This window comes from Colletes latitarsis, chromosome 6 (genome assembly GCF_051014445.1).
Source record: "Colletes latitarsis isolate SP2378_abdomen chromosome 6, iyColLati1, whole genome shotgun sequence".
NCBI lineage: Eukaryota > Metazoa > Arthropoda > Insecta > Hymenoptera > Colletidae > Colletes > Colletes latitarsis.
Window position 1 is genome coordinate 23,340,242 of NC_135139.1, and position 283,480 is coordinate 23,623,721.

The 283,480-nt window shown below is 41.0% G+C and overlaps 24 protein-coding genes and 2 long non-coding RNA genes across 66 annotated transcripts in view; 13 read left to right on the forward strand and 13 right to left on the reverse strand.

Annotated features, from left to right (window-relative positions):
* Positions 1-1,023: 1,023 nt before the first annotated feature.
* Positions 1,024-15,256, reverse strand: Sxc (O-linked N-acetylglucosamine (GlcNAc) transferase sxc). Of its 2 annotated transcripts, none has more exons than XM_076767038.1 (9): positions 14,690-15,256; positions 11,614-11,764; positions 11,291-11,534; positions 11,092-11,160; positions 7,627-7,823; positions 4,448-4,537; positions 4,194-4,374; positions 2,152-4,100; positions 1,024-2,061 (listed from the first exon to the last, which is right to left on the reverse strand). In XM_076767038.1, the coding sequence occupies exons 1-9, from the start codon at positions 14,811-14,813 to the stop codon at positions 1,866-1,868; spliced, it is 3,201 nt and encodes a 1,066-aa protein (XP_076623153.1). In that variant the 5' UTR covers positions 14,814-15,256; the 3' UTR covers positions 1,024-1,865. The 2 variants fall into 2 exon arrangements, with proteins under 2 accessions (XP_076623153.1, XP_076623152.1); XM_076767037.1 differs by lacking the exon at positions 14,690-15,256 and adding an exon at positions 12,428-13,242.
* A 581-nt stretch (positions 15,257-15,837) lies between these two features.
* Positions 15,838-17,133, forward strand: Awd (nucleoside diphosphate kinase). The gene is made up of 3 exons (XM_076767056.1): positions 15,838-16,084; positions 16,559-16,660; positions 16,735-17,133. Exons 1-3 carry the CDS (start codon positions 15,905-15,907, stop codon positions 16,969-16,971), a joined length of 519 nt encoding a protein of 172 aa, XP_076623171.1. The 5' UTR covers positions 15,838-15,904; the 3' UTR covers positions 16,972-17,133.
* LOC143342803 (lipopolysaccharide-induced tumor necrosis factor-alpha factor homolog) lies at positions 17,105-22,521 on the reverse strand. Its single transcript, XM_076767058.1, has 4 exons — positions 22,412-22,521; positions 18,835-18,952; positions 18,118-18,262; positions 17,105-17,912 (listed from the first exon to the last, which is right to left on the reverse strand). Exons 2-4 carry the CDS (start codon positions 18,935-18,937, stop codon positions 17,810-17,812), a joined length of 351 nt encoding a protein of 116 aa, XP_076623173.1. The 5' UTR covers positions 18,938-18,952; positions 22,412-22,521; the 3' UTR covers positions 17,105-17,809.
* On the forward strand, positions 20,883-22,119 carry LOC143342805 (uncharacterized). Its single transcript, XR_013079863.1, has 2 exons — positions 20,883-21,354; positions 21,737-22,119. It is a non-coding gene; the product is annotated as an uncharacterized LOC143342805 (long non-coding RNA).
* A 755-nt stretch (positions 22,522-23,276) lies between the features above and the next one.
* Positions 23,277-44,561, reverse strand: LOC143342796 (uncharacterized). The gene is made up of 6 exons (XM_076767050.1): positions 43,209-44,561; positions 35,013-35,121; positions 27,659-27,991; positions 27,181-27,413; positions 26,772-27,089; positions 23,277-24,901 (listed from the first exon to the last, which is right to left on the reverse strand). The coding sequence occupies exons 1-6, from the start codon at positions 43,499-43,501 to the stop codon at positions 24,676-24,678; spliced, it is 1,512 nt and encodes a 503-aa protein (XP_076623165.1). The 5' UTR covers positions 43,502-44,561; the 3' UTR covers positions 23,277-24,675.
* A 96-nt stretch (positions 44,562-44,657) lies between these two features.
* LOC143342804 (U6 snRNA-associated Sm-like protein LSm5) lies at positions 44,658-46,648 on the forward strand. 2 transcript variants are annotated; one of them, XM_076767060.1, is made up of 4 exons: positions 44,658-44,778; positions 45,837-46,024; positions 46,095-46,291; positions 46,505-46,648. In XM_076767060.1, exons 2-4 carry the CDS (start codon positions 45,979-45,981, stop codon positions 46,535-46,537), a joined length of 276 nt encoding a protein of 91 aa, XP_076623175.1. In that variant the 5' UTR covers positions 44,658-44,778; positions 45,837-45,978; the 3' UTR covers positions 46,538-46,648. The 2 variants fall into 2 exon arrangements, with proteins under 2 accessions (XP_076623175.1, XP_076623174.1); XM_076767059.1 differs by having other exon boundaries at positions 44,697-44,830.
* Positions 46,649-47,931, reverse strand: Mos (proto-oncogene serine/threonine-protein kinase mos). The gene is made up of 4 exons (XM_076767053.1): positions 47,733-47,931; positions 47,470-47,660; positions 47,009-47,391; positions 46,649-46,954 (listed from the first exon to the last, which is right to left on the reverse strand). Exons 1-4 carry the CDS (start codon positions 47,804-47,806, stop codon positions 46,649-46,651), a joined length of 954 nt encoding a protein of 317 aa, XP_076623168.1. The 5' UTR covers positions 47,807-47,931.
* A 143-nt stretch (positions 47,932-48,074) lies between these two features.
* On the reverse strand, positions 48,075-104,965 carry Ae2 (anion exchange protein Ae2). 11 transcript variants are annotated; one of them, XM_076767030.1, is made up of 10 exons: positions 104,647-104,965; positions 79,498-79,691; positions 63,282-63,468; positions 63,056-63,137; positions 62,598-62,963; positions 56,186-56,873; positions 55,783-55,845; positions 52,805-53,399; positions 51,611-52,718; positions 48,075-51,121 (listed from the first exon to the last, which is right to left on the reverse strand). In XM_076767030.1, exons 2-10 carry the CDS (start codon positions 79,549-79,551, stop codon positions 50,449-50,451), a joined length of 3,816 nt encoding a protein of 1,271 aa, XP_076623145.1. In that variant the 5' UTR covers positions 79,552-79,691; positions 104,647-104,965; the 3' UTR covers positions 48,075-50,448. The 11 variants fall into 11 exon arrangements, with proteins under 11 accessions (XP_076623145.1, XP_076623144.1, XP_076623143.1 ...); XM_076767029.1 differs by lacking the exon at positions 104,647-104,965 and adding an exon at positions 83,353-83,572; XM_076767028.1 differs by lacking the exon at positions 104,647-104,965 and adding an exon at positions 81,066-81,225.
* Positions 104,966-105,455: 490 nt separating this feature from the next.
* Dip2 (disco-interacting protein 2) lies at positions 105,456-153,621 on the reverse strand. 14 transcript variants are annotated; one of them, XM_076767014.1, is made up of 19 exons: positions 142,364-142,498; positions 139,602-141,396; positions 138,466-139,313; positions 135,281-135,352; positions 131,044-131,241; positions 128,211-128,348; positions 126,863-126,901; positions 121,328-121,522; positions 117,573-118,065; positions 117,162-117,498; positions 116,285-117,098; positions 115,782-116,212; positions 115,464-115,695; positions 114,290-114,420; positions 113,706-114,092; positions 113,111-113,446; positions 112,742-113,038; positions 112,116-112,669; positions 105,456-111,993 (listed from the first exon to the last, which is right to left on the reverse strand). In XM_076767014.1, the coding sequence occupies exons 2-19, from the start codon at positions 140,384-140,386 to the stop codon at positions 111,741-111,743; spliced, it is 6,540 nt and encodes a 2,179-aa protein (XP_076623129.1). In that variant the 5' UTR covers positions 140,387-141,396; positions 142,364-142,498; the 3' UTR covers positions 105,456-111,740. The 14 variants fall into 14 exon arrangements, with proteins under 14 accessions (XP_076623129.1, XP_076623127.1, XP_076623125.1 ...); XM_076767012.1 differs by having other exon boundaries at positions 114,290-114,402; positions 121,262-121,522; XM_076767010.1 differs by having other exon boundaries at positions 121,262-121,522.
* Positions 153,001-160,520, forward strand: Recq4 (RecQ4 helicase). 2 transcript variants are annotated; one of them, XM_076767025.1, is made up of 7 exons: positions 153,001-153,155; positions 155,163-158,270; positions 158,350-158,637; positions 158,730-159,065; positions 159,139-159,298; positions 159,386-159,705; positions 159,790-160,520. In XM_076767025.1, the coding sequence occupies exons 2-7, from the start codon at positions 155,208-155,210 to the stop codon at positions 160,018-160,020; spliced, it is 4,398 nt and encodes a 1,465-aa protein (XP_076623140.1). In that variant the 5' UTR covers positions 153,001-153,155; positions 155,163-155,207; the 3' UTR covers positions 160,021-160,520. The 2 variants fall into 2 exon arrangements, with proteins under 2 accessions (XP_076623140.1, XP_076623139.1); XM_076767024.1 differs by lacking the exon at positions 153,001-153,155 and adding an exon at positions 154,402-154,827.
* A 178-nt stretch (positions 160,521-160,698) lies between these two features.
* Positions 160,699-165,832, reverse strand: LOC143342800 (uncharacterized). The gene is made up of 3 exons (XM_076767055.1): positions 165,447-165,832; positions 161,995-162,371; positions 160,699-161,200 (listed from the first exon to the last, which is right to left on the reverse strand). Exons 2-3 carry the CDS (start codon positions 162,160-162,162, stop codon positions 160,811-160,813), a joined length of 558 nt encoding a protein of 185 aa, XP_076623170.1. The 5' UTR covers positions 162,163-162,371; positions 165,447-165,832; the 3' UTR covers positions 160,699-160,810.
* Positions 165,833-166,854: 1,022 nt separating this feature from the next.
* Positions 166,855-184,701, forward strand: Dhc16f (Dynein heavy chain at 16F). The gene is made up of 61 exons (XM_076767138.1): positions 166,855-167,015; positions 167,116-167,200; positions 167,273-167,396; positions 167,613-167,772; positions 167,843-167,984; positions 168,055-168,294; positions 168,359-168,515; positions 168,606-168,708; positions 168,789-168,972; positions 169,046-169,215; positions 169,305-169,706; positions 170,094-170,325; positions 170,393-170,542; positions 170,605-171,414; positions 171,485-171,631; positions 171,709-171,885; positions 171,974-172,291; positions 172,404-172,514; positions 172,598-172,734; positions 172,791-172,981; positions 173,040-173,155; positions 173,294-173,439; positions 173,508-173,653; positions 173,752-173,884; positions 173,957-174,173; positions 174,233-174,367; positions 174,433-174,618; positions 174,686-174,887; positions 174,984-175,165; positions 175,232-175,455; positions 175,527-175,735; positions 175,810-176,065; positions 176,143-176,334; positions 176,397-176,621; positions 176,684-176,939; positions 177,004-177,194; positions 177,264-177,436; positions 177,514-177,697; positions 177,784-177,955; positions 178,032-178,193; positions 178,268-178,444; positions 178,525-178,721; positions 178,786-179,031; positions 179,094-179,331; positions 179,410-179,712; positions 179,785-179,970; positions 180,046-180,218; positions 180,333-180,693; positions 180,763-180,996; positions 181,082-181,222; positions 181,282-181,472; positions 181,552-181,997; positions 182,074-182,274; positions 182,366-182,464; positions 182,895-183,037; positions 183,124-183,294; positions 183,363-183,542; positions 183,623-183,718; positions 183,920-184,120; positions 184,218-184,335; positions 184,421-184,701. Exons 1-61 carry the CDS (start codon positions 166,855-166,857, stop codon positions 184,648-184,650), a joined length of 12,240 nt encoding a protein of 4,079 aa, XP_076623253.1. The 3' UTR covers positions 184,651-184,701.
* Positions 184,702-184,829: 128 nt separating this feature from the next.
* LOC143342799 (nurim homolog) lies at positions 184,830-186,274 on the reverse strand. Its single transcript, XM_076767054.1, has 3 exons — positions 185,898-186,274; positions 185,127-185,604; positions 184,830-185,048 (listed from the first exon to the last, which is right to left on the reverse strand). The coding sequence occupies exons 1-3, from the start codon at positions 186,028-186,030 to the stop codon at positions 184,925-184,927; spliced, it is 735 nt and encodes a 244-aa protein (XP_076623169.1). The 5' UTR covers positions 186,031-186,274; the 3' UTR covers positions 184,830-184,924.
* A 149-nt stretch (positions 186,275-186,423) lies between these two features.
* On the forward strand, positions 186,424-190,728 carry LOC143342797 (BTB/POZ domain-containing protein 10-like). Of its 2 annotated transcripts, XM_076767051.1 has the most exons (7): positions 186,430-186,692; positions 187,117-187,239; positions 187,929-188,045; positions 188,359-188,496; positions 188,568-188,839; positions 189,197-189,394; positions 189,733-190,728. In XM_076767051.1, the coding sequence occupies exons 1-7, from the start codon at positions 186,574-186,576 to the stop codon at positions 190,182-190,184; spliced, it is 1,419 nt and encodes a 472-aa protein (XP_076623166.1). In that variant the 5' UTR covers positions 186,430-186,573; the 3' UTR covers positions 190,185-190,728. The 2 variants fall into 2 exon arrangements, with proteins under 2 accessions (XP_076623167.1, XP_076623166.1); XM_076767052.1 differs by lacking the exon at positions 187,929-188,045 and having other exon boundaries at positions 186,424-186,692.
* A 4,391-nt stretch (positions 190,729-195,119) lies between these two features.
* On the forward strand, positions 195,120-207,006 carry LOC143342453 (protein nervous wreck-like). 6 transcript variants are annotated; one of them, XR_013079808.1, is made up of 23 exons: positions 195,120-195,313; positions 199,004-199,101; positions 199,656-199,701; positions 199,765-199,850; positions 199,937-200,081; positions 200,170-200,306; positions 200,371-200,434; positions 200,517-200,645; positions 200,736-200,858; positions 200,958-201,061; positions 201,143-201,287; positions 201,364-201,441; positions 201,506-201,557; positions 201,678-201,781; positions 201,919-202,096; positions 202,189-202,364; positions 202,567-202,873; positions 202,963-203,177; positions 203,360-203,459; positions 203,543-203,701; positions 203,817-203,848; positions 203,932-204,808; positions 206,920-207,006. XR_013079808.1 is itself a non-coding variant. In XM_076766359.1 (23 exons), the coding sequence occupies exons 1-23, from the start codon at positions 195,293-195,295 to the stop codon at positions 204,520-204,522; spliced, it is 3,018 nt and encodes a 1,005-aa protein (XP_076622474.1). In that variant the 5' UTR covers positions 195,120-195,292; the 3' UTR covers positions 204,523-204,837. The 6 variants fall into 6 exon arrangements, 5 of the variants coding, with proteins under 5 accessions (XP_076622474.1, XP_076622472.1, XP_076622473.1 ...); XM_076766359.1 differs by lacking the exon at positions 206,920-207,006 and having other exon boundaries at positions 203,932-204,444; positions 204,517-204,837; XM_076766357.1 differs by lacking the exon at positions 206,920-207,006 and having other exon boundaries at positions 203,932-204,837.
* On the reverse strand, positions 204,926-207,357 carry Scu (hydroxysteroid 17-beta dehydrogenase 10). The gene is made up of 3 exons (XM_076766378.1): positions 207,196-207,357; positions 206,047-206,211; positions 204,926-205,659 (listed from the first exon to the last, which is right to left on the reverse strand). The coding sequence occupies exons 1-3, from the start codon at positions 207,202-207,204 to the stop codon at positions 205,066-205,068; spliced, it is 768 nt and encodes a 255-aa protein (XP_076622493.1). The 5' UTR covers positions 207,205-207,357; the 3' UTR covers positions 204,926-205,065.
* Positions 207,358-208,022: 665 nt separating this feature from the next.
* Valrs-m (Valyl-tRNA synthetase, mitochondrial) lies at positions 208,023-213,795 on the forward strand. 4 transcript variants are annotated; one of them, XM_076766364.1, is made up of 17 exons: positions 208,023-208,671; positions 208,758-208,950; positions 209,018-209,264; positions 209,345-209,573; positions 209,650-209,829; positions 209,910-210,034; positions 210,108-210,370; positions 210,448-210,676; positions 210,748-210,870; positions 210,951-211,058; positions 211,126-211,285; positions 211,372-211,640; positions 211,712-211,924; positions 211,994-212,105; positions 212,177-212,355; positions 212,436-212,562; positions 213,603-213,795. In XM_076766364.1, the coding sequence occupies exons 1-16, from the start codon at positions 208,584-208,586 to the stop codon at positions 212,523-212,525; spliced, it is 2,808 nt and encodes a 935-aa protein (XP_076622479.1). In that variant the 5' UTR covers positions 208,023-208,583; the 3' UTR covers positions 212,526-212,562; positions 213,603-213,795. The 4 variants fall into 4 exon arrangements, with proteins under 4 accessions (XP_076622479.1, XP_076622480.1, XP_076622478.1 ...); XM_076766365.1 differs by having other exon boundaries at positions 213,702-213,795; XM_076766363.1 differs by having other exon boundaries at positions 212,436-213,795.
* On the reverse strand, positions 212,643-214,940 carry LOC143342459 (kelch domain-containing protein 4). Its single transcript, XM_076766374.1, has 8 exons — positions 214,606-214,940; positions 214,344-214,514; positions 214,040-214,275; positions 213,802-213,968; positions 213,597-213,746; positions 213,317-213,535; positions 212,884-213,237; positions 212,643-212,806 (listed from the first exon to the last, which is right to left on the reverse strand). Exons 1-8 carry the CDS (start codon positions 214,717-214,719, stop codon positions 212,643-212,645), a joined length of 1,575 nt encoding a protein of 524 aa, XP_076622489.1. The 5' UTR covers positions 214,720-214,940.
* Positions 214,941-215,150: 210 nt separating this feature from the next.
* On the forward strand, positions 215,151-221,894 carry Fmt (phosphatase 6 regulatory subunit 1-like protein fmt). 3 transcript variants are annotated; one of them, XM_076766369.1, is made up of 19 exons: positions 215,151-215,533; positions 216,005-216,084; positions 216,148-216,299; positions 216,406-216,527; positions 216,675-216,845; positions 216,966-217,144; positions 217,260-217,373; positions 217,460-217,595; positions 217,913-218,065; positions 218,146-218,259; positions 218,331-218,395; positions 218,485-218,683; positions 218,778-218,879; positions 219,016-219,116; positions 219,290-219,371; positions 219,445-219,604; positions 219,790-219,882; positions 219,973-220,195; positions 220,269-221,894. In XM_076766369.1, the coding sequence occupies exons 1-19, from the start codon at positions 215,474-215,476 to the stop codon at positions 220,414-220,416; spliced, it is 2,454 nt and encodes an 817-aa protein (XP_076622484.1). In that variant the 5' UTR covers positions 215,151-215,473; the 3' UTR covers positions 220,417-221,894. The 3 variants fall into 3 exon arrangements, with proteins under 3 accessions (XP_076622484.1, XP_076622483.1, XP_076622482.1); XM_076766368.1 differs by having other exon boundaries at positions 219,332-219,371; positions 219,790-220,195; XM_076766367.1 differs by having other exon boundaries at positions 215,152-215,533; positions 219,790-220,195.
* A 422-nt stretch (positions 221,895-222,316) lies between these two features.
* On the forward strand, positions 222,317-223,102 carry LOC143342464 (uncharacterized). Its single transcript, XM_076766381.1, has 2 exons — positions 222,317-222,566; positions 222,668-223,102. Exons 1-2 carry the CDS (start codon positions 222,505-222,507, stop codon positions 222,807-222,809), a joined length of 204 nt encoding a protein of 67 aa, XP_076622496.1. The 5' UTR covers positions 222,317-222,504; the 3' UTR covers positions 222,810-223,102.
* LOC143342465 (NADH dehydrogenase [ubiquinone] 1 beta subcomplex subunit 1) lies at positions 222,823-223,122 on the forward strand. The gene has a single exon (XM_076766382.1). It carries the CDS (start codon positions 222,823-222,825, stop codon positions 223,000-223,002), a length of 180 nt encoding a protein of 59 aa, XP_076622497.1. The 3' UTR covers positions 223,003-223,122.
* Positions 223,123-223,240: 118 nt separating this feature from the next.
* LOC143342456 (uncharacterized) lies at positions 223,241-227,059 on the reverse strand. The gene has a single exon (XM_076766370.1). The coding sequence runs from the start codon at positions 225,146-225,148 to the stop codon at positions 223,433-223,435; it is 1,716 nt and encodes a 571-aa protein (XP_076622485.1). The 5' UTR covers positions 225,149-227,059; the 3' UTR covers positions 223,241-223,432.
* A 153-nt stretch (positions 227,060-227,212) lies between these two features.
* Positions 227,213-230,761, forward strand: LOC143342458 (uncharacterized). Of its 3 annotated transcripts, none has more exons than XM_076766371.1 (7): positions 227,213-227,381; positions 228,445-228,662; positions 228,803-229,057; positions 229,145-229,402; positions 229,527-229,913; positions 230,162-230,313; positions 230,415-230,761. In XM_076766371.1, the coding sequence occupies exons 1-7, from the start codon at positions 227,213-227,215 to the stop codon at positions 230,650-230,652; spliced, it is 1,677 nt and encodes a 558-aa protein (XP_076622486.1). In that variant the 3' UTR covers positions 230,653-230,761. The 3 variants fall into 3 exon arrangements, with proteins under 3 accessions (XP_076622486.1, XP_076622487.1, XP_076622488.1); XM_076766372.1 differs by having other exon boundaries at positions 228,445-228,647; XM_076766373.1 differs by lacking the exon at positions 227,213-227,381 and adding an exon at positions 227,964-228,131.
* Positions 230,762-230,858: 97 nt separating this feature from the next.
* On the reverse strand, positions 230,859-236,776 carry LOC143342462 (uncharacterized). The gene is made up of 3 exons (XM_076766379.1): positions 233,854-236,776; positions 231,779-232,071; positions 230,859-231,700 (listed from the first exon to the last, which is right to left on the reverse strand). Exons 1-3 carry the CDS (start codon positions 233,884-233,886, stop codon positions 231,496-231,498), a joined length of 531 nt encoding a protein of 176 aa, XP_076622494.1. The 5' UTR covers positions 233,887-236,776; the 3' UTR covers positions 230,859-231,495.
* Positions 232,089-237,187, forward strand: LOC143342467 (uncharacterized). Its single transcript, XR_013079809.1, has 2 exons — positions 232,089-233,025; positions 233,406-237,187. It is a non-coding gene; the product is annotated as an uncharacterized LOC143342467 (long non-coding RNA).
* Positions 236,915-283,480, reverse strand: part of LOC143342460 (uncharacterized) — a 48,361-nt gene continuing 1,795 nt past the window's right edge. Inside the window, exons 2-7 of one of the 2 annotated variants that reach the window (XM_076766376.1) lie at positions 267,444-267,513; positions 265,179-265,612; positions 261,792-261,932; positions 253,679-253,864; positions 240,734-241,064; positions 236,915-240,155 (exon numbers count right to left, since the gene is read on the reverse strand). In XM_076766376.1, coding sequence (XP_076622491.1) covers positions 240,027-240,155; positions 240,734-241,064; positions 253,679-253,864; positions 261,792-261,932; positions 265,179-265,594 — 1,203 coding nt within the window. In that variant the 5' untranslated portion in view covers positions 265,595-265,612; positions 267,444-267,513 and the 3' untranslated portion in view covers positions 236,915-240,026. The remainder of the gene's footprint in view (positions 240,156-240,733; positions 241,065-253,678; positions 253,865-261,791; positions 261,933-265,178; positions 265,613-267,443; positions 267,514-283,480) is intronic. The other variant, XM_076766377.1, reaches the window with a different exon arrangement.

Consider the following 283,480-nt stretch of genomic DNA (forward strand, 5'->3'; position numbering starts at 1 on the left):
TTATTCGAAATCACTTCAGAATTTAAACTAATATAAATCTACGAAAAAAACATTTGAACTTTACATTTCGTTCTATTAGTTAACAACAGATCCTTGTTCCAATTCACTAGCTTCCAGCATCGTATCCGTAATGGGAATCGAGAATTTTTAAGGCTACTCTTACATCTGTAACTGCGATGTAAATTGTGCGTAATGAGACAGTTACTCATTATCGAGACCGTGCAATGTTGATAATACACATAGTGGGCGGATGAGATCACGCATACTGCAAACAGGACGTCACACTATTCTTTCCTATTCGTTTAAAGTTTCTCGAATTACGAAATAGGATTCACGACGAATTAAAAATGCATTTTTTTTTGTCCCTCCGTAGCGCAAGTGGTGTAGCATAAAAGGGAAAAGGAAGTCGCGTGAAAAATGTAGGAAGTTGAAGCAAAAGGGGATCTTGTTCGATTATTTAACCTATTATATCGCTACGCGAACTCGTTATTATATCAAAAGTTCGAGCAACGGTTTCATAAATAGAAATTCAACGTGTACCGCATATTTATCGAAGCATTCTTGCAACGTTCACATACTTTCAAATTATATTCGTAACTGTTTGTTTTTTTTTTTTTTTTATTCTATAGACGTACATTAGAAGTTTTGCTACAGTCGACATCTTTCGCTAGAGCTCACACATTTTTCGATTTTAATTTATGCAATTCACTATCAAACTAAAGTAATAACTAACGATTACCTCTTTTAAATATTTACACTTGTATCATTAGTCGTTCATATATAATACAAACTTGCATTCTGCTGTTAACGGTTGCTAGTAATAACATCCTGATGCGTATAATCTACTCTCTGACTTCCTTATTCTCCTTTTAACCGTCCTTCGCGATTCAATCGTAGCCGAAGTAAACGACAAATTATCGTAGCGTGCAACGACCTCCAAATGAGAATCAAAAAACGCATCTTCGTAGCTATTCGAGGTCGTCGACGAGTCGCGTCCCCAAGATCCCTCGAAACTGGAGAGACTTTCAACGGAAATAACGTTAGCTGCGTGTACAGATAATAAGTGATGCGAACTTGTCACTATATGTATGCTTGTGCACCATTTTCAAAAAGAATTACTTACATCTCTAACCCTTCATCCTTGTGACAGTTTCAACGGTCTAAAAATAGACCACAATTGTCTTGTACGAGATAAATGGAGAAAGTCATGCGAAAATTCTAGTTCATAAATAACAGGGTAATACGTATGATGTCAAAACAGAAGAGGCGAGTGTGTAATCATTACTTATGACTCGTACAACATGATAGCCACGTTGTTTCTCTTTAAACGTCACGCGTTTAATAGAACTTTCACGTATCGATGCTCAATAACCTATACCAAGTATGTTTGCGATTGGAACTTTCCAGGCGACTCCGTTCCCTTTCCATGCGCCGTTGCAAAAATAACAAAAAGAAAAAAGAACATCAACGAGATCGCGTATTTCCGCTTCTGCTGGTCACTTCGCTTATAAAGTAAAAAAAAAAAAACAAACGTTAAACTAATCTTCGCGGAAAATGTTCGCAGTCGATACGCCCTCGTATAGCGTTTCGTCAGACGGCGGATAGATACCCCATGGTCACGGGACAGAGTGGGAGGAAATACTAAGCACCGGAGCTTAGTTTTGGACATTCCTGTCCTACGTGTTTTTTTTTTCTAAGCTCGATGATTTATCGTACAAAACAGCGTACGAAAATTTATGAGACAATCGTATCTTCCTGAAATATTATCGATTATCATCTGCTTTTAAATGCTAAAATTTCCAGAAAACAGACGTTATGGAATTAAAGCTGTATATAAATAAAAAGACGAGTTGCGGAGATCGTTCTTAAGATGCGGTCGTCAACGCCAACTGCTCTCTTTCGTTTTTTTCTACGGCCGCCACGTGATCGGGTTTTTCCCCTCGAGCGTAACGGTCCCACATTTTTCTGTAGAGCATTTCCATACCCAACGCGTACAGTTTACAACTGAACAAAGGACTCTCGGATCGTGCTTTCCATACCTTGGCTCTTGTTGCTTTCAAGCTAAAAAGAGGAAGATAAAACGCATTAGCAAATAACAGCCGACTATCAAATTAGAAAAACACACTAAGGCATCGAGAACAATTTACTTACTATTCCCTGTCGGTTCCTAAACGAACAGCAATGTCTTGGTACTCCTGTCGTGTTCGTGCCACCAACTCGGGACATCCTAAGGTATTCAACTGACTAGCAGCAACGCGAGACGCTAACGTTTCACCTGGCAGCGTGACCACTGGAGTTCCAGTCCACAAAACATCCATACTGGTGGTATGGCCGTTGCAAAGCGGCGTGTCTAGGCATACGTCGGCCAGTTGTCCTCGCCTGACGTGTTCCTCTTTGGCGGCAACGTTGCTGAACAAAATCCTACCAGGCGACAAACCTAACTGCTGAGCCGTCGCCTGTAAGTTTGGCTCGCCGACAGCTGGGAAGCGCAGAAGCCACAGCACGGAGTTTGGCACATGCTTTAAAATGTGCGCCCACATGTGAAGCGTGAGCGGATCGATCTTGTACAACTGATTGAAGTTGCAATAAACGACGGCATCTTCTGGTAAACCGTACTGTTGTCTCGTCGTGATCACAATGTTCTGAGGTACTTCTTCGCCAGTAGCTGTCTTGTTGTTCACTTGCGTGGTGGCCATACCGTTTTGCACCACCACGCCATTCACGGACATTTGACACTGTCCAGAAGCGATCATAGTCTCGATAGGAGTAGTGGTTGGCAATTCCGCGACCTTCAACGAGATCTCTACTGGCTTGTTTTTAGCATCGGGCACCACTACCTCGCGAATCTCTTTTACCAATGTATTCTCGATCATCGGAGAAAGATCGGTAGCGTTTATGACGGCTACATTGTCCGCCACTTTGCCCTTCATATTTAATTTGTCGGTTAAAATGAGGCGTTCCTTAAGATGCGGGAACATTTGTTTATGATCTCCTATGAAGTACGTGTGCGGCATGTACGCAAGCTTTTCGCTGTACTGACTAGCAAGTTCCAACGGCGACGTCACTTCGTCCGTAATTAAATAATCCATGAAGCTCGCCCCCGACGTTCCCGGGTATCCAAGCCACATTACTTGGATCGGTGCTGGTCGCAGAGCAAATATTTCGTTTCTAGCGCCTTTCGTGTAGCCGTTCATGTTAACTAGAATATGGATTCCGTCGGAGTTAATGCGATCGGCGGCCTTCTCGTTGCACGGAATTTGGGACAAATCGATAAAGTGCTCGGATTCTCTCGCGATTTTCGCTCGAAAGGTCGTTCCATCGTCGGAGCTAAGTGCATAGCAGTAGATCTCGACGCTTTGTCGATCGTGGAGTCCCGGAATCGACTGCATGAGATGACTGGTGGGATGGTTTCCGAAGTCCGACGAAACGTAACCGATTCTCAAGCGGGCGCCGATCTCACGCGGATACTTGTACGGTTGTTTGTGTAACACGTGAATCTTTTCGATGCAGAGATTCGCGTGTCTAGCTGCAATAGCTTTCCTGAACTCGTGGGACAACGGATACAGCATGGAATGATGCGGGTGTACGCTAGGTAATCTGTTCTTGTCTAGCTGTTCGGCAACGATCGAGACCAACTTCTTCATTCTTGCTTCGTAATCGGTCCAGTCGCAAACGATCTGAAGGCAGTGGGCCAAATTGCAATACGCGTCTGGAAAGTCGGGCTTCAATTTTAGCGCAGTTCTGTACGATTGGATCGCCTCGGGAATGTTCCCTGAATCTTTGTGTATCGAGGCTAAATTGGAATGAGCATCGGCGAAAGCGGGATTAATTTGAATAGCTCTCGTGTAACATTGTAGAGCCCCTTGTATATCTTGCATCTCCTTCAGGGTGTTGCCCATATTCGAGTAAGCATCCGCGAAAGTCGGCTGAATACGAATAGCCTCTTTGTAATGCATTAGTGCCTCGTTCAATTTTCCTTGCTGTTGCAACACGGAAGCAAGATTGCTATGAGCTGCCGCGAACTCGGGAAATACTTCAAGCGCTTTCAAATACAGTCGTGTTGCCTCTTCTATGTATCCTTGTTCCCTCTTTATGTTGGCCTGCAACGGATACGTGTACGTTCGTAACGAAAAAAGATCCCTAACGCATTGTCGACACTTGGAATTGAATAGCAACGGATATTTAATAAGTACCAGATTATTAAGGGAATCGGCGTGCGACGGGCAGAGGCGAAGAGCGGTATTGTAGCAATCCTCGGCCTCCACCACTTGTCCCTTCTCCTTGAGCGCATTTGCCAGGTTGCAGTAAGCATCTGGGAAATTCGGTTGCAGTTCAATGGCACGACGATACGTGTCGATCGCCAAGTCGATGAGCCTGCAATACCATTAATTAATACTCTGTTTCGCTATCGTTCCACGGATTCTCGCGAATTCTTGTAGTCACTCACCCTTGCTCGTAGTAGACACACGCTAAATTTCCGTGCACCACTGCATTGTTGGGACTGAGATTTAAAGCACGCAGATAGGCAGCTACAGCTCTATTGCAACAAACACGATTTACGCGACGTTAATTGATATTACAGTAATGGTGAAAAAGAACGTTTATATTAAAATAACCCCCCCCCCCCCCTATATCACGGTATTACAAGATCTACGAAAGTTCTATGTATATTTACACACGTTAAGAAAAAAGAAAATAATTATCATCGTAATTCGTTAAAAACGCTGACTAAAACAACGATGAAACGAGACAATTTTCGATCATTTTGAGAGGCTGTACTCGTGCACTTGCGGCGACACCGGAAACCGAACACGTGCGACACGTAGCTATATCTCGCAACGTGTCACGAGGACAACCACCACCGGCGAGTCACGATGAAAACCAGTGTCGGTATTAACCTTTTCACGCTATATTTAAACCAAGAGACGCATCCAGGGGTCGAGGTCCGCGCTAGGGCCCGCTGTAATTGCACGCGTAACGAGGGTGCGATCGTAGTCGAGGGCGAAATCACCGTGTACACGATAACGCACTGGCAGTCCATTCCTTCCCCATTTCGGTATCTCGATTGATAGGACAATCGGTGCTTTTAAATACGCGAAAAAATAGTAAATAGGCGACCGCTATTATTGGATCTCGGTCGCGAAATTTCCAGCCACGGGTTACGTTTTCGGCGATATTCAATCCCGGTTAAGGACGGTGCACCCTCCCGCGAGAAGCAAAGGGTTCTTTTCCCGTGGGGGCGGAGCGAGTCTTGGAATCGATAGTTGTCGAGAGTTTCTCCCGCTGTTGTGCGTAGCCACTAGGAGTCAGCTGTGGACCACGAGTACGCGTAAATAACGAATCTAGACTACGTTACATGCATGCCGCTTCAGCGTTTGCCAAGTCCTTTTCGATTCTTCTACGTCGCAAGGCACCGTATACTCGAGGCCTCGGGTCTTGGACGACAACGCGCGCGAATCTCAAAATTTTATTACAAAACGTGTCGTAAAATAACAAATACAATGATTGTAAAGAATTTTTTTCTCGAAAGTGCGTAGGAGTTTGAGGTTATGTGTAATTACTAAAAATTATTGAAATTGACCCTCGCAACAGAAAATAATTTTTCGTTTTTGTTTTTTAGTAATTTTGTTTGACGACATACAGAAAAATTGTCTAATACTTTTTTGTAGGTATCCATAAGCTCTACTTTAGAAAAAAGTTTCATTGAAATATATTCACTATTGTAGGAGTTATGGCTGTTTGAAAATTGGACCATTTTTCTTATTTTGCGGGTTGAAGGATCAACTTTTCGAATATTTTTGCGATTTGTACATATTCTCCATCAAAATACGCGTAGTTTGCTTTTTTAAACATTAAAATCGTCCAATCCGTTCAGAAGTTATGACGTTTTAAAGATACGCATGAAATTTCGGGGAACCATTTTGGGCCTCACATTAGATTTTCGGTAAGGAATTTTTTTCTCGAAACTGAGTAGGATTTCGGGGGTATGTCTATTCACCAAAAATGCTTGCAATTGACCCCTGCAACTAAAAATAATTTTTCCAGAACGATTTGAAATTTTTTAATTTCGCCAAAAAATTTCTTCACTGTCCCCTTGTTGGAATGTTGTTTGATACTTTTTGGTATTAACGTTTATACGTTATACGTAATATATTTCCTACGTATTACTGTCGCAGCGAAGAATTTAGTTCAATCCGAAAGTTTAACTGTGCGAAATCCATAGCTTTCGAAAACGTACGGGGAATTACAAAAATATACGTGCCTCGCGAAAGAAGGTTGTTCGCGGACGTCGCTCTGTAGCGAGACCAAGGACGATGAACTTGAAAGAACGTTGTATGAATATCGATTCGGTGTTTACATGACCACTCATGCGCTTTTGCTCGCGATTTCTTAACGCGCGTATTCAGAAGTTGTCCGCGTGAAATTTTTACGACCTCGTCGATTTCTTCCACCGCGCCCATGCACAAAGCACTTTTTATTCCGATTCGTTGAACGTTACCATTCTCAGAACGAAACTGCGACAGAATCTTTAATCTTTCACGCAAAACTCGTCGCATATTCGTTATTATATATCTGTCTGACATTTTACCACCATTAACGTCTCGACGGGACGTTAAAGGAATAACTATAAAGCCATTCTTTCTCTAGCACAGACTTTAAAACCGACGCCAATACTAATCAAAGACGACGATCGATCAAACTGTGCAACGACTATCTCGTAAGTTTCAATTGCTTTGGTAACGTAACGTGTCCTAATATTCTTGTAAACGGTACAACTGTTGCAAACTTTTTTGTACCGATGTAAATATTTCAGGGACTTCTAGCGAAACGTACAGTAGTGTCCAGCGTTAACTGTCGAGCGTAACTTGACGCCATTCGTTATCGATACATATTGTACAGTCCTCCGCTGACTTGGAGTCTCGAGGTACACGTATTCCCACGCACACATTGATCTCTAGTTCGCTATTCGTCGCGACAGTCACACACACATGTGGACTGCCTGAGAGCAAAGGAGCGAGATAGATAAATGGGCGGTCCGACAGTCAGCGAACCACTGCATATATGTAGGTATATGGTTTCGGGTGTCAGCTATTGTATCTCACTCGCACTTATTCTCTTTCCTTATCTCTGTTGAATTTTAACCCCTTAACGCTCATATCTTTCGGGTTAACCAAGAATGATCAGTTTTCTTTATTGTATTTGTTTCTAAAAATGCGGTTTTTGTTACTTACAATGTTGCATCCAACGTATAAATTGAAAGAAAACAAATATCGTTTTTCAAAACTGTTGGACTCAGGCATGAACGTTAAGGGATTAACGTGGGCACTACCGTATACAGGGTGTTCGGTCACCCCTCGAAAAAATTTTGATGGGAGATTTCAGAGGCCAAAATAAGATGAAAATCAAGAATACCAATTTGTTGATCGAGGCCTCGTGAAAGAGTTATTAGCGTTTAAAGTTCCGCCTGTAGAACAGCTGCGTGCGCATGGTTCTCACGCGGCATGAGAAACTCTGTTTTAAACGTCAATAACTTTTTAACGAAGCTTCGATCGACAAATTGGTATTCTTGTTTTTTATTTTATTTTGGTCTTTAGAATCTGAAGGGCTAGGTGAACTTTGTCTCACCTATCGAAGATTCTGGCCTCTTTAAGCACGTTGCCAAGGTTGATGTAGGCGTCCAAGAAGTTCGGGTCCAACGCCACCGCCTTCTCAAAGTGGTGAATCGCCAGCCATATTTCTCCCTGGGCGTTGAACACGCAGCCAAGATTGCTCCAGGCGACGGCGAAGTCTGGACGCGTTTCGATCGCCTTTAGATAGCAAGCCTAGAGACAAACGGAGGATTAGAGGTAATGTTCGCGTACTGTCAGAGACGCGCCGCGCTTGTTGCCCGACCTCTCCTCGCCGCGCCGCAGCTTTCACACATTCACCACCATCGAAAACCTTCGATACCAACACTTACTTCATCACCATCGTCCTCTCTGTCACCATTTTCCTCTGTCCTTTCCTCCCTTGCACCGCGACGCGTTCTCTCGTTTCTCAAATCGATCGACACATCACGTTACATCGCGTCAACCATCGATACACTTGAACGATACAATTCTCCCCATCGACGACTGGTTTCTACCGTGAGCTTTTATCGGATTATCGGGTTCCCGGCGATTCTAAGTAAGTTCGTACGTTACACTCGTTGAAAAACCAACTCGCGTCTCTGGCGAGATGATGAAAGCTCGCGATAGAAACACCAACCGAATTGCAAGTTCGTTGTGCAGCGCCTTGTTGCTTCACAAATTCTATTATCCAAGCAAACAAGAGTATCGAACGTAAGTTAATTCGAGCCGACGTATCGATCGACAGGCAGAGTTTGAATGTTTTGGGCTGAAAGCTTTACACGCCCCGAAGCTTCCGTCGGTCTCTGATGGTTCCGAGGAAAACGGAGAACGGAAACTGGGGCAGAGAGAACGAAGCACATTCTGCGAATCGTGTAAACGTGTAACGGGGATTTAGGGATGCGGTGCGAGGCCGGGAAGAGGGGTTACAGGGTGCGCGTTAAAAACGTCGTCGTGTGAACGCGAGCGATACGGATGCCTGGTATCTCGTGTCCGTCGATTCTCCGAAATGCGTCCGGTGGACTCGACAGGCACGCAGTACACCAGTCTCGCCGTCAGCGTGATCATGGTCGTTCGGTGTGTCGACGTCGTCGTTCGACCTCTTATTTTTCTGTTGACAGTGTTAAAGAAATTTTCCAATTCCCCATTTTCGCGGCGACGACGCTTCCAAGGATCACAGCGGGGACGTGCATCGCGCGTGCCGAGAGGCGGGCTGCATCATGTAAAACAGAGTAATCCGTACCTAAACAATAAGTAAACGGGCATTTACAGTCGGCCGGTCTCTATGCGGGACACGGTAAGAGAAGGGGGGTGGACGGGTGGTGGGTGTTTGGCCAGGGCAAAGGAGAACCGGAACAAGACGGAAACGAATTTGAAAACGAGCTTTAAACGCAACGCCGGGATACCGTTTCAGCGAAGTGAAACGGAAAAATGGTTCACAGTTCGTAACGGTTTAAGTTGTAAAATTGAGAGATTGCAATGCCACAGGTACGCGTCTTCTCGTAAGGCCAGTTAATTAGATCCAACGTTCGAGTCTCGTGGAACATGGGGAGACCAATATTGTTATCGGTAGACCGATGGGATTGTTCAGAGACCGGCCTTGGGAATTACTTTACCTGCAGTGTACCCTTCGGTAGGTTGACGGTAGGTACGGCTCGCAAGCTCTCATAATAAACTTAGACCGAGAGACAGTGTGTTACTGAATAACCAGATTCAGATTCACCCCTTTGACGAAGGAACCCATGGTAACCGAGACCAATCACATTGCTCCGACTTCCCCTCCTAGAGTTGATCATCCCATCCACAACAATAAGACAGCTGCGTTAATGTCTCTTCACTGATACTCTTCGCCTCAACTTTTGTCTTTTTTTTTTACTTTCATTTCTTTTTAAAATACGTATATAGAGGTAGTACACCTAGTCGTGCGTGCCGACACAGGCACGCTTCGCTGAGCTCGTCAGCCACCATTTTGGAATCGCGGAGGCTTGGCCTTAAAGCGCCTCGAAACATAGGTTTTGTTCATCGATTCTACGTTAACACCTTAACCGGTCTCTAGTTTTCTATTAATTTAAACGATAGACGTATTTGGAACTGGTGAATGTCCTTTATGGTGCAGATTTGTATTTTTCTGAAATCGTCTGGTGGCGAAACGTACTGAGCGAAAAACGATCGAGCGTACTAGAAAGCGCTCAAGAGTGGCAGGAAATTCAGCGGAAGGCCTTCCTCGTTGCTGCGTTGTGATTCACCAACAAGCTTGTTCCTACAGAGAGCATTGTTTTCGATCGACAGGTAAACTTTTCGAGCACTCGTATTGTCTGCATTCGGCTTGCTTGTCAGTCATCACCGCGCCGCGCTGCTGTGAAAGAAGCAGACCACTTGACTTGTTTTGTTCAATTATAGACAAGATCGACGAAACTCTTAGGAGTCGAAAAAATCCCGTGAGTTTCCAACCGAAGAAACACATTACCGTTTTCGTACAGACCTCGTGTACACGTGCATGATCGACAAAGCAGTTACGAATTTATTTTTCTTCTACATCAAACACCGCGATACGAAGATCCGTCAAGTGATCTCGCGCTATTATTCATCACCGTACACACAAATTTGATTACTCTCAAAAGTTGGAAAGAAAAGGTGTCACATTTGTCCACGTATACGTAACGAATCTGTATACCTAAAGTTAAATACACATTCAGAATGAGCTAAATCAAATGAGGATGAACTTAACTGCTACAGTCGCGCGCTGCGGATCCTATCGTAGCTAGTTACGTGTTTAAAAAAAAAAAGAGGAACTAAAACAGAAAACTCCGTGTATCGAGAGTTTCAAAGAGATGAAAAAAAAAATGGATGACCGTTCTTGCTGTAATAGGATCAGCAATTGCGGCAAAAAATTTGCAATAACACCAAGAAACGAAGAGAATATTCCGTTGCTGTTCGTGACGACGGTGTTATTACAAAACGCGCAGTGCCAAGAGGGATTTGAAACTCTTTTCAGCTAGTTCTAGACCAAAAACCCTCGTGGTGCCGCGTTTGATGTCGATTATCCTCGTTGATCCTTCGTCAAAAGGATGAACGAGGAAACATCAAGCTCGGCTGTTCAATTGGTTAGATGGAGGAGAACGCGTGCGGTGTACGGTCCGCTATCGAAATTTAAATCCCGTTTCGTGGCGAAAAACACGCACACGCTTGTGACTTCGATGGCGGGCCACCGCACGCCGCGCATACATTTTGCACAAAGAGAAAAGGCTTTCCGTTCGAACGATGCAGATAATCCGCAAATTCCTAGCCATTCCACAGAACTGCTAACTAGTGCCCGTGCACATTGTACGAGATGTATTCGTACCTCGCCAAAGAGCTAATCGACTAGGTTTCTCGGCAAGCGGCCAACATCCTAAACTTTGACTGTGGTACGAATGCATACGAATACGTGCATCACACGTCGATTTAATTTACAACAACGGTGACAACCGCCGGCGAAACCTACCTTGGCTTCGTCAAGTCTTGCTAATGCTTTCAAAAGATTACCGAGATCGCTTCTCACGCAGTAGAGATCCTGCAACACGTAAAAGCGTAACAATTGTACACGTGTACAGACATTTGAAAAATTATCAGAAAATCGGTACAACCGGTTTCTAACGCTGATCGTTTAAAAATTTAATTTAGCAATGACAATGTTCTCTCACAGGGTTGTATTGCAAAGCAGTCACGTATGCTTGAACCGCTTGTTCCATATCCCCTGCAGCCACCAATGCAGCTGCAAGATTGATGTAACCATCGATGAAATCCGGTTTCAACCTGACCGCGTGTCTGTAGTTTTCTAAAGCTTCTTGCAACTGGCCACGCTCCTTGAAAACATTCCCAAGATTGCTGTAAGCTTCTGCCAACAAAGGATTCTGTTTTATCGCTAAGCTACTGTAATGAGCAGACCTGAAACATATAAAAAGAAATTTATTAATATTATGGGTAACGTTGAAATCGATTGAAAAACCAAAATTTTAACCCTTACTTTTCTAGCCTCCTGCATTGAAAATGGATCGAAGATAACAACAAAAGAACTCCCGTGTTGTTTGTCTCCTGCCGCCAAAGCTGCATACAATGTCGCTCCGCATTTTCATAGTCACCAGCTTGATACTCCCTGTGAGCAAGTTCCAGCAGCCCTAGAAAAAGACGAATTCGAACATTTTAAACAGAATAAAAATTTATTAATACTTTACGAAACATTTCCTTATTAAATCATCAAACGTAGGTCGACCGGGAGAAGATTTACAAAGTACCTATCAGGTTCCAAGCGGAAGCACGTGTGCTTATTAAATAATTTCCGTATGGCTAACCTCATTTACGTCGACATAAATACTTTTACTGTTATCGCGTATTTTTTTTTTTTTTTTTAGAAAATCCGTACATAACATTTACATACTCCAGTAAACGTATAAAACGATAAAAAGCAGAATTGCGCAAAATGTTAAAGGATGATGCAAACGAAGCACAAGCACAAAGATGGCGACTTCCGTCGTGTATTCAAACAAACGATGTAAACGCCGAACTTCGAAGCCTCGCGTATAATCGTCATGAAAGTACTTTTAAGAACACGAAATATTCGTCTGCATAAAATAATATATGCTTATTACAACTTGCAGTAGAAAACAAAGAACCGATTTGCTTCAACGAAGGCACGTTGCGTTCTATACTTGATCGAATTTCCTAATACAGATTACGGCATTTGAACCCCGAACCTCCGTAAAAAACAATATCGATTTTCGTTTGTAACTCGCCGCGAAAACGAACGCTACAAGAAAAAGCGGTAGACAAACAATACGAACAGTAGGAGTCGACTGCGACGTTAATGGTCTGATTGTCGGCGATTGCGATAAGCTCTTTGCCCTGAGTATCCTGTGTAACAACCAGCAGATTTTGTCCGTTTGGCCATTCGACGGTTCCACTGTAAACGTCCTCGGTACCGTTGACCACGCTTCCGATTATTCCGTTTGAACTTTTCAGAACAGACTCCTTCTTCTTCTCCACCAGCCTCAGACTCATTTTGCCAACGAATTTCCCTCGGTTCGTTGCTCTGATCTTCCCGGCACACCGCACGTATACAACCACACACGCCGTTTCCAAGTGACTTTCTCGACGAACGAAAAATTGATGCCTCGATCTTTCTCTACGAAGACGCCTTCAGACCAATCTCAAGACGCTTTATTTATTTCCCCGCGTCCACTTTCGCCACGTTTCTTCGTATTACGGCCTCTAGTCACACCATTTCAACACAATAGTTATTAACTCTTTGACTCTGTACACACTGCACCCGCCGTACTCCTGTACGAGAAATCGTTCTGGCCAGGTTATCCCCGCCAGATCGAGCAGCGAGCTGATTGGTTCGTTCGACCACTATGGCGGACTCCTGCGTCGCTGGGGCGAAGACGAAGGGGGCTGAGGGGAGGCAAGGAAGACACCCGGCTCAAGAGCGTCAACACTGAACTTGGTGCCTCGCGACTTTTATTTGGGATTCCACGATATCGTTGCACAAAATTTGTCAATTTCTCGATTGGATACTCGAACACGCCTAATCAGCCTTTCAATTTTGATAACAACTTGTTTATTCGGCGATTTCAAATACAAAGTACTTCCGATTGTTTACGGGACTCGTCAATGTCGAGTTATTTTTAGCAAACAAAAACGCAAAAACAACTACCCACACTGGAACGCGTTAACGTATTAGCAATACTGTCGATAATATTCTATTTTTATACAACGCGATTGGACAATCGAAATTATATCAATTTCGGATTATTGGTCCTTCAAGAAAATCGTGCTTTTTTATCTCAAATAAGAAGCATCAATTACAAAGAATTTTCTAGAGTGTACACGCTTGATATTTTAGTGTAAATGGAGAAACATCGACGATACTCGGGGCACATGTAACGCTCTACGTGACTGGGCGCGCAAAGAAAGCTTACCAGTAGTTCTCATCCGGTATCAAAGAAAACAGATTACTTTTAAAAAGTAACGTACGATTCGTTGCTTTCATCAATAAATTCCGCATATCGATAGGACAGCAAATACCTTTGCTCAATTGTAATTTTAATCTCAAAAATTGCAAGACTCATTAGAAGGTTAAAGGAACGTAACATATGTTTGTTAGATTGGTAATGTTATAGCGGTGAAAAATCGCCACATTGAAATTTCGAACAACGAAGAAGCAGTGACAAACATGATACAAACTAAACATAAGCGAATATTTCTATTCGTGAGAATGCATACATCACAGAAAGAGAAATCGACAAACGTTGCGGAGAACCACTGACATATATATATATGTATATATATCGAAGGGACTGTTGCCCCCACTCTACCGCGCGGAAAGCAGATGGACTAGGTACCCAGTGGAATATTCCATCGTCACTTTGAGGAAGCGGGGATGGCGGACTAGGGAACGAGGGGAAAGAAGAGCTTAAGGGAGAATAGGCTCGAACAGGGGAGAAAACTATAAGCCAACAACGGTAAAACAATAGTGCTGCAATTCGTGCACACTGCCAAATAAAATCATCGGACGACTCTACAACCGTCCGAAGCTAATTCTACGTTGAACAATTTAAGCACATCGTTTCTTTAAAAGCCGTTTACACATCCATATACTTCTAACGCAATATAACGAACATATTTTATTGTGAACGAGTACAGCACATTATAGTAACTTAAATACCGGGATACTTGTCATGCAAATGATACCATACAGCTATAATACTGCAGTAACGTAGGACTAATACGATATAAATCAATGACATTGATACAATTGCTATTCGGTAGTAAAATATTACGAATTCGGTGTTAAAAGAATGGAATGAATGTTACGATTTAATCGAAATTCAAGTACGGGTTCACGACGAAAATGACAAAAATTACACAACTCGGTGGTTTTATTACAACTCGCTCATAGAAACTTGTACATGTATTTTTAACAATACGAATCACAGAGTGTCGAAGGAAATAATTGCAGACTCGTTGACCAGTTCGATCGAACTTGGCGAGAGATTGAACGTTGCAACGAAATGATACGTAGTTACGAGTGTTCTACTACGTACCAACTGTCGAAAGCTGTTGTATCTCGTTCATCTTGAGGATGACACTGGTGCCCGCGATTTGCTGATGATTTTGCTGCTGCTGTTGCTGCGGCTGCTGCTGCGCTTGCATGATCACGGCCACCATAAAAATTCGTTACGCGAACAAGGAACGGTCGTGAAGAGAATTTCGTTAATTGCCCGTGCGAACGATTTGGCCGTGTCGCAGCCGAGAATCTGTACGTAATTCTGCCCTTTCCTCCGAGGAACAGAAACAAAAACACAGGTACGCACGGGGCTTACGTCGGTATGCACTACCGCGATCTCTCAGCGTGCGCCATCATGGATTTTCGAGCACTCTGGTCAGACTGGCCAGAATCAGTATATAATATGCAAATTGCGTAAAGATAAAATTGCTGGCCGTCGGATGTCCCGTTATTCGAAATTCTGTGATAAAAGACCCCCCCGTCGCCGATGGCTCGGTCTCGCGCGAACGATAGTCTGTCAACGATACGAAAACCTCAACATAACGTGGACCATGAACACGTAACGCGGACCGACGCGAAAAACCAATCGATGGATGTATTCCAAGTTGGAGACTCGTGTAGCTCCACGCGCGGGAAATACGTCACGTCGATGTAGCCGATAATCGTACTGCACACGCTCGGCCATTGTAATTCCTGAACCCTGGAATTTCGTAACAAACATTTATATGGGAATCGATGTAGATTAACAATATAATCATAATGTACTTTGAATATTACGCTGGACAATGAATTTAAATACAATGTTACACATTATTTGATACTTTAACGAGAGTTATTACTGACTACGGTAAAAAAACTCGCTGAAAGAAATATCGAATGTACTTTTACATTCTGTAGGTTCACAAATTTTCGTTATTGTTAGAAAATACATGTATGGTTGAAATAATACGTTTAACAGAAGGGAATAAAGAATAAAAACACCGGGACATTTTTTGAGAAAGTTATTAGTATTGGACGAGCAAGTTGAATTTGGGACGCTGGTCATATTGAACGTAAATACGAAAGAATTAAATATGAAAATAAAGAAACGGTTTTCGAGTTGAAATATGGCCACTCCTGGAGATCGTATGCGAGCGCCAAGACGGTGGGATATCAAGAGTGACTTTCCCCACCACGCGTTTAAAGAGTTCGAATAAACGAAGGCTCGGTTCGTTTCTTTGTCTCATTCTTTCGCTGCTATTGCCGGCGTTGCATGGTCGTTTGCACAGTATTAACTTTATTTCATTTAGTTTGCAAATTTATAATGGCAGAGAACAAGGAGCGTACGTTCATTATGATTAAGCCGGACGGTGTCCAGCGTGGACTCGTCGGAAAAATAATCCAACGTTTTGAGGATAAAGGTTTCAAGCTTGTGGCGATGAAGATGGTGTGGGTAAGTTTCTCTATGCACTGGCACATGTACGTCTTTCATGATAAAAATGCGCATACTCTATCTTTCATAGCCACGTGGACGGTTTCATGTCAATTTTTCACAGCTTTTCGTAAAAATTATTGTCACGTTTTCTTAATCAAGAAACAAGCAGTCATTGTAATTTTCATTCTCGAATCATATGACATTACGATTCCACGCTTCGAGATAAAATGATCGAAATTCTTTTCTCGCTAACTTTTGCATCACCTTTGATGCAATTGCACTTAAGATGAGTAAACAAACGATAGCAGAACAATGCCAGCGAGTAATTAGCGAAGTTATTTTCATATATTACTCATTAAGACATATTTGTCTGCACTAACAGATGTATTGCAAATCGATATTACCGTATTGTCTAAAGATAAAATTAATCTCGTTTCGTAACAGCGATTTCAATGTAACGCTCTTTTGTAATATTTAAATTTGTTTCTTCAGCCAACAGAGGATTTGTTGAAGCAGCATTATTCAGATTTGGCAGCTAGACCGTTCTTCCCAGGCTTGGTTAAATACATGAGTTCAGGACCAGTTGTACCTATGGTAAATAATTATTTTATATTTAGTAACAAAATACATAATAAAAGGAAAAAGGAATTAAAATGAACACCTTTCAGGTATGGGAAGGTTTGAATTCGGTGAAAACTGGGCGTGTAATGTTGGGTGAAACAAATCCAAAGGATTCTGCACCAGGAACTATTCGTGGAGATTTCTGTCTGCAAGTTGGACGCAACATTATCCATGGGTCTGACTCTGTTGACTCTGCCAAGAAGGAGATCAAATTATGGTTTGGGGAGGACAAGAAGGAGGTTGTTGACTGGGCATCTTGGGCAGAGAAATGGATATACGAATAGATTATTTGTAACAAACTATCAAGAAATATTACAGGCCATTTGTCTTCGTGTATATATGCAAAATTATTCTTTCACATATTGCCATTCGAGTAATACATAGTACATGGTTTTGCTTGTAAAGTAATAAAACATGTTCTTGTATAAATTGTATTTAATATAACAGCATTGATGTTGATCTTATCATCTTTCATACAATAAAGACCAATTAACAAAAATAGCGAAGCATTAGAACTATCTTACACATTATTCTATGAATTTCTATTTAAAGTAATCAAAAACATTCGTAAATCTTATCATGTTAAACGCGATGTCGGACTTCCGAGATCGACGGTTTTATATTTAAAAAATAATTCTTTATATATAATACTAAGAAATATTTTTACACTTTTTTAGTGAACTTTATTGAAACATTTCATATAAAAATGTTTTCTATTTCTATACAGGCACACTTTTTGTACACGTTACTTTTGTGGAGAATGAAACAAAATTAACTCTGCATTTAATATGTTAAGTAGCATACCAAAAGTTTATTAAAATGTGTACTTGAGCTGTTCCCAACCCATTGTTGAAAACATGGAAATACACAAATAGTAACTTGTTTATCGCAAGAAATGGTTTACGATATAATTACGATGTACCTCTTACGCATTTGTTTGGCATGAAAAACTGCGTAAAATAGACACAAACAAACCTTCGACTCGTTCTTTGATTTGTCAATTATACGCGATATAATGCATAGAATATTGTGCGTATATTGTACAAAATGTAATATTTTAAAGCAGTTAATATTCTTAACGTAAACTTTATCATCAATGTTCCGGCGCGTATCGGCATAGAATTAATTCTCCGATTGTCCCAAGTATGATTTACAGGAAGGACAATAGTGTTTCTTCACCATACAGCTGTCTATACAGTAAGGGCAGGGTGCGCAACACCACAATCTAGAAATAAATATGAACAGTTAAATCTTCCTCGTTTTAAAGCCAAACATTTAATGGAAACACGAAGTGTATTCAAGTATATGCAAATATATTTTCATTATTATGTATGTAGTATGTTTCAAATACATACTAAAACTCTCAGTTTATGAAGAGTATGCGAGAATGAATGAATAGTGTGTCGTGTAAATATGTTTCGTATAATTACCCTAAAACGCATAAAAGTATTGCAAAAAGATGTGTTTTTGTGTTTGCTTCGGTTTCTATCGTCGTACTAATGTGGGCATGACAAACGGGACATGTTACATTTTGCGAGTCTGGACCCCACTGTTGGGCTCCCACGATGATAACATCTGTAATAGCATTGTTCACAATAATTATTTCAAATAGTATATAAAAAATAAGGTGTCAGTTACAGATTAATTACTGATAGATAACTGTTAACGATGATCAACGCAGGTGGCATACAATTTGCATTCTTCTACCTTATATTTTAAAATTAATATATTATCCTATTAAAGAACACGTATCAATAATTAGCAAATAATGAAAATTATTCGTAGCTGGGCTATCGTCTATAGCTAAAAAATGGAACTAAGAATGATTGTCAGCGTGAAAAATGGTCAGATAAGAAATCGATAGAACGCTCGATATTCAAATCGTAGCTTTTCAGGCTTCGTTAATTCGTTTTACTCGGCTTTGCACTTTGTAAACTTCCCGATTATCGATACAGGTGCTAACTATATTGAGGACAAAGTTAACTGGCAGTTCAAGGCAACTGAGGGCCTTTTCCCACTGTTCTTTTTTCTTCATCTTGCAGTTGTGCCTGAGAAACAGGAAACATACACCTGCAATGCTTTTTTCCATATCACAGAGTACATTAGTGCTTGTGGTTGAACTCTTTATTTCTATACTTTGTACATACTTGGCTCTCTGTTCCCAGAGGGTGGCATTGAAGGTGGTGGTCCCATATAAGCAGGTGGTGGTCCCATAAAACCAGGTGGTGGTGGTGGCTGACTTTTGTCCATTATGATATTACAATTCTTTGAAAGAAATGCAACGTTTAATGATAAATAACAACAATAACACGATTATTAGTATTTTCTTGTAAAGCCAAGGTATTCTTTTTGCTTTATACGTAAATATTGAATACAATATTAGTTAAAATGCTCCTCACTGTTTACAGTGGAATTTTTTACACATATCTCTGAAACTAAAGCAACTTATAAGATATTTCAACATATTTCAAAGAAATTAAGAAAAGTATGTCAATTGCTTAACCTTTTAAAGTTAATGGGACTGTCAAGAATGTTAAGTCGTAATTATACTGACTATTTCAAAATGATGGGACAGGCAGAAATAAACAAGCATTCATTTTTATCAGTTTATAATCCAAGGCTTCGTTTTCGAAATATTCGTAATCAAAGTTTTTAATTAAGCATTTTAAGTTTTAAAAACGCCGTGTGCTCTCGTAATAAAAAATTTAACTATTTACATCGCGAAAACGAAGCCTTAGATTGCAAAATGGCGGAAGTCTTTTCGATTTCTTTTGGTATGGAAGAATTTGTTTATTCCAGCTTGGCTCATTTTTTTTCTCGTAAATCAAATGTACAGCATTTCCAGAATAAGTTATCGAAGGTATCGGTCCATTCTTTTGAAAGCTATCTTGTATATTATATTGTTTCTTTCTAATGTATGCTGTACCATCGATCATACAGGGTGTTCGCCCACCCCTGGGAAAAACTTTAATTTTTAGAGACCAAAATAAGACGAAAATCAAGAATACCAATTTGTTGATGGAGGCTTCGTTAAAAAGTTATTAACAATTAAATTCAAAAATTTCAAATCGTTCTGGAAAAATTATTTTCGGTTGCGGGGGTCAATTACAATCATTTTTGGTCATTAGACATACCCTCGAAATCCTATCCACTTTCTAGAAAAAAATTCGAGGTGTGAAATTTTTCGACGGAAAAAAAAAATTTCAAATCGTTCTAAAAAAATTATTTTCGGTTGCGGGGGTCAATTACAATCATTTTTGGTCATTAGACATACCCTCGAAATCCTACCCACTTTCTAGAAAAAAATTCGAGAAGGTGTGAAATTTTTCGACGGAAAAAAAAAAATTTCAAATCGTTCTAAAAAAATTATTTTCGGTTGCGGGGGTCTATTACAATCATTTTTGGTGAATAGACATACCCCCGAAATCTTACCCACTTTCGAGAAAAAAATTCAGAACGGGCGGAACTTTAAACGTTAATATCTTTTTAATGAAGTCTCCATCAACAAATTTGTATTCTTGATTTTCGTCTTATTTTGGCCTCTAGAATCCCCTGTTAAAATCTTTCCCAGGGGTGGCCGAACACCCTGTATATCAGATTCTGACACATAATGAATCATTATAATTAATCTTGTTGCAAAACTTCTTTGGCCACTCTGGGAGACGGTAAAAAGAATTCGTATGTAGACGATTATGACGAATACAAATTTTATCAATAGATGAGTCACCGAGTGTTCTCATTTTCTTATTAAGATTACTCGATATCACAAATTCCTACGACTCTTACCTTAACAGCCAATAGTGGATTTTATTAAAACTCAAACACGAAAGCAAAAAAATGTTCGAAAGTTACTTAAAAATTGACCATATAAAAATTAATTGAAGAAAATAAGTCACCAGAGTAACGCGGAATATAGCGACAATGAATATTTCGGTGCGATAAATTTGCAACAGTAAACTATAGCGAGTGGTATGGTATTTCATTTGTTCGTGCCAATGTGAAGAATAATTGCTGAGATTATGAAATTATAGCGTTCGTATACGCGGCGGATATTATTTCTCTGCTTAAAGGCCTCAACAAGCAAAATGGACAATTTTCAAAATGTTGAAAAATCTTTCGATGCGTTTGAATATCGCTAAAAATTATGTACAACGTATTAAAGTATCAGCAAAATTCGGAATATTATTTCCGAACGAGTCTGATGTTGTGTAGAAGAAACACGGAATAATCAATTAATATTTACGTAAGCCGTGTGTATTTGTTCGCAGTGGGATTTCCTGACAAATACAGAAGATTTAACCAGCAGTGTAATGATATGTCACCAAGTAATAAACAGGTATTCTCAGTAATCACGATTTAAACAAAATTGTTTTGCCGTGTGAGTTTGTAAAAGTACATCGATTACAAATAGTTAATAATATCGACAGTATCTAGAGCCAGTAAAAAATGTAGACGACAAACTTATCGATTACTTGAACGATCATCTATGTAATTTTTATTAACCATTTATCTTTATCGTCGCACTACCAATATTGAGGGAACATCGGTTGATAAGATTGCAAACTTGGAAAAGCGAAGCCTTTATAAAATGTACACAATTGACAGTAATGTAACGAGATTGTGCAAAACTATGTGACACACGATAGTTTCAAACCACTAAACATCAGGTGGATAAGCGTTCGATATTATTACGATACAGTCCATTTGGAATGCATTATCGTGAAACGTATATCGGAAACATCACGTACAATCCTTCGAACGGAAAACTTCGCGATAAGAGATAATGAGAGTATTGAATTTTTTGCGATGAAACAATTCAAACGAATAGCGCGAGGTTGCACTGAATTTATCACCTTCTACATTATACTAATATAATTTTTATTTCGTAGATAATTTCATTCTCCTGCGATCCAATTTTCTCTGCACAGATTTACTTGTCTCGTTAGATCGTCACTTGAACTTTTCGATGTCTATGGACGAAAAAATCAATCCCGTCGATCGATTGAAAAGTATAAAAATATGCAAAATTATGATGCAATTTTACGTTAGGTTATAAATCGAACAAAATATGAAGCGTGCAACGTGTTAATTGCAAGTTATATAGACGAAACAACATTTTCAAGGATAACCTTCGGTGTCTTCTCGCACTGGCTGTGCCACCTTGGTCTTCGATATTTTTATGACAAGTTTTGTGTATGTTTTATGTTTACGACATGTGGAAGCCGATTGATTCTATAAAAGTATTTCTGTTTCGTTTTCTGCTACTTTCATAGGGATTGGTACATGCTATTTTGATAATGGAAATGGAATTAACTACACTTGTTAATTAGAGGTGTAACGCGACACTGAGTGATAAAATTTGACACGCCACAAATGCCTTTGCAGTTCGTGATGCAAGCCTCTTCTCGATCAAACATGTGCGTGGAATATTTTGCACGCACTCTAGTCACTGATAAACCGACTCTTTACAAACATAAACGAACGCATTTCCAAAACATAATGGTCGCTTAAAAAGACAACAGAATCCCTCGTCTCGATGGATACAAATTAAAATAGACCGCAGAATGCCCTCTTAGGAATGTAAACACTTTACGAACGTGACGTAATAAGATTGTTAGGACCAAATGCCAGAAGTTCATTTCGTATTTACAAGTTCAAGGAGTTATTAGTCGAATTTAAAATTATACAAAATGACAATTTATTGCCGTTTTCGTGGACACATACCTGTTACAATAACGATGGCTACGACACTTGTCGCCGACGTGACGATAGAACGTTGAATTCCAACTACCAACTTGGGTTCACGCCGCTATCACCCGCCTCAAATTTTCTATATACACATCCACATGTACATGCAACACACACACATATTGGCAGACGTAAAGTGGGAGTCACATTACCGAGTGGGAGACTTCTGAGAAGTGACGTAGAGGAACAGGTAAGCGTTGTTTTCTTCGTGTGAAAGGATATCTTATATGTTAAAATGTAATCTCGGGAATCCTAAAACAGAATTGTTAAAAAATATCCCATTAAACGACATAAGATTTTCGTACATATGGAATACAATATTGAAACGTACAGTGTCCCAGAATGCATTGTATAAGAGAACAATAGATATGTATTCTATGAAAAATAAATTGATAACAGGACATTGAGAATGTATATTATCGAATGTTATCGATTCTAAGATTAATCACGTATAATGTAACCCAGATCTATAGAATACTAATGTTTCGAATTATGGAGTTGGTATAAATTACGTAAAAAATATCTTTTTTGCTTCACTTTTAACCTAAGAAATAACTTTTTCATGCTTAAGCGTGATTGAAAATTGTACCTCTAATCGGTTCTCCAGTTCCGTGCCTCAAAAATCTCGATCGGGCCTTGCACACAGGGAATATGTAAAACAATTGCACAATTGGGAAGAAGTAAATTCATACACAGTAATGACAGTAATGACAATTTGTTTTTTCCATGCAGTCGTTCAAAAATATCTTGGTTGGTTCATGCAAAAATGTTGGGAATCTCTAGAGCAAATTGTAAGTTTGGAATGAAAGCGTAAAATTAATAAATATCTTTTACAACTCTGTACATTGACAACGAGTATCATCGATTGTCTGGATATTATATTTTTTTTTTTTTTTTACATTCGGTGTTTTATTTGTTAAAAATTTTTACGGTTTATGCATAAGTTCAACGCATATCCACATAATTGTTTCTTTTTACAAATTGTTCTATAGATTTGTAAAAACCCGTTATATGGAAATCATAAATAAAATATAAAAATATATATAAAACGTGATAACTTTTTATGAGCATAATTTATAAAGGAAATCAGTATAAATGTTAATCGTAATATTCGTCTACTAACTAAAGCGATTGTAAAATAAAATTTTCGGTAGTGATAGTAAAAATTTATTATTACCCTGAATGCGAAATTGTCACGTGTTCAACAATCGGTTATTGACCATACATAATCGGTCGGATAAATGCAGATTAATATACGTTTAAATTTCTTTTTATACACTTCAAACTGTGTAACTTTTCAATTTTCAGACTAATTGAATGAAATTTCTCAATTATGTGTACGTTACATTAGACAACAACTTTTAGGAGAAACTCGTTATTCGAGTTAACATTATCTATATTTGGTTTTAACGTATATGTATACCATCGTATACAAAAAAAAAAAAACATATTCAAGTTTTCGGATAATACTTTACTACGAAAAACTGTTGAAAATTTCACTCGACCCTAGAAAAGATTGTAACGTTTCAACACTCGTAATTCTACGATTTATCCAAAGAATCGAATCGCGATCGATCGATTAAACGTTCGTTCGCATATAAATGTACTATGTTCTTTGGCTAATAAGACAACAGTTACCCTAACAATAACAGTACAGCGACAACAACCTAAAACACGTTACGAACAATAACGTCATTTCGTCGTCCAATTGAAAACAAGTCGTTTAAAAATTTCGCATCGAACCCCGATATTCTTTTAACATACTCCTTTTCCCCTAACTAACATCGTACGCACCTATTCCAATTCGATCGATCGTTCGCGTTAATAATCGTTTAAAATTCAATTCCTACGTGATGTCACGAGTCTTAACGGTCGACAAGTCAGCCAAAGGGTGTTATTATGTATACGGGAAAGTAAACTACTAGTAAAACGATCGCGAGCGATCGCCTGCGAGGATAAGTTTCTATCAAGCATAGCTTGAAAACGTGTAGTTAAATCAATACGACGTTACTATTAGGATATCTCCGCGATCGCATTAATATCAATACATTGGCAGTACCGAATCGGCTTCTATCTTTCGACGATATTTGCGTTGGAATGTTTCACGGATCAAAGCGAATAGAAATTTCGATGGATCAACGACGAGGCCGAAAAAGAGCGGGAGCACTAAATTTCACGGTGATTTCGCACTACGTGTATTCGTGCACGATGCATCGACGCGCTTCTCAGTCTTCGTTTCTTTACGATGGACGATCGGGCGTGGATTTGGTCTTCGGTTTCCGTCCGAGTAACTTGCGAAACGACGAGGTCCATCTCGATCGATTGAATCCTGCTGTGCTTTGCTCGTCTGGTTCGCTGCAGCTGAGCGACTCGCTGATCTTTCTGCTTTTGCCGCTGCTGCTGCTGGTGCTGCTACCTCCGTTTTCGTAACATCGCGATCTTCGGTCTCCGATTTCCGAAGAGAACCTGAAAAACGTCAACCTTCAAAAAACGCACAATTGCTTTCTCAAAACGTGCTTTAATCGCTTACACGTTCTCGCTCTGTTCGATTTGAGGTTAGGAAAGCAACTGTAGCTCGACAGACGAAATAATAAAATCGACTGTTTCGATACTAATCGAGAATCGTGGTACGTTTCGTTCCACTATTAGTTACAGCTCCGAGAGTGCTGAGGAATTTTATTCGAAGGAGCGTGGATCTTCTAAATCGATTCTTGCTTCTGCGATTATGTTAAAAGGTTTGGTAATTGGGATTGGGTTCCTCCTCACCGATTTTGATGAAATTTATATATGTTGTAGAACTTAACACTTTGAACAACTTTCGGAAAACTGCTGCTACTACAATGAATTCTACGTAACCCAACCTAACCTAACCTTACCCAATTATTCTATTGATGGAGGATGCATAACTGTGTAAATTTTACGATTTTTTATTTTGAAATATAGCCTAACCTAATCTAATATAATATTCCTAATCAATGAATTAGGTTAGATTAGGGTCTAAGATAATCGGCGACCAGACGTAAACTTAGATTCAAAATTACTAAAATTAGTTAAATTTGATTTTTAAGCCTGGGAAAAATTTTAATGGGGGATTCTAGAGGCCAAAATAAGACGAAAATCAAGAATACCAATTTGTTGATCGAGGCTTTGTTAAAAAATTATTAACGTTTAAAGTTCCGCCCATAATGAATTTTTTTCTAGAAAATGCGCAAGATTTCGAGGGTATGCGTAACGACCAAAAATTATTGTAATTGACCCCTGCAACTAAAAATATTTTTTCCAAAACGATTTGGAATTTTTTTTTTCCGTCGAAAAATTTCACACATTCTCGAATTTTTTTCTCGAAAGTGGGTAGAATTCCGGGAGTATGTCTAATGACCAAAAATTATTGTAATTTACCCCTGCAACTAAAAATATTTTTTCCAGAACGTTTTGAAATTTTTATTTTTCGTCGAAAAATTTAGGCGCCAAATTAGATTTTCGGTAAGGAATTTTTTTCTCGATAGTGCGTAGGATTTCGAGGGTACGTGTAATGACCAAAAATGATTGTAATTGAGCCCCGCAACCGAAAATAATTTTTCCAAAACGATTTGACAAATTTCTTTTTCGTCGAAAAACTTCAACACCTTCTCGAATTTTTTTCTCGAAAGTGGATAGGATTTCGAAGGTATGTGTAATGACCAAAAATGATTGTAATTGACCCCCGCAGCTGAAAATAATTTTTTCAGAACGATTTGAAATTGTTGAATTTAATTGTTAATAACTTTTTAACGAAGCCTCCATCAACAAATTTTTATTCTTGATTTTCGTCTTATTTTGGCCTCTAGAATCCCTCATTAAAATTTTTCCCAGGGGTGGCCGAACACCCTGTACATGTGTATATGCATCGGTGCAAAACAGTAGAAAAACGGCGATTGCATACCAATGCATAAGAGGTAACACGTATGGGCACGAACAGACAGAATTCAATGTATTAGTTCCGACAGTTTTTCGAAAATATCTCGAAAACTAAGGCCGAGCGGCGGTTATATGTATAGGAAAAAGTTGTTCAAAATGCTGAGTTCTACAACACATTTAAATTTCATCAAAATCGGTGAGGAGGAACCTAATCTCAATAATTACCAAAGGTTTCAGGGTTTTTATATTAATCTTAAACGAAGCGTGTTAAACGATAAAAAAAACAAGTTTTATTTGTAAGGAACACCACGTGTTGCACACCACGCGACCGAGAGGCAACTGTAACGGAGAAGGGGGGAACGTGCCTCGACGAGCATTCGGCTCGCGCATATCTTTTGTTTTACAGACTAGGCGGATTAGAAATTATCGGAACACGTACCCTGAATCGGAAGAGAAGGCTCTGGCTGTAGGCGGTGCACTGGAGTTGGCCGACGAAAGCGAGATTTCAGCGACCGGGGTGCTCGGATACGCTTCGTCGTCCGAAGCACTGTTGCTGCTAGTTGTACTGGTGCTGCTGCCGTTGCTGCCGCCGGCGCTACTGTCCACGCTGGACTCGTCGATGTAGCTTATCTCTCGGTCGGCCAACGGCGAACTGGTCCTCTGTGCGCGCGACGACGACGTCGCCGGTGTTGCTGCGGGCCGCAGCCAAGTACGCAGATCTTGCAACGGTGCTTGAAGGCACTTGAATAGATTGCCGCTGAAATTTTCACGAATACAACAGATGTACCCGAGCGCCTCAAAATTTTCTTCGCTGTTATTTTAATTTCGATTATCTACAACGGACTTACTCGTCGCGGTAGTCGTCGATTTCCGCGAAAGTGCGTCTCGCGTACAAACAAACGGAACATCGCCTACGACGACGGCAGGATGTGGCGTGAAGCGTCGCTGCACGAAGATGTCGCGCCGCGTGCCTCAACGTGATTGTTTCTCGGGTCAGGGCTGCGACGCCCTCTTCTCGCCTGCGTCTCTCCTCGCCTAATTCGCCCTGCTCTACGCGCAGCTTCTCCTTTAATATTTCGTTCTAAAAATAAACGAAGTTGCAAGGTTACAAGAATTCGACGCAACTTGGATAGGTCCTTGGATAGGGATGACACTCTCGGAGCAGGCATGTCGGTAATATATTGACTAATTATCAGGGAGTATAAAATGTTACTTACATCGTAAAAAATAATTATTCTAGGATGATCTGGCTTACATGCTTGATCTTAAGGTCTCAGAGTCGAAGGAACAGAAGGAACGTGATATTTGTATTTGCTAGATGTTCACCTCTCTCTCGAGCGCATCTCGCTCGGCACGGATAACAGTAGCCTGCCTGACGACATCCTGTCGAGCTCGTTCCAGAGTCTGCCTTGTAATCTCGTTTTGCGCCAGTTGCATCTGCAGACGACGCAAAGCCACCTCGCGTTGCCTGTCTAGACGATCCCGCGCCGCCACGCAGCTGTCTCGATCAGTTTTAGCTCTTTCCATCTCCTCCTCTAGCCGGAGACTTCGCTCCAGCTGTAGAAAGAGCTCGTCCTCCTTGCTGCGGAGTTCGGATTCGCAACCCTCCAGTCGCTTCTCCAACAGTCGTCGATTCTCCTCCAATTTGTCCCTCTCGGCCTTGAAGAAGACGAACAGGATAGATAAATGACGGAAGAATACTTTCGTTTCGAAGCTCGGATTAAAACTAAGCCGTTGTCAATCGGTAACGAGAATACTATAACCGCGGAGGAACGTTAACCGTGATAATAAACCTAATTAAAAAAGAGGATGGAACAGATCGTACTTCTAGCACTGCATCTAATTTCATGGTCGTTGCGTCGAGATGAATCGATTACGTTTGTTTCCAGCAAAGGATGCGCGAACATTTGCATGTGAAGAAAGGTTAGGTTCCGAAGAAATTTTATAATTCAAGATACGCGTACAAAGATCGACTAATAATCGTCCTACTGTTCACGTGGAAATAGGGAGATAATGGGAGATTCTAGAGGCCAAAATAAGACGAAAATCAAGAATATCAATTTCTTGACTGAGGCTTTGTTAAAAAGTTATTAACAATTAAATTCAAAAATTTCAAATCGTTCTGGAAAAATTATTTTCGGTTCCGGGGGTCAATAACAATCATTTTTGGTGAATACACATACCACCGAAATCCTATCCACTTTCGAGAAAAAAAATCGGGTAGGTGGTGAAATTTTTCGGTGAAAAATAAATTTTTCAAATCATTCTAAAAAAATTATTTTCGGTTGCGGGGGTCAATTACAATCATTTTTGGTCATTACACATACCCTCGAAATCCTACCCAATTTCGAGAAAAAAAATCGGATAGGTGCTGAAATTTTTCGACGAAAAAAAAATTTTGCAAATCGTTTTGAAAAAATTATTTTCGATTGCAAGGGTCAATTATAATCATTTTTGGTCATTACACATACCCCCAAAATCCTGCGCATTTTCGAGAAAAAAATTCAGTACGGACGGAACTTTAATTGTTAATAACTTTTTAACGAAGCCTCCATCAACAAATTTGTATTCTTTATTTTCGTCTTATTTTGGCCTCTAGAATCCCCTATTAAAATTTTTCCCAGGGGTGGTTGCACACTCTGTATACAATTAAATCGATAATGCGTCATCGAACGTGTACAAGGCGATACACCGGAAACGTTATTTAACATTATTTATTCTCCATCGAAAATACGAAGCATTCGTGAACGAATGGGTTTATAAATATCAAGGATTCATTTTGCCAAGAATAATTTCCCTGTGAATATAATTGGAATGCAAACCGAAAATTATAAATCTTCGATGATACTTATGTGTTCCGAGCAAAACGAATCGTACTTGGTGAACGTCTGCATGAATATTTATCGTCGTTTATAATAGGAGAAAAAGTTTACGGTTCTATTTCTAAACACTACTGTTTTACAACCAAACAACGCCGTTTCATCCGGCTCTATGTGGGTATTTTTAACTTATTTGAAGAACGAATAAATAAAACGAAAAAGTGTACGAGTAATATCAATCTTCGTCGGATCATTCGGCTCGATCTACACGTCGTGTGACGTTATACAAATATACGAGGCTTGTTTTCGATAAAAATGAATAATAATATCTCCGATACTTCGCAGAAGAAATCACCTTCGTGCCTCTATTGACCCACAAAGCCACTAGAGTTTCGAGGATATTTTCGTATCTCTGGCTGGAAAGAGGAGACCGAGGTATCCTGTTTCCAACAGACCATTCAATACGAAATACAATTACACTTGTAAAGGAAAACGCGACCGGAGAGTACATCCTCCCCGCGTATCCAGTCGCAATCATGCAAAACTTGTCCATCGAATTGCGTAAGCGATTAATAATAAATCATCGATCGACCGTGTCTGGTCGCATGCAAACGACCAGCTTGTCATCGAGCATTGCAATTCCCCGCGTATACAAACCGGTGACCGTCACTGGCGACCTACGTCTAGCTCGAACGCAACACCAAACAAGATGACGACGAATACCGAAGCTCGTCACACCTCCCTCTTATGGCGAGTCCACTCATTTATAACGGAACGCTAATTTCGAGCCGCGAAGACGGAAGTTTGTAATAGCCAATCCAACAAAAACTGAACGAACGAGGGTCTTCGACCTGGTTCGGATCGAACGTTGGGCTGGAAAACATCGCGAAAGGGATCCTGGATAATTAACGCGCCACAGACCGATTAAGGAGATTTCTATCGTCGTACCGCATCGGTTCGTTTTTAATTGCTTGTTCGGCAGTCAAGGGCGACTTGCAACGAAAGAGTCCTGCGTTTTACGAGCCTTTGTTTGCTGTGGCGAGAGCGTGCGTCTGCGAGCAAACAAGACGACGACGTATCATGTTTCGGCAAAGAAGACAGCCAATGTTTTTCCTCGCTCGAACGCACTCGCCGGGACAGCTAGAAAAACAGCGGAATAGCCAGACTACACGCAACGAAACGGGAACCATCGACCGATTGCAACTTAATTTTCTACCCAGAAACGAATCGTTGTCGGCGTATTTAATTACAATCTCGAATAATCGTACGTTACTCGGTTCGTTATTTTTAATTTTCACCTCGTCGCTGGTTAGGCGGACCCGCCTTTAGGCTCGGTCGCGTCAAGTATCGCGCATTGTAGGTCAGCCTAGGTGGGTAAGTCAGCCTCGAGAGGTTGATGAACGCCATTACGGGCTAGATTGGAGCACACGCCGAAAGGGGGGTGGAAGGAAACCGAAGAAAGTCGGGGAAAAAAGAGAGAAACGAGGCGAGTCGAAAGACAAGACGCGAAACCGCAGAAGGAAAAGCGGACTAACGAAACCGTCGTTGCCGTTTCGTCTTTCTTTTCGTCTTTTCCTTTCGCGATTCTACGACTCGGTTCTGTTTCTGCGGTCTGGTTCTGGCCGGCGATCGCGAGCAAATCCTGCGGTCGCGAAGGGAATAGGCAGACGTACAAGTGGTCGAGCGACGAGCGGAAGGCCAAGGGGAAACCGGTGTGTACGGCGACCGAACAACACGCCATTTTCTCCAGGCCTCTTTTCTCAAAAGGCTTCGCTCCGCTGGATAAACCGATTCGCCCGGTCTCTTTCACTTTCTTCGATCCTCTTACCGATTTTTTTTATCTCACAAGAGGTTAGGCCACTGTGGAAGGTTCGATTCTTCGTCGAACTTTGAGGATGCACACCATCGACTAATTTCGTTAAGCGGACAACCGACGAAACGGTCTATACCGTGTCTCTATTGTCACAGTTACAGTTAAGATTCACGACAGGGTCTGGTTTATGACACGAACATCACTTATCCGCTACCATCGAGGCTTAGAATTTACTAGAATTTAATGGATAAGGGAACCCTAAAATTCAACAACTTGGGAGAACTTTCTTTGCGTTCTTATGGCGATTGTAGTACCGTAAACCCGAGAAACCCAATGCGCAGGTCGAGGGTGAGCTTGTACCTGCTTACGGGACGAATGAAAAATTCAGGAATCCGTACGAAACAAGTAGAAAAATACAACAGACTTATTACATAACCTAAAAAAATACATTTTCGACTTCAACGATCCAACGTTCCAAATATTAAGCTGATCAAATGTTGACGCAGATATGGTATCTATTGAACGTAGACTACAAGGAACGATCTCTATTTGATCTAGATTATCCACGTTAGAGCACAGTGACGTATCTGTTTTCTTGAAGCAGGGAGCTGCTATGAAATATTTTAGAACGCAGGTGAAAGGCTTAGAAAAAAAAAAAACGCTGAAGACCTTTGACACGATATGGGAAATTTTCACGGTGTCTGAATGGTGTAACCGTTCTAGAATAATCAGGATACGACCGTGACCTGCGAATCGAGCTGTTTTAAGATCACGGTGACAGAAAGTTGGACGATTATTTGCTAGACACGCACGAACGCGCAAAATGAGATCTAGTTCGAACTCCGACAACTATAATATCTGTATCGATCTTTTTCATTCTCGATCCGTCAATGACGACGCACACTTTCGAGGAAATATCGTCGGAGAGATAACGAAACATCTCGCGACGAGAATCGGAAATGTCTCTTTTATATCTCGAAAAGTTTCTCCTCGTGGCTCGACAATGGGAGTGGCATCTTATCGATAAATTTTTCAGGCAATCTCTCTCCCGCGGAAAGAGCCCCGTTTTCTCTTCCACATTTTTGCGGCTAATATTGCGAACAGGCGAGACTTGATTTCACTTCGGGCGCAAGCTTTTTCACTCTGATAACATCGATCCGACTAACAAGATCACGGAAGAGAGTCTCGTCTCTCGCATCTCCCTTACGATCGTCTCGAGGATTAATCGCGATGTTACGTAGACGCTTGCACGAGAATTTGCACGCGTTACTTACGTCGCTGTATCTCAAATTGTGTTTCGCGGTAAAACGTAACTCTAATTTAATACGGACTTATCTTGATTTGCGAATTGATCATTAATGCCGCGAACGGATAGCAACGTTCGCGACATGTTATCAAACCTAACGAGGGAAAGTGGGATATTTGCACTCGGAAAGCGGGAAAAAAATTATGTCGTAAAAATATTCCCACTATGAAAAATATACAGGGTGTTCGACACCTGGGAAAAATTTTAATAGGAGATTCTAGAGGGCAAAATAAGACGAAAATCAAGAATATCAATTTCTTGACTGAGGCTTCGTTAAAAAGTTATTAACAATTATATTCAAACATTTCAAATCGTTCTGGAAAAATTATTTTTAGTTGGAGGGATCAATTACAAGCATTTTTGGTCAAAAGACATACCCCCGAAATCCTACTCAGTTTCGAGAAAAAAATTCGAGGTGTGAAATTTTTCGACGGAAAAAAAAAATTTCAAATCGTTCTGGAAAAATTATTTTTAGTTGGAGGGGTCAATTACAATTATTTTTGGTGAATAGACATACCCCCGAAATCCTACCCACTTTTTAGAAAAAAATTCGAGAAGGTGTGAAATTTTTCGACAGAAAAAAAAAATTTCAAATCGTTTTGGAAAAATTATTTTAGGTTGCAGGGGTCAATTACAAGCATTTTTGGTCAAAAGACATACCCCCGAAATCCTACTCAGTTTCGAAAAAAAAATTCGAGAAAGTGTGAAATTTTTCGACGGAAAAAAAAAATTTCAAATCGTTCTGGAAAAATTATTTTTAGTTGGAGGGGTCAATTACAATTATTTTTGGTGAATAGACATACCCCCGAAATCCTACCCACTTTCTAGAAAAAAATTCGAGAAGGTGTGAAATTTTTCGACGGAAAAAAAAAATTTCAAATCGTTTTGGAAAAATTATTTTCGGTTGCAAGGGTCAATTACAATCATTTTTGGTCATTACACATACCCCCGAAATCTTACGCATTTTCGAGAAAAAAATTCCTTACCGAAAATCTAATTAGCTGTCTAAAGACGAAAAAAAAAAAATTTCAAATCGTTCTGGAAAAATTATTTTCAGTTGCGGGGGTCAATTATAATCATTTTTGGTCATTACACATACCCTCAAAATCCTACCCACTTTCTAGAAAAAAATTCGAGAAGGTGTGAAATTTTTCGACGGAAAAAAAAAATTTCAAATCGTTTTGGAAAAATTATTTTCGGTTGCAGGGGTCAATTACAATCATTTTTGGTGAATAGACATACCCCCGAAATCCTGCGCATTTTTGAGAAAAAAATTCAGTACAGATGGAACTTTAAACGTTAATAACTTTTTAACGAAGCCTCAATCAACAAATTGGTATTCTTGATTTTCGTTTTATTTTGGCCTCCAGAATACCCCATTAAAATTTTTCCCAGGGTTAGCCGAACACCCTGTATGTATATCGACGACAGTTTTCCGGCTTCGTCGCGTTTCAGCATTTACGGGTTCCAGTTTCAATATACCCAGTGTCTATTTTTGCAACGTATTCTAACTCGCGTAGCCTAGGCCAGGATGACGATCTGGGACGAAACGACAAACGGGTCGCGGAGGGAAACGATTTTCTATGTTTGTACGTGGAAGATTCTTCGAAAGACCCACAGAGAATACCTGGATGGGATTTTGTTAGGGTCGTTTCGAGTAACGACTTAAATACAGAGGGGTAACTCTGGAAGAATATTGTCGAGGAAAAGTCGGTTGTAAATTGAAGTTGAATGTGATTGGCGGAGTGGTTCGAAGGGGGGGAAAATTTCCAAATTCTATTGTTCGTTTGCCACCTGGTTTTGGAAGGGGACGATCATGTTGTCGATGAAATTTACACAGGGAAAAATGGCGGTGGGAATTTCTCAGTCTCGAAACGAATTTTCCTTGACTCATCGTCCAGGCGAGGTTTACGATCTTGCCTATTGACCTCAATAATCGAGCGCAGATCTGGCAGCCAGCTGTTTCATGGATAGCTACTTTTAGATTTCAAATACCGTTTACTGGCTACCTGCGTTTACGAGAGTCCGCGAATCGACTAATTTTGTTTCTTAAACGATTTAAACTATCACGAATTCTCGAAGCTCTCATTTCACTCGAATATATAATCCGGATATCCGGATGTTTCAAGTTTTAGGAACCATGTTTGAACGATACAGACCGAGTGCAGTAAGAACACCGATAGTCGCGCGCGACCTCGTTTGTTGCATTGTGTTTACAAGTGGAAGGAATTCAATGTCATCGGAACTGACAAAAGTCGTTTATCAAACGAGTGACAAAGGGAAAGGAAGTTTCTGTTCGGCACAAAGGCACGTTGCCGGTAAAAGACCAACGATTACGCGGGAAGTAAAGCGTGAACCACAGTGTGGGGACACAGTGTGCAAATAGGACATAGGATCGATTATTTGGATAATTTTGCGACTCTTGAAATCTTCAGCCCCATCTTAAAACCATCGACATATTTCTGCAACAGACGTTTGAATAAAAAACGCTGCAGAAATAGATAAACATTATTAAAAAAAATAGTACAAGAACCTTGACTTATACGATAACAATTATCGAGCCCTGATCTCACTGGCTATTTCGATCGTTCCGTTCAAGAGATAGATCTCCGTTTAATTGGTAGTATCGATAACAAAAGCCGCTTATCGTTCGTACGCCGGACGATTCAATGTTATCGAGAATGTTCGACCTTCGTTTGCCGCGACGATTCGATCAAGCGTCGTTAATCTTATTTCGCGTACCTTGACTTCGTGATAACGTTCCTCCAGGTAATACGCGATACCCTTGGCTTCCTCATACTTGGCGGACAGGGCGATGTATTTGTCGTAGTGGCGCTTGAACAACACGAACCTGTGAACAGAAAGTACGGTGTCAGTTACCTCTCCGACACAACTTTACGTAATTTCATTGTACGGTCGGTGGGAAATATACGGGGTGTGTTTCGAGCCAAACACATTCCTCGAATCGCTCGTATACTCTGTAACGAGGCGAAATTGAAAATTCTCGATCAAAACAAAAGCTTATGTAAAAATTCGAACAGTTAAAACGCGAAAATACGTTAGAATCCGTTTATAATTCTTTGATCCGTTCGCTATCGCTGTCCTTTTCTTTGGTCGTCGTCCGCGGCAAAAAAATGAAGACTCCGAGACTCAACCGTTGCGTATATATATATATATATCTGTTGGTGTCAAATTTCGCTGCAGCTGCGCGAAAGATGAACATACCAACCCCAAAGAGACATAGTTTTAGACTCGAAGGATTCACGCTGTAATATCTCCTCCATCGACTAGGTGGCAAACTGATCTCTGATCGTGTGGAAATTCGTCAAACGGATTACGCGAAAGGGGGGCCCGAAAACATCGCGAACAATTCCTCCTTTCGACTCCCGTTTCGTTCTCACTAAACGTAACATTCCCATTAGCCTCGATCAACGTCGCGACTCGGGTTCCGCAATCTGCCGTCGGAGATCTGCCGTTTGGAAACCGGAAACACGAACGGGTCCCACGCAATCCTAGCAACGTAACGAGCAATATCGGAGTCAGCCGGGAAGACGACCTTTCGGCCATAGTGGCGATGCTGGCTGGCGATGGTCGTTGGCCGATTCCCCCGCGGTGGTCCTCCAAGGCTCCCCGCGATCGATTTCTCTCCGTGTCTGGATCCTCCGAGCGCTGATCGAGCCACCAAAACTTCCTCTCTCCGGCTCTTTTTCTCTTCGACTGACTCTCCGTTGACGATCCTCGCACACCAGTCGGCAGACGTTCGTCCATTCTCTTCTGCCCGACCGAGAGACTTTCGCTTTCTTGATTCCTTCGACGTGGGCAGACACCGTTCCCGTCTTCCGAGGATCCGACGATGATCTTTCGCCTCTCTTCCGGCTGGCTCTGACTGCTTCTCGAGAGCACGTCGCAGCTTTCTGGACCGCGAGAATCTCCTACGTCTCGATAACCTGTCCCCGCCGACCAATGTAATTTTACTCCAGCCTCGAAGGTGACGATCGAGCTCGCCTGCAATCGATAGCTACGCGCGACGCCGATCGACCGTATCCGGCCTCGGTTCTGCTCGCGGAACACCGATTCGAATTCACGACTGCTCCAGATCGACGTGATTGGAAACCGGATGCGTCGATTCGCCGATCTAATTAGGCACCACTTTTCATTAGACGCTCCCGGATCGATATTCGCGACGATACCTTCTTCGAAAGTATCAGGCGTTTGAGAAAAATAGAATTTCAGTACAAGTTTCGCGAATTCGCGATGCATAACGCGCGCCCGACGCGGGAAAAGTAAAATCGACGAGCGACGATAAATACCGTTGTCAACGATCGTTCGTAACTCATCGTCGAACGGAATTCATCAACGGGGAGAAATTGAACGCGAGTAGGTTTCGCGACTTTTACGATTCGTCCCCGATCGATATTCAGCTGGCGTACGGACAAAGAAAATTTTCATGCAACTTTCTAAGCAGCGTGGTCCCGGTGGAAGGGTTAACAATACGGAACGACCGTAACGAAGGTGGAACGCGGGACTACGCGCAAAAGGGTGGCGCTGTTTGTTTGCTTTTCTACCGTCGCGCGACAACGCACGAGGTTTATGCGTTGTTCGAGAGATCGTACGCGCTAGACGCACATAAAAGAAAGCGAAGACACGCTTCTGGTTTTCGGCGTAACCACGAGTGAAACTTTTTACACCGACTCCGCAGCATCGACCGGTGGACAAACGTAAAAAATTCCAAGCACACGATCCACAAATTCTTAAAATGAGAATTCACTGTTCAAGCCTTTTCGCCGATGGACACGCGTGTGGCAAGTGTGGCTATTTTAATAAATTTATCGTCCTAGTTGCACAGTTCGCGTAATGGAATCCGCCGTTAACGACAGTGATTAATTATTAATCGAATAGACGTTCTAGATGTCTCTGCACTGATCCACTTATCGATAAATCAGTACTGTTATGGCTGGAAACATATACAGGGTGTTCGGCCATCTCTGGGAAAAATTTTAATGGAAGATTCTAGAGGCCACAATAAGACGAAAATCAAGAATACCAATATGTTGATGGAGGCTTCGTTAAAAAGTTATTAACATTTAAAATTTCGCTCTGAATTTTTCGTACTGAATTTTTTTCTCGAAAATGCGCAAGATTTCAGGGGTATGTCTATTCACCAAAAATGATTGTAATTGACCCCCACAGTTAACAATATTTATTCAGAACGATTTGAAATTTTTTTTTTTCGCCGAAAAATTTCACACCTCGAATTTTTTTCTAGAAAGTGGGTAGGATTTCGAGGGTATGTGTAATGACCAAAAATGATTGTAATTGACCCCCACAGCTAACAATATTTTTTTCAGAACGATTTGAAATTTTTTCTTTTCGCCGAAAAATTTCACACATTCTCGAATTTTTTTCTAGAAAGTGGGTAGGATTTCGAGGGTATGTGTAATGACCAAAAATAATTGTAATTGACCCCCACAGCTAACAATATTTTTTTCAGAACGATTTGAAATTTTTTTTTTCGCCGAAAAATTTCACACCTTCTCGAATTTTTTTCTAGAAAGTGGGTAGGATTTCGAGGGTATGTCTATTCACCAAAAATGATTGTAATTGAACCCCACAGCTAACAATATTTTTTTCAGAACGATTTGAAATATTTTAATTTCGTCGAAAAATTTCACACCTTCTCGAATTTTTTTCTCGAAAGTGGATAGGATTTCGAGGGGTATGTCTATTCACCAAAAATGATTGTAATTGACCCCCACAGCTAACAATATTTTTTTCAGAACGATTTGAAATATTTTAATTTCGTCGAAAAATTTCACACCTTCTCGAATTTTTTTCTCGAAAATGCGCAAGATTTCGGGGGTATGTCTGTTCACCAAAAATGATTGTAATTGACCCCCACAGCTAACAATATTTTTTTCAGAACGATTTGAAATTTTTTTTTTTCGCCGAAAAATTTCACACCTTCTCGAATTTTTTTCTCGAAAATGCGCAAGATTTCGGGGGTATGTCTATTCACCAAAAATGATTGTAATTGACCCCTGCAACTAAAAATAATTTTTCCAAAACGATTTGAAAGTCTTTTTTTTTCACCCAAAACTTTCAGCACCTACTCGAATTTTTTTCTCAAAAGTGGGTAAGATTTCGATGGTATGACTCATGACCAAAAATGATTGTAATTAACCCCTACAACCGAAAATAATTTTTCCAAAACGATTTGAAATTTTTGAATTTAATTGTTAATAACTTTTTAACGAAGCCTCCACCAACAAATTGGTAGTTCTGATTTTCGTCTTATTTTGGCCTCTAGAATCTCGCATTAAAATTTTTTCCCAGCCTGACCGAACACCCTGTATATTATCCACTGGAAGTAGAACTCCTGTTTCTCCTCTTGCAATAAAAGGTTTCATTAAATTTAAATAAAACTTTCCACTTTAGATATCATCAATATTACCGTTGTATATTAAAATAATTACAGTTGTAAAGTTTTCCTGTTAATGTAAATTGCATCGTGATTTGAAAATATGCATTCAGCGAACCCGTGGACGCTCCAAGTACCGCTCGAACCGTATGCAGAAAATTGTGGTGTTCGTTCAACGGTAAAAATACAGTCCGCGAGTGACCTGAAAATAGCCTTTGTTTTTGGCAAGACGTATTTTGAGTGTTCGATCGGAGTTGGATTCGAATCGTTCGTAGAATCGACACGCATGGAAACAGATGTTTCGATCCTTCTCCCCCCCTCCCCCCTCTGAAAATGCTGTTGCAACGAACAAAATTCGAATAAGATGTTACTTGGCGCAATCAGTGTGTCGTTCTCCACGGATATCTGACGAATTCGCAGAGTAATTTTTTTCTCACGAAGAGGAATCTCGGAGGAAAGTCCGCGTCCCAGTTCCCTCGGCATCGTTTCGCGGCCACCGCGACGGCGACGACATTTTCGAAGAGCATAATAGGCACAATGCTGCCCTGGCCGCCGATTCGGAATCGCCGATCAACGTGTTCCTCGACGCGTGACCATTGACTCGTGCTAGCGAGTCAGCATCAAACCCCGACGAGCCATCTACGTCGCCTCGGCCATTGTAAAGAAAAGAACAGAGCTAAAGATAGCGGACATTCGAACAGCCTCGGCTGCCTCACCCTGCTGGCCAACCCCTCTTGCTCCCTCCCCCTTTACCCATCCATTGTGCGGATGACCTCAACCGAAATACGCGATGGACAATCGTCCTCAATCTCCAGCTGCGTTTCCCTTAACCTTTCGACTCGAAATAAGGAAGCCTCGCGAGCAAACCTCCGCCGCCGCGACCGTCGCTTTAATTAGACGCGGCGTGTTTTCGAAATATCCGACTGCCCGTCTCATACGCGAATACCTTCCACACATTCGCCACGTCGAATTGCCTACGACTACGCGGATTCTTTCAAGGTTCTCGTCCTCTACTTACACTTGGGTCACTTATCTAGTATCTGCTACGTTGTTAGTCAAGTTTCACGAAATTAGTACAAACGCATTTATTACGCGCGTTCGTAACCAAACAATGCAGCCAGATATTTTCAATTTGTCTCATAATCGTTATCTCTAATTACGAGGAAACCGACCAAGTTACTGTAACTAACGCGAGACGATTAATTGCATCGATTAAATCTCGTTATAATTGGACGGTTGCTCGGCACCCGGGGTCCGCTGGTATTTTCCTTCAGAACCGTTTTTCATTGAGAACGCAGAGAACGCGCGCGTCGGCGCTAGATCCAACGGAAGCCACGCCTTCCTTCTTCGTTAAAAATGAAACGCTCTTTGCTTTCCGTTTTTAAGCGCGCGTGATCGCGCTCGCGCGCGCGTTTTGGTTCAAATAGTTTGTCAATGATTCAACGTCACCGACTAAATCAAACTGCGCGCAAGAAAGCTGAACCGAGCCGGCAAACGTGTTTTCCTACAACTTACGAGCAGAGAGAAACACGACTTTAACGGTGCGGCTAAAAATTAACAAAAACAAATACCTCCCAGCACTTTACGACGATTAACGAAACTTTATGACAAGCTGTTTGTTTATTATTAATACGTGAAATTTTACGGTATACAATTATTTAATTTTATTGCTTTGTGTATAGCAAGTCGAAGTTATTTAGAACAGGGTCACGAGTAAGATTACACGTATGTGGAAGTATTCGAGATGAGACTGCTAGAAAATGCTGTTCCAAATGTGGAAAATAGGTTGGCGTCGATTTAGACGCGTGCATAAATACGTGTTCAAAATGTGGAACAATAAAAAATACATGACAACTATTAACCGTACGACTAGATACGTTACTAAATACAAAGTTTACAGCGATGATCGTTGCCCATAAGTTACACGACCTAGGGCAGAACAACAGTAGAACATGAATAATTGCAGGAAAATGAGACTACATTCTTGCATGCGTATCGAGACTCGCGCAACAAAAAAAAAGGAGAAAGAGGAACGTTTTCAACCGTTACCTATGTCTTCCGTTTCCTCAAAGACCATTTTTGGTTGAGCACTGCACGTAAGTACATCGTGCTCTTATTCAGATATACAGGGTGTCCCGCCACTCATGGGAAAAATTTTAATGGGATATACTAGAGATCAAAACAAGACGAAAATCAAGAATATCAATTTTTCGATTGAGGCTTCGTTAAAAAGTTATTAACAATTAAATTCAAAAATTTCAAATCGTTCTGGAAAAATTATTTTCGGGTGTGGGGGTTAATTACAATCATTTTTGGTGAATACACATACCTTCGAAATCCTATCCAGTTTCGAGAAAAAAAATCGGATAGGTGCTGAAATTTTTCGACGGAAAAAAAAGATTTCAAATCGTTTTGGAAAAATTATTTTCGGTTGCAGGGGTCAATTACAATCATTTTTGGTCATTACACATACCCCCGAAATCCTACGCACTTTCGAGAAAAAAATTCCTTACCGAAAATCTAATTAGATGCCTGAACTTTTCGACGAAAAAAAAAAAGTTTCAAATCGTTCTGGAAAAATTATTTTCAGTTGCGGGGGTCAATTAGAATCATTTTTGGTGATTACACATACCCTCGAAATCCTACCCACTTTCTAGAAAAAAATTCGAGAAGGTGTGAAATTTTTCGACGATATTAAAATATTTCAAATCGTTCTGAAAAAAATATTGTTAGCTGTGGGGGTCAATTACAATCATTTTTGGTGAATAGACATACCCCTGAAATCCTGCGCATTTTCGAGAAAAAAATTCATTACGAAAAATTCAGAGCGAAATTTTAAATGTTAATAACTTTTTAACGAAGCCTCCATCAACAAATTGGTATTCTTGATTTTCGTCTTATTTTGGCCTCTAGAATCTCCCATTAAAATTTTTCCCAGGGTTAGCTGAACACCCTGTATACTCTTAGCAATCATCTACAATTATTCTTGTACTTGCAAATTGTTCGCCTTCTTCCGCGTTACATTTCATTTACTTATTTATTTTAAAGCCAGCCTATTTTTCTTTTTGATATCACCCAATGTAAAATTAATTCAATATTGTTTAATACTTCTAATAATCTAAATACCATTCTGTATTTTGCATATTGTCCCAAAACGTTGCGTTAAAAAAGTTTCGATGCGTGTGGCGGTTGTTAAAATAGTTTGTCGTTGTTTCAAAGACATCGTACGAACAGAACAGTGTACAATAGAAGAATAGAATCGGAAACGTTGAGTTCTTCCACGCTTCTATTGTGCGTTGCGAGATACGGTTCCAAAGCTTCGGAACAAATTTCACGCAGTATTTCCGCCTCAAATTACTATCGGTGCATGTACATGTATATTTTATATCCTACCGGAAATGTATAAAAAATGTTGTTCGATCCGTGGAAGCAAACCTTACGATGGAATTTTGCACGTGTAATTTCAATAAAATAAAGTGATTTTGAAAATTCCGCGAATAAATATAGGGGACGGGGAAAGATCCCATTCCAAATAAATTTATGTTTATGTTAAATCTATTAACTTTCTGGTACGTTCGATAATCTGGGAAATGGCCGAATCAATTTGCATGGGATCGAATTGGAACGTTCCGCACCAAGTGCATCCGATGCGTTTACATTCTGTCGTAAAATTCGAGAAATCATCGTAAAGCCACGGTAACCGGTCATTTGACTGCATTTACGGTCACATACATATTTCAAATCCCGGATCTTCGGCGGCACGACTTGCAAATCTGTAACATCGACTTCGAAAAGGACTCTCCGCATCGTAAATTATCGAGGAACAGTACATCTGCATTTGCTTTTTCACGATCGACTTTAAATGCTCTTATCGTCCTTCGCGCGTGGCTACAGTTTAATGTAAAACGAAGAAAAACGCGCAACGTCGGGCGAACGAACAGATTTAAGAGAGAAAAGGATAAGAATCGTACGATCGACGTCAGCACAGCGGCACGAAACAACCTAAAGGCGACTAAAAAACTACCGTCACAGTATTTTCTCAAATTGGAGTTTTGATATTGTATTTACAGATCGGCAAGGTTACGTCGTCGCGATGAGAACCGATAAAAATCGATGATCTCATTCGCGACGCGAATAAAAAGGCACGCTATGTAGATAAAGTCGAGAGATCGATGATCAAGAAACGGGAACTTCTGGCATTCTGAAATCGGTAGAAATTCAACAAACTATATAATTTGGAAAGATAATTTACGCTGCGGATCAATTAATACCGCATTTTAATCTTCACGCTTTGGGCATCAAAACAACGATACTGGGCGAAACGTTTCTTTCTGCAATACGATTCCGATCCCCGAGTCGTTATCTGCAACTGTTTGCGTAGCTTGTTTTGGTCGTCGATACGTGCACGTTCGTTTTATTTTCAAGGTCGAAAAAACACCGCGAAAATTGCATAAGCAAAAACGACAAAAGTACAATGGACAAGGGGTGGAGAGAGTAAAAAAAAAAATGGTGTCACGAACCTGTAGAGATCATTCTCGGTGACGATGTCTCGTATGGAATCCTCAGGATCGATGCGATCCGCCGGGACGCCCGGTGCTCCCACGACCCTCGAGGATAACAAGGGACACGGAGGTGGTTTCGAGTCGGTGGCCTCGTGGAGGGCGCTGGCCGCGATCAGGTCATCCTCGGAGGCGGTGCTCGGCAAAGGCACGCTAGGGCTCGGGGAACGCGAGCCAGATATCACGCCGAGCAAATCCTCGCTCCTCGAGTGCCTCATCTCCATACCACCGTACCTCCCGGTGGTCGTTCCCATCGCTCCAACGGCCGTTGCACGCTCGATCTCCCTGTGGTCAGTCTCGAACAACACGAGCGTCTTTCTCCTCGGTCTCGTTGTCCCGATCTCGAAGGAATCGACGATCTAGTAACCGCTGCTACTCCCATCCGGACAAGCCTTATTCCCTTGCTACCTCTCATTCGACTACGTCCGGCACGACGCACGATCCACCGATTTTCATATTCCGCGACGTGTCTCTCTTTCTCTGTTCCTCGTCCTTTCTGCCGCCTTTCGCTCCTCGTGGCTCTTCCACTTCCACGGTACGTTCTCAGGTATTCCTTCGTTCGCAACGAACCAGAATTCCTACTACGTGCAGCGATTCTCCACCGCGGGCACTGCAACGACCGCTGCTATTTCGCGACAACTTTTCAAACGGTCACCCCCCATTCGAGCGCGATCGTGTCCAAGCACGCTGTACGACTTCGACTGCCCGGTCGCTTCGTTCTAGTTCATCGCTCGATTTCTCGTTAACGAATCCCGCGTAACACCGTGATCCACGAGATTTAGTAATCGCCGTCTACGTTTGAGTAACACTCGATTATCGGGGGATCGTTGTTCGAATCGTCGCTCGGCACTTTCTCAATTTTCAGCGGGACAACGAATACCGTGACGCCGCGCGAGATACCGATGGTAACGGACTTTTTACGTTCGTTCGGGCGCATTACCGCCGACTGTGTCGCGGATCTTGTCAACTCCACCGCGTTTACCGAATGCTGTGTCGAGGTATCGGTCGCCAGCACGTTCGTCATGGACGAATCCACGTTTCGACGATCGCGGAAAGGACTTGTTCGATCCCCGCCAATGATCGACGAGTCTAATCGCCGATAGAGATTCACGCCGCCATTTTCGTCGTGCGATTCTGCGAATGTGCACCTTGCAACGATGTGCCTCTCAGGGAACACCGGACACACGGGGTACGCGCGGCGAATAGGCTCGGCCTTCTCGCGATTAAAGTAATTAGAAGGTGCAGGGTGGTTCTTTTCGACCATGCGCGGTGAACAACGCGACACACGCACACCGCGGTTGACACCCGGAATCGTCCACTTTACGCGACGGGAGTACGCGTTACACTGGTGATCGTGCAAATTTAAACTCTCTTCGCGTGGATTTTTCTCCGCGGTGCCACCTTTCTTTCGCGAGCCACAACCGAAGTCTGCCGTAACGGGAACCAGCGGGGCCACTTCGTCCTTTCGCAAGGAAGGGGCGTTCAGGAAAGGATGCACGTATACTGGCGCGCTACTGCGCGTTCGCCGCAGGTATACGCCGACATTAACCAATGAACGTCCCTTGATCGGAAACGGGTCACAGGTAGATCCTTCGGCCTTCTTCCCTCGACCTTCCTCCAACGAATGCATACCATTCTTAGAACTTTCGGGAACGTTAATCCTATCGCGATAAGCACCGCGTACCGTCGGCCTTCGAGTCGACGTGAACATCGAAATCATTCGATCGCACGAGTACAGTATGTTTCCCGCGGAAGTGAGGTTAGCTCGTGTTTAAGCGGTGGGAATACTTTGTAGTTGTTTTGTTATCATTTGATGGAACGTCAGGTGATACACTGCGATCGATGGTCGGACAGCTTACGAGAATATCGAATTGATCGGTCGTAACATCTCTACAGCCTCTTACGAACGACATCATGAATTTGCAAATGTTTTCGCATCGAGTCCGTTAAACATACTTAACGATTACCGGAGGAAAGTAATCTGATAGACGATACCCGAAACTTTGATCTTAATTTACCGACTTTCATGTTGTTCAATGTTTTATTCACAATTCCCCTATATTCCCTAGGGTATTATTGATAGATGGCGCGACGGGCGTATAGAAATAACTAGAACTGCTATTCGTCAATCACGAATGATTCGATCACGAGAATATTTCATAATGATTCGTGATTTTTCATGATTCCTTCTGATTAGCGAGGGAGCACAATTGTTCTCTGCACGTGTCGTAAGAATAGTCAGTTTAAATGCAAATACACCCTAAATCTGTATATTCTGTAGAGTTTCTATTCTCCATGATTCGTTTATCAGACTGACTGTTAATAATACTAAAAAATGTTTCAAACAAAAGTTAATCGACTTGAACTTGAAACTTGAACTTGACAAACATTTTTTTTTATCATTTCTGGACAAATAACTTTTACAACTTTTACCAAGACTTTGAGCGAATTAGAGAATGTCGTGTACACTGTAAATGAAACGTGTGATCGTAAACAAAGTATAAAATAGTATTTATTTTAAAGATTGTAAAACATTAACTTTAAGCTCGGTAAAGAAATCTACAGGTGTGTTTTCTGTACGTGCCATAGGCGTCGCTACATTTTCAAATATTGTTTACATTCCATCTTCGAGCGACTGTTATTCCCGCTGTTTCTCGACATAATAGAAACCAATTTTTGGCGCGTTGTTGCTTTTATTTATAATTAACGTGTCCTTGGTAATGCTTGCGGTATGGCAGCATCTGTCAGCACAAATCCATCAACTCTGTTGCCTTTAGGTAAGATTCTATTTACGATACATTCATAACCTCGTTTCTTTCAATTGCTATGCACGACATGAATTTCCAGAATTAGTCGACAAATGCATCGGTTCTCGGATACACATCATTATGAAAAACGACAAAGAAATTGTCGGCACTTTGTTAGGTTTCGATGACTTTGTAAATATGTTGCTCGAAGATGTGACGGAAAGCGAAGCAACGCCAGAAGGACGAAGAGTCACTAAACTCGATCAAATTTTGCTCAATGGAAGCAATATCACGATGGTTAGTAATTAACGTTTGCAAGTATTCAACTTCCATTCACGCGTAAAGTATTTCACGATTGTTCGATACGATCGTATCGATGTAATTCGATCTACACTCGAACCTAACCAACATTCTTTCTCTCGCAAATTAGAATCAACTTCTCGAATGAATTATTCTGATAATTCTTTATTATACGATACAATTATAACGTTCGCGATATTTTTGTTGCAGCTTGTACCTGGTGGAGAAATGCCCGATACATAAAATAGTCCCATTTTGTTCTATTTTGTACGATTAAAATATAAACATTAATCTAAGCATATGTATTACAAAACATTAGTGTTACACTCTGATTAAAAATATTAATCAAAACAATTATTGTACGATCAACCTATCGATATTACCGATCACTTCGTTCGTAGTGGGCCTATCTGTAACATATTGCGACCACATTTTCCTGTACAATGTTTTATAAATGCCATTAAAGTCATCGTTAATATCGTCGTCTTTCGGACGATTCCCTTTCGCGGAAAGATAGATAATCGTATGACTATGTAATCCAGCAAATGGTAATTTTCTAGACATCATTTGCCAAGCTACGATACCTAAAGAGTAAATGTCTGCTGCAGGAGTTGGTTTGTTCCCTTTTAATACTTCCGGAGCTACATACCCTGGTGTACCCTATGAAAATAGCGGTTTTAATAAAAAGTAAAGCAGCGAATGAAATTAACCTACATGAAACTCAGAAGGGACGTTTGGTTCTGCTATTAGCACGGAACTACCGAAATCGGTAAGCTTTGCTTGGCCATCTGCGGACATTAGAATGTTTTTAGGTTTAACGTCTGCATGCACTATGCCTGCATTGTGACAAAATTGCAATGCACAGGTTATATCCCGTAATATGCGAACTATTTTGTGTTTAATTAATGCTGCTTTGTCCAGATGATCTTGCAAAGTAGTACCGCATAATTCCATTGTTATTAAAGATAACGAAGCACCTTCCTCTATCATTAAGATTTTTACTATGTTAGAATGCCTTAAGAAAGAGGCATGCTTCTCAGAATTTAATGCGTTAATGCATTTTTTTGTTTGCATTACTTTGGCTGCCACTTGATCTCCTATTGTAGGTTTAATTAATGCTCAAAAATGTTCTACATTTAACGAGTTCGAAACTTTAAAACAATTACATATTTCACCTTTGTAAGAAGCTTTATATACGATACCAAATCCGCCACTTCCAAGCACCGTACCGTGTTTCTTTGGAAGACCATCTTTTAATATTTTCCTCCTGTTCGGAGTATCGATATTGAAAGGGGATAGTTGTTCCTTATTTTTAATATTTTGTTTGCAAGTATTCTTGACTGGCGTTATTGGGCACAAAAATTGTCTATAAGGATGCACGTTGAATGCTATTAAACGATCGAAATTAAATGTCTAGCTTTTTCGTAACTGCATTTACCTTCTTTCCACGGTTTGCAACACACGAGGCGATACGTTGCACAATTTAACTGCCAATCTTTGCGGGGAAGCCATTTGAGATTATACATTTAACTGAGAACGTACTTCGCGAAAATTACAACGAAAACAAACATTTCTTGTTTAGCAAATGCTATATATACTCAAAGTAGACGTCAAGGGCGTATACAAGAACAAGTAAAAATAAATAACTTATAACCGTGATCCATCCGAGATCGTTAATCAATAATTTTACGAATAATAATTACAACGTGAAGGTGTAGCAACTTGTAACGTACGACAATGATTCGTTTATAATGTAAGGATTCCAAGAAACTAAAACGGATGGCAATTAGAATGTTTTATTTTTCTATTTTCTATAATAAGGCGCGGAACCATCTACTAGGAGTCTATTACTAATTATTACTTTTTAATACTGTACGATAACTAGATTATTTACAATTTTTTGATGAACTCATAACAGTTGATACTTGTTCTGATAATCTCTCAATATAGGTAATATCAGTGGTGTATATATATAGTAACATATTAATGCACTAGACGTAACATATCTAATGAAATTTTGCGTTGAAAACTTCATGCTAATAGTACATGCTCGTAAGTACTGCCAGTATTTTTTTTACAGTAACTGTGGGCCATTATCACAATTATGCAGCATAATGTTTTTGATTCGAAACTGGTGTTTTATACAAATTAGTAGTAATAAGTAATGCGACGATGCATTGCTCTCTTTACAGAAATAGTAAGATTAAAATTCGTTATTATTCAATAAGGTACTTTAGTGGATTAGCAAAATATTTTAACGAATTAAAATAGAATGTCTTTTCTCTTTGTAACAGCGTTCAAAATATGTAGTCAGTTTCATCTATTTTTCCCTCTGTTGCACGTATTCGATATACGGTAACGTATTATTATTATAGCTTGGTCTTTTTCAAAATGTACAAACTTTACATTTGAAAAACTAACGACTATGATAAAATTAATAGTTACCGAGGCGGAATACCTACCAATACTGATCAGTTCTTATATCGAAAATAACGTACACAGTGAATATTCAAAGGAGGAGCTTATTACTTGTACAATGTTGTTTTACTATTTTTAAGTTTGCTTATATTCTATTTTTAAGTACGTACACGATTGGTTTAAGCGAAAACGTTTTTTTTTTTTTAAGTATGGATTGAAGTTGACCCAAGTTTTCTCGGAAGTAGTCCCGTAAGTTCTTGAATCGCGAAGCTTATTGTTTTTCCGAGTTTAAAGATATTATCAGGTACTTATCTAGATATACTTTTAGGAGTACCAGTTGTTTGATTATTTAAAATAAAAGTATTATTCGTGCAATGTAATGTCAATTAAAAGGTCTTGAAAGTTTGGTGTCTTATTAAAGACTAAATTGACTCGAAATGTTAATAGCTTTATACATACGAGTATGACTTCTTCGCAATCAGAACTTTATGGAAAGTTGTATTAAAATAATAAAATCTATTTCGACGAACAGACCCCGATTCTTAATCGGTAAAATATTAAGTTCAATTAAGTACTCGCAACAGTCGAAATATAACGAAGACTCTCTCTTTCACGTTCTCAACATTTAAGTTTCTTTTTAAGTTATTTATAAAATACCGTTTTCGTCCAGAGAAAGCGTTGATAACTTTTTCTAGACCATATATATTCAACAGATATTGCTAAATGATTGTAATTCTTTGCATGTAGCGCTAATGAGTCACTGTCCCAAAGGAACGAGTTATAATATTCATCGATGAGAACAGCTAACAAGAACTACTCGGATATCCCTTTATAAGAGATTCAGTTTCATTCGTCCACGTTGTTTTCACGCGGACGGACCAGCACCATAAATAATCTGTGATCTTTAGATTTGGCACTCTCGTACTCTGTGCCATTACGCTTAAATTTTTCCTGAGCAACGGTAACGTTCATCACTGTTCTTTAGAGGCACTCAGAGGCACCTTTTTCCCCCATCGACTCCATGAGAGATGAAACGCATCACCACAAATTTCGATTACAAATATATTGGATAGCGTTTTGATACTCGACACGTTTTGCGTTACATTTATTAGGTATTTGAAAGCAATATCAAGCTGCTTCATAGTATGTAATTATTTTTCTTCGTAAATTTCAACAAACAAACGAACAGATCGACTTGACGTATCTTCTACGAAAATTGTGGTATATTATCTATAATCATAGATAACGTTACTGTATAATTCGACAAAATATAGCTCGTTCGAGTACCAATACACATCGAAGATATTGGTAAAAATAGATTTCGTCGTTTCACCTTCTCTGATACACACAAACGTTGTCGATTATTTACAAATTTTGTAGTACAAAATAAACTTTACGAATTTAACGAGTTAACCGCCTCTTTATGGGTATAGAAACCCCCTTTGTCTACCCTTTATCTACGTTCATTCTTAATTCATCGGTATACATATTTGCTCTCTCATGAAAATAGACTCTTCCTTCATCGCGAACTCCCACTAACGTTGAAAGACGCTCTGATACGTGATACGATTTACGGGGGGAAAAAATGAACAAATTCCCTCCAAACAAAACACCTCAGGGGGGAAGTAGGGGAAACGAGAAGCAGGAATAATATTTTTGTTGCGGGAGAGGGACAGACGAGGAGGAGGAAGAAGTAGGAGAAGGTATATTCGAAGTAAGTCAAATAAAGGCACTATCTAACCAGGTAACGGAGCTTCCTCGTAGAAGTCTGGCTCGTCCTCGGTGCTCTCGTGTTCCGATCCCTTGCTGTCGAGTGCTCGTAGCTCGGCAGCTGTGAAAAAATGGGTCATTTGTGCCCTGAGAGGTATCATTAGAATCAGGAAGAACGGAAGCGCGAGGGCCGCTCTCGTGCTCTTCACGGTCCAGAGTATGGCCAGGCACAGAATCTGTATGAGCGTGAAAAGGTGCATTTTATACGTTTGCACGCGACGGACGTAATTGGCGGTGCCGTGGTGTTTCACCGGCATGAAAAACAGTTTAACGCGATCGAACATTTGCACGCCGTTCGTCGACGAGATGCCCATGTAGAGGAACACTCCGAGGAGGACGGACATCGGCACGCGTCGCAACAGCGGCGCCATCAGCACGCTCACGCCGATCAATACGGCGACCAACAGAGCGCTCACCCGTTGCTCCTTCACCTCGACGATGTGCGGTTTGTCTCCGGGTGCATGAGTGCGGGACATTACCGTCACCGCCGACACGTGCGTCAGTGACCTGACGGAGGCGGCGCAGCACCACGGAGCGCCCATCAAACCACAACCGACGTTCATCAAACAAACTACTACGATATCCATGTGGTAACCGTTACCTTTACGCAGCTTCCGCTCTTTCTTGTCGATGATCAACCTGGAAAGAAAGAGCAAGAGTTTTTAATGTTTCTTACACACTCGTCAGACTGACAATTTTCACGACCGCAACACCGACATTTAGTTTGGTGAACTCATCATTCCGGAATAAAAATAAACAAAAATTAACATAAAATGAGATAGAATATTTATCAAGCTGGACTCTAGCGGCCGTTCGCAGAAAGAACAAACGCGAAAGTACCCGTACGTTTTATTTACAGACCGTATTCGATACGATCGCCGTTTCGCAATCGAGTTGTCAACGACAGTTATGCGTCATAACCGAATGTGCTAAAATAACACCGGGCACGCGTTAAATAATGTAAGACATCGATGCTTCGGGTTACGAAAATATCGCGATGCAAACGCACGTCGCATGGAACACGAGTCGTTTCTCGAAATAACTGCAACCGTGTTCGATTCCGTTCGACGGTTATTGCAACTTCTTCGATGCTTCGTTCATTCCTCTCCCTGTTAGCAAAAATCTTACTCGGAGATTTGAGTTTCCATGAAGACAAGAATGTAAACCAGCAACGCTGGCACGATGCAGGCCATAGCCATCCAGAGGGGAATAGGTTTGTGTACCCCGACGGGCGACACGATCCAGCTTCTGCCGGGTTGCGTGGGCGACAGACCTTCCGGTACCAACAGTTTCTCCGTCTTCACCATCGCCGCGAAGTCGATCAGCGCGAACAGGATGATGCTGATCGGTACGCCGAAGTCGCCGAACGCTCTCCTGGCGCTTCGACCGAGGTAGTGGCTGTTACGAAATATTCGCAAGTAATAAGCGCCGAGAAACGTGCCCAGACACAGAATGGTGCACATCAGCGCAGTGTTCGGTTGATTGATCAACAATCCGGCAGCATTGCGACTCGGTATCAGGCTCTGCGGCTCCTCCAACGGAATAACGACCGCGTCGCCGGTTTTCGGCGACACGACCGTCATTTCCGTCACGTTCACGCGCGAGTTCCAGTACATCGTTTCGTTGGTTTCGGGAACGAAACTGTACTCGTCGATAAGCGGATTCTTCACGAAGTAGTTGTACAGTTTGATGAACGTTTCGACGATGTAGAGGAGAGAGATCAGACCCGTGAAGATTTCTTCGGTGAAGCGAGTGAAGAGTCTGACGAGCACGGATCCCTCGACGGAGGCGATGGCCAGCGCTATGATCCCCATCCACGCCCCCACGTACACTCGAACGGTTAGAAACTCGAGCTCGTTCGCCAGACAGAAGTTGTACAGACTCTCGTCGAACAGCAGGAGGGGACCGGTGGTGCCGATGATGACCAACGGTTGGGTGGAGAACAAGGCCATCACCACTCCGGTCCACGAACCAGAGACCAGGGTCTCCGATATACCGATCACGTCGTGCGTCTTGTCGCTCATCAGACCGCCGAACGTGATGGCCGTGCACAGAGCGGCAAAGTACATGAAGATGGCAGCTGCCAGGCAGGAGGAGTTCAAACCGTCCGTGAAGTCGGATAGGTAGAAAGGATAGCGTCTTTTGATGTCGTTGATGAGACCACCGAATGGACGTTTCGTTCTACGGAGCGGGTCGTCGTCGCCAGGTGGTTTCCTCTCTTCGCCAACGAGAATAGCTGCGTAAAAGGAAACGTGTCGTTTACATTTTTGCCTGATACGATACTTATTATGTATTTTTATTCGTCCAAGATTCACCATTTACCTTTCTTGATGGCGGCTTCGCTTTGAATCGGTTTGCTCTTCTCCTCGAGCGCCTTGGCCTTCCGATTCCTGATAGCCTCGCTCTTCGCCTTGAGCTCGTTGAATGGCAGTAACGCCTGCCGTTCCCAGTCACCGGGAGGCAGGACGATCGAGTCGTCGAGGAACTCGTTGATCGCGGACAGAAGCTCGCGCCTCTCGTTGGCCTTGTACGCGACTTTGTGAAAGGACGTGTTCGCCATCAAGGTGGCGATCGATCTACCGATCTCGTGGTAGTCCAAATCGGCGTTCCTTGGTCCCAGCAGGGTGAACATGAATCTTACCGGTATCGTGACCTCCGTGACCGACGGAATGAACACACCCTCAGCGAGTCGAACGAAGGCGATCGTCGGTTGGTCCAGGAAGTCGACCGCGCCGACCAGGACGACCGTGGCTTCGGCACCGGCCGGGATCCTCTTCAAGATGTAGTCGTTGTGGCCCTTCTTCAGGTCCTCGTTGCTGCCTGTGTACGTCAGTTCCTCCTTCATGTCAACGACCGTGTGGTTGCCGTCCAGGGCCAAGCTCGACGACAGGATTTTCGGCTTCGCGTCGTTCAAGTTCTACAGGAGGTCGAACAGGATCATTTCGTTACAACAGAGCTCGTAAATGTCCAACCGATTGATTTAATGATATGCATACTATGCGTTGGACCAGGCAAAGAGGTTTCCGAAGGATTTTCGCTCCCAATGTTTTTGGATAAGCTGAAGAGAAAGTTCTGTGTTCCGCCAGAGGCGGATTATACGGTTTCCGAAGCGAAACACTGTTTTTTCTTAACGCGTCAACTATCACGATGGTCATTAGTCAACGGATTTTATGCAATTTTATTCGCTTCGTACGAAGCAGAATATCCGCCTCTGTGTGAAATTTTCTAGAAAACTCACGAATTTCCATCGGAATTATACAGCGTGTCCAATTATCCGGACGTTGAAGTTTGATCGAAATATGTAATGCATTGGTGCTTCGTTGAAATAAACAAATGTTCACTACTTATGTCGTTGGAACAATGGAGATATTTAAGACGATATACAGGGTGTTCGGCCACCCCTGGGAAAAATTGTAATGGGAGATTCTAGAGGCCAAAATAGGACGAAAATCAAGAATACCAATTTGTTGATGGAGGCTTCGTTAAAAAGTTATTAACGTTTAAAGTTCCCGTCAGTACTGAATTTCTTTCTCGAAAACGCGCAGGATTTCGGGGATATGTGTAATGACCAAAAATTATTGTAATCAACCCCTGCAATCGAAAATAATTTTTTCAGAACGATTCGAAATTTTTTAATTTCGCCGAAAAATTTCAGAACCTATTCGAATTTTTTTCTCGAAACTGAGTAGGATTTCGAGGGTATGTCTAATCACCAGAAATGATTGTAATCGACCCCTGCAATCGAAAATAATTTTTTCAGAACGATTTGAAATTTTTTAATTTCGCCGAAAAATTTCAACACCTACTCGAATTTTTTTCTCGAAACTGAGTAGGATTTCGAGGGTATGTCTAATCACCAGAAATAATTGTAATCGACCCCTGCAACCGAAAATAATTTTTCCAGAACGATTCGAAATTTTTTTTTTTTGCCAAAACTCAACGCCTAGTCGATTTTTTTTCTCGTAACTGAGTAGGATTTCGAAGGTATGTCTAATCACCAGAAATGATTGTAATCGACCCCTGCAATCGAAAATAATTTTTCCAGAACGATTTGAAATAGTTTAATTTAATTGTTAATTTTTTAACGAAGCCTCAGTCGAGAAATTGATATTCTTGAATTTTGTCTTATTTTGGCCCCTAGAATCTCCCATTAAACTTTTTCCTGGGAGTGGACTTTAAATTTAACGTTGAATGGGTACTTAGGAGCGAACCCAGAATATTTTAAGTATCAATTTTAGACTTCGACATTGTGATATAAATTTCTTGTATAATAATTTTGTTCAGCTTTGATAACTCTGAGGAGGCGATCGACTCTCTGGATCCGCCCCTGTGTCCAAGCAGTAGTCGAGGCAGAAACGACACAACGGCGTATCAGAGTCGTTCGAGATCTCGGAACATGCGAGAATCGCCAAACGCTACACGAAAGAATCTCTGTCTCCTCCGGGATATTTTCGTCTCGCTGTTTCCGGGATCGCGAACGGGTCCATAAAACGTGCATACGCGTATCTAGGCTAAATACTGAAAGGAGAATAAAACTAAACACATAATCGTTCGAAAAGTAAAAGTCTCGATGAATATGAAAGTGCGATCGGAAACTAGAACGGGTCAAGGCCACTGTAAGGGTGCAACGATATTCTCTGTGTCCTTGATTCGAACAGTAAAAAAACGAACATCAAAGAAGCGCTCTGGAAGTGCAGAATACAGAAAAATATAATCGCAAACTACAAAAGCAGGGACCCCGTTTGTAAACCAAAATAAAGAAAAGTCACGGGACAAGGATTATTCTTCCGATCGAACGATTAAACGGAATAACAATTTTCTTTTGAACTGGCGGTAACCACATTGATTCGATTAAATGATAAAAATCGCAAAAAGTTTTTGGAAAACTTAGTTTTGGTCCCTGCGGAGAAGAACGAACGTACCACGTATCGTGCGTTGTTGCGTGAAATGCGTAAACAAAAAGAAAAAGGTAAAGTAGAACGAGCTAATTAGCCAGACAATTATTTATCTACTAGGCGATTCTTACAGGACTAGCGCTAACTCGTCTCGAAACTCTGTAAAGGTTCGACCGTGGATTAGCGCGTTCGAAAAAACATGGACGATTCGTTTTTATATTCCCGGCGAGGTAGAAGATAGGAAGAAGCGACGAGAAAAATGTGGGAAAACACACTCATTCCCCTGTAAGTTCATGCCGAATAGATGTTAATGCGAATATCGGTGTGATCGGCGATGGGCGAGGCATAAACTAGCGAGTAAAGTTGAAAATACTGCGTTCGAGATTCGGGAAACGAGAGATTTACATGTTGGGTTACATGGTTCTCAGAGGCTTCCCGCGCAGCGTCTTCTTCCTCCAGACAGATAGACTGTGGAAACAACATTAGGACACACCGTCAGTCAGGCCTACCGTCTCTACGGATTTCTATCGACTATATCCGACGGTTAACATTCGTGGAACAACGTCGATCGATCTTTCATCGCGATACGAAATCGGGTTCTTTCGTTCGTTAACGTTAACAGCATTGCAACTCGCGCGAATCGTTTATATCTGGATCGGGGAATCCCGTACGATAATCGGAATACCGAACGATACAACACATTCAATGCGTATCTGTTAAAACAGCGACTGTGAATACATATCGAGCAGCTCACAAAAATCGTAATAGTGGAGAAGGCACGCGCGACACCGCGAAGCGAACAGTTTACCTGAAGGCTGGTGTAGCTGGAATAGTTCCTCTTTCCACCGAATCGGAAACCGCGATCGTGATCGTGCACGTGCCTGTGTCTGAGGAGCAGAGCCCTCATGATCACGGGTCTGTCCTCGGGCAGGATCAGTTCCTCGACGACCATCTGCTCGACGACTCTGTACGCCAACCCGGGTAGATCCTTCTCCTCGAGATCGAGAAGAACCACCCCGGTCTCGAGGCATCGTCTTAGGTTCAGCAAAGAGTGGAAGCTCAACGAGGCCACATGGGGCCTGCCCCATCTATCCGCCCCCTCTTCCACGTCCTCCTCGTACTTGATCCATCTCGCGGTTTCCCGCCACTCGCGCTCCTCCCCGAGCCCGTGGAGCTCGTCCAGCTGGACGAACACCTCGTGCGGCGAGTGATCGTACATCTTCTTGAAGGTGTCGTGGGGTATGCCGCCCTCTTTCCTGCGCCCGATCTGCACGGTCGAGTGGGCCGCCTTGTGTCGCCTCATACCCCGTGGATCGTCGCTCCTGTGCGATTCCAGGTCGTCGATGTCCAGCTCTTGCAGCGTGCTCGCCTCTTCCGGCTGCACGCTCACCCTCCTCGCGAGGACGCCCGCGCCGTCCGGGAGCCCAGCTCCCGACCGTTTCCGCCATTGCGGATCCTCTTGAAGCGAGTACTTCCGCGATTTGTAATGGTGTCTTCTACGATAAAGAAACGCAATTCAACGATCGAACGACACATTAAACTATACAGGGTGTTCGGCCACCACTGGGAAAAATTTTAATGGGGGATTCTAGAGGCCAAAATAAGATAAAAATCAAGAATACCAATTTGTTGATTGAGGATTTGTTAAAAAGTTATTAACGTTTAAAATTCTGATCGTACTGAATTTTTTTCTCGAAAGTGCGCAAAATTTCGGGGGTATGTCTATTCACCAAAAATGATTGTAATTGACTTCCACAGCTAACAATATTTTTTTCAGAACGATTTGAAATATTTTAATTTCGTCGAAAAATTTCACATCTCGAATTTTTTTCTAGAAAGTGGGTAGGATTTCGAGGGTATGTCTATTCACCAAAAATGATTGTAATTGACACCCACAGCTAACAATATTTTTTTCAGAACGATTTGAAATATTTCAATTTCGTCGAAAAATTTCACACCTTCTCGAATTTTTTTCTCGAAAGTGGATAGGATTTCGAGGGTATGTCTATTCACCAAAAATGATTGTATTTGCCCCCCGCAGCTAACAATATTTTTTTCAGAACGATTTGAAATATTTTAATTTCGTCGAAAAATTTCACACCTTCTCGAATTTTTTTCTCGAAAGTGGATAGGATTTCGAGGGTATGTCTATTCACCAAAAATGATTGTAATTGACCCCCGCATCCAATTGTAATTTTTTCATAACGATTTGAAATTTTTTAATTTTGTCGAAAAATTTGTCCACCTACTCGAATTTTTTTCTCGAAAGTGCGTAGGAATTCGAGGGTATGTCTATCCACCAAAAATGATTGTAAGTGACCCCCGCATCCAATTGTAATTTTTTCAGAACGATTTGAAATTTTTTAATTTTGTCGAAAAATTTCACACCTTCTCGAATTTTTTTCTCGAAAGTGGATAGGATTTCGAGGGTATGTCTATTCACCAAAAATGATTGTAATTGACCCCCGCATCCAATTGTAATTTTTTCATAACGATTTGAAATTTTTTAATTTTGTCGAAAAATTTGTCCACCTACTCGAATTTTTTTCTCGAAAGTGCGTAGGAATTCGAGGGTATGTCTATCCACCAAAAATGATTGTAAGTGACCCCCGCATCCAATTGTAATTTTTTCAGAACGATTTGAAATTTTTTAATTTTGTCGAAAAATTTGTCCACCTTCTCGAATTTTTTTCTCGAAAGTGAGTAGGATTTCAAGGGTATGTCTAATGACCAAAAATGATTGTAATTGACCCCCACAGCTAACAATATTTTTTTCAGAACGATTTGAAATATTTTAATTTCGTCGAAAAATTTCACACCTTCTCGAATTTTTTTCTCGAAAGTGGATAGGATTTCGAGGGTATGTCTATTCACCAAAAATGATTGTAATTGACCCCCGCATCCAATTGTAATTTTTTCATAACGATTTGAAATTTTTTAATTTTGTCGTAAAATTTGTCCACCTACTCGAATTTTTTTCTCGAAAGTGCGTAGGAATTCGAGGGTATGTCTATCCACCAAAAATGATTGTAAGTGACCCCCGCATCCAATTGTAATTTTTTTAGAACGATTTGAAATTTTTTAATTTTGTCGAAAAATTTGTCCACCTTCTCGAATTTTTTTCTCGAAAGTGAGTAGGATTTCAAGGGTATGTCTAATGACCAAAAATGATTGTAATTGACCCCCACAGCTAACAATATTTTTTTCAGAACGATTTGAAATATTTTAATTTCATCGAAAAATTTCACACCTTCTCGAATTTTTTTCTAGAAAGTGGGTACGATTTCGAGGGTATGTCTATTCACCAAAAATGATTGTAATTGACCCCCACAGCTAACAATATTTTTTTCAGAACGATTTGAAATATTTTAATTTCGTCGAAAAATTTCACACTTTCTCGAATTTTTTTCTAGAAAGTGGGTACGATTTCGAGGGTATAACTCATGACCAAAAATGATTGTAATTGACCCCTCCAACTAAAAATAATTTTTCCAGAACGATTTGAAATATTTTAATTTCGTCGAAAAATTTCACATCTTCTCGAATTTTTTTCTAGAAAGTGGGTACGATTTCGAGGGTATAACTCATGACCAAAAATGATTGTAAGTGACCCCTCCAACTAAAAATATTTTTTTCAGAACGATTTGAAATTTTCGAATTTAATTGTTAATAACTTTATAATGAAGCCTCAGTCAAGAAATTGGTATTCTTCATTTTCGTCTTATTTTGGCCTCTAGAATCCCCCATTAAAATTTTTCCCAAGGGTGGCCGAACACCCTGTATAAACGTGAAAAGTGACTATAGCAATGACATTTAACCCCTTAACGCTCATATTTTTCGGGTTAACCAAGAATGATCAGTTTTCGTTATTGAATTCCTTTCTAAAAATGCGGTTTTTATTACTTACAATGTTGCATCCAGCGTATAATTTGATAGAAAACAAATATTATCGTCCCTTAAACCGTTAGATTAAACAAATATCGTTTTTCAAAGCAGTCAGACTCGGGCGTGAACGTTAAGGGGTTAAGGGGTGGGGTAGTGGTCGTCTCCGGCCGGAGGCACACGTGCGTTTTTATGTTTTTACTTGTCTCTTGTCTGCCTTCGTTGCTTTCATTTGCAAGACAAGGAAGAACATAGAAACGCCGTCGTTTCGATGGCCGTGTACCCCTAACCTTAACGTCCCAACGGAGACGAAATTGGATACTAGCGGGATATATATACGCAGCGATATCGTTGAGGCTCGAAGTCGCCTTTATCTTTTGTCGATCGCCACAGTCGACAACCGAAGAAAAGAACGAGGGTGAGTGAGAAAGAATGAGAAAAAAAACATCGTCTTTCACGCCTCGCTGGCACCATGGGAATCCTCCCCGGTTGGGAGAGAAACGTTCAACTTACAAATTCGCGGAATTGTGTCTGGAGTTTATTTTAAGAATCGTTACCGTAAACGTTACGAGATCAAAGTTTTCAATCTGACGAATATTTCTTTCGACTCATTTGTTAAAAGTGCGTGAAAGAGTAAGAATATCCCCCTGGTCGTGCTTCTTCCGTTACTTTGCATCCAATTTGTTATTAAAAATGCACGTACGTTCCTATTTCCCGGTCCTCGCATTTTCTGTACCCGACCATCGTCCCACCTTGAGCATAATAAAGTGGTTGGCTAACGTCGGCCGAATAAAACTTTCCGGTGTGCAAAGATCAACGATACACGGTGTGTGTTTTGCCAGCGGCCCAGCAAAATGCAGCGAACAATGCCGTCGTCGTTGACACGAGGCACGCGACCGAGTGCCAGAACTGTTTTTGCGCTTGACCCTGGCAGTCAGTCCGCCCAGTTTGCCATTGATGAAGATCAGATGGATCGGCCAGATCTTCGTCGCGGTAAGTGAAACCGGCGGCGGAGATTTTCAGCCACACGTTCGCCGATTTGTTCGTTTTAAAGTGACGAAAAATACCGTTCGATGGACAGTGGAGTATACGAATATAAACGACCCGATGAATTTTTCTACGAGTTGCGCGCGCACGGTTAATTAGTGCACGAGGAACGCGCGCGTATGTGTACGTGTGTATGCGTGTGGTATTAAAGTTTTTTAATGACGTCACATTGTCGATACAGTCTGCAAAACGAATACGCAGAATCTTTTCTCGCGCGTACGTTCGATATCACAGAGAACGTTCGATTTCGCGCTGAAACAAGACTCGTGCATTACCAGAAACGGGAAAGATACTTTTTGAGCAGTCTGATGCGACCAATGTCCACGTTGTAGCGGTCCGGGCGGCCATAATATTGCTGAGCCATGCCGATGAGCAAGGACCAACCGTCACATCCGTCGCACCGTGATCACCGAAAGGCCGGAGGACGCGATCGAACTAATTAGAAGAACGCGAAGGCAGTGGCCTCGAGCATCAGACTGCCTGGTACAGCTCGCAGAGACAACGCGAATCTCTGGCCGAAGGCCATAACATTAGACAGCAATTGCGAACTGGTTCGCATCCCTCCCGCTAAACATCGTTGCAATTATCTAATGCCGAAACCGCCGACGGAAGTCGAATTGACCGAATCGCGACACCTACGCTCTCGGCCAGAAAGACACCACCGTCCGTGCTATCTTTAAAATTTCTCTAGCCTTTGTCCCTAAAATTCACGTGCTCCGGACCAGTGGTTCCCAACCTATGTTTCGTTAATCGTGGTATATCCGAATCTACGATTTTGTAAGTTTGCGTAAATAACGAATTACATCCGCAACAAGGTCTTGGCAACAGTTGATGTAATATTTCCACTCGTAAGTGCATTAATTTAAGTCCTATGGCGACAGACTACGGCAGAAGATTCGAAGCGCGAATTATGGTCAGATAAATCGTTCGTAATTTGTCTCACGTGCAAACTATTACATTGTGAAACATTGCGTACGTCGGTATTGGAATATTTTCGTTAGCTCGATGCACAGCGACTGTGTGACAATCGCTTGGCATATCACGTTTAGGGAGGTGTTTGCCTACAACTTGGATAGCGCTTAATTGGTCGGAGCCTTCTAATCCGGGTTCGTACCCTCGGTTAAGCAAACCGACTGGCTCGTTCCTTTTCCTCCGCGTCGTTAACGCTTCATCGATTCGCAGAACTTGCGCCTGTTGGCCACTTTCACGAACTACGACGTCACGGTGCGCTAAAACGACCGTACAATTTTTCCAAATAATGCTTACGTCGATTACGATATCATCGAACAATTTAAAGTATAAGGAATTCTGTCCTTGACAACGTACGTAAAGGTCAAGACCATCGGGCCATTCTCCCCCGATCTAAATAATTGTTCAAAATAAAAACTTTAAAAACGAGATCGAATGTCCGAGCTTGTGATCCAAAAGGAACATGAGAACGACAGACGGTCCGAGATTGTTGCGCCGCAGACCAAATTAAACAGTCGAGCGCAACAAAGCCCTCAGCACCTAGGAAACCGTTTTATAGCCTGCCACCTCATAAACCGGGATTTTTGGGCGGATGTGTGCCACACGTGCCTGGCACGGTCATAGATCACTTTTAACCGTCAGCCGTTGCAAGCTGATTCCAAGAATCTCAAGAAAATTGAACGCAACTTTGTAAGTTGAAATAAAAGACGATATTTCTTAAATTAATATAGGTTTTGACGACCAACCAATTTTTTTAAAAATATAATTATAGTTTACTGCCGCTGGAATTGGTCGTAGATCACTTTTAACCGTCAGCCGTTGCAAGCTGATTCCAAGAATCTCAAGAAAATTGAACGCAACTTTGTAAGTTGAAATAAAAGACGATATTTTTTAAATTAATACAGGTTTTGACGACCAACCAATTTTTTTAAAAATATAATTATAGTTTACTGCCGCTGGAATTGGTCGTAGATCACTTTTAACCGTCAGCCGTTGCAAGCTGATTCCAAGAATCTCAAGAAAATTGAACGCAACTTTGTAAGTTGAAATAAAAGACGATATTTCTTAAATTAATATAGGTTTTGACGACCAACCAATTTTTTTAAAAGTATAATTATAGTTTACTGCCGCTAGAATTGGTCGTAGATCACTTTTAACCGTCAGCTGTTGCAAGCTGATTCCAAGAATCTCCAAGACGATATTTTTTAAATTAATATAGATTTTAACGACCAACCAATTTTTTTAAAAGTATAATTATAGTTTACTGCCGCTAGAATTGGTACGTTCGCCACCTAGATGGCAAGAGATCAAAGTGGACTCACTTGTGCTCGTGTTTCTGGTGCCTCCGACACTTCCGGTCCTCCTCGTGGGGCCCGGGTGCGACGACTGTCTGTGCATCGTCCTGCGGGGGCGTAGGAACATCTTCCTCCTTGATATTTTCGAACTGAACTCGCGGACTACCAACGGTTGCATTGTCGGTGAAACCGGAAGCGGCCCTCTCCGAGATCGGCGCCTCGCTCTCACTGCTGACAACGTTCTCCGTTTCCTCGGCGGTTTCCTCGTCGACGTCGTGTCCGCTGCCCAACGACAACCCGTTGTCCATCCCGTCTGCCTCTTGACCGCCACCATTGCCTGCACCGGCCTGACCGTTCTCCTCTTCTTGGCCAACTTCCGCTGTGGATCCTTCGCTGCAAACACGACGGAACACGCGCTTTTTCTTTCACGTTTGCCTTCTTACACTCATCGAATATTAATTAACGTAAAAGTGTCAACGACTTACGGAGAGAGATGTCGTCGCATAGATCTGGAATGGATGCTTTTCAGGGGCATGTACGGATGAGGATAACTTCTCTTTCGGTGCTCTGAGAGAACAATATACGGAACGCGATATAAATTATTCTGCTTCAGAATTTAATCGATCGTCGCTTCGATCTTGTATAAATATGATTTACGACGTTTATGCCTGATCGTAGACACGTAACGCAACTAGATTTCTCCATACGTACGATTGAAATCGCGATCGCCATATCGCGGTGGTGGTCCTCGATCCCGATCTCGATCTCGATTGGATCCAGCCGATTCGGTAGGTGATCCGAGCCGGGCTACGTCGAACCTCTCCCCAGCGTCCATCGCGAAAACCTTCTCCATCTCCTCGTCCAGTTCCGGTCCCGTTTCCATGCCATGACCGTCGACCTAATATCCAGAAAAAGAAACGTTGGAATCCCTCGGCATTTGCAATGTTATTCTACTACAAAGCGTGCTTTTGCAACAATGAAATTATTGTTTGAGAATTTCTTCCTCCTATTTATTTAAGAATTTTTTACTCAAGACTATACAACAAACGAATACGATACAAAATGGACGCAGATTTTCCAATCGATGTCGTTCAGTGTAGGTTTTTAGCCAAATTTTAATTAACTCTCGTCTCGTCTATATCGCGTTCAACAAGCTCGCCGTTGACATTATTATAGGCAGTTGCATAATATCGATCCGTTCCGAAGGAAAGAGACAACACCTCCGAGCAACGACATTTGTTCTTGACAAGCTAATACTTTAAGCGGTAAGCTTTTCGCGGTTGAACGATATAGCAACGTATTTCTCGAAGAGGAACACGACGAAAATTAACTAACCTCTGAAATTACCTGTTTCTAACTGCCGTGTGAAAGTGCTGGTCGTAACTGGTACGAACAACTTTTATTTCGCACAACTGTTTACGACTGTTACACATGCATGTACACTAAATTATTATGACTATTTAGAAAAGTGCTGTTTTCCAGTCGGAGAAAAGTGTAAGTTCAATTATAGAAGACAATATAGTTAATACAAAATTCTAGTACAAAGTTTTAAAGTCCAGTTCGATCGAGTTTACGAAAGCATCGATTCGAATTTTTCAAACGAACGCCTCGATAAAGCATGCACTCGAGTTCGTCCTTTGCGTTACGAAATTGTTTTGGCAGACTCTCTCGTGTAGAAAAATCTTGATCGAACTCTTCGATATGTGGAGATAACAGGATGGAGAATCAATTAATCGTTGCCAGTGTCATTAATCTCGAGAAACGATACTTTTATTCACGATACATAATCGAGGATAATCCATGAAAATTTAATGAGACATGCTTAGGAAGGTCGAAGCCATATTTCCTTGCACGTTGGTCGATATTCGCTTTCGAACTTCGGTCATTATACCCACGCGCGATTAATAAAGTATCCTAAGCTCGTTTCTATCACGCATTTGCATTATAAGAGACCTAAAATGCAATTGTAAATGCAAATGTACCTAGTTTGGCAATGCCCTCGGTTCAATAATCACAGAACTGACCTACTGAAAAGAATTAAAGGTTGTGAATTCTGCCTACCAATAGCTTGCTTTTAAATAAATTATTATTTTCCAGAGAAGCATTTTTATCTGGGAAAAATTTTAATGGGGGATTCTAGAGGCCAAAATAAGACGAAAATCAAGAATACCAATTTGTTGATGGAGACTTCATTAAAAAGATATTAACGTTTAAAGTTCCGCCCGTTCTGAATTTTTTTCTCGAAAATGGGTAAGATTTCGGGGGTATGTCTATTCACCAAAAATGATTGTAATTAACCCTTGCAACCGAAAATAATTTTTCCAAAACGATTTGAAATTTTTTTTCTCCGTCGAAAAATTTCACATCTTCTCGAATTTTTTTCTAGAAAGTGGGTAGGATTTCGGGGGTATGTCTATTCACCAAAAATAATTGTAATTGACCCCTGCAACCGAAAATAATTTTTTTAGAACGATTTGAAATTTTTTTTTTTCGTCGAAAAATTCAGGCATCTAATTAGATTTTCGGTAAGGAATTTTTTTCTCGAAAGTGTGTACGATTTCGGGGGTATGTGTAATGACCAAAAATGATTGTAATTGACCCCCTCAACCGAAAATAATTTTTCCAGAATGATTTGAAATATTTTAATTTCGCCGAAAAATTTCACACCTTCTCGAATTTTTTTCTCGAAAGTGGGTAGGATTTCGGGGGTATGTCTAATGACCAAAAATGATTGTAATTGACCCCTGCAACCGAAAATAATTTTTTTAGAACGATTTGAAATTTTTTTTTTTCGTCGAAAAATTCAGGCAACTAATTAGATTTTCGCTAAAGAATTTTTTTTCTCGAAAGTGCGCAGGATTTCGAGTGTGTGTCTAATGACCAAAAATGATTGTAATTGACCCCCGCAATCGAAAATAATTTTTCCAGAAGGATTTGAAATTTTTGAATTTAATTGTTAATAACTTTTTAACGAAGCCTCCATCAATAAATTAGTATTCTTGATTTTCCTCTTATTTTGACCTCTAGAATCCCCCATTAAAATTTTTCCCAGGGGTGGCCGAACACCCCGTATAGCGTCAAGCGAGGAATTAAACGAAAATAACTTACGTCATTGGGAGGCCCATCGAAAAATAATGTTGTTCACTTTTGACGTCGAAGGGACCCCTTTCCAATGGATCGAGAATGTCGAAGAATCGAGCACGTTAAAAAAATCAAAAATTAAAATCGCACAAGATGGAATCGAATCTCCTGGGACGAAATAAGTATGCTTCAACGACGTCGCCAAATCCTCTTTTGCCGATGTATTAAAGGGTATAGCCGAACAAGGGGGTCAAATATGTCCTTGGACCAAATTTGACATACGATAGATCCATCGATAAAGCATCGGAATCAAACGTTCTATGCCAAGTTTGAACCCTCTATCTTGCTTGGAAGGGCAGCTGTAGGGAAAACTCGAACGATCGAATTTGTGTCCATTTTCCGTATTTAATTCAGTACGAAAATTACGTAAAAAGTCCGGTTATCGCATTGCAGTTATCGAGATACGTGTTCAAGAATTTTTTTAAAAACATATTGTCATTGGTTATGCCTCTGAATTTTTTCAGATTTTTCGATAGGGTTATATTCAAAGCTACCAACAGTATTTCCAAGAGCTGCGATGGTGCAGCGAGTAAAATGTTTGACTGTGGATACGCTGCACATCTTCTTTTATTACATTAATTACATATTTTTTAAATTTCCAACCAAATCACAATGAAAAGTTTTAAACTCTCATGCATTTAATAAATCTGAGTAGAGGAAGATTATTCTCGAACGATGAATTAAAATGCATTCGTAAATTAGCTTTTTACGAATAAAACGTACGTAAAAGTTAGCAACGAGAAATCATCTATTGGTATGATAAATTGAAGAAAAACGCGATTCGACTCGAGAGAAACCGATTTAGAATTACCTCACTTGATATAACACAACAATTTACCTTTTAATTGTTCTTAGAAATTGATTACATTGCGCCAATTGTTTGAACCTATTATTCGCTACTGCGAATTCTAGTATCGAAGGGGTTTTCCCGTGAACGACAAATAAATATTGTTAATTCAAAGAAAGAACTCGAAACACTCTGCCGGGCCGATTGAACGGGTTAGACGAGTCCAAAATTTAAAGAGCGACCCATCAACGTTAGCGAACATTTGAGGAGAACGGGGGAATCACTACTGCAAACGGAATTGAACAAGACACTGAACAGAGTATACAAAGGATTATCTCCGATGGAGTGGCGTCCCGATACCAGAAGATTTCCGCCGAGTTCTCGCTGTCAACGTCGACGATCTTCTATCCTCGAAATAGAAAAGGAAGTCGAGAATCAGCGGAGCGGTTCCGAGAGTCCATGGCCAAACGGTTCCAGTCGCATCGCGGCCGCGTACGGGGGGGCAAGGTTCGAGGGGAGCTCTCAAGGTCCCGGAATCGGTATCGGTTGGTCCGGGTCCACGACGAGGTTAGCAATATTGGCGAATCGTTGAAACACACTGTTAACAGTCGAACAGCTCGTAAGCGTCGAACGCTGAGAGAAGGGGTGCGTGTTCCTTGTCGCGTCCAGGGTACGAGAGTCACTGTCACACAAGGTAAGATATCACTCGATGGTTCGTCCGCAGAGATCGACGTAACCAGCGGAGAAACTTGCCCGATGTCCGTGGGAGGAACGACTTCCCGGAGGAGTTAGCGGCGACCTCGGCCATGGCATCCCGGGCCAAAGTGCCACCCGGCCGGTCGGCTCGTGCTCGCAGCTCGAAAACTCAAACTGACGGAGAGGGTAGCGCCGCCACAGACCGACAGACAGAGAACCGCGGAAAGCTCGTGGCGGGGATGGGCTGTACGCCCGGGGGGGGCAGGGGGCCGGCCCGGTCGATATCAACCCCATGCGTCGCGCCAGACGGATCTCTCCACTGAAAAGTTACCCTTTCTCTCTCTGACCGATCGTGCTTCTACCGGGACATCGCCGGACCGACCGACTTCCCTGCGCGAGAAATGCGATCTCCCGACCTCGTACCCGTACCTGTCCGGATTAACGGGATTCTTGGATTACTCTGTGCCAACCACCGGATCGTGACGCTGCAACCGGGGGCTGCTCGATTCTCAGCTTTGAAACGATTCCAAGTTTTTGAGACTATAAAGAAGACGATTCTAAGGCTTTCGAAGGAGGCCTTCGATACGAAGTCTCGATAGTGTCAAGTGTTTCTACAACAGTTACTAGGATATTATACTTTATGTACGAAATTAAATTTATATGTAACAAACGTGATAGTTGGGCACAGTTTTTCTGACGTGATCGAGCCCCGGTTCTAGTACGTCACGGATAACAGAATATAGTACGCGCGGATAGGTCCGGAAATGAGTGTACCGAAAGATAGGTAGCCATTGGTCGATGCTGTGGATGCAACAAGTGTCAGTCGGCCGTGAAATCTGCCCCCTGGAGGGGCTTGACGGAGCGTTGGAAGCGGATGGAAAGAAGGAGAAAACCGCGGGTGGGAGAAAGAAGGGGCACGAGAAGAGGGGTGGCAAAGTACCGTAGAGTGGTTTCACCGACCAAGGGGAGAGAAAGCTCTCAGCTGGCGGGTGCAGCTGGTGGAGACGAGAACCGGACCAGCGCAACCTGAGCGAGGCCTAGGTCACACCAGGGGCTTATCGACCGCTAGCAATAGCTAGAGAGGGGACAAACACCTCTTTCGATACTACTAACACCTTTGTTATTACTCTAGGCCCTCGTAAAATTGTCACTCGTAACACGGCAACTGGACATGACCGCAAAACGCGTTCCTAAGATTACTTATCCTCATCCTACGGGAGTTCAGGATGCAATTTCAGATTCAATTTTTAACGCCGTGTCTTGATTCGTAGATAAACGCACGACACGAAACCGAAAAGGCACGGTTCGTCGAGCTGCACACCAGGCTGCGAAAAGAATATGGTCTCGCGAGACGAAGACAGGGAATTCGCTGTAATCGCTAGTCTCAGCGACAGCTAATCAAAATCATCGGTTGCGTTATTAATTGATCGCAGCGAGTGCACAGCTGCGGAGTAATGAATTATAAAGTCGATCGACATCGTGATATAAATTATGGTCGATCGGAGGGTCCGGTTCTCATAACCCGCCGCAAAGGTTAACTTTATTTTCGTAACGAGTCGACGGCGTTCTACGTTTCGGAAACCGATGCACATCAAATGACAATGACTTTGAGTGACACAAACAAATGGCTGAATTATAAATAGCGATCAATTTTGTCGACCAATTTGTGATTCCAATTACGTAATGCGTTTCGTCCCTGAAACTTGGAAAGTTGACCTTCGACGGCGCCTTTTTAACAAATAGATTCAAGACTGTCTTTGCCCGTCTATTGTACGAAAGTTTCGACGAACTCTGCGATTGACGTTCGGAGGGGCTCTTTTTCCGCGGAAGTCGGCCTTTGAAGGTGCAACGTTGTTCGAATTAAGGCCGATTTTACTCTCGCCCCAGAAAGAATACACTTTCCGTCGAGCAACGGCACAACAAACGGTGCATCGATTTTCATCGAGCTTTCCAGCGGTGGTAGGGTCAGAGGAGAAGGGGGACGAAGCAGAGAGGCTGTGTGCACAGTTCAGATTCAAGGTCATAGGAGCAGGAAGCGAGAGATACGTACGCGTGCAAACGTATACGCTATCAGCGACGAGGAAGCCCCGGTCGATGGTAGAAAAAGCTCTCCGTCTCTCCTTTTCCGTTTTCCGTGGCCAGTGCAGCGCCACCTAACAACCACCCCTTTCTTTCTAGCGGTTCGTGCCGTCGTAACCGGCAACTCACGACGACCACCGACCACGGATCGTAATTCGTTCGTTAAGGGGAGATTTTTCGTGTAACAAACGAGGAATCCAACCCTTAACTTTTGCACGACGATTATTATTATCTATTAACCAGTTAACTGTGTTTGACGAATATACTCGTCATGGAGAAGTGCCAGGATTCTTTGACTTGACGAGTTTTATAAAATAAACCTATCTTTTTGATGCGATATTTTAACAGCAACACTTACTCTGTGCTTGACGACTATACTCGTCATCGATCGATTTTCGTGACACAGAAATTCGTTAATTAACGTAAAATCTTATTAACCCTAAGCCGTATATTTCATTTTTGTATCTAAAATAGGTTCTAGCAGTGTAACGAATAAATAAATATGGCAGAATTTCATCCGCTCCTCGCCTATCGTTTGAATCCGTGGCGAAAGGGTTATGGCGACCGAGGGTAGTTTAAATGACTTCGATAATCGTGACTCGATCAAAGCGAATTCAATTTCTCGCTGGCCGGTGAGATGGAATCGATATAGGGTGCCATTATCGTGTTCCAATAGGTCAGACCTGGTAAGTGACGTGTCTCTCGGCGATCGATCGATCATCGACGACATTAATGGAAGGTTAGAAGCTGTCAATTAATATGCGTTGGAATTTCTCAGTAAAATGTCCTCGGTTCAAAATAATGTTCCCCTATTTTCTCTATCAAACATTCGCGAATATAATGAAAGAATTCTTTTGTAATATTAATTCTTAGGGGTGCGTCTAACGATCCCAACCGATCGGTAAACTGTGCGCGTTAAACGCCTATAGGCGTTTGATAAATTGCCCTCTAGAGCAGTGTTTCTCAACTTTATAGTACAGGGTGTTCGGCCACCCCTGGGAAAAATTTTAACGGAGGATTCTAGAGGCCAAAATAAGACGAAAATCAAGAATACTAATTTGTTGATGGACGTTTCGTTAAAAATTTATTAATAATTAAATTCAAAAATTTCAAATCGTTTTCGAAAAATTATTTACGGTTGCGGGGGTCCATTACAATCATTTTTGGTGATTACACATACCCCTGAAATCCTATCCATTTTTGAGAAAAAAACTCGGATAGGTACTGAAATTTTACGATGAAAAAAAAATTTTTCAAATCATTCTAAAAAAATTATTTTCGGTTGCAGGGGTCAATTACAATCATTTTTGGTGAAATGACATACTACCGAAATCCTACCCACTTTCTAGAAAAAAATTCGAGAAGATGTGAAATTTTTCGAGAAAATTAAAAAATTTCAAATCGTTCTGGAAAAATTATTTTCGGTTGCAAGGGTCAATTATAATCATTTTTGGTTATTAGACATACCCCCGAAATCCTACTCAGTTTCGAAAAAAAAATTCAGTACGGGAGGAACTTTAAACGTTAATAACTTTTTAACGAAGCCTCCATCGACAAATTGGTATTCTTGATTTTCGTCTTCTTTTGACCCCTCGAATCTCCCATTAAAATTTTTCCCAGGGTTGGCCGAACACCCTGCACAATAAAAAATATTTTTTTATCGAATAGTGTTCGATAAATCTTGGACAAATTCTCTAAATGTAGGTCACGAAGTTTAGCGCGCACATGAAGTAAGTCTTTAACTTCGAGACTTGAACCAAGTATAACTTTCTTTGTAGTCACAGCCTTGGGTTAACATATTCATTCGATTATATTTATTTATGAAAAAAACCGTGTAGGGACAGGGTCATTTCCTTACCAGTTGCTACGATTCTTTCACCGAATACGTACATACATCCTCGACCGTTTGTCGATATTTAAAGCCGACGTCGGGGAATCTAGATTGAAAAGCTCGTTGACCCACCACTTTCGTCCCTCGCATAAATATATTTCCTTTCTTCCGCTGAAACCTTTTCTATTTATGGTTCCCCTATAAAAGCGTGCAGACAACGAGGACCGATATTTCTATTCGTTCGTTTTTCAGCGCGCTTCGTTGCAACGATTTTCACCGACATTTAATATCGTTGTGCACGGGTGTCCTTATTTCCTTTATTAATCCTTTCAATCTCTATATTTTTTTTTTTACCTTTGTCGACGGCAACGAGGAGCGAGGAGTCGGAAAGACCTTGCTCAGGGCGTGTGTTAAAAATAACGTCTCTCCGATGATCCGTGCTCTCATTATCGACCTGACCTTCTCGAGAAACTTTTGTGCTCTTCCGACTTGGAATTGCCGAAGCAGGTACGATCTCGAACGCGATTTCCTTCGCGTACAATTACAGGGTGTCCGGCCACCCCTTGGAAAAATTTTAATGAGGGATTCTAGAGGCCAAAATAAGACGAAAATCAAGAATACCAATTTGCTGATGGAGGCTTCGTTAAAAAGTTATTAACGATTAAATTGAAAAATTTCAAATCGTTCTGGAAAAATTATTTTCGGTTGCGGGGGTCAATTACAATCATTTTTGGTCATTACACATACCCCCGAAATTCTACGCACTTTCGAGAAAAAAATTCGAGGTGTGAAATTTTTTGACGGAAAAAAAAAATTTCAAATCGTTCTGGAAAAATTATTTTCGGTTGCGGGGGTCAATTACAATCATTTTTGGTCATTACACATACCCCCGAAATTCTACGCACTTTCGAGAAAAAAATTCCTTACCGAAAATCTAATTTGGTGCCTAAATTTTTTGACGGAAAAAAAAAATTTCAAATCGTTCTGGAAAAATTATTTTCGGTTGCGGGGGTCAATTACAATCATTTTTGGTCATTACACATACCCCCGAAATTCTACGCACTTTCGAGAAAAAAATTCCTTACCGAAAATCTAATTTGGTGCCTAAATTTTTTGACGGAAAAAAAAAACATTTCAAATCGTTCTGGAAAAATTATTTTCAGTTGCTGGGGTCAATTACGATCATTTTTGGTGGATAGACATACCCTCGAAATCTTGCGCATTTTCGAGAAAAAAATTCAGTACTGGCGGAATTTTTAACGTTAATAACTTTTTAACCAAGCCTCTATCAACAAATTGATATTCTTGATTTTCGTCTTATTTTGGCCTCTGGAATCATTGGTTTTACTAAGCAGGGTCGCCAAATATTCGCAATGCCAAATCCTATGGCGTCGACGCAGAGTCGAGCAAATTTTATTTACGAATATTTGTAAAGACGCTCGTAAATTGGAATCCACAAACGAACGTTTTACACCCACGTCCAAGCGAGCAAGGTCGCGAGTCGAGGCTAATTTTAAAACGAATCCAAAATTTTTATTCGTTGATCGAGAATAAAATTTGCCTGACTGTACCCAGCAGGCGACTTGACAGCTAGAAGTCCATTGTTATGTACGAAAAAGTCACTTGACAGACTATTCTTGATGGAGTGGGGATGACTCGAGTGAGTCATTACACATGTACGTTCTATGTACAGTACCTTGATGGGCGCAGGGGTTACCATGGAATGGATCTTCCTGCGGCAGATCGTTGCGCAGCAGCATACTCCCATAAACCTTGACCGGCACCTTTTTCGTAGAACGTTACCGCGCAATCAACCTTTATGATACTGCGGCCACGATTGACACCGGTCGTCTTGTAATCGAATTTACGGCTTCCGGCCTTGCGTAAGTGTTCCCTGGCCAGTAGCGATGCGTTCCGTCGAGCAGGCGCAAGTCTCGACGTTGACACGGGACAGGGACAACTGTCGTTTCATCCTTTTTTCCCATTTGCCGTGTTAGAACAATTAGAAGCTCCGCTCGCCGTGTCGTTGCACCGAGATTCGTGCTAATCGGCGCCAGTGAAACAGGAAACGTTCGATAAACGGACTTCTTCGAAAGACAATGCGTCGCGAGGAACTCCTTTCTCTTTAACACTTTCGCAGTTTAATCAAATACACGTTGCATTTCATCGAACGATACTTCTCGATACATTATGGAAATTGCTAGACTTATGGAACAAATCCAAATATAAAATTTATCTACAATGCGACATCGTATTCCCTGAACTTTTATTTCTAATATATAAATTTAATCAAATTCAATCGAATAAGTGAATATCTTTAAAGTAGCGGGGATAAAGATTGAGAATCACTGCTCTAGATACTAAATACAGTGAGAGCCTTGGAAATTGGCCGGTTGCTGTCTCCAGCAATTCTTGGAATTGGCTTCCCGCTTGTCCCGGCGCGGCGGTCAAGTATGTTTATGTTTGCGTCTCTCTCTGTCCTGTTACGTTTCACACTCCGTGAAAAAACCGACACAGATTTCCCAGAAGATTAACGTCCCTTCAGCTTTGGCTAGTTTCGGTTCCGAGGCAGCCGAACTCTATTTCCCATTTCTGGATTCGACTGCTTTTTTCCGACGAGATGTCGCGAGATCGATAATTCGATTTTCGAAACTGCCCCAAAGCTAATTTGGATTTTCATCGGAAGCGACGTACGAAGTTATTACGGCGATTCGGAGGATTTGTCGAAAACGGATGGGACGATCGAACGTTCGCTCGTTGGTGCAGTAATCGCTTTCAGCGACCTATTTGTTTTCAATCAACGGCAATACGGTGAACGAAGCTGTTGGATTTCCTAACCGTTTATGTTACAAAAATCATCTCCACGATTGTATATGTTTGGAGTTTACTTTTAGTTTTGGCCAAGGGTTCTACGAACTCATGGTGTTTATTATACGAAGATAAGAGTTCGTCGCTAGGGCGAACTGCGCTTCAAACTCGCCATTTTTCTGCGGATGAAGTCACAGTTCAGTAACAGATCGCTTAGAGAACGGTACAGAACTCTAAGATATACAGGGTGTTCGGCCACCCCTGGGAAAAATTTTAATGGAGGATTCTAGAGGCCAAAATAAGACGAAAATCAAGAATACCAATTTGTTGATGGAGGCTCCGTTACAAAGTTATTAACGTTTAAAGTTCCGCCCGAACTGAATTTTTTTCTCGAAAATGCGCAGGATTTCGGGGGTATGTCTATTCACCAAAAATGATTGTAATTGACCCCCACAGCTAACAATATTTTTTTCAGAACGATTTGAAATATTTTAATTTCGTCGAAAAATTTCACACCTTCTCGAATTTTTTTCTAGAAAGTGGGTACGATTTCGAGGGTATGTCTATTCACCAAAAATGATTGTAATTGACCCCCACAGCTAACAATATTTTTTTCAGAACGATTTGAAATATTTTAATTTCGTCGAAAAATTTCACATCTTCTCGAATTTTTTTCTCGAAAGTGGATAGGATTTCGATGGTATAACTCATGACCAAAAATGATTGTAATTGACCCCTCTAACTAAAAATAATTTTTCCAGAACGATTTGAAATTTTCGAATTTAATTGTTAATAACTTTATAATGATTACCGCATTTTCCGTTCGCTATAGAGGGTGTTCGGCTTCCCCTGGGAAAAATTGTAATGGAGGATTCTAGAGGCCAAAATAAGATGAAAATCAAGAATACCAATTTGTTGATGGAGGCTCCGTTAAAAAGTTATTAACGTTTAAAGTTCCGCCCGAACTGAATTTTTTTCTCGAAAATGCGCAGGATTTCGGGGGTATGTGTAATGACCAAAAATGATTGTAATCGACCCCTGCAATCGAAAATAATTTTTCCAAAACGATTTGAAATTTTTTTTTTTCGTCGAAAAATTTAGGCAATTAGATTTTCGCTAAAGAATTTTTTTCTCGAAAGTGTGTAGGATTTCGAGTGTATGTGTAATGACCAAAAATGATTGTAATTGACCCTCTTAACTGAAAATAATTTTTCCAGAATGATTTGAAATATTTTAATTTCGCCGAAAAATTTGTCTATTCGAATTTTTTTCTCGAAAGTGCGTAGGATTTCAGGGGTATGTGTAATCACCAAAAATAATTGTAATTGACCCCCACAACCGAAAATAATTTTTCCAAAACGATTTGAAATTTTTGAATTTAATTGTTAATAACTTTTTAACGAAGCGTCCATCAACAAATTAGTATTCTTGATTTTCGTCTTATTTTGGCCTCTAGAATCCCCCATTAAAATTTTTCCCAGGGGTGGCCGAACACCCTATATATACCTTAACGTATTAAATAAAAAGTACAATAATTCTACCATTAATTATTGTTGTTTCAATTAAATCATTCGACCCATAACCCTACCTATTCCAATAGAAGCGGAAGATCTCGTGGAACGCGACGAACTGTTAAGGAATCCTATTAAACAGGAAAAAAGATTGAGACGAGGATGACGGTAATCGCGTTTGAATACGCCATTGTCGATTCGCTCGCCGATAGTTTACAGAACATCGAACAAATCGAATCGCTTCTGACTAGTGTTAACGCGCGCCGACACGAGCAGCTTATGAATATCGATTCTTGTGGATGCGTTTGTGCTAGAAATTCCAAAGCGAAACGATATCCGCATCGCGATAAGACGTATCTTTCATTTTTATTTTAACACTTTGTCGACCGTATACTTTTCCTAACCTCAAACTTCTATAGCTCCTACGATACGTGGATTAAAAAAATTCAAATTTGTAAAGGTTCAAACGATCATTTCAACGATGACTAATTCAATGGATGCCGAAGAAACTAATCTAAATACCCAGTGTAAATTTCGTTCTTCTCAACGAAGATATTTGGCATGCGATTGCCTCACTGTGCGATGGGTATTTCTGCGACTGCGTCGTTGTCAATTTTAACGTCCTTCTGCGCCAATATTTGTCTCTTATTTTTATATTTCTAAACGCATTTATTACGCAACCGAATAAAACGTTCGAAGATTGTTTCAATATCGGTGATATCTTTCTCGAGGGACAATATCGCTCAGAATCTACGGTCGCGCGAGATTAGAATCGTCGGGAATGTACAATCGATGCACATCTGGATTCAATCCTGCGAACTTATGCAACGCGCCGAGTAAATATCGCCGGCTTTGTCGTCTCGAATTCCAACGGCGTTATCCAACTCCTCGAAAATATGTCGCAGAAATTTTCTCGGTTCTTCTAAACCGAATGCAGTTGTCTAATTAGATTTCTTTCGATTTTCCACAATTTCATAAAGCAGTCGGCCACGAACACCGCGGTTATCTTTTTTTAAATCCGAAAATACGATAGACTCGTGCACGCGAAGGTAGCACGGATTATCATCTTACAGCGTGACGCTAAACTCCGACGTTGATTCAAAAAGCGGGACAAGCTCGTGTCGACTGATTGGCCTGATTGTTGACGGTCGTAGTTCAATAACCATTTAACATGAGACGCGGAACAACAGTCCATCGAGTCGCATGGCACCTAAGAAACAACGCCTCGCTCAGCACGTGACTTCGATTACAAACAAAAGTTTCTTGGAATTGTCTTCGACTTCTATCTAAAAATGCTTTATTGAAAAGATACGAGCGTTTATAATAAGCGTTCGAAAATTGTTTAGATCGATATTCCTACGTTGCTTCCGTTAAAAGAAACGACTGGAAAAGTTTCATTTTGGACGTTTCGTGACTACCGAAAGATTCGGTGAGTCAGAGATTAAGTACTAACGTGGTTTGTTGCACCATCGTCGCGAAGTGATAACGACCACGTTTAACGACCACGCGGTTGCGGGCTAGAACATATTTCAACGATGATGTGTATTAATTAATTTCGCTCGAACGGTGACCGTAAAATCACGAGAACCACGAATAAACGTGAAACCACAAAGGAATTCCAAACCGTCGGTGATTCCAACGAACGACTCGTGGATTCCCGGAAAAGATTACGGCGAACTCGGCTAAGATCGAAAGCTCGAAACGTTTCGAATTACGAGAAACACCGACGACGCTAATTTACTCTGGTCGTCGGGGATCGACGATTCTCAAAATACACGCAATTTTATCATTAACTAAACATACAAACGTCAGTTTCGTCGACTCCGATAGCTCGACGTCGCTGTAAATATCTGTCTAGGCGATGAAACGATCTTCAAATCTGCCGAGAAATGGCGGTTCGTACGGTCGCCGAATTCTCTCGAAGCCAAGAATAAACAAAGTTGAAAAATCTCGGAATTCCCGAAGAACCCGAGAGTCATTTCCGCGTCAAAGTTCTGCTCGCGACAAAGTAATTCCGATGGCACGAGCAATCATGTAACTTCGCGGATAATACGACGAGGCCTGCGTTTCGTGCAATTTGCATCTCGTCTCCCGTGCAACTCGAAGAGAAGTCGCCAGTAATTTTCAACGTCGATCGTAAACTATTGAAATATAGCACATAAATTTCGTGAACTTCGACGGGCGATCGATATTCGTGAATTACGACCGGGAGAACGGAGCGTGGATAATACCAGAAGCCAGTGATTTGATTGTTGCGTAAAAAGAAAGGTACAGCGTACGACGAAATAACCGTCTAATGGCGGACCAACGAAGGAATCGTGGGCCGATTGTTGTTATTACTCCACGAATCCCCGCGTAATTAGATCAGATTTTATTAGTCGCATTTCGATTCATCGATGTCAACGAGCAGAGCTGGCAATCGGTCAATTGGAATTTTATTAAACACTCGATCGTAATCCCGTGTCGACGTTTATTTTTACGCTCGGAACTCGAACGGAAGTCTAATATACAGGGTGTTCGGCCGGCCCTGGGAAAAATTTTAATGGGAGATTCTAGAGGCCAAAATAAGACGAAAATCAAGAATACCAATTTCTCGATAGAGGCTTTGTTAAAAAGTTATTAACGTTTAAAGTTCCGTCCTTTCTGAATTTTTTTCTCGAAAACGGGCAGAATTTCGGGGATATGTCTATTCACCAAAAGTGATTGTAATTCACCCCCGCAACTGAAAATATTTTTTTCAGAACGATTTGAAATTTTTTTTTTCCATCAAAAAATTTTACACTTTCTCGAATTTTTTTCTAGAAAATGGGTAGGATTTCGGGGATATGTCTATTCACCAAAAGTGATTGTAATTCAGCCCCACAGCTAACAATATTTTTTTCAGAACGATTTGAAATATTTTAATTTCGTCGAAAAATTTCACACCTTCTCGAATTTTTTTCTCGAAAGTGGATAGGATTTCGGGGATATGTCTATTCACCAAAAATGATTGTAATTCACCCCCACAGCTAACAATATTTTTTTCAGAACGATTTGAAATTTTTTTTTCCATCGAAAAATTTTACACCTCGAATTTTTTTCTCGAAAGTGGGTAGGATTTCGAGTGTATGTGTAATGATAAAAAATGATTGTAATTGACCCCCACAACCGAAAATAATTTTTCCAGAATGATTTGAAATATTAAAATTTAATTGTTAATAACATTTTAACGAAGCCTCCATCAACAAATTGGTATTCTTGATTTTCGTCCTATTTTGGCCTCCAGAATCACCCATTAAAATTTTTCCCAGAGGTGGCCGAACACCCTGTATATAAATTAACACATTTTTACATTTATATATTTCCATGCTAATGTAAAAGTTAAATTTGCTTCGAATAATTGGAAACGATAAGTAGGTGTCACTTAAAATAAACTGACACAGGGAGCAAATACTAAATGTAATGTTGACGGATACTGTTAGGCTATTCGATATCTCGACCAATATGCGAATCGGGTGCTAACGAGAATTTTACTGTTGAATCAACACGTCACTTTGTGTTAATCGTCGATGAATATATTAGCCAACTTCTTCGTGATCTTGTTCCCAAAAAGACGCAAATTTTAAATACGAATTAGAAAAATCTGTTTCATCGATTGAAAAATTTCTACTGTCGGGTAGTAATCCATTTTATCGCATTCGTTAGATTCTTTATACAATTATCGGACTATGCTACAGCTCGGTGCGTGGAATCCACGGCGGTACTTTTCCTATAAATTTATTTTCCATTCAAAATTGCGCAATATGATCATGCTTTCGTCGAAAATCTAACGATGGAACCGATCCACTACCGATCGTATCCGTTGGCCATTTATTTTGAACAAATAAAAAATAAACCTTTTTTCTGGGCTCTCGTTCGTGTTTTTATTTTTATCGAAAAAAGTTTTAAATATTTCGCTTGATTATCGTTTGCACGATAAATTGATGGCTTCGACGAGTATTTTGGAGTTTATTCGAGTGTTTTCGAAGTCTAGAATAATAAAGAATCAGGCCCAAGAATAAAAGGGGCATATTGTAGGCGGAGGAGAGCACTTACCGATACCCTTTTGCCAAAGCCAAGGAAGGACAGCTTCCTTTTGGTATTCTCCATCGTTCACCGATCCCGGTAGCTGCTGGGGCAGCTATCAGCCTAAGGTGTCGTCTTTTTCCTGGGTGCTCGACCGATCCTGAGTCGGGACGGCGATGTCCACATGTGGAGGAGTCGCTGGGATGGCAGCTCCGTTCTGCTAGCTATCGAACAAACGTTTGTCGATTAATTCCTAGTTAACACTACATTTACGGATGTTGATTATATACCTATTTTTACTGAAACGAGTCAATTTGACTCATACAACAAAATTCAAGTTGTTTGCAAAAGAAATAGTTCCAAATCAATTTAAATGGAAGATTTATTATTAAAAATTTCATTGAAAACATTTTTTACGTATACACTGTTTTTTTTAAAATACATTTAGCAAAAGAAATTTTTTCTGATTTTTTCCAACGATGGGAACCTTATACCTTTTACACATAAATATCATTTTTTAAAATTTTATAAAATTATATTATTTCACTAAAAATGCGACGTATAAGTCGGAATTATGAGAGTTTTTTTTAGCCTCAGCTAACTGATAAATTGACAAGATTGAACATAAATGTTTACGCGTAATTGGTGTTAGAATTCTGATTTTTTATGTAAGCCAGAAATTTAAATCATTTTATGAGTCAAATTGGCTCACAACCGTAAAAATAGGTATAGCACACTCCACATTACGAAATGAGGGGGTTAGTCGAGGGGAGGAATTCATATTCATAATTCATTACGGAATTAAAAACCAACGTACGTTATTAAAAAATAATATTCAAGTTTTTTATATACAAACAAAATTCTAAGTGAGTCAAATTGGCTCAGTCCGTGAATCTAGTATTAAGTGTTTTAACTTTGTTTACAATTATTTCGCAATCTGATAATTCGTCGTTGTTTACTACGCGGTTACTTGGAAAAAATTCTTCCATAACATTTCTCGTTATCCCATGGCTTACGCCACTTTCATAATCACCCACACAATTAGAGGCTTTCCGTACGTTATCAATCTTCGCGTAAAATGTAGGAAGGTCTTGCCAAAATCCCGCTGGTCGAGATAATTTATTCTCTACTTTGCCACTTCGACTCGTTGTAAAGAAACAATTTTCTCTTAATTTTTCTTATCACATTTCTCCGACGATTTCAAATAGACTTTAATTAGTTACGTCGCGGTTACGCATCTGTGGCGGTGGATTTAAATGAGAATTAAAGTGGCACATAAATAATACGATAAGCTAGATGCGTGTCATAATCTACGCGATAAGCTAGATGCCTGGTAGCGAGGATATTAAGCACGAGTTCGTAAATCGTACTGGCACGATTTAAGAAACCTTGCGGGTGCTTTCGTTTGGAAACGAACGTGACTTTTGGGAAAATATTTATTTAACCAACCCGTACTTTTAATACAAGTGAAACGCGTAGAGATTATTAGGTATCGTAACTTGAACGAATACTTGAAAGAATACTTTGATAGATGTATTTAAAGGGTGAAGAAACGAGGTAGGACGCGAGCAATAATGGCGGAGGGAGTGGATACAGACCTTTAAATGAAACAGTGCAGTCTAGAGTCTCGGGGATGATCGGTATTGTGAGTGATCTCGAGAACACTTGTTCACGAACTACGGATCGCGGAGATCTCTCGAACGGTCGAGCCTGGATCGAGAAAGAGAGCTGACACGACAACAGTGACCGACCGACTGACTTCATTCGAGGCTACCAGCAACGCGACGTCCATCCAGAGGGACCGCGATTTCAATATAAGTTGATGAATAGTGTCCCGACGTAGCGTAACGTCCGCGTTATAAATAGCCAAACAATTCGATACGTTTTATCGATGATTTGGCCCAACATTTACTCAAGTTCCACAGTAAACCAACTTCTATTTACGTTTCGTTCTTAAATCATTCACACAGGGTGTTCGACCACCTCTGGGAACAATTTTAATGGGAGATTCTGGAGGCCAAAATAGGACGAAAATCAAGAATATCAATTTCTTGACTGAGACTTCGTTAAAGGTTATTGAAACACTTGTCAAATCGTTCTGGAAAAAATATTTTCAGTTGCAAGGGTCAATTGCAAGCATTTTTGGTCAATAGACATACCTCCGAAATCCTACTCAATTTCGAGAAAAAAAATCGAGTAGGGGGTGAGAGTTTTGGGTAAAAAAAAAAGAATTTCGAATCGTCTTGGAAAAATTATTTTTAGTTGCAGGGGTCAAATACAAGCATTTTTGGTCAATAGACATACCCCCGAAATCACACCCACTTTTGAGAAAAAAAATCGAGTAGGTGGTCAAAATTTTGGGTAAAAAAAAACAATTTCGAATCGTTCTAGAAAAAATATTTTCAATTGCAGGGATCGATTATAATCATTTTTGGTCAAAAGACATAACCCCGAAATCCTACTCAGTTTCGAGAAAAAAAATCGAGTAGGTGGTCAAAGTTTTGGGTAAAAAAAAAGAATTTCGAATCGTTTTGGAAAAATTATTTTTAGTTGCAGGGGTCAAATACAAGCATTTTTGGTCAATAGACATACCCCCGAAATCCTACTCAGTTTCGAGAAAAAAAATCGAGTAGGTGGTCAAAATTTTGGGTAAAAAAAAAGAATTTCGAATCATCTTGGAAAAATTATTTTTAGTTGCAGGGGTCAATTACAAGCATTTTTGGTCAATAGACATACCCCCGAAATCCTACTCAGTTTCGAAAAGAAAAATCGAGTAGGTGGTCAAAGTTTTGGGTAAAAAAAAAGAAGAATTTCGAATCATCTTGGAAAAATTACTTTTATTTATTTATATTTGGAATTAAAATTTTTCTTATTCGCGATCGCGTGATTTAAGAGGCTCCTTAACGAAGCATCTTATTTCTATTATTATTCTTTACGGCATTTCTAATCTACACTGTCTATTATTCGCGACCAGATAAATCTCTGACGGGACAACGAAGCATGGCCGAGGAACGGAAAACAACTTTACCGCTTCGACCGGGAGAAGAATGTTCTTTCTTGTTCGTCGTGGCGGTAATTGTTCATTGCAGCGGACCCGCTGGCGCGAACAATGTCTTTCGTGCAACCGGAATGGCTAAACTGTTTTCGAGGGAAAGGATTACAAGCCGTACAATATTTGCTTCTCGGTATGCGGCCGAACAGGTACTGTCATGGCCAACGATTTGGGAAACGCATCGCCTACGGGTTTTAGCGACGTTGTCCTCTGTGATATTCAGCGAAATCGACGACCGATTCGAGGCCCCATGGAACTTCTCTGCGTTGAACGATTGAGCAAAATTTACAGACGATGCAAATATTTTAAATAGTATTTAACGTTATCTTAGACATCATTTTAACACTAGATTTAGTAGGTAAGGTTTCAATTTACATTGCAGAAAAGAAAATATTTATATTACGCAAAAATAGATTCTCAAACGTAACCAAATATTGCGTAAAAATCTTACAAATATCTACTCGAGATCGTAAATAATAACGTGTCAGGATTTCCCGTAAAAATTTCGCCGTCATTGCGTAAAGAATAATCTATCATAAATGCAAAACAAACGCGTTACTTTGCTACCGAATCAACCGAATGAATCATTCCGAGATAATGTCGGGTTTGCTAAAAAGTTCGCGCGTATTTTCCAACTGAAACGAAACCGTTGATGTAACGAATGTAAAAAAAAGTTTGGATTTCGTAATAAATTTCGAGAGTCTTATATTTTGTAAGAGCAAATTCGGTACTCGCGAAGAAACTGATCCTAAGATCCTTCGACGGTGGAAGATGGTAAGTATCAATTACAATGGAATAGGAAATGCAGAAATTGTAACCCAAATGTATAATACCTGCTGACAGATTGGTTCCTTTTCCAGAATCGAGCGGCGTGTGCCTTTCGACCTTCGTCTGGCGGTCCACCGAGCACGAGCTTGCGATTCTACAGCGTTCGTCGCGCAACTACGTTAACATATGCGTGAAAACGGTCGCGTCGAAATTCGTGTCCCGCGACTAAATAGCTTGTTCGAAGAATAATTGTACCGTAAACAGACCCGCGGAAGGCGTGTCTATCGATCGATTTTGGTGTGGAGAGTCGTTCACGGATGAGCGTGTGGCTCTCGACGACGACCACGGCCACGCGTTCAGAAAAGCGTCGCGATGAAGATATCTCGCGAGTTGCCTGCCGGCTTTGTGGCTGTTCGACGAAACTGGGCCCTTTTGTCAGCGCACCATCTGCCGCGTTGTCGCGTCAAATTGTGTTTCTTTATAGTTTTTTTTTTCTTTTTTTTTTTGTTCTCGCACCTTCGTCGCTGTATCAACAGTTCGGACTGTTCCGTTGAATTACGGTTTGATAACGCGTGTTACGGCGATGCCTGAAATTATATGCGCTCGCGCGCGATAATTCGTTGCGGCCAGCCATTACGAGAATAACCGTTCTTATCAATTCGTCGTCTCTCGAACATTTTCTTTTTCCTTTACCTCGTACACGGTCCCAAAAATAATTAGATCACTTACGCAAATGACTTTATCCTTGAACGAAATACTCGATACCTGGTATGCTCTAACGCGATGTACATACAAATTGAACATTCGGTATAAATACCACGTACGCGCCACTATTTACCAAGAGTAATCGTTATGATAAAAATGAACTGGTAAGTTGACTTTTTACACGTTGTTATCGATAATTAAAATCAGCTGGTTGGACGATTTCGATTATTGGTTCGATGCTTTGACGTTTTACAGTAGTTTTTTTAAAACCAGCATGGCTGGCGTTTGATCGGGATGATTTATTCGAAAATATGGGATTCCATTGGTACATTTCTGCCAAATGTTTCTCTTCTTCTCGTTCTAATAGAATGTTACAATTACGAGAAATTATTCGGTTTTGCAGCCACTAAATTATGGGTATTTTAAACCTGTGGTAACCTAATATTGACGAGGGTAACAGTATCTGTAGAATTGAAGCCGGCTAGAATGAAATTATTTACCTTACACCATTCGCCGTCCGTTTCGCGAACCGACTAATAGACACAGTCGTGTATTAATAGTGACATAATGTAACCTTGTTTACGTGCTACGCCAAATTCTTCTGTTCCGCTTCGAAACCTGTTTCGATACCACCTATCTACAGGCTGCGACTCGTGGTAAATATGTACTATCCGTAAAGTGACTCTATCAAGTTGTAAGGAACTTGAAATTCGCGAAAATCGTGATGCGTTTTATAAAAAGACTAGCTTTCGCTCGCACAGGAAACCGTTTAGTTCCATCGGAAATTGATATTGTTTCTCCATAAAATAATGGATATTGATATTGTTTCTAATGGGCCTCAACATACAGGAAACAATTAAAAAGACTCTCTTAGGTGAAATAAGGCTACTTTAAAGCGAAATAAGTGTATCAATGAGCATTCAGACCAAGTATCAGCTAAATCACGAACAAAATATGTCCCATACAAACGTTGCAACCCCTTTTCACCCCTTCAGAGGTTGAATTTTTTAAAAAAACGGAATAAGTGATTGATTAATTGTGTCAAAGAGCATTAAGACCAAGTATGAAGCAAATCTGACCACAAATAAAGTATTCCTCATACAAACGTTGTAACCTTTTTTCACCCCTCCAGAGGTTGAATTTTTTAAAACCAGAATAAGTGTTTAATTGTGTCAAGTATGAAGCAAATCTGACTATAAATAAAGTATTCCTCATACAAACAAATCGTTCTGGAAAAAATATTTACAGTTGCAAGGGTCGATTACAAGCATTTTTGGTTAAAAGACATACCCCCGAAATCCTACTCAGTTTCGAGAAAAAAAATCGAGTAGGTGCTGAAAGTTTTGGGTAAAAAAAAAGAATTTTGAATCGTCTTGGAAAAATTATTTTCGGTTGCAGGGGTCAATTACAAGCATTTCTGGTCAAAAGACATACCCCCGAAATCCTACTCAGTTTCGAGAAAAAAAATCGAGTAACTGGTCAAAGTTTTGGGTAAAAAAAAAGAATTTTGAATCGTCTTGGAAAAATTATTTTCGGTTGCAGGGGTCAATTACAAGCATTTTTGGTCAAAAGACATACCCCCGAAATCCTACTCAGTTTCGAGAAAAAAAATCGAGTAGGTGCTGAAAGTTTTGGGTAAAAAAAAAGAATTTTGAATCGTCTTGGAAAAATTATTTTCGGTTGCAGGGGTCAATTACAAGCATTTTTGGTCAAAAGACATACCCCCGAAATCCTACTCAGTTTCGAGAAAAAAAATCGAGTAGGTGCTGAAAGTTTTGGGTAAAAAAAAAGAATTTTGAATCGTCTTGGAAAAATTATTTTCGGTTGCGGGGGTCAATTACAAACATTTTTGGTCAAAAGACATACCCCCGAAATCCTACCCACTTTCTAGAAAAAAATTCGAGAAGATGTGAAATTTTTCGAGAAAATTAAAATATTTCAAATCGTTCTGAAAAAAATATTGTTAGCTGTGGGGGTCAATTACAATCATTTTTGGTGAATAGACATACCACCGAAATCTTGCGCATTTTCGAGAAAAAAATTCAGTATGATCGGAACTTTAAACGTTAATAACTTTTTACCAAAGCCTCTATCAACAAATTAGTATTCTTGATTTTCGTCTTATTTTGGCCTCTAGAATCCCCCATTAAAATTTTTCCCAGGGTTGCCCGAACACTCTGTATAGATTGAAAAGTAATTTCGTTTTTGTTTTACACTAGGTTTCGCGTTTTAATGAAACAATGAACCTGTCGTGTTTTAATAAAAATAAATGTATCGTTGCAGGGAGGAACTACCAGTAACAGAGTGTAAGCGCAAAACAACAACATATTCGTAAATGTTTCAGGGCATGCATGATACAGTGGACGAATACGACCCAGTAAAAGTCGATGAATAAGTAAATCTGTATTACGTAATGATAGGCGTAGGCACGTTTCGTGCACGCTGTCAAGTTTTATGGTCTACCCTCGTTTTAAATATTCAAATATCGGGAAACGAATCCCGTTACACGCATGTCTTACACAGGGCGAAAATAGACGATCGAATAATTCGGACTCGTGCAGTCCCTGCAAACGTACGGGAAAGTATTACTCAATTACATTCTACTTTCCCTTTTTTTGTAGTTCCATTCTTGCCACCGTCTTCGACGAGGAAGTGCAACGTATTTGAAATGCCGATCACGGCAGAGGATGGGAGCAAATAACGCTGCAAATATCATAGAGAAACGAATAGATCGAAGAATAATTTTAAACCCATATTATCGCTCGTTCTTTATGTGCACAAACGATTTGCGTGCGAGATCTAAGCTATCGAGTAACGTTACTTTCTAAAAGAAACGACAGACTCGGCGATTCTTTAAACGTAAACAGTTTCGACGTCTCTAATTCATCGTATTATCGCGAGCGTAATCTGAGACATCCAAATTACACATGCTAGATCCTTCGATAGAATATCGATACAGTCAAAATGCCAGCTTTGCTTTGAAAACAGCTACAAAAAGTATGATTAGTTACTAAATGTACTTTTGAGCCAACTGGTTAACCAATAGTTTTTTTTTCATCTTTGTATTCTCATATCTCCATAAATTAAATGTCTACAATTCCGAATCGAACAGACAGGCGGCAAACGTTACGACAGAATTGCTATCCACGGCGTAACATCGCGACATATTATTTATTCGCCTCTGTTAATTTTTAATTGCGCCTCTCTGACTAAGCGTCTAAGCTGCACAATTGAAATAATGGCTAGGCATCTTATAAAAGACCAAACGATAATTCTCGAGTTAATAGTTGGTGTTCCGTGTTCCATGGATGGAAGTTCCCGTTGAAAATTTTTCCATGACTCAACCGAGGAACAGACGAAACTTGTTTCTACTACGAACGAGGGACAGAGAGAGAGAGAGAAAGAGAAAAGATGTCGCTCGGAGCGTCGCAGCAGCACGTGTGCCGAGAAGAAAGGACATTCGCGCAGTTGCACGATGCCAGTCAGAGATATCGAAAGATTTATAAAATCAGGTCGAAAACCTCGGGTCCCCCTGCTTGCATAACCTTGTGCCACAAAAGACACGCGAGAGGAGAAACCCGTGCTCCTTTCTCTCCGACCAGGCTCGAATCGCTTTTGTTTCGACGATTTATTCGCACGAGCCGACGCGAGACCGACTCTTGCCGCCAAAACGCGCGAACGAAACGTCCACTCGTCGTCCGTAACCTTCGTGACGGATAACTCTTTGATAAAAAAAAAAAAATCGAGATAAATTTCACGCTGTATGCAAACGGAAGACCCAACGAAGCATCAAAGTTTTCATCGGTGCGCGCAATCCCTTCGACGGAGGCGACGGCGCAGCTTAATTGGTCCAATTAGACGTCCAGCATGGGTGCGATCAACAACATTGTTAAGCCGAATGAGCGTGCGTATTAGCAGCGACGAGAAATGTTTGTCACGCGGTCGCATCTTTCCCGCTTTTCACCCTTAATTGGACCAGAGCCCGACGCTTAACGTCGTTAACCGTTGACGCTTAATTACATCACATGACAAAATGCGGTGCACGTTAAAAACAATTGCCGACTTCGGAACGAGCGCCGCGTGACTTTGATCGTTTCTTGAACGCGCGGACGGTGGTTCTCAATCGTTTCGATCGCAGCTGTTCCGAGTGTTCGAACACATTCGATGCGCTTCTAATTCGAAACGAATCGCGAACTCGTTCCAGGTTTCGAGTACAGCGATAAGCGATTTATTCTAATGTTTTGTTAACGATATGCTGTGCTTCCTCTAGTATTACTACCGCCTGTCGATAATAATTACACCTTAAAACAAGACTTAGGTTAGGTCTGGGTTATAAGGTTATCGGAAGGTGAATAGTTTCACCCCTGGGAAAAACTTCAATGGGGGATTTTAGAGACCAAAATAAGACGAAAATCAAGAATATCAATTTGTTGATGAAGGCTTCGTTAAAAAGTTATTAACGTTTAAAGTTCCGACAGTACTGAATTTTTTTCTCGAAAATGCGCAAGATTTCGGGGGTATGTCTATTCACCAAAAATGATTGTAATTGACCCCCACAGCTAACAATATTTTTTTCAGAACGATTTGAAATATTTTAATTTCGTCGAAAAATTTCACACCTTCCCGAATTTTTTTCTCGAATGTGGGTAGGATTTCGAGGGTATGTCTAATGACCAAAAATGATTGTAATTGACCTCCGTAACCGAAAATAATTTTTCCAAAACGATTTGAAATTTTTTTTTCCGTCGAAAAATCTCATACATTTTCGAATTTTTTTCTCGAAAATGGGTAGGATTTCGGGGGTATGTGTAATGACCAAAAATGATTGTAATTGACCCCTACAGCTAACAATATTTTTTTCAGAACGATTTGAAATATTTTAATTTCGTCGAAAAATTTCACACCTTCTTGAATTTTTTTCTCGAATGTGGGTAGGATTTCGAGGGTATGTCTAATGACCAAAAATGATTGTAATTGACCCCCGCAACCGAATATAATTTTTCCAAAACGATTTGAAATTTTTTTTCCCGTCGAAAAACTTCATACCTTTTCGAATTTTTTTCTCGAAAATGGGTAGGATTTCGGGGGTATGTGTAATGACCAAAAATGACTGTAATTGACCCCTATAGCTAACAATATTTTTTTCAGAACGATTTGAAATATTTTAATTTCGTCGAAAAATTTCACACCTTCTTGAATTTTTTTCTCGAATGTGGGTAGGATTTCGAGGGTATGTCTAATGACCAAAAATGATTGTAATTGACCTCCGTAACCGAAAATAATTTTTTCAGAACGATTTGAAATTTTTTTTTTCGTCGAAAAATTCAGGCACTCAATTAGAGTTTTGGAAAGGAATTTTTTTCTCGAAAGTGCGTAGGATTTCAGGGGTATGTCTCTTCACCAAAAATGATTGTAATTGACCCTTGCAACCGAAAATAATTTTTTCAAAACGATTCGAAATTCTTTTTTTTACCCAAAATTTTTAACACCTACTTGATTTTTTTTCTCGAAACTGAGTAGGATTTCGGGGGTATGTCTATTCACCAAAAATGATTGTAATTGACCCCCGCAACCGAAAATAATTTTTCCAGACCGATTTGAAATTTTTGAATTTAATTGTTAATAACTTTTTAACGAAGCCTCCATCGACAAATTGGTATTCTTGATTTTCGTCTTATTTCGGCCTCTCGAATCCCCCATTGAAATTTTTCCCAGGGTTGACCGAACACCCTGTATATGATCTATAATTGGACCACTTTTACGAGGGATGTAGAGTCTCGTTAAACAAGTTAGCGTATAGTACGCGTGCATCGTTGCACACGAAAAAGATGGTAGTATCGTAAGAAAATAGTCCTCGTTAAGCCACTCGACCTTTCCCTCTATTTTCATTTAGAAATGAATTATAGTCTGACCCAGTTTCGAGAATCCTTCTGTATAATAAAGGTCAAAGAGTCCATTATTAAAAAGTTACAACAGAAACATGAATCATGCAATGGCACGGGACAATAATTTCCCTCAATTTTCTGCGTTCCAAACTAATGGATTTCGTGTTCACTGGCTGTTTACCTGACGATATCTAAACGTAGAATTTATTCTTCCGGGTTTAATTCTGCGATCAGTGTCTATTTCTATTAAAATTATATGCAATGCACGCTTCGATGACTCAGGTGATCCGGAAAATAGGTAGATAACGGAAGCGAAATATTATTTGAAATAGTGAACCGTGCAGGAATCGAATATTCAATGGGAACGGAAACGTTTGAATTCTAGGACGACGTGCACACGGAGACGTCACTAAAAGCTCGATCCTGTTGGACGTTCCAGGTAAACGGTAGAAAACGAGGCGCTTTTGTATCTTCGAGAACGGCCTTGGCGGCATCTATACACCTCGGTATCACGATATCGCATGTGTGCAGGTGTGCCGACACTCCGAAGGGATCCAACGGCACATATTATTACGTTTACGGTTTTATTCGATTCACCGTGTTTTCCAGGTCACCCAACAACGACATAATACACTTTCGTCGGTTGGAACCGAATAAATTCTGCGATAAAAATTTAATTCGTAGAACAACACGTTCGTATCTGCACGCATCTAACCTTGCGCTCTCTTTTTCTATTACTTCCAATTTTAGCTATTCCCCCGAAGCGTGCTTCGACCTATATATTCTACTCGTGCGTTAAACGCAACGTATTCTAGTTCTCGACGTTTGTTCAAGAGTCTCGACGAACGAGCGCGTACAATTTCATGCTTCTTTCTCGTTCCCAGTGGCCCAGCCGTGATTTCAACTCTGGAAAAACGTCGCGTTTCGAAACCGAAGGAAATAATTTCCATTAAAATACAGGGTATTCGGCCACCGATGGGAAAAATTTTAATGCGGGATTCCAGAGGCTAAAATACGACGAAAATCAAGAATACCAATTTCTTGATGGAGGCTTCGTTAAAAAGTTATTAACAATTAAATTCAAAAATTTAAAATCGTTTTGGAAAAATTATTTTCGGTTGCGGGGGTCAATTACAATCATTTTTGGTGAACAGACATACCCTCGAAATCCTACTCAGTTTCGAGAAAAAAAATCGAGTAGGTGGTCAAAATTTTGGGTAAAAAAAAAGAATTTCGAATCGTTTTGGAAAAATTATTTTCGGTTGCAGGGGTCAATTACAATCATTTTTGGTGAAGAGACATACCCCCGAAATCCTCCGCATTTTCGAGAAAAAAATTTAGTACGCTCGGAAATTTAAACGTTAATAACTTTTTAACGATGCTTGCATCAACAAATTGGTATTCTTGATTTTCGTTTTATTTTGGCCTCTAGAATCCCCTATTAAAATTTTTCCCATGGGTAGGAAACCAAAGTAGGGGATTCTTAAATTAATTTAGCGCTGTTTTTTCCATCATCTAAGTTGAATTTGCCACGAAGTTATGTCGAAGGTGTTCAGAGTTCTATAAAAGAAATTTTGGAAAAAAAAATGCAAATATATACCAGAAATCTAAGACAACGTAAACTGGTATTAGCTACCTGGGTCAGGGCTAATTGGTTAATCGGTCATGCCACCATCCCGACAATGCTAAGGTTGTCATCGATCGAACGTTGTGCAAATACCTTTATCTCCATCTGTCACTGTTCCGACGGTTTCCGAATCCTGTCCGCCATCGTTGAAAACGGTCGCTGTTTCATTTCAAATCCAGCGCACGCTTCTCGGAACAGATTTTTCCCGCGGTACCGAGGGCCGTTCTTGGCGATCGAGTGTTTTTCTTGATCTTCGTACATTCTGGATTCAACGCAAACAATCGGGTCTATTTTAGGCTGAATGGAGAGTTTCGCTCTCGAGGGTCGCTGCCAATTTCTAGTAGACATACCACTGTGAGAGGGGCGGTGGAATTCGAATCGCTTCGAATCTATAAAACGACGGAAATATCGAATTACTTCGAATCTGATTCGAAGCTTGAGAAATCTTGGAGATCTTTAAATTTTACAATTCTTGACAATTTCGATAAACGATAAGATTAACAAATAAGTATTCAAAGTCTTAAAATCTGGACTCTGGTATGGAGATTTTATTCTCAAGCGGACACCATGCGTATCATATTTTTATCATTATTTTCGTTTTGCACGGCACACGAGTTTGCTCGCATGCCCAATCTGCAGAAACGGTATCTTGAAAATTTGCCGACTCGCGAAAACACTAACCGTTCCGCCAAAACAAATGCAACGTAAAGATTTTGTAAAACAACCGCAAAGAACGTTTATCGAGCGATATCTTTGCAAGATATTTCATCGCTCAAACGCCGGAGAATTCTTTGTTAGAGGGAGGACGAATAGGAACACCGGTCGAGCAATAAATCTCCATTTTCAATAATGACTCATTGGTACTAGTTTGCTAGGCAGACTGTCACGATCGAGCAAGGGAAATTTATTTACATTTTCGCGTGTGCCCCGGCCATTGGCGACACCCGAAGAGTCCGGCGACCTCGGGTCGCCTAATAAATCACTCGTCCGTACTGAAAAGTTACGATCGCGATAAACGAACGCTGCTCTCGCATGCAACCGGGAAGCTCCGGTGTTTCCATACATGCAGAACAGAGCTTTGGAACAAGGTTAATATCCTTAAACCCAAGTAATGACATGCCATAAAATTTTCGCAACGGCAAGTTTCAAGTAATTTTTCACTCGTACAACAATACGCTGCAATTCGTACGACGAACATTTTTACGATACATTCGAATCTGGACTATCTTTAATTTATCCAATTGTACATTGTACTTTCATTTTAACACGCTGCGAGGGATATTCTTATTTATTATAAATAATAATACAATTGGGTATGTTCGTTTATACTTGCAGAAGATACGCAGGAAAAATTTTAATGGGGGATTCTAGAGGCCAAAATATGACGAAAATCAGGAATATCAATTTCTTGATGGAGGCTTCGTTAAAAAGTTATTAACGTTTAAAGTTCCGATCGTACTGAATTTTTTTCTCGAAAATGCGCGAGATTTCGGGGATATGTCTATTCACCAAAAATGATTGTAATTGACCCCTACAGCTAACAATATTTTTTTCAGAACGATTTGAAATATTTTAATTTCGTCGAAAAATTTCACACCTTCTCGAATTTTTTTCTCGAAAGTGCGTAGGATTTCGGGGGTATGTGTAATGACCAAAAATGATTGCAATTAACCCCCGCAACCGAAAATAATTTTTTTACAACGATTTGAAAAATTTTTTTTTCATCGTAAAATTTCAATACCTACCCGATTTTTTTTCTCGAAAGTGGATAGGATTTCGATGGTATGACTCATGACCAAAAATGATTGTAATTGACCCCTCCAACTAAAAATAATTTTTCCAGAACGATTTGAAATTTTCGAATTTAATTGTTAATAACTTTTTAACGAGGCCTCAGTCAAGAAATTGGTATTCTTGATTTTTGTCTTATTTTGGCCTCTAGAATCTCCCATTAAAATTTTTCCCACGGGTGCCCGAACACACTGTATATCGATCTTGGAAGGTGGTTTCGTGACACGAGCAAATCCACCCCAAGCATACGGATCGTAATTTTCCTAAAAATACACTGGTGCGCAGACATGCGTGTCTACTACGGTAAACCCGTTTACAATACGCCTCGGCGCGCGTATACTCTGCATCTGAACAAACTTCGTCCACGTGGAAGCCTCGACGATTTCCTGGGGTTTTCGTCACTGGACAGAAGCAACGGAATCGACGATTACCGGGCACCCGGTATGTAAATCCCTCCGTACGACGCGAGCATCGCACGGCTGGATTACAGTCGCTCGAGCCGAAAAAGGTTTCGATCGATATGCTCTAGCAAACCGGTGGTTTCCTCTAATTTCTGTCACTATGACAACAAACGACGTAATCGTCGACTATTTCAACGGATTACGTATCCGCATCTAACATCGTATTTTTATCGCTGAGCAACAAAATACTATTGTGCAAAGTAATCGTAATACATATCTAAAGTTTATAATGGACATTACAATTTGAACGAATTGACTATCTCCGATATGTATCGATTAAATGTTCGGGCCTGTGTGAATTAAGCATTGCGAACAGCAATACGACCCGTCTACTCGATAGGTTATAATAATAACGATTGATCGATCGAAGATTCGAATTGCGAATGTACGGCGTTGGTAACACGCTCGACTGGTTATACATAGGGTTATTCGCAGAACAATGGGCCGAAATTAAAAAACCCATTCCATCGATTGTAGTAATAATAACAATAGGAGGAAGAATAGATCTTGATACGCAGTAGGAACAGAAATGGCAATAAAACCTACCAAAATTTAAACTTTAACATTTAAAAATATTGATGATATTTTATTCGATATCGATAATTTCATACAAGTATGCAAATAAATTTTGCCTGATATTTATGTTCCTTTCTTTCGTTGTGTTTGTTGTCGCGGGGAAACAAGGTCTTCGAGTACACACTTTTCGGTACGTATATAAACGCCAACGAAATATTGCAACACGATTCTTCGATGTGAGAGAACTCATCTGTTACGCAAGGACAACCGTCGCGATTCGATAATCGGTGAGAGACGAACGAATCGATTCGACTTGGCCGAAGGCAGCTTACCTGGTCAAGGAATATTGCCGCGGGCCGTCTCGGATGTACGTACAGGCCGAGTACTCGGAATAAAAGCTGCTTCGGACACGTCCAGTAATTTTCTCGAGTAGTTACTTACCACTAAACGATTTAAAGTTTGAAGCGTCCGGATTAGCACAGTCGAGCATTCGAGATCGAGAGAGTCGGACAAACAACGCCATCGCGCGACACTGATCAGTGTTACAAAAAATTTCAGATTTTAATAGAGGAAATAGGAACAGAAACGAACGAAGCGCGTACGGGTCAGGAAATGGACAAGTATAAGAAATTCGTTGCGAGTTTCGGATGGACTTTTCTAAGAGCTAAAATTAGAAGATCATTCTACTACGCTGACTTCATCTTAGGATAAAATGTTACTGTCTACGGGCCCCGGCGAGTCTCCGAGGTTCCTCAGACTACATACCTGGGGAGACATTCGTCACCCGGTGCGTTTCTTTCCTGTTTCTCTCTGGTTCTGCTTACAGACCTGCACAGGACGAACTATACCGTATAGTAGCTAGGCTATCGAGTCTAGCGGTAGAGACAATCGCCTCGCGGACCACCTGCAGAGTTTACTACACGACCGACTGACACGAAAGACAACGACGAAACGTGCGACTGAATCGTAACCAACGATACGACCCTTCCTCCCCTCTACCGATATTACACTAGACACACAGGCACTTCTACTTCGCCGGTGAATCGACTACCTGTGACTAGCTTGCCGATTACCACCTCGTGCACCCATCGAACATTCTATAGCTTGCACCTCCAAGCTTATAACGCAGACTGCCCTTCAGTGACGCTCATCTTCGCTCCTCAGTGGTCCGTAACCCTCGAATGGTACCGATACTACAGGTAACCCTCCTATAACACGGTAGATAGGTTCCTAGAAAATGCCGTGTTGTGTGAAACCGTGTTATATGAGACCCAGAGTACAAAAAGTTACGTTCCGAAAATTGATTAAAAACAAATATTTTAGTAGATGCCAAAATAAGACGAAAATGAAGAATATCAATTTGTTGATGGAGGCTTCGTTAAAAAGTTATTAACGTTTAAAATTCCGCCCGTTCTGAATTTTTTTCTCGAAAACGCGCAGGATTTCGAGGGTATGTCTATTCACCAAAAATGATTATAATTGATCCCCGCATACAAATATAATTTTTTCAGAACGATTTGAAATTTTTTAATTTTGTCGAAAAATTTGTCCACCTACTCGAATTTTTTTCTCGAAAGTAGGTAGGATTTCAAGGGTATGTCTAATGACCAAAAATGATTGTAATTGACCCCTGCAACCGAAAATAATTTTTCCCGAACGATTTGAAATTGTTTAATTTTGTCGAAAAATTTGTCCACATACTCGAATTTTTTTCTCGAAAGTGCGTAGGAATTCGAGGGTGTGTCTATTCACCAAAAATGATTGTAATTGACCCCCGCATCCAAATATAATTTTTTCATAACGATTTGAAATTTTTTAATTTTGTCGAAAAATTTGTCCACCTACTCGAATTTTTTTCTCGAAAGTGGGTAGGATTTCAAGGGTATGTCTATTCACCAAAAATGATTGTAATTGACCCCCGCATCCAAATATAATTTTTTCAGAACGATTTGAAATTTTTTATTTTTGTCGAAAAATTTGTCCACCTTCTCGAATTTTTTTCTCGAAAATGCGTAGGAATTCGAGGGTGTGTCTATTCACCAAAAATGATTCTAATTGGCCCCCGCATCCAAATATAATTTTTCCAAAACGATTTGAAATTTTTTAATTTTGTCGAAAAATTTGTCCACCTACTCGAATTTTTTTCTCGAAAGTGGGTAGGATTTCAAGGGTATGTCTATTCACCAAAAATGATTGTAATTGACCCCCACATCCAAATATAATTTTTCCAAAACGATTTGAAATTTTGTTTTCCGTCGAAAAATTTGTCCACCTACTCGAATTTTTTTCTCGAAAGTGGGTAGGATTTCAAGGGTATGTCTAATGACCAAAAATGATTGTAATTGGCCACCGCATCCAAATATAATTTTTTCAGAACGATTTGAAATTTTTGAATTTAATTGTTAATAACTTTTTAACGAAGCCTCAGTCAAGAAATGTATATTCTTGATTTTCGTCTTATTTTGGCCTCCAGAATCTCACATTAAAATTTTTCCCATGGGTGACATAACACCCTGTATATTTTCATGTAAAACCACGCGTAATTTAGTTTTTAAATATGTTAAGCTAAAATCATGTCATCCAGTGCTGTAGAAGTACAGTGTTGTACAAAGGTTTTCGCAATTTATGAATTGTGTTATAGCGAAACCGTGTTATAGGAGGGCTTCCTGTATTTCAATTATTTCGTTTATGGTTGTCAGATGCTAGTCGTTGCTTCAACATAACCTACAATTTTTAGAAATGCGCGGGAATCGATCGGTAACTATCAAAGATGCGTTTCATTTTTATACTTCAGCTCGAAACAGTTCGTTCCAACGATACGAGATTAACTTTATTAAAAAATAATTGGATCAACAAAGTCACCGATGTTATTCCGGAAGCTTGCGCTTTTTAGCGTGTGCTCTATAGATCCGGTGATCGTCTCAAGGGTAACTTTACGCTCGCGAAAAAGTAAAAGGCAATCCGGTGTGCCTATTCAGAGGTCGTTCTTTGAAAATTGTCTTCGAAACGGGAACGCAGTTCCATCGAGATGGCCGTCTTCAAGGCTTAAGAAAGGTAAACGACAGTCTGATGCACGGGCAACAGTATTTCTCAGCGTCTTTGACATCGTTACGTTTTAACCTTCGCGACGAACCAATATTAGCGGAGGCAAGAGTTCTTGTTTGATCTCTTACAGAAATACTTATCAGGAAAGTCAGTCGTTGATTAATTATTTTACCCAATACATCGATCGATAAAATAATAAAAACGAAAATTCAACGTAGATATTAAAATTACCGAAAGATAAACTCCGTTTCAATCTGCAAACCATATCTTTACGAGCACATCTTGGAAGAAAATTACGTTTCTAGCGTTTAATTAAAATATTACAAAATATTAAAAAAAGACACTTTTGTTCAATTGCGAATACTTAATAGATCGAAAAGTAGAAATCTGGTACGCGAGGTTTTCGCGAAACAAGCATCGTATTACGATGGAAATCGCAGTCGAATAGCTTGGATTCGAAACGTTCGTGCGAGCTTGAACTTCAGAACAGAACGTTGAACGACATTGAATTGCTCTACCGGAAAAATGATAATCAGTGGCGTATAAATAGCAAAAGAGTCGGCGTCGGGTCGGTCAGTACACCGAACGTGAGATTATCGTGAGCGTACAAGCGTGAAAACGTTTTTCTCTCCACTATGGGATTTACACCTACCAAGCGTATCAAATTTTTACCAATCCATGAATCGAGATCGATGGAAATCCGCTGAGAAAATCTGAAATAAATTAAGAAAATTTAATTGAGATTCTGTACGATTTTATCGGTCTTTTTACGTATTGTTTCTACGTGATCGTATGTACAACGCAGTATCAATGTGTATACATCATAAGTCACGCAACTGAAACGAATCGTATCTCTTTTCGGGTCGCAGAGTTGGTTTAGAAATTCAACTTCTTACGTCTGCAAATTTTGTTTGTGAACGACACACATTCGCCTATTTTCCCCGAGAAAAAGTGTTTGATTTTGAGATGATACGCAGAACGATGAGAATCGCAATGAATACTTCTTTTCCACCCTACACATTGTACGTCGCGATAGTAGCGTGCACAATATCTTTGGTGCAATAAATCTGTCGCTATCAAATTTATATGCACACTCATTAAACGCATGAACGATCCTACTCTACAGCACGATAAATCAAGCATACATAGTAAAATGTCGATTATCCGTTGCAACAGGGTGACAAATCGTTCTCGATAACTCACTTTTCTTGCGATCAACAAAGAGGAGTAACGTTTCTTAACCGAACTTTGTACCAAGCAAGCGTCTATATCATTTGCTCGCGCCAATCCCGCAGCATTTTATCCGAAAGCAGAGTCAGGCAAAATACAATCTGATTACCGAACGAAGGTATTAATGGAACAATCTCGAAGAAAATCCTAGCGGAGAATCGATACGCAAATCCCCAAACGATAAAACGATTCATCGAAGCTGGTTGTCGCGTGCTAGTCGACTCGATTAAGCTCATTGAAAACGAGACCGCAACTCCGCGACTGGAGCCAGCCAACACGCAACACATAAAACTCGAATCAAACGAATTAGTCGATAATCGTTCTGGTCGTATCCTAACAAACTGACGAGCGACTATTTCATCTATCAAACCAACCGCAACGACACAAATCACAGACGGCATATCGAATGACTTCACAATCAAAATACAGTTAGCCTTGGAAATTGGTCGGTTGCTGTCCCCCCTAGCAGTACATGTATACTTGACACTGGCTCGCCCCGGCGCGGAGCCCAACTATGTTTGTGTTTGAGAATCTTCTGCGAGACAGCGAGGAGTCGTGTTACGTTTCGCACTCTCTCGAAAAAAGCGAGACAGATTTCCTGGAAGATTAATCTCCCTTCAGCTTCAGTCACTTTCGGGCTCGAACGTCTGCTAAGGCTTAAGCTGCGTGCAGACGAGTGACTTTTCCCGTTGTTTTAATGGCAAAACAGAAACGCAACGATCATTAGGTGTACGGCTACCCCTGGGAAAAATTTTAATGGGAGATTCTAGAGGCCAAAATAAGACGAAAATTAAGAATACCAATTTGTTGATGGAGGCTTCGTTAAAATTTTATTAACGTTTAAAGTTCCGACCGTACTGAATTTTTTTCTCGAAACTGGGTAGGATTTCGGGGGTATGTCTAATGACCAAAAATGATTGTAATTGACCCCTACAGCTAACAATATTTTTTTCAGAACGATTTGAAATATTTTAATTTCGTCGAAAAATTTCACACCTTGAATTTTTTTCTCAAAAGTGGGTAGGATTTCGAGGGTATGTCTAATGATCAAAAATGATTGTAATTGACCCCCGCAACCGAATATAATTTTTCCAAAACGATATGAAATTTTTTTTTCCGTCGATAAATTTCACACCTTCTTGAATTTTTTTCTCGAAAGTAGGTAGGATTTCGAGGGTATGTCTAATGACCAAAAATGATTGTAATTGACCCCCGCAACCGAATATAATTTTTCCAAACGATTTGAAATTTTTTTTTCCGTCGAAAAATTTCATACCTTTTCGAATTTTTTTCTCGAAAATGGGTAGGATTTCGGGGATATGTGTAATGACCAAAAATGATTGTAATTGACCCCTACAGCTAACAATATTTTTTTCAGAACGATTTGAAATATTTTAATTTCCTCGAAAAATTTCACACCTTCTTGAATTTTTTTCTCGAAAGTGGGTAGGAATTCGAGGGTATGTCTAATGACCAAAAATGATTGTAATTGACCCCCGCAACCGAATATAATTTTTCCAAAACGATTTGAAATTTTTTTTTCCGTCGAAAAATTTCATACCTTTTCGAATTTTTTTCTCGAAAATGGGTAGGATTTCGGGGGTATGTGTAATGACCAAAAATGATTGTAATTGACCCCTACAGCTAACAATATTTTTTTCAGAACGATTTGAAATATTTTAATTTCGTCGAAAAATTTCACACCTTCTCGAATTTTTTTCTCGAAAGTGGGTAGGAATTCGAGGGTATGTCTAATGACCAAAAATGATTGTAATTGACCCCCGCGACCGAATATAATTTTTCCAAAACGATTTGAAATTTTTTTTTCCGTCGAAAAACTTCATACCTTTTCGAATTTTTGTCTCGAAAATGGGTAGGATTTCTGGGGTATGTGTAATGACCAAAAATGACTGTAATTGACCCCTACAGCTAACAATATTTTTTTCAGAACGATTTGAAATATTTTAATTTCGTCGAAAAATTTCACACCTTCTTGAATTTTTTTCTCGAAAGTGGGTAGGATTTCGGGGGTATGTCTAATGACCAAAAATGATTGTAATTGACCCCCGCAACCGAAAATAATTTTTCCAGAACGATTTGAAATTTTTGAATTTAATTGTTAATAACTTTTTATCGAAGCCTCCATCAACAAATTGGTATTCTTGATTTTCGACTTGTTTTGGCCTCTAGAATCCCCCATTAAAATTTTTCCCATGGGTGGCTGAATACCCTGTATACTCTTTTTTATTCTTCTTAGATTTTCTCGAACTTTTAAATACTGTTCGTAAGATTCTCCACTTTGTCCGGATTCCAAGTCATTGACAAAGCTGTGCGTAAATGTATGCGATTCACGGTTTGAATTGTTGATGCTTTTTGAACGTGGCACCTAGCACTTGACTCTCTATTATGATTTTGGCCCGGATCCCTGGCTCTTTGACATACATGTGGTCATATTTATTTCTTTGAATTTCGAGGAAGCAAATTGCTCAAAATGTGCCGATAACGTAAATAGATATTCGCGTAAACGGGATACTGTTCAAGTGCATTTAAGTTTTAATCGGTATTGCATTTTGGAAATCAGTATCTGTCTTATAGTTCCAGTAATTAATTGACGAATATGTCGGGATCGCTTAATAATTCATAGCCGAATCGAAGTCTTATTTAAATCAATTGTAGAAGACATTACACAGACCGAAATTTAGTTTTCATTTGGTTAATAATTAACAGCTGCCACGAGGCGTTTACGTTCAACCAGGATATTAAAAGTCTCGTAATCTTCTCGCGTACGTAATCAACCATAATGTTCGTCAATGAATTCCAAGCATTGCAGAGCAAGATAATTAAGGCTTTAGCGACCAATCCTGACGTCCGGTCGTTAACGACGTCCAGCCGTGACGACGCGTATTTTTTCGTTCGAAAAATAATTATCACAAAGTGTCTGCACAGTTCAGAAAAATACAGAGTTGGTTATGTTGGGGACGGAATTAGAGTCAATCAGCGACGATAACGATCTTGTTTGAAAAAATGGGGATAAAGAGGATTTTTTCGACAAAAAAATTCGAAAAGGTGTGAAATTTTTCGACGGAAAAAAAAAAATTTCAAATCGTTTTAGAAAAATTATTTTCGGTTGCGGGGGTCAATTACAATTATTTTTCGTGAATAGACATACCCCCGAAATCCTGCGCATTTTCGAGAAAAAAATTCAGTACGCGTGAAACTTTAAATGTTTCTTCATCTACTGCAGTGAGAAGTTAATTGTTTATTCGACATCTTCTAAAATTTATGTAATTTAATATACGCCCTTTTTGAAGAAACTATTCAATCTTCGGGGGTAGATGAGCGTAATTTTACATAAAAGACGACGTGGTTAAAGGTTTCGCGATTAAATTAGCCGTGAAAACATTCCGTGTGGAGTCTGTGTGGCGCGTGTGAACTTTTGTTTACACCCACGCGACGGAAGTACCTCTCAGCCGGTGACTTCTCGGCTTTTTGCACAAATAAACAATAAAGTAGCCGAGACTGGTTTGCTTTGAGCTCGTCGACAATTTTCAGACTTCGATTGCGCAGAAAATTTTGAACGCTATTGACGTCGAAAATCGGATCGTTTTGCAGATGGTGCGTTTACGCCAACGATTATTTTTTTCTCTCAAGGCCTCGAGAGCCACGTGGCCAATTTCAATCGGCGAATCTCCGATTTAAATCCACCGTAACGCGCGTTCGGAGAATATCTAATGATTTGTCGCGCTTAATTCAACGCACGCGTCGAATATACGCTATACATAAGGATGACATTTAGGGTAAACGACCCATTTACTGCCACCTATCCAGCTACTGTTAACCTAAACTTTTTTACGTAAAATATCGAGTAAATCTTACAAAGTTGTACGCGTAAAAAACTTGTTGTACTTTGTATTTGAATAATCCACGTTTAACCACAGATCGAAGAGACTTGAAAATGAGATATACACCTAACAAAACTTGGTTCCGCGATAACAATATGTTCCATTGTTTCGCGTATCTGCACAAGCATCTCGTTTACCATAATCGCTACCATACAAGTTTAACTTACCATGGCGCTGACACTTAATCATTCACGACTGTCCACGTGTAAAACGTGTACATGCATTCAAAAGTAATCGACAGAATAATAAAACTCGAAGAATACAAAATGCTTGTCTCGATAAACTGCACGAAAATAGATAAGCCGTGGTATCATTCCACACATGCGAATATTCACGAAATCGTGGCCAAAATCAATATTGCCGCGTTTCCCTTTCACAAAATTGATTTCGTACTAGTATTAATAATAATATACAGAAACAAATATTGTATGAATAGAATAAGTGACGGACTTTAAAAATAAAGCAACAAAAAGTTTATTACAGTATTGCATATACAGGGTGTTCGGTCACCCATGGAAAAAATTTTAATGGGGGATTCTAGAGGTCAAAATAAGACGAAAATCAAGAATACCAATTTGTTGATGGAGGCTTCGTTAAAAAGTTATTAACAATTAAATTCAAAAATTTCAAATCGTTCTGGAAAAATTATTTTCGGTTGCAGGAGTCGATTACAATCATTTTTGGTCATTAGACATACCCCCGAAATCCTACCCACTTTCGAGAAAAAAATTCAAGAAGTGAAATTTTTCGACGGAAAAAAAAAATTTTCAAATCGTTCTGGAAAAAATATTGTCAGCTGTGGGGGCCAATTACGATCATTTTTGGTGAATAGACATACCCCCGAAATCCTACCCACTTTCGAGAGAAAAATTCGAGGTGTGAAATTTTTCGACGGAAAAAAAAAATTTCAAATCGTTCTGAAAAAAATATTGTTAGCTGTGGGGGTCAATTACGATCATTTTTGGTGAATAGACATACCCCCGAAATCCTACCCATTTTCGAGAAAAAAATTCGAGATGTGAAATTTTTCGACGGAAAAAAAAAATTTCAAATCGTTTTGGAAAAAATATTGTTAGCTGTGGGGGTCAATTGCGATCATTTTTGGTGAATAGACATACCCCCGAAATCCTACCCAGTTCCTAGAAAAAAATTCAGTACGGTTGGAAATTTAAATGTTAACAACTTTTTAACGAAGCCTCCATCAACAAATTAGTATTCTTGATTTTCGACTTATTTTGGCTTCTAGAATCTCCCATTAAAATTTTTCCCAGGGGTGGCGTAATACCCTGTATACCCACGTGATACTAATCAAATTTACTTATTTCAAGTGAATTTCGGATCTTGTTTCATACGGAAACGAGCAATATGAATAACGAGTATTCTATCTGCATTGCTAATGCGTATAGAGTGTGTGCGTGGCATTTAGGTAGACGTCGGCGCATGTCACGTTTCAAAGTTTGAAGAGTAAGCAACCGGCGCGGTAATGTTTTTCGACGTGGTCATTTTCAAAGAATACATTTCGTAACGTGAACATGAAACCCGGCAACAGCCGCTCTCTCTTTTTCGCAAAAAACAACAACCGAGCACGTACGAGATATTCGTACCATCAACGTACGGATGGGGGAACGAAGCAAACGTACTTTTGACGTTTCAAGGCGTGAATACGTTACAGTCGAGCACAATCGGTATGCTTTTAAGCTACGCAGAGCTGAACTCGACATCTGCTTCAAATTGTTTCGGGCAGCAAACGGTTAACCGTTTACAAAATTATCGCTGTGTGCCCTTCGCCAGGAAAATATGTCGAACCACGAAAAACTGATAAACATTTCGGTATTTCGGTATAGCAAACTTCAACAGAAATTAGCTAGTAATATACACTGTAAAGCTGGTTACCTAACTTTTTAAGTAACGCTTCGAAAAATCTACCAATAGGCGTACGTTAAACGAATATTTCTCGATCGCGACAAAGATACCGGCCCAGAACGCCACGCATCGGTGACAACTAAAATGGCCACGCGGTTAGTCACCGGCATCTAATCGCGTGTAACGAAATCGCCGATCTTACCACCGCGAAAGTAAATTAAGCAGCGCGTTCGATGCGGGCACGGCACACGGTCGAATCTTCTAGACGCGAAAGTGCAACGTCCGTTGGACGATCGATCGTAGGGGGGCAAAAGAAATCGAAATGTTTACGTACCCTTGTGTGAAATCGGTGCGAGTTGAGCCGTTCCTGAAGGTAGCGTGGCCGGCCGGCCTCGATCAACAGAAGAGACGCGGCGTTTTCGAGGTTTTTTCGGTAATTTGTTCGCTCGTTCTAGCCGCTCGAACGAACGATCATTGTCTCGGAGCGACACCGCCGTTGCCAGGAGGGCCAAGCACAATCAGTAAACGCGCGACGAGCGTTTCTTTCTTTGTCTACCGGGAACGCACGAGTACCGTGTTCACGAATGCACTGTCACTGACAGACTGTTCGAAACCGCTCGGTTCGTGCGTCTCTGGACGCCGTTTACCACGCTTCCCTGGGGAAACGCCGCTCGGTCTTTCTTTAACGCGGCGAGACCGATGGACGCGGCGGACGAAGAACGCGAGGCAAAGAGGGAGGGGGGACCAGAGACAGACAGAGAGGGAGGGAAACAAGCAAAAAGGAAGGAACGAAACGGAATCAAATTTCTATGGCAGCCAATCGCGCAGCTTCGTTATCTATCGTGCAAAAAATCGCCGAACCGGCGTGCTTTAAAGCTGGCGAGCAACGCTGTCCGAGAACTCGGAACATTTTTCGCGTAACGTAAAACTTATTTGTGTTTTTAGACACGGTAACGGATAGAGGACACAGGATTATTTTCCTCGCCGGTAGACCAGCTTTTATCCACGGTTTTAGATTCATTTACAGATTCTAATTTTTAAACAAGTGCACGAACGAAACGTACGTGGAATAAAATTTGTTGGACTCTGGTTCACGGATGTAAGAAAGGTGATGTCGTGGCAAGGATGTAAAACAGTCGAGGCTCGTTGCAAAAAATGTACATTACGTTTATTGATGTTAGCTCGCGAAGCTCCTCGTGAATATCGAGTGGATTACAAAGAGGCGCTCGGTTTAAAGGGTTCTCGGGAGTGATTTTACGTCGTGACACGAGGCACACGACGTTCATGACCATCCGTAAGGGACACTGGTCGAGTACATTTCCTTTCTTTCACCATTCTGCTTTTAAACAAGAAAAAAAAGTCCGCTACGGACTATAGAAATTGCTACGACGTTTCTCTATCGTCTGTTTTTTTCCTTCCGTTTCGACTTGGCGTTTACGTTCCTCCGCTACCATCTTGGATCGAAGAGACAAGGGGAGATGAAAAGTATGCCCGGCAGCGGAGACTGACGCGCGAAAGTATTAATAATGATATTCTCGTCCGACTGATACAGGCAAAATGCTACGGCTTGGTAAGGACAGTGACCGTTTATATTATTCTGTGGTAATATATACTATTGTATATCGTACCTTAATAACTTCTAACGCAATGGGGGTACAGGGTAATTATTTACACAGCCTTGGACCATTTTGCACGGTCCAGGATTACGCGGTACCGTTCCAAAGAGATCCATGGATTCGTCGATCCCATATAGCCGGTCTTCGCGTTTTGGGACCAGCATGATAACACGTGATCGTTAACGATGACAAGTATCTTCCACATTCCTATCAACTAGTTATCAACATTTATACATAATACAACCAAGTTCCTCGCACGCACGCACTCTCAGCCCTCCACTCGTAGGATTGCGTAACGTTCTCGCCCTTTTTTTTTTTTACTGTTCGGTAATCCTGATCGGTGTTATCGCGTGTCATTACAAAACAACGAAAATTACCGCGCACGTATACGATGGTACTTTCAACGAATACACTTTCTCGAGTTCGACGACAAAAATGACACGCATTTTTTGCTCTCGATAGTTAATACGATTGTTAGTGCTTTCTAAATTGTTCGGTAAGAGCTTCACGCAGGATGGCGTGCGAAGGATTTTGCAAATGGGAGTTCGTACCGACCGCCATAGAATACAACACCGTAAAATAACCGAACTATCAAATACTCGTTACAATCTCCGATCGAGAACGTACCTGTACGATCGTTTGTACGGTGAAGTCGGTTTCGATTTGTACTCGCAGATCGTATGCACGTATTTCTCAACAGCGATTACGGAAACAAAAGGCGTTTTCTATTCGTGTTTTCGCGTTGTTTGCAGAGATAAATGACGAAATGGGGATCGTTTGCTCAGGTTACGGTAAAAACTTCTCGACGCTGCACATTCCTAGCGTGATCGGGGGTGCATTGCTGTGATTCCGGATCTTTCGCGCAGAAAGAAACGTTGTCGCTCGACTAACTGTTGCGTCCGAGCGTTCGCGTTTAGTATTATTGTTTTCTAGAGTATCGCCAACGTTTGCTCAACGCTGAATACAAAATCTAGAAATGTTCTTCTTTCGTAACAGAACTTGATACGCTTGTGAAAGGCAACATAATATTATTCGTTACATTTTATTACGATATTACGATTTATAATCATTGACGATGCGGCGATGTTCTGTTGGATACAAAGAATTCAACTTTAAATAGTTAATCAGCAGGATTAATAACGCAAATTGACTGTTAGTCGTATAGAGAACGTTTCCTCGTGCGTGAAAGCGCAAAAGGACGCAAGGTGAGATGGCACGGTACCTTAATCATTAAAAAAAAAAGGAGAGGTAACGAATCAATAGAAACGTGCTTGAGACCTTTCGCACTCGAAACATTTTACGCTTTCAATGGTGAGGTTAGAACGGCATACTAATCTACCGGCGCGAAAAACTATATCAGAATATTCTAAAGAAGAAGATGAATGGAAAAGCGTATACAGAATGTTCGGCCACCCCTGGGAAAAATTTTAATGGGGGGTTCTAGAGGTCAAAATAAGACGAAAATCAAGAATACCAATTTGTTGAATTCAAAAATTTGAAATCGTTCTGGAAAAATTATTTTCGGTTGCGGGAGTCAATTACAATAATTTCTGGTCATTACATATATCTTCGAAATCCTATCCACTTTCGAGAAAAAAAATCGTGTAGGTGCCTAATTTTCCGGCGAAAAAAAAAAATTTCAAATCGTTCTGGAAAAATTATTTTCGGTTGTGGGGGCCAATTACAATCATTTTTGGTGAATAGACGTACCCCCGAAATCCTACCCACTTTCTAGAAAAAAATTCGAGGTGTGAAATTTTTCGGCGGAAAAAAAATATTTCAAATCGTTTTAGAAAAATTATTTTCGGTTGCGGGGGTCAATTACAATCATTTTTGGTGAATAGACATACCCCCGAAATCCTGCGCGTTTTCGAGAAAAAAATTCATTACGGGTAAAACTTTAAACGTTAATAACTTTTTAACGAAGCCTCAATCAACAAATTGATATTCTTGATTTTCGTCTTATTTTGGCCTCTAGAATCCCTCATTAATTTTTAACCAACATTTCTTTGACGAATCTGTAACGAAAGTTACTTTCTCATATAAAACAGCGTAATTAATTGTATAAAATGTTAAAATCCTAAAAATAAGCTAAAACCCATCTCTTAATAAAATAAAAATCAATTCACCAAGTGGTTTTCTTTTAAATTCTTAAAAATGTTCCTTTTTTCGTGGTTTTAAAGGTTATGTCTCCCCGTAATTACATAATATCATTACATCTATCAAATTCGATATGAAATGCTAATAAATAATATTTAGGAGCTCTGCGATTGCTGATACAAATTTACCAGACAAAATTTGTCGAAACCGGTAGTTCTACTGCTCAGTCGCGTTTTATGTAAGGTTATAAAATAGTGCTCGTGGCTGACGAGTGCAAAAGCTCTCGGAAATGTAACACATGTCGAAGAAAAGGGACCCTAATTCACCTACTTCCAATACTTATTTACACGAACGCCTGTAAACGGGCGTCCAGGACAATTAATTATTAATCTGCGAATCGCGCTAACGAAGCTGCCGTCGAGTCGAGGCTCGTATTTAAACGTTTCTCATATTCGAATCGTCGTGGATGATACAATAGAAAATATATTGTAACTCAAACAAACTCGTATCTGGCATATGTTTATACTATTTTAACACATTAACGACGGGGCATTCTTATTAAAACTTTACTATAGGATCATTTTAATAACATAGAATTCCTTCAACATGTGTATACTAAAAATGTGATGAGTGTTTTTGTAATTAATATAGTTTCTTAAAATTTTCAGAAGTTATACGCGGATAATAGAATTTTCTCTTGTGTTATCGGAGGAATAGAAAACACACATTTATCGTAAAACGAGAATACTCGTTTCCCGTCGATAATGTGTTAACATCCTGAATTGACAACACACTTTACATTCCAGACAAGTACCAAACGAATCTTTTAACAATAAATCATAGAACAACAACTCGAGAGTTTAAGACGAGCCTCGTAACGATATAAACAAGATCGGCGAACCTGCTCGTCCGAATTGCAAATGCGCTTTTCGCGATAATCGTACACGACACACCCGGGGCCTGTGTATGCCATGCAGCGTGTGCCGTTACATTAAAATAAGAATATAAAATTATAAAACTATCAACAAATGTACAGATCGGTAGAAAAAAGTCTCGAGAATAAGAAAATTCCAAGGAAACGAGAAAGAACGCGCGGTCGACTTTCGGGATTTGCTTGCATTAATGCAAAGTAACCTATGCGATTTAGCAGCCAAGAAATATGACACCTGGAAGATTTTATATAATCTCTCTTTATTAATTATATCAATCGCATCTTGGAAAGATCTAGTATCAAAGTAAATTTAGAACAGGAATAGCTGCCACTCTCGTACGCGTTCCTAACTTAAAATTGTTTCAGAACTATTATCACTTGAGTTTTTACAACCGTTTTCAATCCCTGCAATAAGATAATGATTTAGAAACAGCGGAGCTCTATTTAAAAAACTTAGAAACCGTTGTGTCGAACAAGTAAAAGTCGAAGTCTAAAAATAAAATTGATAACCCGAAAGTCGACGGTCGCGACAACGATGACGATCTACGTAGATTGAGCTTTGGTCGAGAGGACCGGTTCTATGACGAGAACGCGTTTGTGCGTAAAGAAAATAAAATAGGGTAAACAAAAATATAGAGTAGAGAAAGGGGAAATTTGCGTGTAAATTTTTGGCGCGTGTCTTCACCGATGTTCATGGTTCCGAGGGTAACTTTTCCGTATATGTATCTAGCGAAGTCAAAACCGTGGAGTTTAAACGCATCGACACTATGTAGCTAACTTGCACTTTTACTGTAATCCTTTGTGCTACTGTACTTTCGTTTTATTTGTTGAAACAGTACGAAATTGATAGTTATAGGAAATTTAATCATTAAACGTTTAATGATTGGGTTAAACTGGATGTTTTTGTTGACTATCAGTTTTGTACGATCAGTTATTATAACAAATAAATATACATTTAAGTTTTTGTTTAAATATCATCCAAAAGGGGGCTGTTCTAAATATTTAACCTCAAATATATCACCGTTCGTTAGAAACGGCCTAAAACCCTGAGATGCGAATTTGCCTTAGTGCGATTAGTCCTCTCCATTGGAAATTGGCCAGGTAATCTGGTTTCTGCGTGGTTCGAACCCTTAGAGGATGGACAGACCTCGTTTCATGTGTATTTTTTTAACTATCCGAAGTAAAACATTTCGTAATTTCGTAAGAAGACCATAAGCATTCCCGTTCGGGAATACCTCATCCTCCAAGGGTTCAAGTGTACCCTCTTGGCAGACAATGAATCGACCTGTGACGTTCTAAAGTTAAAAATATATCGATTGTTTTTCGTGTGTGCGCTGCTATTGAACGAAATTCAAATTTTTTCGGGATAAAACGGACGAACAACGTTGCATCTCAATTATCATTGCGAGCTGCATAATATAATATAAATACTTTAAGGTATAAAAGTGCGGTGTTGTGCGCGATGCAGCTAAATATCATGAAAATTCCTGATCGATCCGGATTCTACTTGATTGGTCTTATTTCCGAATCGATTCGTGTCAAAAATCGTTGTACAATACCAATAACGTAGAAGCCGTGTCACGTAACAAAATCCCATAAAATCAGATACAGTCAGAGCGATAGCGAACCATGTGTGTATGTACGTGTGTATGTGTATATTTTTTTCAGCGACGATACATTAGAAAAGTTGTCGACAGTTAAAACTTCTCACGTTACGATAGAGTATAGATTATGTTGACTAATCGTTACGTTTACGTGGTAAAAAATCCGTCAAGCTACACGAATCTACGACAAAGTGTGTATCAAATTCTTTTCACTTTTTTTTTTTTTTCTTCCCCCACCCTTTTTCTCTAATAGACACCAGATAGTTGTATACCTGTATATAGCTTGTGGAACAACCGTCTGGTTCGAACAGAGAGCGACTCGCCGGTGGAAATCGCTCGTTCTTCGTTAAAATAACATTTTTTTTCTTTTCGTTTTTCACTCGTAAAAAAGCTCACTACCGTTCCGATGTCGTTTTATAAATAACGAATGACACTATATCCGTCGCTTCGGCGTTCAGGTAATATACGGCGTTATAAAAGCACGATTCTAGCGACGACACAGCCGTACTGGTGTTCGCGCCGTTTCGTACTTCGTCGTGGCAGTTTCAAGTTCGAAGGTGTTCGGGGATTGAATTAGCGCGTGTGCTCTTTCGCCGCCGGATGGTTCGTTGGTAAAATACGTACAGTTACGTAAAGTAAATCTCGTTAACCTTTCCGGGCGTCGATAATGCGCTGTGCGTATCGTTTCAGTGGATTTGTTGCACATCGTTTTTGCCGTTGCATAGACCTCGGTACGGGAGAGTCACTCGTTCCTCTCAGTTTCGCCGACGAGTGCTGTCCCCGTGCACAAAAACGATTTCTCGATCGCGTGCGAATTATTCGCACCGACTACTTTCAATACGGTTTCGAAGTTCTCTTACCCCTCGGTATAAGTTAACGCGACGAACGATGCAAATACGCGAGTTCCTTTCTCAAAGGAGCAAAGTAAATTGTTCGGACACGAAGTTCGTCCGATAAGTGCGTAGAGTCCTCGCGACGCGTACCAGATTCCTCTCTGTAAAGAGATCGTCGTCATCCTTCCGGGAGAAAGGTAAAAATTGGACAGACAGCTCGCGACTTTGAGTAGCGAGTGCCTAAGCGCCGACACGAGAACGGATACGACGCTACTGGAAGGCACGACGTCGGTCCGACGACGTTCGCTGTACGATGCCTTTTTTCCCAGGTGTCCCGATACCGTTCACATGTTGTATGCCACGTAAATCGGATCCAGCTGGTCCGCCAAGAAACCATCGCGCAAGTGCATCCGTTGCTTCTCCCCGCGCGAATTTATCGGGACCACTCCGGGATCCACTACGACTACCACACCAACCACCAGGTGATGCTCCTCGAGAACGGCGCTGGTGACCAACGCCACTAGATCCAGAGCCTCGCTTTCGCTTCCGTCTAGCTCCACCACCACCACCAGCAGGTTCGTCCACGTGAATACGGCGCTGTGAATCACACAAATGCTTCCTTATATAGTAAAACAACTTTAATCGAGGAATTGAAAGAGAACAGAATCAAAATAGAAACGAATCGCTTATGGAATAGCCATGTGTTATCGTTGACTCACCATTCTGCTATCTTCTTGTGACACCTCATGACGCTATTCTCGATATCGATCGGGTGGTATCGCATTCCCCTGAGCAGAATAGCCTCGTCGAGGGCACCGACAACGAACACAGCGTCGTGCAATTCGGCGTCGCCGGGAACGAGATCCGCTTCCGCCGCGGAAGTGTCGCCGGGAACGTCGCTGATAACCGACTGTTGAACACACTCGGTACGCCTCAAGAAACCGAGATAACCGGTCCTGGCGTAAACCTCGTTCGTGTTTCCGGTCACGAGACGAGCGTTAAAGTGATCCGCATAATCGCTCTCATCGCCGTAGATCGTGAAGTAGCCGCTAGCGTTGTGAGCGGATTGCACCCAAATCTCGCCTAAATGAGAGTCGCCGCACTGTCCTTTCGTTTCCGGATTGGCGATGATCACTTTTACCCCGGGAAGCAGTTTTCCCGATTCCATGAGGCACAGAGAGTGCGGGCTACCCCTTTCCACCAAGGACACGCGATCGTTGCGCAACGCGCGCAGATCGACGTACACCGTGGACGGTTCTGGACTCGATGCACCCTGTATCGAAAATAGCAATGTTTAACGATGCTATCTTTTGGGACCATTTTCAGAACTTGAAATAATACGAACCTGTAGACAAATGGCTGTGTTGACTCTGCATCCGAAGGAGGTCGACACAGCGCGCGGACTCAATCCCAAAGCGGAGAAAAGTTTGCTGAAGCTCGTGGTGAGGGCGATCCGCGGTCTTTCCTCGGCAACGACCACGCACGTTCTGACGCAGGCCAAACTGACGCCCCGCGCCTTCAGAGCGTGAACGGAGGAACCGAGACCCTTCGTGCACAGTTCCATCACGCCGTAAGAGCAAAACGTATCTCTCACTCGGGACTGACTGACCGCCGACAGCCACAACGCTGGATTGGCTTCCACCTACACACGTACAGTTGCGGATAACGATTTTCCTTTGCGCGTAACATTTTTAAACGGCTGGTGGAAACGAACCTCCGACGGTGGTATAAGTATGGAATGATGCCCGCTGTATATACTGCTCAAACACCACAATGCGAATCCTAATCCAGAGTAGGGATCCAAGCACAGAGCAATGTGCCTCGACGGGTACAATTCACAGGCAAGTTTCATGGCACGGCACAGAGACGTAACTGCTGCGTGGGACATTTTAATTCCTGCGAGCATGCCCGTGGTCGAAACGCTGAAATCTAGATAAGCCAGCATCTCCGCCGTAGGAGCCCGATACATAACAGGTAGCTTCTTCTTTGGCATGTCGTCCATATCGAGAATCGTCGGCCAGCTCTTCACGTCGACAACGTTATTCGCCTCCTGCATTGCGTTGTTAACGATCCAGTTTAATTAGTTACGAACACGATCGGATTAGCAGCATAGCAGTCGTAGAAAACGTAAAGACAGGCAGGCGGATTCATTCGTTTTAATCGGTCCCGCGGGTAAAAGCGCAGAAGGGAAAGGTTATTTATCATTAACTGTTTAAACTGATAATATTGGTTTGAACCAATTGAGGCGATCGAAACAAATGAAACAGCCTGTACGCAAAGCATCGAGAATCCATGGCGTATCGGTGTACCTTCGTTTTCAGCAGTTTCAGGAGATTCTGATTCGTGAGCACGAGCACAGACTTACTGACGTCCACAATCATGCGCACGGTTGGCAAAGTGGTCTGAAGGTTCTGCGGATGAGGCGGCCTGATCGTGACTGGCACGGCTCCAACGTACAGGCAACCGTAAAACGCGCATATCAAATCTGTACCGGGCGGAAATATTAACGCCACGTGGTCGCCGGTATTGATCCGTCCGCGATCCAGCAAAAGATTCCCGATCCGTTCGGCCTTTTTGTGCAGCTGGGAACAGGACAGGGAAGTCGCCACCGCTCCTTTGGCGTTCAACGACGTAAATATCACGTGATCGGAGGTACTGACTGCACGCCATCGAAGGATCTCCGAGATGAACTGATACTGAAATATTCAACGCGTGAACGACGGTACCGCAAACTGGCAATAAAGTATTCCGGTAAGGTCTGTAGATTATCAACATTATTTTTTTCTTGGAATTCTACCGATCCATTGGAATACTACGAGACTTTCTTTAGAATAGAAGAATAATCTACAGCTCGTATCGTTCTATTCTTTCTACAGACTTTGTAGAAGCAAACCTTTTTAGCGTTATCACTGTCCTCGTCCAAGACGCCCATATCCCGTCCTTGAGCCGAGGCCAATCTATTACCCTGAACAATGTTGCCCACCATGACACTGGCCGGACCAACGTCTGCAACAGAATCCCCCGCTACACGCCCCCGCACCATTCCGTTAGTAAACCAACACAAACACTCAACCCAATAATGAGTAGCTCACACACTCTCCCCTGACTGAGGCCGGAAAATCAAAGCTCTAAGTACGTTCGTTATTGTCGAACTTGTACAGGCGTGCTCGTAACGTTCCATGGACTGTACGTACTTGAGAAAAAAAAAAAAAAAAAAAATTGAAAATAGAGCTCGGTGCTTCTTAAGAAATACGATAATACAGCGATGTAAAATTAATTAACAAAGCGTTAGCGTTGAAAAAAAATAAGAAAAAAATTGTAATTGTTCGAAAGCTTTCTTTTTGTTGTGTACCAATCGAAAGAAAACTGTGTGTACAGTGACGAGCAAAAGTGAGAATAGAGTACTTTATTTCTGTATGTACGATGTATTGGAAAGAATCTGACATCGCCAAGTGTAATTCGTCTATGTATAGCGTTGGATCACTACAGGGTGTTCGGAGCTCAGCCAAAAGAAAGAAGGGTGAAAATAATAGAATAACATGCTAAGCGTTAAAATTACTTCGGTGGTAAGGTGGATTAACAATACATGATATGTAGCAAGAGACGGTTATATACTTTGTATATCTGTGCTAAGTTGCTAAAAGCCTACTGACGACTTTGTAAGAAAGCGCAAAGTGTTACGTTTCTTCGCGTGTTAATTCAGGATTTTCAACGTAAAATGAAATCCGAACAACTGCTCATTCATTCTCTCATTAATCATTCTCATAAACATCTTGGCGAAACGATCGAACAAACTGGCGAAAGATCGTTACCCGCTGAGTCGTTCGGTGTTTCGTTCCAAGTTGCGTGTCACCGTAGAGCTGTTCGCCAATTTGTTGGACCGCGGTCGCTTAAATTAGATTGCATAAAGAAAAACGAAGAAATGTTATGGTCGAGAAAAGTAAGTGTGTATATATTGTCCTTTTACTTGCTGACATTCATGTAATTCATCGAAAAGTCCGTAATTTTTATCGGTATACCTGAAGCTCGGGAGCTTAGTACTCGCAGGTGAATGTGCGACCGCTTACCTGAATGGACCTCGCGTGGTTTCGGTAGATTCGTAACGCAAGTGTGCGGACAAAGCAGAACATTAGCCGGGTGTAGTGTACCCTCTAGGAAACGTCTTTTCGTTTCCGACAGGTGAATACCGCCGAGCGGCGTTTTCGGTAGGTAGTTCGGCGGGACCAACGCCAAACAGTATATTCCAACGGCGTGAATCGAATCTACTGCTTGGAGCACCCGCGACATCCATTGGAAACTCTGAGGAATCAAAACTCGCGTGTTACTTTAAAATGTTACATGGCTTCCGATAAACTAACAATCGCTATCGCGTGGTATATTCGTACCTCTTCCTCGCTGCAATCGGGTCGCTGCTCCGCGACGACGCATATTCTCTCGTCCCTCAAGACGCGAACGCTGAACACGGCTATTCTACCGCGATAAATGAACTTCATAGGCTCGACGGCGAGGACCGTGGCAATTATATCGTCGGCGTTGTGCTTCCTTCCCGTGACGGTCATAAGTCCATCGCGCGATCCGCATACGAACACCAGGCCGCCAGGTCCGAGAAAGCCTAATAAACCGGATCGAGTGTACTCCACTTCGCCCAGCGGATTTCCGTCGGCTTGAAGCGGGGCCACCTTGAACGTGTTATTCGTTAGCCCTTGCAACCCCCAGTACTGGTTCCCGGTCGTGGAACTGTGCACGCAGATCTCGCCAACTTCGTCGGTCTTGCAAATGAACGGCTGCCCCTCCATTTTAATCACGATCACGATACCTGTCGGGCCAAGGTAAACATTTCCGTATTCGATGGCCAACGAGTTGTTCGGATATCTAGATGGAAACTTACTTCCGGGCATAACTTGGCCGCAGTCCTGAAGCGTCAAGGAGGTCAAGGAATTCTCTTGATCGACTCTGACGACGCCGTAGCTCAGTCCAGACATCGAGAGCACGCCGCGTCCAGTCGCGTTCACGCCAGCGCGACCCGGTCTCCTAACCGAGACGGTCAAAGCTTCGCTCGACGACGCGCACGGACAGACGGCGTCCGGTCTCAAGCCTTTGGACTGAAATACCGAGAGGAACTGGTCGCAGGAGGAAAGGGACCAGGGATTCGCGCCGTCCGCGACCAACAACAGTCTCAGCGACGACAAAGAGATGTCCTTGTGATCCTTTGTGGCCAGGAGGCCCCAGTGAAGGTCCCGGGACTTGACCACGGCCACGCTGGCCCGATGCTTCGTGATCATTTGCATCCAACTGGCGGGATTTACTTTCATCAAAGCGTACGGAATGAAAATTACGTGCATTCCGTTCAGGACGCTGGTCAGAGTGCTGTGCCAGAGGCCGACCTCTCGTTTGAAATCTAGAACGCAGACCGCGTTCTCCCCCTCCGTGTACCCGCAGGCTTGCGTCAGGCCCCGACAGTGGGACAGCATCGCCGATCTGGTAACCGTCACGCCCATCACCGAGCCATCCTTGTCCGTGGTGTACTCGATGTACGCGGGGGTATCGTCGGTCAATCGCGGCGGTGGTAGCCAATCTTTCGGCGTTTTCCCCAGGTGTTCCGTTACGAACCAATGAAGCTTCGGCCAGCCCTTGAACGCCACCACTTCGCCGGCTGCGGTCTTCGGTAGCCCTTTCAGACAAGCCTCGCTGGTCAACGCCACCTATGGAGGATTTTTTGGTTATCGGGTTATCGGTTATGGTATATTTTCCCAGTAATTAGTAACCTGAATCCCACAGCTGCCCAGAAGAAAGCCGATCTGCTGCGAGCCAGCGTCCCGACGGGTCAAAGGGACCTCGATCGGCACAGGTACGATGCCAGCTTGAAGACAACCGTAGAAGGCGCACATGAAGCTTATCGGGTCGTTGTTCGGATAAACCAGGGCGATTCTGTCGCCGGGTTTCAGGCAGCAATCGCCCCCGCGACTCAGAGCCTTGTTCAGCAACGTGTACGCTATCTTATGAGAACGACTCAGAAGCTTTCCATAAGTCAGCGTCACGCAAAGCTTGCCGTTAGGATCCAGGACGGTTGCCACTGGCGCTTTGTACGTTGCCGATCCATACCTACGCACCCAGAATCGTTGTTATTATCGCTTGCGAGAGCGCGACCCCTCTAGTGGCCAGTACTGGAGGCTCACCTTTGTATAGCGGCCTCGAGTGACCTGGGCAAACCAGCGGCCACGGAGAACGGTTCGCCGACCGCGGAGGTCATGGAACCGCCCTCGGGTTTAGGGGCATTCGGGTCCTTCGGATTGGCCGCGATCTCCAGCTCGATGTCGTCGTCCTCGTAGAATTCGGGCAACGGTCGTCGCTTGGGCCGTTTCAAAGTGTTCAGCAGCTGTTGGATCTTCGCGGAGACCTTCCAGCGGCCGGTGGTCCCGGTGTTGTTCTGATCCTCGACGACGTGGTAGCGATTCACACGATCGGCGCCCGGTCGCCTGGTCGATTGCTGCGCGGCCGGCGTGTTGCTCGTGTGCGTCACGTCCGGCGGCTGGATGTTGCAGTAGGCATGGGGCGTGTATTCCGCGATGTCCGTGATGTCCGCGCCAGGAGGTCTCCTGGCCGGTGGTCTCGGAGGCGGAGGCGTGTCTCGCGCCGAACCGGTGCTGCTGGTGTCCGACAATCCTGTGCCTAAAAGCCCAACGTGAAACTCCACCGAGCACGAGCAATGCCTCCGCCATTATTCACCGGGAAATATAAAACGGACGCCATCGCCCGTTCGACACCCGATACTGTCACAAATATTTACATATCGAACTATTTTCTTTTCTTCGGTTTGATTCTAGTATTTGCAACCACTTCTGTACGAAACGACGCACAGTGTTCCGAAAACCCTTTGCAAATGAACACAAGAGAAAGTGAGACAGAAAACAAAATTACAGAAACGTTCCAGGTTTTACATTATATTTTCGATTAGGAATTTTTTTCTCGAAAATGCATAGGATTTTGGGGGTATGTGTAATGACAAAATATGATTGTAATTGACCCCTGCGACTAGAAATAATTTTTTTAGAACGATTTGAAATTTTTAAATTTCGACGAAAAATTTGTTCACCTTCCTGAATTTTTTTCTCGAAACTGGGTAGGAATTCGGGGAATGTATATTGACCAAACATGATTGTAATTGACCCCTGCGACTAGAAATAATTTTTTTAGAACGATTTGAAATTTTTTAATTTTGTCGAAAAATTTGCCCACCTTCCTGAATTTTTTTCTCGAAACTGGGTAGGAATTCGAGGGTATGTATATTGACCAAACATGATTGTAATTGACCCCTGCGACTAGAAATAATTTTTTTAGAACGATTTGAAATTTTTAAATTTCGACGAAAAATTTGTTCACCTTCCTGAATTTTTTTCTCGAAACTGGGTAGGAATTCGGGGAATGTATATTGACCAAACATGATTGTAATTGACCCCTGCGACTAGAAATAATTTTTTTAGAACGATTTGAAATTTTTTAATTTTGTCGAAAAATTTGCCCACCTTCCTGAATTTTTTTCTCGAAACTGGGTAGGAATTCGGGGGTATGTATATTGACCAAACATGATTGTAATTGACCCCTGCGACTAGAAATAATTTTTTTAGAACGATTTGAAATTTTTTAATTTTGTCGAAAAATTTGCCCACCTTCTCGAATTTTTTTCTAGAAAGTGAGTAGGATTTCGAGGGTATGTATATTGACCAAACATGATTGTAATTGATCCCTGCGACTAAAAATAATTTTTTTAGAACGATTTGAAATTTTTTAATTTTGTCGAAAAATTTGCCCACCTTCCTGAATTTTTTTCTCGAAACTGGGTAGGAATTCAGGGGTATGTATATTGACCAAACATGATTGTAATTGACCCCTGCGACTAGAAATAATTTTTTTAGAACGATTCGAAGTTTCTTAATTTTGTCGAAAAATTTGCCCACTTTCCTGAATTTTTTTCTCGAAACTGGGTAGAAATTCGGGGGTATGTATATTGACCAAACATGATTGTAATTGACCCCTGCGACTAGAAATAATTTTTTTAGAACGATTTGAAATTTTTAAATTTCGTCGAAAAATTTGCCCACCTTCCTGAATTTTTTTCTCGAAACTGGGTAGGAATTCGAGGGTATGTATATTGACCAAACATGATTGTAATTGACCCCTGCGACTAGAAATAATTTTTTTAGAACGATTTGAAATTTTTAAATTTCGTCGAAAAATTTGCCCACCTTCCTGAATTTTTTTCTCGAAACTGGGTAGGAATTCGAGGGTATGTATATTGACCAAACATGATTGTAATTGACCCCTGCGACTAGAAATAATTTTTTTAGAACGATTTGAAATTTTTTAATTTTGTCGAAAAATTTGCCCACCTTCCTGAATTTTTTTCTCGAAACTGGGTAGGAATTCGGGGATATGTATATTGACCAAACATGATTGTAATTGACCCCTGCGACTAGAAATAATTTTTTTAGAACGATTTGAAATTTTTAAATTTCGTCGAAAAATTTGCCCACCTTCCTGAATTTTTTTCTCGAAACTGGGTAGGAATTCGAGGGTATGTATATTGACCAAACATGATTGTAATTGACCCCTGCGACTAGAAATAATTTTTTTAGAACGATTTGAAATTTTTAAATTTCGTCGAAAAATTTGCCCACCTTCCTGAATTTTTTTCTCGAAACTGGGTAGGAATTCGAGGGTATGTATATTGACCAAACATGATTGTAATTGACCCCTGCGACTAGAAATAATTTTTTTAGAACGATTTGAAATTTTTTAATTTTGTCGAAAAATTTACCCACCTTCCTGAATTTTTTTCTCGAAACTGGGTAGGAATTCGGGGATATGTATATTGACCAAACATGATTGTAATTGACCCCTGCGACTAGAAATAATTTTTTTAGAACGATTTGAAATTTTTAAATTTCGTCGAAAAATTTGCCCACCTTCCTGAATTTTTTTCTCGAAACTGGGTAGGAATTCGAGGGTATGTATATTGACCAAACATGATTGTAATTGACCCCTGCGACTAGAAATAATTTTTTTAGAACGATTTGAAATTTTTTAATTTTGTCGAAAAATTTGCCCACCTTCCTGAATTTTTTTCTCGAAACTGGGTAGGAATTCGGGGATATGTATATTGACCAAACATGATTGTAATTGACCCCTGCGACTAGAAATAATTTTTTTAGAACGATTTGAAATTTTTAAATTTCGTCGAAAAATTTGCCCACCTTCCTGAATTTTTTTCTCGAAACTGGGTAGGAATTCGAGGGTATGTATATTGACCAAACATGATTGTAATTGACCCCTGCGACTAGAAATAATTTTTTTAGAACGATTTGAAATTTTTTAATTTTGTCGAAAAATTTGCCCACCTTCCTGAATTTTTTTCTCGAAACTGGGTAGAAATTCGGGGGTATGTCTATTGACCAAACATGATTGTAATTGACCCCTGCGACTAAAAATAATTTTTCCAGAACGATTCGAAGTTTCTTAATTTTGTCGAAGAATTTCACGCTTACTTGAATTTTTTTCTCGAGAATGTGTAGAATTTTGGATGAATGCGTATTCATAAAAAATGATTGGAATGACACGTTGATGAAAATTGGACATTTTCGCGTCTAAATCGCCGTTTTAGAACACTGTGCGACGCGAAGCCTCTCAGAGGAGTCTAAAAATCTGTCGTCGAGGAACGAGCATCCCGATGCCCATCGAAGTATCTCGACAACGGATTCGCATTAACGGGCGCGATAAACCGAATGGCGCGGCCATTTGTAACGAATCGAATTATTATTCGTACACTCTAGATTAAAAGTTTGGCTAGTCGAAGTAAATGGCGGCGTACCGGTGATTCTTGGCCCCGAGTGACGAGCATAAAATATGGAAAAATTTAGATTCGAAGGAGGTATACCCGTTGGACCACCAGCACCGGGACTCTCCTCGGTGACCACGCTGTCCTCGTCGCTGCTGGACTCTCCGCTGTCGCGACGGTCCCGGTCGGGACTCCTGGCCATCACGGATGTTCTTTTCGAAGGCATCGGCAGGGACGGCTTCGGACGACCCTGCATCGCCGCCAGTGCCTGCTGCACCGCCTCCTGGCGCACCTCTGTGCATTTAGAGTCGAACGATCAACTACATAACTTCTCAACAACTCTGGTCGCATTGTACTTTAGAGAAGACACGCGCGCACGGATATCCTGAAACGGGCAACTTGTACTTTCGACTATGCAGAGCTTGGGTCTTTGCGCAAAGTGCAACGACTGCTCGTCGTTCGACGCAGATAGATACTTCATTTATCTACGCGTTTTCGAAAGTTTCCTCGCGAGCTTCGGGATCGCGAATCGAGAGGCCGTCGCATCCGGGAACTATTTATTCTGGAATTTCTCAGGAAAGCACCGTATCGAATTATCTTATTTCCATCGCTGCGTGTGCACTCTCACGTGCGATCGCGCGACCGCCTCTCTCGTAACAAACCGCGTCCCGATGTCGTAATATAACGATACAAATATACCTCGACCGGAAGCGCGGCGACTCGCTGACCGAATCCGCCTGGTCTCCGTTGCGTTTCGCTCTATATTCTCTATATTACGATGGAAAAATTAGCTTGAAAAATACCCGTGCTTCGAAAGTCGAAAATTCAAAGTGAAACTTTTTTCAATCGCGTATATAAGAAACTCGTTTTGTACGGTGGTCTTAACTGTACAGAGATTAACCCTTAAGTGAACCTTCAATCTCAAACTATGAACTAACGGAGGAACACATAAATTTTCAAATAATTACATAGAACATATATTAAATCAACAGTCCACTTAAGGGTTAAAATTAATTCAAAAAATTCCACCGCTTGGCGAGAAAGTAACACAAGCGCCAAAGTTGGAAAATATTTCTTTTTGAAATATTCTGTGGCAATTCAAGTACCGTATGGAACATGACTGAAAATCGAAAGATTACTACCATCGAGTACCCTTGCGGTTAAGTATTAAATGTGGGTGCATAGAGCGTTGGGGACGATTACTATTATCGAGAAAGGACGTTGCATCGAGCGGACACGAAGCGTATTTGCGTGTAAACGCGCGCGGACATTCCTCGAATAGGCACCTAGTTATCTTCCGCCAGCTACGTTCGTCCTCTTCGACCGGTAACGGTGCACCAGGTGCGAGATTGCCTTCGCTCTGCCTCTAGATAAATGAAGTTTCTATGCGGACTTTTATGCACGGAGAACCGTTCGGTTTTCGTTCCGTTCCGGCGAGCACCGCGCGAAAATTTACAAGCTTCGCCACACGCACGCCGCGAAAGCTCTCCCGACAGAGATTTTCGGGTGTCGTTTGCTTATTATACAGGGTGGTTTATTTGTTTTCGTCGCTTCGAACGTGCCTGTTACTTCCAACCATGGAGCAATACTCTTTCACGAAACTTAAGGCAACTTGTAAGAGATCACATCCGTAGGGTCGTCGATTTTATTCCCATCATTTACGAAGGTCCTTTAACCCTTTGCACTCGGCTGCCCCCTGGGGATAAAGAATTTGGATGCACCCTCCAAGGAAACACAACGATATTATTGTTTCAAAGTAATTATACAGGATGTTTGGTCACCCCAGGGAAAAATTTTAATGGGAGATTCTAGAGGCCAAAATAAGACGAAAATCAAGAATATTAATTTGTTGATGGAGGCTTCGTTAAAAAGTTATCAACGTTTAAAGTTCCGACCGTACTGAATTTTTTTCTAGGAACTGGGTAGGATTTCGGGGGTAGGTCTATTCACCAAAAATAATTGTAATTGACCCCCGCAACCGAAAATAATTTTTTTAGAACGATTTGAAATTTTTCAATTTCGTCTAAAAATTTTAGTACCTACTCGAATTTTTTTCTAGAAAGTGGATAGGATTTGGGGGGTATGTCTATTGACCAAAAATGCTTGTAATTGATCCCTGCAACTAAATATAATTTTTTTAGTATGATTTGAAATTTTTTAATTTTGTCGAAAAATTTCACACCTTCTCGAATTTTTTTCTAGAAAGTGGATAGGATTTGGGGGGTATGCCTATTGACCAAAAATGCTTGTAATTGATCCCTGCAACTAAATATAATTTTTTTAGTATGATTTGAAATTTTTTAATTTTGTCGAAAAATTTAAGCATCTATTCGAATTTTTTTCTAGAAAGTGGATAGGATTTGGGGGGTATGTCTATTGATCAAAAATGCTTGTAATTGATCCCTGCAACTAAATATAATTTTTTTAGTATGATTTGAAATTTTTTAATTTTGTCGAAAAATTTCACACCTTCTCGAATTTTTTTCTAGAAAGTGGATAGGATTTGGAGGGTATGTCTATTGACCAAAAATGCTTGTAATTGATCCCTGCAACTAAATATAATTTTTTTAGTATGATTTGAAATTTTTTAATTTTGTCGAAAAATTTCACACCTTCTCGAATTTTTTTCTAGAAAGTGGATAGAATTTCGGGGGTATGTCTATTGACCAAAAATGCTTGTAATTGACCCCTGCAACTAAATATAATTTTTTTATTATGATTTGAAATTTTTTAATTTTGTCGAAAAATTTCACACCTTCTCGAATTTTTTTCTAGAAAGTGGATAGGATTTCGGGGGTATGTCTATTGACCAAAAATGCTTGTAATTGATCCCTGCAACTAAATATAATTTTTTTAGTATGATTTGAAATTTTTTAATTTTGTCGAAAAATTTCACTATTCGAATTTTTTTCTAGAAAGTGGGTAGGATTTCGGGGGTATGTCATGTGACCAAAAATGCTTGTAATTGACCCCTGCAACTAAATATAATTTTTTTAGTATGATTTGAAATTTTTTAATTTTGTCGAAAAATTTCACACCTTCTCGAATTTTTTTCTAGAAAGTGGATAGGATTTGGGGGGTATGTCTATTGACCAAAAATGCTTGTAATTGACCCCTGCAACTAAATATAATTTTTTTAGTATGATTTGAAATCTTTTAATTTTGTCGAAAAATTTCACACCTCGAATTTTTTTCTAGAAAGTGGATAGAATTTCGGGGGTATGTCTATTGACCAAAAATGCTTGTAATTGATCCCTGCAACTAAATATAATTTTTTCAGTATGATTTGAAATTTTTTAATTTTGTCGAAAAATTTCACACCTTCTCGAATTTTTTTCTAGAAAGTGGATAGGATTTTGGGGGTATGTCTATTGACCAAAAATGCTTGTAATTGACCCCCGCGACTAGAAATAATTTTTTTAGAACGATTTGAAATTTTTAAATTTCGACGAAAAATTTGTCCACCTTCCTGAATTTTTTTCTCGAAACTGGGTAGAAATTTGGGGGTATGTATATTGACCAAACATGATTGTAATTGACCCCTGCGACTAAAAATAATTTTTTTAGAACGATTTGAAATTTTTAAATTTCGACGAAAAATTTGTCCACCTTCCTGAATTTTTTTCTCGAAACTGGGTAGGAATTCGGGGGTATGTATATTGACCAAACATGATTGTAATTGACCCCTGCGACTAGAAATAATTTTTTTAGAACGATTTGAAATTTTTTAATTTTGTCGAAAAATTTGCCCACCTTCCTGAATTTTTTTCTCGAAACTGGGTAGGAATTCGGGGGTATGTCTATTGACCAAATATGATTTTAATTGACCCCTGCGACTAGAAATAATTTTTTTAGAACGATTTGAAATTTTTTAATTTTGTCGAAAAATTTGCCCACCTTCCTGAATTTTTTTCTCGAAACTGGGTAGGAATTCGGGGGTATGTATATTGACCAAACATGATTGTAATTGACCCCTGCGACTAGAAATAATTTTTTTAGAACGATTTGAAATTTTTTAATTTTGTCGAAAAATTTCACACCTTCTCGAATTTTTTTCTAGAAAGTGGATAGGATTTTGGGGGTATGTCTATTGACCAAAAATGCTTGTAATTGACCCCCGCAACCGAAAATAATTTTTTTAGAACGATTTGAAATTTTTCAATTTCGTCTAAAAATTTTAGTACCTACTCGAATTTTTTTCTAGAAAGTGGATAGGATTTGGAGGGTATGTCTATTGACCAAATATGCTTGTAATTGACCCCTGCAACTAAATATAATTTTTTTAGTATGATTTGAAATTTTTTAATTTTGTCGAAAAATTTCACTATTCGAATTTTTTTCTAGAAAGTGGGTAGAATTTCGGGGGTATGTCTATTGACCAAAAATGCTTGTAATTGACCCCTGCAACTAAATATAATTTTTTTAGTATGATTTGAAATTTTTTAATTTTGTCGAAAAATTTCACACCTTCTCGAATTTTTTTCTAGAAAGTGGATAGGATTTGGGGGGTATGTCTATTGACCAAAAATGCTTGTAATTGACCCCTGCAACTAAATATAATTTTTTTAGTATGATTTGAAATTTTTTAATTTTGTCGAAAAATTTCACACCTTCTCGAATTTTTTTCTAGAAAGTGGATAGAATTTGGGGGGTATGCCTATTGACCAAAAATGCTTGTAATTGATCCCTGCAACTAAATATAATTTTTTTAGTATGATTTGAAATTTTTTAATTTTGTCGAAAAATTTCACACCTTCTCGAATTTTTTTCTAGAAAGTGGATAGGATTTGGGGGGTATGCCTATTGACCAAAAATGCTTGTAATTGACCCCTGCAACTAAATATAATTTTTTTAGTATGATTTGAAATTTTTTAATTTTGTCGAAAAATTTCAGTATCTATTCGAATTTTTTTCTAGAAAGTGGGTAGGATTTCGGGGGTATGTCTATTGACCAAAAATGCTTGTAATTGACCCCTGCAACTAAATATAATTTTTTTAGTATGATTTTAAATTTTTTAATTTTGTCGAAAAATTTCACACCTTCTCGAATTTTTTTCTAGAAAGTGGGTAGAATTTCGGGGGTATGTCTATTCACCAAAAATGATTGTAATTGACCCCCGCAACCGAAAATAATTTTTTCAGAACGATTTGAAATGTTTTCATTTAATTTTTTAATAACTTACTAACGAAGCCTCAGTCAAGAAATTGATATTCTTGATTTTCGTCTTATTTTGGTCTCCAGAATCTCCCATTAAAATTTTTCCCAGGGGTGACTGAACACCCTGTATAGAACATGTTTGCTTTGTGTATTTACTATTTATTTCGTAGGAAATTGTGCTTGACTCGCGTAGTAGGTGATCGAAGAAAGTCTCCGAGTGCAAAGGGTTGACGTTTGCACCGTTGAACAAATATGAAATCATGTTGATACACGGTGGTCACAACTTTCCTTTCGAACGTACCATATTGTTCATAAATATTTAAACAACGTTATTGGGAACGGTATACAATGACGAGTGCACCATCGAGAATTTTTTGTGTTTACGTGTCACGCTAAAATCGGAACAAACGTCGATATTTCTAGATATGGAAAACAGGCGTGGCAGTGAACGTGTTAAAAATAAAAAAAAAGCTTACCTGGGGCGACGAAAACGAACGAACCACCGTGTACATTACCTAATGGACAGAGTTGGGAAAATTTTATTCGCAAGTAATAGGGGTAGGGAAGGGGGTGTGGGGGGTCGGTAGATGAATAAATCTAATTTTTATTCGTTATCCGCGAATGAAATTTGCCCGACTCTGCTAAAAATTGTTCCCTTACGCCCGTCGAATAGTGCTTGGCAAGCGATCGGTAGGGAAAATGCTACGCTGGTCGAACGATCAAGGGTGGCACGAATCCTTTTTACGAACAGTAAGGGGATCGAAGGGGATCGTGCAATTACAGGCAAACATTCCGGATTTACAATACGACGGAATTCTCAACGGTGCATACCATTGTTGCCCGGAAAACCCAACCGGTTTCTTTGCAACTCGCGGCTATTGACTCCGCGATTTGCTCAAAAGTAATTGCACGCGTTCGACGCAGGAAACGCTTTATCAGAGCAGAAAGCACTCGCGCCGAAAGCACATTCCTCGCACTCGCAAAGCATATTTCCGAGCTTAATGTTGCGCAATTACTTGAACAAGAGTTACGATTTTTCAAGCGTTCCGAGTGTAGCGGAATTACTACCCGTTTAGGCTCCAATAATTGGTCTTCGCCGATATCTTTTTATTAACGTCTAATTAACGCGCGACGTACTCTCGATCAGCCCCGATGAATCTCCTCGATTTGATCGACCCGCAATTTCGCAACGAATTCGCGCGAGAAAAAAGAAGACTCAATTTTCGGGGGCGACGTTGCTGAAAACAATTCTACGAGCGCGAAGCTTAATTAACATAAGCTAAAATAAATATTGCAACGAATGAAGAAACTATTCTCGGTTACAAGATTCTTTAAAATGGCATTTTGCTGATCGAGAATCTGTCGCGTTTTAGTTTCTACGGTTGCTGTATTAACCCTTGGACAGCGACGACAGTCTCGGTTGCTTTTAAAATTCGAATGGTTTTGCAATTTAAATCGAAAAGCATCTACGGACAAAGCAAAAGACACGCAACAAATATGTCTGAAAACAAAAAATACACACAGGAACGTTCAAGTATCGTAATACTAAACTGTTTTTTGTGTTTCAGGGACGAGGAACTCCGGTAGGACCACCTGGTGGATGTCGAAGAGCAAAACCCGGTAATTTTCGTGAGCAGGACGAAGCCAAAGATGGCACGGAACGACGCCAATCGTGTAAACGGAGGATCGGCTCGCGACTATGGTGTACATTAGCGTAAACGATAATACGCGCATAGTCGACGTCGTCCGAGGGTTAAGGACCCGTTAAACGCTTTTTTTCGTCGCTTTAGACCGTTTGATCGTCCAGCTGTGTCGTGTACTCACCGGAATGATAGCGGCTCTCATTGCGCGTGAGTCTGCGATTGCCGCGTCTCGCAGCCGCCGAGTTCGAATTCCCGGTGTTTCCGGTCGAGCCGCCAGATCCCGGGGGACTGGCGATCCCGCCAGGTACTAGCCGGCCTCCTGCATGCAACACAACAACAACAACGCCACATAGACAAAGAAAGGAGGTCTACGAGGATCGACAGGGGAGCTAACGCGTTTCGTTCCTTCCAGCGAAACTGTATCTTCTAATCGAACCGACCCAAAGAAACGACTCCGTTTCGCGCCATTTTACGGCTGTTTACGACTACTAAGATCGTGGCCACGTTGAAACTAGGCCTATTTTATATAAATAGGTTTCATTTATCTTTCGCGAATCAAGTTTCGTTCAATGTCGAGGTTGGAAGTAAGAGTTTAACAGAGCGGAGAAAGAGTTCCATTTGTCTCGAATCGCCTGCAAACTGGATGAAATTGGAGTCGCGCGTTCGACGGTAGAATCGTTTCTTTAGACCCTGAACGACGATCGGAGGTCGTTCCACCTTCGGAAGCTGCGACGATTTCACCTTTTATCGATTGTTCGGAGCCCTGCACTGGCGCGGGGGAGGTCGGACGAGGAGGTGGGTCTGTGACGCGACGTAATTTGAACTTTCTCAGCTCTCGGAGACGCGAAGAACGGTACAAAGGACGATAGATCGTCCGATCTATCTCTAGGAATTTTCCTGCACCGAATGACTGCAGTGGCACGCGCAGTGAAATATGATTTTGTGCATTTTTAAGACTGGTCACGAAATCATTGGCAACTTAAAAAAAAAAAGAAAATAAATATGAAAACGAGGGGAAGAAAGTAATCGAAATCTGGTAAGCCATCTTTGAAACGTTGTCACGAGTCCTCGCGATCGTGGTCCGAACAGGACACAGAAGAGAACTTATCGGAATCCCGGATCAATGTTCCAACCCACGAGTCGACTAATGACCAACGCGGAAAAATCAAGGTGTCGCGGGCAAGTCCATGACTGTATCGAGTAACGTTGAAGTCGAGTCGCAAGAATGTCGACGAATGGCTACTTGCGATCTCGAGTCGGCCGAAGGTGGAACAACCGGTCCCGGCTAAGTCGAATTACAAAGGTATCTAAGGTGTAAAAGCGTCTCCGCTCGAATCGGTACGAAAGGGGGATTACAAGCAAGCGAGCTACATTCAATAAAAACGTGTCAACCTCTTCGAGATCCGTGCTACTCCGAAAGTAAAACTCCTTTTTTCACCCGGGATTTCTCGATGTACACTCTTGCAAAAGTCACCCGTTCAGAGCGGTAGATACAATCCCATACAAAGCGTTACGTAACAATTCCAGTCATTATTTACGGTACAACGATTACACATTTTAAGAACAAAACGTTATTGTACTCCACATAGAACACGAAGAGATTGAGTAAGCACGTACGTCTGAACACTACTGATGAGAATGACGATTTACGGATTACTGATATTAATTATGGGATGAATCGTGAAACGTGATACGATGATGGCTTAAGCCTACGATCCGAGCTCGCTCTACGAGCAAATTCTGACTTCGTAGAGCGGACGCGTAAGATCGGTTGGTAATGGAAAGTATTCGTGAAAAAAGTAAAAGCCAACTAAATCGATAATGCGAAATATAATCGGTTAAACGAATCCTTTGGCTCGTTCGACAAAGCACGATTAATGGTTACATGATATATCTACGTGCGTGGATAATGATCTAAACCGTGCACACTCACAACACAGGATCCCGATGACCGAGTCAAAATGTAACGCAGTTTCGCTGAAACATATTCACGCTATTTACACGCATGTTGGTAACTATTTCCCCCGCGAAGCAGGATCAATTACGGATCTACGAGATGCAAAAGTTTCTATGTACATTTCTCGGATGGAAATCTGACTTCTTGCAAAATTTCTGCTCCCAGCGTGACTCGAATTCCTTCTTTCCGCGACTCTCTCGCGATAAAAAAAAGAAAAAACTCGTTCGTGATCGCGGCGGTGCCGGGGGATTGAATTCGCGAAAAAAAAAAAAATTCGCCAACGAGTGGCGCGAAGAGCCTCAGCCCGAGGGTGCCCACGCTTAATTAAGACAAGGACCAACGGCATCGCAATTATCCAACGAGTGCTCGACGGCCTGACAGCTATTCGCGGCTCTCCCTGTCTGTCGCTTGCCTTTCTAATAAAAAAAAAAAATTTTTCTCCTCCCGCGCGAAGACAACTCTTTGCCCGATGCCGCGATCTCCGCCACGCTCGACAGCCAAAAAAGCAACAGCTAAAAAAAATATTTGCATCTTGAAACGTTAAAGAATATACGTGGAAAGTGGCGAGAAGTTTCACCGAACTCTTACGCTTGTAAAAAGATAATCAAATATCACTTCTCGCCTCTTAATAATGAAACTTTGATCGGAAGTCAGACTTCAACGTCGAATGGATTTCGCCCGTAAAACTCGAGTCGGTTAAACTGGAGAATGAGAACACAAGGGATTCGATTGATAACATAAACAAACAAGGGATAATGAAACATAAAGCTACGTGAGGGGGTGGGAGTGTCACACAGTCAAAAATGCACACTGGTCGGCGAACATACCAACGCATCCCAACGGCTAATGACAACGATATGTGTTCCTAGTGAAACCAATTGGTGCACGACAGTACTAAGAGCGTCTCTAATAGCTAAATCGTTGGGTCGCCGATGCAGGTAGCCAATAGATCCCGCATGACCCGCATCTAGAACTCTAATTGTTCTCTAGGCGTGGTAAGAGGCAAGAGTAGAAAGATATGTATAAAAACGTTGAATCGTGCAATGCGTCGCGCTACCTGAATGATAGCGCTTCTCGTTGTGCGTGACGCGACGTTGCGTGCGGCGTGCACGTGGCTGTGGTCGGCCACCGACACCGATACCGACGCCGACGCCGACGCCGACACCGACACCTCCACCACCACCGCTTCCATACCCCGTTCTCTCGACCCTTTCGATACCGAGGACGCCGACACCTCCTCCATCGTTTCCAGCCCCTGTGCGCCACACACGTGCATATGCTAAAGCCACCCTCCAGACTCCCCCACGCTCTACCTACGCCGCACTCTTTCCCGTTCCGATTCTCAAACGAGGGAGAAACGCGTCGTTTTCCACTCCGCGTTTACGCCCAGCTACCCGGTTACGCGTACAAGCGGTTCTAATAATTCAAAATGAGACCGCTCGCGTCGGGGAAACTCGCTTCTTGCCTCTGCCTGGACCTTGCAAAGCGTTTCGCAATTATTTCGCACGCTCGCGGTCACGATCTGCTCGAATTTCATCCTCGTGGTCGAACCTTGATAATGCGGTGACCATCGATGTAAAATAAATCTGTTTCTGTAGATGAGTATCTGCTAATAACTGTAATGTTAAATATCGTCTATGCCCAAAACCTCTTCGGAAAGTGAGCGTCAGGCCTCGGGGCCCCTCCTTGTTGAACAACCGTGTAACGAAGGAAATGACTTGTCTCGCTACTTTGAAATCGTTATTAAATGCGCTTTTCTTTACTCGACGACGCTAGATATTGCTCGACGTATATAAAAAAGAATAGCTACGACTCAATAATCTCGAGCGTTTCGAGCAGCGTGCCGCGAACGCGCTTCTATCGCGTGCAGGGGACACGGGAATCCATGAACCGTTGACCCGGGTCGTATTGTCGGAAGGCATTCAAAAACGACAACGAAACGTTATTGTAACCGATGAAGCAGCGAATACAATGCTGTGACGGGATAATCACCGGTTATACGTAATATGTCCTCAGGTGGAAGCTACCTTTTGTTCGCGGTTACGTGTACCTCTTGGGACAGTCGTGAATCAAACGCCAAGATAAATCGTCGGCGGGGAGGAGGCACAAACTGTAAAACACCTGTTTTCTCGAACCAGTACTCAAAGACACGTCTTTCTGTTTCTTTTTTCATACGATGACGTAAATAACGCGCTCTGCTAGTTTCCCAGTTAGATTCGTGCAAACTTCGTCGATGCAACTGCATATATTATATTTATATACAGGGTGTTCGACCACTCGTGGGAAAAATTTTAATGGGGGATTTTAGAGGCCAAAATAAGACGAAAATCAAGAATATCAATTTGTTAATGAAGGCTTCGTTAAAAAGTTATTAACGTTTAAAGTTCCACCCGTTCTGAATTTTTTTCTTGAAAATGCGCAGGATTTCGGGGGTATGTCTATTCACCAAAAATGATTGTAATTGACCCCCACAGCTAACAATATTTTTTTCAGAACGATTTGAAATATTTTAATATTGTCGAAAAATTTCACACCTTCTCGAATTTTTTTCTAGAAAGTGGGTAAGATTTCGAGGGTATGTGTAATGACCAAAATTGATTGTAATTGACTCCCACAGCTAACAATATTTTTTTCAGAACGATTTGAAATTACTTTTTTTTCGTCGAAAAATTTAGGCATCTAATTAGATTTTCGGTAAGGAATTTTTATCTCGAAAATGCGTACGATTTCGGGGGTATGTGTAATGATCAAACATGATTGTAATTGACCCCCGCATCCAAATATAATTTTTTTAAAACGATTTGAACAAATTTTTTTTCGTCAAAAAATTTCAGCACCTACCCGAATTTTTTTCTCAAAAATGCGTAGGAATTCGATGGTGCGTCTATTCACCAAAAATAATCGTAATTGCCCCTCGCAACCGAAAATAATTTTTCCAGAATGATTTGAAGTTTTTGAATTTAATTGTTAATAACTTTCTAACAAAGCCTCAGTCAAGAAATTTATATTCTTGATTTTCGTCTTATTTTGGCCTCTAGAATCCCCCATTAAAATTTTTCCCAGAGGTGGCCGAACACACCCTGTATATATCTCTAAAACAGTTAGAGATACGAAAGAATGTCAAACCAAACTGAATGCAATTAAACGGTCGCTCCTACTCGAACGAAGAATACGGAAACGACTTTACCTAGGTCAAAACGATCCAGCATACGAGGGTTAATTAGTTTTAGTCTCGCTCGTGTTTTTCTATTTTGAATAATACTTGGAGTGAAACACGCGTGTCGACCATTCCTGAGTTAATAACGCGCCCGACGATACTTGTTACAAGTATGTATTATTCAGCGTATGCGTTACGCCGTTAGATGGAATTAAAATTAAGTTGCCACGTACGAAATATTGCTTCTTTCTATCGCGCTTCGAAGTAACTCTTTTAAAACTCTATATCGATGCTCCAAGATCGTATAACTTACTTTGCCTCTATGAAATCGTTTAAAAATACGTGGAATTCTAACACAGATATATTTTAATCGATGTTTTGGGTATAGAATAGGTACTTGAATTCGATTCGTACTTGGATATCGAAGCATTCGATGCCACGATAGATTGCAAACTCGAAAACAATAATCGAATTAGTTCTCATCGCCAAGAACAATGCGTCATAATGGCCGAATGAGGCTACCCAACGAACTGCAACGAGCAAGAAACCATTATTGCCATAATGCAACCGGCACGGTTCGAAGATTCACGGTAAAAGGAACGGGTCAGCAACGGCGTGGTTCGAGCAATTCAAAACGATTTCTTTCTATTTTTCCAACGACGGTTCCAGGATTCGTGAAAGTTGCAAGCGCCTTTGGCCCCGAGTCCCGTGCACGACAATAGCAAACGTGCGTCGCGTATAACGAGCGGATGACGCGGAAGTGACTCTTCCGCATGCAGGTACAGTTAAACAGTATGTTCGTTGTAATCGATTGCAACGGTTCGATCGCAACTCCAGACGAAGGCGCGACTAACAAGGAACATCCTCCAAGGTGTTCGAGCCACTAATATCCCCCAAAGCTTTGCAGATTCGCACAGTAGAAAATAATGGACACGTACGCCCCTTACTTGCGAAACTTAACAACCGTGGAACTCGAACCACCGTTTTCGAAACAGTGGAACAAGCCCATCTGAATGATTTTCTTTTTAAACAACGAATGCAAAAGGTCATTTTAAGCAGAATAACTAAACTGTGACTTACACCCGCCATATTGTAATAAAGTACTTTTCCGTGGCTGTTGAGAAAACGAAAGAAACGCAAAGACGTGTCTCCAGCAGGGATCAAAGAGATTCGGGGTGTCGTGTCGGTGGCACGCGTTTCTGAATTGCGAAACGAGCGCGCAAGGAGTGTCAGGATAGCGAGATACGGTCGTTAGATCGATGGAAAAAATCTTTACCAGGTTCACGAGGAGCGATAAGGCGATTGCGCAAGAGAGGAAAACCGGTGGAAGGTGACGGATGAAAAACGGTGCTCGAGGCGGGGATCACGCGGCCGTGTCCGCTCGTTCCTCCGTTTATTCCCATTACGATTGCATCTGTCGGCATTGTGCGCGGAAAGCAAGCCCGCGCGTCTCTTGAGAATCGGAACGCAATTAATATTACGACGCAACGACGACCAAGAGATCGGTTGTTGCGTCTGGATGTGGCGCAATACGAGCGCGAGGACGAGAAGCTTTCCGAAACAGAAACAAGAACTCGGGATTCGAGAAGCTTTTGACCCCGACCAGCGGAGGAAATAAACGATTAAACCCTTCGCGCTTCTTCTCGAGCCCCATTAAGCGAATTAACTCCGTTCGCCGTGGATCATCGACTGCTCGACGCCCCCATAAGTCCACAGGCCGAGAATATCTAAGTTTATGCATGATCTTTGTTACTTTTAAGTTTAAACTAATAACTGCTTAATATATGTCAAAGTGATTATTTGAAAATTTATCTAAGAAAGTGAAAATCAATATAAAATAATTCGGTTGAGACTGAGAGTCCACTCGAGGGTCGAATTTCGGGGTCGACTGTAATTCGTATGAATGGTAATTTGTAACGATAAGAACGACTTGAATGGTTGGAAAGCGAGTCGATAAATAGAATAAGAGGATTTTTCCACGGTAAAAGTAAAACGTTCGCGAACACGAGGCAGGAAACAGCGCGTAAATCGGAGCTTCTCGTCCGCACGCGCGCGCTGATTCGGTAAGAATGAAAATGATGATGAGCATGATGTTCGCTAAGGTTTCTTGCGAGCAAAAAGGAAAAGTCAGACTTACCCAGCTGCTTCGAGGCATACTGTTGAAGCAGACGCGTCCGTTTCTTTTCGTACCCCTTTTGCGTTATGTCCCCTGGAACAACAAATCGATAAACATTTATTCGCCGTAAAAATCGTGTTATTTCGTCGCGTTTACCAGCAGGCGTAATTGCCGCGTCGCGTGTCTTTCTCGAAAATAGGAGAAACAAGGGGATCCCCCCGCGCGCTGAATTACCTTGCTCCCGAACCAGTGACTAAATAAGAAAGATCTCAATTTCCCAACTGCAATTTCTCGAACCGATTTCCATCGACGGGCCGAAAAAGGACGTCTTTCGATAGCTCCTCGCGCCTGATCCCGTTCGGAGTAATTTGTTCTCGCGTTGCGGCACGAGACGCGAGGAATTCCGAGGACGATCGGTGAACGCGTCCAGCTATTCGTTCCAACGTTAGAAATCGACGCCGATAATTCGCGAATGCGAGTCGGAAAAGGAGACGCCTGGTTCGAGGCGACCTCGTCGTACGCGAGCAATGAAATTTCCCGAGCGTTGGACATTCCGAGCCCTCCTAATTATGCTAATCCCTGCAAACTGCTCTAGAACTAATTACCACGATCGTTTTGTTACCGTCGACGGGTGCAATAGAATTTCGACGAGCGAAAGAAACGGGCTCGTAGCAACCAGCGATACTGAAAGTGGAAACCAAAACACGCGACGATTACGAATCGTTGATTTATGAAAAAGTGGAAATTTCTTAAGTGCACTACATACAGGGTGTTCAGCCACCCCTGGGAAAAATTTTAATGGGCGATTCTAGAGGCTAAAATAAGACGAAAATCAAGAATACCTACTTGTTGATGGACGCTTCGTTAAAAAGTTATTAACGTTTAAAGTTCCGCGTGTACTCAATATTTTTCTCACAAATGCGCAGGATTTCGGGGGTATGTGTAATGACCAAAAATGATTGTAATTGACCTCCACAGCTAACAATATTTTTTTCAGAACGATTTGATATATTTTAATTTCGTCGAAAAATTTCACAGTTTCTCGAATTTTTTTCTAGAAAGTGGGTAAGATTTCGGGGGTATGTCTGTTCACCAAAAATGATTGTAATTGACCCCTACAGCTAACAATATTTTTTTCAGAACGATTTGAAATATTTTAATTTCGTCGAAAAATTTCACAGCTTCTCGAATTTTTTTCTAGAAAGTGGGTAAGATTTCGGGGGTATGTCTATTCACCAAAAATAATTGTAATTGACCCCCACAGCTAACAATATTTTTTTCAGAACGATTTGAAATATTTTAATTTCTTCGAAAAATTTCACACCTTCTCGAATTTTTTTCTAGATAGTGGGTAGGATTTCGGGGGTATGTCTATTCACCAAAAATGATTGTAATTGACCCCCACAGTTAACAATATTTTTTTCAGAACGATTTGAAATATTTTAATTTCGTCGAAAAATTTCACAGCTTTTCGAATTTTTTTCTAGATAGTGGGTAGGATTTCGGGGGTATGTCTATTCACCAAAAATGATTGTAATTGACCCCCGCAATCAAAAACAATTTTTCCAGGACGATTTGAAATTGTTAAATTTAATTGTTAATGACTTCTTAACGAAGCCTTCATCATCAAATTGGCATTCTTGATTTTCGTCTTATTTTGGCCTCCAGAATCCCCCGTTAAATTTGTTCCCTGGGGTGCCGAACACCCTGTATATCGACATTCCAACGTTGAATTCTGATGGAATGTGCTTCCACGCGAAGGATTAAACGCTATTAAAGGAATATCTGTACGAGGAGCTTTAAAGTAAAAATCTCTCGATCTTTATCCGTTTTAACGAGTAAATATAAGATATGAAAGGTATCTCGCGACGATGATTCACGTCGATGGGAACGAAACGAACGTGTTTTTCGTTCATGAAATTCTACAGGGTAGGTGCATTGTAAATTTCTGCATGCAACGAGCCAGCCCACGTGTCTTGGGCGACGCGAAACGGGTCGGTATGCCGGCGCGGCGTCACGCCTCGTAACTCGAGAAAATGCTTAGAATCGATCGGTTAACGGCCGAGACACGATTTTTCCAACCGCGAGCACCGATACAGAACGTAACTAGGTTACACGGAGTTGTCGTTAAATTTCTTTCAACGATCCCGAGCGTACGCGCGGCGTCCTACGAAGAAACTTCCAAGAGCCGCTGCCTAGCGATCGTTATCAATTTCTTCAAGAACAATCGCGCGTCTTACGTGTTCCTGTCACTTTTTACTCCATACATTTTTCCACGGACATACGTAAAAACCTAATGAAACGAGATATTCCGCAAGATTCGTAACGCCTCGGAACGGAAGCATCGATGCTGAAGATACTTTCCTAACGAGACACGCAACGCAATTGTTCTCAAACCGATTCACGTTCTACTACCAATGGTTCTCCAGAGATCACGGTGCAGTAGATGTATCAACGAAGACGCATTAACCAATTTTGATTGGCAACTTTCGGTACCAAACTAGCTGCATTTTCTTCCACGAAAATGCGAACGAACTTGTTACGCAACCTAATGATTTTCGGAAAAATGCAGCGTAGAAAGTATGGACGCCTCGCCGCGTGAGAGGCGAAACGATCAGCGTTGTAAGGACGGGATAAAAATGCAGGACGCTCGGTCACGAGGCGGAAGAGAACGCGGAGGGATTAGTTGATTCCCGACTTCGAGACGAATCCTCGTCCGGGAATAGTGGTGGAGCGTTTCGCGCGCGAGCTCGAACGTTGGACGCTGGTCGAGCAAGCGAAGCGCGGCTGTATCTCTTCGGGCTATCTAACCGCTAGTTAAAATTATCGGCACGCGGATCGACTGGTCCTTGGAGCAAAGTGCATATTGCGCGCAGCCAGACCTTAGAACGCGAACACGTCCAAGGGAATTATTGCACGGTCGAGTTATAGTTACCGCGCGGACGGAGAATTTCTCTGCTGGAGAGATGCCGAGTCCTGCCCCTATTAAACGACCGCTCCACGCTTCACCCGCGGCCTAGGACATTGACATCGTAGTCGACGATTAACCCTTCGATCGCGATACACAGACAGGGCCCTTTACGGATATTTAGAGGGAACGAAGTTCCCGCGTAATCGTTTCTAAAGGGTTGCTACCAGGGGTGTTCGAGGTCTCGAAAATATCTGTCAGAGGCCAACGCGTCGATACGATATATCTCTGGTCTTACTGGGTCTCTTCCTCAACGACGAGCACTTTCGTACGAGGAACACCGGCTGCCCGGAAGCCTTCCGTAGCTGGGACTTCCGTCTGAGCGGTCTCCTCCTGACGCCTGACTTTTGTCTCTTGAGATGCTGCTTCTGGGCCGCGTGAGAGTTCTTTCTTCGCTCGTAGTGGCCAGGCTCGTCCTCGGTCTCGCTGTCGGTGGACGACAGACACCTGTAATACATCGTCTCGTTCCTCGACTTCTCCTTGCCGATAAGATTGCTCGAACCCCTCGACAGGAAGCTGAGGAACTGGTTGCTGGCGAAGTAGTTGGAGGTCGCGGGCCGCCAGGTGGTTCTGCGCGCGAGGAGACCGCTGGTGCGTAGCTCCTCGGAGAAGAGCTTGTCCTCGTTGAAGTCGCTGATCTTGGGCGCGGGACAGGCCGAGGACGCGGAGGACGCGGCGGAAAACGAGCCCAGAGATGACGAGACCAGAGAGTTCAGGGCCCCGTCGTCCCGTCTGTCGTTGAAGTCACCGGAGAGCAGCAGCTTCAAGTCGTCGAACTGATCGTCCGAGAGATTCGACGAGTAGTCGTCGATCCTCTCGACCATGGGAACCTCGCTCTCGGGAAAGTATCTGATCTCCCGCCAGACTCGCCTCTGACGTCTCGAGCGACGTCTTTCCGGCGGAACGAACCACACGGGGCTGATAGGCCGCTGATGCTCGGACTTCCTGGCTCTCTGGGAGCTACGTTTTCCGCGGCGTCGAGAACTCGACCTCCTCGAGGCGTTCGTTCTCTTGAAGTAACCCTCGCTGCTCACGCTGGGCGACGGCTTCTGCGCCCTTCGGTTAAAGAAACCGTTCCTCGTGCCCCTGAAGCCACGTCACACATCGAATTCAGGCCCGTGTCGGGTACCCTCGACCGATGAAATTGGCGAAAATTCTGCTTGCTTCTATTCGATTCTACGACGAGTGTCGTGTTACAAAATGTTATTGTATAATACTAAGACCGATGGAAAACGCAAGGGAGCTTTGTAGGAAGTAATTAACAGGGGTTGTATGCACCCTGTGAAAATGAAACTTTGAGCCGAGTAAAAATCTATGATTTTTCCCAATTTCATCGTCGACGGAAGCTAGTTTGAACAATCGAGTGATAGTAACCCTGCACGAAAATCGGCTAGTCTGGCGATCCTGAGGGAGAATCCAAACGCGGAGGAGACATCCTTCCCGACGACGCTCTTCTCCGGAGCGGACACCGTCCTGGCGACCGTGGGCTGAGGTTTTCTCTCCTTCAGCGCGCTGTCCAACGAATGGTGAACCGAGGGTCCGGAAGATTTGGGGTAGGGCACCGGTACGGCGTCCCTCCAGATCCTGCCGAGGCTGATGCTGACGCTCGGTGGTCCTTCGATCGAGGGCTCCTGGGCTTGCAGGATTTCCTGTTGGCCGGTCTTCTCCTGGATCGTCTCGCTGGAAGCTCTGAAGGGCTTCGAGGGCAACACCGGCGACGCGTCCAGCTCGAGGACCTTGAGATCCTCGGCCACGTGGTCGGCTGTCTCGTTCTGTTTCGCGAACTTTGAGATCTTGTTCTTGGCCTGTTGCCTGTTGTCGTCGAGCTTCTCGCGGGAGGACGAGCTGACGCCCTGCAACCACTCGTCGTAGCTGATCGACTCGCGGCTGAGCGTGTCGTCCTGCAGCTTCTTCGGCTTCTGATCCTTTATTACGCTCTGCGGGACAGGCTTCTTCTCGTTGGAGTTCGAGTCGACGACAGGCGGCACGGTCGTCTCGAGGCTCTTCTGATTGAGCTTGTTCCGTCGCTTGCCCCGATCCAGGTAACTCTTCCTGATCGATATCCTTTTGAAGGACTCGCTGCGCTTGAAGGACGGCTCGTTACGGTCCTTCTTGCGGCTCACGAGCCTCCTCAAGTTCTCGAAGGACAACGGCCTCATGAGTTCGGCCCTTCCCTACGAGTATCGCAATTCTCATGAGGACGACGCTTCGAGAATTTCAAACGATCTCCAATCTACGTATTCCTTCGACGATTCCGTTTTTCGTTCCCGCCCCGTTATCGCCCTTTCGGAATCGGATATTCCCCCGTTTCGGTCCTTCTGCTACGTCCCTTATCTCCTCTCGCTCTTTTTTTTTCGTTCGTGTCTTCGGGTTGCCTCCTCGCGCTCGCGCGTTTCTGAGATCTTAAGGTGCAACTCCGAGGCCTTCCAGTCGCAAATCGGCGTGGCTTTCCTTTTTCGACGTACCGTTCCCGCTTCGTTCCTCCCCCTTCCTCCTCATCGTCCTTCTCCCTTCTCGCCGCTGTCCCGCGAGCGGCCAGAATCCTCCGACGAAAAACGATTCGGCTCTCGATCGCTGGAGCAACGTTCGATCGCGACGCGTCGAATCATCCTCCCAAATTCGACGTGAGAGCAACCTTCGTCTATCTCTCCATAATTTAAAATACTCAAAGTACTTGGATATCTCTTCGCGGGAACGTTATTACCCAAGGGAAATTATATCTCGGCGACCCTGGCGGCCGGGAAACCAATTGGTTCGCGTATCGTTTAATCGATCGAAGATAGAAATCCTTCGGATCGCGTACCGATTAATATGCGTTCGAGGAACACAGATGTTGTTCGCCGTGTACACGGCTCGTCCCGAAAGCACACTCGAATCGCTGAGAAGATCTTGAACGATACTTTCTCCGCCCTCGAACGATTACGACACTGATTTCACCCTCTCCTCCCGACACCACACTGGTGTATTTATTATTTTCAGACGTCGGGAACACGTAACGATGGGAAGCACCAAACCGTGGCCAACGGACACGAAGAATCACTGAATCGACGATCTTCTCGAACACGATTCATTCATGTTGTACCACGCCGGAACCATCCAAACGCGAACTGCGCACCAACGGCGATTATTTACATTTTGCATCAAATATTTTCTCGTCGCGCGTACGCCGCTGGAAAAACGGATTACGGTTACCGCCAGCAGCCTCGAAAGCACGCTCGACCGCCCCGTTGCTTTTGCCAATAAGAAAATCGCTGTTCAAAAGGAATCTGTCTATTCCCATGAGCGATAAACGGTCCCCCGAATAAAAATCGGAAACAATTTCGAGCGGTTTAAGCGAAAGGTCTGGTACCAGTGGTTCGTAAATAAAACCGAGATTCGAACGTCGTTGAAAATTTATGCTCCGCGATAATACCAGTTCCCTGGCACGGAACTCGCCGCGTTCGCCTGAAACAGCCTACCGGTTAAGGGAGTAAGGTCGACTCTCCGGGAATCACTGAAAACGCAGCTCGTGATATTCGCTAACCAGCAAACGGGCCCTAAGCACACGATGGTTACGAAATATTTAATAAGAAAAGCAAGAAGATAGGCTTTGTCTCTTTCGTATTCCGTTCGTGCCCTTCGAGGAATTCTTTCTCGATGCACCGCGCGTACCGTAAGAACTGTAACGTCGACGAAACGCGAGACGCGATCTTCGTGGCTCGGTAAACGGTCCCCGGGTCGGTTCTCGAGCGAATTAAAATCGACGCGCGATATCCTGGTCGATTGCAAAATCCAGGGTTCCCGAGGTACAACGGCGCGAGACGCGCGTCTCTCGCGACACAGGTACGTACTGCGTTTCGCGAATCCGTAGCATCGATGCATCCACGTAACACACGCACCGGATTCCCGAGCGTTTCGTGCGCGTCGTCCCCCGTACGAACAAGATCTCTTGCGAGCAGCGTGCATAAACGCCGACAGAGGTTGGAAAGAGCCGAGAAAACTGGTAAACGATGGTACCGTTTATGATAATGGGAGACGAGCAAAAAGGAGTAAAATTGTAAAAGTGGAGCGTCCTATCGGCGAACAGCGGCGATAGGCGGAGGGCCGAAGCAGCGCGGCGTTAAGTACGAAGCGGTCGTGTGCGTAGGGTGGCGTACTCGAGGCGCGGGGCGTCGCGACGCGGGTCCACCCTTATTACGGAGGACAGAGGAACGAGCATCGGGAAACCAGCCGCCGCGGTCCCCTCGTCTCGCGAGGAGAAAAACTCTCGGTAGTGCGCGTAGCTGAAGTCGCGTCGAATCACTGGCATTTCGCGAGCTCTCGACGCTGCACCTCTCCCTGACTCACGGAGACGAGGAGAACCACCACGGACCCGACCGAACCTACGTACGTACACACGGACCACGGTCAGAGAGAGAGAGACAGAGAGAGAAAGAGAGAGGAAGGTAGAGAGAGAGAGAGAGGAAAGCCGGGCCCCCGCGAGTAAAAGTCACGTCGCGAGAGAGACGGACGGACGGTGAGAATCGTGGAGGGGCGAGGAAACGGTAGTGGTGGTATGCCGTCCGTCCACTCTCGCCTGCACACAACTCTCTGTGTTCTCCTGCTTCTCTCGCAGCATCCCATTCTCCTTCCTCCTTCCTCTTCACTGCCCCTTTCGGGTCCCTTTTCCCTCGTCTCTCTCTCCTACACACGCTTACCTCGCGTGTTCCTCGAGAGACTCCCCCTTGGCTTTTCTTTCTCATTTTCGTGTTACGCGCTCGATCACGCTCTCTCTCTCTTGCTCGAACTCTCTACCTCCACCCATGCGCGCGTCCGCTTAAGGCGGACTCGCAAAGATCCGTGAATCGGATAGAGAATCCTCCTAGCGATGGGAGTGTGATGCCCTCGCGAATAGTCTCTGCGATTTTCGTGAAAAACGCTTCGTTAAACCTTTCTTAACGTTCCTATAATATACCAACAATTACTCCTTTATGGCTCCTGTAGGAAAGATGGAAAAGAAAGAAGAGGGAAAGCGTTTCGTCCCTGTTTTGAATGCCGAGATATCGGTTTTTTTTGGGTTTCTCCCGTATGACAATTATTTTAATTGGTTAGTTTTATATTGGGGTTTTATCATGTTAGATTACCTGACTGGAGTTAGAGGGAAAACTTTCAAAAACCTCTATGACTTGCATCTTGCGATGGGAGTGGTAGTATTAGAGTTAGTTAGGAAATGATTAATGTAGGAGTTTTTATGCGCATTGTGAGAGGGATGTTTGGGTGGTTAAGATAGGATTTGAGTGTTTTGCGGGATATCGGGAGTCGGTCGAGGAGCGTATATACGCAGGAAGGTCGAGCGCTTGCGAGAGGAACGGTCCCTCTGGCGGCGAGTACGGGAAGCGACGGACCCCACACCTCTTAATTGTGCCCACTGTTAAGATGCTAATGCACATATGGATAACCATGTGTCCCGCGATTCAGATCCGGTCCATGCAGACTATGAATTCGTACTTGCGCTTTTGCAACGTCGAAAATAAATAATAAGACGTTACGGAAGAACGTGTAACGAAGCCATCGACGCATAGTCGTCCGATGAAAAAGTAGTCGGAGAAAAGAGATTCGCACGGGTACTCCACATACCAAGGGGGACTTTCCTTTTCGATTTGAATCGAGTGGTGGTTATCCGCGGACTGCGAGCGACGACCATAACGCAGCACGCAGCATCGATGGTTCGTTTCACGAAGAAAGAAAAAGGTTTAAATTGGCAGGTTGATTGCTCGGTGCTCTCCGACCTCCCACTCCCTCGCGCTATACCGCAGACCCTTAACTACCAGAGATCCGCAAGACCATCGCCGTACGTATTCGCATTTTTTCTTCGAATACGACTTGACACGCCCACGCCTGACCGTTCCTGTACAAGTAGCGCGAATCCAATGACAATCGACGCTTCGAAAGGTTGGAAACCTGCACGAATAAAATGCAAGTCAAACGTATTTACGAAATAGACTCGACATACAGTTACGAACGGGTCGAGCCTTGATTCTAACGCTAATCAAACTTGGAAAGATCTATACCCTCAAAGTAAATCGTCGATGACAAAGCTGGCCAAACACTCGATCCGGGGCTTACCGGCGCGCTTATCGTCAAGATAATACCCGCGGTTAGAAAGCAATTTTTTCGGAATTTTTCGTGATCGATTTACACGTTTGACGCTCACAATTATTTTCGTCGCTCGGGGCAATGGCGAACGGGAACAGAATCGGAACAAAAGTTATCGCCTTAACCTTCGACCGAGATTACCGAACAGGCGCACGAAACACTTTTACCAGAATCCAACGTTCCCCTCGTCGATAGTATGAGAACTTGACCGAGAGGTACGGAACGATTCGCTTTTCATTAGCGTCGCGTGCCGGCGTAACCTTCCATTATTTCCAATACCATCGAACCGTGGATTACGGGCGCAACGAAAGTACAGGAACGAAGAGTTGCGGAGCTCGAATCAAAAATCCGCCTCACGGCCGCAAAATTGCCAAGCAAATCTGACTTAGTTTCAAAAGTTTCCAGTTTTACAGATTCGTAAAATACGACGATCGCGCCGAAACGGGTTTACCGGTTTAGCGAGTGTTCGCGTTTGAAAAACGTCCGCTCGACGCTTTGGGAATGACCGGGATGAAATCGATAACCGAAGATTCGATACCGCGGGCTCGGTTCGTCGATAAAACACGACACGTTGGACACGGAGGTTTCTATCGTGCATCGGTGCCGTCAGAAGGTGCGGAGGAGGGACATAATAGCCGATAAGCGTCGTCGACGCGTGCATGGAACGTGCGTTGGTGCAACGTGCAACTCAAGGCGACTCGAGGACGTTTACCCACGAAACCGGCGACCTTGATCTTACAAACGGTCCACGAACGAGCCACGACAGCAGCTGCACCGACACCGATGGATGCATTCCGCCGCTAGAGTGCAACTGCACCTGCACGCTGCCTAACGATACGCCCTCGACAATTTTTCACCGGTCCTTTACCGATCGAGACGCTCCCTCCCTCGCTACACCCACTTTTCCAACGAATTCCGATGTCACCGGATAATTTAAGCTACCCGATGCTCGAGAAATGATCACGATACTAATTTCGATCGTTCGATTGTAGAGAAGTCAAACACCGAGAAGCATAGTAACGTTCAGGTTGATCTCTTAGAGTCTTGGGGGATTGGTTCTCGATTACAACTGGTCGACTCATTTATCGGCTTGGAATTCATCGAGGCGACAAGGTGCGTGCAAATCAACCTACCCCCTCCGACCCTTCCGCTGACGTCAGTTCTCGATTACGCTGTTGTTACGACGATTTACGTTCCCGTTCAACCTGACTTCGCACTTCGCCGCGGCCTCTGTTTCCAGTTCCGAGGTCACCGTATTTCCGTTCGCCATCCGGAGTTTCTTTTGCACAATTTTTCGACGCTTTCCAACGTCTTCGAGGGTTACGTAATCGAACGGGCATATCTATTGGGTCCAACGGGAAGTTCATGCCCGTTTCCATAACCTCGATTACTCCTGCACGCCACGTATTTAGCAAAAAGTAAGATCAGAACATCGACAAAAATCGTACAGACACTTTTAGGGGGTCGTTGAAAGGAACGACTCATCCTTTACAAATTCACTGTAAAACCATACGCGACATCGAAACAAGCTACCATTGAATCAGAAAAAGTAATGCAATTCGAGCGAAAATGTTGGTAAAAACATTCCTCTCGTCGGCGATATATTCGAAACGGTTTTTGAGTTATTTGTAAGCGAATACGCGTTTGAGATTTTAGGGTCACCTTCACCTTCCCGAGTGGAACTACAGCTTTTCAAACGCCTACGAGCGTAGCCCTTCTCGCGACGAGTTCGATGACCTCGGGCTCAAGGTCAATCAAGGTCAAGCAAAGTTCGAAGACGTCGAATAATATCTAAGAACGTATCCGCGCAAAGAGCAACATTTCAACGAAAAACGACTACTTTCCTCGACTTTCAAATATATTCCGTCTATAAAAATACCGATTTTCACGCAAATTACAAGATCTTGCGAAGACTCGGTCTCCTTTTTTTTTATACAGAGAGATGCGTTGTATTTCGCTGCTCGAGACGATCGCTCGAACAGCTATAAAAAAGCTTGAATGTCTTAACTCGAATTTCTTGGAATTATCGGTCGTTGATCTCGTCGCGAGGACTCGTAAATACCTAAGATCCATCCTATCGGATCTAAAAACTATGGACCCCGTAGCAGACTGCGATTTTCCCGTATTACTTTCCCCTCGAAACTCGGAACTCTCTGCCGAACAAAGAATTTTTCGTTTCGCTCGATTTCGCGGATAATTCCCTAAAATAATTACGGTAAAACCCCGTGGAAACCCGTTTGCCAGTAAAACGAACGCGTAACCGATCGGTGCAGAGTTTTCTCGCGGTTCGGGTAACCTTGGGGAAGACTTAAATCGCGCCGTAGCTCGAAATAAAACCGAATACAGTAAAATAGGACGCCCAAACTGGTCGTTCATGGAACTCGAAAAGGATGAATCAGTGGGCGGTGAATAATCTCTACTCTCTCGACCGTCTCCTTTCTTCTTGGACGCTCCTTTGCAGCCAATTACACGAAACACCATCGTGATCCTCGGCAATTTGTTCTCGGGCTACACGATAAAAACATTTAAACGCGATTAGTCGTACACAATAAGAATTATTCATAAGGCGTGTAGAAAGACCGATGGCATAATTGCTCGTTACCCGTTTTCGTTCGCTGTACGGTTGTTTTGGCGTTTCCCAAACCATCGGGAATCGCGTTTCCACTCGCAGAAGGAAGCGTTAACTACTGAGCGTTGGGCAACTGCGAGCGCAACGATCCGTGCGACCATGGAAATCGCACGGATAAAGGTCCACCTTACCTTTAACTACGGTCGCGTAATAACACGGTGATTACGAAATTGTAGGTTAAGATCGCTTTCTATTCTTTTTTACCCCTCCCTGTCCGACAGACAACCCAGTCACTTCGAGACGAACAACACTTTTTCACCGAGACGCAATCATCGGGGCTCGCGTTTACACGCGATATCGCTCGAAAGATCCTCCGATACAGATACGAACGAACTGAATGATTAGGCACCGGTGTACGCATTGAAAATGTTTGTTAAGTCTTACGAGAGACTGCTGTTCGAGGCTACGTATGTATTAAGGGAGTATTGCCGTCTAGACTGTCATTTCTTCGGCCTTTTTTTGTGATTTTTTTTTTAACGACAGGAAGGTTGTTTTGTAGCGACATTTTCCAGATATATTTATTTGTCTTATAGGTATGTATAGTATTTTTTTCATCAAAAAATATTAAAAATTGCGAGAGTTATAGCCTCTTGTTTAAAAAAACCGCATTTAAACTGGCTTACACGATATTTCAAGATCTAGCAAACCGATTGACTTCAAATTTGGAGAGAATATTCAGCAGACACGCCTTTATAGCTGGAACTAGAGATTTAAAAAAATAATGAGTTTTACTATTTTTTTTGATACGCTAAAGACTAAAGAACGATTAACAAATAGAAATTCGAAACTTGAAGCGTCGCCATTTCTTTATTTATCAGGATTTTGACTTCTCCCTAATTCCCGCTATAACTACAACCTTCCTTATGAAGATACTTTAACCCCCTCTGTTTCAAATTATCTGGAATCCTGGAAGCCATTGGAGCACCTTTTCCAAAAGAGCCATTAAATAAGAAGTTACAATTCCCACGATTTTTAATATTTTTCCATGAAAAAAATATAGTACATGCTTATAAGATGAATAAATATATCTACAAAGTTTCAGTACAAAACAGCCTATCTATCATTAAAAAAAAATCACAAAAAGGGCCGTGAAATTTACAGTCTAGACAGCAATAACTCCTTAACGTAAACAAACAAAACCGGGTGCACTGTCGTTTTCTAAGCTCGACGTTCTGAAATTTTAAGCGAACAAAATCGTTAAGACGCTCGAATCGACGCAAGTCTATTCTATAAAAATGATTTGTTAATTATACTACCATTCCAGTTTCAAAACGCTTTGAAACTTTACTCCCGAATGAAATCCCTCGAGCATACACACCCGAGGTGGACACCACGATTCTAATCCAACACGCATTTCACGCCCAAGGAAACACCTCGTCCACCGTCGAACCGGTTTAAATATTACGTTGACCGGCGCTAAACGAAGAAAACAATTAACTGAAATTAGAGGCAGCAAACACCCGGTTCGTGGATCGTTGGATCGTTAATGACTCGTAGACAAATCCTATCGTCGAATAAACGAGGCGTCCTCTCGTTAAATCACCACCGATTACGCGTAACGCCATCGACTATCGGGTCGATTTATTTTTCATGCCGAATCGATTCGATCGAAAGAAAAATTATACTTTCGATCGTGAATCTAGCGTTTTAAAATACCAAGGGGAGAATACACGTCGAAGGTGGACAAATTCTACCGCTGCATCCGCGATTTTATCGTCCAAGGAGTTTTCATTACGATTACGTCAACTCGGTTAATTACCGGGTGAAGTAACGACGCTCGTGTTCAAAGTAGAACACCGTCCCTTGACTATCTGTAGTTCGCAGTCGACGATGTTTGCGTTGGATACGTGCTGTCAAAGTTTCCTTTGGCTTATCACCTTGTCTTTCGGTACGTTAGTCCGAACGTTTGAGGCCTCGTTTATTCTAAAGTCGCGTACCGTGCAAAGGCACGCTTCCACGTGTACGTGCAAAACCCCCGACAAACTCACTAACACGAAATTTATTTAAAACATTTAACCTCCCGAATTAGAAACTATCGCTATATACGGGTGTTCGACCACCCCTGGGGAAAATTTTAATGGGGGATTCTAGAGGCCAAAATAAGACGAAAGTCAAGAATACCAAGTTGTTGATGGAGGCTCCGTTAAAAAGTTATTAACAATTAAATTCTAAAATTTCAAATCGTTCTGAAAAAATTATTTTTAGTTGGAGGGGTCAATTACAATCATTTTTGGTCATGAGTCATACCATCGAAATCCTATTTGTCCAGGGGGGGGGGGGGGGGGGGGGGGGTGTCTAAATTTTTCGGCGAAAAAAAAAATTTTAAATCGTTCTAAAAAAATTAGTTTTAGCTAGGAGGGTCAATTACAATCATTTTTGGTGAATAAACATACCCTCGAATTCCTAACCAGTTTCGAGAAAAAAATTCGAGTAGGTTGACAAATTTTTCGACAAATTTAAAAAATTTCAAATCGTTCTGAAAAAAATATTGTTAGCTGTGGGGGTCAATTACAATCATTTTTGATGAACAGACATACCCCCGAAATCTTACCCACTTTCTAGAAAAAAATTCGAGAAGGTGTGAAATTTTTCGACGAAATTAAAATATTTCAAATCGTTCTAAAAAAATTAGTTTTAGCTAGGAGGGTCAATTACAATCATTTTTGGTGAATAGACATACCCTCGAATTTCTAACCAGTTTCGAGAAAAAAATTGGAGTAGGTTGACAAATTTTTCGACAAATTTGAAAAATTTCAAATCGTTCTGGAAAAATTATTTTCGGTTGTGGGAGTCAATTACAATGATTTTTGGTGAATAGACATAACCCCGAAATCTTGCGCATTTTCGAGAAAAAAATTCAGTACAGGCGGAACTTTAAACGTTAATAACTTTTTAACGAAGCCTCCATCAACAAATTGGTATTCTTGATCTTCGTCTTATTTTGGCCTCTAGAATCCCCCATTAAAATTTTTCCCAGGGGTATCTGAACTTCCTGTATAGTTCAATTAAAATCTAACATGCGTATTGTTATTGTTTAAAGTTCTCGAGCGTTCGAATACTTTTGTGAGTCACTGTAAAAAAGATCGAACGATAACTATCGCAGATAGAGAGCGTCATCGATCGATACGATTTCGATGCGCGATAACCTCAGTCGCCCAGTGGTTGTACAAATCTATTTCAATAAATGTCAAGAAACCAGCCTGGAATTTTTCAGGTGTTTATTCTCATTTTCTCAAACGATAAATTTATTTTCTCAATCTCCCCCCCCCCCCCTCCCGGTCCCTGGTATTCTAAAGCGTTTCGTGTTCGTTCAACGTCGTTTTTACGCGATATCCTCGACGAGGCGATGTGACGTTAACTGGACGGGTCACCGTTCATCTTCGCGAAGCTTTATTTGCATGTGAGGTAATTGCGCAGATTACCCGTACATGCGTATTTCAATTGAAACCGACTACACACGACCGCCTTGAGAGGAATCCTGGACAGTTTTGGACGCGACAGAAACGCTCTTGTGCTGTCCATCGAGGAGTTTCACTCTCAAGAATCAGATTATCAAGAGCAACGCTCTGGCGGACAGAATTCAAAGTAAGGATTCTTTCGCACGGTCAACCGAGACACAATGACCTTGTATCGACGGTCGAACATTAGATTTAGCGGTCTGAGAGGTGTAAACAACTCCTGTATCTTTCCACGCAGTGGACGGTCGATCGTGCGAAAAGTGAACGGCCATGAAAAACACTAGGATCCCTTTAAATCGCGAACGGACAAGACAACCGTTCGGCCCAAGGGGCTGCAAGGAAGAAACCGGTCGGCCACTCGATGTAACAATTTCTAACTGCGAATGCAAATAAGCAAACCGTCCAGCGGAGTCAGGAGGCCGCGGGAACCAGACTCGAAACTTCACACCTGTAACGATGAGACTGGCTGCCACGGGACACCTATGCGAACTCCGCTGAAACGACTACGCTTCTTCGACGGTTCAAAGATATTTTCAAGAGTCGCGTCCAAGTCGAGGAATCATCGGCCAACGCGTTGAGAACCGCTGCATCAGAATATTCCACGACAAAAAACTGACTATTTTTAGAATCGTCCAATAAAGCGGTAAAATTGGTGATCTATTTTGAAAGTCTAAGTGGAAATTCAATACGCACGAATCGCATTTAAATGCCTAATTCTCAAGAACGACGTAGCTGTTGCCAGCGACGCTGAAGAAACTCTTATAAAACATCGTTGGACGAAAACCGTGCGTTTAAAGGGCAACATTCTTCTAACAAAAATTTCGCGGTTATCAACTTTTTGCAATGTTTCAATACTGCCGCAAAAAATGTGTCGAGACACAGTCTGGTTCACTTGCGCGGAAAATTATTATATTTAATCAACGATTGGTAAAAAGTTACTCGTTTGCACTTTCAACGTTTCCTGGAAAAGAAACTCGTATCGCTAGTGAGATAATCTGCTGTACAGAGTGTTTCAGAAATACATGTGAATACTAAAGATGGATCTACATGCTAAAAGAAATAAGAAACCTGTATCCCTGTATCAGAGTCGGGCGAAGTTTGGGCAAAATCTTTAACCTCTAATGAACCTCGAAACTTAAACGGGAATTACGGACGACGAGAGTCGAGACACGCGTCAGTTTTTCTATGCCTTGTCGAAGTGTGCCAAGTATTCGGGGATGACACGAGAAACCGGTCGATAGCTCGTTACGAAAGACAGAACTGCAAATACAAATGAGTCCGCAAGATAACCGTGCAAGCCAGCGAATTACGATTCAAATCACAGAAAAAGAATTTGTGACATCCTTCGCCTCCGTCGTCGGTACATCTGTTTGTTTACTTGATTATTATCTTCCAGTATTATCGTCTAAAATTTTTCCGAAACCCTAGTGGTTCCTGAATATACGAATCACTACTTCGTAATTCTCTTGGTTATGTTGCTATAACCATCGACCAGGATATTTTACATTTTTTCCAACAGATCATCGTACATAGGTTATATTTTGATTATACGTGTAACGAACGTTTCTATATTGCCAGTTTCGCATGCGTCAGTGTGTCATTAACTTATTGGGTGACCGTGGGTTATTCGTACATATCCACATCCTATGCGTGCAATTGTACTTTTCTTTCTACCTAAGAATTATTCTAGTTTCAAACTTTTTACTTTATCCGACGTGTTATTACGGGGCACTCGTTTCACGCTGAAAGTAGAATCGTTTAATCGGAAGGTTGCCAGGACACGTCGAGGACATCTATGCACATTCGGAATCGAGACGTACACCATACAAAATCAGTTTCTCGTTGCGTGCTCGAATTTGTTTTAAAAATAGGCAAATGCTCGTACCGAGATATCGGATCGTTTGAACATTTTCGCACGAGAAAAACATAAGCGCAAACGACGTCGAATCCTGTTCTATGGGGAAATTCAATCCGATAAACTGGCCACCGGTTTTGAACGATGCGTTCGAACAGGTTTCGCGAGATTTGTTTTAAGCATCGAGCGTGGCGAGATCGTAGGCAAAGATCGTCGATAATTCAAAATCTGTGAAAAAGGAAGACAAGGATCGGTCATCGTCGGTGGTCCAAAAGAAAATTGCAAAGAGCGACGTGTATAGAGCGAGGCGCGGTCGATAGGGACACTCGAATGTCGCGATCAGGACAGACACGTTTGGAGGAATTCCAAATCCCTCTCGTATAATGTACGTTTGACAGGGAATGGGAAAAACGTCCGTTCGGGCACGAAACGATTTTCCAGAGGCCGATGTACACGGTTTCGTGGGAGCAAAACGGCAACAGCGAAGGTATTATCGATTTTATCAACTCAGGGGGCTAGGGGATTCTTTCTCTGGTGTGCAGTCACGGGGTGAGTCAGAAAGGGTTTGCGTAGCGGCGCATCGAGAAAAGCTGCTTGTCTACTCACCTTCGGATAACTCGAGATCCAGCTCAGCAAGTTTCTCCCGCACGTCCTCCGGGAGTTTGCCGACGTCGATGTTGAACTCGGCCATCGCTAGGCCATCCGCGCTGCGCCGAGATCACCAATTCTCCAGCCGTACATTCCACGATCCGTCACCACCGCTCGGCCATCTTGCCTTACACTGATCCCTCGAGCTGCCGCCAGTTGGCGACACCATTTAACCGGCGCCGCGCAAGCGTGCGTATTCGATCACTGATCAAATAATGTATTAGGTTGGTGCATATGAAACCTCGTTTTTACGAACATTGAATTTCGCGGTACGATGATAAATGGGTTAAACGGTATTTGATTCTAAATTGTATATCCTGTTTATAGAGGCTAGAACCCTTAAAATAATTCATATAATTCATATTCTAACTTGCCATACAACGAAGAATGATACAAATATTACTTCAAGTTCATTTTGTATACTACATATTCAATTAATTGATAAACATTTCCATCTAATGGAGACCCAAAAAGAAGAAAAGGGTCATCCACAAGTATCGACTATCCTGTTATTAGCTAAACTGTCATGGTGGTCACTGGTGACCGGCGCTTTGCAATAGCTTCGGGGATTCGACAAAGAAGTAGTTGATTATAATGATCTCCCACAATAGTGAATGTATTTCATTGAAATCTATTTATGAAGTAGAGCTCCTTAATATCCAAGAAAAAGTATTAAACAGCATTTCCGTAGAGCATCAAACAAATGTATTAAAAATAAAAATTGAGTTTTTAAGAAAAATCGACAGGGAGTAAATGGAGAAATTTTTCGACGAAAAAAAAAATTTCAAATCGTTCTGAAAAAATTATTTTCGGTTGCAAGGGTCGATTACAATCATTTTTTATCATTACACACACCCCCGAAATTTTACGCATTTTCGAGAAAAAAATGGTCCAATATTCAAACAGCCATAACTCCTACAATAGTGAATGTATTTCAATGAAACTTTTTTCTGAAGTAGAGCCCATGGGTACCTACAAAAAAGTATTAGACAACTTTTCTATACAGCGTCAAACAAAATTACTATAAATCAAAAACGGATTTCCAAGAAAAATCGACAGGGGGTAGGTGCCTAAATTTTTCGGCGAGAAAAAAAATTTCAACTCGTTCTGAAAAAATTATTTTCGGTTTCGGGGGTCAATTACAATCATTTTTGGTAAATATATGTGCCCTCAAAATCCTACGCACTTCCGAGAAAAAAATTCAGGAAGGTGGACAAATTTTTTGGCGAAATTAAAAAATTTCAAATCGTTCTAAAAAAATTATTTTTGGTTTCGGGGGTCAATTACAATCATTTTTGGTGAATATACATAACCCTGAAATCCTACACACTTTCGAGAAAAAAATTCTTTACCGAAAATACAAATGTGTGGACAGAAATGTTTCCTCAAAATTTCATGCGTATGTTTAAAACATCGTAACTTTTGGAAGGTTTTGAAGGATTACCGAAAAAGTAATTCTGTTATAAAATTTATTTAAAAGTCAGGTCAAATCTGGTTTACAAAAGTAATCGCTATATTTTTCTAAACAAGTAAACAAAATACATTTTTGAAACAATCGATAATTAGAAACGACAATAAAGAAACAAACTAGTAGAGTATAACAGACAAAGCCTAAAATTATATTGTATAACTGTTTTGAGAATGATGACCGTTATGTGATCTTACCTTCGGAGCATGTATAGCTTTTACGCGGTGAATCCATAACATAATCGTCGACCGTGCGACATAACCTCCAATAAATGGTAGTTTAATTTACGAACAAGTTTTTTTAACCTTTGTAAAAATATGAAAATACTAGAAGATCCAGTCTTCAAAACAAACTACCAAAAATATAAAGTTCGTGTCAAACTATGGGAAAGTCGCTTTACGGAAAAATATGGACGTAAGCCTAACAGGGTATGTACATAACTTACGTTTTTTACATTCAATACATTTAATACGACTGAAGTTTTACTACTAACAAGTATTAATGATAATTTCTAAATTTCATTTCGCTGTTGAGTTGTAGCGATCGATGCATTTCAGACAAATTTCGTAAAAAAGTATTAGTCCCATTGTAAAATCCATTTCAAAAAGATATTTCGTAAATTTATAATTAAATAACTATTTCAGTAAAAGCAAAATTCTTTATTTTTATCGCTGCTTAACATTTTCTTTGTATTTCTGGTTAATACAACTGCAACTGAAAAGTAAAATAATACCATAACTTAGGCGATATTTATATTTTTTAGAATGACATTAAAGAGGCTGACATAAAAATAAAAGAATCATATAAAATGTATTGGAAATTGAAAACACAAGCCTTAGAAGAAACACTCACGGATATTACATTTTCCGATGAAATACAAGACAATGTTTCCGATAAAACATTAACTCAGACAGTGGTTGAAGAAATAAAAAAAGACAACAAATTATTAGTGGAGGATAATAAGCAAAGTACAGATAGTACAGATGGAAAAGATATTGGAGATATAGATGACAAGAATGTAGAAAGTATAGAGAAAAAAGATACAGAAAATGTAGGTACGAAGGATACAGAAAATATAGATCCCCATTGTCATAAAAATCAACCTATCTTTGATGATCCAACGACAAATAAAACTGAATACAAAAATGTGGAAGGTGTATGGGGTGATCACTTAAGTAAAAGCAACGAACAAGTGCCTAAAAAGAAACAAACTCTACTTGCAAGTAAATCATCTTCATTTCAATTATCACTAAATAAATTTACAAGCTCAAGTTTTACAAAAAGAAATCCTAGAAAATCACTATCTATGTCAAAGATTAAAAGTAAATCTGAAAGAAATATTAGCACCAGTACAAGCGAGAACGTAGAACAAACTAAGAATAGAGACACAAGCAAGGAAAGTAACCTTACTGTCGATGAAGACGTAACACCTATGTTTGGTGAACCAGTAAAAGTTACATACATGAAACAAAAACCTACTAGTCACTCAATTAGTACTGTACAACAATTAATGGAAGGTTATACGGTTAATAGAAATTTAAACCCAGGCTGGCTGCAGAGATGTGCAAAGCAAAGTAATTTGGAATATTCAATGGCCGATTTACAGACGCTCTCTGGTACGAGCGATTCTGGAATCGAATCGATGGAAACGAGTATTCAATCGCCTAATGAAAATATCACGGTACTCGAGCCGACTAAATTGATACAAGTATCGGACGAAGAGGACTTTATTTGTAATAGTGACTCGGAAGAAGAACGTAGACATAAACGTATCAGAAACATTAACAAAAGATTCAGCGATCAAGAGAATTATCCTGCTAAAAGAATATGCACCGATATTCGCACGAGTATACCCGTTGAAAAACAAGTATCAAATACAATACATTTCATGTATTCTATCGAGAATGTTAACACGCCTACGAACGTGCAAGCAAAAAATAATGATATAAGCGATAAAAGTATAAACAATGTGACAAATTTGATCGAGAATGCAGAGACAATATCTACCGAAATTCATCCATCTCGTCGCAAAACTTTTAGAAGAATTAAGCAAGCCTCGTCCGATGATTCTGATCCAGATTTCGATGAGAATGATAAAAAACATACAAAACAAAAAGTATCAAGGAAAATACGAACAACTAGTACAAAAACAACGAAAAATTCAACGAAGGGAACAAATTCGAGAAAGGAGAAGGCAAGCAAAGCTGGAAGAAGGAAGTCCTCTAGAAAAAAAAAGAACGTAGAAACAGATGAGGAAGACTTATTAGAGTCTGAAGCTACAAATTCAGAAAACACAGTAATTAAAAAGCCTCCGATATATGCGATAGAGACTTTGCAAGCTGTTCCACGTTTTGCTATCAATAAAAGTAAACAGGGAAACCTTATTGAACAATGCACCAAATCGGTTTCCTCGACGACTAATAATTCAAGCGTCGATTCTATCGTACCTACGACAAGACCAAAAGGGCAATTAACTGATAAAGAAAAATTAGAGAAGAAGGTTATGGACGGAAAAATAAACGAGAACTTCGTTAGAATAAACTTGAAGAAAAAGGTATTTGTTCGTGGCAAAAAGAACTTTAATTTCTCGAAGTATAAAAAGAATCAGTGGAAGCAAAGAAAGAAAGAATTAGGATCCGGAGAAGGTAGTTTACACGTAGCCGACTTCGTTGAAAAACATAATGTATTGACGTGCTTTGTCTGCGGAGACGTTGGTCACTTTTCGAGAAACTGTCCGAATAGAAAAGGCGACGATCTGATACCGTTGGAAGAAGTAGACGATAGTTCGCAGTTTCCTACTTTGGAAGAAGCCCAGCAAATGGCTAGTCAAAGTGCAGTCACAGTACACGCAAATAGAATTAATCTTTTACCGAAAACCCCATCTCATTCTTCCGCGGTAGAAAACGAATCGGAGGATAAGACTGACGATAACGATTTATGGGAACCTATCGAGGATGAAGAACTTCTATGCGGGCATAAAATACCCGAGGAGTTGATATCGAAGTTATTACCTCCCAAACTTGACACTGTACGTCCATTGTACGAAGTTAAAGAAGACAAATCGTGTATCGATACACCGGCCGAAGTAGTTGAAACGTTACAGAAATTCGGTCACGAGAATTTTAGACCCGGACAAGAGAAAGCAGTGATGAGAATACTTTCTGGTCAATCAACGTTGGTTACTCTATCCACTGGTTCCGGAAAATCATTGTGTTACCAACTGCCTGCGTATCTTTATTCGAAACATTCTAACTGTATTACTTTGGTCATATCACCGTTAGTGTCTTTGATGGACGATCAAGTGACGGGCGTACCGTCATTTTTGTCCGCAGCGTGTCTGCACACAAACCAAACGGAAAAAGTACGAAACAACGTGATGGAAAACTTGAAGCACGGAAAAGTGAACATTTTGTTAGTCTCCCCAGAGGCCGTGGTCGCTGGCGAAAAATCAACTGGCTTCGGCGCCATATTTAGACAACTTCCACCGATTGCTTTTGCGTGCATAGACGAGGCTCACTGTATTTCGCAATGGTCCCATAACTTCCGTCCGTCTTATCTCATGGTGTGTCGAGTTCTCCGAGAAAAATTAGGCGTCAAAACGGTGCTAGCTTTGACTGCCACCGCGAGAAAGGTTACCTGTGAAAGTATAGTAAAGCATTTAGACATACACGACGGAATGGCGGGTATCATTTCTGACATTCCAATGCCGACAAACCTATTGCTAACAAGTTCCAGAGAAGAAAACAAGAACGAAGCTTTAATAAAATTGTTGGAAAGTGAAAGGTTCCAGGAGTGTGATTCGGTTATCGTTTACTGTACTCGTCGAGAAGAGTGCGAACGAATTGCTGGTCTTCTAAGAGCGTCTTTACCGGTATTATTATTCTTCCTTTTTCGCAATCACTCGATCGTTGGTAACGTGATACTGTTACGTATTATTTATTCATTAACAGGAAACGCATAATCCCAATAAACGTAATAGCAAACTCTCTTCCGTCGCGGAGCCGTATCATGCTGGATTATCGGCCTACCGTCGGAAAACTGTACAGAAGGCGTTCATGAACGGGAATATTAAAATTGTTGTGGCTACGGTTGCTTTCGGTATGGGTCTAAATAAACCAGATATTCGTGCCGTAATCCACTACAATATGCCTGGAACGTTTGAAGGTTACGTTCAGGAAATCGGAAGAGCCGGACGAGATGGACTTGTAGCACATTGTCATTTATTTTTAAATCCTAAGGTATTGTAAAATAGCATGTTTTTCAAACGTCGTCGATTCTCTTTCGTCAAATACATGATTCGATCGAACATTCAATGCTATCTCCGATTTAGGAGGACAACGATAAATGGGAACTGCGCCGACATATTTATGCAAATGGCGTAGACAGACATACGATCAGGCGTTTGCTCGAAAAAGTTTTTATTCCGTGTTCGTGTTCGAAGTTACGCGAAAAAAATGATGGCCGTAGATGTCCTGGCCACGAAGTTGCTATACCGATCGATGAAACGGTCGAAGCTCTAGATATTACCTCGGAATCCATTTCGACCCTTTTATGCTACCTTGAACTGCACCCTAAAAGATTCATCACAGTTCTTTCGTCGGTGTATGTAAGAGCTAGGGTATCGAGTTACAATGGACCTATGGGGTTGAAACATGCCGCGCAATCAGTGAGTATTTGCAATATTTGTTCGAAATAGATGATGTTTGGTAACATGGAAATAATTAACGTGACAATTTTAGTCTCCGCCACTGGCAATGGCAATAGCAATGGACCTGCAAAAAGGTATTTCTCACGAAGATAGTAACGTTATCGAGTTTCCGGTTGTGGACATAGCGTCCGCCATTGGTTGGGATAGCGGTGTAGCGAAGAGTCATCTTAAAAGTTTAGAGTGGAAAACAGGTGTGCTTTCGTGAATAATTAGATACTCTATTTTCCATAAATAACCGACTGATATTAAAATATACTCAATTTTTCCTTGTCTTTCAGTTAACGGATCTTCAAAACGTTCGGCTATTTCGGTAAAATATGACACGCTTGGGTTAAGAGTGAGAGCTCCTGGTGATCTTACAGAAAATGAACTGGACGAAGCACTTGACGCTTTGTTTAGTCGTGCACAGTCTCAAGAAACCTCAGCTATACAACAACTCGAAACAATTAGCTTAACACTTCATAAGTTTAGCATGAAATCAGTGACAGAGTGTTTAATAACGAATGCAGACATTACTGAGAAATCTGATCAATTAAAGAATGTTATTAGAAGATACTTTGCAGGAGAAGTTTTGTTGGATATTGATTTGAAGCAACAAGTATGGAATTTTCTACGATTTTAGATACTGATTACAGTAGACTATTGAATCATGTTTAGTACATTTTTTTATTTTTATTTCCAGATGAAGTTGACAAATGAAGACGATGTCGCTGGTGACGTTCGAAATTTAATTATAAACTATCGAGATGTTAATTTTAATGGACGCGCTATTGCTCGTATTTTCCACGGTATACAAAGCCCGAATTATCCCGCCTACATTTGGAATAAATGTCGCTTTTGGAGGTCTCATCTTTCGTGCAACTTCAACGCTTTGTGCCAAATTGCAACAAGAGAAATTTTGGCATTACGCTAGGGAAGTATATTTTCAATGTTTTTAAGGATGAACTTTGATTTTACGATTGTTACAGCACAATATAGCAGAATTTTTTAAACAGTAATTATCACAAATATTTGAACGATACGTAATGATCTCCATAATTTATTCGTGATAGATCGTTATCTGAACTTCAGATCGATATGTGATGTGGACAGCGTGTAAAGCGCACATCGCAGGATAGGTTTAGTGCATTATAGGTTCTACTTAATGGTACGGTATATTGACTGAGTAATTTTATTTTTAAGAACTTAAAAATAAATTAAAGATCGTATAACGCTTTATTGTTTCAATAACGAGTGACAAAGATGGTGTAAGTCGTGATATGTAAAATGTTTTCTCACATATCCTTTAACGGAGTAACAAATTTTTATACATTTATAAAATAAATTGTAATATAAATGTTTTCCTTCTTTTAAAGTGATACTATCTTTGTTGTGCTTTTAACGTGTAACGGTAATAAAGACTTATCCAACTTTTTTATCGGGTACTCGTAATGGTCCTCTATTACTATATCGTTACTGTTAGTCGATAAACATATCCCCAATATAAAATTGTTTTCCTGCACCAATTACTAGTCTCTATTTCTTCCATTCGCGTTAATAAATTTGATTCATTTATAACGACAGTGTCTAAATTAATATAAGTCGCAAGTAATTCTTTTTGTTACCTTCTTACTAATAATTACGTTTGATAGAATGTTTCTTTCTCGCGAAGGAAAAAAATACAATTACGTTTGTTGTTCGCAGCACCGACAATAATAAATTTCTCACGTTACGACTCTTTTCATATAATTACACTGTCGTAGAATCTTGTGCATGCGTATTTGCTGCATTTTGCCAACGCGATCCATGCACGTTTCGTTCTGACATAACGCGCAAAACTCTGACGATATTCCGTGAAACGGCGAACGAAAGTAAACGCTAGCATTTTTTAACGCTTTATTCTTATGGTGAGCCCAAATGTGCAACGATACTTCCAAGAACGTTAACACCGGCAAAAGCCAATGGAAGCACACAATGGCCAGGAGGAATAGACAAATCGGATGTATTTGCCCAAAGCATGTACCAACGGGGACAGGTTCTAAATCCATTAAATTTTCGGCCTTCTTTTTAGAACCGTTCTTAGTCGACAGTGTTTCCTTCACTTCTTTTGGAATCTAAAATTTTGACATGCATTAATTTGTTTTAAGGTCGTTCTTATTATCGTATGCACACGGAGAGCGTTTACATTTATCATAACTTGTACGACAGTATTAAAAGATTCTTTTTTAACCCTTTGCGCTCGGAGCCCTTACGTGGTTGTCGTTCGGTCGGCCATTATGGAAATTTTGTGTCGATGAAAAACTAAGAACATCAGTTACTATTCATAATCCTCGTAAATCCAAGCGACTTCGTAACAACATCTGATTGTAAAGGGTTAAAACGTTTACACAGTAAATTAAACAAAATGATGCCGGGTGAAGGTATCTAATACGGCCAAGAAAAACTTAAATCGCTGTCGATCGAAATATAATTCATATTTCTCCATTCAATTTGTATCAAAGTAAGAAGAAATGAATAGGTTAGGACTGTCGAAATCTACAGATTTTTAATTGTAATTGAAAAAGCATGAGACGTGGAAAAATCGAAATTTGAAAAAACTGTACCCAAGAAATTCGTTCGTAGGAAATGTCACATTAAAACCAATCGACGTAATTGGGAAGGGAAGAAAAACTCTAGTTTCATTATGAAAAATGTTTGTATTGATTAAGTTGCTCGAGCACAATTAATAATATACTTCTAGTAGATGCTCGTGCATTTGTTGAATTTTTAGACTCGTCCCCCTAAATCAGTTCACCATCAATTTTAATGCATAATTCGCAAGACATTAGGAGTGGCTATATTAGGTACTTTTACCCTAGATTTGATAATAATAAGTTATGTATTAGGTTTCTCAGTACAATGTTTGTACCTGGAAGCGCATTCTTCGGTTTTTGGTTGTTTCCGTTGCCACCACGTTGATCTCCGGTTCTCCCGTTTCGACATTATTTACCGCGACAGCGTGTCGTCGAATCTCGTAGTCGGAAACGGGCAAGCTAATGCTTTCCCCGGTTTCTTCATCGACGAAAATTCGGTCCATTTCCCTGCCAACGTTTGTCGCATGAAAAATACCGTGTGCGAAACGCCTACTTCGCTCTTGTTTCTTTCGGTATAAACCCGTATTCGACGAAGGAAAACAAAGTTTAATGTATTCGAACGTATGTGGTCGGATCCTCGGGGTCACTTCCCGGATACCGTGCTCTGCACAGTTTTTATTCTAATGATTGTGTAGCTTGCCGTGAAACTTTTCTGAAACAGAGCCGACAAAAACAATACACTATTATCGACGAGACTTTTAATCGATTTGTCTTTATTTTCAATCGGTACGTATCAATTTTATCTCCAAGCAGAGTATTGCTTTTATCTAACACATTCTGATATCTTCGTTATTTTTGCTGGCACGAAACAATACGTCAGGACAAATCTGTTTGGTTCGGAGCTAAGAATATTATGATTCGTGTTTCTTTTTCTTTCAAGGTCATTCTTTCCCGAGCTTTCAAGTTCACCGTGTGTAACGTGTATTTTTTATCATTGTATTTTGTACAGGACAAAACATAGTATAGAAATATACTATTTTTATTGTATTTTAAAAATTAATTCAACCACCGATTTCAAGTAACTCGCAACAATTATTAGATTGATCTATCGATGGGCGACTAGACTGGGAAATCCTACTAAATATTAACGTATATTGTATACATATATGCATAATTCATACGTTGCATAGATTCTACGCCAAAGAATCATACAAACATGCATTCAAATACAGTACAGATAGAACGATTCTATCAAATGTCATTGACTGAATGATAACAGTTTACAATTTTCTAAAGTATGATGCTGCAACGCGGCTGAATTAAATCTGGCATTGGCGCAGACTTTCAGAAAAAATATAGTGTTCAGGCACCCGTAGGAAAAATTTTAATGGGAGATTCTAGAGGCCAAAATAAGACGAAAATCAAGAATATCAATTTTTTGACTGAGGCTTCGTTAAAAAGTTATTAACAATTAAATTAAAAAATTTCAAATCGTTTTGGAAAAATTATTTTCGGTTGCGGGGGTCAATTACAATCATTTTTGGTCATTAGACATACCCTCGAAATACTACCCACTTTCGAGATAAAAATTCAGATAGGTGCTGAAATTTTTCGGCGAAAAAAAAATTTTTCAAATCGTTCTAAAAAAATTATTTTTAGTTGCGGGGGTTAATTACAATCATTTTTTATTATTACACATACCCTCGAAATCCTACGCACTTTCGAGAAAAAAATTCCTTACCGAAAATCTTATTAGATGCCTGAATTTTTCGACGAAAAAAAAAAATTTCAAATCGTTTTGGAAAAATTATTTTCGATTGCGGGGGTCAATTACCATCATTTTTGGTCATTATACATACCCCCGAAATCCTACGCACTTTCGAGAAAAAAATTTGAAAAGGTATGAAATTCTTCGACGGAAAAAGAAAATTTCAAATCGTTTTGGAAAAATTATTTTCGGTTGCGGGGGTCAATTACAATCATTTTTTATTATTACACATACCCTCGAAATCCTACGCATTTTCGAGAAAAAAATTCAATACGGGCGGAACTTTAAACATTAATAACTTTTTAACAGAGCTTCCATGAACAAATTGGTATTCTTGACTTTCGTCTTATTTTGACCTCTAGAATCCCCTATTAAAATTTTTCCCAGGGCTGGCCGAACTGTATAAAGTACCATTATCGAAAGACAAAGAATGCAAATGATACTAGAGTTTCACGTCAGAAATAAAAATATGAACGGAACATTAATCGATACAAATTTTAAATCATACATGTTTTAGAATTCGTACATAATGCATTTGTAGTGTTCAGTTTCCATTAAACGTACGGAATTAATACGAACAAATGTTAAACGAATGTCATACAGGTAATGAAGGTTAAAAGTTGAGGCACGTCACGCTACTGGATGTGTCTACGTAAAATTTCGAATACGATATAGTTTGAAATGCTCGATAACTAAATGATGGCTGAACGTACACCTGATGTGATCTTATCGGTCCATATTAAATATTTACTTGACTAATTGTAAGACGACCAACTAGCGTAACTACTATCATCGTCGTACTCGTCGTCGGGGGCTTGGAAGCAAACGCACCAAGTGCAACCACATTTTCTGCAAGTATCTGCAAGAACTCTGCAGAAATATTCGGCCATGCAACACATTTTTAATAATGTACAATTTTATATTAAGTGCACACGCGTAACAACAAATTTTGAACCGTAGGTTAGTTATTAATAATTTCTAATTTTCCATTCACGCGACTGAAGTTTGCCAATTAGAAATTTAACTAATGAGAATATTATTTTAACGTGACAAAAATCAATTAAAAAATAATTGATCCGAACAAAGGGATTAATATACGTTAAATTTCAATTCAATTAAGATACTTGTATTCTTTAACTTCATTTATTGGTGGTAAAGCGTAATTTTTGTTACATATTCATCGTTCGAGCGAAGCGATCGTAATTTTGTGGTGAAAAGTATTATTTTAACGAAAGCGAATAAAGTTATTCGAAAAATTTCAAACGTAACCTACAAATGTCTTGATGAATCAATTAAATAAACGATTGTTTCTTTTCTTAGGCGATGGAATATTCCAGGAATAGAACGAGGAACAAGCACACGATCAACAGTAATTGGTTGTAATTACGTTCTGATTGACATGCTACGTAATCGAAACGTACAAGCAGGTTCTGGCCGAGAATTTAAAAACATTATTTTTTGTGTTCCGTATGCTATATATGAAATGTCGTAAAGAAATACAAATCATCCCATGAACTAATCTATCTTCGTTGATAATTCTTAGCGATCGATTGTTTATAATCATCGTTAGATTAACGTCGGATCTCTAAGTTATCCGTGCTAATAAAAACAAATCTAGAACGCAGTTCTTGTGCATTTGCCTATCGAAGCAATTGAGGATTATGAATTTGAAACGATGAAGAAATGCAATCGTATCTACCGTGTGACAAAGTAAGGAATAATAATATTAATGGAGACTTGTATTTACTTTCCACACCGTACATACGAGGACAAAAACTGATTCTTCGAATATATTCTTTCGGCTAAAAATAATTTCTGAAACGAATTTTATCAAAATTTTCAGATTAATGGTCATCTATATAAGTCGTATTAAGAGTCATGATAAAAAAGTACTCTTGCAAATTACAATTACCAACAGAAATCGATATCGATTTAATGTTTGAAACTGAAAGTGCTCGATAGCTGTCCAATAAACAACTAATACACGCGAATGAGTAGAATTCAATGCAATGCACTTACAAATGTTACACGATCGTAAATACGTTCACAAATGAGAGTGTGATATGTAGGCTAACTCGTCTTTCAACGAAAATCCACGTTACACAGTAAATGTCACTTCTTCGCGTAAATTCACAACCCGACAGAAAACAAAATCGAAATTTACGTAGAAAGCACTGTATCGATGATAAAATACTACATACTGCAACGATCACACCACTGACCCGAACATAACTCGTTGCGTATCTGTAGTTCAACTGATTCAACCGAAGGTGTTCGCCATGATAACCTGAACTATGCGGACTCTAGATGGGCGTGATTGCCAATCACAGAGGTCTCTGCTACGTTGATAACACGAATATATTTTAATATTTCTTTCCCAGGAATTTTTCACGCTACGATAATATGATTTTGTTTCGTATTTTCTTTTATTCATTAACGACGGTACAATCGATATCTGTACAAGGTCAAGACGAGTGTACAGGGACGTATAAAGTAGAACAGGGCCCCAAGGTTACTCCGTGGAGTTTGATTTGCTTGCTACGCGACTGAATATTTTAAAAAGTTTGACACACACCACGTGCTGAAGCAAAACCTACTTCGTAATACGATGTTTGCGTGATAGCTCGTGTTATCAACGCATAAAGTGAAAATTCTTACTAGATTATTATGATAATATACAACCTCCGTTGCGATTAAATATTTATTTGTGAAAAGTGTGTCCGAAGTACGTTTCAGACGATAGAATTATTCGAAACGAAATAGACAGTTCTATTCTTTATTCGATGGATTTAATAAAAAAAATTATACGCATATCTAGTGCAGCGTTTATTGTTTACATACAGTACCCTTTATTTTGGCGGGAATCGACTTAACCTCAGCCAGAGTTAGGCAAAATGTAATTTCGCTCTAATCGTGCGGTAATTAAACGATTATTACAGTTATTTAACGGTAATTAACGTGCGATTACAGGCTAATTATAGTGTGATTACATGTAATCAGATTACATTTTGCCCAATTCTGACCTCGGCCAGAATGTCACGACGATAAAAATGTGTGGTCTCGTTTAAGAAAACTACAATGGCTTTGAAATCTCAAAACATATGATCTTGAGAAGAATATCGTGCGTACCATAATACCTGAAACGTCTTATCTACACCATCAGTTATCGGTAATCGATTCGTACGTCCTTGAAAATGATTTTTCTATTCGTGAGCAAAACTACAATCATTTAGGATTTTGTTGTTTGTTGTTTAACATAATTATCCATTCCATTAGAAAAGAAATTGTACTTTTATTATTGAAATAAAATTTTATATGAAAATGGAGATTCGTTTGTTTAATCGATAAATGGTCGGTCGTTACGATTCGCTAAGTCGAGCGATTTAACGTTCACCTAATGAACATGTGATTATTAAGCATTAAGAAAATGGATAAAAATAAAAGGCACAAAGTAAACGAAGACAGTTCTGACCGGGTTTCCGGATATGGAGAATCGAATAGGAGTTCAGAATCGTTTGGTGTGCTTGATGCAGCTTCTTCGCATAATTTAATATTCAGATTGTGTCAGAAATCTCACAGTCATAAAAAGTAATTATAAATTTGCTTTTTATACGAAAACGTAATTTGCAATTTAGAACTGGTTTTGGTGAACAAACATTTCAATGTGCGTCTATAACTATTCCTACAGAAAAAAAGATGAGATACCTTTTTTTATACCCCACAAGAAGTTACTCGAGAAAATCGAGCACAAACCGGAAATTCGAGAACCGCTGGTGAAGACTATTTTTCTATTTCTTTTGATCCATCGTTATGCGAACGAATTCTAGAGATTTTTACTTTCGCAGACCGGATTTGGCGATCAGCAAGAAAAAATTAGAAGAGAAATATGCAAACCATACATTGTACCAGTGTTAACAGAAAAAGTGGATAAGGTACCAACGAGAGACGTTGCTGCGCGAAAAATAAAATGTACGATAAGTAACGTTCTTGTATTTTCATAGTTTTTGCACTTTTGTCGATGCCTTCCTGCATTTTATTATACTGCACAATTATAATTTTGCAATTAATAAACATTGCTTCTTCATAAGATTAATAGGGAGGAATAAAAAATATGGAAATCGATAAATTTACTACTAATTTAGAAACAGTCGAATATTCATATTGCTTTTTTCTTTTTGTGCATAGCGCATATTAAACAAACAGCAGGGACAGATTTTCATGCACCTCAGTTTGTCGATCAGCTGGAGCTGATTCAACGACTGCGAGATGATCCGAAAATCGGATTTTTCTACATGATCTACGCGGTAAAACGATCTTCAAAGTATTTCACTCCTTACGCTTTAAAGTGAATATAATATTTCAAATCAGAGAGCAATAAATGTCGAGGGCAACACTTTACTATTACTTTATTCTAGAGTCGTTCCTTACGAAAACGTAGGCGATACTTACATGACTATCAGTGCTAGCGGTGTGACTAAATACGGCCCCGACGAAATGAGTTTCACTCCGATCGAACAGTGGGAAAGGGAATACATTTATTACTTAAAATTACTGAAGGTACAAAACCGCGCGCGTGAGTTTCGAAATTTACCTTGATCCTTGTTCCTTCCATTTACGACAATTTCAGATAAAGACATTCGCTCTGTTTCGAAAGTGGAAGACTTTCTATGTCTGGAGGAAGTCGGTCACCCGCAGGAAGTTCATGAACGCGAGGAATTATTTAAAAGAAAATCTTTTTATATCGGACCCGATCCTCAGCAAGGCTCTGTTAGAAATTAAATCGATGTGCTCGATTTTTCTCGATTCGAGCTTTTTCGACGATACCGTGATCGAGGAGCTGTTACTTTTTTATTTTGTAGAAAAACAGGTGATAAAAGAAAGAAGGTTTAAAGAAAAGTAGGCTAATAATTTTTGGAAATTTGTCCTTACAGTTCGCTAAGTTGGAGTTAATGAGAAGTAAATTGGACGAGTTTAGAAACTTAGCGTTAGATATTGTTAATAACGCCTGCTTAGGTGCACTATTGCAAGCTGGATACACGCCAGACGATTCCAATATAACTATAGAACAAACTGCTTACGGAAAACTTGGTACCGTTATTTTGCAAAGAAATTTGTAGAAATTCTTATTTTTTTCCCTATTGTCCGGCAATGTGCTTTATAAGATTCGTGATTTCGTAGGCGAATTCGGAACCGTTAAATTTAAAATGCCGAAAGATGGTATTCTTAAAATGAGTTACATCGAACAGGCGCGAAAAAGAGAGAAATGTTACAGACTTTCTTGGTACGTAGCCTCCCTGACAAGATGTTGACTTTCCTGTAATCAAACTCCTATTTAGGGTAAATAAACGTTTAAATGTTCAGCTTCATTCATCTGATCGATTACATGCAAACGAACATGATGCATGGTCTCCTGTTAAACGCTTACGTAGAGTTTATAGAAGCCTTGAAGATTCATACCGAATTTTTACCGAACGATGATTTAATAGACAACGATGTAATAGATCTTCCTTTGAAAGAAAATCGACCCTCGTCGCATCGCATTCAGGTACACTTTAATTTGTCCGAATTCTTCCTGCAACAGTGTTAAAATAGTTTTAATAAATCATAATACTTTGTAGTCGCCATATTTCGACGTAGATTTACTGATTCTACCTTCTGGAGAGATCGCCATGGACCCCAGCGAAGATATTTTCCGTTTCGTTATAAAAACCATCCGGATCATGTGGGAGGAGAATATATTCGCCATAAAACCTCTTCTTTCTGATCCGTTTTTTCACTCTTTCACCAGGTACAAAAACAATTGTACATCTTTCTTAGATTGCAATTTACATAGGAATTCTACGATCTTATATGTGATACTATACGCATTTATTCGAGGCCTATGATAAATCATAAGATAGAAGATCGCATTTGCGGCCATCCCCCGGAGATTCAGGAAGTCCTGAAGCAAGATCCGATCACGAAAACGTTAAAATCCAATTTGGAGGTGCTCCTCGATCAAAATTTCGACGCGGTGAAACGTTACCGTCGCCGGTTCGAGGAAATTCGACGGTTCTACATCGAGACCACGACATTCGATGAAAATATCATTCGCGACAATCGGGATTGCAAATTATTCCGCGAGTGGAGCATCCGTTACAAAGACGAAGTGGATTTAATCGGTAAAGTGATTGATTCCCAGCCACTGGGCATCTTTTTTGTTCAGCTCGAGCGATTCAAGGTTGCCGCTCAAGAAGCTCCCAGAGGGAAGATAGGAGTTATCGAAGCTGTTATGCCTGGGTAATTTAATAAAAACCGAAGCTCTATAGTTCGCTGCATTGCGTACATTGGAATCTTTACAACATCGATTACGAATAGGATTTTTTACATTCTAACTAGATTCCGCTATCGCTTATCGTTTCGTTCGACTTCTTTCAAGCTTTTGCCATTCTGCGCTATCATTTCTCATCCTGTATCGTCTAAAAATTATTAAGAAACTCTTCGTTTTATCGATTTTTAATCCTCTTAATCGCCTTTATATTTCCGTTTATGTACATTGCCGGTTATAAATATCAGAATGCTTGGCTAAAACATTGATAATGTCCGAACTGTTATAATTTCGCGAAGAAAAGTCGTAGGTTGAATTTCCACTTATTGTTAGTTTTCTAAGTGTCCATGTTTCATTAGACTAGGAAAAGAGAGAGTGGACTCTTTGTTAACGGAAGCGATCGACGCTATTAATTACTTGGAAATCGATCCCGTGACGACAGAAGAGTACGCGGCGTATATCAAATTTGTGGACAAAGCTCGTCAGAATGTTGACGAGATGGAAGGTCGGTTGGATTACGTGAAAGAGCTGTACGATACCATGGAAGAATTCGCTTTCCCTATTCCATCGGTGGATATGGCAAATTATCTGGTAACGATACAACTTAACGATCAATCTACACGTTTTTTGTTTAAATTTTTTATGATTTCTCGCACAGGGGATCGGGACACATTTTACCAGTCTACGATTAGCAGTGGAGAACAGGCTGGAGGAGAGGCCAAAATTGATAAACAGGTTCAACGCCCAGCTTCAGAAGGATATCACAGCATTGAACGAAGAAATATCGGAGATCCATGACGAGATTATGGTAAGCTGTGATCAAAATTGTCTATAAGAGTCTCGTTGGAACCGTGGTTCTTTCTCCCCTAGCAACCTTGGCTTTTGGACTATGAAAGCAACGTAGATGCTTGCCTAAACACATTGAAGGATCTTGGTGAACGAATAGCTGCCTGCGCAGCTACTACGGAAACGTATCGTGCTTATCAAAGAGAATTTAAGCTTGAGCCGACGAGATTCGACATTTTGGACCAAGTGACGAACGAGCTGAGGTTGCGAAACTTGTTGTGGGAGACTCTAACCGAGTGGGAAAACGCAATTTACGTATGGTACACCGCCGATTTCGATACTTTGGACGTCGAAGACATCACCTCGTTCACCATGCGCACGATGAAAAATATTATACAATTGGAGAGGGGTTTGCCGTCAAACAATATCGTACCTGACTTAAAGGAGAACGTGGAACTGATAAGGAACAAATTACCGATCCTTGGATACCTGAGGAATCCCGACTTGAGGGAGAGACACTGGGATAAGATAGAAATCATATTAAACCACATCTTCAAGCCCGATGAGAAAAAGACATGGACCCAGCTGGAGGGTCTCGGCGCCTTTTTAAAGCCGAACGAACTAATGGAGGTTGCTGCTGCGGCCAGTTCCGAGGCCAATCTGGAACACATGCTGAAGAAAGTCATAGACACGTGGGAGCATCTGATATTTATCGTGGTGCCCCATAAAGAAGGAAAGGACATCTTCATTCTAGGCAGTTTAGAAGATATTCAGACAGCGATGGACGAAAGTAACATCAATTTACAAACTATCATCGCGTCTCGTCACGTGGGCCCCATTCAATCTCTGGTCGAGAAATGGATCGAGAAGCTTGATCTGTTCACCGATACCTTGGTATAAATCTTAACTAACCGTTCTCTCGCAATATAAGAACAAATTAATTCGTGCGTTACGTCTTCTTTAGGAAGCGTGGCAGTATTTGCAACAACAATGGTTGTATCTCGAGGCGATATTCTCAGCGCCGGACATTCAGCGACAACTCCCATTAGAGGCTAAACTGTTCATCGAGGTCGACAAGTTTTGGAAGGATCTCATGAGACGAACTCACAAGGTGCCTGAAATAAATTTTGTCTAAAGGTTCACGCTAGAACACCACTTTGAATTATTTATTCAATGAAATGCGACTAGACGCCGCTGGCCATGCCTACTTGCACTCAACCAGGCTTGCTGGAATTACTGGAGGAGAACAACAGCAGACTGGACGAAGTGATGAAGTGCTTGGAAGCTTACCTCGAGACGAAGCGCGTAGCGTTTCCGCGATTCTTCTTCCTATCCAACGACGAGCTTTTGGAAATTTTGGCTCAGGTACCGATCAAACGCGGAGGATTCGGGGCCAAACCATCTTTCCTGAACACAAAACGATCGTTTTAACATACCGTTCATTGTGAAACAGACGAAAAATCCGCACGCCGTGCAAAGACACTTGCAAAAATGTTTCGACGCGATATACAGATTGGAATTCGAGGCGAAGGAGAGCAACATAGGCGAAGTAGAAGAAATGGTATTGACCACAAATATAGTGGCAATGATTTCGCCGGAAGGCGAGAGGGTTCCTCTTGGAAAAGGTTTGAGGGCCAGGGGGAACGTCGAGGACTGGCTAGGCCGTGTCGAAGATGCCATGTTCACGACCCTGAGGGCAAGAATGAAACAGGGAATTGTAGATTTGGAAGCGAAAGGACGTCAAGAATTTCTCCCTATGCATCCTTCTCAGGTTAAAAATATTTCCCTAACTGAAAGATGCATTTATTTGTAATTTTTTTAGTAATTATTCTTACTGAAAATAAAACAAAGCATAGGCCACTCACACCTCTACTCCTTTCCAGATAATCCTTACCGTGTTTCAAATATTTTGGACCGGAAACATTCACCACATCCTGGAATCTGGCGGTAACGTGCTCGAGTCGATGAAAACGTTCGAGCAGAAATGTTTCGCGGTTCAGTAGATCTCTTTGTTTTCCCTATAAACGACTATTTTCGCGAACGATATCCGTAGAACGTTCTTCCTCGCGCTTCGCAGGACTTGGCTGAATTGGCAGCGATGGTGAGGGGGGAACTACCGCAATTGATACGCGACGTAATAATTAATTTGATAACGATAGATGTTCATGCCAGGGATATCGTTACGACTCTGGTCGAAAACCAAGTAACAACCAGGTGAGAAGTTTTCTTCCCCAAGTTTCTCTTCTTCTTTCTAACTTTTTACCATTCAGCACGAGCTTCGATTGGACGAAAGCGTTGCGTTATTATTGGGACAACGAAATTGACAATTGCGTGGCACGTATGAGCAACGCCAAATACCTTTACGGATACGAATACCTCGGCGCTCAGAAGAGACTCGTTATAACGCCCCTTACCGATAGATGTTACCTGTGTCTCATGGGAGCGCTACAGCTAGATCTAGGTGAAAATTGGAATTCGAACAATTAGAGTTTGGAGCACTGATTAAAATTCCTCTGTAGGCGGTGCTCCAGCGGGCCCAGCTGGAACTGGGAAAACAGAAACGACAAAGGATCTGGCTAAAGCGGCTGCCGTTCAATGCGTTGTGTTCAATTGTTCGGAAGGACTCGATTACAGAGTATGCCAATAACAATATCGAGGTTGTTTGCTTCCTCCAGTGTGTAAACAATCAGGCCAAATAATCTAATCTAACACTTGTCGTAATACATGCTTACTTTTGCAACCTCGTCGAAATTCATGGCCTCTATCTCTCTAGATGATGGGCAGGTTTTTCTCTGGTCTTGCGACTTCCGGTGCCTGGTGTTGTTTCGATGAATTTAATAGGATAGACATCGAAGTGCTATCCGTGATAGCTCAACAACTGATTACTATCAGAAACGCCAAACTTATTAGAGCCAAGGAGTACGTTGTCGCAATTTATTTATTTCTGTAGACGGGGATAAAACCTGGGACGCGTTCTTTTTCCCTAGATTTATGTTCGAAGGCCGAATAATAAAACTCGTGATGTCCTGTGCAACGTTTGTCACTATGAATCCCGGTTATGCAGGTCGCACCGAACTGCCGGATAATTTAAAAGCGCTCTTCCGACCGTTTGCTATGATGGTTCCGGATTACAGTATGAACGATAACAAAAATTGTGTTTTGACATAATAAAAAGAAGGACCCCGAATGTCCAACTTGGATTTCTATCAATCAAGTATCTCCATTTTCCAGAACTTATCGCAGAAGTCACTTTATATTCGGAAGGATTCGAATCGTCGAAGCCATTATCGCAAAAGATGACACTCATGTACACTCTTAGTAGCGAACAACTTTCCCAACAAGATCATTACGATTTCGGAATGAGGTTTCTCCCCATTTGTATTCTATCCGATCGACAGGATCGTTCCATTCGACCAGTTCTCTTGATTCTCTACAGAGCTGTGAAGAGCGTGTTGGTAATGGCTGGCACCCTGAAACGGAACAATCCTGATAAGCCGGAGGACGTTGTTCTGATCAGAGCTTTGCGCGAGAGCAATATACCGAAGTTTTTGCGCGAGGACGCTGAACTCTTCGAGGGTATCGTAGGAGATCTTTTCCCAGGAATTGTCATCCCTGAGGAGGACTACGGCGTTTTGGAAGAAACTGCTATCGCGGTAACCGATAATTATTACAACTAACTACGTAATGTTGATCGATACCCGTTTCCTCGTAGGTACTGAAAGAAGCTAACTTGCAACCAGAATACTGCACTTTGAAAAAAGCTATCCAGCTCCACGAGTGTTTGCAAGTGAGACACGGAGTGATGTTAGTTGGGCCCACTGGTTCCGGAAAGACCACAGTTCTTCGAGTAAATCGAATACTATTGCCTCTTTTATAAAAATGTCGATACAAGCGTCGTTTTTCTCTGTTTAGACTCTGGCGAACACGTACAACAAACTCCATAAGATGGGTGTAGTTGGATCGGTGTATAAGCCGGTTCACACGTACGTGATCAATCCAAAAGCAATCACGATGGGCGAGCTGTACGGACACGTGGACATGATGACCAACGAGTGGCACGATGGACTGATCGGTTTCACCGTTCGTCACGCCTGTTCCGTTAGTAGTAACGCAAAATAAACATTCTCATTCGTAACGTTTTACGAACATCGTTTCGAACGTCCAGTTCGTCACGGAGGATCATCAGTGGATCATTTGCGACGGGCCCGTCGACGCTATATGGATCGAAAACCTGAACACCGTCTTAGACGATAACAAAATGCTGTGCTTGGCCAATTCAGAGAGGATCAAATTCACCCCGTACATGCGAATGCTTTTCGAAGTCATGGACCTAGCACAGGCGTCACCTGCTACTGTTAGTCGTTGTGGTACGAGAAACAACTAAAACAAAACGAACAATTATTTTATTAACTTCTTTTCTTCTGGAATATTATCCGATGATTATGTTTTTATCACCCATGAAGGAATGGTATACGTGGACCCTGCAGAGCTGAAGTGGATGCCATACGTGAAGACATGGATAACTACTCTTCCCGAAGCGACCGTCAAAGACGAACATCGGGAGTTGCTTATCAATCTTTTCGAAAAATATTTCGAGGAAGGCCTGCTCTTTTGCACTAGAAATTGCGACTATCCTATTTCTCAGGTTAACGAGACCCGTTCTCGTTGTCTAAAAAGTAGAAGAATGATAGACGTTTCGTTGCGTCAACAGGTCGACATCAGCAAGGCGAATATGACGTGTGCAATATTAGAGAGCATTTTGAACGAGCCAGACGTCATAGAGAAAACCGTAGACAAGGCACGGATTAGAACGTTTCTGACTCAACTATTCGTTTTCGCTTATCTTTGGGCAGTCGGTGGCAACGTAGTCGATTCCTCCCGGAACGACTTCGAATCCTTCGTGCGGGAACAGTTCGAAGATAACGAAGACGCACTGTAAAATTCCAACGCTCGTACTTTTATTCCAATTATGAATAAACAAACCAAACGACTCTACCTGTTTCTAGTTTGCCGTCGATAGATTTATGGAATGTGTACGTGAACGTTCCGAATCATCGTTTGGACGTTTGGACGGACATTATGCCAGAATTCGTATACGACAGGGAAATGCCGTTTTTCGATATCCTCGTCCCAACAGTCGACACAGTACGATTTGGCTACATGATGAAGAAGTTGGTGAAGATCAATAAACCGGTACTTTTCACTGGCGACACCGGTTAGTACAAATTCATAATTCTTTTCCTTTTACCAACTACCAATGCGTCTTGGAATATTTATTATTATCGATAGGAGTTGGAAAGTCTGTGATAACGAAGGTAGTGTTGAACGGTTTGGAAGATACTCAGCTTTGGGTACCGGTCACCCTAATCTTTTCCGCTCAAACGAGCAGCGGTCGGACGCAAGAGATTCTGGAACTAAAACTGGAAAGGAGAAAAAGAACTGTTTTAGGAGCTCCCATAGGAAAACGGGTCTGCGTGTTCGTTGACGACGTTAATATGCCTAAACTGGATACCTACGGGTCTCAACCGCCCATCGAACTTTTACGGTATCGAATTAACAGAATTAATTAACCGCCTCGATCGAGTGATTAATCATTGCCACTACATTGCACGGAACTACCAGCCAGCTGTTAGACTTTCGAGGGATGTACGATCGAGAGAAGCTACACTGGAACGACGTGGAAGACGTTGTGTTTGCTGCGGCGTGTGCCCCCCCAGGAGGCGGCAGGAACCCTCTAACGCCAAGATTCGTCAGACACTTCGCGATGTTTCTTATACCAGCGCCCACCGAATTGTCTTTGAAAGGAATCTTCAAGTAAATCCTCGAGAATCGATACACTGCAAAGTTGATCGCTCGCGATAAAAAGAATTTCGTAGGGCAATCATTACCGGTTTCTTGGACGAATTCGTGGACTCCGTGAAGCAAGTGGGGGACAAAATAGTGAACGCGACAGTGGACGTCTATCGAAGAATCGCGGATGACCTACTGCCGACTCCGGAAAAGAGTCATTACATTTTCAATCTGCGCGATTTGTCGAAATGCGTGCAGGGGATCATGCAAGTGGACGCCGCGGTCATTAGGCAACCTCAAGAAATGTACAGGTCTGTGCAAAATTAGAATTAATACTGTACGACAGAATATTGCAACGCTCGCGTTGTTTCAGGCTTTTCTATCACGAGTGCCTTCGAGTCTTCCACGATCGACTGATCAACGTAGAGGACAAGAGTTATTTCTACAAGCTTCTAAATAACATTTGCGCTAGTACGTTTGGTATCGAAGTGGTGCGGCTCCCGGATGAAGACATCATTGAGAAACCACCGATACTGTTATTTGGAGACTTCATGGCTTTCGGAGCGGCGAGAGAACAGAGGATTTACGAAGAACTTACAGACATTCTGAAAGTTAAGAGGACTTTGGAGGTCTGTATCAATAATATTTCTCAAGCATCGATGATATTCCTTTGAATATAATAATCTAACGCAGGATTACTTGGAAGATTATCGATTCTCCGTTGGACAAGACATGCAAATAATTTTCTTCATGGACGCCATAGAGCACGTTTGCAGGCTCGCGAGAATACTTCGGTCCGAAAGAGGCAACGGTCTTCTAGTTGGCGTCGGTGGAATGGGAAAGCAAAGTCTAACGAAACTGGCGTCTCACCTGAATGGTTACAAGTTTGTAACTTCTTTATAAGACGTTAGGATGATTTACGAAAGCTTAATTAAACCGATGAACGCTCGAAGGTGTTATCAGATAGAAGTCACGCGCACGTACGATAGAAACTCCTGGCACGAAGATCTCCGACGTTTTTACTTCGAACCAGGCGCCAATGCCCAGCACACAACATTTTTATTCACGGATAATCAAATCGTACTCGAGGAGTTTTTGGAAGATATCAACAACACGCTTAACACGGGTAGATTCTTTCACTTTTCGACTATCGGGAATCAAATAAAATTCTCGATCGTACGGTTGATTTATCGTTCGTTTTAGGCGAGGTGCCGAATTTGTACGAAACGGATGAGCTCGAAAAAGTTATCATAGCAACTAGACCCGCGGCGAAAGCAATAGGGATCAGCGAGGGGAACAGAGATGCAATTTATCAGTTCTTCATCGGAAGAGTTAGGAATCAACTTCACCTAATGATTTGTATGAGTCCTATAGGCGATGCTTTTAGGTTCGTTTAAATATACCCAACATATAACGATAATGTTTTATGATATACATATAGTTACGCACTGATACACTTATTCTGTTATGCAGACATCGTTGTCGCATGTTTCCGTCGCTGGTAAATTGTTGTACGATCGATTGGTTTACGAAATGGCCGAACGACGCTCTCCTTTCGGTAGCGGAAAACACACTGACTGCAATCGTCCCGACCGATTCGGAGAAGCTTGCTAGTCTCAGTTCCATCTGTGTCTTAATCCACGAGGTACTAGCTAGTACAGATCACTATAAATAATGCTCGAACTGTACTAACTTTTTAAAAAAAAATGTATACGATTTAGACCGTGGAAGAGACGACTGCGCGATTTTTCGTGGAAATGCGTAGAAGATATTATACCACGCCGAGCAGTTACTTGGAACTTTTGAAACTGTTCCGGACCACTCTAGAGAAGAGGAAGACAGAAATAGAGTCGTTGAAAAGTAAAATCGTAAACGGTCTCAATGTAAGTGATCGTCGCTGGAGAATTTTCATAATCGGTAAGGACAATTCAATGTTTTAATATCTATGGCTACGCAGAAACTTCTCGAGACCAACAAGATCGTGGCCGTAATGAAGGAACACCTAGTGGTTCTTGCTCCGAAGCTGAAAACAAGCACGGACGAAGTATCGAAACTAGTGAAAATGCTCGCCAAGCAACAATTGGAATGTGATAAAGCAAAACATCTAGTGACCGCTGAAGAAGCAGTAGCAAAAGTATAATCGATAGACGAACGAGTAGATAAATACCAGTGCAAAAGCTTGTAAATCAAGAGAGTTCCTTCCCTTCTCGTTAGTTGAAAGCTGACGAAACGGCGGTTTTGGAAGCTGATGCCAGACAGGACTTGGAGGCGGCGATGCCTGCTCTGCTGGAAGCTCAGAAGGCGTTGGAGGCTTTGAATAAAAGCGATATCAACGAGATACGCGTCTTCAACCAACCACCTCACTTGGTACGCTTCGTCATGGAGGCGGTGAATTTACTTCTAGGCGAAAAGTACGTTTCGCCAAGTTGTTAATTGAACCGAACAACCGGTATTAGTCATGAATCCCTTTGCTAGAACTGATTGGCCAACTGCCAAGCTGGTCCTCGGCGACATGCGTTTCCTCGACCGCTTAATCGCCTATCCTAAAGACGACATATCAGATAAGCTTCTGCAGAAACTGCAAGAATACGTGAAACATCCGGAATTTCGACCGGATCTGGTGGCCAGACAAAGCAAAGCTTGCAGGTCGCTGTGCATCTGGGTGAGAGCGATGGACGGATACGCCAAGATTTACAGGGTCGTCGAACCGAAACGTCAGAGGTGAATTAGCTTTCGTCTGGAAAAGTAAAATGTTTGAATTGAATTAAAACGAGTCTCTGTAGATTAAAACTAGCCGAAGAAGAGCTACGAGCGATCGAAGAGGTGCTTGCCCTCAAACAGCAAGAGCTAGCCGCGTTGGAAAGCAGAATCGAAGATCTGCAGAAGCAATTCGACGTAGCGGTGAACAATTTGAACAAACTAGAGTCCGAAATGGAGCTGGTGGAAGCGAGGTTGAACAGATCCGGTCGACTAACGTCCGCGTTGGTCGACGAGCGGATTCGATGGGAGGAAATGACGCGCGTACGTCGATGAAATCGTATCCAAACTTGGAAATTTTGGTGATGATCAGCTCTTGAAACTTTCTATCCGAATTTTTAGGAATTCGATAGTCAAATGATCAATCTAACCGGCGACACACTGGTCGCTGCAGGCGCCCTTGCCTATCTGGGCGCGTTCACCAACGAATACAGAGAGGAACTAGTACAAATTTGGCTATCCAGTTGCAAGGATTATCGTATAAAAACCACCGAAAATTATAGCCTGATCGCGATATTGGCCGATCCTTACGAAATTCGTCTTTGGAACACCTACGGTTTACCAAGGGACAAAGTCAGCACAGAAAATGCCATCTTTGTAACGCAATCTATTCGTTGGCCATTAATGATCGATCCTCAAGAACAGGTGATCGTTACGTAACCCTCGTATCGAATTTATTTAACTCTTTGACCTACCTAATATTCCAAATTTTCAAAGGCGAACAGATGGATACGAAACATGGAACAGGACAACAACCTGAAGATATGCAAACTGACCGACGTGAATTTTACGAGGATATTGGAGACGTCTATAAGACTCGGAACACCCGTGTTACTTCAGGAAGTGGGAGAAGTATTGGATCCAAGTCTGGAGCCCATTTTACTTAAGCAAATTTTCATCCTGGCAAGTAATTTATAGCACGTAATTTTAGACGCTGAGTTAGATGACCATTATTTAAATTTCTTTAATATTATTTAGGGCGGTAGAATGCTGATACGTTTCGGCGACACGGACGTCGAGTATGATTCTAATTTCAGATTGTACATCACGACAAAAATTGCGAACCCTCATTACTTGCCAGAGGTCTGCATCAAAGTGACAATAGTGAATTTCACCGTAACCATGGGAGGCCTCGAGGAACAATTGCTGGCGTAAGTACAATTGTCTCGAAAACAGAGGTCGAAAAGGTTCTGAAGATAATTATTTCGAACTGTTACAACGTTCTGACGCACAACAAAGTGAATTGTTGATTGAATTTTACACAGGGACGTGGTACGCCTCGAGAAACCGGAACTCGAAACGATGAGGAACGATTTGATTACGAAAATCAACGCAGACAGGGGTCAGCTGCAGAGCATAGAAGACAGAATATTGACGTTGTTGTACAGTTCAGGTGGCGATATTCTGGACAACGAGGATCTTATAGAAACTCTGAACGACAGTAAAGAAACTTCAGCGATCATCGCGACGAGATTGATCGAGAGCGAGGCGACCGAAGAAAAAATATCGGAAGCACGCGAGGAATATCGATCGGTCGCGCATCGTGGATCCGTTCTCTACTTCGTGGTTGCAAATCTTGCAAATATAGACACCATGTATCAATATTCGTTAAAGTATTTCAATCAGGTGAATAACTAGACTCTCTTTGTATCAACAAACAATTAAATTTACTAATGTTTATATTTATCCCTCCAGGTGTTTAATACAGTGATCGAAACAACCGAGAAAGACGAGGATCTAAGGCAACGTTTAAAAACATTGCTCATTGAAATAACGTTAGCAATCTACACAAACGTTTCGCGAGGTTTGTTTGAAAAACACAAACTGATTTTCAGTTTTATGTTGAACATTGCGATAGACATGAACGCCGGGACTATATCTCACACGCAATGGAACTTTATGCTACGAGGCGCTACGAGAATTAACGTAGTAAGTTATCAGACCGAAATAAAAAATTTAATAACAATAGTTTTGCTATAACAATATAATTGTGCCTTATATATTTTTTACACAGGGAGATATGCCGGATTATCCGACCTTAACGACTCAAATGTGGATATCAGTGAACTATTTACATGGCACATTCAAAAGCTTTAAGAACATTTTGGAGGATGCATTCAAGAGAATTACAATAACTCTTGGATATTTCCAAGAAGTAATCCATTACATCCTCCGTTTCATTTTAATTACGAGTACAATCGAATCATCTTTTAGGTAATAAATATAATTCCCACAAACACAGCCAGTGCAACACATAACTGGGACAAATTATTAACCGATATAGAAAAGTTGATGTTGTTGAAAGCTCTGAAAGAGAGTCAGCTCATTTTTGCAATCACAGCTTTCGTGGCGAAGAATCTTGGACAGAAATTCGTGGAATCGCCTATGGCGGCATTGCATTTATTGTGCGTGACAAAATTTCACTTTTCTATTCTTAATTTTAATTGTTGAATCAAATAACAAAACGTGGCATTTTTTTATCAGGTTTACAGATACGTCGAACAAAATACCACTGGTGTTCATACTCACGACAGGATCTGATCCCTTCAGCGGTTTCCAGAGATTCGCAAACGATATGGGGTTCGCCGACAAATACGATTCTATCTCTCTGGGTCAAGGTCAAGGACCTGTTGCGGAAGGTCACATATGGACGGGCACCGCGGAGGGCAGGTGGGTGTTTCTGCAAAACTGCCACCTGGCCACCTCGTGGATGGTGAAAATGGAGCAAATCGTGTTGGAAATCAGCGAAGAATCGGAAGGGCTGATACACGCCGACTTCCGATTGTTTTTGAGCTCGATGCCCAGCGTCGCATTTCCGGTTTCCGTTCTTCAGAATTCTGTGAAAGTTACCAACGAACCGCCAAAAGGTCTGAAAGCAAACATTAAGAGGGCATTGTACGATTTGGAGGACGATTATTTCGAACAACATTGTAAGAATGGAGATCGTAAAGAACACAACGTTTAGAAATAGTTAAACGATATAAAAATTGTCTTTTTTTAATACAGTTTTGGGGGACAGCTGGCGCAGAATTATATTCGGCGTTTGCTTCTTTCACGCAATCATCCAGGAACGGAAAAAGTTCGGACCATTGGGCTGGAATATATTCTACGAATTTAACGACAGCGATCGAGAGTGCTGTTTATTGAATCTAAAATTGTTTTGTGTGCACAAGCACATACCGTGGAACGCATTAATATATACTACAGGTTTAACTTTTTCAGAGTTGTTCGATCCTTACGTGTTACGTTAAGTCAGTTAATGAAACGAATAAATAAATATTTCTTACCCTTATTTTAGGTGAAATCACTTATGGAGGCAGAGTCACGGACAATTGGGACTTGAGGTGCATGAAAACCATCCTAGATATATTCTTCTCTCCTAAAACTTTGGATATCGGTAAGTTATTTTTAAATACAGAGTGTTCGGCCACACCTGGGAAAAATTTTAATAGAGGATTCTGGAGGCCAAAATAAGACTAAAATCAAGAATACTAATTTGTTGATGGAGGCTTCGTTAAAAAGTTATTAACATTTAAAGTTCCGCCCATATTGAATTTTTTTCTCGAAAATGCGCAAGATTTCGAGGGTATGTCTATTCACCAAAAATGATTGTAATTGACCCCCGCAACGGAAAATAATTTTTCCAAAACGATTTGAAATTTTTAAATTTAATTGTTAATAACTTTTTAACGAAGCCTCCATCGACAAATTGATATTCTTGACTTTCGTCTTATTTTGGCCTCTAGAATCCCTCATTAAAATTTTTCCCAGGGGTGGTCGAACACCCTGTATACCTTTATCAATGATTAATATCGAAATTTTGTTAGAATACGTTTACTCACCGTCGGGGAAATATTACTGTCCCGTTCTCGAGACTCTGCAAGAGTATAAAGATTTCGTGGAAACTTTTCCAATTATCGATGACCCGGAAGTCTTCGGAATGCACGAAAATGCGAACATTGCTTATCAAGTAATCAAACGGAATATTTATCATACTTTCCCCGTTTTCACCTACTGGATAGAACTTAAAAATGTTTATAATTTCAATCCTACAAGTTAAAAGAGGCGCAATTTATCGTGAACACGATTTTGGAAGTACAACCAAAAGAGTCCGCTGCCGAGGAAGGTAAATCTAGTTCGGATATAGCGTACGAAATTGCAGATATGATCCTGACTAGAATTCAGCTCAAAATAGATCCCGCGAAATGTAACCCCAATCACTTGATCGTAAGTAAATCTAATTCGATCGTACGACGAATTCTATCAGATAGATAAGAGCTAGTGACTTTTTGCAGAGGGACACGATGGGGAGACTTCCATCTTTGACTACAGTCCTCGTTCACGAAGTCGACAGATATAATATATTGCTAAAGAAAATACACTTGTCGATAGAAAATTTACAACGAGCCATCAAAGGTTTCGTCGTTATGTCCGAGGAATTGGAAAATGTCGTTACAGCGCTAGTCAATAATCAGGTTTTGCTAATCATTAATCAGTTGACCAATTCAACTTATAAATTTGTTGTAAAAATTTTAATTAATATGTCACGAATTAGGTACCGCAAATGTGGCATAACGTAAACGTTTATCCTTCATTGAAAACCCTGGGAAGTTGGATAAGGAATTTAGAACTTAGGATCGATTTTATTCAAGTATAAAAGCATCTTAAAATAGAAAAAAAATATGCAGGTTTCCCCCATATAATAATTGATCGAATGTATTAACGTTAAACGCTGAATCCAAAAATTCCCATTGCTTGTCTTATTCGTATCGCGTTGTAGAATTGCCGTATTATATGGAGGTTATGCGTACAGATTATAGTAAAAGAATTTCGCAATTATTGCGTATTATAGACCTGGTTCGTCGATACAAAACCCACTTCTTTCTGGATTTCTGGTTTGTCGTTTCCGCAAGGATTTCTAACCGGTATGTTGCAAACGTGTGCACGAAAATATAATACTCCTATCGATCACTTGAAGTTGGATTTTATTATCACCAAAGTGATGCTCGATCAGGAAGAAATTGAAGAACAACATAGAAAGTTAGAACACGAGGTCTAATAACTGCAATTAACGTTTTAAATATTCTTAAAAATGTAGTTTAAGAGTATGTAGACATTACGATTTTGCGATAAATCGATGATCTCGTTAGGTACCGGAAATATATAAAGATTTACGAGCACCGGAAGATGGCGTATTTATACATGGACTATATATTGATGCTGGTAGATGGGATTTCGAATCTATGGTTTTGGTAGATGCAAACATCGGTAACATAATAATTTCGTAAAGTATATTGTTTAAAATAATGCTTAAAGGAATAGACAACTAAATTATTCAGAAAACATTTTTCAGGTGAAATGCATCCACCTCTTCCAGTTTTACATATAAATCCAGTATTAGAATTACCAAAAGATGACCCAAGATATATTTGTCCCCTGTATAAAACAGCTGTAAGAGCAGGTGTATTGTCTACTACAGGACATAGTACAAATTTTGTTGTTCCAGTTTTGCTTCCATCCACTAAAGAACAATCATATTGGATTTTGAAGGGAACAGCCCTTCTAATTGAAATTATAAATTAAGTTCTCCATGTTTTAACTAATGTAATAATATTGTTGTAGCATTTATGTAAGATTATGGGTCAGTTTAGATATTTTAATTAACAACTGTTTAAATTTTACAATTATAGTACTGATATATGTATTTACATATATATTTATATATTAGTACTATAATATTTGATACATATTTTACAATGAAAAACACAGAACAAAATGTTATATTACAAATATATGTATAAATTAAATACAATGAACACAAAAACTATATGAATGAGACAAACAGTATAAATAAGAGTTAAAGTAATTCTCTTTGCTTTTGTCTTACAAGACTAGCATGATAATTATAATCCTCTTTATCAATGGTCCACATCAAGGCCATGTAAATTGTGAGTATCAAAGCTAACAATATTCTGTCTAATCTACAAACCATTGAAAAATTAATTATTATATAAAAAAAGTGTAAAAGGTATCTTAAAATTAAAGAAAATATGTCTTACGTCATATAAGGATGTATCCATAAGATAATGAGAAAACCTGTAAAACTTGGGTGCCTCATATGTGAATAATAACGTAACAGTTCTCTAGACTTCATTATCATAGGGCTTGGCAGAAATGAAAATTTATAGTATACTTGTTTAAGTCCAGTTAATTCTGATATGTCCATCATTAAACATCCACTATAAATTATTGACCAAGCCAAGACATGAAAGGCAGTGAATATGAACCATACAGTGTTACTAGATGTATTGAACTTCCACAATGCAATTGATGGAATAATTTGCCATTGATTAAGCAGCAAATGTAAAGTCATTGCACTGGTAACATTATATATACTTCTTTCCATATAATCCATATTTAATTTACAAAATAAATTTTTCATAAAGTCACTGGCCATAAATGAGTGTTGTACCATAAAGGTGCTTAATAAAGATGTATTAATTATTAATAACCATAATATAGAATCAAAATGTTCATCTGTAATATAAATTCATGAGATCAAGCCATCTTTGGAATCTCAATTTCTTGAAAAAGTTTTTACTAGAATGTACCGGAAAATAATAAAGTGTTTATATGTATTAATCTTTACGACAATAACCAAAATATTCATGATTATTTAATAACCATTGTTAGCTACTATCTACACAAATATTGTCGTTTTTGCATCCAACGCGATTTGCAAGACATTGAAAAGGGTACCTCGATACTCGATTATTGACATAAAGAGTAAGACATAATCTTTATATCTAGTAGTCATGTACGTTGTTTACCTTTCTCCGATGAAATATTTATATTTTGAACTTCTTTATGATACGACAGAAAATATGTCAAATTGCACAAAATATAAAACGTGTATAAAAAACACGCAGCACACGTCACTACACTGATACATTTTACAATCATGTTTGCAAATAAATAAAATTAACGAATACTTAAAAATAGTGTCGTTCAGTCATCAAGTCGGTGTTCAACTATTCTACATCGTAATCACAATACTCGTAACAATTACAGATGATTATGATTCATCGATCAATTAACGATATTTCCAAAGAAATTTTGTACTTGTTTACAAATCTCTATTTACAAAGTGTATAAAAATCATTAAACACGTATGAGCTAGATACGAAAACTCTGTTCATGCTATTAAAGAGGGACTCGGATTATTTGGCGCGAAACGACACCATCTTAAAATGTTTCTCACATTATCCAAGTACGATATGATCCATACATTATGCAATTAAAATGGTAAAACTATTTTCGAACCGTTCTATAGGATACGATATTGCGACTTTCGACCGATAGTTGTTTGTTTAATTTAAATTATACAGTGACAGTATAGTAAATATTCGAAAGTTACTACAATGTGTAGGTCGGGCAACGCCTGTCGGAATGAATTGTCATCTATGACTGTGTGGTATTTCGCATTATCCGTTTCATCGGTTTGGAATGCAACTTTCCGTTAAAAGGAGGGTTCAGGTTAACGTTCAATCGTGTGGCTTGGAAATTTGCACGTCAGCCAGCTGGCTTCTGAAAAAATTTGGCTGGTACTTGTCGGTATCTAAATTGTAAGTATTCGAAACGTATCTATTACGTATAAATATGTGACAGAAAATGCAAAAGCATCACAGAACATTTTCTAGTTTTGCAGCTAAAGTATTTACCATGATATGTACACTCACAAGTTTATAGACAGTTAATATATTTATTCATATAAATAGATATTTTAAAAATGAACTGCGTACTTCTTTCGTTAATAATACTTTTTATATGTACTTCTATCGGTAAAAGCAATTAAGATGAAAAATATAACAATAATTTTCCAAGTACACGAATTTTTTATGCTCTAGATTGAATTATTATTGCATAATCATTGTGTTACTTGAATATTTATAAATCTGGTCCAGTTTCTTTGGAATGTTACTTAAAAATAGAACAATTAATTATTAACTCTTACATACTTTATTTGTGATCTTTAATGTATTTTTACAGTTGGTCCAAGATGTCAAACCCTGCAGAGCGTATAAGTTATGTGCAAGATAGTAGTAGCGACACAGAAACAGATAAAGAAAGTGGTAGCACAGGAAGACATCGTATTTATAAGAATAGAATGAGGTAAAACTTTTATCATTTGAAAAGATATAAGCGACTATAATGTCAAACCTAGACAAGGCATAAAAATAATAAAATATTTTTAATAGATACTTTATATTAGCTGCTTAATTTCCTACTTCATTAAAACAGGAAATATCTTAGACCACCAATAACACAATAATTTGATCTGTAATTTATTATTTCTTTAAATATTCCATTTTGGTAATTATATGTTTAAATTGTAGCATGTATTCAAGGCTGTTATCACATAGTATGTTACATGCATGCTAATTAATCATTTAATTAAGGGTAAATAATTTTTGCTCGTGTATATTTTAATATTAAATTAGTTAAAATACGATATATCAAAGAATGACATACTTGAAATTCATCTAGCATTTTATATTGTCCAATATAATTTTATGAAATTTTCTTTTGAATTATCCTTTTGTTTTTTAATTATGTTGCATAAGCTTTTTGCAATGTGTTTTAATATTATTTCTCCGTTTATTCATTAAAAGTATTAAAGAATGTGTTAAGAGGATATTAAAGCCAAATTACAATTAACATTATTATTTTCATAATAAAAACTTCATGTACATACACTCCATTTTTAGTTTAAATTAGCTACCTTATTAGAGTTAATAGACATTACATGATGCTTGTTGAATGCAATCATTAGAAAGGTAATGTCATTGTTTTGCATGTAGTTGTGGTGGCTCTTCCAAACCAAAATCTTGTCTGGTACAAAGAGATGGAAGCAATGAAAGGCACTGTCATTCCTTCAATTCTGGCAGACAAAACACAAATGTTAATCAACAGAACAGGTAATATTTACAATTGAACAAACAGATGACAAACAAAGATTTTTGCATTAACCCTTTCTTAAGGTACATAAACATTACATGCTAGTATTTTATACTATAAAAGATATAGTTATATATTTCTGTGTACCTTACTTTTATTCGTTATATTGTCAAAACAAGAGTCCAAGCATCGTTACCAGAGAGGTAGGTGTTGTCTAGAAATTCATCAACACTGCATTGCTTTTGTGTGTTTATTAGCTATAATTTTTCTATTTCGTCTAGATATTATTATTAAGTAGACTTCCACGGTTATTTAAAATATATTTTTCTTCAGACTTTGCTCTGGAGTTGGCATTGGAAAAAGTCAACAAACTCAAAGTCGAGATAATTTACCGTCGTCGGGATCTATTACGGGCATAAGTAATCCACAAGCTAGCGATGAACGAATTACTCTTATCGTCGATAATACTAGGTAAGCATTCCTTAATAAAATTTTTAACGTAGGTACAATTACGTCTATTAAAAAGTTGAATTGATTTTCAGATTTATTGTTGATCCAGCACTGTTCACTGCATATCCAAATACAATGTTAGGTAGAATGTTCAGTTCTGGTGTTGAATACGCTCAACCAAACGAACGCGGTGAATACGAAGTTGCAGATGGTATATCTGCAATGGTATTTAGAGCTATCCTTGATTATTACAAGGGTGGAATAATTCGTTGTCCGCCAACGGTTGCGGTTCAAGAACTGCGGGAAGCTTGCGACTATCTCCTTGTTCCATTTGACGCCAGTACAGTCAAGTGTCAAAATTTAAGTAAGTAAAAATTGTAATTTAATACTGTCTACTTCTGCAAGTTAATTGAAAGAGACTGTGGTATAGTAATGTATCAAAAATAATCGTGCAAGTAATACAATTGCACTTACATTATTCATTTTTAACGCAAAATATGAATACATCGACGCAACGTTTCTCAAATTGTCTAATTGCAGTAATTCGTTATTAAAAACAGCAGATAATGGGAAGAGGTACCGTTTTCCCATATTCGGTATAATGTAGAATCTCCTTACATTTCGAATAATCTAACGCTCGGTTCTGGTTAATAATTTGAGAAGCACCGTGTCGAATTGCATCAAACGGCAGGAGCTCTAGAAACTAGACAATTTATTGTAGGAGGTTTATTACATGAGTTATCTAACGAAGGCGCACGCTGCCAGTTTGAAGTGTTCCTCGAGGATTTGATATTGCCACTGATGGTAAACAGCGCGCGTAGAGGTGATCGTGAATGTCACATTGTCGTTTTATTGGAAGATGATACCGTCGACTGGGACGAAGAGTATCCTCCGCAAATGGGAGAAGAATATTCGCAAAGTAAGTGTAAGCGAATAGCAACATTTTCTATTACTTTTGCAACTTTCGTAATATTCAAGTTGAAAATACAGATTGTATCCTGTAACGCGATGTAGGATTTGTCAATCGTGAAAAAAAATTGAAAAATATGCTTTTGGTACATGGTATAATGAATGTATAATAAAATAGAAAATCGATGATTATATCGATCGCGCTTATATACTCTGATGAGTTTAGTGAGACGGGGTTCTTCGGTAACGAATGCGATGTATCTCTCGTTTAAAAAACATCTGTCTGCTCTTTGTACGCTCTATCGCCTGTATATTCTGTTAATGCCACTTTTTCTTTTTATCCTTCAGCTGTTAATAGTACCGCGATGTATCGGTTTTTCAAGTACATCGAAAACAGAGACGTAGCCAAGCAAGTAATGAAGGAACGGGGTTTAAAAAAGATCCGTTTAGGTATCGAAGGCTATCCCACGTATAAAGAAAAAATCAAAAAGAGAGCAGGAGGACGCGCAGAGGTCATTTACAATTACGTACAGAGGCCTTTCATTCATATGTCCTGGGAAAAAGAGGAGGCGAAAAGTCGACACGTCGATTTCCAATGCGTGAAATCAAAATCCGTGACGAATCTAGCGGTATTAGACGTCGGCGGGAACCCGATAGGGATTGGTCTGTTGCAAGCAACAGAAATGGTGTCCCAACCGGAAGTCGTGCCGGCAGTCGGTTCGGACGCCGACGTCGAAGGTGCCATAGGTTTACCAGCTGATCAAGATCTTGGTTCAATACCATCCGACGAGTTACCATGAACATTAGTTCTAAAATTGAGGCTGAACAAACTACTACGTATTTACGGATCGCTTTCTTCATGCGTCAATTTCTAATGTTAGTCAGACTCGCTTATCTCACTGTTTCGTTTCCCATTGGATAATCAAGCTGCGAAAGTACAAAGTTGATTTTCCAAAGAGAAAGCTTCGACATGTTTTACATATTTTTATAAAATAATCGATATTAGTTAAATGAAATCGCTTGTATGTAAACGGTGTTACGAATAAAGGGGCAAAGGAGAGCAGATCTCTCGTGGGTTAGGCAAGTCTGATATTGACCCAGTCGAAATAACAATACCGTGAAATTATCGCATCTTGTGGATGTTCATATAGTATCTTGTGATAGCCCTCGTACGTGGCGTTCAAATTAGTTTAATAATAATCGTTGCGACTTTTTCAATTTTGTATGTAACGTTAAATATTTCTTATAATAATTACGTGTCAACTACGAAATAATGATTCGTTCGGTATGTATTTGCAAAGAGCAGTTTCCCATTTTATACGATTAATAAAGTTGAATACCATTTCCGAGTCAACTTATTCTCGCTCCTTTTCCATTTAATTTTCTGTTAATCATTCCCGTTCGAACATAATGTTCGTGCCTTTAGTTTTACATGTAGAATCACCATTTGTCCGGTTAGCAATCAATTTCGGATCGCTTCGTAGAAGTCGAGAGCCGCGGAGAGACTCTTGAAGGAGAGCAGTCAGTTTACCTTTGTCGACTTTCCGAAACACTACAAGCTCACGTACATACGCGTGATCTATCATCTCTGGTATAAACCAGAGATGCCAGACGAAGCGCCGAGTGCACCGTGGACACGTCTCATGGGAGTTAAGAGAGGCAGGCTCACATTTGCCTTCTCGCTCTTGAACAACTGAAATCCGACCTCACGTCAACGGCATACGATTCGGAATCTCGACTGCCCAGGTATTTTTACTTGCCTTTCCTAGAGTTCATTACTGAACTTTACAAATTACTCCTGGTTTCTATTTGCTTCTGATGACCTCTGATAACCAGTGCTGACAAAAGTACAAAACTTCCGACAACTTTTGACACCATACAACGACTGTTACTGACTGCTCCTGATTACTGCTTGCCTCTGCTGGACTCTGCTGACCATCGCTTATATTTCTGACAACCTATAACGATTACTACCGACTTCTGCTAACCTCTGTTGGTCTTTGCAGATCTCTGTCAGCGTGTGCTTGTCTCTGCTGAACTTTCCTGGCCTCTGCCGAACGCTACTGACCACTGCAGGTATTTCTGATAATGTATAACAATTAATACTTACTACTGCATGCCCCTACAAGTCTCTGCTTGCCTGTGCATGCCTTTGCTGCCCTCTGCTGAACACTGCTGACCACCCCTGATGCTTCTGACATCATATAACAATTACTACATGCTACTGTTCGCCCCTGCTGATCTCTGCTTGCACTGCATGCCTCTGCTCGTCTCTGCTGGACTCTGCTGACCATCGCTTATATTTCTGACAACATATAACGCTTACTACTTGCTACTATTCGCCCCTGGTGATCTCTGCTTGCCACTGCTGGCCTCTGCTGACCACCGCTTATATTTCTGGCAACGTACAACGATTACGACTGGCTACTGTTAGTCTCTCCCAGCCTCTGCTGACCGCTGCTGACCGCTCCTGGCATTTCTGACGACGTATAACGATTACTACTGACGTCTGCCAGCCTCCGCTGGCCTCTGCTGGACTCTGCTGACCATCGCTTATATTTCTGACAACGTATAACGATTACGACTGGCTACTGTCAGCCTCTCCCAGCCTCTGCTGACCTCTGCTGACCACCCCTGATGCTTCTGGCAACGTATAACGATTACAACTTGCTACTGCTTGCCCCTGCTAGTCTCTGCATGCCTCTGCATCCCTCTGCTGACCTCTGCTGGCCCCTGCTGACCACGCTGACCTTTGTTAACAACTTCTAACATGATGTACATGTATTAAAACTTTGTATAATGTAAATCTATGATAATAAATGATATAATATCAAAGAATTCTATGTGTTCTCGTCACTTTTACCTTTCTTTTCCTCTCCCCATTATTCCCTTAGTTATAAGAAACCGTTTCTCTACTTAAAACTGGAATTCCAAAGTGCCCGGAGTGTTTTCTGAAATGTCGGTGACCTTGACCCACTTTCGAAACTAGGTCACGGCCAAATCCAGATTCCCAAAGCGCCCGGAATTTTTCTAAGATTCGATGGCCTTGACCTACTTTCGAAATTGGGTCAAGGCCATCCGGATTTCCAAGTTGGCCCGAAGATTTCTAAAATTTCGAATGGCCTTGACCCACTTTCGAAATTGGGTCAAGGCCATCCGGATTTCCAAGTTGGCCCGAAGATTTCTAAAATTTCGAATGGCCTTGACCCACTTTCGAAATTGGGTCAAGGCCAAATCCGGATTCTCAAAGCGCCCGGAATTTTTCTAAGATTCGAATGGCCTTGACCCACTTTCGAAACTGGGCCAAGGTCAAGATCAAATTCGGATTTCCAAAGTTCCTGGAACATTTCTAAAATGCTGGTGAACTTGCGAAGAAGGTGGTACGCATCTTATAGGTAAGAGAATGATTTGGAGAGGAAAAGGACGGTAAAAAATGATGAGAACACATAGAATACTTTGAAATTATATCATTTATTGTCATAGATTCACGTTATACAAAACTTTAATACATATAAACATATTATATTATATTATATCATGTCACAAGTTGTCAGCAACGGTCAGCAGTGGTCAGCTGACGTCGGGAGATGTTGGGAGAGGCCAGCTTAGGTCGGGAGATGCTGGTAGAAGTCAGCAGAGGAAGGCAGTAGTCAGTAGTAATCGTTGTACGTTGCCAGAAATATAAGCGGTGGTCAGCAACGGTCAGCAGAGGCCAGCAGAGGCATGCAGAGGCAAGTAGAGTCCAGCAGGGGCAAGCAGTAACAAGTAGTAATCGTTATACGTTGTCGGAAGCATCAGGGGTGGTCAGCTGTGGTCAGCAGAGGCTAACAGTGGCAAGCAGTGGCAAGCAGAGATCAGCAGGGGCGAACAGTAGCATACAGTAATTGTTATACGATGTCAGAAGCATCAGGGATGGTCAGCAGTGTTCAGCAGAGGCCAGTAAAGGCATCCACAGGCATGCAGAAACTTGCAAAGGCAAGCAGAGACTTGTAGGGGCATGCAGTAGTAAGTATTAATCGTTATACATTATCAGAAATACCTACAGTGGTCAGTAGCAGTCAGCAGAGACGAGCAGAGGCATGCTGTGGCAAGCAGAGATCAGCAGGGGCGAACAGTAGCATGCAGTAATTGTTATACGTTGTCAGAAATATAAGCGGTGGTCAGCAGAGGCCAGCAGAGGCTGGGAGAGGCTAACAGTAGCCAGTCGTAATCGTTATACATTGTCAGAAGTAACAGGAGTGGTCAGCAGCGGTCAGTAGAGGCCAGTGGAGACCTGTTGGCGGGAGGTCGGATATTAGTTGTTCAAGAGCGAGAAGGGAAGTGTGTGCCTTTCTTTCTTGACTCTCACGAGGCGGTCCGAAATTACTTCGGGCAACTTCAGAGAATCGAAAAAGAGGGCATGTGTCATTTTGCCTTTGTCGGGTTGCCGAAACTCTACGAGCTCACGTACGCGTGATCTGACAGCGTGAGAGAGCAACTTCGGTGCCTTTCTGGCATCGCTGGAGCCGCCCAAGTTTGTCGTGGAATAGTTCGTTATTTTCAACGATAGATGGCGTTTATTTTCGACCTCAAACCCCCTGGTGCTAAAATGCTCAAGTTTGTCGTGGAATAGTTTGTCATTTGCAACGATAGATGGCGTATATTTCCGACCTCAAACCCCCTGGTGCTAAAACGCCCAAGTTTGTCGTGGAATAGTTCGTATCGTCCACGCTAGATGGATTTCTCGACAAGCTTGGACGTTTTAGCACCAGAGGGTTTGAGGTCGGTAAATAAGCGCCATCTAGCGTTGAAGGTAAATAACTATTCCACGACAAACTTGGACGTTTTAGCACCAGAGGGTTTGAGGTCGGTAAATAAGCGCCATCTAGCGTTGATAATGACGAACTATTCCACGACAAACTTGGGCGGCACTCTCGGCTCCCACGAGGCGGTCTGAAATTACTTCGGGTAGCTTCGAAGAATCGAGGAAGAGAGCATGTGTCAGTTTGCCTTTGTCGCCTTTCCGAAATTCTACGAGCTCACGTACGCGTGACCTGGCATGGCTGTGAATTGACTATAGAAGGGATTAAAATTCATTTCTGAATCTGTTGGTAACGTTGCGAATGACACGAAAATGGTAATGGGGTTTCGAGCCCTCATAAAAATGGCCCGAAAAAATACATAGGGTGAAAGGTCTCCTCGTATACCTCGTCTGTGGTACTATTTCTCATCAAGCTTGGACGTTCTACCGTAGATAGCGATGCAATCCTTCGTACAGCAGTGCATTGTTTTTTAATATACAAATAAATTGATACAGTGATTGAAATTGAAAGAAACATTGATACAGTTGTATAATTTAGAATGTAATATTTAATAAAGTTATTGAAATTAAATTTTGAAAACCGATGCAGTAAACATATAAGAGAGACTAACGAATTGCGGTTAAAGAAATTGGTAAAACATTGCCCTGGGCCATCTCGAATATCGAAACATTATTCTAGTCTAACGTTCCCAAGATCGCCGTTCTTTAGACGAAATGGTCGTTCGAAAACCACTTGTTTTTTACCAGGTTGGCATTTCAGTTCGCGCGACACTGGCTTCCGTAAGATGCATAGTCTATCCTATCCCTCGTCCGTGGTACAAGGTTTACCCTGTACCTCGTCCGTGGTGTCGGGACTATTTTACATCTTCTCGTCCGTGGCGTAGGTGGAGGACGAACGCAGGCGCGTCCGCGATCAATAAATAGGCTAGCTCGGTCGAGGGCAGGAGAGCAGTAGCGTACGAACACGCGAGCAGTGCGGAGGGTGGTAACGCGTTTATTGTTGTGTCGGGTGAGGCGTACGAAAACAACAGAGCACCCCTCCCCGGCGGACGACGGTGTAAAACGGGCTGCCAGCGGTGAGGCTGCAGAGCAGGCCGCTCGTCCAGCATGCAACCACCACCGAGAAAAGTAAGCCGACGAGACTGACGTCCATCCGGGCACATGCCGTTTCTCTTCGTCTTTGAACGAAAATTGCACTCGTTCTGTTCGTCGCCTACCCGCTTTCAATCGTCAATCATTTCCCCATTCTTTACTCGCGCTTGTCGCGGATCTACCCCCGAGATAAATTTCTTCAAAACCAGACCGGAATCTCGTGGGTTACCCTCCCGAGAAAGTCGAGCAATTCCTTGGTCGAAAACCGGAAAACGTTACCCGATCGAAATGCAGAATGTTCCAAGTTGCGTGCATACATCGAAGGAACCGCGAGGGGCTGGCGCTTCCTCTCGTCTTGAGGAACGATCGAGATACGCGGAATCTGGTCGCGAGTATCGATCTTCAGGCGACGTCTCACAGAAAAATTGACGTAAACGCCGCTCGAACGCTGCCACGATGAGAAAATCGATGCGCGCATCGAACCTTCGATAGCAATCTATACCAAAAGCTGACCTCAAAATGCATGGAACAGGCCAAAGACCCGGGTTAACATCGTATCAGATCGCACGAACGAACGTTCACGCACCGCGTACGATGATCCGCTTCCGTCCACTCCGCGATCTTTATTTCCGCGGTGTCGCATCCGTGGAACGTACAATCGCCTCCGTCTATCCTTTCGTTTCAACATTTCTCGAACCGACAGCTTCAAAATTTCTCATCGTCCCCTTCGTTATGTAACTGTACGACGTGCTCCCTGAAATCGATCTTGAATTTTGTATATAGGACAATTTTGGGGGCCATGTTACTTAGCGATAGTTTGTTACAACGTTTCCTGCAGACTCGCTGGCTTCGACAAAAGAGAGTCGTGGAAATTATAAAATATAAAATAACGGAAGGTAATTCCGTCGATGAGATGCGCAAATTATTCGGCGTAGAAATTTTCAATTCGCCCGCATCGATTTGTTTTACCCCATTTTCGTCGACTGCGAAACGATGCTTGAACAGATGGTTACAGAATCTTCGGGTACTCGCTTCGATTCCTTAATTTAATGTTGCTTTCGTAATATTGGAACGATATTTTTGGGAGCCAGAAGGATCGATCCTTCGTTAATTTAAACAAACAAATAACACTGCCAATCTTACGAAAGAGAAAACAGAAAATGTAATTGTCTATTAAATAACGATTCGAACTAAAATTTTGGCTGAAACTACTTCCGTTAAATCCTCCAGAAAGTTACATAATCTCGATAACTTCGAATCTCGCAAGACGTTTTAATTGTATTGGTTCGTTTAATAACAGAACTATTATAGGAGGGTGCGAACCATCGACTGTTTACGAGAGTAATTATAGATGAAACGACAAGGCCACCAATTCCAGATTCCGGCAAATTGCCTCATCTCCAAAGCATTTTTAACACTTTGACTGCCACGTCACCCCTATATGGATGACAGAACTTTCGACAGTGAAATTAAAACTAATTCTCAAGTTGAAACGTCAAAGAAAATAAATTTTAATGGGATTACAAATGTAACTACTACGATAACTTTTAAGTTGTGTAGTTTACAATAGCCCAAAATCAATGTTTTAGTCTTGTAAACAATTTTAAGATTTTAGACTGGCAGTCAACGTGTTAAAAGAAAACGGTCCAACTTTCACGATTGAAAGACTAGGATTATTTAGTCGTTCCGATTTCATTAAGGATAACAACATTTCCTGACCTATTTATCAAGCTAGGCCAATCGGCCCTTCATCTAGCTCCACGACAATGAAGTTTCGCAGTTAAAGATCGGGAGATTCCTGACCCACTTCCACTTGTCGAATGCTAGTCGAGCGATAAGAATCCAGAGACACCCTTCCTACTCGAGAAAGATCAGCGAAAAGGGAACGCGTACCTAATTCGAGACCTCTGAACTCTCTGCTCGCTCGCGAAAAACTACTAACGACGTCTGAACGACGGTAATCGTTCGCTTGGCGGACGACGCCTTAATAAACGCGAATCTTCGAGGACGGTTTTGTCCTTCGTTTTCTCTTTGCTTGGCGCCGGGGGTACTCGTTGGGGCTCGCCGATCGATAAAGTGCTTTTTTTTTTAGAGTAATAAACGTCTTTGTCACGGCCTCGGTTGTAAATTTCCTTTATCCGGAGCCTGAAATTCTTTGCTGTATCATGGTACTTTGTCGAGCGTCCCTCGCGCGGCTTAAAAGCCTGACCTTTCCGCCTGGCGGCCCTCGGCTTGAATTAAAACGAAATTAGCTCGCGTGTAGCAATAAGTAAAAATTAAAATTTGAACAACGACCCGGAGTGAAAATGATTTTTAAACCGCCACGACTAAATCCCGCAGTTTTCTCTCCGCGATCGATAAACGATTTATGAATTTACGGTTCCCACCGTAAAGTAGCGAGTCCCCCGAACGATGTATGCTTCGATGTCGGGGCGTATTAAAAATTGCATTTGGAAAGCGTACGCGCTGAAGCTGTTGCGCCGAATGCTAGCGGATCGAACCACGGCGAAATGGTTTTCGTTGTTACTCGATAATTCTGTTACCGTGTTTGCCAAGTCGTCGGAACGCGAGAGAGAAGAAAAAGCTTTCGAGCGGGGCACCGTAGTTGGCGACGGTGATAGTAGTTTTTCCTCGTTTAACGATCCACGTAACAATGCACGACGTTGCGAGCGCTCACGGAGTGATTGCTTACGAGTCTTTAGACCGTGGAAGCATTCAAAAATGCAACGCTAGACCTTCGAGGTGCAATCGATAAGAAAGTAGCTGGGAATTTTAAACGATCAGACCAGATGGGATTCTCTCACCGTATTAATCGGTCGAATTGCTTAAATAGTTATGCTAATTACAACAACGTGTTCCTCGAAACTGTACATAAATCAGTATCTTCCCTTTTTCATCCGGTGACCTCGTTCTTCGAGTCAGACTCGAACAAGATTTACCCTTTGCTGGCCTTTTGGTTTTTTTATAGCTCTGCCTTCCGTAAACTAAACCGTGAAGGAAACAGGGTTTTCCCTAAAATTCATCTCCGGACTTCATCGACCAGGAACCTCCCTTGCATTACTCCCACACACTCGTAAGTTCTAGGCTCAAGTAATCGACCCTTCGTATTGACTTCGATGAGCGTTCCAGCAGAGTTCACGAGGTCAAAGCAAGCCCTGATGCGTAACGGAATCGCCAATACACTCGCTTGTACGGCAAAATTGAACTTGACTTTAAACAATGTCGTCGCTAATTAAAGCGCCACCCTTGTTAGCCTCACTGTCCAGCAATTATTGCCCGGCGCGCAAAAGACCAATAATCGAAGCGGAAAGAAAGACGTCCGTTTATTTTGTATTCGCTGGAAAGCTGCGCCTTTCTTTCAAGAATATACTGCACGGACCAATTAACTCAGCGATAGGAAACGTTTAACAGTTGCGTCTTTTATTTTATTTTATTTCTTCTTGCATCTAACTTTTTGCCCCGGAATTTGGACGTCTACTATTTTTTTTTGTAAGAATCGCTCGTACAAAAGGTTCGTTGAAAGAGACGATTGTATCGAAGTCTGTCCCTTGTTAGCGGAGGATACGTTTCGCTGTTGAATTAATTCTTTTGTAAGTTTCGTCCGAAGAGAAAAGGATTTGCGTTCTTTGTAAGATAAAAAAAAAAAAGAAAAAAGTAAAAAAGAAGTAGGCCAAGTGTACCGTCGTAGCGCGATTGTTTACTTAGACCGTGATTCTTCGCTCGCAGGGAAATTACGCAAAATTTCTGAAGAATGTGCACGCGGAGCAGGCGGCAAAGTTGCAAGCGAAAAATCAGCACGAGTGCGACCTTCTGGAGGACATTCGGTGAGTCTGAAACTTATGTAAAGGAGGATTAGATAAAAGCCCTTTAAACATCTTAAGCGCGAGTCATTACGCGTCAGCGATTTCCGTTTCTTCGACGGTCACACTTTTACTTTCGATGGTTAAAGAGTTTCCCAATAATATTTGGTTCTTTAAGAACGAACGAATCGACCGCGAACGATTTAATCGACAATTCGAAACGCGCACAAAGTCTCGCCAATCGATTTAAATAAACTAAACGATATTTCTCTCGCGTTACGAAACGATTGAAAAATGTAAACGCCCCTCGACAGAATACAGACCAGAAATGTTTATTCGATATTCAAGCTGTTTCGATAGATATCGTTTCTGTTTTACTGTTCCCCCGTCACATTGATAATATTCACGCGTTCACCGCGAGCTCTATTCTCCGTTTCGCGTTTATAAATGTATTTTCGTCTCGGATATTGTGCGATCGAACTGCGTTTGGTTCCGCTAACTTAACGCGTCGACATTACACGGCCATTCGAACATTTGTAACGCGAGTATTCTATGACGCAAATATATATATTTTTCAGCAACTTTACAATCAAAAAATCTGCGATCGAAAAATCCTATTCCGAGGTAAGTCGGTTGCCGCGTTACGAAGTTGTTCGACGAATTTTTACGATCGACGTTTCGTTTCAGGCGCTCCTCAAAATATCTTCTGCCTACTTGAATAAAAAAATACCAAATATCCCGGACCTCAAAGTCGACGGCGGCGGAGAAAAATGGTACGGTTTCGTTTCTCGAAATACTCGGGAAAGGTAAAACGCGATTCGAGAAATATCATTCGACCATCGGTAATTATTATTTTCAGGAACATGTGGAATGTTTGGCGAACCGTGCTGGAGGAAAATGAAAAGCTCGCTAGAGCGCGGTTAGCAGCGGTGGAGGTCTTTCAACAGCAAATCGCCGACGACGCGAAGAGTTTAAAGTTTCACAAACTTCAAATTTCTAAGAAGGTATAAAGTATTCGCCGATTTTTGAACGATCGTACCGCGTACGGATTTATACAGACAGAGACACATAACGTTTTCTTTCTCTTCACAGGCAATCGACCAATTAATGATAGTACAAAAAGAATTGCAAACGTGCGTGCAGGACGTAGACAAAACCAAGAAATTATACTTCGACGAAGAGCATAGCGCACACGATGTACGAGATAAGGCAAAGGATATCGAAGAAAAGTACGTTAACGATGCTTTGGTAATCGAACGATAAAGGTAACACTTGGTTTTTTATCGATTCCAGGCTAAAGAAAAAGAAAGGATCCTTTTTTCAATCGATAACGTCGCTGCAAAAAAACAGCGCAAAGGTACGAGTCTATTATAAGTATAGTTTCGTGTTATCGAATGATTAAGTAACGAGCGTTTGCACTGAAAAATTGATGTGATTAGGTGAGCTCGAAACGCGACGCTTTGGAAGAGAAATCAACCGGTGCTCGAAACGATTATTTACTCAGTCTCGCCGCTGCGAATGCCCATCAAAATAGATATTTTGTAGTCGATTTACAAAACACCATGCAGGTAAGCGGACGCCATTGTTCGCCATTTATTTCCCCCGTGCTCGTTTCTAGATGATAAAACACCTTTTCGGTTACATTGCGCTTCCCACAGTATTTGGAACAAGGAGTTTACGATAAGGTGACAGAATATTTAACACTGATGGGTCGTACAGAATTGTTGACCTGTTTGGCAACGCAAAACAGCTTTACCAAAATTCGCGACCAAGCGCAACAAGTAAGTGTTTATTAATACCAATTAAACCCATTATTAAATCCGATTATTCGCTATTAAACTTGGCACTTACGTCACAGTTGCTTCTCGTACATATTTCAGCTCACCAGAGATTACAATATACAATGTTGCTGTTTGTATTACCCGGTATTGAAGCAACATATACAATACGAATTTGAACCTTGCGACCACGATCCAGTGGACAGGTTTGTAGATGATATATCGAGAATATATTATATCTGTATGTATTACCTGCATGTATAATTTGGAAAACAAATTCGTTGCAGGATAACGGCCGATCATGCAGCCGCAGCCACGCTCGGAAAGGAAGCTCGTCGCTGGTCGACGAGAATAGCGCGCGAAATAAGCAGCATCCGAGAAAATAATAGGAAACTGCAGGTTCTTGTGCAGCTCAAGGAGTCTGGACAAAAGGTTACGCGCGTTACACGATAAATAGCTGAATGGAGATCTCTTACCAAAGAATAATACGAGCGTGACAATTTTACAGACTGATCCGAACGATCCACAAGGCCCAGATTTAGACACGAAAATCGACGAACTGAAACACGCGATACGACGGGCGGAGGTAAGTTTCTGGTAAAACACGAATCACGTGAATTATTTTCCTTACACGTTTGCTTGTTCATTAGACAGCAAAACTAAAGGCAGAATCAAGAATAGAATGCCTTCGAAACGGCGGAGGTTTGTTAAATACTTTACCTTTTTTTTTCTTTCTATTCGAACGATATCAACGTACTAACGAATGTAGTATCGTCGCTTGCAGTGCCGACGCTATAACTTCGATTTCTCTTGTTTCTGTAGTAAATGTTGACGAATGGCTCCAAGAGGTCGAAACATTGAGCGTGCAGGAAATGATGCGTTCGGCCAGTTCCCTGTCCGTCAGAACCGACGCGTCTGGAACAGCGGTATTTATCGTATTAGTATACATTCAAAAACATCGATTCTTACGCCTGGACTCTCAGGAATTAAGAGCTTTCATTTAATACTCTGTCTTTCTTTTACCTACTACACTTACGAACGCGTATCCTTTGTGAAACGTTAGGAATTTAACGTTTCCGTCGTGCAGGAACATCCATCTTCGGATTCGTTCTACGACAGCGACGGAGATGGCGGAAGCGATTTGACGACCGTCGAGCGACCAGGTAGCGCGCGAAACACTCCGCAACAAGAAGAGGAAACAACCGAGGAAAGACAAAGGCACGACAGCGAAGAAGTCGATGGTGCGTGCACGACGGCTTTATCTATCGTGAATCCAAATATAAATATCCAATAACGGTGCAACAATGTCACGTGCGACGCGTTTGTCCGACAGCTTTACTGGAACAAGAGAAACAGCGAATAGAACAGCTTACCGTCGGTTGGGACGATCCAACAGCGGTAGATTGGGACAACGAGGAAAAAGATGAACAAGCCGAAGTCCACGAAACAACCGAGCAGCCCTCTACGCAGCAGCCTATATACAAAGGCACAGCGCTTTATTCGTACACGGTAAGGCTAGATTTACGCATACATTTTTATCGAGACCCGCCATGTTAGCGGTTCTATTAAAATTCACTCGGATATTCCGATCATTTGTGTATCTTATGACATTTTCTTGTATCTATGACCATTTTAGAGACATTGCTTTTCACATTAAGGTGGTGGCGTTTCTTTCTGGTTCACCGTGAAAATTGTCTGTATTCTGACTTAGGCACAAAATCCAGATGAATTGTCGATCGTCGAGAGCGAGCAGCTCGAAGTTGTCGGCGAAGGTGACGGTGACGGTTGGCTCCGAGCACGAAATTACCGTGGCGAGGAAGGTTTCGTTCCACAAAATTATCTCGACGTCGAGGGAGAACCTGAAATGATATCTGGTCTCACTTCTCAAGGTCCAGGACTCGTGCAACAAATATCTTTTACCTCTATGGATTATACGATTGATGATCACGATGCGGTAGATCCTGACGCTAATCTGCAACAACCTGCTCCAGACGCTATTGTACAAAATCACATAGGAGGTATATTTCGTTCCTGTTTCGTTTGTCCAGCGTCGTGTACTGTAAACAACGTGAAAATTATTGTTACAAGAATTAATTTACTTTTCTAGAAACGGAACTATATTGCATTGCGCTTTATGATTACGACGCCACGTGTGAGGGAGAACTTAGCTTCTTCGAAGGTGATATCGTGAAAGTTCTGAAAAAAGAACCACACGACGTCGATGACGGTTGGTGGGAGGGTGAATTACGCGATCAACGAGGATTATTCCCTTCTTTGATCGTGGACCTGTGCGCTGCCGATGGTTCGCCTTTGACCCCACAGGTTAAATTTTAATCGATAAATAGATTTAAAGAAATACAAGACAAAAAACTTTACAGATAAACTACGCAACGTATAACTTATCACTGTTTAAAGATAAACCCATTATAAATATTCAAACTTACTTTTATTTATATACATTTACTTTATCATTTCGATTTTTCTTATGATTGTTCTATCATTAGGAAAACGTGACGCCACCAAGCTCTGCGCCACCCGTATTTACACCTCCCGAGGTTCCAGAATTCTTATTAGAAGAAGAACTGGCGCAAAGTCTAATGAATGGTAATAACGGACTCGTTTAAGTATTAAATGTAAAAATAAAATAACTAACGCGAGAATTTGTTTTTTTGTTACGTTTAATGTAGAAACGCAAGATGAAAAACCTAGTGACATAAATGCTGAACAACAACAACAACAACAACAACAACAAGATGGATTTATAATAAATCTCTCCAAGGACCAAAGAAGTCAGTACGGCTCGCAGTTCGAAGGAGATAAAGAGCCTGAAGGACCTGGTATAGTAGGTAAGTTGAAATCTTTATTAAACAGAACAATATTAAATTGCCATTGCCTTACTGGACGATTATTTGTGTTAATACTTAATCCGTATCTCAATTTACACACAAAACTGCCGCTTAGTTGTAGAAGTATCGGATGAATCGGGAACCAAGGTAAAATGGGTGGTCGATAGAGAATTATCGAAGAACCGATTTTTCGTCGAATACACTAATCGTTGTTCGCGCTGTAATTCCAGGCAGATGATGAAAAATCAAAACAGTCGCAATCCTTAAACAGCAACCAGTCTAACGATGATTTCGGACTCGGTGTTGCCCAAATAGTGATCACCGCGGCGACGCCGATGGAAGATATCGAACATCCGTTTCCGGGATTAGAGGAGGCCACCGATGACCCGGTGAAATCCACGGAAAGCTCCGAGGGTGATTTACCGTCGAGCGCAACAACTACCGATATGAATGAAAGCGATTGCAAAGAGGCAACGGTAATAATGGATGAAAAAGAAGAGCAAGAAGTCACGGAAGCAGCGGAAGACATCGAAGAGAAATCAACGGTCGATGATCTACCAACGGATTCGGCGCCATTCCCAGTTAGTAGCAGTTCCGGTAGCGAGGCGGATTCAACGTCCGGGCCGAGTACAGGAGATAATTCTCAATCGATACCGTCTCGCGGAACCGTAGTAGAGGTACAGGAAACGGAAACAGAGGACATCGAGATTGTTCCCGAAAAGATGATGGTCGTAGGAGGAAGGGCAAGTATTCCAGATGAGTTACAACCCGACCAGCTAGAGAAGCTACAAAATCTGAAAGAATCGAATGCCTAGGATTGACTAGACCTCGGAGATCCCGATTATCCTGCCTTAACAAATAAACTGGCTCTTCCGAAAAATCATCAAAATAAGTTTCAGCATCTGCTGGAATTCTGGAAATCTCCGGAAATTATTGGGAAGAAAGACTAACGGGAATCGAATAACGGGACAACTGGGCAAATTTTTATGTTAATACTATGTACACAACCTTTTTGCTAGACGATACTCTAGTAAACTAACTATTTAAAAGAAGGGTGTTGCGACTTTTGCAACGTATTTACAAGACGTTAATGTACAGAGTCATAAGGTAATAAAGAGAATTGTCGTTACCTATAATAGATGAAAACTTTTAGTTGTTCGTGTACATTTTAAAAGAATTATAATGGTGTTGCATGTACTAAGAAAATTATCGTTTTTTATTCATCTTTCATATATTTGTATATTTATTTTTATTTATTTTTTTTTTTCTTGTACAAATTTTTTATTGAACTTTCGTAAATCCATGCATTATAAAACCTTTATCCGACCCCCCTATTTATGTAATCAATAAATGCTCGCATAAATTCAAGGTTGCATCCTGAGAGCACCATCTAATCTTATAGTTTCTCCATTTAGAAGAGGATTTTCAACTATATGTTGTGCCAGCTGAGCATATTCATCCGGTTTACCCAGTCTTTGCGGGAATGGTACCGTTTTTGCTAAGAATTCACGCACTTTGTCTGGTAATGATTGTAACAAAGGCGTATTGAATAATCCAGGTGCGATTGTAACAACACGAATACCAACTTTAGAAAAATCACGGGCCAACGGTAAAGTCATACCGACAATCGCACCCTTACTAGCAGAGTATGCAACCTGTCCCATTTGTCCCTCGTAAGCTGCAACGCTTGCCGTGTTAATTATTACTCCGCGTTGTCCGTCCTCGTTTGGTGTATTTTCAAAAATAAGTCCTGCAGATAATCTAATAACGTTAAATGTTCCAACAGTGTTTACATTTATCACCTTCTGAAAATCTGCTAATATATGCGGTATATTTTTGTTGAAGTTATATGTCTTAAACGCAACAGCTATACCTGCTGCATTCACTACAACATCTAATTTATCAAAGTGTTTCTTAGTTAAGTTCAGTGCATTGGTCACATCCTCTTCTGATACTACCTGTAAAAAAGCATGTCACTGTATGCACAAATTGTTATGAATTAATTATCATACTAAATTCTTTTATATAAGGAAATATGAAATTACAAATAATATGCAACAGATGTTTGATGCAAGTAGGTGTCAAAACTACACTTTCAATGTCAATTCAGAATGGTTACTAGTAGTATTAGTAGTAGTAGTAGTGTATATACATATAAATAATAATAGTTAATAATTATACAATATATTATAATGAAAATGTACATCTTCTTTACATGGTTCGAAACTTTGTTTGATAATTCGTTATTTAGTATATTAATAACATATAATTATAAAGCATTTTCCACGTACATTGTACATTCTTACTGCTATTACTACTGCTGGTATTAATATAGTAACACTTACATTCATTGGTGCAAATACAGCCGAGCTTCCTAACTCTGCGGCAATATCATTTCCTTTTGAAGTAGGTAAATCAGCAATAACAACCTTGGCACCTTCTTTGACAAATCTTTGCACAGTTCCAAGACCTAATCCAGAGGCACCTCCAGTTACAAGAGCAACCAATCCCTAAAATATATGTCAATTACAGAAGTTGTTTCAACATTTAATTTCATTGTAATATATTAAATACTTGTTAATAAATTTAACATCTTTGTGCAAAGGAAATCATTAATTTTTAAATTGATTATTTTCAGAGCATGATATAAGGTACACACATATTTATTACAATGCACTTTTAAATTATCTGAATGTTATACTATTTTCATAGAATTTTTAATTCAATATGAAAAGTACATACTGTAGAAGAATAAGAAACTACGTCATATTTGAAAATAACAATAGACAAACATCAACCAATTTCTACCAATCACTATGGAATAAAAATCTACTTGAATAATTGTCCATTAATAACCATTAATGGACAATTATTCCATTAATAAAAATTAAGAAACAAGGAATTTTCAAATGGAGCAGTTATTTAAATTTATTTCTTTTTACATTACTGTTTATAAATATTATAGATGTAATAATAGTACAATTAAGCAAAGATAACATATAAACAAAAACCATATCTTCAAATGCAACATAATAAAATTTATGATGTATGATATTATTCATTCGTATACTGGGGTCATATAATGATAAACTATGTGTTATTAAAAATCCTTCAGTGTTTGTAAAGCTTCTTGCAAGTTTATAATATATTTATTAATTGTATTTCTATTCCAGTCAACAATATTATTAAGTAATTTAAATCGGTATTTCCTATTGCAGGACACGATATACTGCAACCAAAAATATACTACAAAACACGTGCATCCGCTGACAATCGTAATTAATTTTAAATGGACGTATAATTAGGTACACGATCGTAAATTTGCAAAACAGCATGATCTTGTCCATAAACACGTACGACACAAATGCAGTAACAAACCAAAGAACCGCTACATATATTTCACATATTTTGCGAGTTAATATTTATAATTACAATTTTACTCTGCCTGCTAGAAAAGAGAGAAAAAAAAAAAGAATCACGGAACGTTTACGTACCTTCATCATTTTGAAACGTTCGAGAATATCAAAACAGGAATGCACGAAACAACTTTCTTCGTTAGAAGACTAGGACTAAATGCCGAAGACCATGAATCTATGACTCAACGAAACGATTGAGAGAGCTAACTTATCGATATGGAACTTTGAACTGCCATGAGCGGTCCCCTACTTCTTTATGCACATTTATCAACGAATAAAATAAGGATAAGAAGTACATAATAAAATGAAACAAGACAGAGAACGTCTGTAACTTAGTGCTATTTTCGACTGCGTAATATTCCCCAATTGGACTCAACACTGTTTCATGAACTTGTTATTGCATAGGATTTTTATGAAAAAAAATATCTGATCGATGATTAAGAAAGTTTTGTATATATTTAAACTTGTATTTAAATAAGTTTTTCGCCACGTTGAAGCAAGAGATTAATTTTATTATCTTACTATAAAAAAAAATTCCATCGATATCTACTATATAGATTGAAACGAAATAAAAATCGCGGTTTCCTTTATATCTTTTCGAGGCCATTATATATATTATTGGCTTATTAATTTATCAGGCATAGCTTCACATATATAATATTTCATCATTACATAATTATTGTTTGAGATTGCCTTCTCTTCGTTATAATCCTTATTGGATACACTTGTTATAATTTCACAACCGGATATACATATGTACACTTTGGAGAATTTATTGTTTCTCGTAATTTCGTTGTTAATTATATTTTATTGATCGATATATGTGTAATGACTAAAAAACCAATTACTAGATAGTTCGATTAATTCCTTTCTATAGGATTTCGGTATTCATATATTAATATTAAATATTACACACTTGTATAACTGTAAATGTTTTGTTACACTTTAAAATTTATAGATATTGTACAGATATATATATATATATGTATAAGTGTAAATAATGTTTATTTGAACTTGAAAAATCTTTTATTACTAGTATATAATTTATAAAGTATACATATTATAAAGGTGAATTATTTTATTGCTTAAAATACCATTAAAATAGCTACGATTTTTTCTTAAATCATTTCAACATGGAATATTATTGTATATTTAAATAAAGTGCAATGTAAAGAAATTGAGAACCACTGTTTAATGGAATCCAAGTACAATCTAAGCATTCGATGTCTCCTAACGTGAACAACAAAAAAACCGCGAAGTTAACTTACTTGACTTAAATAAATGAACACTTATTATTTTTTACTAAATATACTGTTGGCTGAAATAATGATATATGATTGATTTAAGAAGGATTATTGTCATTAATTTCAACTACAGTAAATCAGTACTTTAGCGTTAGTCGTATTATTGGTTATATTTTCTTAAGTATACAAGCAAACCCGTAAAGTATTGTTTACCAATTTATAATGAATATCGTACGACGAAGTGATCGTTTGCGTATTAATTTTTATTGCAAATATTATTACTGCACTATTTTTACTAAACATGTGTCAGGTAAAACGATACGTAATTGAAGTTTTATTCTTTCGAAATGAAAATTTATAAATAAAACGTTACGATCAATGCACTTTTTTCTTTAGATTATCCACCAATTTATCAATCCAACGACGTAGAAAATGGATGGTATGATATTTGGGAAAAGAATAAGTACTTTACTGTTAAACCCAGTGAGAAGGAAACATTGAAAATGCTACTACCACCTCCCAATATTACTGGAACATTGCATTTAGGACATGCATTAACTGTTACCATTCAAGATATTTTAGCAAGATGGTACTTTTCATTAATCTTCATTGTTTAATTGTTGTAGTTAAAATTGTTGAAAGTATCTTTTATATAGGTATAGAATGAAGGGTCACCCTGTAATATGGATACCAGGTTTAGATCATGCTGGAATTGCAACACAATTAATAGTAGAAAAGTATCTTTCTAAAACAAAAGGCATTGCCAAATTTGATATAGAAAAAGAACAATTTCTTTCATATATTTGGGAATGGAAGGATCAGAAGGAAAATGAAATAAAGTCTCAGTTGAAAGCTTTGGGTGCCAGTGTGGATTGGTCTAAAGAATATTTTACAATGAATAAGGTAATACATAAAATTTTCTTTCATATACTAGGTATCTTAAATTTTTAAGACAAATCATTCATCTCTGATTGAAATTTTAGAATTATAATGATACTGTGGTAGAAGCATTTGTAACTCTAAATGAAAAAGAACTTCTATATAGGAAAAAAGATTTAGTTAATTGGTCTCCTACTTTGCATAGTACAATATCTGATATTGAAGTAGACTATATGTATATTAATAAAAAAACACAAGTAGCAGTTCCAGGATATGAAAAGAAGATTACATTTGGTGAAATAGCATATATAGCTTATCCACTCAAAGATTCAAGTAATAATTTTTTTTGCTATAAATTCTACATGCTGTTTGCATCTATCTTATTTTATGAAAAAATATTTTTCTTTAGAAGACAAAATAATAGTTGCAACAACTAGACCAGAGACTGTTTTTGGTGATGTAGCAATTGCTGTTCACCCAGATGATGAAAGATATGCAAAGTATATTGGCCAAAATGTTTGGCACACTATAAGGAATACTTATATACCTGTTATTGCTGATCCTTTGGTTAATATGAATTTTGGCACAGGTATATATATTTCAATCACTGGGAGATATTTAAGTATTTTTTTAGTTTGAATAATAAGTGATTCTAAAAGACACTTTTAGGTGCAGTAAAAGTAACACCAGCCCATGATCATTTAGATTATGCAATTGCTACAAATCATCAGTTAGACATTATCGACGTTATTGATAAACACGGAAACATAACAGAGGCAGGAAATTCATATAAGGTATAATAATGTTCAATGTAAACAATTGTGTTTTGTAATTATCGTGACTATATATATATAGAAAATATTCTAGGGTCTTCCAAGATTTATCGCACGAGAAAAAGTTTTAAATGAATTGTCGAATAGAGGTGTTCTACAAAGTGTTTGTGATCATAATGTCTGCATACCAAGGTGTTCACGATCTCGAGATATTATAGAATACATATTGAAAGAACAATGGTTTGTCAAGACCAAAAGTATGGCGCAAAAAGCGATAGAAGCTGTGGAACAGAATCATTTAAATATAGTTCCTCCTATTCACAAACAAGCATGGTATGACAGGTTAAATAACATTAGGTAATTGGAAAACAATCTAAGATGCATATAAAAGATTAATTACAATATCCATTTTCTGATTATACTACTCCTGTTAGAGATTGGTGCATTTCACGGCAACTATGGTGGGGTCATAGTATTCCAGCTTATTACGTTACAGTTGGCGATAAAACTGAATGGATAATAGCTCGGACTGAGAGCGATGCGCGGCTCATTGTGGAAAACACATATGGATGTAACTTAAAATTACATAAAGACCCAGATGTTTTAGATACATGGTTTTCGTCTGCAATTATTCCTTTTGCGGTACTAGGATGGCCAAAGAAGGTATAATGTAATAATAATTAAATAACGAATAAGATATCATTGTTACAGTATGTTGAAACATGTACTTTTAGACGGAAGATTTTAAAAATTATTATCCTTTAACATTAATGGAAACAGGACATGATATATTATTCTTTTGGGTTGCAAGAATGGTCATGTTAGGATTGGAGTTGACCGGTCGTCTACCTTTTAACGTACGATTTTCTTATTCTTAAATATATCTTTGCCACTAAAATTGTTTCTTTATAGAGATTTAAACATTGTTGTCACATAGGAAATACTTTTGCATGGTATATTATGTGATACTCACGGGAAAAAAATGTCCAAATCAGTTGGAAATGTCATTTCACCAGAAAATATCATTAATGGTGCTACTATAGATGTGAGTGTTAATGGTTATTATATTTAAACATTTCATTTATTGGTATTAAATATTTTTATGCAATCAGGAACTAACTATACAAATGAAAAAAAATCATGATATAGGCATTCTTGAAAAAGAAGAATTGCAACGAATGTTGCTTGTAAATAAAAAAATGTTCCCTAATGGAATACTACAATGCGGCGTGGATGCACTACGCGTAACATTATGCAGTCACAACATTAAAAGTTAGTACACGTTAATACATGCGACATTTCATTTGCTCTTTTCAATGTAATAAAATTTAATTACGGTTGACTTTTTAATTGAATAGATTTAAAAGAACATTTCGATATAATGGAATGCCAAGCAAATAAATTTTTCTGTAACAAAATTTGGCAAGCAAGTAGATTTGTCCTATTTATGACTAATGAAAGGGAGTATCAAGAACCAAAGAGTATGTCAATTTTTGACCGTTGGATTTTAAGTCAATTATCTTTAATGGTCAGCACTGTTAATAATGCGATCATGCAACGAGATTTTCATAAAGCTATTACATGCATAAAAGAATTTTTTCATTACACATTTTGCGATTATTATTTGGTAAGATTATGAAAGAAAAATTTGCTTTTGAATAATACACAATCTTCTACACTCTACTTAATATCTTGTAGGAAGCAACAAAATTTGGATTTTACAGTAACAATTCAGAGATCATTGCAAGTCACACATATGGTACAAGAACATGCTTGGAAGTTTCACTACGAATAATTGCTCCCATAATGCCATACCTTGCTGATGATTTATACAAAAGATTATCGGATAAATTTCCAGAGTTTTTATCAGTACCATCCTTAATGGAAGCACCATATCCAACGTCGGAAGAGGTTAGATTATTTGTTTACCCTTCAATAAATTTAAAAATTCTACAACCATATTTACTATGACTATTACAGCTTAAAAAGTGGACGGACTTTAGATTACAAGAAAGAATCGACGTAGCATTAATGATTGTATCTGAAATTAGAAGACTTACAGGTGGCCTAAAAGGAACACAAAAACCAATAGGTAACTGTCTGTACACATATCAAATATGTATGTGACTTTGTTAAAATATTAAGAAGAAATTTTTCTTGCAGTTTATATTGTAACTAGTGACCCTGACAATTTTAATTTCTATAATGAAGTCATAAATTTAGTTAAAGGTGGATGCAGGTTGCACAATATTCATGTATTTCAAAAACATAATTATATGCATGATGAAAATAGTACGTGCTCTCAGTTTACTCCTGACTGTACACTTGTTTTTATTTCACAGGTAAATTCTTGATGTATATCACGTATTCATTTAGTTTTGCGATCATTTCTATGTGCTATACATGTACACTTACTTTCTAGGATTCTTCAGTTTTGAACAAAATCAAAAAACGTTCGATCAAGAGGGTTTCAAACGTTGAAAGCAATTTGAAACTTCAAGATGAAATATAAACAAAATAAACCACAGTTGTGCTCAAAAATATTTCAGGTTAGCATATTGATTATTTTTTTAAAACTAAAACTGAAAAAATTCGGAGCATACTCACACTTCATAATGCAATACAGAAATTAATTTTTATCTACGTCCGTATGTTCAACTTCCGAGTCACTTTTATCTTCGTCGCAGCTGTCAGTGTCCCCATTCTCCGAACTTGAACTACTCGATTCGAACCAAGTTTGTGAAGATAAATCATCTTCTATTATCGTTCTCCATTCATCTAATTTGCGACAATCTGAAAATAAGTAGAATATTAGTAATTTATTATTATACGTATTTATATAATTTACTGAATTATAATAATATACGTACCCAAACTATATAAATCATTGAGTGTATATTGTCGGTCGCCATTTTCAAACATACCACCATACAGATACAAAACATTGTGTTTTATAGCAAGTCCAGGATTTATTCTGGGACATGGAACAAATACATCCTCGTGCGTGTTTTCTTTCTTATGTGTAGTAATTGCTGATGTTGGACCTATTGTAACTGTGAATATTCCGTCATCGTCGACAATTGTGGATTCATTAGGAGCAGATGATTTTTGCGTTTCATTAACATCCTCATCTTCATCCTCACTGTCGTTTTCTTGGCTACCATCTTCTTTTAGTTTTCTTCTTCGACGTCGTGCAGTTACATCTTTTTTCCCACATAATGTCACTAAGCCAGTTGAATAAAAACATCCATTAGACTTCAATCGCGTCATTTAAAAAAGTACCATTGTAGCTAGCGCACTTACCAATGTGCCATTGAAATTTTTCTAAATCTAAAGCCATCAAATCATTATAAAATGTTCCATTAAGTTCTTCTTCGTTATCCTCGTTGTCAAAAACGCCGCCAAACAAATATGCTATATTTGACTGAACTAAAACCGCCGATGTGCTACATCGCGGCGACAATTTATGTCCTGATTGTTTTACAGATATCCATTTCCATCTTAAACCAGTTTCATCATTTTCTAAAATAATATTCTCAATAATATTTAAAATTGAAGTATATGAAATAAACTATGTACTTACTTTCAGATGTCATTAGGAACATGTCGCTATGAACGAGACCCTTATCAATATCCTTTTTTACTCTTTCTTTGCTATAACCACCATATACAAGAAGTTTATTTTCAGGCGTTGGAAGTAATATACAACCAGATCGAGGAAGCGGCGGAATACCTAAAATATTGTAAAATATATTTCTAATAAAAATATCTTTCTATCATAATTTTACCTGATAGTTCAATTTTATGCCATACGTATGTATCAAGGTTAAATATATGCACATCATTATAATATTTATAATCTCTTAAGTTATCATGAAATCCACCAAAAACTATCAACTGTTTTTTTATATGTGCCATTCTATGACCGCTTCTAGCCGATGGACCACCAGATGATCTAGAAAAGATAAACAAAACTAAATAACAAGAAAATTTCTGTGTCTAATTATTAAATGGTATAATACGCACAAAATTTTTTCCCATTTTTTTTCTCCAATTCTATAGACCCATAAATCTTTGTAATGATAAAATTGTGATTCTGAAGGACTAGAAAATTCACCACCAAAGACCCATAACTCTCCTTTATTTGTTGCTGTTGCTACTGCTTGATGACCACAGCGTGGAGGTGGAGCACCTGGTGCTTTTACAATGGTCCATTCGTTTTTATTCAAGTTATATGTAAACATGTCTCCATAAACGATCGTCTAAATAAAATACAATCATTAGAATACTAAAATATATTTTAATTAGCAATTATTTTATTTTAATTTACCGTGCGTCCATCATGAAACTCTCCACCGAGCATAATAAGCTCATCTTTAAAAGGATGTGTGGTCAAAGTAAAGTTTACACGTCGAGATGGTGGTGCAACTAGCTTTTCAATAACACGTTGTCTTCGAGCTTCTTCCTTTTCGATTTCGGCAATCACGTGTTCTATATCATCCTAAAATTTATAAAAAGAAAGAATTCATTATTTATACATATAATTCATTATTATTATAAAACTACCATCCGTGTTTATACATTTCACTAACCTCACCGAGCGCAGCTAATTCCTTTTTTTGTTTAGCACTCAATTTCTTTTCAGTTTTGAGCGCCGTCTTAACGCTGCCGCTAACTTTTTTTTTATTCTTATCCTTTTTACCCATATTATTGAACAAATTGTTTAAAGACGAAACGATGCTCTTTCAAATCTTTGCGACCTGCGTGAACTTGCTCAAAGGAGCAATCTTGAAAATAACACGCCAACCAATCGTTTCTTTGAATAAATATAAGAAAAACAAGACATTTGAACTGATCGTAAATCTTGTCTTTAATCTAATGTTCACAAGTTATCTATTTATAAATATCTTTTCTAATTCTGTCCTTCCTGTGAAAAGAATTCACATTTTCAAAAATTCTCTCATTTAAAGCGTCAAATCCTGTACTCTTCGAATCCCAATTTGCAGCATTTCGAGAAGGAGAATTTTCATTTATTTGTCCAGTATGTAAACCATACTTAAATTTCTGAGTTTCGAGACCGAATATTCTGAAATAAGGTGCGTTTCCTTGGTCGAAAGTCGATTGTGGAATATCGCTTTCGCAGCAAACGTCAAAGTTAAAACAATCCTTACGAGTTTCTGCTTTTGGGAGAAAAAGTGACATTTTGAAACTAATTCTGCTCCGGGGAAAGGAAAAACGGTTTTGTTTGTTACCTTAGATTTCGCAGTGCCGACAATTGTCGCTGCAATTATTTCACGGCGTCGTCACAGTTTCAATACGTGCCCATGCAATGTTAGTAGGCTCTCCCTCTCGCGAAGTATTACGTTATTTTTTTAGTGGCCACCACTTCAATGTTGTGATTATTTTCGCGTCTGATTAATCGTATCGTAGTCGAGTAAAGGCGTGATACGCGATCACATCATGTTTTGGGCGAATAATCACGTGTCATCGCCTCATATCGAGGCACTGCTCAATAAAGAGGTAAGGAAATCACTTTTACACGGATAAAAGTCGTTGTTCTAACGACTAACAATTTACAAATTTTAAGAACTCGTTGGGACTTCAGCTTATATCTTTCTTTACTTGATTTCTATATTTCGTGGTAACATCGTGGCAATGAAATATATATATAATACATTACAATATATATAAATACGTATAAAATATATAATATATATATATATATACATATATATATACACACACATGCATACGTATACATATTTTTACACAATTCATTTTTACTTTTGCACACCTTCAATTTTCTTTGTTAATAATGATTTTTTAAGGAAACTGCCTTGTCATCAGAAAATATTTAAAAAAAAAAAAAAAAGCACAGTGATAGATATCATTCGAAGAGCCACACTATGCTTTTGAAATGTATTCATATAAGAAATTATTGATAATTCTGATTGATACAAACAAGAGACTTAATCCTACTTGTGATTGTAGGGTATTACATTACAAGAGTTGATGGATGAAGAAGATATTTTGCAAGAATGTAGAAGCCAAAATAAAAAACTTGTCGACTAGTAAGTAAAATTAAACTGTATTTTGACAAATTCTATATAGCTCTAATGTGATATTGCTTGTAGTTTAATAAGACCCGATGTAATGGAAGAATTGATAATGCTTACAACTAAAGAACCATCAGCAGATATAGAGGAACGTTGGCGTTACAAATATCCAAATGTAGCTTGCGAACTATTAACTTGCGTTATCCCAACTTTAAATGAGAAATTAGCAGGTACATGAAAAAGTTACAAAATCCCTCAAAAATATAATTGGAAGATTTTAATACGTACCTACAACACGTATACAATAAAAAGAGATTAAAATATGTTATATTTTAGGGGATGAAACACTTCTGGCTAAACTTTATTCCTTTATCGATACGGACCAGCCATTAAATCCTTTGTTGGCATCATTTTTTAGTAAGACTATTGGAGTACTTGTTGCTCGTAAAACCGATCAGGTGATTATAAGCCAATGTAATAAATTTACTGAAATTTAATATAGATAATAAAATATGTAGTTTGAAATTTTATTATTTCTAAATGATTATTCTTATCCATTATTCATGACTGGTCTATAAATCTTACAGTTTCATTTTTTTTGTTAGAACTGGTATTCGTATCAGTTCACTTGTCTACAGGTAATAGAATTTTTAAAAAGTCGTCAAACATGCGTCGATTTACTTTTACAACATTTGGAAACCTTTGCAATTATGGATTTAATACTGAAACTTGTCACTCAGGTTGAAGGCAATGATATGCGACAAAATATATTAAATGTAAGGAGTTACAGTTTCAAGTCCTTTTAGCATTATAATGAGCTCAGATTTGCTTATACAATTAATATAAATAATTTGATTGTTTTATTTAAAACTTTATATACATACTTGTTTTAACAGTGGTTAGATAGTCAACAGTTAGTGCAAAGACTGGTGAAGTTGTTATCACCTAATTCTGAATCAAGTAAACATGCAAATGCTGCACAACTACTTTGTGATATGATTACCGAAACAAGAGAAAATCAACGTACATCCACAAAACAAACTGATTCAGATCCTATTTTAAATACTCTTGAATCGTAAGTATAAGAAAATATAAAATTGAATGAACATAAATTGTATAATTGCTAGTTGTAAGATATTTAAAAAAGTTACTGTACTTTTCTTTACAATAAGTTATTCTTTTTTTCACAGAGCAGACACTGTGAGCCTGTTGTTAGAAACCATCTTAAGTGGGGAAAAACTGGAGAGTAGTATTGTTGGAGGAATTCAAGTACTTCTAACACTTTTAGGCCAAAAAGCTAACAAGTAAAGACTATGAATTATTATTTAAATATTTTGACGTGTTACAAGAAAGTGAATATATTAGTAAAATGTATTTTCTGTATCTTTAGCGCGTTAAATGAGGGAGATATTCAAGGCAATGGTATCGGAGACGAGGTTACAGACAATGAACAGCGTATACAAATTTCAAACGCGACCCTGCCTTATCTAGAACAACTTCATAAACTTCTATTAGACCCACCCTATGTAAGTATAAGTACTGTATAGAGAATTGTACATACAGTAGTGCCCACTTAAGCGTCCGCAGTTATCCCCACCTAATCTTGGAAGCGTGCGTCGAGCGTAACTTGACGCCGGTCATTATCGATACATTGCATTATATCTCACTATTATATCTCGCACTCATCCTCTTTCCTTGTCTCAGTTGAATTCTGAGAAGAATTCAACCCATGCTCGGGACCGGCCGCGGACACTTAAGTGGGCACTACTGTATCTTGATTTTGTTATTTAATCATCGAACGTCGGACATCTGAGTTATTTATAAAATTATTTTCATATCATAGAAACCTCCTGTTAAAACAACTGCTGGAATGTTAGAATGCCCATTAGGGAATACGCGTATACATGTAGCAAAGTTATTCACAGCACTAATGACAACAGAAAATGTAAAAATTTATGAGACCTTAGTAGAATTAGGAACATTCCAAACACTACTGGTAAGTAAAAAATAAGATACTGAAATGCATTAAAGAAATCTAGTATTTAAACAAATATGCTTTTTTTCATGTTTCTTAAGGATTTATTTTTTACATACACATGGAATAATTTCCTACATACTCAAGTACAGTTGTGCCTGGCTTTAGCTGTTAATTGTGATTTTAAGGATACAAATGACATTATTTATGCTAATGTAAGTATCGTTGTTTCAACAAGAGTACAAGAAAACATAAATTTGATCGATATAATTAAACAAATTTTCAGATATTTATCAAGTGCAAATTAATAGATCGAATTTTAGAAGCATGGGACAAAAATGATAGTAAACAGTACGTTAAACAACAATTAAAAAACATAATATACGTTCTCATTTTGTGATAATGTGAAAACTGCTTAGCAAATTATTATTAAATTTTAGGAATATGGAAAATGGAATCAGACAGGGATACATGGGTCATTTGATAAATATTGCAAATAACATTGTTAACCAACGTAAGAAAAGCGAAGATTTAGATAACTTTTTAAATGCTAATCTAACACCCGAGTGTCTTAATAAATGGAAAAACCTTGTGAATACACAATTGGCAAAGATTAATAAAACTCATCAAATTCTTTTAGTACGTTTAAACTTTCGTATAAATAAATCCATATTTATTTAAAATTATAACTTTATAATATTACTTGAGGTAAATTCATGATGTGAATTTTTAGTGTGGACAAACCCAGTCATTCATAAATAATTCCAGCGAAGATCCAGATGATTATAATTCTTATCCCCAAGAAGAATTTCTTAAAGTTCATCGAGTTGAACCAGTTAGTACTATATTATGTATTTATATAAAACTATAAAAAAAAATGTATATATATAATAGATTGTTACAAACTAACAAATTTTATCGACGAATTATAACAAGTTATTATTTTACATAATATTGCGTAACATGAATAGTATTACGCTAGTTACCTGAAACAGCATATAAAACAGCCAGATTGTATTGGAAATTTTGGATTCTACGACGATGAATTCAATAAAAGTAAAGGTGATCTACAGTAAGTAATTTAATACATGTGTTCATGCACATTTTATTACTAATACTCGACAATTACAAACGCGCGCATGAACACTTTTTTTATAATTACAAGAAAAAAAAACGATAGATTCTATGATTATAGCATAGTATTATCTTTTTGCAATATCCTCCTTTTACAAAGTGCTATTATAGTTACTCAGTTGACCAATTAACAACGTTGGCCTTTACTCTCAGTGAAAAAGATCATGAAGAGAGAGAAGATATGTTCACTAAGGTACAGACAGTGTAACTAAATATTTTGTATTTTAAATATATCAAATTCATAAAATATTAATGATTCTTTGCAGATATGTCAAGAGAAACAAAACATCGGCTTGGAAGACTGTAGTGCAGAGGCGGAGTGGGGCGACGAAGGTGAACTTACTTTTCAAACTGTGGTAGATAAACAAGACTGGCCCACAAAACAACAACATAATGATTCCAATTCGTTCGACGAGGATGACGAAGGTTTTATCTATTTAACAATAATTTTTTCGCCTTAAAAAAAAGTCCCTTTTTTCTTGTATGAGGTAGATTCATTTTTATCAATTTATATATTACATGAATTACATAAAACTTTTTATACGGATGTAAAACTAGTTGAAACGATTTTGTAATTTAGTATAATGCTGTTTTAATATTTATTATATTAGCATGGGATTCAACTGAACCATTATCCACCGGTAATACACTTCCGGAGGTGAATCCATGGGACAGTGCACCATCAGAAACAGTTGAACCTACTGGTTGGGCAAATTTTGATAATTTTGAAAACATTCTCAGTGTAGAGAATACTGTGATAGTAGATAACAAATTGTGTGATGAAATTAAAAAAGGGCCACCGGATACATCGGCGGATCTAAATAAAACGGAAGCTGTAGTGGGAAGTAATGTAACGGCGGAAGCCATCGAAGCAGATGATGTCAAAGTCGAAGATTCTGTCGATAGTACTTCTTCGCACACTGAAACGAATATAAATCATAAAAGTATCGAGGATAGTCTATTTTCTGTTTGTACTGCTGATAAAAATGCAAATCCAAGCGAAATTTTAAACGCCAGGTAAGCGAACCGCCGTGTATGACAAAACACGTAATATTGTCTCGCAATAAAAAATATTAATTACATGTTTTAGAGAAATCACGTGTGGAGAGAACATAATAAATACAGAGCTTGCAACTACTGTGGTACAAAATGAAAAATCCTCGAACGATAACAAAATCTCATGCAGTTTAAACAATGCATCATCGGAAGCTGTATTATCACCACCAGATGCCAAATGAAATGCTATTTCTTAAATACGGCATTGCAATAGAACAAAGGAAATCATATCAGTATAAATTTGTACGAATGATCAGAGTATATATTACGTCCCTATATTTTCATTAGATCACATTAATTGTGCTTCATTGCATTGGCGTCTGAGCAACTACAACTTACAGTAGAGTATAAATACCGAATGAAAAGTAAAAAAAAACACATCGACGCTCAACTATGTTTAGTGTATTACTTGATGTATTTGCGTACGTTCTCAGACCGCCAACGTTTTGATTGTAGGTATTACATCTACGTGAAATACAATTTTCCAGACATTCTCGATGAACATTCTTATGAAGGGTTTCTTTAAATTATTTGTACGTACTTGATATGAAAATCTGACGGTCACAAATTTTTTCTGTTGCGTGTTCGGCGTTTAGCACGATAAAGTAGACAAAAGTATAATTTGTACAAAGGCAGAGCCAATAGTAGTTGCGATTAATCGATCTTTCCCCCCAATCATTCGATACTTGGTTTTACAGAAGTATTACATACCGTTATATACATGTAATAATTTAAATTATATCGATACGAGGCTCCTTAAAGAAAAATCACCGTAAATAATGATGTTTCATAAATAACTGGTGCTTTTGCTTCTTCGTTCGATAAGGCAAAGGTACTTATATGCAGTGCCTATCGTTTCATTAAATGTATGCTCGTGCAACGATGCAATACAAACAAGAAAGGAAAATTATGTATTTTTATTACGTTGATGATAATATTCAGCCAATGTATACACACGTAATGTAATCGAAGTATTTCAATGAATAACTTTATTTGCATTCCAGTAAGAAAATTCTATAAGAGTAAAAAATAACATTAATAGTCTTTCAAAATGATCTTCCAAAAAGATATAGTATTAAATTGCAGGGTTCCGAACTTAATGTGGTGTATGCTTTGGTTAATATGTGTATAGTTTTTTAAAAGGGAGTTTTACGAATTAAGTTCCTTGGTTATTCGAGAAATTTTGTTTGTCTTAAGAGTTTCTGCTATAGTAATGTGTTTATAGTACCGTACACGAAATATTGTACATAATTAATAAATACAAGCAGTGTTCAAAATTCAAAGAACAATATTATTATTTAATCTTTTTAACATTATAATATACGATGTCACTTTGCAATCAGAAATGAATGAACATAATACCGTATTTTGTTTCTCCTTTAAATCATTATTAATATAAATATTTACCAACTATCGTGTAGTTAAGCATGCTTTGTTTTTAATTAATCACTTGATAGACGAACGAATTTTGTAATCGTGACTAAAAATCGAAATGTCAGGTTTTTTAAATTAATTTTTCTCGATTCCTCACGAAATGTTTGTTTTGTTAAATATAACATTTGAATGTAAACAAGAAATTATTATAATATAGTTTATAGTACACAGTTTAGCCAAGTATAAAGATAACTGTTCACTCATAATAAAACATTAGAAATGATAACTAGGTTCTTTCTTATTTCTCTATATATGTGTTAAATCTGCGCATTAAACGAAATCTTAACAACTAAATGTTAAGAATTAATGATTTTAATTAGCAGTCGGTGTTTCATTTTATGAACAGCAGGCAAGTATTGATTAATTTTCCAATCGGTTAAATTTGTCTATAAAATACAAATCATTCTTTTGATATATCTTTCCATTAATATGTTTAAGTAATATAGGTCACAAAACTCTACTTTTACAATGTTTCTGCTGTGTAAAAAATTTATTTCAGTCGTGTCGGTTGTATTTATCACGATTACGTCACAGTCTCGTCCGTAACATTGGTGTGCGATAGTGCACCGCAGCACACAGGTTTGTTACTTTAAAATATAGGATTGTCACTAGTAAATCTGTTTAATGCTACTGTATAGTGTTTAAAATTGATTTTAATTTAATACGTTCCTTTATTTAGAGTTACCGTCTATTGCTTGAGACTTATATAGACGCAGAACACTTTTACCTTAACCTTCTATAGTGTTAATTATCATTCCATCCGTGTTTACTAATTCTTTTAAAAAAATGTATTTTACAAAAATAAATCAAATCGTACAGTGTTAATAGTATCTTTTATGCTTCGCTGTTTCTTACTTTTAAATATCTTAGATACGATTGAACCTTATACTTATGTAAAGTAACGTATTATATAAAAATTAATTCTAAAACATCTTAAAATGCATAAATAATGTAATCAGATATTAAAATAAAACGTTTCAATTTTCGTTTTTCTTTTAGTTTGATGGGAAAAATCAGAAAATTAATTTCAAGATACTGGGCAGTGACTCTATTTCCCACAGTTGTTGTAACTGCCATTTATGCAGATTGGAATCATACCCGAAAGTGGAAAAAAAGCTTAGCTGCACAAGGAGAAATCTAGTCGAATAATTAAAATGACAAAGCAGAGAAATTTGTTTAAAATGTACTGCCATGTTATTCTAGTTGTAGGTTCTGCAACTGCGTTTGGATGGTGGATGGACAGATTAGAATCAGAAAGACTAACTCTTTATCGAGATAAAAGTGCTCTATTTGGAAGAGAATTGAAACCTGGAGAAGCCCCATCTTGGCCATAATTTAATTTTAATATATTAGTGCATCTATATACAATTTGTTAAATAATTGTAATATTATTATACGTGTAATTTACATGAAGAAATAAACCTCTTCCATGTATTTCTTGGGAATTAGTAAAATTGTTTCAGTTACTTAACGCTTTACCGACCGGTAGCGGTTCAGCATTCATATACACTTTTCACCGATCGCTCGACCGCAGATCTTTCTTCTTAAAAAAGCGCTGGGGCCAAAAAGCCGATTAATCGGCCACCGGTCGGTAAAGTATTAAATTATGATTTTGTTTTTAAGGTAATAAAAAAATACAATTTTATATATACAAATACATTACAGAAGTTGTAATACAAACATATTTTTTATTTATGGATAACTATCACGTATATTTACAATACTTCATTAACTTTGCTTTTCGTTCTTCGTAATATCTTTAAATCAACGAAATATGGTAAGTATTCTATTTCTAATATCTTTTTTTTTAATCATTTTTTCAGACTTATTAATTTTGACATTGTGTTTAAGATTTTCTTTATCTTCGATATCTTCCGGCAATACTTTTTTCGTTATCATATTATAAGCCTCACGTTTTTTTTGTAACCACTCGTTCGATTCCTCGTTCCAAGATATTGGTCTATCCTTCGAGCCTCTAATTGCTTTCTGATGCAAATATAACTTATTGCCTGTTTCTAAATTAAGATACGAATACTTGTTTTCATTTTCTACATTGCATATTGTATTTGCAGTACCTATGTTATGATCTATAAGACCATAATGTTGAAATTTTGTACCTTTATCTTGCGAAGCAAAAATATTTTTAGTAACTCTTTCTAATATTTTATTCTGTTCGATTCCAATAGGAGTGTCTAAGTTTTGAACTTCAAGATTTATATTGCTTCCCTTGTTTGCATATTTTCCGCGGCGTTCGCTAACCGATCTTGTGAATGCATATGGCTTTTTATACAAGTCAGGATTAAATTTTTGTGAAGTTTGAATAAAAGATGAATCTCCTATATCAGCAGATAATGTGGAATCCAAATCTTCATAATATGTTTTACAAGGTTTTGTTCCTTTTTTACTATTATTTGAAACAAATTTACAATAAGATGACTTTGAAGTTTTAGAACCTTTTAAGTTCAACCTTTGCTTTGATCTTTTCCCTTCAGTTGTACTATTATCAGATGAACAAGAACTTCCAACATTTGCTTTCTCTTGTTGCAGATCTGTACACATTATCTCTATGTTATCTATTTGCTTATCCAATTGTTCACTTTGGTTACCAGGCATGTTTTGCAAACAATGAGATTTTGTACATAAATTTAATTTAACATCCGTGTTATCAAATCTTTCCACAGAATTACTTATCTGTAATTCTTCAGGCTTTGCTTTAAGATCGCTATCAACTAAGGATTGCAAAGTATTTTTCTGTGAGTTATGAAATTTCAATAAACATTGTGAGTGTTTGTTTTCTTTAATTTGCAAATCTAGGTGCTTCAATTTATCTTTCACCTGACGCTCCAAGATTTTTATTTCTCTTTCTCTTTTAAACAATGCTTTTTCACGATCTTCTAAAATTAATTCCCTACTTTTCAATACAGCTTCCCTTTGTTTTATGTCTTCTAATTTTTGTAACCAAGTTCCTTTAAACACTTCTTCGCTAACTTCTTGTGGTGTTGACACAATTACAGAACATCCATTTTTGCATCCATGGTGACATAAATCTGTAAGTTTCTCTTCTAAATCTTCATTTTTTTCATCTATTGGCGTTAATCTATGAACTTTGTTTATTAAATACGAAGAAAAGCATTCACCGTCTGCATTGTAGAATTTCTTATATTTTATTTCAGGAATGTTAAGAAAAGAATAAAAATTACTCGAAGTGTTTTTGTTTTCTTTGTTTACATCAATACTATTTGGTTTAATAAATTTCTCAAGTGCTATGCAGTTCTTCAGATTCTGTATGCTCTCTTCTTCGACGGAAAACGAATCGTTTATATAATTTTTAATATAGTTTGATTCAATATCTATAGTTGTATCGTCGCTTTTATTTAATTTTAGTTTTAAATTATCCGTTTCACTTTGATTAGAAGTATTATGGTAACTATTACCCGAGGGCACAATGAAAGCTTCTACCCTATACTTCACTTGTTCCATTGTTTACAATAGAAACAACTTGTTGAACCCGTTCTTTTTACCATAATAGTCAACTGGCACTACTCTTCAGAAAGCTATTCCCTTAATACTTTTAAAAAACCTTTTATTTTACACGAATTGATATTAATATTTAAATGGTAGCACATCCTCTTAAGATGGAATTTTATAATGCTTCGAAAACGTTACTATTTATCGACGCCATAGGTATACGCGGATAAAAAGTTCACTCGGTTAGTGGACTTATTTCATGCTCAACGTATGTTTTTGTTAAATAATTTAAGTATATTACTTTATTTCTCCGCCCAAGGAACATTAAAAATGTTTTTCATTATTTCTATTGTAAGCGTTGATAATATGCCTATATATGTGTAAACATATAATATAATTCTATGTATTTCGTTGTATTATCGCGAAATTATTATCAATTGCTATGTATTAAAATATAATAGAATCGTGCATAACGTTTATAAAGAACTTTTAAATTGTTACGCGACATAGAATTTGTTTTATATTATTGTTTTTCCCACTAGTGACATTAAGTCTATCAGTGTTAAGTTTTCAACGAATACAACAGTATACACTGTATACAGACAAATATTCTTCCCTAACGGAAATCTAGAAACTATAATTTATCATTTGAATTAAATAAAATTGTCGTACATACGATACGAAAGTGTGAATATACGTATACGAAATTAATACGTCATATAAATATGCCACGAACAATAAATATAGAAAAGGAATTAAGTTTACTGTGATTAAATTAATTAAATTTTAATTTTGTTAATAAAATAAATGTAGCATTCTTGTGCTTAGTATCACTTAGACATAGTTTGGCAAATTGCTATTTATATTCGTTAAAATAATATATATTTTTAAACGTAATTAGGAAAATAGATGGGAAGATATAGAGATAAATATAGGAATATTTTGTAATTTACTCACGATTTTATCATGTACCGATTGATATGAACAGGTGAAGTAATAAAATCGAAATATAACTTTAAATTCATGCCTATTTTTTTACAAGTTTTTATAAGTTATTTAATTTAAATTGTTTCAAAGGTTTCCCCTAATTTGGATATTCTTAATTCGCGATTCTTTCGTAAAGGGAGCGCTGCTACTATTGATTCACTAATTCAAGGTCATTTAGGTGGCGCTCAAAACCTTTCATAATACATATAATGGAAACTTGTGTATTACTCAATTTTACACTATTTAATTTTAAACCATACAATTTGTGCAGCAAATATAGAACAAATATTTTATGTTCTACTTTAAAAATAAAGTACTATATTCTTTCTTTATATAGAAACAATTAACATCTTTCCCGCTTAATACGGAATATCCGTTAGTATGCGCGCGCATATCGATTTGACCAATTATTACGTACATCCTATCGAAGTACAGTATCGTACATAGAAGTCTAAAAAATAATACTACCATACTACATACGATGGAAGAACAATGTACGATAAAGCCGATTATCAAATAATTGCGATTCTTGAATAATCTACGTCGAAGAAAATAAATTATTTTTCTATGGAATTCTCTAGAAATTAAATAGTAACTCAATTGATACCTATTGTAAAACTAGAGTATACTCTAAATCATACGAATTTTGTGACCGGAGTAAAATAGTAATTTTTTAATTAAAATCGTAATAGGAGCTACTTAATTACGAAAAACAAGCAAGTTTTAGGATTTGTTTAAAAACATTCGTGAAAAGATTCGTTCGATAGATGCAACATACAAAAAGTATGTTCGTATATGAAAGTGGGGTGCGAATACCGTTGGTACGTCATTGTAATTCGTGGCATTACGGTTACTCATAGCACAGAGAGGGGGGAGGGGGTTCAGAGGGGCGGTGCGCATCATTGCAGCGTTGCAGTTGTCCGCCATTGCTAGGGAGTTAACTTCGGTACTAGGCCAGACGAGGGTCTCGGTGCTCGTCGCGTGCCCCCTCCCTCTTTCATCGTGGAAAAAACTATTTAGTGATTTCGTGTTACGATTTTGGGTATTTTGAGATCCGGCGATTTCGAATCGGCCCCACGTTCCGAAGTAATGGAGAAGAAGAGGCATTCGACAATGGTTACGAGCAACGATACGGTATTGAATTTTCTAACACCAACGGGTCAGCGTCTTACCCCGACGGGGAAAATCAGCCATGCTAAGACGCGTGTCTACACACAGCGATATCGCAAAGAATGGGAACAGATGTCCGATTTTAAAGGTACTACTCCGTTACTGTTCCATTGCTGCCTTTAAAATAACTCGTCGCCAAGCCAGAAGAAGCAGTACGTTTGGTCGACATTGGTAACGCATCGTCCGCGTATCGTGCCACGCTGGATACGCGTATATACATACACGCTAATCGTGTGGCTCAGTCGTCATGGCCTTAAGCAATGACGCCTCTGATCTGTATAATAGGTGAATTATTTTTAGAGAGAACGTCTTTTGTACTGACACGACCTTTCTGCCTCGTTACCTATTCGACAATCGATGGTTATCTTGCACTGTTTCCAACATTTTTTATTAAATACGATATTCTTTTCGTTACTCTTTTCCACGGATTACGTACCATTATCTCCTATTCGCATCAATGATACGCGTGAAACTCTAATATAAGAAGCTTTTGAATGAACAATCGTATCTCTATTCACAAATAACCAAACGTCTGTCAATTCTCTTCGCGAAAAAATTGCAGAAGCGATCTACCACATTCGACGTACGACATGACACTGAACACTGTTATTATATGCCTAGCCATATTACTAGCGTTAATAAGTTACCAGTAAAGGGACTGCTGGGTAATTCGACTGTCTTTCGAGTAGATATCACCATGCTGTTAAAACGTGTTTAGTGAAATGGCGCGATCAGGACATTGGGTCAGAATTGCTCGAGAGAGAAGGGAATAGCGCGCGCGCGCGAAATTGCAAATAACGAAATATGTATTCGCAACCATACGAAAATCCGTACGGTGGTATGTTCGATTTCAATGATTATAAATTGCACGATGTAGTTTTATCGGATATTACGTATCGTGCACATGGTACATGACTAGGTAAAATATATAAATTTTATCAATTCGAATAACCTACATTTAAATTACAAAATACTTGAAAGGCATCACGAGTTATACCATCCCCACTATGCAAAAGAGATTATTTAAACACGTATTCTTTATGCAATGGATACTGTTTTATATAAATGTTAACTATATTATGTCATTGATATTTATTCAAACTGTAAACATATTGCAGTTTAAATATATTTAACACAATATTCTTCCATAGGATGGTTGACCCACGTGCCATTTCAACCTACACGTGCTTACTGCCTGTATTGCAAGAAAAACCTTCACGCGCATAGACTTTCTTTATTGAAACATACGTGTACAATGAAGCATCAACGTGCAGCATTGTTACACGAGGCAGAAGAAAAGAAAAAGGCTGCTGCTTTGAAGGTGGATCCGGAAGAGGAAGTTGAAGTAGAAGAGGTTGATGAAATTGAGGTTTCAATTATTTATTTTTATGGAGTCTCTTGTATCACCTTGCTAATAAATTTTGTGGGGCATGCTGTAGTTACATTTACAATACAATATTATGATGGTAGATATTTCAAGAAAATTAAATCAAATAATTTTTTCATTAGGCTATGGAGCATGTTCAGGCAGAAGTAGAAGAAAACGAAGATGAGGTAGAATACGTCGTTGAGAGATTGGAAACGGACGACGAATTGGACGAATCGCAAATCAAAGATCCGCCCGAAGACGAGGAGGGTGAAATCGAAGATGAAGAAGAAGAGGAAGAGGAGGAGGACGAAGAGGAAGAGGGGAAAAATTTACAAATGACTTTGGACGACGAAGATGTTAAGCATAGTATGAAAAAAATAAAAATAGAAAGGGTGGTAAGACCGAATTTGAATTTTAATTCTCGGTAAATTGCAATTAAAGTTAATTTAAGAGCTTGTAACGTTAATGGCTGGATTTGTTAGGAAAGTTGCGGGGATACTTTGGCCGAAGCGATGGATCACATGCAAAGCGAATATTTAGAGGATGTAGACAATCAAGGGGCTGTGCAGATGGAAATGGTGGTAGAGTCGGAAAATCAGTGTAACGCAGAGATGCAAGTAATGTCTCTTCTTCCCGAATCGGAAGAATGTAACAAAGAATCGCAAAAGGAGTCACGCGAAAATGGAAGGGCGATTCGGCGAGGTGAAAATAAATTGGACCGAAAGTCTTCGAAATTATTGGTAACTATCGTATACTAAGTACATCGCGACATAAATTTCAGGTACTCGAATGCCACGAATTTTCGGGTCCGGTATACTCCCATAAGTAATGCAATTTGCATTACGTTTTCCGATATTGTTTCAGCAAAACGTAAAACAAGGAGATGCGGAACTAGTGATGGCATGCCCATTGCCTATTTTAAGCACGGCTTATCAAATAAACTCGTCGGTTGCACCTACTTCTAATACAATCGGTGTGCTTCAACCCGTAAACACGATTCCTATCGCACCTGCACAAAATAAAACAATTACTTTAACGTCGGGTGGCAAAACTCTGACTTTAACAGGTGGTACATTTCAACCTGGTGCCCAATATGTTCTGAGCAAATTAAAGGGTAAATTTCCTACGTTGGTAATGACCGATAGGAAACCTGCAACTGTAGCTATTCAACAGGAGGATACTGTGAAAGACGTTCAGTTAAACAAGGACCAACTTGCCGTAGCTGGTACCAGTTATCAAAATCCAAAGAAGGTACACGTTGGTTGTGTTAGCTTCGTATACCTGCTATAGTGGCTAGAAGACGTACAGTGAATTTCTAGAATTACAGACTTTTATTTGTTCGCGACATCTGCGCATCCAAGTCATTGTCGATGTCCAAAGAGTACACAGAATCGCGCGCCCTTATTCTTTTTCTAGTTCACTATATCTCTTTTGCCCGTTTTACTTACGAATAAACCAACTTTCTTCCAAGCGATTTTCAAGGGACACGTTTGTTTTAGCATGTGCTTTTAAAGTCTGTTAAATCTCCCTCGAGTAAAAAGCCCCGTATTTCTACTCACGTTGTGGATACAAGCAAAGGTCTACCGGTTGGAGGGTTGCAAGTTAGCCTTTATAAGTTAATGGATGGTCGGTGGACGTTTTTAAACGAAAGGTATACTTTCACTAAGCAGAGGTACTTTCAGTCTGGTAGCACGTATTACCGACAAATATTAATATTCCGATGAAAACAACGAAATTGTTTCGTCTTTTCAGCAATACGAGTCCAAACGGCCGATGCGTAGATTTGGTGGATAACATGAAAATTAATTTCACGACTGGACGTTACAAAATACACTTCGACGTCGATAAATATTTCACTCTAAGAAGAATAGAAACAATGTATCCGTTCATCGAGATCGTTTTTGACGTGAAGAATCCTGCTGGTCATTATCACATACCAGTGCTATTGAGTCCTTTCGGGTATACGACCTATCGCGGTTCCGAAAGATGAACGCTAACGATGTCATGATATTCGATAGACATTTTAGGAAGTGGAAGTTGTATCGATTTCTTTGTAAAAATATTTAGTCATGTAAGAATAAACATTTTTTATAATTCAACGAACCGACTACAGTATCGAGCCAGTTTCTCGTCGTTGCTGTTCGTGCGTTTCATAATTACCGAAAGCTGTAAAATTTAAATAACGATAAATGACATACATGATACTGCAACAACTCGATCGTCTGGACCGCTGAATTAATGCGAGCGTCTGTGGAAAAATATATTTTATTTCTTAGTTTATAAAAGTCATTGCGTCGCGGCGGTTACTAATGAATTAGCTCTAGGCGTTTTCCAACACGATTACTTGCGGCGTGCGAATCGTTGAACCGTTTTGAAAGCTTTGGCAGGCGTGCAAAAATGACGAAAAGAAAGTACGTCGACCGCGAGACAAATAGTCGATGGAAAAGATACATCAAACCCTTCGAGATTTACTCGTACGGTATGTAAGTCGCAAAAAATACTTATTGCCATTCGTTACTGGGTCGGTTAAAGTAAAATCAGAGTGATTTCGTTACCATCATAAACGTCCAAGAAACAGAATTTGCTCCAGTGGGTATATAAACAATATGAATTTTAACACGAATCTAGGTCAATTGATCACGAGAGTCTGGTAACGATCGAAAAGAAACACTTGAGTATGTTTCGAGTTACCCATTTGAGTATGTTTCGAGGAGGTCGCCGTACCTCTTTCACGGACTATACCTTCGGTATGAGTTCAGTGTGCAAGATTCTCCGAAATGACTGAATGAGGGCTCGGTGATTTCGGTTGAAAGGAATAGCGATGATGGTTGTCCTATTGCGGAGGAAGATAGCTTCTGTCGACGTCTTTCGGCGGTAGATACGAGTCACCTTTTCCCTTAGATCCTTGATCGGTTTGACCTCCACGACCACCGTTTCCTCCTTTCGGCCCCGAAGGACGACCCGAACCACCCGAACCAGCCCCTCCGCCGGTGCCAAACTTGAAACTCGCTCTGTTTCCATTCTCGTCAGCCTCGTACCTTCGAAGAAACGTCGAAGTCGAGAAGTCCCTTTTCGAAATGCAAAGATAATAAAAGAGAGCTGTGTGGGGTACTCACTTGACAGAAATTGGAAGACCCTCGGGGCTGTCGTAAGAAAAGCTTCCTTTCACGGTTCGTACTAACTCGCCGTTCACCTCTTTTAGCATCTCGGTTTCCTCTCTCTGCACCCCGTCCGGTGCGTTTGCGTTCGCGTTTGCACTTCCGATTGGACGGTTTCTGGCTTTATTGTCCTCGAACGGCGTGTTTAGGATCAGTCCACCGGAACCGCGTGCAAATTGAGGTGCCTTCTGATCCGGAGACAATTTATCACCGATGGAACAGCAAGGGGCAAGAAGCAGCAGCCAGAGGATCTGGTGAAATCAGGCGGGAAACGATTAGAGGGCGTTGTTTTCGCACACAACACTAAACCACGCACAAGAATTATTCAGAAAGAGATTTGGGAATAATGGTTCGTTTTACTTTGTCCTTACTCGACCTAATCCCCTCCGATTATCATTTATTTCGATTCCCGCCAAAATCTCTAACCTTCAACTGGCGACGTCCCGCCAATTTATCGTATCTCGAAGTGGTGGTCTATTTTACGTACATAATCGTTTTAACATTATTACTTGGTACGTTATTTCATTATAACGTAATATTTTACTAAGCTGCGAATAACTACTATATTAGGTAAACTTGAAAATATCATTTTAACGTCACTAATTGGAGGTTAAGTGAACAAAACTTCAATAACGACGATTGTCCAAGTGAGTCCCTCCAAACGTTTTTCTGTGTCAAGAATCGACATGTTACCAAACAAATGGGAAAAAGTTACATTTAATAACGGAGAATATGTTTTGGACCAAGTTGTTTTGTAACTTTTTCGAGAGAGAAGTACTGTTGGTACGAACAAACGGTAATTACGACTTAACCTAATATATTACGAGTGCGACGTGTGTTTGTCATCAGATTTCGCCCGTAATAGGGTCACGAGTCTAATTCGATATTATAACGTAGGGAGGTTAGAGGCCTGTATTCGTTATTCGTGAATGAAATTTGCCCAACTCTGTTTTGCGTGGATGCCTCGGGAAAATTAATAAAGTAGAAAGTGTCCTTTCGATTCAACCGCGCGAACCAACGGACAAGTGGTAACGCGGAAAGATTGCACGTTGTGTGATTTTATCGTGTGTGTCGAGAGAGGTCACCGAACGTCGAAACCACCTCGGGCGAGCAGGTTCTTCGTCCGCGTCGGAAAGTTACGTATGGACTAACGTTTGGCGTAAATCAGACTCATCCGTGATGGGGACTTGCACATGTAATCGACCGTAAGTATGTCCCACGAGACATTATCGTGATTCATAAGACGCTCGTGGAAAGATCCTTCGGAATACCTTGTACCTATTCCATTTCTATCGATAGCTATCCGATTATTTAATACAGTGGTTCTTTAACCGGTGAGCCACGGATCTCAGAGGCCATAGATAGATTTATGGGGATCTGCGAATTCGTATAGGGAATTATTCGGTATTTATTTTTGTTAAACGCGCACGTACACACTTGGACGCGTTGATTCAAAGGGAACCTCGAGACTTATCCTCTTTGGATTCTTTTTAATTCATAGGGCGTCCACAAATAGGGGTCGTATAGAACTGTCTTTTTTCAGAGCGATATTTCAATTGTAATCGATGATAAAATATTGTTTCAGGAGAAGTTTATGCATGTAAAATAAGGTAAAAGGGACAAAGGGACCCCTATTCTTGGTGGCCCATGGAAATACAATCGTAAAGCACGAAATCACGTTCAAAAGAGACCCAGGGAGTCGTAAAAACTCAGTCGAACTGGCAAACTGTTGCGTGCCCGTCGATCGCAACCAGTAGCAACGTTGTTATACTTGGCGGGATAAATATGGCGAGGCGTTGTAAAGAAATAGGGGTCGAAAGTATTATACTCGAGTGTCGACAATCGAAATATCCCATTGACGAACTTTGTATACATTCTGGACACTAATTGGGCAAGTCCAGATTCTTGACACACCGATCGGACTCCGCGGGACGAAAAATAGTTTTCTACCCTCGAGGTAGATCGATTTTCACGTCGAGCACCTCTATTCCCGCCGTCGACTATACTCGTCCTGACTCGGTTCGGGAACGTACCAGCGATCGAGGCACAATTCTGCGAGAGGTCATCGTCGACAGAGTATCGGTCACGCTGACGGCACTCGAAATGGCATCCCTCGTGGCACACGCGACTCTTAGACTCGCGACGCAACCGATGGATTTCAGAAGCCGCTAACCAACAACATCTGCGCTCGTTGGCTCGCCGAGCTTTTATATATTCGATACTGTCCGCTACGTGCAACGACCACGGTTTTTTCCCCCCTCTGATGCGATCGATTCTCAGGAATCGCGGAGGATCGGGAAGACGTCGCGAACGCTCCCGTAACTCTTATTTTTTCTCTCTTTCGAACGATCTTCTCAGTGTCTGATCCGACATCGTGCAGACGCCTAGGTAGGTGCGTCCTGCCTCGAAAATTAAGAGCAGAAGCATGCACGGGGGTCTCGAGAGCGACAGAACTTTTAATCGCCGTAGCCATCACGCGTTAATGTTATTAAAATTTATTATCGAAAATCATCTATCTATACACGAGCTAAAATACGTATTAGGATAACACTGTTGTGAGCCAATAATGGTGAGAATAGGTTCCTACGCGCGATATGTAGGAAATTGGATAACGATTGGAGGAACTGACAAAATCCATTAAATATAAGAATATTATATTGTTACACTGAGTGAATTTTTACGCTATCGAACCTTCCTTCTACGTATGTATAGATAAAATATGGGTCGCGCGACGATCTTTGTTCGTAACGAGGGCTTGTCTGAAAATGAGGTTGTTAGATCGGTTACAGCGGTGACTCGAAACATGTCGCACGCTAGAAATCCCACGGAAGACGCGAATAACGCATCGCATTTCATCTTGGTACACGAATGGTCTTATCGTTGCGTATCTTGGTGGATGTCGCGGATCGGACGTATTCGATGAATTGCTCATGACGCTCACGCGCGTATTCGTTCGCGATTATTTTCTTCTCCCGACCGTGGGGACGGTTGGATTTATCGCCATCCGTTTGGCACGCGATTCAAAGGCCAACGTCGTTACGATGGATGAGATTTCGCTCGTTTAAGGGCACACGGGCAAACAATGCGATCTCTGAACCGCTAATAGGATGCGTTTGCTCTTTCGTAGGTAGAACAGAGTCACGTTGACATTTTACCCTTTTATTCTGTTTTTTCGCACCGAACCCATCGCATTCCGTGCCCGGTAGCCGACGAACGGTCCCTTTCGTTCCGTTCTCGATCGATCTCGATCGTCGATCGAGCCAACCGACCAACCGTGCACCGATCAGACGTCGAGCGCCGTTCGCGCCTCGAATCACACGTTCCTTCTCGGCGTTAATCACCGTGAAACCGTCGTATCCAATCGAGTGATTAAAATTTCAAAAGTTCGTAATTTCTTAGATATAAAATAAATTTCCTTGGTAACATCTACGATTTCTATTATATTCTATCAGGAATTTATTAGAAAAGTGAGTAGAACACCCGGCGAAAACGGTTTTATAGATCTGTATCGAGTGAATTGATTTGCTGGCTTCCGAACGTTGTACATCGAAGCGGGCACTGCCTTTAGTCGGTCGTTCGCTCGAAGAGTTTGGTTGGGCACGTACCTACGTAACCACTTGTCGTCGCGACGGACAAGACAAAATTGAAGGGTCCTTATTCTCCGAGGTGATCGTTGGCGAGTCGCCAGAAATCGATCCAGGAGTATATACCATTCTGTCCAAAAGTGTTACTCCTTCGAATTTGGGACGACGGATAATCGGTGGAAACGACAGGGTGATGTCTTCGTGACACACTCGAGCGGCACGAAACAGGTGCATCGAAAGAGGAAAAAGATCTCGGGTTAAGGGGGAATGTCGCGACGCGAGCAAGGGGAATGTGGTCGATCTTTAGTAATTTTTGCTTAGTTGCAGGCCTTACGAAGCCTGGCGAACACGTGTGACCCAATACGACTCGCCATTTCTGCGAGGACTGATATCTTTCATTGACAACTAATAACAATTTCTAGCTAACTGTTCTAGACGCTATTCTATTTTACCGTATCTAGTACAACTTCGACTAAAACGTTTCGATGGTAATAAAAATAGGGTCAACGGTTGGAGGGTCGAAGAGCAGGTATTACTAGATACAATTACAGTATAGTTTGGATTGGAAATTTTTCAATATATTCAATTAAAACGAATAGAAAGTAAACAGAGACCAAACTAGCTACCGAAAAGAGTGGTCCGTTACTCTCCCGTTTCGCGATGCGCTGTTACGTTTGCTCACGTTGTACGCTATGCTTGGGGAGCCGATTTACGACTCTGCTGCATCTTCTACCGACTACATCTTCGAGAGCGTCTCTGTTCGGCACAAGCGATGTTCCACGATACCGATCGTCCATACGATGTAACGATTTCATAATCGAACGGCTATCGTTCCTCGAGACGGAGACAAGAGAAAGGACACGGTTGCTTGAAAGGATGGTACATACGTGCACCATCCATGCTGCTATCGACCGATTCGAGCGTTATCGTACCGAGACTCGATACGCGCGCACAGATTTATCCGTCGTAATTTACACGCCTGACTTTTCGAGGACGCGCCTCGACTAAGATTTTTCCAAGTTAGTCTCGAATCGAAAACAAAAGGAAAATAACGAGGAACGAACGTCTGCTCGTTAGAGAGAAAGAGACTCGAGCATTCAGTGGTCGAAACGCTTTTGAAAATATCTCTGTTTTTTAGCTATTTGCGGTCAAGAATGAAAATCGCATACCTTTTTTCTTATACCGTACGGGACACAAATTCAGTAGTGGAAATGGGAACATTTAGCTTTTCAATTAGCGATTCTTCGTGCAGACCTCAAAATGAGATCTCTGGAGACGGTCAAATAGTATATTTCACGAAAGAACGGAACTCCAATTTACCAATTTCGTTGAATGCTCGTTTTTCCTCGTCTATCGTGATCTGTAAAAAAAACATAGACGTCTGTGTTTAACGGATCCGCGTGCAAATATCTAGGATACTTGTTGACGATTATAAAAAATACGATTCAGTTTAAGACCCGTCGTGGAATTTTGTGTTTCTCGCGTGACTGTTTCACTGTCAATCATAGAATTTATTTACAGATTTCCTCAAGTCTTTTTATTATCACTTTCTTAGGAAATATCAAGCGAAAAAGTTGGGTAGCTCGTGTGTCTTTTTCTGTGTGTATGCGTATGTGTTTATGTGTGTGCGTGCATTTGTGTGACCATGTACACACAGGCCGACGCAAAATCATGCTTACGAAGGCGCGAAAGCTTCCGATCGGTAGAGCAACAATGGTGATTCGTATTTTATTAATTAGGATTGGAACGTGTTTAGCGCCGTAGTTGATGTTGGAGCAAATTTTGTGCTGGCTTGTGTACACACTATATATATTTATATATATATATATAACTCTTTTTTTCTCCGGGTTTCGTGGTATACGCGTCATCTTGGCGACTGTAGCTTGCGAGGACGCGAGTAAATTATTCAGGATCTCTCCTATTACTTACAATTTTATATTACACTCTGTACCGTACATACATTGCATCTGCGTACAATGAATTGAAAATAAAGGAAATCTTCTTATATTCATCTTCTGTCGTTCTTGCTTTACTCCCGTTTTCCTGCTCCACTCGTTCCTTCACCACTATTATATCGCAGCGTTTCATAAATATCTTTTGCCCGGCGATCTAGGAAAAATACGCGGATATGTGTATTAAAAAATACAGGCAGGCACTCGTCCCAGGCAGACACGCATCCATGCACCACGCAATATATCCACCAAACGTGAACCAAGCACCGCTCGATGCAACGCTGGATCATCATTCATCTCTCTTCCTCTTCGACGCGTGGTCACTGGAAGCGATACGTCAAACTTCCGCGAACACGTTCGAACGATATCGAATTCAACGTTTCGCATCGGTTATTGAACACAATAGTCGCGTTTAGCTGGACTAGCTAGACAAATTGTAGGTTCATTCCCATACTCGACGAATAAAATATAAACCACTTTTTGCGTATGAACATTTTATCTAGGTTTAATTTATTATCCATGGTTGGAGCGTAATATCAGATCAAGTGCAGAAAATAATTTCAAGTTAAAATTTTAAAAGGTATCGTACGTTAACATCTTTGAAACAGTGTTAATCGTTAGTCAGGAGTAAGATTTGCCTAGCTCTGCCATCGATTTATCAACTGTGCTCTTGTAAAAAGAGAACAAAAACACACGGTCTTATCCTAAAGCCGATTTTTATACTCGTAGGCTCTTCTTAAATTGTTCGAATGAACCGTTAGCTACAATAGCCGGTACCCATCGATACCAAAGAGGAAAAGACATTCTTATAGTTTGTATTACCACTCAGTTTGACTTTCCGAGTTGCTGTATCTCTTCCAGCGACCATACAACGAGCAGCCACGTTTCGCGTAACGGAAACGCGCGATCCAGCTTTCTTACACATATAATAATTACGCATGGAACCGATCAACGGTTTCCCCTTCGACGAACATAAACGTTCGCGCTTAGACGTCTCGTAAACCCAGCGTATTTACTCGCACTCTTTGATCGTGTCTACGCGCACATAGCTCGAGAAGAATCCACTGAAACGTACCGTACATGTTCATACATACAGTTAAATACAATAAAAACGGGTTGAAAGCTGCGAAAGGACACGTAGAAACGAAATACATATTCGATAAAAACAATAAATAATTAATTACGTTCTCACGGTCGTGAATAATTAAAATGTCTGTCCGTAAATAAATTGCTAAAACGATCGTTCTCGCGCCGACTGTTACTCTTCGTCGTTCTCTCTTTCTTTCCCTGTTACTTTGTGCTCTAACAGCAGTCTCGCTCGCAAAATGCTCTCCTCGGGGATCGCCAACAATCTCACACGCACACGTTTCAAAAAATATCGCGTTATTTACACATTTCGTACGACGATCCTGAATAGTTACTCGCGTGCTTGGACTATCGGGTGCGTCAGCTCGCGCGCAACTATCATACCACGGCGTTTTTCTTCTCCTTCTTCGGTACGTTTTGCGTTTCACTTTAATGCGAGGCGTAGAAAATAACGGCTACGAAAAAAGATCCGTGTCGAAGTGAAGCGATTACGAAGAGACATCCGTCACCGAGAGAAAACATGCGTTCACGATGGCTTGTTCGCGAGAAGAAAAAAATATCGCCGGTTTTTCTCGTTCCCCTGTATCGTTATACCATTTCCTCGTCGAGTCGCGTCTCGCGTTTGTAGTAGTACCTTTTGATTAGCGCACGTCCTACGCGATGTTAAAAAATTTTTCCGTAAAAGTCATCTATATAGAGAAGATTTGAGTTGTTTTTTTTTGTTTTTTTAGTAAAAACGAGAATCTATGAACCTCTATATATATATATTTATACATGTATATGTATATATATATATATATAGTAGTAGTATATCGATGTCCAACGAAGTATAATTAATAGCTTTCTCGTGAAACTCGGTAAAGTTTAAATATATCGTATCGTCCTGTGCACAATCGCGGACCGATTTTTTCTCATCTTTCACGCTCGCGTTCGTTCTCGTTTATACATTCTTGAAATTACGATGAATTTGACAGTAATTAACCACAATAGTAAAAGCATATAAGCTATACAACTACCATTTCTGTATCTACAATATAGTTTTATGTATATATATATATATGTATATATATATAATTTTTTTTTTTTTTCTCCATTCTCTCCTTTCATAGTCTATTTACTTAATGGACACTCCACCCACTGTCTCCGTAAAAGGCTTATCGAGAGGCTCGGTGTTTTACCCGCGTCCCGTCGTACTGGTATCGCTCTCTAAATCGGTTTCGAGCGTTCCCAGGACAACCCCTTTGTTCGTGAAAAACGTTCGAGCGTCTCCCGGTTCCGCCACGAGCCGCTGCAAACCTCGGAACTTGCTTTGGAAGAGAGAACACGCGCCCGATTAACTGTCCTGTCGCGCGCGGTTACGTTTCCTCCTCGTGGCTGCGTTCCCCCGTTTCTCCAGGAAGCTCGTACCCGGAGCAGCGTACGCACGACGGGAGGATTCCCGTCGTTTTTCACGGCGCTGGTCGCGACTCGGCGACGACCCGTTCCAGAAACGCCGACCGAGAACACGGCGGGCACGTCGAACGCGATCGCCGCGACAATTGTCGTCCGGTCGTTGAGACATCCGTGCTTGCCTCTCGTCCATTATTACAGAACACAACATTTGCATTTAGGCTTCTTTTTCAAGGTGACGTGTTCGACCTGCGAAGCGTCGCCCGGTCCCTGCGCCGTCATTCTGACCACTTCGACGGTCGCTGCCCTCGACGCCGCGGCAACCTGTGTGCACACAACGAGAAAAAAAAAACAAAACACCCTTGTTAACGCTGCCAACGAGTCGTTGATCCCTATCGATTAACCGAGATTTCTCGAGAGGCGCTATTCTTCAAATTTTTAACCACTCGATTCTCGAAACTAAAACTTTACATTTGAGATTCGTTCGAGAAACAGCCGTGGAAATGTTCGAGCGGGTTAGCCCTTTGACTGCCAAAGATGTTTGGACATGTTAAAGAAACGCGGGACCAGAGTTTCGCGGTTGTAATAAGCGATTCTCAGTTCCCGGAACCGGGGTACGTAGCAGGGGCCAGCGAATGACGGACAGATAATAATAACACAATGTGCCCAGTCTTTGCATTAGGTACTATGCACATATGTATCGTGTTATCGATATTCGAGCCCGGACCAGGTTACACTACGTCGAGCTGTACACTGCTGGCCAAAAGTTTCGCGACAGAGGTTCGGGAAAAGGTGGCTGGATAGTGTCTCGATCCGCTTGGAACCATCTTGCGCAGCAGTCAAAGGGCTAAACAGAAAATGGTTGACTCGCGACGAGGATAGAACAGCTGGGAGATAAATACCTTATCGTTGACGGGTTGCTGACTGTTCGCGGTCGCAGTTTTGATCGGAGTACTGTGAGCTTTTCCGTTTTCCTGGCCGGGTTTCGGCGAGGAGTTCGCGTGTCGGTTGGTCGAGTTCACGGAAGACTTCAGCAAAGGGCTGGAACTGGAGTCGTGGTCGACCGTGGTTTGCGCGTTGCTGGTAACGTTGTCGCATCCTGGCAACGGTGGAGCGGTTTGCCCAGGGGTCGGTGTGATGGGTTTTCCACCTTTTATCAATTCCACTATCTCGTCTGCCTCCCTCGAAAGGTCCCCATCCGGTCTGAACGGATTATCCCAACCGCTGTCCGTGCTGAAAATTAATTAGTTCATTTGAATCTTCGTGCCCCTTGCATTTTCATACACCGCACGTTTCAACCTCGAAATTTATCAACCCATAATCCCGATCCGTATATTTCATTTAAAAATCTCTTATTTCCGAATTTCGTCCAACTCTGATTTCAAAATAATTTTTCTAACTCCGGATGTTTTCGTCTTGCTCGTCGTCCCGAGAAAATGTCGACCTCGAGAGCTTTTTAACACATTCGCAGCCATTGACGTACACTTATGCCATTTTTACATCGGCTGGTCGACGCTGATGTAATGTCACGTCATTTTATATTTATAGACAGGTATACATTACGCTCCGTGTTTGTGATTACTGCGGCTATATAATAATAAATTTATTTCAAGTTCGTCCGAAATTAGCGTTTGAATGAAGTTGCAAATAGAACGATTCTTCATCGATCTAGCGCTATTTGAGGAAAAAGAATAACTCTTACAACCGTAGAACGATATATTATTCTTCTTGCTCCGAGTTTGAAGTACATACCGGATAAATTAGAGTTAATTACAATTGCCACTCCCTGCTAACCGTGACATTGACCACGATATCGCATTGCATCTAATTGCAGTTCATCTTCCTCCCGCTCCCCGACGTTGCACGTTTAGCGAACGAGCGCATCGTAATCGTTTCAGGGAAAATAACCGGACATAGCTATAATAACATTTCGTTGCAACTATAGTAGGACGCTAACCAAGAGGCAAAATGATCGATCTAATAATAAAGATGCCTGTTTACTGTACGAAAGAACGCGTAGCAGACGTAATGTAAGAATTAAATTAATAATTCTTGGATTTGGTAAAAAATTTCGTATTTCTGGTAAAAAGAAATATTCAGGGGGCATCTATATTTGTCTGAAAACGTGATTCGTCAGGTGTTTCGTATCGATAGGAGAGAAACTATTTCGGAAGAAACGAAGAAGATCGAATATAGTCTGCCGGAAGACGCGAACAAATGGAGGAGGAAGAGGATGAATACTATTCGGTGAGCGGGGTTGAAGCGAAACGGTTAGTAGGCTCATCGGAACCGTTGGACCACGGCCAACCAGACTAATAATGTTCGATATTGCGAAACTGCACGTTCGTTCCCTCGCTTTTCCCCGCTGCGATTAATCTTCGCGACGGATCGCATTCCATCGCGTTTGTCCGCAGTTCCGACATCGTACGCGACAATGGAGGACTCGTCGACGATAAACCGTGCCTTTTCACGTCTCCGAAAGGAAGCAGTTGCGTTGCTTGTACAGAAGTAGAACGGTTAAACGTGTCTTTGATCGTGAACTAGTATTTGATTAACGCCCCAACGACGTTTCTGTGTTTTCCGTACACTTTTATTTGGTACGCGTTAAATAGCATTGATAAGAAAAGCAAGAAAAAAGGACCACCCTAACAGCCGTTCGAAAACGAAAGTTGGATCGTTAAACGCGATCGTGAAAGTGGCTCGAGCATATATTGTTTACTATTCTTTTCTTCGTATCGCGTATTTCTTCCGATGTATAGAGGGTGTTCGGCCACCCTGGGGAAAAATTTTAATAGGGGATTCTAGAGGCCAAAATAAGACGAAAATCAAGAATATCAATTTGCTGATGGAGGCTTCGTTAAACAGTTATTAACGTTTAAAGTTCCGACAGTACTGAATTTTTTTCTCGAAAATGCGCAAGATTTCGAGGGTATGTCTATTCACCAAAAATGATTGTAATTGACCCCCGCAACAGAAAGTAATTTTTCCAAAACGATTTGAAATTTTTTTTTTCCGTCGAAAAATTTTATACTTTCACGAATTTTTTTCTAGAAAGTGGGTAGAATTTCGGGGGTATGGCTCTTCACCAAAAATGATTATACTTGACCCCTGCAAACAAAAATATTTTTTTTAGAACGATTTGAAATTATTTTTTTTCGTCGAAAAATGTCACACCTTCTCGAATTTTTTTCTCGAAAGTGGGTAGGATTTCGGAGGTATGTCTATTCACCAAAAATGCTTGCAATTGACCCCTGTAATTAAAAATAATTTTTCCAGAACGATTTGAAATTTTTGAATTTAATTGTTAATAACTTTTTAAAGAGGCCTTAGTCAAGAAATTGATATTCTTGATTTTCGTCTTATTTTGGCTTCTAGAATCTCCCATCAAAATTTTTCTCAGGAGTAGCTGAACATCCTGTATATCTAAAACGTTCGATCGTAACGTAATCGGGGTATAAATAATTTAATTATAAAACGGTGAATCGACGCATGCTCCGTTCATCGAATCATTTTCCTTCCCGCTATCCTGTGCGTGAAAATCAACGCACACGGACACGGCCACGTCCGGCAACAGTTTAAATATAAAACGATACGCTATACAGGACTCGAGGCGCGACCATTTTATTCGAACTGTGTCGATTCGCGTGAGTCAGCCAAGTCCTCGTTACTTTCCCGTTCCTTCGAGTTTCCAATCCCCTGACGAATCGCGTCTCTTGGCGTTTTCGACGTTTCGAGATTATCGGCGCAATTCGATACGAATGCGAGGGGATCCACGACGTACGTTTAGTTTCGATCGATTGCCGCCATTTTCTAAGCCAACGGGTATATTCGAGGACACGCAACGCGTAAATTGCGCAACGCAAACGTGCAAGGTTTGGTCCGTGCGAAGAAATTAAATACGACGTATATGTTGATAAATTTTAAAGGAAAAAGGAATAACGATAAGCATGCATTCCGCGCAAGAGTCGTTAACGTTATTAAAGTATTAGTTTACGAGTTACGGATTTCTGTTCCGATTTCTTCCGGTGCCGTCGGATCGCGGTCGTGGCTAACTGCGCAAATTCGATCGTGGTTCGTTCGATTCGAAAGCCTACGAGGACAATCTCGGAGAGACGATCATTACCTTTCATTGCCGTCCGTGTCCTTCGGTACCTTGATCACATAATACACGTGGCCTCCATGGGTGGTCGTCATTCTGCTCGCGATCGCGAATCCGCGTCTCTCGATATCAACATCGGACGTCTTGATCTTTCGAGGCGAGTCTAGAGTTCACCACGCGCTGCTCCCGTGTATCGAAAAACCGCACTTTCACGATTCTTTTCCGTTCGATCGCCTCCCCCTCTGACTCCTCGACGTTCGGCCTACCGGTCCAAATATTTCCCCGAGCCTGTCACGAACAGAACTCGGCCGTGATTTTGCGCGCACCGACTCTCGAAACGCGAACGTAAGACTTTATTTTTAAGCGGAATCGTGGCGGGAGATCCTTGCGACTACCGTCTGCCGTCTTTCTCTCCCACGTACACCTCCCCCCCCCCTTTTCCTACCGCCCCCTTTCTCTGTTTCTGTCACGGTACGTCCACGCAAGCCGTTATTTCAGATCGCGTTGTTTCGCGACCGACAAATCCGCAGCGCAATAAATATCGTTTCAAAGCTAGGCTCGACGCTCACGCAAGCACGATTGGAAGACCAAAAGGTAGCGAGAAAATGATTCTCCTTCGATCAGGAGGAAACGAAGACAGCACGCAAGGAGGATGGGATCGTTTCGAACGATCACTTGTTGATTACAGATTTTATTCAACGACGTTGGGCGTAACCTCCAAGCTTAAAGCTTCTAGTACTATTGATTAGTAAAGTTGCGAAGGGAACTTGCGAACCATGTAGGGGCGTGTTGTCTCGACACAAGGGTCATGTCCCTGGAGGAGCTCTATCAGCCTCCGGTAGCAAGAATGACCCAAGAGAAAACCTCCTAACGTCGACTAGAGTCTGTCGAGACTTCTGGACCTGTCCCTTTATGGACCGGATAACGACGAGGGGGCAAGTTTATTCCGAATCCAATATCCCCCTACTGGACATGTTCACGATCTCAGGATCGACTGGAATTTCCACGTTTCCAGCAGTTTTATTTAATCTTGGATCTACTCGGGGGATCGAAACTAGTTTTCTCATCCAGTGGTGAGAGTAGATCCTGTGTACGAGTCGATCGAACGCTGTTTTATACGCTGCGTAAATAGGAAATAATCTAAGCGAACTAATTATTTACAGTTACAACGATTGCTTATTTTTTCCAATACATTTCGTCGACGTGTTTAAATTTAGGTAAACTTTTCGTTTCGTTAGAATTTCGGAAGTTTTCCCATAACAATCAACGGTCGAATAAACACGCGGAAAACATCGACGGTCCGTTTCATCGGCGATCGTAATGAAACGCGTAAGCTGTGCATCGATCCGTGGCAGTCGAAGCTGACCTATTTCCAGAAAATCCTCGACCTATTTACTCCGATCCCCGTGTTGCCTGCCGTTGCTTACCTTCCTCTTCGGGTTCGTTTTTTTACCACGTGCCAACGTTGGGATGAAAACGCATCCTACCGGACGTCTAATTACGAGGGCTTGTATAGTTTTGGCCGACTGCGGAAAAATTCCAGACGATGAACATATCTCCCTGCTTCCTAATAAAAAAACAATTGATACAGCTTCAAGGGGAACGATTTATCCCGATGGCTGCCACGACTGCAGAGAGTCTGCGTTGTTCGCGAACAGATCGAACGGTGTCGACAGATTTTTATTCGTTCCCGATTAGCTGGGTAAACTCGACGACGCGACGGGCACAGGAACAGCATCGATCTGATTCTGTTTATAACCGGCGCTCGAATGTACGGCTTCCACAGAAGTCGATTCGCATCGTCGCAGGTGTACGCGATAACAAAGCTATCCTAGCTCAAGATCTGACCGACCGATTCTATAGTTTCGCGGCAATAACGGAACCCGTGGAAAATAGACGTTAATTCGAGCACCGTAAAAGTATCGGTGTACTCCTTTGATCGCGTCCTATCGAGTGGAATGGTCCCGTGGTGCGTGTGTGTGTGTGTGTATGTTTCCTGTCGTTATAAATAACGGTGAGTTCGATGCTCCAAGATATTTATATAGAGATAATTTTCTATAAAAAAAAGAGTCTGTCAAACTGGTTCTGGTTTGCAAAGTTCCCTTCGCGAAAGAACGGAGAGGAAATGCGCTTCAAGCGTAACATTTTGAGGATAATTTACGAGACACTCTGGAACAGTCTCTATGCATCGATAGAAAAGATTGACGATCGAACGGACGGAGAGATAAAAATTCGAGGAACGTTGCCGGAAACTGAGTCAATGGGACCCCGCAGGAACCGTGAACAATGAAATTTCCAAAGGGTTCGTTGAATTATTTCCTACGAGGAACCGTTGCAAGAGATATCCTTGCGAATAAATGTTACTTCCGCGCGAGTCGACCGACGATGAAAGCACAAACGGGGTCGCTGCGTTGCGCCAGAGATGCACAAACATAATGCATTTTCGAAATTGCAGAAATACTTGGCGGAAAAATCAATGGATCGGAATATATTTTTCTTATTCCCTTGTTCTATTTTTGAAAGTATTTTCGATCCAACAAATAATTCGGGTACTATATGTTAGACCGTGGTCAGAATATCGGATACTCGAGCAATAATGGTACAGAGCCGCTGCATCCTTGGTGTCTAGGACTCGTGTGCTCGGCGAAGAGTGTAATTTGTTTGGCGAATTTGTTATTTCGAGCGGTGACATTTTCAAGATCCCGATTAACGAGCGTCACGACCTCGGGTACGCTCGCGGTTGCCATCATCATGGGCAAGTACGTGTCGCGGTTTCTATATAGGAGCTCGGCTCGTATTCGTCTGCCCGGTGCTCTCGCGGTTCCAGCGACGGGGTTGGCCAAGGGTGACGCGCGCGACGAGGGTGAGTATATGGGTCATGGCTATACGGTGGTGTTCACGCACACACCGTCTACCTCGAGTATCCACCGCTGGCCCACTGGAATACCTGTGCACACTGTGCGTTCTTTCGCCACCGACATGCGTACAACACCACCCCGATCCACCCCCTACTTCCTCCTATTTTGATAACCAGCACAAAACAGTTGCTTCCAATCAGAGTGGCGAAATGTAAATTGTGATTCAGTCACCGTAATTATTTCACCATCGAACACTTCATGGGCTTCTATAACCCTTATGATCGTATGTTCCTTCAGGCGAATACTGCAAATTGATTTTTTAACAATTCAAGTCTCATACGTTTATCTTTGTTATGTAACTATACTTGTATCTCTCTCTGTATTAATCCCGTGAATAAATAAATAATAATAATAATTGTGCGTTATTTCAAGCATGTAATTATCGTGGCAAAGCAGGAAACAATCGCTGGAGCGAAAATCGTCCGACGCGTTTCAATTTCTTACGATTCTTGAGGGCTTCGATCACCTTGGAGAGATTTCACCGGTTTCGCACTCCAATTAAAGCTGAATCCTTCCTCTTTAATTGGCGACCTCGTTCGCTCCGACAGTCGAAACATTACGGCTCCCTGGAGCCCGAAACGCAAGAGTTACAACCCCCGGCGAGAAGCTTTCGATCGGACGCGTTGCACGAAATTTATAAAGAATATTCGTGTTTTACGGTTATCAAATATCATTTGCACCTCCTTTATGGCAGCAACTAATCGCGACGACGCACAGTCGATATCGGAGATTCTCGTTCGATAGGTTTCGCCTCGATAGACTTCACAGAATTCGCGGCAATTGGTCGCTAGTAAATACATACATCAACGGATCTGTGAAGCTCACCGAGGTGAAGCTCGTTACCTCGATAGGGTCTGCTACGTGTTTAAGTTCCTCGTTAAGAATTTTTCTTTTCACGAGTCGCGTCTTGGCTGAAACTTTGACGAATTCTTTTCATTTAGAAGGATCGTCGATCGTTGTTTGCAACCAAAAGTGGTTGCTTCGACTTGACGATTTTGTTGAAAACTGAAGGGACAACTGGATGAACTTTTCAATTTTCGAGTGGTGGAGGTATGGTTGTTCGTTGTAAAGGGACGCGTGGGATTGCGCCATCGCGTGGTAGACGGGTCCGGTTACCTTTTCCGCGGCTGCGTGGTCGCCTCTATTCGCTGACCAGGAAAATTCAGCCGGAGAATGCGAGGGAATACGCGCGAGAAACTCGGACGTCGAACGCGAGTGCCGTCGATAAACAGAGACATGTAGGGCAGTGTGTTCGCCGCCACAGAGTCGCGATACGCGAATTGATTTCGTTCGCGGCGACCTGCTGACTCCACTGACCATCATTCCGGTCAATTTGCAGTGCCTGTTTCAGGAAATTGCAGACTAACGCGTACCGGCTCATCCAACGAAGACTATTTCGATTCACCGACAGTTTCCAACGATCTCTGGCTTCGAGAATCTCACGAGACGACGTTGCCGTAACAGTTTAACGATAAAATTGTTTTACAAAGTACGACCGTTTCCAAATTCTATCGTAAATCGCTAGTAAATATTATTCGCGACTTCTGCAACTTGGAACGATCCAACGTTAGACGGTCTCGAGTTCGTGTCTGGGATTAGGAGCGTCGTGCCACGTAACAAAATGGACTTTTCCGCCGTGGTATTCCGTAGAATGGAATCTTAATAAAAATCTACGGACGCTAAGACGACACTCTCTGAGCGTCGCGAGTTCCTCGAGACAGATTTTGTGGGAGGTGGATCGAGATAGGTCATGGTTCTCCGAGAACGCTTTTCTTTGGCTTCTATCTTTGGTATCCGGCAAGACACGCGACGCGGCGATGCTGTTCGCAGAACGCTGGTCCCGTTTCTATTTTCAAGAAGATCTCGGTGGTGGCTCCAGGAGGAGCAAACGCTCGAAACTCTGTGTTCGGCGATACAACTCTGGCTATTATTACAATAAACTCTTCCTTGCAGATGCGCCAAAACAGCGTTACTAAGAGTGACGAATCTTTTACTAAAGTCAGAAAACAATTTTAAGAGAAAGGAGACGGTGAGGCTATCTTCCGGGTTTCGAAATTTAAAAGAAATCCCAAGATTCCCCCGGGCGTTTGGTTCCCTAGTGCCCTCGTGGAGGCCGATTCCGGCAGTTCCGGATCGTCGATCGAAGGGACACACGATCGAGAGCTGGCACGCGCTCCCGTGGAATTCACCGAGGGCGGAACGTCGAGGAAGCGAGCACGACGTATCCGGGTGGCGGCTACCACCGTGGATCCCCATCGAGATGCATTCCGGGGTGCACGGCACGCGAGTCACGGGGGCACACTGCAACGGGACAAACAAGAACGCGGTGCACTGCCAACGAATCGAGAGACCTGCCGCGTTCTTCGCCGATGCAGCCGACAGCACAACTGGCGACTGTCCTACCGCACCTCTGCACATCCACCCACGCTATATCGATCCTCCCTCCTCTCCTGCGACCTCTTCTCCTCTTCCGCCACCGCCTCTAGTACCTACGCAGTGCTCCTCGTGGTGGCGGTACTGTTAATAGTACCATTCCCGATCTGCTATTTGTACGTTCGCTAATCTACGGAACCATCGTTCCTGACACCGCGTTGGCATCGCTACCGCCAAACCGCGACCCCTTCAAGTTCGAGGGTCGTCCATTACATTTAATCCTACGACCAACTTTTACGACATTTCAGACCACGATAGAACTTGCCGCTATAATAAATACAACTGTCCTGCAACAGAATTTTAAAACGGTACTTGCAATTAATCCCTTAACAAGTTCTTGATATCAAGTTTGAGGCTACTCACTCGTCATCAATGCATTTTTACAGTCACAAGATACTCGTAAATCGAATTAATTCTTTCTCGTGGCCATTGTACGAACAAATTTAAACGAAATAGTATAAATAATAAATACAACTGTCCTGCAACAGAATGTTAAAACGGTACTTGCAATTAATCCCTTAACAAGTTCTTGATATCAAGTTTGAGGCTACTCACTCGTCAACGCATTTTTACAGTCACAAGATACTCGTAAATCGAATTAATTCTTTCTCGTGGCCATTGTACGAACAAATTTAAACGGAATAGTATAAATAATAAATACAACTGTCCTGCAACAGAATTTTAAAACGGTACTTGCAATTAATCCCTTAACAAGTTCTTGATATCAAGTTTGAGGCTACTCACTCGTCATCAACGCATTTTTACATTCGCAAGATACTCGTAAAACGAATCAATTCTTTCTCGTGGCCATTGTGCGAACAAATTTAAACGAAATAGTATAAATAATAAATACAACTGTCCTGCAACAGAATTTTAAAACGGTACTTGCAATTAATCCCTTAACAAGTTCTTGATATCAAGTTTGAGGCTATTCACTCGTCAACGCATTTTTACATTTGCAAGATACTCGTAAAACGAATCAATTCTTTCTCGTGGCCATTGTATGAACAAATTGGAACGAAATAGTATAAATAATAAATACAACTGTCCTGCAACAGAATTTTAAAACGGTACTTGCAATTAATCCCTTAACAAGTTCTTGATATCAAATTTGAGGCTACTCAATTGTCAACGCATTTTTATATTCGCAAGATACTCGTAAAACGAATCAATTCTTTCTCGTGGCCATTGTGCGAACAAATTTAAACGAAATAGTATAAATAATAAATACAACTGTCCTGCAACAGAATTTTAAAACGGTACTTGCAATTAATCCCTTAACAAGTTCTTGATATCAAGTTTGAGGCTACTCACTCGTCAACGCATTTTTACATTTGCAAGATACTCGTAAAACGAATCAATTCTTTCTCGTGGCCATTGTACGAACAAATTGAAACGAAATAGTATAAATAATAAATACAACTGTCCTGCAACAGAATTTTAAAACGGTACTTGCAATTAATCCCTTAACAAGTTCTTGATATCAAGTTTGAGGCTACTCATTCGTCAACGCATTTTTATATTCGCAAGATACTCGTAAATCGAATCAATTCTTTCTCGTGGCCATTGTGCGAACAAATTTAAACGAAATAGTATAAATAATAAATACAACTGTCCTGCAACAGAATTTTAAAACGGTACTTGCAATTAATCCCTTAACAAGTTCTTGATATCAAGTTTGAGGCTACTCACTCGTCATCAATGCATTTTTACAGTCACAAGATACTCGTAAATCGAATTAATTCTTTCTCGTGGCCATTGTACGAACAAATTTAAACGAAATAGTATAAATAATAAATACAACTGTCCTGCAACAGAATTTTAAAACGGTACTTGCAATTAATCCCTTAACAAGTTCTTGATATCAAGTTTGAGGCTACTCATTCGTCAACGCATTTTTACAGTCACAAGATACTCGTAAATCGAATGAATTCTTTCTCGTGGCCATTGTACGAACAAATTTAAACGAAATAGTATAAATAATAAATACAACTGTCCTGCAACAGAATTTTAAAACGGTACTTGCAATTAATCCCTTAACAAGTTCTTGATATCAAGTTTGAGGCTACTCACTCGTCAACGCATTTTTACATTTGCAAGATACTCGTAAAACGAATCAATTCTTTCTCGTGGCCATTGTACAAACAAATTTAAACGAAATAGTATAAATAATAAATACAACTGTCCTGCAACAGAATTTTAAAACGGTACTTGCAATTAATTCCTTAACAAGTTCTTGATATCAAGTTTGAGGCTACTCACTCGTCAACGCATTTTTACAGTCACAAGATACTCGTAAAATGAATCAATTCTTTCTCGTGGCCATTGTACGAACAAATTGGAACGAAATAGTATACGAGTTCGAAACGAGTCCAGACAAGATACGAATTAGTCTCGTTTTCAGAGATACTCCTACGCAATTGTTCGTCGTTCTTTTGGCTGTACGAATTGCCGCGCGTGCTTAATTAGCCGGGAAAAAGGAGCCGTGAGATTTTGCTACGTTCTAGAGAGACTTGATCGTTGATGAGAGCCAAGACCCAAGGATTATGTAACCGGGGCTGGAGTAGATAGCGACCGGGCGGACTAAGGCGGACAATGGAAAGGAAATGGCAGAATGGTCGTACGGAGTACTCTTCCGCAGACGTCGCTCCGGAATGTCTCCTCGGACGGTTTTGCGCCTCGACTTTTAGTATGCAACGCAGGTATCACGCAGATAATACGCAGAACATCGGATTACGTAACCGGTTCGCGACAAAAAGACCGCTCGTAGCCAATTGCGCGTGAATCGAAAGACGATGGTCGACTGACCGTCGAGAAGGACATTTCTAAATCGAACTAAATTTTAATTCGTACGACGTCTTTTCCATAAAATAAAGGTACATACGGAGCGGTCATTGTATAATTGACATCGTAACGAGCTGTAGTGCGCTCCGTTTCGGATAACCGATCCATTCGTTCGGCTGTTGCGGTTGGTTGACCGTACTCTCACGCTATATTATTTCAATGAAGCCTACGAACGCAACAGTCTGGATCTTCTACCTACGCGTGTACTTGTCCCCGGTGAAAAGACGCGCGAGATACGAAGACGGTTAAACTCGTCGAATAAGGCTTCCAATTCCTAAACGCTCCCATCCCATCCTAGACACTTGTCGGCTTTGGCTTTCGACGACGATCCAAACTGTGTCTCTGGAACCGAGCCTGGCTCTGTCGAACGATTACCGAATAGGTCGTCGATGCTCCTGGCATCGTACGCAACTCTGTAATGCCTTCGTAACGTTCGATATACCTATTAAGCGTGCATACGAGTTGCGTAAGAGGGTCACGCTATTTAAAGACAAACCGTTGTATCATCTAAACAAGGTACACGTAAGAATAAGGTATGCGACGTGCCTATTCACCGCGCGGGACATTGCACTCCAAGATGTCGATCGATCGCGACTCTAGCCTCCTTTTTTTTCTCCCCTTCTTTTTATTTATCCTCCGGCTGGATATGTCGCGCCAGAAAAAGGCTCCGCCGTATCGGAAACTCCGCTGGACGTATTCATCCGTATACGCAACGATCGAGACGCGCGAGACGCGATCGGAAGATCGAGAGAGAAACAAAGCCGGGAGCAGGACGCGGAACGATTCATAAAACGATCGCGTCGCGACACACGAGGCATGCGTGAATGCGTAACGGTTACTCGGTTAACGATGCCTGTACGTATATCGGCGGACATTCTGCGCGTGCATAACAGTCGCTAAAAATTCTGAATAAATTGGTAACGTTCGACTGCGCGAGAGAGGGAGAAACACGGAGAAAAGCAGAGACTGAGGGGACGGTACGTCACTTCCGGTCCATTAAGAGCAACACGGGGGTCACTGGTATTAAGCGCGGGGAGTTAATTATAAGAAAGACAGGGGCTCTCATTCGCCCCCAACCGTACGAAGTACTATTTTTTAAAGCAAGCATCGAAATTTGGCTGTGTCGATAGGTATCGATGCGATATCAGCCTCGACGCTACCGCCAAGGTGTCGAGTACACGTGTAAACGCGTAGCTTCCGATCGATCGACGGTGAAATCCACTCCAATGATTCTGTAATCGACGAAATCTAATAATTCTACGGATATTGGACCTTATCGACATTCTTATCGGCGCCTTCCACGCAATACGTGTGTACGGAACGTTTTTAAAACGGATGATAATCCTTCTTTTTCCAAGTATCAATTTTATGCAGAAAGTACACGTACAGAGATATTCGAAACGACGATTTCAAATCAGAGGGGCAAGATTCGGAAAATTACGACCATACGTTTATGATCCAGCATTGTACAATGTGGAGATTGAGATTCTATGCAACGAATGAGACAATACATAAATATTATCAATTAACTCGACGAGAGATAAAAGTTTTACCTGATTTGCGTGTGATAGGCAGGAGCTGTGTGTTCGGTGTGAGTGGTCAAGAGTTCGGCCGGAACGGTGTCCATGTCGATTGGTTGAGTCCTCGATATCGCGATAGGCTGCACCTGAAATACGCCGGGTATTGTCGGTGAAGGTTGTGGACCAAGCAACGACACGCGTACCATTTCCCTACCTTGGCTGAAAAAACAAAATACCACGCAATATATGAAAATTCCACCCAAAAGACACGTCGCGTTCTTAAAGTTAAAGCTTCCTTTCGTTTACCGCCGTGATCGTTTGGGACGCGGGAAACGATGGAAAACGTGAACGCAGGATTACTCGCGGAGGAAACATTCAGTTAGCGGAATTAACTTGAATTTCCATTAGCCGAGGATTTCCGTTGGATTTCGCATAATAGCAGATGATATCGAGCGAATCGTAAAAGCCGTGAAACCGGAGAATCGATTAATATCACGGTCGGCACGAAAACGCGATTAGCTAATGGTGATTTATTAAGGTTAACTTTCTTTTTTGGTGGCGCTCTTATAGTCGCGAAACTATTTCGTTGGCCTCACGTGTTGCACGAATGGCTCTGTGCCAAAGGGTGTGTTGACACTCGCCAATTTACGGGATTACTCGATAACCGTATCGATATAATAAAGAGCATACAGGGTGTTCGGCCACCCCCTGGGAAAAATTTTAATAGAGGATTCTAGAGGCCAAAATAAGACGAAAATCAAGAATATCAATTTGTCGATGGTGGCTTCGTTAAGAAGTTATTAACGTTCAAAGTTCCGCCAATACTGTTTCAAAATGATGGGACAGGCAGAAATAAACAAGCATTCATTTTTATCAGTTTATAATCCAAGGCTTCGTTTTCGAAATACACGTAATCAAAGTTTTTAATTAAGCATTTTAAGTTTTGAAAACGCCGTGTGCTCTCGTAATAAAAAATTTAACTATTTACATCGCGAAAACGAAGCCTTAGATTGCAAAATGGCGGTAGTCTTTTCGATTTCTTTTGATATGGAGGAATTTGTTTATTCCAGCTTGGCTCATTTTTTTTCTCGTAAATCAAATGTACAGCATTTCCAGAATAAGTTATCGAAGGTATCGATCCATTCTTTTGAAAGCTATCTTGTATATTACATTGTTTCTTTCTAATGTATGCTGTACCATCGATCATACAGGGTGTTCGCCCACCCCTGGGAAAAACTTTAATTTTTAGAGGCCAAAATAAGACGAAAATCAAGAATATCAATTTCTTGATGGAGGCTTCGTTAAAAAGTTATTAATAATTAAATTCAAAAATTTCAAATCGTTCTGGAAAAATTATTTTCAGTTAGGGGGGTCAATTACAATCATATTTGGTGAATAGACATTCCCTCGAAATTCTACCCACTTTCTAGAAAAAAATTCGAGGTGTGAAATTTTTCGACGGAAAAAAAAAAATTTCGAATCGTTTTGGAAAAATTATTTTCGGTTGCGGGGGTCAATTACAATTATTTTTGGTGAATAGACATACCCTCGAAATCTTGCGCATTTTCGAGAAAAAAATTCAGTACGGTCGGAACTTTAAACGTTAATAACTGTTTAACGAAGCATTCATCAACAAATTGGTATTCTCGATTTTCGTCTTATTTTGGCCTCTAGAATCCCCCATTAAAGTTTTTCCCAGGGTTGGCCGAACACCCTCTATATCGACGAAACAAAAATGTCGGATTAGAATCGATTGAGAGTCTCGGATTTTCATTAGTAAATAGCTTTCTCTATAAGCTAATGGAGGAATGCTTCCAAGTGATTTTTCTTCCAACGCCAATATTATTCATCGTACTGTTATAAACGAAGCCATCGAGGGGTTATTTTGTTTGTCGAGGGAAAAAGTTGTGCGCAAGATAGCGAGACACGACCTTGCGAAACGATAAAACGAAGAATTTGCCTCGAGACAGAATGTCACCCCATTCGTTCGATGGTTGTTTGCCGCACCACCCTACGGCGTAAAAGGTGACCCTCTTACTTTTCAAGGGGAACCCCTGCGGATCTGCGGACAAACCGTGCAATCGATACTTTTTGACGACGAAGCAGGACTGTCGCCCAGCAGGAAACTCGAACAACCGGTGACGGTGGAAACTCCGCTTTAAAAGAATCGGAATCACTTACCCCAGTGATTCTAGAGGTACCAAACGCGCGAACGTGACAGCATTATCGTAATTGCGACCGATCGACACTCCCGTTTCTCTAAGAAAACGTCGATCGAATCGAAACAGTCCAATGGTCGTGGCGTCGCGAGTCACGATCTTTCCCGATCCGACGAGCGTTCTTCTCGGACTTTCGTTCGAGCGAAAATCGTAAAAAAAAAGGGAAGGCGAAGTTTCACGCGGCGAGAATGAAAGAAACCGAAAGGATAGAGAAACGAAACCGAGGTCTGACTCGAAACCGGTTTCACCGTGCCACGGTCACGCGACTTTTCATCCCGACGTAGCTGCTTACGAACGAATCGATCTTACGACGATAATGCACGAGTGTTACGCGCGTTCGACCAGAGAAATCGACTCTCGTGCATATCGATGCCGATCGGCACGCGTTTATGCACACGAAAGACAGACGTTATTACGCGTAGTCGTTAAAGGTTCCCCTGTATTCGTCGAATAAAGAATCCCGATTTCTAACATTCAGTCGCTATTTTTCTTTTACTCGAGTACGAAATTTCTTCGTCTCGACGAATGGCGTATCGAGGATGGGAACTTTTTTGCACACCCTATACCGCGACGATGTTTACGACTCCCGTCGAAGTGCGTCTTCGCCTTCTACGTTCTGGTCTCTCGTTCCCCGATACTCACGTCCACAGCTTAGCCGCGGTAGCGCGTGCTATGACGTCATCGAGCAGTTAAACACCTACTGTGCGCGATTTAAAGTTTAGACCTTGAGCTCGTGATATCATCCCGAAACGTTCCCTCGTATTTACCGCGCAACAGCACGCGCGATCGAACGATCGTTCGGCGTCTGTTTTCTTCGGCCCAATAGTTGCGAGCTGCACACATTGGCGGCCATTTACATCCACACGAGTCGTACTTTAATTACTAAATTACGTACAAGTTAAATGACCAGTCTCGATTATACAACGTTCTCAGCGTTGGAAAAAGGAGCAAACTTGCGAACGAAAGTTGAAAAGTTCCCTCGATCGATAAGCTCTGCATTTTCCCTCCTCCGATCTCTACTCTTTTCGTTCCCGCGAAATTACGGGAATCCATGGTTCCGCGCGTTGATTGAATTTAAAAATGCAAAACGGCCGACCGGTAAAAGATTGCTCGATCGCCGGGTAAGTGCAAGTACAGTCGGGAAGAGCGTTTAACTAAATTTTAACCCGGTTCCTCGGAGGATCTTTCTTACGCTCGGTAAGCGACACTCGAGACTATTGGCATCGATCATTCGACGAGTAAGGGGCGGATAGACGATGAATACGTGGGCGCCATTGCGTCTGTAACCTCGCGATGTCGACCTCGCTAGACCAGCTACGAATGAGAACGGTCAGTGGTATCGAGAATCTAGCTGGAATATTCCACACTGGCGGAGAGGTAATGAGAAATCGAAGCGTGCACTCGTATTGTCAGGAAATGAAACGTCCAACGATTTCTGCCAAATAAACGCGACAAAGGATTCGATTTCTGTTCGATTTGATACCGTTAACCGGGTCACATCTGACCCACGCTCTCGACTTCGCTTCACGTCAGCAAAATTAACTTCGACGATCGAATTCCATTAACGATCAATCTAACAGAGAATGACACTTATTTCGATTAAAAGATCGAAGATACGTTTTTTAAGAGCACCCAGAATAATCTAATATTTCGTAACGACGATTTACACTTATTAGCGTATACTCGTATTGTTACAAAATGAAACGTCCAACGATTTCTGTTGGATTTGATACCGTTAACCGGGTCACATCTGACCCACGCTCCTGACCGCTTCAAGTCTGTAAAATTAACTTTGACGATCGAATTTTACTAACGATCAATCTAACAGAGAATGATACTTATTAGCGTAGACTTGTATTGTTAGAAAATGAAACGTCCAACGATTTCTGTTGGATTTGATACCATTAACCGGGTCACATCTGACCCACGCTCTCGACTTCGCTTCAAGTCTGTAAAATTAACTTTGACGATCGAATTTTATTAACGATCAATCTAACAGAGAATGATACTTATTTCGATTAAAAGATCGAAGATACGTTTTTTAAGAGCACCCAGAATAATCTAATATTTCGTAACGACGATTTACACTTATTAGCGTACACTCGTATTATTAGAAAATGAAATATCCAACGATTTCTGTTGGATTTGATACCGTTAACCGGGTCACATCTGACCCACGCTCTCGACTCCGCTTCAAGTCTCTAAAATTAACTTTGACGATCGAATTTTACTAACGATCAATCTAACAGAGAATGATACTTATTAGCGTAGACTTGTATTGTTAGAAAATGAAACGTCCAACGATTTCTGTTGGATTTGATACCATTAACCGGGTCACATCTGACCCACGCTCTCGACTTCGCTTCACGTCAGCAAAATTAACTTCGACGATCGAATTCCATTAACGATCAATCTAACAGAGAATGAAACGTATTCCGATTAAAAGATCGAAGATACGTTTTTCAAGAGCTCCCAGAATAATCTAATATTTCGTAACGACGATTTACACTTATTAGTGTACACTCGTATTATTAGAAAATGAAATATCCAACGATTTCTGTTGGATTTGATACCGTTAACCGGGTCACATCTGACCCACGCTCTCGACTCCGCTTCAAGTCTGTAAAATTAACTTTGACGATTGAATTTTAGTAACGATCAATCTAACAGAGAATCACACTTATTAGCGTACATTCATATTGTTAGAAAATGAAACGTCCAACGATTTCTGTTCGATTTGATACCGTTAACCGGGTCACATCTGACCCACGCTCACGACTTCGCTTCAAGCCTGCAAAATTAACTTCGACGATCAATCTAACAGAGAATGAAACTTATTCCGATTAAAAGATCGAAGATAAGTTTTTCAAGAGCACCCAGAATAATCTAGTATTTCGTAACCACGACTAAATGGCATTCGATGCTTCACGACGTTGAAGTAAGGAGAAAAAGATCGTAGAAACGATTGGAAACTCGTGTGCACGTAAAAAAACCGAATACGAACGATTTGCTTGGTAAATACGGTCGACTGATCGCATAGTAAACCGCGTACGGTTCGACTCTGCGCGGCGTTTTCCATTTTGGAACAACACGGCCGGTTCGTGTCTGCTTCGAAGCGTATTTTTAACTCCTTACGCTCGCCGGAATTTATGTAACGATCGAACGTATCCGATCGGTTGTATCGCGACCGACGAACGCGTGTGCGAAATGTTAAGTAGGATCGCCGCGAGTTTGCGTATCGCTGCGCAAACTCCCACACGCGCAGCTTCAATTTGCACTCATCAGCGAAACCAATTTATTGCTGGAAACCAGCCCCGACTCTCGACCAGCGCGTTTTCCGCTGTCACCAGTCACGCAAACTTTGTCTAATCGTAAAAATTACGAGAAAAAATTGTACGTCCGTTTGTCAGAAAAATCTAACACGGAGATAGGCGTCAGACAAGCTGGTCACGCATGGCTGACAGGCGTCGGTGGCTCGATACCACGCTTAAATTCGTATTGTTACGAAAGCGTGCCGAACAAACAGCGCGAACGCGTAAAGAAACGTTCGACTGTTCTACAACTTGGTGGACTGATTTTTATTCCTACGTTCCCTGAAATCGTTACGGAATCCGTGCTTCGCAGCGTGGAACGATCGCGATTGTTTTCAATATCGATTACATTTTAATGAAACGCGAATAAACCGTACAAAGGTTGTCAGAGAAATAACGATAACCTGCCGTGGTAAGATAACACGACGCTATCTTACGCCGACTACAGATTCGACTTTAATTTAATCAGCGATAACGCTTCGGAAACGTTATAGTTCGCGAGACACGGTACTTTTCTTAATAAACAAAGGGAAACGTGTTCTATGTAAGAGAATACGTTTCGAAAAAATATATCGTGGAAAAGAAAGATCGATCGACGCTTTCTTTTTTAAATATACCAGTGGTAATAATTTTCTAACCTGCTGTATACATTTCGTTAAAGGGGGGCAACTTTCAAAACTCTCGAACGGAGAAAAAGTGATTTCTACGCGAGATGGACGTAAAAACAAAATGACTGGATTAACGCGAAAACGGCTGTTACCTGCTCTCGAGTGGAAGGCAGTAGGCGGCACGTACAAAAGGAAAATCCTGAGGTTCGAAAGAAAGGGTCTGTAGTGTGTCAAGATGACTCGTCGCCATGGTAACTGGCCAGAGAGCGTACTCGGTCTCTTTTGCATTTCCTCCCCTCGTAACTGCGACAAGTTTCTCATCCTCCAACTTCCCCTTTTATTACATTAATCCCGTCCCATTTACGTGCTTGTTCAGCGAACGAGATCGATCGTCGTACGCGATACGCGACGCGATCGTCTCAACGAGCAGAAACACATCCGTAGACGCGAGACGCGCGCGATAACGCCCGCGATTAATCTCCTATCGTTGCTCTTAAAATAGTTGGGAACGAAAACGGCGGACTCGACCCGCGAAACGACTGTTTCGAATCGCCATGACTCGGGAGGCAGCCGAACCTCGACGCTGGACTGTTTACGAACGACTAATAGCGAGACAAGCCCTACCTGACAGACGAGAATCCGTCAGCTTCCCGTGGCCGCGGCTCGGGAACAATGACGAGAAGCTCCTGTGGGTACTCCTGGCATGCAAGGTCCTTTTCCCTGAACTTCGTCTAACCTCGAACCCGAGAGTCACTTCGTTACGCTGCACACTCGCGAAAACGCACGCACGAAAAACTGTTGACCGATGCCCGGGCACGACACGAACTAAACTTCGCTTCTCCGGCAAACGTACCTCCTATATACGAGTAGCGGAATCGATCGTAAATCCTCGGCACCACGCCTGCGTTTATAAACCTCCCTCGCTCCACCTGGTCACGCTCTATACTGAGCGGCCAGACACCGACGTCGCGCGGGGAAACTGCGCCGGTGCTGCCCTCTACCGGCGACTCCCTCAAACTTACCAACTACACGCCTCGCGTCGTGCACCAAAATTCCTCTATACTTTCGTTCGAATTTCAAATCGATCGTATCGTTTACCTTTAACGTCCGAAATAGCTACGCTCCAAGCAATTCCCATCGTTTCGATGGTTTTCTACGTCGTTGCTCTCGACTACTAACGGAGGCAAAACGGCATGAAACACTCGTGCGAATTGATATTCATCGCAGCGCAAATTCTTCGCATGACATCATACCTTATCTCGACGATGTTGTAGCGTATTTAAAATCTTCTCGGGAATGATGTCAATATCGCTACCTCTTATACCGATGTCCCACTTTTCGATTTAAAATAAAGAGTCCCATGCAATACCAACGTACTTGTAATACACTTGTTACGTTTTTTAATGTATTGGGCAATCAGGACGATTCGTCGCCGTAGGAAGAAGCGTAACTCGCGAACGAGACCGGAAGAAAGCTAGAAAAACGTTCTACGTGCGGCTGTGTTTCGAAACGCGATCCTATGCATGACGTTTACGTTGTCGAAAACCGACATTAAGTATTCCACGCACGCGCTTCGTCGTTTAACCGGATCAAACGCGATAATGATCGCACTGGGCGATAAATTGAAATATATTAGGAAGCCCGCGCGCGTGACCAAAGGCGTCTAAATCGCCGAACGTAGACTGCGTCCATTTTCTATTATTAATAATCATGCGATCGTTCGATTCTCTAGATTATTTGCGCACAGGTGGGAATATCTTTCGAACCGCAAAGCGTCGAAAAAAGACGATAAATGGCCGATTTCGTATTTCTTTGTCCTATCGTAACAAACGACGATTGTTCGCTCGCCTGCGTTTTAACGTCTGACCGCGCAGTTAAACGAATGGAACATGCCCAGAAACGTTATACCGGTACCTATGTACACATATTGTGTGCTAGATGACGCGACAAATTCCGTCGTATGCACGTAAAACGAACGAGTATAGAGTAAAAAACGTTATTTACTTACTTGGTATCGGGCACTGACGCGATCAAGGAAGGTAAGCGTCCGTTGTGGTCCAAAAAACGATTGATCTCTGGCTCCTCTTGAACGGGAGTCTCGTATACCAAAGTCTCTACCATCGATCCTTTGCTCGAACCAAAGGAGACTCTGCAGGATGACAAACGTTGTCTCGATTAAACAACTTATTCGCGTTTGCGTTAAAGACGTCGTTGCAGGGACGACCCTCGATGTAAAACGTGTCGTTAGCCGCGCGGAAAGCCGAAAAAAAAAAGGAAATAAATAGATCCCGTAAACCTCAATTTCCTATCGCGTGACAGTACTCGAAGCGAGTGAATCGGACACTCGGTAACCGCAGCAGCGGGCGGTCCGATATCAAAATCGAAATCCCGCGATCGAGGTATCGGGTTGCAGCGATCAAGCACGTTCGAGATTAAAGCTGCGAGTCTGTACCGTCTATCTCGTATAGTTTGCAGGACGTGGTAGCATCGACCTTTGAAAACGTCGCAGGAAAGTGATTCTCCTTCGTCAAAAGTCTCTCTTTATCTGCACGATTCAGATATCATTTCATCGGTGGCATCGATTTTTAAGCGAGGAAAAGCAAAACGTTCGATAAAAATAAAATGTTAGTTTCTTTAAGCTGGTTCTGGCAGCCCACCCACTATACGTGCGCTTCTTTTTACTGCGTGGGAGGGTTCTGATCCGAACTAGACTGGTCGCTGGCACGGTGCTGCCACACGGTGAGAAAGTTGCATTCTGCAGGGTAATGCACCGACGCGCAAGTGGGCCACTCGTACGACAAACGCGGTAAAAAACATATTACGATTTAAATATTACATCTAACTTCAATTTTTCACTTTCTCTCGTACAACTCTATCGATACAATTACTGTTTCTACATGCTCTCGTTTAACTTTACTCGTTGCAAAATAACAACTCTAGCGATAATAATTCATTGGTTTAAAAATCGATGCCTCTAAACGGAAATTCCCTCTCGAAGTGAAAATACAGAAACGGTATTGCGTCGAGCTTAAATCACACGCAATATTTCGAAAACGATGGCGCTGCATTATCTTTTCGTCACGGAGCTTGGTCCCTTTGTAGTTAGGACCGATCTGTGTCACTATCTCAAACTGTCCCCGATGACGTAACGATGATTCGCAACCGCCTACCTACACAACTCTCGGTTTCTTTCTCCAAAATGCGAATTCATTGCGTTGCACGGCGATCCATGCAACGCCGGGGATCGTTTTAAACGGGAGTGTCATAAAGCAATTGCATACATTATTCAAATACCGCGGCCCCTGCGAATTCAACTACTTTAAAATCGCCCACGGCCTTTCCAAACGGCATCAAACGTTTCTATCGCGGCAAAAAATGCTGGTAAAATGAAATTCGTCCGCGCGTGAAAAATATTCAACGATTTTTACGATCCTTCCATATACGAAGAGCTTGTTGCGCGCGAAGAGAGTACTGGACAGTTTCACCAAGCACCCAATCGAGAAAAGTGTCGAGGGGGAGAAGCCTTCCCTCCTGTAATGGTTGAATTTGTTTAAAATTCGTTTCAAGGTTACACCAACGACGTGCAATCGTTAAATTCGTACCAAACGGCGAAGCCAATTGAGATTTCTGCCTCGATAAAAATAATTATTCGATAAGTTTCGTTTCGATTCTTTGCTCGTTAATAGTTTCCCAGCTTTATTAATCGAACATCGCGATGAATGAGTAATGGGGATCGACCACGATATATTATTTAATACTTACGTCCGATACTGTGCATAAACGAACGAGCAGTAGCGTGCGAACCGAGACCGAAAATACTCGAGTAAGTTACGATGCACGGAGACCTGGCGCGATAAAATTTGTTTAGCGCGCTACGTGTAGCCATAAGGCGTCGTCGAACAGAGAAATGTTTGTCCAAGTAAGAAATCAAAGAAGCAAAGTCGATCAAGTTTTCAAACTTGTAGCTCTAGCGCGCAAGGACAAAGCCTCTATACGTTAGGCTTTGTTCGAGCACGGTCCACGAGTCGAGTCGTCGCATGACCGTGACCTACCCAACATGTAAATGTCACGGGAGTTTCAGTGGGATGCGCCTGCAAAAGACGGCTTGCAAACCGGTATGGTATAACATCCTCCACCGTTCGAGAGACTTCCTTTGCTTTATAAACCAATATCCAATAAACTATAAAGTTTTCCAATAAAAGCGATGCCACATTCAAATCGAAATAAATTTTTAATTACGCGAGATAATCCGACGGTCATCGTCTTATTTCGACGTTTGTTCGATGACGTTATTATACAGGGTGTTCCGCCACCCCTGGGAAAAATTTTAATGGGAGATTCTAGAGGCCAAAATAAGACGAAAATCAAGAATACCAATTTGTCGATGGTGGCTTCGTTAAGAAGTTATTAACGTTCAAAGTTCCGCCAATACTGAATTTTTTTCTCGAAAGTGGGTAAGATTTCGGAGGTAGGTGTATTCACCAAAAATGATTGTAATTGACCCCTGTAATTAAATATAATTTTTTTAGAATGATTTGAAAATTTTTTTTTTCCGTCGAAAAATTTCACATCTCGAATTTTTTTCTAGAAAGTGGGTAGAATTTCGAGGGTATGTCTATTCACCAAAAATGATTGTAATTGACCCCCGCAACCGAAAATAATTTTTCCAGAACAATTTGAAATTTTTGAATTTAATTCTTAATAACTTTGTAACGAAGTCTCCATCAATAAATTGGTATTCTTGATTTTCGTCGTATTTTGGCCTCTAGAATCCTTTATTAAAATTTTTCCCAGGGGTGGCCGAACACCCTGTACAGAAAATACAGTATCGTTTGGTATACCCTGTACGGAGACCACCCCCGTCTGTGATTTCGGTCGATGTAAAAAAAAAAAAGAGACGAAATACACTCGACTGATAATTTTAACTCGAGCAACGCTTCGAAACGTTCCACCTTGACAGTGAACGATCCGCTCCGAATTTCTTCTCCCGTTCTGTGTCGAATCCGCCCGCCTAAACGTTCCAACCATTCCATTGTCCGTCGCGCGTCGCACAGCGAGCCCACGATCGAATTTTAGCCGCTCGAACTTCGAAATCGACGCATCGTTCGATCAGCTTGGAACTCGTTGCGCGCGAAATAAAAATCAACGCGTGAATTTCGGTTGAAAGGGTGGCAAAGATTTCCGATCGAAAATTGACGGAAATAGCAAAGACCGGGATAAATAGAACAGATAGAGATAGAATTAATCGGTCGCGCGAGTTTGATATGCCACCGGGAGAAGGTTAAAGACCGAGCGAACCAAATTAGAAAGGTGGTCTCGAACGACCCCTGAACTCTGGTACTTGGACTTTCTAGCTCTGGCTACGGGTCCGGATATTCGTCGAGTTTTCCCTCACCTTTTTAGACTAGTGTGCTTCGCCCCGTTGAAGATTTTCGTCTTCCGATCGCTACCGACCGTGCTGGCGTCGCTGTTGATGCTGTACAGACTGTCGTCTTTGGTCACCTTGGACGTGTGCAGCGTCGATTTCTTCGCCACGGTCCCGTTGTGCTTCGGGCTCTCGATCGCCGGAAGTCCCTGCTGCTGCTGCTGCTGTTGCTGCTGCCGATCGTCGGCGTGTTCCTCGATCTTCGTCGAGACGATCATCGTTCTGGCGGTGTCGGCGTGATTCCTCGAGGAAACGGCGCTCGCCGGCTTCGAGACCAGATGAGTACGTTCTCTCGGACTCTTCTGCAACTTACTAGCGCGATGGTTGGCCTGATTCGTGTCTCCCGGTGGCGGCTTGTCGTCCGTCGGCAACATGTACGACAACATCGTCTTTCCTCCGTTCACCTGCACGAAAAAAAAGCAAACTAATTCTCGCACCGGAAACGGGAAACACACGAACGCGCAACAGACGACACGGAGAAATCGATGCGCGTCTGGAATCGGTTCGAGGTATCCTGTTGCTCGTCCGGTCTCGTCGAGTCGCGCTTCAATTACCAATTGGAACTAATTGCACCGAGCGCCGCGAGTTAATACCCGTTAACGCTTCGACGATCGCCGTGAAACACTTTCTTTCTCGCGACCAATTTGAACCGTTTTGAGGCGCGACCACGAATCAAAATTGCATTCGAGTCGTTCGAATGCACGGGAGAGGGAGGGAGGAAAAACGGGGGTACCTCGGGAACCGTGACGGGAATCCAAGACGGTTGGATCGTGCTTGACCACACTGGATCGCGTTTGCGCTCAAAGGATGCGCCAACGAGGATACCGACGGAACCGCGAAACCAACTCGAGGAGAGCAGGATGGATAACGTGACTCATCGGCTATTTCGCTTCGGTTATCCGTGTCGTGTTTTTCAACGAGCATTTTACGCGAGTCGTAGAATCGTTCGATTCGGCATTACGGACGCAAGGTTTCCGTGACTCATTTTACGCCAGTTAAAATTCGCGTTATACATCGGCGATGGCGAACCCGTGACCCGCGGCTCAGCGAGCAAAGTGAGAACTACTCGTCATAAAAGAAAATAAAGTAGCATATGTACATGTGATTTTATTTCTCCCTCGTTCGTTCGAATGCAGGGACGACTGGCAACTGGGTTAGGTTTGCCATCCCTATTATAGATCGTGGAGATTTGTACGCCGATCGTGGGACGTTGTTTGGTCTGGTAAATACCTTAGGTTGCGTGCGGTTTGCGCAAAGGACGCGAGCTCGTGTTCGATTACTCGCGCGCCGCACGGAAAAAGGCGGGCTCCCGCGAACCGGAGAAAGAATCGAAGAAAGGATCGAACGCGGAAGAAAGGCCGACGGATACGTTGGCCAGGAGAGAACGGCTGGCCGCAACTGGCCGACTGGGAGAGCGTCGCGCGAGACCGCGACGCAAAACCGACCCAAAGGTTAGAGGAATGGCGGCCTCCGGACGCTTATACATATACCCAACATCTACTCCGTCGTGCTCCAAACTTCACGGCGCCTCGTTCAAACTCTGCTCGCACCCCCGTCGTTCGATCGAGCAAACGAGCGTCTATATCGGACCTATATCGGTTCTCCCGCGGCTCGCAAACTCGGCCTCCGTCGTTTCAATCCTCGGCTGCGAGATTCACAGATGCACTCTCGGCCATTCTGCTATATTTCACCATAGATACGAGCGTAAACGTCGATGCCCTCGAGGCGAGATTGACTTCCACTCGCACGCCGCCCCCCTGGTCCCTTTGTTGCGGCTAACCCTTTCGCCGACTGTTCAATTTCCTAACCGTCTCGCGATCATACAAAAATCATCTACCACGTATATGGCTAGAGTTTCTTTCTACCAACTCATGGCGTTTATTATACAATGATAAAGAGTTCACTCCTCACCCTCGCCATTCTTCGACGAGTCGTACAGTTTAGGAACATACTCGTATCGAGACCAATTTCAATACCGACCACCAACGAATCGAAAAACGGTTCTAGATTTATACGTTATCGTGACGTAAACACTTGCGTTTATATTATAATTTCCATTGTACCGATCTTGGCATCGACCATCGACGGTCGACCATCGCGTACGATAATCGTGTGCCAGTACTTGTTCGAATCAATACTTCGAGCAGATCCAATTACGCGAACCCCTGTGTAAACATCGCGAATTCGCGCGGGAACGGAAGGAGCCGAGTACCATTTCATTCTTGGAATACTTACGCTCGTACGAAGGAGCTCTCGAGACGGTGCTTTTCAGAAAGCTCGCGTGCTGGACTGGCATTTGGGCTACCTGCAACACAAACGCGATATTCCGTGTCAGGTTATATCGCCTCGAATTTCGTCGCGAGATCGGTTTCGATCGGCCAAGCGGTATTTCTCGGGCACCACGCAACTTTCGATCTCCAGCCGTACGATAAAGCTTCTTTAAATTTCATCCGCACGGAAAAATATGTTTTTCTTTTTTATTCGGTGTAAATAAAAGAAGTTTGAACGATTCGTCACGATCCCTCGGACCGTTTTATGACTCCAATAAACGAACTAAATATCGTTGTCCCCCCCCAAGACTATTCTGAAAAGCTCATTAGCCGGGAACCACGGAGATGGTCCCCCTGGGTTGCCGCGTTCAGCCCTGGCCGCTCAGCCACTCTTTTTCAATGGGCAATGCGTGGCAGGCGTGGCACGGGACGAGCGGGAGGAAGCGATCTCGCCGGTTGAATAGGCACCTGTTTTCGCAGACAGGTGACACGAACACGTACAAAACGCCCGGCTGTATGTAAACGCGTGAGAACCTCGGGATAGACACACCGGGAAGGGCAATGACTCCTAGAACACCGCGGGTGCGCCGACAGACGAATCTCGACATCGAGAATAAAACCTTCCTCCGGGCCGACGCGTCTTGGGGGGGAAAAAAAGAGTACCTTCGACCGTCTGTCTAAAGCTCTGCTCGCGAGATTTCCGGAGATGCGGAACCCACTCGACGAATAAACCCCGCGTTCCATTCCCCCGCGTGCCCCTACAGTCCGGCAATCCTTGACGTTACATCGCCGGGAAACTGCGCTACCATTTGTTACTAGAAATAGAATGACCAAGTCTCGGAATATTTAGCGCGCCGTTACATTCGCCGCTAAAATCGTACTTGCATCGGTCGACTTTCTTCCGCGCTTATGGACACTCCCTAATTTTCGCAGAATTTTTTACCGTTAAATCGTTTGATCCCTCGTATATCGAATTCGGGAAAAAGTAGATGCTCTCTGATCTCTGTTTTTCCTTAAATAAAGAAAACAGTAAGATTAGAGGCTTAATCGAAAGACGAATATTTTCTTAAACCTGATAAAAGAAATGTACGTTCAAGACGATACAGCGCGTCATCTTGAGGAAACATCCTGTGGAAAGTGACCGATTGTCCGCTTTTCAAAGGTCGGTTCTGCGATTCGAAAACCCGATATATCATGTTTTTCCGTTGTGAAAAGCTACAGTTATCGTTGGCGTTGATAATGCGTATCGATGAGCGAAGTATTTAAGTTTAGAATGCAATAGGAATACGTTTGAGGTCTGCTTCTCTTTGTGATCATAATAAGTTAAATTCTACCTTCTGGACGATCTTCGATCCCCTGCTCGATTAGAAGAGTAACACCGAAATGGAGGTTTAGCGATAGAAACACGAGCGAATAGATACGCTGATTGCAAAGCATATACAAACAATTACGAGCGCGATGGTCGTAGAATCGCGACTAGTAGGTTTCGCGCGTTCCGTTTATCGCGTCACGGCACTGAATGATAGTTCGGTGCATCGGGGTACTAAATTGATAATGGCTACGACGCGTAAACGGACGCTCTCTTCTCTCGACCTATCAACCGGCGCTCGTTTCATTAAAATTCCTGCTTCGTTTTTTATCGCGATCGACGCGATTCGCTCGACGTACGCTCGCGAGCTCTGCTCGCGGTGCAGAGTAATTTTCTGATTCCGGTACACGAGCGACTTCCGTTTGTCGCACGTAACGCGACAATAAAGTATTATCACTGGCCGCCTTATCGTCGTTTCTATCTTCGTTTTTGTGAAAAATGGTCTGCGTATTATCCTACCGCTCCAACTCCAGGGTCGTCTTAGTCTTCGATTAACGCGATTCATCAAACATTTCTAAATGATAGCTTATTTGTTTGCCCGATTCCGTCGTCGTTTACATAATACACCCGCGAAGTTGAGTTTCATTTGCCTGGCTGCTGAAAATTGCTTCCCGTGCTCGCCCGTGCTATCGATTATGAATTGCATTACCATAATATTTGCTTCGCGCCTAGGATGATCACGCGACGCTTACGTAACTGGCAAGAAACAAACGAAACCGTGTCGTAAACAGGACCAGGCTTACCGTCGACAGAGACTTTCTAAATTTACGTTCGCGTTGTTTACGAGAGCTCGTAACGCGATCGTCTCGTCGGTCGACAAAAATGGCCAAAATCGAAACTCGATCCTGCGTCGCAATTAGGGACACCGGTCAGGCGGGAAATTTGCAACAGTTCTCGACGCCAATCTAATCAAATATTTTTCGTCCGCGATTCGCGGAGCAGCCACGAAGATAACGATCCGTTCAGTACGTATTTTAATTGCATCATTACAGGGTACACGCGTCGGAAATCATCGAGCGTAAAATCGCGCTCGTTCTTAACTCTTGGTCGCCTCTTTCACGATCGGTTGGCCGTGGTGTGGCGACGAAACGATTCGAAGATGTCTGTTTCCGGCCACGAACTTCTAACGCTACATTGGACCTGATTTCCGGTACCGTGACTTCCTGCCGTTAACAGTTCCGCCGCAGCTTTGAAACCACTTACGAAACAACGGTCGAGAAAAATGAAAGTCGACGCCAAAACCATCTAATCCTTCTACGAGATACAGACTGGGTTCGCCTAAATTCTATATTTTTGAAATTGTCGAACAAGTACAGCAGGCCCTTGAACGTCGTTTCGAGTAAAACGCGAGCTTGTCGGCATCCCGGACGCCGGAATAAATGATTCTCACGACTTGTGGGAACACCGTACATCCGACGTGATTCACTCGCCGTAAATTCAAAACCGCGCCTCTAAAGATCTTCCCGCTCCCTCTCGAGTGGACGATAAATTTTCGAGTCCGTCTTATTTTCTTTTGTTCGTAAGCGAAATTACGCCCCTTTCATCCTCCGCGTCAGCGCCGTCTGTCTCTTTCCACTCGTCCATTTCCCTCGCCATTGTTGTTCCAATTTGCTTATCGGTATTACCGTCGCGATTATTTCTAACGCGATTCGATCGCTGTCCCTATCATTGTCGACGTGTTTAGGATAATCGCCTGTCGAGCCTCGACACAGGTAGCTGCAGAAGAGTCATAGCAGTCGAGCATTTTTAGGCTCGGCTATTACAACTCTTCGCGACCAGAACCGTCCCATAAAACTTGACCTTACTGTTGAAAATAGATATATTTTGTATCTCCTACTCGCGATTTTTCTCTGCTCGACGTCGACCCAGGTCAGGTCATAAAACCCATAGGTTTTTCTCCGTTTTGTAGTTAGTTGTGCGACAACCCTGACCGCGGGAAAAGTCTTCCACATATTTTGTCGCTTCCGTGTCTTATACCTTATCATACTGTTTTCAAGAAATTATTCTTTTTTCTTCTTTCTGCATGTAAGCGATTGAGATACTTACCAACGGCTGCACATCACGTACAAATCACCGCAATAAACCATTACCTGCTATAGCCTTAACTGAACAACATTTCCCAAAAATGTTTAAACATCTAAGCTCCACCTCAAGATCAATTCAAATTCGTACAGTTCACCTTTCCCCAAAATAACAGCAGCCAATCACTCGACAACCGCGCAAACACAACTCGATCAGACAGAACTCAAAGAGAACACATTAAAATCTCACTCACTCCATCATCGAACCACATTTGTACAGATATTGTATTGCATTAAAGTTAAAATAGTGTCAAAACTGATTGCAAAATCACCTATTACACCGCAACTCTTCGCACATTAATTTGCACGAAGAAGAGCGCACGCAAACGATCCGTTGACGATCCATTATTCGTCTTCTCCGTGAATCATCGTTTAACAGTTTTTTTATTACATTGGGCGAAAGCCGCTGCCGGTTATTAGCAATTTCGAATAAGAGTGCCGGGTCGGCGACGTTGTCTCGGGAAAGTCTGCGAACCGCGGAGGAGAAACGAAAAGGGATCGCGTTCGAGAGACAAACGCGTCACGACGCGATCGAGCTCGTGATCGCGAGACGGCGATAAAGAAAGAGGGAAATATAACGGAACTCGACTCGGAACATCCGTCGACGCGCGAGGATCGCGGGACCACGAGCAGAAAGGACGATTACTTTGGTCGCTAATACGCCTGGGCATGCTGACCGAGCGCAGGAAGGTTGTCCTCCGATGTAAGTGCACCGACGTAATAATCGGTTAGAATTTCCGTCCGTCATTCTGCTTCTGCTTTTCTACGGCCGATCGGCTCGGCTGGCTGCTCGTGTCCCTCTCCGTTGCTTCTTCCATATTTTTTTTTTTTTCCTTCATGCTCGACGTGTCTCTGTCACGGGTATTAACGTAACTGTAGTACCGGGTGAACCGTAATACGAGCACGCTTCTCCTCGTAGCGTAAGAATCCTCGGATGCACGCTAAGTCGCCAGGATTACGGACCCGCCGCGCCTCTCTGCGTTTACGTGGCACACGCACACGCACGCAGAGCATAGGTTCATTCTGTACTCGAGCCGGAGAAACGAGTCCCCGACGGATAATTAGATATCCGATGTCGTTCTCCGTGGTTGACTCCAACGATTTTTTCTTCTCGCCTTAAGGACTCGAGAGATCGGTCGCTTGAGTTTCCACGCAGCCGTGCGAACCGTTATACTCCGGAGCTTTTCGTTTCTTCGTAACCAGCCACAATTCGATCCCGGATATGCGGCGGTAAACGCAACTTTTAAGCGCGCTTTTGTTGCGTAACGCACACAGAACCGGCGACCCTCGGCTACCGAGGGTGTCGCAGACCCTTCTCGCTCTCCCTTCCAGAGAATAAGAGGGACAACGATCGCTAATGTATACAGAGATTCGTTAAGGGACACGAGGAACGGAGGAAACCGACGCCAAGGAGACTACAGTTCTCCGCGTTTACGTTACGAAACGGCGAGAACAAAGCGGGGTTGTGGCTCGCGGGGTTCCGTAATCCCGAGACCGCAGACTCACGGACCAGAAGAAGAAACGCCTCTAAACTTCCACGTTTAAATCTACCACAGTTTGCTTATCCTCGCGAAATGTCGCGAAGTTTGAAAAAGTTACTCCTGACAAAAAGATTCCATCGAATAAAAGCTTGGCTAAAATTTCAACGACAATGAACGCGCTCGGTGGATGCACATCGAGAAAAGGTGCTCGAACAGAGTAAGCCGGGTTTCGTGGGCGTATCTTTTGGGTAAAACCGATACAATGAACCCTCCAGGCTCGATCTTTCCACGACATGCAAAATAATATTAAACCAACGACGATACTATCTTTGCACCTGGACGGAGAGCGATCCTGGATGGACAATCTGGAACGATTCGTAATGTCAACACGCTGGTCGATGTCCTCGGCGTTAGTTTCCCGCGACTTTTAACGCCGGAGCCGTTCTCTCGACATTAATCTCCTCGAGCGATTGCGAAATATCCGTGCAGCAGAGTCGTCTACACTGCGCACTGTACCGTGTCGCGAGGTCGACCTGCACGGATGAACCCGTACGGGTTCTGGCAGCTGGTTGGGTGCCAGCAAACGTCTATGCTTCCCGACGTTGTCCGCTGGCATTATAACCAGGAAGATGCGCGCTCGAGTAGGGCAGCTCGCCTCTTTACCCCTTATCTTATCGTGAAAATCGACTCGAATCTCGTTACCTCGCCTTACGTCGTCGTACATCCCTCCCACGAACGTTTTCCTCCAACTTTTCTATTTCTATCGACAATTTCTCTCGCCAAACGCGTAAATTTGTTCGCCTACCTCCGGTTATTAATACATACGTCTCAAACGTACTGCGAAGACGGACGTACAGAAATAATTTACTTGCATAGTTGCTTAAGATTTTACAAACGTACGCAACCTACGACAACATCTCAACGAAAATACTTTTGTGGACTGCCCAGTAGAGCACCGTTTGTTAGAAGAGCCGTTAATGGCCGATTTACCACTACGAAAGTAATCTGGATAACGATATGTACCCTTTCGAATCCTGCCCGACGAATCGATCGTTCGGAAGCCACAAAACGAAATGGTCCCTGATTAAACGGCCTTTTCTCGCTCGATGGGGGACCGAGCAGTTGGCGCTAAACGTTTCGCGCGTGTTCGGCATTCTTGAAACATTTTTTCGTAGGCGTCGAGAAGAGTAACGAGCAGGGCACCAGGTGCGAAGAGGGCAAATGTATGTACATCGCGATTACATTCGACGCGGCGCACCACGACGGCTGGCGTAATGACGCGTGCACGCGACATTCCCGCTGACCCTCGTGTTCGCCCAATCAAGTCCCCTGACCGTCTCCCTTTTCTCCTTTCGTCTCCTCGCGAAATCAAACGCGCGGTCTTTTTTCCCTCCTCCAGCATTCCCACCATCGTTCTCCCTTTTAGCCCTGTTTTTGTCCCCCACCGTCCTCCGGAGATTTATTCCGGACAAGCACGAGTTTCTTCGATCCTCCGTGTTCGTTTCTACCAGTATGCAACGCCAAGTATGCCTAGTTACGGTTAAAAGAGATTCTTCGAAAATGACTCCGGGAGCCAATGATCGAAATATTGTAAATTCCGTTACATTTTATGGCCGTTTTCTACGCGTGCACGGGTAACAGTGTTCTCCTTTTTAAATAGTTGCGACGCTTGTACGCGCGTTTCCCTAGCGTTCTGGAATTCCGGAGCCTGAGCATCGGGCGAGATCGAAATTTTTCAGCGTCGCGAATCGATTTCACGCTAATCCTGCCAGGCATCCCGAGCCTCGGATCGGACGGGAACGTTTAGAGCAGCCGGATAATTTGGAATGCGGATAAACTGTGTTACGCAGCTAGCCAGGCTCGTCGAATATCCTCGGCTACGCGAGAGCGTAGGCGCGTACAAGTCAACCGTCGGAATTGAACGGGTCAAGTTGCAACGATGCGCCACGCGGTGAGGTAATCCAATAAACTCATTGCCAGCTGTCGCGAACCTTGCTTCGAAGCGCTCGCGAAAACCTACTTCTTATTCGATTAGACGTCCCCTTTCCTTTAACGCGCCTCGCGCACAACTGTACCGAGTCGCCGCGTGCGTTGCATCGGATCTTCGAAAACGCCAACTAAATCAACGCCTTATCCATGGACTTTTATACAGAGTGTTTGACCACCTCAGGGAACGATTTTAAGTTTACGAGACCAAAACTTTGATTTTGGACTATTGTAAACTACACAACTTCAAAATTGTCGTAGTAGTTACATTCGTAATCCCATTAAAATTTATTTTCTTTGACGTTTCAACTTGAGAATTAGTTTTAGTTCCGTCATCCATATAGGGGTGGCAGTCAGAGTGTTAATGGGAGATTCTAGGGGCTAAAATAAGACGAAAATCAAGAATACCAAGTATCGTGAGAACCACTAGCAGGAACTTTAAACGTTGATAACTTTTTAAGGGGTGGCTGATATAATCATCGATATAATTAATCGAATTGGTATTTCTCGTTTGACGGTAACACGAACGGAACGCGTGTGACGGCAGAGGAATCTTGAAAGCAATTAAGTAATTAATCAGAGTGACGCGCGAAGAATAAAGAGTCGACGTAACGCGATTGTTTGGACGTGGCGCGTGGCTGTCGATCATTCGGTCGGGCATAAGCGAACCGTGGCTATCGTAACGTGGCCTGCGTCGTGTAACAGCTGTCGTACGTGAATCGTGTTCGGTATCGACGTTTGCAACTACGTCCGAGTACGCCTCCGTACGTAAGGTGCGTAAACGACCGTGAGTCATCGCGTAGTCGTGATACGAACGCCTAACGGAATAATTGTGGGAAGAACGCGGGGCACGAAAGTCTTGCAAGCTCATTCACAACTTGCCAGCAGGGCTGAACGAAATTGAAAAAGAAGAAGGAACGTTTCGCAAAGAAACGATCGGGGAACGTAATGACGGTGCACCGATGATGGACTCGTACAAATTGCAGGTTGCGTTCGAAGAGAGAAAAGCGAACGGTATTACGAACGCTCGACGATCGCTTTAGCGAGTTTTCGACCAAGGAAAAACAATAAGTTACGACTGGAACGATCGCGACTCTCGTAAAATTTTAACAAACTTCGCGCGACTGTTTCCACTCTTCGACTACTGCTGCTTCTTCTTTCTATACCTATGTATTTTTGCAGAACATTTATTTAAGCGTCCAAGGAATCGTGGAACGGGTAAAAAAAAAAATTATTAACGGCGTTAGAATTTCGAACCGTTAACGGAATTATGTTAAGAAGCGATAGCGCCGGCAGAGGATTTTCATGTTTCCAGGAAGCTGCACGAGCCAAAGTTATTTCGATCCAGCTGCAAACGTGGGTCAGCGTACCAAGACAATTTCCTGAACGCTCCGCGACCATCCTACGTGCTATCCTTGTTAAAGCGCGGTCGCTTTAAGCGCGTTTTCATCGCAAGGCGCTCCCCGTGCGACGCGACGATGGGTTTCGAGCGTGAAAGAATTGGACTTGTTCGAGGCCAAGAACGCGAAGAATCGCGAAAACGTTGCGTGCACCGTTCAACCGTGCAGAAAAACTCGCGACGCTTCCGTTTCAGATTTCTTCGGCTCGAAGCGTAACGCACTTTAAGCGACGACGCGTAGGAATCGGAATACATACGTAATTCTTAACATTTTGCGGTCAACCGTCGCGCTATTACTTGTACGCGCTCTCCACTGGAGAGTTTTGTTTCTCGTGAGAGTACTCTCTAATGGACACAGCCTCGAGAGTTAGGGTTCTTTCCCACGGTTACGCCGATCTTACGAGCGACAAGAAAACTTGCAGTATCGAGGCTCTTGCGTTTGGTCGTGTCAAAGAGCTTCGCTCGCTGTCTGTATTTGCTTTCTCTCTCGGTGGTCTGTTCTCCAACACCTAACTAAATAAGATATAATCGTACGATTATAGTCGAAAGATAATATACGTAGATCGTACGATGGACTTTGATATTCGCCCTCGAAGAAAGTGTCAAGTTCGTAGGGAAAATTGTCGTCGTGTACGGTCGGTCTCGATGAAATTTGCGTCGACCGCAGCATTAAACGAGCAACCTAACGTTCGCGATGTTATCTCCGTGCGATCTTATCGACGAATCCGACTCTGACCGGTGTATCGACTGTACCAAGATCGAGTGAGAATTCATTAGAAATGCTTTCTTCGGCGATTTAATTCACCTCTCGCAACGCGCCTAATTTACGGTCGCGGAAGCGTACGGTACCGCGTGCTTTCCATAGCTGCAGTTCTATCTATATAACTCTGGATGCGGCTACGTCGCGCGAAAAGGACCGCGGAATCTCTTTGGATTTGTTTCGCGCCTCGCCGTTTTCCGTTTCGAATTTCCAACGGCGAACGGGGCCGAGGAAATTAACAATTTCTAATGTACAAACGTAAATATCTTTCGAAGCAATGGACTTTTAAAGACAACGCTTCCTACGCGCGATGTTGCCAGAAGAACGTAATATCGAAAAGCGTTCGCGAGCGTATGGTCGTCGGAAAAGTGCAGTTGGAAGTTTGATCGAAGAAAACGACGGACGTAGGTACGTTTTACGCGTGCCAAGTTAATGCACAGCCGGCAGGCAGGGGTGTATATCGTTGAACATCGACGGGGGTAAGCGTGCAACAGCTAGCTCCGACCCAACGCGCGCGACGAATCTTTCTCGCCAAGGGCAAACATTTTGATCGATAGAGACGGTACGAGGAAAACGGCTGAAGCCGAGTTACGACGCAAAATGGGTACACAACGTGCACCCACGTAGGTACACGAACGTAACATACATCGCCGCGGAGTTAAGTCATTCGCCAGAATTAGAACGTACCCGGCGAATGATGGACGTCTGCGTTTTAAATTCGATATAGGTACGTAGAATGTCTCGATGGCTACGCGGATATGCGTTTCCGATCGTTTCGTATATTATTTTTCGTTCGCGTATTTATCCCGTCTCTCGAGTTATTAACGAAATATGTACCTACCTCCGTCGCGTTCGTTCTAACGACGCCACTGTACGCCTCGAGTGCCTTCCCCCCTCGTTCCTTTGTTCTCTTTTATTATCGAGCCATCGAAATCGCTTCGTACGATTACTCGTCTGCTCTCGCTTCCGTCTACGCGGGGCTTACGTAACGCGTCATCCGCGTGCACGCCGTTCTAGTCGCTTTTCGATCTAATTTTGAGCCCCGGCACGCTGCTTTCCGCTAATTCCGCGAGCCTGCGTTTCATCGCGGCCGTTATGACCGATCGTTCGTCATCGCGCTTTTCGGAACGCTTCGAGATACGAAAAACCAAGTGGCAAATTAGCTAATTAATCGTGTGCCCCGCGTCGAGACTCCAACGAAGAATAAAAATGCATTCGTAAATACACGATTGGAATTCGAAACTCGCGTTCGTGCGATCCTAGGCGGAGTACTAGGCGGTTTGCTGAAAAAGGTTAACGGCCCGAGAAACCTCTGTAGGCTGTAAACGGCTAATGGTTCCGTATCGAACCGAAGATTACCCGTTAATGAAAGTTAACGAAGAATAGCGAACGGAGTAAAGTCGGTCGATCGAGTTGCGCCGCGCGCAACAGGGCAACGACACATCCAAGTCTCCGAGACGAGAGACGAGAGACAGGATGGGCAGGATGCATTGAATTTCAAGCACTTAACACAAAGATCGCCACACTTTCCCCCGTGACGACCCTTCCTTCCTCTTTCCACTTCCCTGTTCATCGACTATCCCTGTCCGGCTTTCGGGCATTGTCGCGACGTCGCTGACCCGTGAACCTAACCGATCCAACGGATAGGTTATCCGAGACTATCGAATTTCATTGTCGTTACGCACCCTCGAAAAACCGACGTCCGATCGAACAGGTGTGGCACGATTTGCGGCCAAGCTCGTACGATTTGTTCGACTCGTCCGGTTAACGAACCGGAAGAAGGCGCCGATACAAATACCGCCCGGCGAGATTTAACACGATCAAAGCTTTTCGATTAGCCAACGGACCACCAGGTGCCTTGACGGATAATTCCAACGTCTGATACTCGATACAGGGGCTAAAACGCTCGGTCGCGCAGTGGGGCATTTGCCTCGAATAGTATCGGTGTTATTCTTTTTATTTTTCTACTCGTGAAGCTTTGTTTTGCCAGTATTGCAACAGCCACCCTCTTTAGGGACACCGATGTCCTATGTTTCCATGGATCGTCGACAGTTTTTCTTTGCAATTGTCGAAGAGAGGAGGGAACGAGGGGCAGACGGTTTGGCAGAGGCCTCGAGCCGAAAATTCTTCCCCTTTGACAGACGATACCCTTAGCAACTAATTGTTTGCTGATTCTTTCTCCCCGACTGTAACGTTTCAAGCGAGACTGGTAGAATCGGAAGAACGAAGGGTGAAACGGTAGACGGGGGAGGAACCTCGTGACGAGTGCAAGCTACCCTCGATCGGTAGGTTGGCGGAGGTTAACGCGGTGCATCCCCCGCGATAGTGACCGTCCCTAGATAGAAGAGGCAATGTGGTCGTGGGACGGTCGACTGGCTGTTTCGCGTGTACACGCATGGCAAAGGTAAAAGCAAAGGCAAAGGAAGAAATCGATACGACGCCTGCGCGTCGGGAAACCTAACCCCGCTGGAATCGGCGTCGTTCATCCTCCTCGAGGTAGGGTGTTCTCCCATCCCTCGCCCGCCGACACCGCTTTCGTTATCGAAACCCAGAGCTCCCCCGTCGCTGTTAACTCACGACATTTTATTGCTATCCAGCAACGGCAACCGTTGCTCGGCGAGCAACCGGAGCCCAGATACATCGACGGGGTCAGCCCATCCACCACGGACTACGATCTTTCGCGTTCGCCTAATGTCGTCTAGACGGCCTCCTGACACACCAAACTTTAACCCACTCGCTCTCTAGAGTGGCTGACCCGGATATATTTTGGCTCCGGTTCCTATTACGGCTAGACACGCTTTGCAGAAAGAATTTGCACAGCTATGCGCATACCGGACTGAATTAGCACGACGAAAAAAATTGCAACACTTGGCAATCGATACGTGGAAATAAAATAATTAACGTAGCCTCGAAAGCTGCCTTGAAAATCTCGAGAGCACGATTTTTCCTCGAATATGTAAGGACTTATCAACCAGCCACTCCGTACAACGATCGCGATATACCTTGCTGTGCTCGAGTGGCGGAGAAATGTCAGGGATTATCGTAGTGCGAATGTCGGTTGGCCTTGAAAAAATGTCAATTGACTTTCGCGAGCACGCGCTTCTGCGTCTGTGTGCGTCAATCGACAATGCCGTGCAATTAACACTTCGGCGAAGTCGAGTCGAAACGCAAAGGGAAAATAACCAGACACGGTCTTCCAACTGCTAGGTTTTTCCTCTGATAAAATAATTTATGCGAACGTTAAACTTCTGCCTTCCTTAGGAATTGCGCGCAAAGGTGATCCTAGTTCGGGTCACTTTCGACCCGACGTTCGAACGTTGCACCACGGTTTTCGCAATAATTTCAACGACCGAAAGTTCGTGTATCGCCAGTCACGAATCGTACTTTCGCAGATAACATGATTATACGTCGTGGCGATTGATCGTTTCGATACAGACCGGATAAAATTGCCCATCGTAGACTTATTTACCCGAGATCGAGCACGTTGGACCGGCTTCTATCCAACGAGGATTATCGTCGAGTGGTTCTCGTTGTTTGTTCACGAATAACGCGGCTCGGTTGTCATACACGCTGATGCTCGTAATTCTATTCGCACGATCAGCACGCGACCAGATATTCGTCGCGCGAGTAAGTGTCTTTTAACGATTCGCCACCGACGACGTGCTATCGCTTCGTTTTAATTACCGGATCGACCGGAATGTTTGCACGCTTTTACTTAAAAAGGTGGAAAATTTTGTCTCTTTAATTTAACGAGGTGTATCTATTTGTAAATAGTTAGAAATAATGCTAATAGGTTTCCGTTCGACCCAATATACAGAGTGTTCGGCCAAAATAAGACGAAAATCAAGAATACCAATTTGTCGATGGAGGCTTCGTTAAAAAGTTATTAACGTTTAAAGTTCCGCCTGTACTGAATTTTTTTCTCGAAAATGCGCAGGATTTCGGGGGTATGTGTAATGACCAAAAATGATTATAATTGACCCTCGCAATCGAGAATAATTTTTCCAAAACGATTTGAAATTTTTCTTTTTTGTCGAAAAATATAGGCATCTTCTTGAATTTTTTTCTTGAAAATGCGTAGGATTTCGGGGGTATGTCTATTCACCAAAAATGATTGTAATTGATCCTTACAACCGAAAATAATTTTTCCAGAATGATTTGAAATTTTTTTTTTCCGTCGAAAAATTTCAGACCTTTTCGATTTTTTTTCTCGAAAGTGGATAGAATTTCGGGGGTATGTGTAATGACCAAAAATGATTGTAAATGACCCTTGTAAACGAAAATAATTTTTTCAGAACGATTTGAAATTTTTCTTTTTTGTCGAAAAATATAGGCATCTTCTTGAATTTTTTTCTTGAAAATGCGTAGGATTTCGAAGGTATATCTATTCACCAAAAATGATTGTAATTGACCCCCGCAACCGAAAATAATTTTTCCAGAACGATTTGAAACTTTTCAATTTCGCCGAAAAATTTCAGACCTTTTCGATTTTTTTTCTCGAAAGTGGATAGGATTTCGGGAGTATGTGTAATGACCAAAAATGATTGTAAATGACCCTTGCAAACGAAAATAATTTTTTCAGAACGATTTGAAATTTTTCTTTTTTGTCGAAAAATATAGGCATCTTCTTGAATTTTTTTCTTGAAAATGCGTAGGATTTCGGGGGTATGTCTATTCACCAAAAATGATTGTAATTGACCCCCGCAACCGAAAATAATTTTTCCAGAACGATTTGAAATTTTTTTTCCCATCGAAAAATTTCAGACCTTTTCGATTTTTTTTCTCGAAAGTGGATAGGATTTCGGGGGTATGTGTAATGACCAAAAATGATTGTAAATGACCCTTGCAAACGAAAATAATTTTTTCAGAACGATTTGAAATTTTTCTTTTTTGTCGAAAAATATAGGCATCTTCTTGAATTTTTTTCTTGAAAACGTGTAGGATTTCGAGGGTACATCTATTCACCAAAAATGATTGTAATTGACCCCCGCAACCGAAAATAATTTTTCCAGAACGATTTGAAACTTTTCAATTTCGCCGAAAAATTTCAGACCTTTTCGATTTTTTTTCTCGAAAGTGGATAGGATTTCGGGGGTATGTGTAATGACCAAAAATGATTATAATTGACCCCCGCAATCGAGAATAATTTTTCCAGAACGATTTGTAATTTTTGAATTTAATTGTTAATAACTTTTTAACGAAGCCTCCATCAACTAATTGGTATTCTTGATTTTCGTCTTATTTTGGCCTCTAGAATCTCTCATTGAAATTTTTCCCAGGGATGGCCGAACACCCTGTATTTCTTTATGCATTGTAGTGGCCTAAACGCGTTCGCAGAAACAACTATTACGGTCGATCGAACTCGGAGCTATGTTACGCAAGACGGTGATAATTGTATAAAACTATTAGCCGTGTAGAGCAGATGTTATCCGTATTAGGCTCCCCCTCCCTTCTGCTCGCGAAAGGAAAACAACGTGGCACGCAAAGAAATGAGGATTCGCGACACAGAACGCGAAATCGCGTAACAGATTTAACGTATTAACCAGCAGTATCTGGAACAACCTGTTTGAAAACATGGCTGCGTATTAGAGACGTCCCTGACTCGGATGCAATTAGCCTGGCAATACTGCTTTCCACCACTGTGCGTTTCGACCAAAAACTGGTTTACCAAGTACTAGGGTACGACGTAAAAAAAAAAAAAAAAAAATGCTTTCGACGACTTAATTTTGTAATTTTATGCGAGTCTCTCAGACGACTTCCTGTTGTGCACGCTCGAGATTCTGCTCTACTTTTCGTTTATAAAATCGTCGTTTTTCAGTCTGTCCGTCGCGAGAAACAAGTTACAGCGGGTAATTTCTCAATTAAGCGCGACCGACTAGTTCCACGTGACCTTTCCAAGTCGATTTACGGAAAAGTTAATCGCTCGTGAACTGCAGAAAGTAAACGGACCGTTAAGGTAAACTCGCCGAATCAAGAGCAAACAAATTAAATTTGTTTAACTTCCGAGACACGTTGCACTGTTGCATTAATATTCTTCCACACTCGTGCGAGCAGGTTACGCAATAGCAAAGCGATATGACCGGTTCGAGCGTCGGATCGTGTTACGCGCCGAGTATACGCAACCTAAGTACACGGTTACCTCTTTACGCGCGATCCGATCAAACGTATCGTTGCGACTCGTGATCCTGAATATTTCCATAGAATACGCCATTTTCAGCGTTAAAATGATGGTTCGGACGCTTCGGGGCATGAACGAGCCCCATTCAGTTAATACGACCTTTTAGTAATTATCATCTCGAGAATCGCGACGCAATAAAGGACTCTTTTGTGCCCGAGCCGCGCGAAGACAGCGTGTGTCGCTCCTTTTGACAACGCTCTCATCCATAGTCACGCGTTGGATACGTTTACGTCCTCTGTACAGCGCGTTGCACAACAAGTGCACCATCTTCCTTTTCAAATATTTCACATTTTTAACCGCCGTACAGAGCACAATAGAACATTGATCATCGAAACGTAAAATGAAACAATATGGCACCGCAAGTCGATGGTTTCACGAGTGAAACCGTAAAATCACGTGCACGTGACAACGGCTGACTAGGAGGCTGGCTAATAAAGTCATGTGCACGTGACAGTAACTGTCAGAGTGTTGTTAACTAAATTAAATTGAAATTTTTAAATTACTTGCGATATACGAAAATGTGAATAGTGCAATAGTTACGCAATGACCTGTAATCGTTACTCTATTGCTCGATATTGAAATCCTGGCTTGAAATAATTTACAATTCTCGCTAATGTATTCCGCTTTAAATGCATGGCCCGTTTAAAGACAACGGAACCTTATCTAAAATGTAAATTTCTCGTACTATTACGAATACATTTTTTCTTTCCATAATAGTTTTCAGTGTATTCAAATAAAATGGAATGCA

Bases quoted from the DNA above. Each gene is read 5' to 3' on its own strand.
- Mos (XM_076767053.1), bottom strand. From the start codon at position 47,806: ATGGCTTCCCCGCAAAGATTGGCAGTTAAATTGTGCAACGTATCGCCT. The intron at 47,661-47,732 runs GTAAATGCAGTT...GCATCCTTATAG, and splicing joins TTGCAAACCGTGGAAAGAAG to ACAATTTTTGTGCCCAATAA. The intron at 47,392-47,469 runs GTGAAATATGTA...AACCTACAATAG, and splicing joins ATATAAAGCTTCTTACAAAG to GAGATCAAGTGGCAGCCAAA.
- Dhc16f (XM_076767138.1), top strand. From the start codon at position 166,855: ATGGATAAAAATAAAAGGCACAAAGTAAACGAAGACAGTTCTGACCGG. The intron at 175,166-175,231 runs GTTAACGAGACC...TTGCGTCAACAG, and splicing joins GCGACTATCCTATTTCTCAG to GTCGACATCAGCAAGGCGAA. The intron at 184,336-184,420 runs GTAACATAATAA...AACATTTTTCAG, and splicing joins TTTGGTAGATGCAAACATCG to GTGAAATGCATCCACCTCTT.
- LOC143342465 (XM_076766382.1), top strand. From the start codon at position 222,823: ATGACAAAGCAGAGAAATTTGTTTAAAATGTACTGCCATGTTATTCTA.
- Recq4 (XM_076767024.1), top strand. From the start codon at position 154,717: ATGAAAATACTAGAAGATCCAGTCTTCAAAACAAACTACCAAAAATAT. The intron at 158,271-158,349 runs GTATTATTATTC...ATTCATTAACAG, and splicing joins TTCTAAGAGCGTCTTTACCG to GAAACGCATAATCCCAATAA. The intron at 159,706-159,789 runs GTATGGAATTTT...TTTTATTTCCAG, and splicing joins ATATTGATTTGAAGCAACAA to ATGAAGTTGACAAATGAAGA.
- Dip2 (XM_076767010.1), bottom strand. From the start codon at position 140,386: ATGAGGCCGTTGTCCTTCGAGAACTTGAGGAGGCTCGTGAGCCGCAAG. The intron at 131,242-135,280 runs GTAAGTCTGACT...TGTGGCGCACAG, and splicing joins GTATGCCTCGAAGCAGCTGG to GGGCTGGAAACGATGGAGGA. The intron at 128,349-131,043 runs GTAGCGCGACGC...TGTTGCATGCAG, and splicing joins CGAGAAGCGCTATCATTCAG to GAGGCCGGCTAGTACCTGGC.
- Sxc (XM_076767037.1), bottom strand. From the start codon at position 12,644: ATGAGTCTGAGGCTGGTGGAGAAGAAGAAGGAGTCTGTTCTGAAAAGT. The intron at 11,535-11,613 runs GTAAGGGTTAAA...TATATGTTTCAG, and splicing joins CAATGCAGGAGGCTAGAAAA to GTCTGCTCATTACAGTAGCT. The intron at 2,062-2,151 runs GTAAGTAAATTG...TCCTCTTTTTAG, and splicing joins TTAGGAACCGACAGGGAATA to CTTGAAAGCAACAAGAGCCA.
- Ae2 (XM_076767026.1), bottom strand. From the start codon at position 72,872: ATGGGAGTATGCTGCTGCGCAACGATCTGCCGCAGGAAGATCCATTCC. The intron at 53,400-55,782 runs GTAAATCTCTCG...GACCTCCTGTAG, and splicing joins AGAACCATGTAACCCAACAT to AACTTGAACGACGCGAAGCC. The intron at 52,719-52,804 runs GTAAATGGTGAA...CCTTTTACGCAG, and splicing joins CGAAGCCGCCATCAAGAAAG to CTATTCTCGTTGGCGAAGAG.
- Fmt (XM_076766367.1), top strand. From the start codon at position 215,474: ATGTTTTGGGCGAATAATCACGTGTCATCGCCTCATATCGAGGCACTG. The intron at 216,846-216,965 runs GTAAGGAGTTAC...TTGTTTTAACAG, and splicing joins TGCGACAAAATATATTAAAT to TGGTTAGATAGTCAACAGTT. The intron at 218,684-218,777 runs GTACGTTTAAAC...GTGAATTTTTAG, and splicing joins AAACTCATCAAATTCTTTTA to TGTGGACAAACCCAGTCATT.
- LOC143342462 (XM_076766379.1), bottom strand. From the start codon at position 233,886: ATGACCTCTCGCAGAATTGTGCCTCGATCGCTG. The intron at 232,072-233,853 runs GTACGTTCCCGA...TGATTTCACCAG, and splicing joins GAATTGTGCCTCGATCGCTG to ATCCTCTGGCTGCTGCTTCT. The intron at 231,701-231,778 runs GTGAGTACCCCA...GTTTCTTCGAAG, and splicing joins GGTCTTCCAATTTCTGTCAA to GTACGAGGCTGACGAGAATG.
- Valrs-m (XM_076766363.1), top strand. From the start codon at position 208,584: ATGAATATCGTACGACGAAGTGATCGTTTGCGTATTAATTTTTATTGC. The intron at 210,371-210,447 runs GTAATTGGAAAA...TACTCCTGTTAG, and splicing joins GACAGGTTAAATAACATTAG to AGATTGGTGCATTTCACGGC. The intron at 210,871-210,950 runs GTACGATTTTCT...GTTGTCACATAG, and splicing joins CCGGTCGTCTACCTTTTAAC to GAAATACTTTTGCATGGTAT.
- LOC143342796 (XM_076767050.1), bottom strand. From the start codon at position 43,501: ATGGGAACGACCACCGGGAGGTACGGTGGTATGGAGATGAGGCACTCG. The intron at 27,992-35,012 runs GTACGCGAAATA...GTCTTCTTCAAG, and splicing joins AACGTTATCACGAAGTCAAG to GCCGAGAGGGACAAATTGGA. The intron at 24,902-26,771 runs GTACGTGTTCCG...GACGTTTTTCAG, and splicing joins GCCTTCTCTTCCGATTCAGG to GTTCTCTTCGGAAATCGGAG.
- LOC143342458 (XM_076766371.1), top strand. From the start codon at position 227,213: ATGGAGAAGAAGAGGCATTCGACAATGGTTACGAGCAACGATACGGTA. The intron at 227,382-228,444 runs GTACTACTCCGT...ATTCTTCCATAG, and splicing joins ACAGATGTCCGATTTTAAAG to GATGGTTGACCCACGTGCCA. The intron at 229,058-229,144 runs GTAAGACCGAAT...TGGATTTGTTAG, and splicing joins AAATAAAAATAGAAAGGGTG to GAAAGTTGCGGGGATACTTT.
- LOC143342800 (XM_076767055.1), bottom strand. From the start codon at position 162,162: ATGGACCGAATTTTCGTCGATGAAGAAACCGGGGAAAGCATTAGCTTG. The intron at 161,201-161,994 runs GTACAAACATTG...TCAAAATTTTAG, and splicing joins ACCGAAGAATGCGCTTCCAG to ATTCCAAAAGAAGTGAAGGA.
- Scu (XM_076766378.1), bottom strand. The intron at 205,660-206,046 runs GTAAGTGTTACT...GCTTTTTTACAG, and splicing joins CTGTATTTGCACCAATGAAT to GTAGTATCAGAAGAGGATGT.
- LOC143342464 (XM_076766381.1), top strand. From the start codon at position 222,505: ATGCTTCGCTGTTTCTTACTTTTAAATATCTTAGATACGATTGAACCT. The intron at 222,567-222,667 runs GTAACGTATTAT...TTTTTCTTTTAG, and splicing joins GAACCTTATACTTATGTAAA to TTTGATGGGAAAAATCAGAA.
- LOC143342459 (XM_076766374.1), bottom strand. From the start codon at position 214,719: ATGGGTAAAAAGGATAAGAATAAAAAAAAAGTTAGCGGCAGCGTTAAG. The intron at 214,276-214,343 runs GTAAATTAAAAT...TATTTTATTTAG, and splicing joins AGTTTCATGATGGACGCACG to ACGATCGTTTATGGAGACAT. The intron at 212,807-212,883 runs GTACGTATATTA...ACTTATTTTCAG, and splicing joins CAATGATTTATATAGTTTGG to ATTGTCGCAAATTAGATGAA.
- LOC143342456 (XM_076766370.1), bottom strand. From the start codon at position 225,148: ATGGAACAAGTGAAGTATAGGGTAGAAGCTTTCATTGTGCCCTCGGGT.
- LOC143342799 (XM_076767054.1), bottom strand. From the start codon at position 186,030: ATGATTGTAAAATGTATCAGTGTAGTGACGTGTGCTGCGTGTTTTTTA. The intron at 185,605-185,897 runs GTAAACAACGTA...TTTATATTACAG, and splicing joins AAATATTTCATCGGAGAAAG to ATGAACATTTTGATTCTATA. The intron at 185,049-185,126 runs GTAAGACATATT...AATGGTTTGTAG, and splicing joins TGGATACATCCTTATATGAC to ATTAGACAGAATATTGTTAG.
- LOC143342797 (XM_076767051.1), top strand. From the start codon at position 186,574: ATGCAACTTTCCGTTAAAAGGAGGGTTCAGGTTAACGTTCAATCGTGT. The intron at 186,693-187,116 runs GTAAGTATTCGA...GTATTTTTACAG, and splicing joins TACTTGTCGGTATCTAAATT to TTGGTCCAAGATGTCAAACC. The intron at 188,046-188,358 runs GTAATATTTACA...ATTTTTCTTCAG, and splicing joins AATGTTAATCAACAGAACAG to ACTTTGCTCTGGAGTTGGCA.
- LOC143342803 (XM_076767058.1), bottom strand. From the start codon at position 18,937: ATGGACAAAAGTCAGCCACCACCACCACCTGGTTTTATGGGACCACCA. The intron at 18,263-18,834 runs GTATGTACAAAG...ATGCTATTACAG, and splicing joins CTCTGGGAACAGAGAGCCAA to ATGTTATCATCGTGGGAGCC. The intron at 17,913-18,117 runs GTAATTATACGA...ATTTATTTCTAG, and splicing joins ATACTTTTATGCGTTTTAGG to ATTGTGGTGTTGCGCACCCT.
- Awd (XM_076767056.1), top strand. From the start codon at position 15,905: ATGGTCGTTTGCACAGTATTAACTTTATTTCATTTAGTTTGCAAATTT. The intron at 16,085-16,558 runs GTAAGTTTCTCT...TTGTTTCTTCAG, and splicing joins TGGCGATGAAGATGGTGTGG to CCAACAGAGGATTTGTTGAA. The intron at 16,661-16,734 runs GTAAATAATTAT...AACACCTTTCAG, and splicing joins CAGGACCAGTTGTACCTATG to GTATGGGAAGGTTTGAATTC.
- LOC143342453 (XM_076766357.1), top strand. From the start codon at position 195,293: ATGCAACCACCACCGAGAAAA. The intron at 195,314-199,003 runs GTAAGCCGACGA...CTTCGCTCGCAG, and splicing joins TGCAACCACCACCGAGAAAA to GGAAATTACGCAAAATTTCT. The intron at 200,435-200,516 runs GTACGAGTCTAT...TGATGTGATTAG, and splicing joins TGCAAAAAAACAGCGCAAAG to GTGAGCTCGAAACGCGACGC.
- LOC143342804 (XM_076767060.1), top strand. From the start codon at position 45,979: ATGGCAGCATCTGTCAGCACAAATCCATCAACTCTGTTGCCTTTAG. The intron at 46,025-46,094 runs GTAAGATTCTAT...ATGAATTTCCAG, and splicing joins ATCAACTCTGTTGCCTTTAG to AATTAGTCGACAAATGCATC. The intron at 46,292-46,504 runs GTTAGTAATTAA...TTTTTGTTGCAG, and splicing joins ATGGAAGCAATATCACGATG to CTTGTACCTGGTGGAGAAAT.